At 34.4% G+C, this 288358-nt stretch overlaps 2 protein-coding genes across 2 annotated transcripts; one reads left to right on the plus strand and one right to left on the minus strand.

Annotated features, from left to right (window-relative positions):
* Window positions 1-6005: 6005 nt before the first annotated feature.
* On the minus strand, window positions 6006-190743 carry LRRIQ1 (leucine rich repeats and IQ motif containing 1). The gene is made up of 25 exons (XM_007165929.3): window positions 190600-190743; window positions 189318-189429; window positions 185094-185185; window positions 183462-183579; window positions 182702-182925; window positions 178981-179055; window positions 173171-174808; window positions 166489-166641; window positions 164020-164170; window positions 144336-144529; window positions 143687-143814; window positions 138669-138742; window positions 128466-128559; window positions 104446-104622; window positions 102049-102498; window positions 99141-99351; window positions 92872-92991; window positions 73858-73947; window positions 73081-73202; window positions 72488-72583; window positions 72145-72227; window positions 64649-64750; window positions 18350-18479; window positions 15470-15530; window positions 6006-6158 (listed from the first exon to the last, which is right to left on the minus strand). The coding sequence occupies exons 1-25, from the start codon at window positions 190741-190743 to the stop codon at window positions 6006-6008; spliced, it is 4992 nt and encodes a 1663-aa protein (XP_007165991.3).
* A 3985-nt stretch (window positions 190744-194728) lies between these two features.
* On the plus strand, window positions 194729-215045 carry TSPAN19 (tetraspanin 19). Its single transcript, XM_007165930.2, has 9 exons — window positions 194729-194841; window positions 200818-200910; window positions 201001-201073; window positions 202754-202878; window positions 206569-206643; window positions 209783-209893; window positions 212400-212543; window positions 213461-213544; window positions 214819-215045. Exons 2-9 carry the CDS (start codon window positions 200830-200832, stop codon window positions 214885-214887), a joined length of 762 nt encoding a protein of 253 aa, XP_007165992.1. The 5' UTR covers window positions 194729-194841; window positions 200818-200829; the 3' UTR covers window positions 214888-215045.
* Window positions 215046-288358: the final 73313 nt, after the last annotated feature.

The raw sequence follows: 288358 nt of genomic DNA on the forward strand, positions 1-288358 counted from the left end.
CTTTGTACTTTTTTAAAGAAGAAATCATAATTTATAATATTGTCTTTTTGTCCCATCTTTACATTGAGATAGATAGAAGCAAAGCATTCATGATGCAGACAAGTTGGATGGGAAGCAACTGATATCTTTACACTAGGAATCAGGAGACTCAGATTTGAGTCTCAGCTCTACAACTTTCTGCGTCCTTAGCTCTGGACAATTTATTTATAAAATTAAAAGCTAAATCCCACCTATTCCAAAGTAAATCTCAGGCAATAGCTGGTAAGGAAAACCTTTCTGAGCTTTTCTTTTCACTTTTTTTCTTTTTTCCCCTCCTCACTTTTATTAAGACTATTTTTTTAGAGCAGTTTCAGGTTCACAGAAAAATTGAGAGGAAGGTACAGAGATTTCCCATATACCTCCTGCCCCCACTCATGCATAGCCTCCTTCATTATCCACATCCCCACCAGAGAGGTACCTTTGCTACAAATGATGAAATTAAATTGACAAAATATAACCACCCAAAGTCCACAGTTTACATTACAGTTCACTCTTGGATTTTGGTTTTGTACATTCTATGGGTCAGGAAAAATGTATAATGAATGGCATGTATTCATCATTATGGTATCATACAGATTATTTTCACTGCCCTAAAAATCCTTTATGCTCCACCTATTCATCTTCCACCCAACCCCGTACAACCTTTGACATTTTTACTGTTTCCATAATTTTACCTTTTCAAGAATGTCACATAGTTGGAATCATACAGTATGTAGCCTTTTCAGGTTGACTTTTTTCACTTATTAATAGGCAATTAAGTTTCCTCCATGTTTTTTCATGGCTTGGTAGCTCATTTCTTTTTAGCATTGAGCAATATTCCATTATCTGATGTACTACAGATTATTTAGCCATTCACCCACTAAATGATATCTTGGTTGCTTCCAAATTTTGGCAATTATGAATAATGCTGCTATAAACATCCATGTGCAGGTTGTTCTATGGACGTAAGCTTTCAACTCCTTTGAGTAAATACCAAGGAGCAAAACTGCTGGATCATATGGTAAGAGTATGTTTAGTATTGTAAGAGAGTGCCAAACTGTCTTCCAAAGTGGCTGTACTGTTTTGCATTTCCACTAGCAATGAATGAGAGATCCTGTTGCTCCACATCTTTGCCAGCATCTGATTTTGTCAGTGTTCTAGATTTTGGCCACTCTAATAGGTGTATAGTGGCATCTCATTTTAATTTGCTTTTTCCTTTATTGTAAGTATTGAAGTGGATGTGTTGGCCTTCCAACTTTGTTCTTCTTCTTCAACACTGTGTTGGTTGTTCTAAGTCTTGTACCTCTCCATCTTTGTACTTGCTTAATGATCTGTACAGTGCTTTGCTTATTGTAGGCATGCAATTGCTTGCACCCACCACCTACCCATGATGTGGTTTATATAATGACCCACAGATATATGCAACACTATTTAAGTCTTAAGTTTACTCAGTGAGGAATTATAAATGCACATTATGTGTGTATACTGCAGCTATGTACAAATTAGATACCATATATATGTACATATATACATACAAACATACATGAATATATAACATGCTAATAATTCTTGACTATGCAATTTATGTTAATGGAATGTACTTAGTAAATTTGGAGTAAACTTTAATGGTCATCCTTGAAATCTACTTTTGCTTTAGTTACCACCTTTAGTCTCTCAATCTCCACATACTACAGAGCACTGACATCTAGTAAACTATACATTTCACTTTGTACTTTTGATAATCAAATTAACCTTTTTTGATAAGAGCTATAAAATTACTTTGTCAATATATTGGAGTCATTGTATAATGTTAGGATTGACTCAGAATGCCTTTCTTCAACTGATCTTAGGCTTTCTGAAACACTAAGGTATTTTCAGAAATCTTTGTTACTCATTATCAGTAGGAAAGTCCAATTCCTCCACTTTACTTTCAAACTTCCCTGAAACTAGGCTTTATTTTTAATTCAACCTTATTTTACATTACTTCAGTATGTGGAACCTCTGGTCCAGACGGACTCCTCAAAGTTTCACAAATATATTTCACCCTTTGCCTTCGTTTAGTGGAAGTATTTCCACTTTTTTCCTTACTTAAATCCCAAATGCCATTCTAGGTACAGATCAAGTATATTGCCTCCAAGAAGCCTTCTTCACTCCAACAACATTAGCTGTTTTACTTCTGAAAAATATTTTTTTCCATATTCAGAAAATTCAGTACCATATTAAAAGGGCTTACATTTCATGAGAATTTAGACATGCTCAAAGAAGAAGCTGATTTGGGGCTGAGTATGCACTCTTACAGAGGTACTGTGGATTCTCAGTCCCTGGCTAACTTTGAAAATGGAGTATGTCCTGGAAAGTGCAGAGATGATGAGAAGGCAACTGGAAATCTAAACTAGGTATATAGTGAGCAATGATCAATCAATAAATGGCTCTTGAATGAATGAATGAATGAATAAGAGGAACTACATTAATTATGTTCTATTCTTACTAACTAAGCTATATATTTTGGCCCAAGGAAGAATAGAAGACAATATAGCACTGAGTTTGGAATAAGAAAAGATGGGTTCAAGTTGCTGCTTTCCCTTGCTAAGTTTTTTTTGTGCCAAAGTCAAATTAAATAAACTCTCAAAGTCTCATTTATATTAGCTATCAAAGAAAAATAATCACTATAAATAAGAAAAGATAATTAAAAGAAATTGGTTAAGCTATAAATTGCTAGAGCAATAAAGTTATTATTATTGTAATGCATCCTTTATTTTAAGTATTAAATGGGAACATTAATCGAGAAAACCAAAACCAAAACCATTTAAGGAAATCAAATATTTTAATCTAAATATTGTCTAAATGAGGAAATTTCTTGGCATAGTCATTTTATAAATGGCACATTTTTAAATAAGAATGTGACCTCTTTCATCTCTTTTCAAGTCATTAGATAGATTATAAAGATAGGTAGCAGAAGATTCCCTTGGCCTCTTGTAAGAGAGCAATAAGACCTAAAAGGAAAAGGACAAAAAATCAGGAAATTCTCTAAGAAAAGACAGTATTGCTTGAGATGAATAGCATGCTGAAAGTACAGTGGTTCTGGAATTATTTGACACACAGAAAAGGAAGACAACTCTACTTTGAAGTTATTTAAAGTAATGCAGCAGTAACATAAAACATACAACAATAACAAACAATACAAACAACAAGGACTAAACTTTAAGCCCTTACTTATTACTAGGCAATATATCACATACTTTACATATATTTTTACTTATTTATTCCTCAGTACAACTCTATGAGATAGACATTATACTTCCATTTTATAGATCATAAACTCATTCTCAGAGGTTAAATAATTTATCCAAGGTCACACAACTTATATGTGATGGTGGAATGGGGTTTTTAAACCTGAATGCATCTAATTGTAAAGAATACATGTTACAAATATTATAGCAACATTGAAAGAGAAATACCTAGAAAAGCTCAAAGGCTGAAAGAATTTTAGAGCTGCATCCCATAAACTACTCTCTAGATTTGGCTTGCAAAGCTAAAAGAAATATTTTAGCTTTAATAAGGTGACAAGATTTTGAGAGAGAGACAGCTGGAGGAAAAAGAGCTTTCAAAATACCAAGACTGTAAGTGGTTGGCCTAGGACCATAGGGGCCTAGGACCCAAAGACTTTGAGAGTTAAAAGATTTCTATGGATAATAAGCTATGCCAATGTTTTCAGTCAAGTAACTATTAAGAGTACATTTCTTTTAAGCTGAGCTCATTAGCCCATGTGACTAGACACTAGAGACTTCAATATCTTACCTCAATTGATTTTTTTTTTTTTTACAGCTATGTGTGGGTAGCAATTACAAAGAACATTTACTAAGCACTTATTCTGAGTCAGATTCTATTCTAAATGTGCTACATTTGATCCTAAAACAACTCTACAAGGTAGGTATCATTCCCATTTTAAGGATGAGGAAATTAAGTCATGATACAGATCTAGGCAAACTGGTGTCAGAGCTCACTCACATCTTTTACCATTATATTACATGACTATTATAGTAAACTAGTAATTACAATAATTCAGCAAGTAGTATTTATTCATATTCATCCTTTTAATAAAAACTCTATTTTTCTAAAGTGGCTTGTCTAAAATTGTCACTAAGTGAACAGATTTAGTGATTAGTAGTGTTTGCAATGTCACTTATTGACAAACTAATTGAAATTACAGTGAGGATGAACAGATTTAGTGATTAGTAGTGTTTGCAATAATGCCACTTATTGACAAACTAATTGAAATTACAGTGAGAATTGCCTTACTACAGTTTCTTAGAGAAAGTGTTAAGAAATGAACTCTCTATAATGATCTTGTATACTCTAAAATCTATGATTCAGTGTTTATGTAAGTGAAAGATGAAGCTTGTGCATTTCAGGATAGTTGCTGACATTGAGTTATTTATGTTTTAACATTCAGATGGTATATTATGAACAGAAGCTTGGTTGTTCTGTACAGTGACAAGGCAATTTTTGTTAAAATTTTATTTGGTTTGTTTCTTTTTACCTACACTGCTTCGAAGTGATATGAGTTTGTAATAGGCAATGCTTAAAACAGATATGGCAATATTCATTATTATGTGTGGCACAGGTTGATTCCTTCTGAAAGGTATTATATGTATATATGTATATGTATATATATATATATAAAATTGATGTAATTAACACATTATGTTGTTGTAGAAAATTTATATTAAATGAATAATTTTACTTAGGTGAATGAACCTAAAATATTTCTTAACCATATTGACTAGGGTAACCTTTCATGACCAGATTCTATAATTAAGTAAGGAAAATTCAAGCACTCTAAGAACTTTGAAGGCTGGGAAATATTTTTAAGTTAGACATATTAAAAGAATAATTTTAAAACAAAATTAAAATTTATCAAAATGAACTTGCACATATTAATGGATTTAAATGACTGGAATCTAATAATACCAAGCATCTGGATGAAAAGTCAGAGAATCATTTTGAAGTTTTCATTTATCTGAAGAGCACCATCTGGACTGTTGAATTGTTCATATTCAATCAAATATTGACTTTGTGTGTATATAACCATACCATCAATGAATAATAAATCTTTTTAGAGAATAACTATTCCTTAAAATGAAGTGTAAGTTAATGTGTGGACTTTTGAGGTTCACTATACTTTGGGAAAATTAACAAAATACGGTATTAAATGAAACATCTTTTATACTCATATACCATAACACTTTAGAAGATATTTCAAAATCTCTACAGTGTAAGTTAATTGAAGAGTTTGAAAAAATTAGGCTTTATTACCCCCAAATATCCTAAGATACAGATATTTTTTAAAGTTTACAATCTTTTCAGAGTTAAGAACTGCTATGCAATTCTTGTTGAAACCATGATATATATATATATGTATATATATGTATATATATGTAGTTATATTACCAAATTAAAGGTAACAGATGTGTGTGACAAGTTTACAATTGGAAAAAGTCATCATTAAGAAATATAAACTGTCATCTTTTCAAAGGAAATAATTTTTAAGAGCATGGTTTTGACAGTATAATATTATTATCTAAAATCTGTTATTTAAAAAAAATTTCCTTCAAAAACAAACTTTACTTATAATATATATTAAATTAATGACAAAAGACCAAAACACACTACTTTGATATATAAATCCAACTTTTTACAATTAGCCTAAACAAATTCTTTTAGAACTAAATGATCAAAGAATTCAATACAATCCATGGGGGTTGCGGGGTGGGGGAGTAGACCACTGAGTCACAGAATACAATTAAAATAAAAACTGATGCTATTAATTTTGAAATAATTTAATTCTGTTTATATCAAAAGAAGACATTTAAAGAAGGAAAAAATTCAAATGCATAGTTTTGGGCAGTTCTGGTTGCTGGCATCCTACCCCTTATCTGTAAAAGAATGCTTGCTGGCATTAGTTTCCATCAATTCATTTGTGATTTCTAAATTAATTCTGAAGGAAACCACAACTTACTTGAAGATCCTGCTGAGTGTCTGTGTGCCTGATTTTTTTTTTCTCTCTTCACAGACAAAGCACTTCCACTGGTCATGGAAAAAAGGTCTAAATCCGTGTCTTCTCTGCTTACAAGCCTTGCCTGGGAGCAGTGGGAGAGAATGTATACAATCATGAAACAAAATATGGCATTTTCTGAATGCAGCTCACATTACCCCAAATAAACAAACAGGCTCTGTCAAACAACCTTCTTCAAAATGATACCACAATCCTTTATTGCAGCCCAGGCAGAACAAATGCACTATGTCAAAGCATTTTTTGCAAATAAGAGCCGATTTTAAAATTGAGGTTTGCTATTTGAGTCTGTACAACAAAAGAAAATACTTTAGTACAGTAATTTTGATGAAAATCAATCTTAAAGGCAACTGACGAAACTTTAAATAACTTAACATCACTTATTTACCAAGGATATTATTTAATTCTTAATTGAACGTTAGAAATGTCACATTGGATTATTTTCTGCAATATTTATGTTTTACCACTTATAAAATTCCCTGAAATGCCTTTCATCACATAATTGTATACTACAAAGTCACAAAAGACCTCTACCTTCTCATTATAGTCATTATTAATATAAAAATACTATACATGAAGTCTAATTTGGGAGTAAGGATAGATAGAAGTTTCAAGATATTTTATTTTAAGGACATATGTGTTAGGTAATTTATTTCATCTAAAATTACTCTCAGAACTTTTATTACTATCTTGGGCTGAACTTAAGAGTTGAAAGAGTCACTTCTTGCCTATAAAATATTGTTTTTACATAATGTCTAATATCATTAAGTAAGGATTTATCAGGATTCAGCCCTGAAGTGGGAGAAAATGCCATGATGGAATGCAAAGCAGCCTCAAAGTAGCTGGGATTTCACCCAAACCACAGGATGCTTGAAGTCCTGTGAGAAAGCATTGTCCTTAATGTTTGATGTGAGAAAAATTTAAATAGAGTGAAAGAAAGCCATAAAACCATCGCTGTGGTTAAAAAGCTATTCCCATATGATGAGCTACAAAAACTCATGAAACCAGAATCTAAAGATCATCTTCTTTCAGATCCAGATCTTTGCTCTTCTCCTTTACATCCCCTTCCCACCTTCCCACCCATATGCATGACCTTCTCATTGTTAAGTGAGCAAGTTTGCTATTACTGAACTCAGAACAGAAACCATTCTATAGCATCAGTCACTTTTTAAAATGTATCTGGCTAAGTGATACAATTGTTTTGTCAAAAAACCTCAGTAGAAAACTGTTGAAAATGAAATAAATAACAATTGGCTTCCAATTTACACTTGTGATTTTAGTCCAAAAAATGTAACACATTCTTTCCGGATTTTATTTCAATTAGTGCACAAGAGTATGTATTTAATGTTCCCATTAGAATAGCTCCATCAATACTAAGACATCAAAAGAACCAGACAGGAATAAGGGGGAACTATCAAAGCAATACCACAATTTTGGTGAGACCAGTTACAAAACAAGGAAAAACATGTTAACCACATAGGGGACTCTCCTATGGCTAAAGAGGCTTTATCTGTAAGCCTCAGGATTTTAAAATCAGGTTTTATTTGCTTCAATTTAATGACACAATTTCACTACACCTATTTAAAACGCAGAAATCCCACCCTCCTCCAAACAAGACAATACCTACATGTCAAGAAAATATTTGTGAACACATGCCTTCCCAAAACCTTGTTATCATCTAAGCCATTAATATCCAAAAGATTGTTTCTTCCAAAGTAGAAAACAATGTCAGTTACTAATTAAGCCAGATTTTAACAGGGAATCAAATTTAGAAGTGAAATTTAACAGTAACACACAATTTCACAACGGTACCACCTATCAGCTTAAATGCAAACCTAGAAATTTCATAAAGAGGCTAGCTACAAGTCCAGTAGCGCTTATGTATTTATATTCAAGTTCTATTTCTGAAAACACTGGCTTTCAAATTGAACACCGTTCTTCCTCTTACTGTTAACGAGTAGAGAAATCATAAAGAAAATATATATGTTCTTCTATGTCATGCAAAATGGATATACTTAAAAATGGAATATAATCAACCATGCTTTTAATACTTGTTCTACAAAAATGTATGTTTAATTCCAAAACACTGTAATATTAAACATTCTGTACGGTTATAACACAATAAACAGTTTTGAGTTAATGTCAGATAAGACATTTCTTATATGCAATTCAATAGCAAATATTTAAATAGTGATTTTGCAAAATTCTCGTTGGTCTTTGTTTTCTGATCAGGTCACATTTGCAGCCCCATCTACAAAGTTCATAATATTTTTTCTCATATTTTCACAATGAAATGAGGGGTATGAATTTTGGAACATGACTTCTCTAAGCAAGTGGATCCTGGTTCACCTCCAAACCAAGCAACTTAATTTAAAAATAGAGAATGTCTCTCATTTAATAAAGAACTGTGAGTTCCTCTTCCTTCTGCTTTTTTTCATAAACAAGATTTTATTAAATATTTATTTTAAAAGTTTTTATTTTTAGAAGTCAAGACATAAACAGCACAGATAAAAATAAATACCTATTTACTTATTATCCAGATTTTTTTAAAAAGAGAAATAAAATGTTATAAAGTGAAGTTCACTTATAAGCTACCTTTTAGTATTTCTACATATAGGTATTCAAAAATTTTAGAGTATTATTTTCAAAATTAACCTAAGTGGTATCTTTTTTCTGCAACTTGCTTTTTTCACTGTACATTATTACATCTGTAATAATTAGTTACAGATGTAATAATAATTAGATTTAGTTCATTCAACTGTTTGGATAATATGCAAATTATTGTATATGCTATGAACATACCACATCATTATTTGTATTATTTCTAGACATATGAGTGATTTAAAAATATTTTTATCTTCGGTTGCAGAAAGCTGAGGTATGCATACCCCTCCATTCATAATACATTGTCATAATTGCACAAGCCCTTTTTCTTATATAATAAGGCCGACACCTTGTTATGTAACATATGTGGGCATGGAAGGCACTTCAAATGTTTTACAGGGTTATAATATACATGTAATGAAATGCACAGAACTTAAACATGAAGTTCAGTCATTTTCAAAATTTTTATTTTGAATTTAAAACTCTCATAGAAGCTGCAGAATTGGTACTAAGAGTTCCCTGTATACCCTCCACACAACTTGTCCAAATGATATCTTACATAATCAAAGTTTGATTAACAAAACCAGGAAATTGACATTGGTGCAATACCATTACTAAACCACAGACCTTATTCACCAGTTTTCACATGCAGTATTTTTTGTTTTTTTGGTTTGTGTATGCTTCTATGACATTTTATCACATGTATAAATTCATGTAACTACCACCACAATCAGAATAGACAATTATTCCATCTTCCCAAAGAAACTCCTTTGCTTTCCCTTTAGAGTCATACCCTCCCCCCAGTCTAATCACTGGCAATCACTAATATACACCCCATCACCATAATTATATAACTTCGAGAATGTTATGTAAATGAAATCATACAGTATGTAATTTTTTTAAAAAAATTATTTATTTATTTATTTGGTTGTGCTGGGTCTTAGTTGTGGCAGGTGGGCTCCTTAGTTGTGGCATGCAAACTCTTAGCTGTGGCATGTATGTGGGATCTAGTTCCTTAGCCAGGGATCGAACATGGGCCTCTGCATTGAGAGAGCAGAGTCTTAACCACTGCACCACCAGGGAAGTCCCAGTATGTAACTTTTTGAAATTGTCTTTCACTCAGCAAAATGCTCTTGAGATCCATGAAAGTCTTTGTGTGTAACATGAGTTTGTTCTTGTTTGTTGCTTTTTATTCCTTTTTGTGTATCCATTGTATGTATATACCACCATTTGTTTATCCTTTCACTCACTGAATGAGATTTGAGCCATTTCCAATTTTGGCTCTCACAAATAAAACTGCTATGAACATTTATGTATAGGTTTTTGATTGAACATAAGTTCATTTCTCTAGGAAAAATGCTCAGGAGCAAAACTACTGAGTCAAGTAAGTATATATTTAACTTTATAAGAAATTGACACATTTTTTTTCCAGTGGCAATGTATGAATATTTTTTTTTCCTCAGTAGCAATGCATGAACGATCCAGTCGCTCCACATATTTGTCAGCACTTGGTATTGTCAGCATTTTATTTTAACCACTCTAATAGGTTATGGGTGGTGTCATATAGTGGCTTTAACAATTTCCCTAGTGATTAATGATTTTTAAAATCGTTTCGTGTGCTTATTTCTATCTGAATATTCTCTTTGGTGAAGTAACTATTCAAGCCCTTTGCTCATTTTCTAATTACATTGTTCAGTTCAATTATTAAATATTAAATAACCAAATATTTAATATTTGGTTTAATATTATTTCTGGGTGTGTCTGTGAGCATGTTTCTGGATGAGATTTGTGTGTAAATCAGCAGACTGAGTATACCAGAATGCTCTCCAGAAATGTGGCTGGCCATCATCTAATCCTTGAGGGTCTGAATAGAACAAAAAGGTGGAGGAAGAGAGAAGTCATCTCTCTACTTGACTGATGAAGCTGAGATACAGGTCTTCTCCTGTCTTAAGACTGAAACTTATCCAATAAGAGCCAGGAGAGCACTCCTGGCTCTCAGGCCTTCAGACTTGGACTAGAACTTAATACCATTGGTTCTGGTTCTCAGGCCTTCAGACTCAGACTGGAACTATACCACCAGGCTCTCCTGGGTCTCTATCTTACAGGCAGCAGATCATGGGACTTCTCAGCCTCCACAATCAAATGAGCCAATTCCTTATAATAAATAGTATATAATTCTTTATACTAAATAAATAAATATATTTATAAAATCTCTAGTTAGCTAGCTTGCTAATAAATTTCTCTCTCTCTCTCTCTCTCTCTCTCTATATATATATATATATATACACATACACATACACACACACACACATGTAAAAAAGCTTTGTATACGGGACCTAGAATAGCCAATGCAATCTTGAAAAAGAACAGTAAGAAGACTCATACTACCTGATTTCAAGACTTTTGGACTAGAACTGTAACTTATACCATCAGCCCTCTGGCCTATCTATTTATCATCTATCATCTATCTATCTATCTATCTATTATCTATCTATCTATCTATCATCTATCTATCATCTATCTATCTATCTATCTATCTATCTATCATCTATTTAGAGATATAGGATATAGGAGATATATATATCCTATTGATTCTGCTTCTCTAGTGAACCCTGACTAATATAACTACAAAATAGTTCTTTTGTGCCTCCTTCCAGTAATTCATACTTAAAGCAACTACTGTTCTGATTTCTTTCACCATTGGATAGGTTAGTTTTCTCTATTCTTAAACTTAATAAAACTAGAATCATATAGTATGCACTCTTTAGTGTCTGGCTTCTTTCAGTCACTATATTGTTTTTGATATTTACCCATTTTTCTGTATGTATTGGGAGTTTATTTCTTTTCATTTTTGAGTAAGTATGCCATTGCAAGAATATACCACGGTTTATCTATTCTCTTGTTGATAAACATTTAGGCTGTTTGCATGTTTTGGCTTTTATCAATAGAGCTGCTATATAATTTTCATAGAGGTCTTTATGTGGACATCTGTTTTCATTTCCTCTGGGTAAACAACTAGGAGTAGAATTAATGGGTCATAGGGTAGGTGTATGTATAAATTTATAGGAAACTGCCTATTTTCCCAAATGGTTTTATCATTTTTCACTATACCATCAATGTGTGAGTGTCCTAGTTGTTCCATATATTTACCCACATTTGCCTTTTAAATATTAACCATTCTAGTGCTATGTAGTAGTACCTCATTGTTGTTTTAACTTAAAGTATTTATTAACCATTCAAATATCTTCATTTGTGAAGTCTCTCAAACCTTTTGCCACTTTTTTTTTATAACTTGGGGTGTCTGTCTTTATATTATTGATTGTAAGAAGGCTGTGAAGAAGACAAACAGGAAGTGGGTAGGGAGGAAGGGAGGGAGGAAGAGGGAGAATGAATTTTTCTCCTAGGATGTGGTTTGACTTATCATTTCCTTTCATTTTCTGAATGTTGTTTCTAAGTACAAATGCTTTTAAATTTGATGAAGTACAATTTACCTTTTTCTTTTTTTGATTATGCTTTTTTTATCTGAGAAATCTTTGCCTACTTCAGGTTTTTGAAAATACCATACTATGTTTTCTTTGAGAATTTTTACAATTTAAGCTTCTACATTTAGGCCCATGATTGATCTCAAATTTATTTTTAAGTAAGATGTGAAGTAGGAGTCGAGATTCATTTCTTTTTTCCATGTAGATGTCCAGTTGCCCGGCACTATTTGTTGAAAAAATTATTCTTTCCCTCTTTTTAATTGCTTTAGTATCCTTAAGGAAATCAATTAACTTTATAAGTATGGTATTCGTCTGGACTCTCTATTCTTTTCCATTGATTGATTTTTTTTTTTTTTCTTTATGAACATAACATACAGTCTTGATTACTGGGGTTGTATAGCAAGTCTTGAAATCAAATAGTGTGACTCTCCTTACTATTCCTTTTCAAGAGTGCATTGACTATTCTAGGTCTTATGCATTTTCATATTTAAAATTCCATTTTAAAAATCTGTCCATTTCTACTAAAAAGCTTTCTAAAAGTTTATTGAATTTATAGATCATTTGGAAAGAACTGACGTCTTACAATTTGAGTCTTCCTATTCATGCATATGGTATACATCTCTGATTTTTTTATAAGCAATGTTTGATAGTTATCATTGTAGGGGCCTTGCACATATTAATGTTAAGATTTATCATTTAACTCTATTGCAATTCACCTTCTCCTTCTGCTCAATCCTGCTTTTTTCATCCCTCAAAGGAGTTGTTCCTGAAAGCCTTCCCCAATTAACATCCTGCTTTCAAATATCAGAATCTCAGAGTATGTTTTCTGGAGAACCTGAACTATGACTGTCTTCTGCAGGAAAATGCTAGCGTTTGGGAGGATAAATTTAATAAACAATATAATTGTCTAGCTCTATGACATGCCTTCTGAAGTATATATTTGTAGGTAAGTAAAATAATATCTTGTTTCCATTTTTCTCATTCCTGTCTGTCATACAATATGCTTTAATCCCATTTGGAAGACAGAGAGGTTATTTATTAGCTTCCTCAAAGCCCAGCATTTGAGTGTTTGATTATGTCTAACTGTCCTCACTTTTGAAGGTTAGTGATGAATATTCTAGATGACATTTATATTCATCCCTATTATTAAGAAATAACTCCATTGTCTTTTGGTATACCTTGTTCTGATATGATGTTAGCTGTCAATCTATTGTTCCTTTGTAAATAAACTTTCAATTCACTAATTCTCTATTCTATGATGTCTAGTTGAGGGTTCAGTTCAATGATATTTTTTATTTCCAGAATTTATAATAGGCTTATTTGCATATCCATCTCTCCTTTAATTAAAATTTGATCATTTTTGTTCCATAATTTTCTGTCCTTTTATTATGGGTGTTATTCTTATGTCTTTGAGGATCTTATAGTAGCAGCAGTTGCAGCTTTTTAAAATTTTAAGATTTTCCTCTTAGTTATGGCCTGGTCTCAGTTATGCAATTATCTGTACAAGTTCCCCCACTAGTAGGGTGTTTTTATTCTTCAACACCCTGCATGATTTCCACTCTTGGCCTTCAATTACCCCAGTATCCTTTTAGCATAAATCCTTGATCCATCCCACTGTCTTGACTCAAAAAAAAAGAGTCTGTTCTACTACTATTAATACTTACCTTGTTCTGTGTTCAGCTGTACCTCTTCAACACATTAAAAAACAGTCATTTATCATTGCTATGTATTTGCCATACATTTGTAGGTAGTATAATATAGTGGGATAGGGAGGAAGGAGATTAATGTCAGAGCATTAATCTCATAGAACCATTTTGATTAGTAATCTACCCAATCTGTTTTCATTCATTTTTAGAGGTATAATAATTAAATGTAATATCCCTTCCTTTATCCTGGCATTCCTTGGCACTTTTATATTCCCCATTCTTGCTCCAAAGTGGCCACACAAAAATCTGTGCAAAAGTGCTAGTCAATAACACGTAGGGTGTTAATAGCCTGAAGTACCAATTTTCCTAGGGTAATCTACATGTCACTCTGCCACAGGGATCTCTATTAAAATGCAAGAAAATACTTGCTGAGTGATTATTTCAAATATGTACATAGATTCTATATATTTTCATAAACACACTAATTTTAGCTATTGTCCTAATTTTTCTCCTCTTTCAGGAAAACTCCTTGAATGAGTTATTCATGAGAATGATGAATAACTGCTCTGGATACGATAATACTAGTTCCCATTAGGGAATACATTATCTTTTTACACTAAATTCTGCATGGTAAGTTAAATTATAATCAGTTTTCTTGATGAATGTAGAATCTGAGCAAGGAATATTTACTAGTTGACATAAATGGAAGGTGTCATAAAGTTAGGGTCACTTGATGCATCCATTTTCACCTGCCAAGGAGGCCACACACTTCCATCATTGGTTAGGGTAACCTCTTCTCTGGAAATTTCTGGAAACACATTTAAAATTTCTTGTTTGGGGATTCTTTCTCTAGACTCCATATTGGCCATTCTCCTTCTGTTACTATAGTCTTCCTTCTAATAGCATATATATAGTTCAATTGACTTTTGCAATGCCCATTAGTTCTACTGTCTAGAGTCTACACTCTGGTGACCAAGTTAGAACTTGGTTGTTCCTAAAGCTCCAACAATTAAAAAATAATTTTTTTTTTTTGATGTGGCCCATTTTTTTTAAAGTCTTTATTGAATGTGTTACAATACTGCTTCTGTTTTATGTTTTGGTTTTTTGGCCGCAAGGCATGTGGGCTCTTAGTTCCCACACCAGGGATAGAAACCTGCACCCCCTGGATTGGAAGACAAAGTCTTAACCACTGGACCACCAGGGAAGTCCTGAGCTCCAATAATTTACACTTTATTACTTAGAATGGTTGAGTTCACAATTACTTTCTAATTTTTATCTGGTTTGATTTCCTGAGTTGTGAGGGTACTTTGCTGTTTCCCTCAAATATCCTACTCTTAAAATATTCTAGAAAATAATGTTATTATACAACTTCTTGTCCAGAGTATTTTTAAAAATACGGTAGCGTGCTAATATTTTAAAATCTGCCATATAGAATTAATATTTTAAAGTAATATCATATTTTAAAGATATATTACAAGCCAAGAAAACATGGTACTATTTTAATACATAGCATTTTGACATTATCCCAAAAAGATACAGTTGTGGTATTTTCATAATTTACACTACTTATGGACATATCTTAAAGTGCCATTTATTGAGTACTGGTGTGCACAACATTTTTTCTGAACTTTAAACACATTTCTTACCACAAGCTGAACTCTTCCACCATTAAGTACATCTGGATCTAACTCAGGCAAGAAGTGATTGCTGCACAGTAACAAAAACAGAAATCATATCATTATATAAATGTAGAGGAAGACTATGAAAGACATGCCCAATGAAAAGTTTGGGAGAAATCAATAATTTACAAAATGGAAATAATAGTTTTCTTAAATTAGGTGACATGCAAAGATACATACAAATTTACATCTTTTCATAGTCATTTTAAAATTCAGTTTGACATGAAATTTAAATTTCTGAACAACACTTTAATGCCACCCTTCTTTGCCAAACATAAACACATACACAGATCAAAAATCTGAAAGTACCAATAACCATAGCTAAAAAATTATAGAAAATATAAATATTTTACTACATGTACTTATATATCTTACTTATAAGAAAGGCAAAACTTCCTATTTTTAAAATAGCTCTGGTATGTTTAAGGCATTATACTAATGCTCACAATGAACTTCTGTTGATATTTGGCTTTTCAAGAACTTCTGTTTTTGAACACAATTTTTCTTAAAATATTACTACCTATATCTTCTTTTATATATTATATTATATTTTCAAAACAGAAAATCCATCAACAATTGCCTGTTGCAGTATATGTTTAAACATAACTTATTTAGGAGTAAGGGATGTTGTGAAATGTTTAAGCATATCTAAAATACATCCTGAAACATTTTGCTTGTATTTTTCACATTATCTATACAGATGCTTTTATATTTCTAAACCAGACCTCTTACACCTGGTTAATACAGATGGTAAGCTATGGGTTATACCATATTTGTTTACAGTCCTAAGAATGTCATGTTATGAATTATGCTAAATTGATTAATACCAACATAAAATAAATTGTGCTTGCATTAATTAGAATACTTAGCAAAATAAAAAATTCTCAAATGTTGATTGCTTTATTCCTACTTTCTTTGCTCACAATGAAATAGGCTATAACAATCCAGATTTTGAAATGTTTTAATTTCACTTTCATTCTTCACTTTCTTTTCCGTGTTTTTAAAGAAATTGTATGCATAGAATTGACTACATACAAAGGTTTCCATTCGTATATATTATTAAAAAAGGTTGCATTTTTGCACATTATAATTTTCTGCTAAATTAAGTTTTAGCCCTCATAATTGTAGATTTGTTTGTTTGTTACTCATTTAAATAGTTATCACCCACAATCCCTGGAAACGTTTCCAAAGTGTCATCTACATTTAGATTCAATACTGGTTTACATATTTAATAAATGCTTATAATAGCACTTTTTTTTTTTTACTGTTTTGTGGATATATGTAGCTAAAATGAAAGTCTTAAAAATTTATGTCAGCTGTATAGCACAGGGAACTATACTCAATATTTTGTAATAACCTATAAGAGAAAAGAACGTGAAAAAGAATATGTATGTGCTGTACACCTGAAACTAACACAACATTGTAAATCAACTATACTTCAATTTTAAAAAATTTATGTCAAAATATTATATCCAGGGGCTTCCCTGGTGGCGCAGTGGTTGGGAGTCTGCCTGCCAGTGCGGGGGACATGGGTTCGAGCCCCGGTCTGGGAGGATCCCACATGCCGCAGAGCAACTGGGCCCGTGAGCCACAACTGCTGAGCCTGAGCGTCTGGAGCCTGTGCTCCGCAACAAGAGAGGCCGTCATAGTGAAAGGCCCGCGCACCGCGATGAAGAGTGACCCCCGCTTGCCGCAACTAGAGGAAGCCCTCGCGCAGAAAACGAAGACCCAACACAGTCAAAAATAAATTAATTAATTAAAAAAAAATATTATATCCAGACTTCTTTTTCCTTAAAACTTTGGTTTAGTGGTTATGCACATAAGTGCTTTATATTACATTTTTTGGGCTGAATTTTGTTCCTTCAAAGTTTATATGTTCAGATCTTAATCTTCAATACCTCAGAATATGACTATGTGAAGATAGGGCCTTTAAAGAGGTACTTAAGGTAAAACGAGGTCATAGGGGTGGGCCCTAATCCAATATAACTGGTGTCCTTGTAAGAAGAGATTAAAACACAGATAACACAGGTGGAGGGATGGTCATGTGAGGACACAGTGAGAAGGTAGCCATCTGCAAGCCAAGGAGACTGACCTCTAAAGAAACCAAACTTGCTGACTCCTTCATCTTGGACTTATAACCTCCAGAACTGTGAGAAAATATCTATACATCTCTGCTCTTAAAGCCACATGATCTGTGGTATTTTGTTATGGCAGCCCTAGAAAACTAATACATACATTAATGTAATAAAAATTTATTGATTACCTATTAAGCTTAAGGCACCTTGTTTGCTGCTAAGGCACATCAACATTTGATACCCTCAACCTTGAGAGCTCACTTCTATTGTGAAGTAGAGAGATAAGATATTATCATCTCACTATAAAGAAGAGGAAACTAAAGCATTGAGACATCATTGAAAATCAGTTACATGACTGGTAAAGTGGCAGCATCAGGGTTGAATTATAATTTTAACTGCCAAACATAAATGATAACAAAAATAACATAAAATAAAATACTATAACCTCCAATACATATGATATTTATAAACAGTTAATCGATACCATGCATTTTACTTTATAAAGTAGAATTATTTGTGTGGTTCATCATCACCATCAATCATCTGTGTTGGTTTTAAGCAATACAGAAACTAAGTTCTTGAATATTTTATGGTGAAAAATATAAAGAACGATCAAATCTATTCTACATAAGAGGCCATTTATAACCTGGCAATGTAGAGTATTGGCCTTTGGCTATATAAAGTCATGTTTGTTTTAGCACAGTTAACCTAGGTTTCAGTTTTCAAGATGTATTTGCAATACAAAAATCTAATTTAAAGGAAATGACCTCACCATTTCATGTTTCTGGAACTAGTTTCATGAAGCCCAACCTGTGTATGAAGCCATTGGTATGTATATTCTTTATTCCTTTCTAATTTTTCATTTGCAGTGGTATCCTTATACATAAATTCTTCTTCCTTACCTAGGGAAAAAATATGGAAATTTTATTTGTTATTTAAAGAGATCAAATTTTGGCCAAGCAGTTCAGTCTAGGCTAACAATTTTATCACAAGAAAAAAAAGAAAAACAAGGCAATTTAATTCATGGGAGCTAAATCATCTGTAAGAGAAATAATGTCAGTCACTTATAGATTAAGTGCTTTTCCAACTTGAGTTTCAAACCCAACTATATTGAAAAATAAAGGAGTTGTTTTAGTGCAACCTACATTTTATACGGCTTGTTTTTTAGTGTTTTAGAAAATACAAATAATTATTTTTGGTAGACGGAATTTAAAGTCTAATTGTTCTCATGCTATCTTATCCACATGTAGAATTTATAAATTATATTGAGGATTTTCAAAACAGAATTTTAATTCTATGTAAAACTAAGCTTGGTTTGTGTAAGCTAGTACAATACTTAAGTTAGGATATCATTTATATTTGGTTTAGGAAACCTGTGCTAATGCCATAACAGTGATTTCAAAGATGGAGGGGGGAAAGCGTAACAGTGAAGATGGGTATAGAGAATATGCAAGAGGAGAAATTATACAAGGTAAGAACACAAGATAACAAACATAAAGAAAAATAAAATAGTAAGAAAATGAAAGAAAAAGAAAAATCTGACCGTTATATTCACATTTAAATTTACTATATATATGTTTGTATTTTTCAAAAAAAAAATCCCTGCAGACATTGCTGCTACATCAATGTCATGCATTTGAGTTACAATGAAGAGCTGTTGTTTTAGAGCACTTCTCTTGAGTTTTTAGACTGCTTCTTTTTTGGTGCCATCACCATGCTCAGGGACTTGTTAGCATTGTAGGCTTGACTGACAGTACACCAGAGAAGGTACCTCTTGAAACTAACTCATGGTAATCAAACTCACAAGAATTCTATAATTTAAAACCTGATGTTTAAAATGTCAATTTATTAGTTGGAATTATTCTTTCACTATAGATCTTCGTACATAGAAAGTCATTTTATATTTGCAAGTTGTTTGGAAAACAAATGGAGCATGGGGCAAAGCCTATTTTGAATGCTTGGTGCTGTACAGAGACACATCACACATGTATACACACATTTAGCATCTGTCTTTCTGAATATGCTGAGGATGGTACATTCATCATGTCTTTTTATTCCATAAAAGTTACTGTTGTATTAGTGAAATGACTCTAGTTTTCAGTCCAAAGAGATACTGGAGCCAGTTCTCAGGAAAGCTACAAATCAAGATTTTTTTCTCTAAATTACTTTACTTAGTAAAGTTAACTTCCTGTTAACTTCTTGTGCCACCTTATGTTTCTAAAATGGTCACACCCTTTCTTCTTGAGTTTAAGCCAATCCCTCCATAGTTGCTGTATTGAATGAACAATTACTTCACTTTCAAGGGCTGACCACTGCATCCATGAGCAGACACCATTTTGATAAATGGCCTTCCTTACAAAGAAACTATAAAAAAGACTCAAACAAAGGGAAGATTTGGGGTTGCTACACCCACACTGCATTAAGCATTAAGTCTCTTCGCCAGCAGAGTCCCAGCCTTTTATCTGCCTTTCTTGGTTGACTAGACCAAATGGTGAACCCATGAGTACAATGACAGATAGTAGTGAGGAATCAGTGACCCTGATAATCAATTGAACCCACGACTGGAAACTTACCTACTCTTGATATGTAGAGAATCATTTTGTAACAAGTGTACTTTTAGCTGAAAATAAAAATTATCTCTACGTCTTTCTGTTTTAAAAAAGTGACATATACTTGCAGTAGTCCCTTTTTAAAGTGTTCATTCTGAAAAGTTTTCCTCAACTGTACAATAATACTCCATAAACCCTAAGTGGTTTTACATCAGAACTCAGCCAAGGTTCTAAATAACAATCCCTGGGTAAAGATTAGAGATTTCACTGTAAGGGTCCAATTCATATTAACCCTTTTAATCTGAAGGCATAGATTGGTAGATTGGCATGAGTTCAGTGTAAAAAAGAGAACTAGCATAGTGGTGATATTGGTTGGATGTATTCAAAAATATTGCCATTCAAATGCTGGAGGAAATGATTCTGGCAAATGATTTTCGCTAAACCATTTTAGGATTACCCCTGTCACTGAGGAGAAAGTAGTATTTACTCCTTGAAGCTTGCTTTTAGCATCTTGTGTAGGAAGAATGATGGTGACCCGGATTACTTAACAGATGCTTATCACTTTCTACTCAGGCTCCCCAATAAATCCTCCTGGTTTTAGAAGAAGCATCATTTGGTCTGCAAAACTCGAAGCTACTGCCTATCTACTGCTCTTTCCTACTTCTCTGGGTCTTCATAAATTTCTCGTACCATCAACCTAAGAAAAAAGTCTCCTTTTGATTCCTGCTCTCCCCTAGTTACTACAGTCTATATATGCTGCTTTACTTCAAAACACACATTTTAATAATTTTATTTAAACAAATTGTTAAACTTTTTATTATAAAAATAATACGTTTTCATAATAGATGATTTAAAAAATACTGAAAACTAAAAAGTCAAAGAAAAGAAAATCCACAGAAAGCCCCACTATTCAAAGACAACAACTGGATAACACTTTTAAGGCATTTTCTTTTAGTTCTTTTGTTCATAGATTTGTTTTTCGTTTACATACAATTGTATGTATCCTATACATTCTACTTTTCAGTTAGTACTATAACAAATGCATTCTATGTAATGGAAATCTCATCCTGAAAATACTTTTAGGGGTTATACACTGTGAGGTACTAACTTGTTACATGAAGGTTTTTAATTATTCTATTTAATTAATCCACTTTTTCAGGTGGAATTAAAGATAACATGTCTGAAGTTATAAATATTTCGAGGAACACAATATAATCTATATTGTCAAATAGTTTTTAAAACTTTCACCAATTTACCATCTGCTATATGAGGTTATTCATTTCACTAAGCCCCTAGTCAACACTGGGATATTAAATATTTTAAAGCTGTTGATAATTTGAGAAAAATATTGTCTAATATGATTTTAATTTATATGTCTCTACTGCTAGTGAGATTGAAAGTGATTCCATATGATTATTTACCAATTATAGGTCATAAAGTGTAAAATATCTTTCTTGTTCTCCCCAATTATATGCTGGATTCTAGTATTTCCATTTTTGTTTTCAACTGACATTCATAATCCTTTATCTGTTATCACTGGTGCAAATATTTTCTTCTCTAGGTATCCAAATTTATCTACTTGCTAAATATTTTCTAAACTATAAACAATTTTCGTCTCATAATTTATAGGTTTGTATCTCCCGATTTGATAAACTTATATAAAATGACACATAAGATTTCAGGGACAAATTCTATACTCTTCTAATATTTTGTCTTTCACACTAAAAGATACCGGTTGTTAACAGAATTCTTTTAAGAGGAATCTACTCTCTCGGTCTTTCCTTTACATTTCCTCCTTAATTTATTGCAATCTGATTTTGTCAAATTGAAACTGTCCTTACTATGAGGGTCTTAAGCCATCGTATCTACCAAACACATTTATTCCTTATCTTCATTGGCCTCTCTGCTGAATTCAACTACACAGAACATTTTCTTTGTCTTAGAACTCTCTTCTCTGCAGGACTTGGGAACATCAGACTTTGAGTGCTTCCTTTCAGGCTCCTTTATATTTGTGTTCCTTCAGATGTTGATACTTGTCATTCTGCAAGTATCTAGGAGCACCCGCACCCCTGCTGTCCACCACCACACCCCATGCCTGGTATTGTGCTGGCTTTTGATGCCAGTCAATTAGATATGCACTGTTTATTGCCTCAGGAGGCTGGCAGCTTAGAGAACTAGGTATCACCAACCTCTATCTTATTCCTGTTCTCAGATCCAGCTGAACTTCAGAATCACAACTTGTTTTTATCATTATCATCCTACTAAGTCTGGTTTTTCTCCTGAATTCCCAAGTCATTCAGACCAGATATTCTGGAGTAAACCTTGGCTGCTCATTCCTTATGTAATGACATCTAATCCAGAAACTGGGTCTAGTCTCCCTGCTGGGTATCTCAGTAATACCTGGCTCCTCCTTTCATCCCCACTGCCCTCATTTTGAACAGGAGTGAGTGAGAGTCTCTGTTGACTTACTGACATTCGTGCTTCAGCTCACTGCAATATGGCTTCCTCCGCACACCATTTCACTGGAACCGTTCACACCGAGATCATTAGTACTGCTAAATCTTTGGGACTTTTTGAAATTCTTACTGACTCCTCTGTAATATTATACATTGTTCACGTCTTCCTTCTTAAAAGGATTATTTCCTTTGAGTCTTGTTTAATTCCACTTATCTGGTTTTTCTCTGCCCTTTTGTCTAAACCCCAGTTTCCTTCAAGGGCTCATCTTCCTTTGCTATCTCTTCCACTCTCCGGATTCTTCTCTGGGGTACTATTCTGGCCCTATCTTATTCCTTGGTTATAATCTTCCTGTAAGAGGATATTCATTCAATTTCTTCAATCACTTTCCTTATCTCCTTCTGAAATGTATCCATCCAAAATCTCTCCATTTTGGTATCCTACAGATAATTTAAACAGAATATGTAAAAAGTTGAACTCATGTATTATCCCATCTTTTCTAAGTTCCTATAATTCTACTATCATTGTCAATGTAAAATTCAGAAACCAGAGTGTTGTACTGAACCAGCATTCTTCCTCACCCTTCAGCTGCAGATTTTACCTTCTAAATTCTTTTCATTCTGTCAAATTTCTGGTATTTGCATTGTGACTATTTAAATTCAGGCTACTATCATCTCTTCTTAGTTACTGTAACAGCCTTCTCACTGGTCTTTTTCCATTTGGCCTTGTTCCCACTTATATATCTCCATACTGCAAATGGTCTTGCTAAAGTACACGTCTAGTTTGCTCTTTCAGAGGTTGAACTCTTGGTTCTCTACTATCTTTGGATAATGTTCAAAACATTTTGCATAGCATACAGGCCTTCCTTATACCTTCAGACACATCTATTAAGTTCCTGCCTCAATCACCTAGATGTATTATAATTACTCAAAATGATCTTTTTTGCCTATAGACATTGTGTTTGGGATTATCCACTTTATCAATGGTGTTCTTACTTCAGGTCTTCAGGTCTTAGTTTAGAAATTACATTCTTTGGGGTAAGCTCCTGATCTTTGAACACTTCCATTCCTTATCCAAATTAGGTTAGAGATGCCCTCCAAAGGGTAATATAGAGACCCGATGATAGCATTTATTACATTATACTTTACTTACCTATTCATGTGTCTGTTTTGCCTACTAGAATATACACTTTTTAAGTGATACATAGTAGGATGGTGCTCAACAAATATTGGTAAAATTACAGAGTGATTGTCATAGTTGATTAATGTTCTCTGAGAAATATAGAGTTGCAATTTAGATTTTTAGCATGTAGATGAACCTGCGCATTGTGGAGAATAACACATGTCTAAATGTGATTAACTTAATTATTATAATAGAAACTTCAGCTCTGAGAGTCAGAATTAGATTGGGATAAAAATTGACAACCAAAGGTAGTAAATTAAAAACAATATGTATGTGTGTGTGTGTGTGTATAGCTACTTTATAAATAAAACGTTGACAATGTACACAATCCTAGAAGAAAGCAGTTCAGCTTTAAGAAGTTCTCCAAAAGAAATGAAGTCTTGGGGACTTCCCTGGTGGCAGAGTGGTTAAGAATCCACCTGCCAATGCAGGGGACACAGGTTCGAGCCCTGATCCAGGAAGATCACACGTGCCGCGGAGCAACTAAGCCCGTGCGCCACAACTGTTGAGCCTGTGCTCTAGAGCCCGAGAGCCACAACTACTGAATCCCGCACTCCTGCAGTCCATGCTCCACAACAAGAGAAGCCACCGCAATGAGAAGCCTGCGCACTGCAACGAAGAGTAGCCCCCGTGGGGTGGGGGGGTGGGCGGGGGTGGGATGAATTGGAAGATTGGGACTGACATATATACACTAATATGTATAAAATTGATAACTAATAAGAACCTGCTGTATAAAAAAATAAAATAAAAAGAAAAAGAAAAAAAAAAAGAGTAGCCCCCACTTGCCACAACTAGAGAAAGCCCGTGTGCAGCAATGAAGACCCAATGCAGCCAAAAATAAATAAATAATTTTTTTTTTTTAAAGAAATGAAGTCTTTTTTAAATTAATGGAAATTTTTTTTTCTTCATGAAAAGCAAAATAAGTGTTCATTAAACTCATATGCCTCAAATTAATCAGTTTTCTAAATTTACAGAGGGAGGTTAGGATTCAATTATCATTTGGGGCACACAAAAAGAAGCTAATTATTTATATTTTTAATACATAAAGTGACTTTCCCATGACTATTTTCTTTTCTCTTAATGGCCTTTCTCAGTAATATAGTAACAAAATACTCTTGGTTTCATGGATGGAGATGAGTTCATTTCTTTACCAAAAGCTTTTGAAGGACGTGGTTGCATACTGAGCAAAATGCTTCATGTGACGGAAATATTTTTGGTAACTTTGATAAATGGCTGATTCTATGTATCTTATGCTGGGCATAGTAAAAATATGATTTACATTATAAAGTGTAAGTGGTCTGCATGTGTTTATTAAAAGAAATTATTGCATCATATCTCACAATAAAGGACAAATAAAATTGGAGTTTGGCATAAATGTTATACTAACAGAATTTTAAATTCATTAACATCTGTATAAATACTTGTTGATAGGCTGTTTATGGCTTCTTTCTTAACCAATCCAATCTGTTGTTGGAAAGTTGACAGCACTGGCATGAAACCAATAACTCTCTAAGAGCCATTTGTGTATGACAAGCTACATTTCTATTCTTTTAAAATATACTTAAATATGTATGTAATTGATCACTAAAGAAAAATTACTGTATGAATAAAGAAGAGGACTGTTGGTACAAGTGTTTAAAAACAGAAATTTGGGGAACAGAGCCAAACTATATGTAAAGGTCAAAGACTAACTGCAGCTCTAATCACTCCTTTACATATTTCACTAAATTTTATGGCAAAGAGGGTTAAAAAAAAAAGTACTAGAATAAAAAATGCTTGCTAGTTTCTGACATTTGAATTTTCAAAATTCATCTGTTTGGGGGGTGTTGGGTAATACATAAAGTGTATGAATGACCCTTACGAAAGCAAGAAAAACAAAAGTGAGTTACTAAATTATACATTTTAAAATACATGGATTTTGTAAGACATAACTTTCAATACTATGGAATTGCTAGCTTTAAGCAAATCCCTCTGGAATAACAGAATCATTCTTTTACAAAGTGGGTATAGTTGTGCTTATTAAACAGTTATAAGCCTTCTGTATTTATGTATACTTCTACCTGAAAGGATATGTTTTCCCAATTGTATTGTTCAGTTGAGCTGTATCTCCTCATTAATGTCTTTATAGAGGAGTACCAACTACTACATAAAGAGTGGTTCTTTGGTTTCTCCTGTGACAGCCACATAACTCAAGAAAATAGCAGGCTTGTTCATGTATGGTGTGTCTCCATGTTTGCTGTTAACCCGGGCTGAGACTAGGATAAGGCAAGTGGGGTAAATGAGGTATTTGCCTTAGCACAAAATTTAAGGGAGTGCCAAAAAAAATCAGTAATCGAGATAAATAATATTTTAATGTAATATTTTAAAAGCAAAATTAATGCAAAAATCCATGATGAACAAAATATCAAAGTTTTAAATGACAGAATCTTTAACAGGGTGGTGCTAAACGCTTATTGGAGCCTGAGGTAAAAGGGAAAGTTGGTAATACTGATCCTTCTCTGCCATGGTATCAGCAGAATTACCCATTACTAAGTAATACTAATAAAAGTATCAACAGGACACTGTTTTAAGAACTACCAGATAGCCATTGTCTAAGATTGCTTTCCACTGTTTCTCATGAATCAGGCACACCAGTGAGCTTTTCACTAGACGAGGCCCTTGATTTGTGACATATAAGAAAATAATTATAGAATTAATTAATTCAGTCTATAAAGGAAAGCTATACATTATTCATCTTTCTATCTGCCTAGCAACTAATTAGCACATAGTAAGTTGACTTTTCACTTACTGTGTCATGTTGGGCAAATTACCCCCTCTCTGCCTCAGTTTTCTCCTCTTAAAATGGATATATTAACAATATAAAATAATAGAACACATATAATGCTGCACATTTAGTATGGATTTAATAACTGTAGCCATTTTTCTTTTCTTTTTTTTAAAGTGAAATGAGCTCCATTATGCATAGATTTAATGCTATCTCAGTTATCACAGGCTAAGACTTACCCACCCTGGAGGTGGGACTAGCTGTAGAAGTTTCTAAATCTAGGCTAAAATCAAGGTTTCAGGGGGTCACTGTCAGGAGGGGAAGATTCCAGGATTAACCACAAAATTAGACAGAAAAATTTTCTGGGGGAGTCCAGGAAGTCCTCCTTCCCAGAATTCTAAATCTGCTTCAGGTATTTTTTTAAATGTATTTATTTCATAATATATGAGGATTTTAGTGTGTCTTTAATACAGAAAAATTAATTTCCAAAAGATAAGAAGTGTACACAGTTCTAATTGATTTGAAGTTATTTCAAATAATTTTTAGCAGTTGCTCAGTAATAACCATGAAGGAGGCTCCATTGACATGATTCTCTTCTGTTTCACTTTCTCAATTTAATTATCCTCGGAGAATATTCCTCTATCCAACCTAGACTCCCTCAGGGAGTGTTAGTGTAGTAGGTCATCCAAACTAGGGCCCACCCAATAGAATAATGGAGAAACTGATGATGTAAGTAGGTTGGCTTTCAAAATAACATGGTTATAATGGCCGCATAAATATTACTGCCACCTGCGTTTTGTTTGTTTGTTTGTTTGTTTGTTTGGTATAGTTTAGACTTCAGCTCCCTGTTGTATCTAAAAGTTTCTACTCTTTGGTTAAAAAGACATCTCTAATTCATGTATATTTATTAATTGAGGCCAAGTAGGTGATTAATTTTCTTTACTAGTTTTATTTCAAAAGAAGCCAATAAGTGGTATTACATTGGTACATTAATGATAGAGGCTTGATGAACCCAATTAGGCACTTTTATCATTGTAATCATTGTTTTTGAATAGCTATAAAACAGAAATGCTCATAATGTATATGTTTATACATTCCTATATATTTCTCATTGATTACTTATTAATTTTCTGCATCTGATGATTTCTGTATTTGCCAAACTTAAGAATACAGATACACTTCTGTTACAGGTAGAGATAACATCACATGAAACACTGAATAATTAAAGTATTGCTTGATTATAAAAAAATAAGTAAATGTAAGTAAAAATAATTTTCTTTCACAATTTGAGTAACAACATATCAGAGACTAATAAACCTGGCCCCAGACTTATTGTTTTTCATTGGTAATAATTTAAGCAAGTATCCCATAGCCTGCTGAAGACTTAAGAGTTTTCTAAGTGGATACTCATTAATGAAAAGTTTTTATCTTTTATTATATTACCCAAGAAAGATAGAACTTTATGTAGCAGAACTGCATTTGTAAATGAATCAGGGCCTCCATTCATGAAAAGCATTACTGCTCTACTCACAGTCTAGTGGAGAAAGAAGTCAAGGTAGTAATTATAGGACTTCCCTACAAAATTAACTTTTAACTTTAAACTATTTAGATAAATATTGATTTGTGGAGCTCTTTCATTTTTTGTAGAAGAGGAATTGTGGGTGGGGTTTAAAGTGGGAAGGGCCCTCAATTGGGTTAGTCACCTCCCTTATCAGAGCCTTAGTTTTTTCATTCATGAACATTAGAAAGAAAAGCAAAATATGGAATGCTTCATGAATTTGTGTATCTTCCTTGGTGTTGTCAGTGCTCTGGACCTAGGCCATTCTAATAGGTGTGTAGTGCTATCTCAGCGTTGTTTTAATGTTTTTTATCCATTTTTAAAACCAGGTTGGTTGTTTTCTTATTGTTGAGTTTTAAGAGTTTTTGCTATATTTTGGATAACTGTCCTTTATCAGGTATCTTTTGCAGATACTTTCTCCCAGTCTGTGCCTTGCCTTCTCATGCTTTTGATAGTGTCTTTCACAGAGCAGAAGGTTTTAATTATTTATTTCCTGCATCATGCTTTTGATATTATATCTAAATGTTCATCACCAAATCCAGGGTCACCTAGATTTTCTAATATGTTATCTCCTAGGAATTTTTAGTTTTGAGTTTTGCATTTAGGTCTATGATCCATTTTGAGTTCATTTTTGTGAAAGTATAAGGTCTGTGTTTAGATTCTTACTCTTTTTTTTTTCTTTTAATTTTTGCATGTGGAAGTCCAGTTGTTCTAGCACCAAGAGTTGGAACGGACTTATCTTTTCTCCATTGTATTGCCTTTGTTTTTTTTAATCAAAGATCAGTTCACTATATTTGTGTGGGTCTATTTCTCACCTGTCTATCTGTTTCATTGATCTTTTTGTATATTCTTTTGCCACTACCACACTGTCTTGGTTAATGTGGCTTATAGTAAGTCTTGAAGTTAGGTAACATCAATGCTCCAGAAAGTATTTTAAAATGAAAGTTTGAGCTGGTAAAAAAGGTAGAGAAATCCTCAGAAGTGAGAAATGACAAGAAAACACAAATATAAGGATGAATGAGTCTAGAGAGCTATTGTACAGCATGATAACTATAGTTAAAAATATTGCATTGAATACTGAAAACTTGCTAAAAGAGGAAATCTCTCACGTGCTCTCATCACGCACACACAAAATGATAACTATGTGAGGATATGATACTTTAGTTAGCTTGGCTTTGTAATCATTTTTCTCTACATATGTATACCAAGTCATCAGGCTGTACACTTTAAATATATATACTTTTTATTGAAAATAAACTTAAAAATATTGCTGAAAAATTACAAAAAGAAAATATATAGGTGTAGCAAGTGACTGCTTACGAGTTATCTCTCCAGGCTAAGGGGGAATGTGCCCTCTAGTAACTGGCTGAAGTAGTCAAAAATCTTTCTGAGTTGGATAGGTTAAACTCACACCTCTAAAAATTCCCATTAATACAGACCTAAACAACACAAACTAATTAAAACAATAACAAAAGTCACTAAACACCTTGGAAAATAAGCCATTAGAGTGAGAATCAACAGAAAAAACAAACCATAAAATCGGCCCATTGAATCATGAAGGTAGTGGATTTATCAGATATAGAATAAAAAATAAGCATCTTTAATTTGATAAAATACACAAAATATTATGTATCTGTATACCTAAAAATAGATCTTAAAAGGCATTAAAGCAATAAGAGACTAGTAAAATTAGGAAGTTTTGAAAAACATGGGTAGCAATTCTAGAAATGAAATATAATTGATAGGGCTTCCCTGGTGGCGCAGTGGTTAAGAATTCACCTGCCAATTTAGGGGACACGGGTTCGAGTCCTGGTTCGGGAAGATCCCACATGCCGCGCAACTAAGCCCGTATGCCACAACTACTGAGCCTGCACTCTAGAGCCCATGAGCCACAACTACTGAGCCCATGTGTCACAACTACTGAAGCCCGCGTGCCTAGAGCCCGTGCTCTACAACAAGAGAAGCCACCGCAATGAGAAGCTGCACACTGCAAAGAAGAGTAGTCCCTGCTTGTTGCAACTAGAGAAAGTCCACGCGCAGCAATGAAGACCCAACGCAGCCAATAAATAAATACATTTATTAAAAAAAAGAAATACGATTGATAAAATCATAAAACTGAACTATAACCGATATTAGTAACTCAGTAGATGTAGTAAACATAAAATTTGATTGAAGAAAAAAATTAGTGAACCTGGTTTACTGTCATTATGCATTATTTATGAAATTAGCTATTAATTTCCGAAAAACAACACACACTATTTTAGATTGTTACCTAATGTTATAAACCTGAGATTTACTCAGGATTCACATGACCAAAAGTACTGGCATTTTTCTGTAGAGACTTAAGAAATTCTTTCTGTCTTCTGGCTCTATAACTCAGAAGAATATGTTAGTGGGCATTCTTAACTCCTATGAACATGGAAAGCACTCAGCTGTGGTCTCAAACAACTCTAAACTCACTGGTTGCTTAGTACTAGCAATATAGTGAATAGGGCACAAGAATAAGACTTAGCAGAAGGTTCTTGATTTGTCGCTAACTAGCTGTTGCATCCTTGGTAAATCACTTAACTTTTCTGAATTTCAGTTTTCTCACTTAAAAAAAGGTTGTGTTTTTATTATGAAAGAAATGCATTTTCCTTTGTGAGTTTATCTCTGAGTGTAGCTATAGTAAATACATAAAGACTAATACCCTATCCTTAGGCTAGTAAAAAAAAACAATATGATAAAGAGTTCTAGTAAATATCTATACCTAAGAAATTGATGTCTAAGATATATTCTTAATATTTTGAGGTGGCTGCCTCAGGAGAAAAGAGGATAGAATGCAATTTGTTGAGCAACCAGAATACTCTTGAGAGACCTTATATATCTCATTGTGTCTTTACAATATCCTTGGAAGAAAACAATAATTATCCCCCTTTTTCTGGAGAATGAAACAAAAGTTTTGAGCTTATGTAAGAGTAATATGAATTTGAACCTTCGTTTGGCTGAGTCCAAAGCCCACAGTGTTTCCATTTCATCAAGAAGCCATATTTTCCCATGAAATTCCCCTTAATGTCAGATTCTGAATATGGAAATAAATGACATTTAAAATGTTCTTAATATACCAGCTGTAATAAATAACACAGAATTTATTTTTCTCTTGTGGATAACTTTTGGAAAATAAGGAATAATTTTGAGATAAAATTTTCCATATTTGGTCTCAGAGGAATTTGTAAATTTCTACTAAACCTATTCAGATGTTAAATTATGGGAATAAAAAAGAACAATAGACCTTCTAGCCATAGGAAATGATGTATGAATTGGTCAAAAAACACAGTGTTCTATAATGCTGTACTCTACCTACAGTAAATGCTTTATGAAGAGTAGCTTTTTCACACATTTGAAGAATAAATAAATTTATGGCTATTTAAAGCATATTTTTTGTCTATGCTCTCTAAAAAACTAATTTTTAGCTACATGTGCTTCTGTGCTACAAAAGAATTATAAAACATCATATTTTGGGCTTCCCTGGTGGCGCAGTGGTTGAGAATCTGCCTGCCAATGCAGGGGACACGGGTTCGAGCCCTGGTCTGGGAAGATCCCACATGCCGCGGAGCAACTAGGCCCGTGAGCCACAATTACTGAGCCTGCGCGTCTGGAGCTTGTGCTCCGCAACAAGAGAGGCCGCGGTACTGAGAGGCCTGCGCACCGTGATGAAGAGTGGCCCCCACTTGCCGCAACTAGAGAAAGCCCTCGCACAGAAACGAAGACCCAACACAGCCATAAATAAATAAATAAATTAATTAATTAATTAAAAAAAAAAAAAAAAAAACATCATATTTTGACCTAAAAGATAGTAGAACTCTGATTTTTTCCCCCTTTTTTGTCTTCTTCTTTTAAACTTAAATGTAAATGGTTTGGCTTAGTTTTTGAATTTACTTTTCAAATTAAAAAAACAATTTTATAAAGAGAAAATTTTTACAAGTTGAACACTCAAAATCATAGACAGTAAGTAGGACATAATAGTTAGTTAGTTTAACCATTACTATATGGTTGCTTTAGTCTGAATTCTGATAGAAGGAAAGGAGAAGTAAGTCATTGGTTTCACATTCAAAACTGACCAGGTGGTAGTGGTGACACAGTTCTCCATTTCTGAACATCCAGGAAGTGTGGCACTAACTAGCCTTTTGTTCCAGACTATTTTTTCAAAACCATTTGTATACCAAACAGCCTTATAAGATGAGATAGTGTCTCCTTTGAAGCAAAGGGCAGATTTGTTAGCTGTCCAGTAAAAGAAAATGTTTTCTCATCAGTACAAAATGCAAGTTAATTTACAACCTGTTATAAAGTATTTGAGCTTCCTAAGCTTGGGGTTTCTCAACTGAGACATAAACCTACCTCAGTATCCACCTGGACTCCTACATGTTAGTCCTGTGGAAATTGAGGGGCTAAGGGAACCAACACAAATATTCTAGTGCTCAGGCTGCTTGCTATGCTGTAAATAATAAAGCCCTTTGTCCCTGACCTAGGAGTCTTGTATTTTCTGCCAGCATTCATAAAATAATGTCAGGCTACCTTTCTTCCTGAAAGTAGGATCAAATCTCAAGCTCTCAGAGTTCTTGACATAGGAAAACTTTAATTTTGCAACTTAAAAAAATGAATTACCAATAATGGGCACATATAACTATATAATGAATCATTCTTGCTTTATGAACTGTTGTTTAAGCGTGTGTGTACTTTATCCCATCTTTTTGATTGACTCATTTTGTGGGAATGCTGTTAGTAACCACAGGTGTGTAATTATTGTTTATTAGCTATACAGTAGTTTTAAGGAATACTAACTTACAACATTCTAGGACTAAAAATGTGTCAAATTTGCCTGGTTGTGGCTATGATTTTAGGACAAGTGTTACGTGAATAAGCACAAATAATCCTTATGCCAAGAAACATGTCATTTTCTAAAGCAGAGAGAGATAAAACGTCTTGAAATCATGCAGACCTTGGATCAAATATCAAAATTCCAGAAACAAGAAAATGGTAGTAGTCTTTTTATTTACAGTACTCAAATGATTTCATAATTTTTTTTAAAGATTTATTTTTGATGTGGACCTTTTTTTTTTTTTAATAAATTTATTTATTTATTTATGGCTGCGTTGGGTCTTCATTGCTGTGCACAGGCTTTCTTTAGTTGTGGTGAATGGGGGCTACTCTTCACTGCAGTGCGTGGGCTTTTCATTGCGGTGGCTTCCCTTGTTGTGGAGCACAGGCTCTAGGCACATGGGCTTCAGTAGTTGTGGTACACAGGCTTAGTTGCTCCGCGGCATGTGGGATCTTCCCGGACCAGGGCTCAAACCCGTGTCCCCTGCATTGGCAGGCGGATTCTTAACCACTGTGCCACCACGGAAGTCCCGGATGTGGATCATTTTTTAAAGTCTTTATTGAATTTGTTACAATACTGCTTCTGTTTTATGTTTTGGTTTTTGGCCACAAGGCATGTGGGATCTTAGCTCCTTGACCAGGGATCGACCCGTGCCCCCTGCACTGGAAGGCAAAGTCTTAACCACTGGATCACCAGGGAAGTCGCTGATTTCATAATTTTGCTTCACAGATTGGAAAGACATGTATCATTCCCATTTTACAACTGATAAAACTGAGATTTAAACTGGTAATGACCAAATTTTCTGCTTCTTAATTCAATTCTCTCTCCACCACACCAAGTTATATTAAATTTGTATCATTCAAAAATGATAGGCAATGTTTTAGTAACATATATTCCAACATAGTAAAATAAATTGAAAGACAACTCTGGTTACTATTTCTTTTCCATATATTGAAAATCTTTCAGTAGTATATGATCCCTTGGCTTTAGGAAAGATGCTTATAGTAAGTACATAGAAGGGAAATGAAAGGTAAAACTGGTGAAACAAAGTACAGAAATACTTCTGGGCAGAAAAGGGCTATATGAGTTTTATGATATTGGAATACAGAAGTAAATTTGGACAGAAATAATGAAAGAGTTGAAGGGCTAAAAATGATACAGAACTTCCATTTGGGGAAATAAAGAGGGATAAATCAGTTCTTCTGCTAAGACAAACCATAAATTCAGAATATAATTTAAAAAGTAATCTTAAGATGTGAATTTATTGTAACATGATCCCAATCTAATAGCACCTCTATGTACCTGGCAGAACTGAAAACATCATCTCTGGAAAAACGTAGGGGAGGCAGATTTGAGGAAAGCAAATATAAATTTTAGAAATGAAAAACAAAATAATCGAAATTAAAATCTATAATGTGGGCTTACTTGCAGATCAGACAAAGGTGAAGAAATAATGAACTTGGAAATATGTGAGAAGGCATTATCTAGAATCTAGTGCAGAGGAGCAAAGAGATGAAAAATTTTAAAAATAAAAATATATAGAGAAAGCTAGAGAAAATTTAAGTTATGTTTAATTGGAGTTCTAGGAGGATTGGCAAGATAGCATGAGGCATTAGCAATATCCAAGATAATGACTGAACTATTTCTTGAACTGGATGAAAGACATCAACCCATAGATTCAAGAAGGTGAGTAAATCATAAACAGGATAAATTTTAAAAGAAATCCACAGCTAGACTCATAAGAATAAAATTATTTACAGCACAAAAAAGAAAATCTTAAAGTAATGAGAAAAAAAGCAGCCAGGTTATCTTCAACAAAGTTGCAGTTAAACTGACAGCTAATGTCTTAAGAGCAACATGAGAAGGCAGAAGAGAGTAAAATATCTTCAATGATCTGAAATTTGTATGAATGAAAGAAATTTACTGCCAAACTGGAATTCACCAGAATAAGGACAAAATACAGACATTTTCATATTAACAAAAACTGAGTTTGCTACTACCAAACTCTTAGTAAAGAAATTTATTTAAATGGACAGTCCTTTTCACAAGAAAATTCCAGATGAAAGATCCATGTTGCAAGAAGACGGAAAAAATTCATAAATATGAAATGTTGGTAAAATCAACAAAAATTGACAGTATAAATAGCAATAATATCTTGTGAAATTAAATATGTCACAAGTAAAATACAGAGAAATATTACTATATAATTCAGAATTGAGCTGAATTGAGTTAAAATGTTCTAAGATTCCTATACTCCCTAGGAAGAGAAAAAGATTGGTTAATTCTAGATTATGTTAACTACATATGTTATGATTTCCAGAGTAAAAACTAAAATGAATATATACAGATAATATTATTTCCACATTAATAAAAAGAAAACAATAGAAAGAAAAGAAGTACTCAATCCAAAATGAAGCAAAGAAAGTAAAGAAAAAGAACACAGTGTATCCAGGTTAATAGAAAGCATAAGATAAGATATTCATTCAAATATGTCAGTTCTTACATTATGCGTAAATGGTTAAATAACCCAGTTAGCATATAACAATTTTTTCTAGATTAAAGCAAAAAAATCCAAGAGCCAAACTTAAATTATGAAGGTGCAATAAGTGTGAAAATAAAAGGATAGAAAAAATATACCACAAACACATTAACCAAAAGAAAGCTGGTGTTGTCATGTTAACATAAAACAAAATAGACTTTAGGGCAAAAACAAACAAACAAACAAAAAACCCCTAAATTTACTAAATATTTACTAAACATTTCTAAACATTAGTGTTGTTTCAAAATGATAAAAAGTTCATTTAACCAGGAAGATATAATACTTTTAATTTTAAGAGTATAATATAGCCTCAAAAATAATATAAGGTGTCTGCTCTCAGACCACAATGGAATTAAATTAGAAATCAATACTGGAAAGATAACTGGAAACTCCCAAAGTACATGGAGATTAAACAACACTTCTAAATCATACATAGCTCAAAGAAGTAATCTCAAGAGAAGTTCAAAAATATTTTGAACTAAATGAAACTTTGAACTAAATGAAAATGAAATGAAAACACAACCTATTAAACTTGTGAAATGCAGAAAAAGCAGTGCTTACAGGGAAATTTATAGCATTGAATACATATATTAGAAAAGAAGAAAGATCTAAAACAATAATCTAAGTTTCTACCTTAGGAAATGAGAAAAAAGAGAACAAATTAAATTCAAAGTAAACAGAAGAAAAATAATAATTAGAGAAGAAATCAATGAAGTTGAAAATAGGAAATCAATAGAGAGTATCACTGAAACCAAAAAGCTAGTCCTGTGAAAAAGTCAGTGATATCAATAAACCTCTAGCCGGGAAAACTACAGAAAAAAAAGCAAAGAACACAAATTACCAATATCAGCAATGAAAGAGGGGACATCACTACAAATCCCATGGACATTAAAAGAATAATAAAGATATGCTATGAACAACTCTATTCCCACAAATTTGATAACCTGTACAAAATGGACCCATTCTTTGAAAGACACAAATTTCCAAAGCTCACATAAGCAAACTAGATGGTCTGAATAGGCCTATATCTATTTTTTTTTTTTTTAAGTTTGCTGTTCTTTATTTATTTATTTATCTATATTTATGGCTGTGTTGGGTCTTCGTTTCTGTGCGAGGGCTTTCTCTAGTTGCGGCAAGCGGGGGCCACTCTTCATCATGGTGCGCGGGCCTCTCACTATCGCGGCCTCTCTTGTTGCGGAGCACAGGCTCCAGACGCGCAGGCTCAGTAATTGTGGCTCACGGGCCTAGTTGCTCCGCGGCATGTAGGATCTTCCCAGACCAGGGCTCGAACCCGTATCCCCTGCATTGGCAGGCAGATTCTCAACCACTGCGCCACCAGGGAAGCCCGGCCTATATCTATTTTAAAAATTGAATCAAAAATATTGAATCATGATCATCTATATAAAAAATCTAGGCTTCCCTGGTGGTGCAGTGGTTGAGAATATGCCTGCCAATGCAGGGGACATGGGTTCGAGGCCTGGTCTGGGAAGATCCCACATGCCGCGGAGCGACTAGGCCCGTGAGCCACAATTGCTGAGCCTGCGCGTCTGGAGCCTGTGCTCCGCAACAAGAGAGGCCGCGATAGTGAGAGGCCCGCGCACCATGATGAAGAGTGGCCCCCGCTTGCCGCAACTAGAGAAAGCCCTCGCACAGAAACGAAGACCCAACACAGCCATAAATAAATAAATTTTTTAAAAAATCTAAAATAACCAACAAAAAAACTTCTGAAATTAAAGTGATTATAGCAAGGTTGCAGGATCTAAGGTAATATACAAAAGTCAATCACTTTCCTATATACCAGCAATGAACAAGTGGAATTTGAAGTTAAAGAAGAATACCATTTACGTTGGCATCCCCAAAATTAAAGGCTTTAGGGATAAATCTAACAAAATATATACAAGATCTATATGAAGAAAACTGAAAAACTCTCATGAAATAAAGAAGAATTAAATAAATGGATAAATATTCCATATTCATGGATTGGAAGATTCAACATCAGCAAGAGTTCAGTTTTTCCTAACTTAACCTATAGATTCAACAAAATCCCAGCAAAACATTTTGTGGATATTGACAAGCTGACTCTAAAGTTTATATGGGGGCTTCCCTGGTGGCGCAGTGGTTGAGAATCTGCCTGCCAATGCAGGGGACACGGGTTCGAGGCCTGGTCTGGGAAGATCCCACATGCCGCGGAGCAACTAGGCCCGTGAGCCACAACTACTGAGCCTGCGCGTCTGGAGCCTGTGCTCCGCAACAAGAGAGGCGGTGATAGTGAGAGGCCCGCGCACCATGATGAAGAGTGGCCCCCGCTTGCCGCAACTAGAGAAAGCCCTCGCACAGAAACGAAGACCCAACACAGCCAAAAATAAATAAATAAAAATAAAAATAAAGGAATTCCTTTTAAAAAAATAAAATAAAATAAAGTGTATATGGAGAGGCAAAAGATCTAGACTAGCCAACAAAATATTGAAGGAGAAGAACAAAGCTGAAAGACTGACACTACTCTACTTCAAGACTTGCTATAAATCTATAGCAAAAAAGGCAGTGTGGTATTGGCAAAAGAATAGACAAATAGATCAGTGAAACAGAGCAAACAGCCCAGAAATGGACCCACAAAAATATGGTCAACTGATCTTTGACAAAGGAGCAAATGGAACAAAGATAGTTTTTTCAACAAATGGTGATAGGACAAGTGGACATCCACATACAAAAAAATAAATCTAGACACAGATCTTACACCATTCACAAACATTAACTCAAAATGGATTACAAACCTAAATGTAGAATGCAAAGCTCTAAAACTCCTAGAAGATAACACAGAAGAAAACCTATATGACCTAGGATATGGCTAAGACTTTTCAGATAAAACACCAAAGGCATGATGTATGAAAGAAATAATTGATAAGTTGGAATTCAATAAAATTAAAAGTTTCTGTTCTGCTAAAGATAATGTCAACAGAATGAAAAGACAAGAAACAGACTGGGAGAAAATATCTGCAAAATACTTATCTGATAAAGGACTGCTATCCAAAATATACAGAGGACTCTTAAATCTCAACAGAAGGAAAACAAACAACCTGATTAAAAAATGAGCCAAAGACATTAACACATACTTCACCAAAGAAGATATACAGATGGTAAATAAGCATATCAAAGATGCTTCACATCCTATGTCATTAAGGAAATGCAAATTATAACAACAGTGAGATACCACTACACACCTATGAGAATGGCCAAGATCCAGAACACTGACAACACCAAATGCTGATGAGGATGCAGAGCAACAAAACTCTCATTCATTGCTTATGGGAATGCAAAATGGTACAGCCACTCTGGAAGACAGTTTGGCAGTTTCTTACGAAACTAAACATACTCTTACCGAATAATCCAGCAATCATATGCTTTGTTATTTATGCAAATGAGTTGCAAATTTATGTCCACACAAAAACCTGTACGCAGAGGTTTATAGCAGCATTACTCATAAATGCCAAAATTTGGGAGCAACCAAGATATTTTTCGGTAGGTGAATGGATAAACTGTGGCACATCCAGACAACAGAATATTATTCAGTGAAAACAAACAAATGACAAAAAGAAAAAAGATCAGCTGTCAAGCCATGAAAAGATACGAACTTTAAATGCATATTACTAAGTGAAAACAGCCAATCTGAAAAGGCTACATACTACATGATTCCAACTATGTGACCTTCTGGAAAAGGCAAAACTATTGAGACAGTAAAAAGATCAGTGGTTGCCAGGGCTTAAGGCAGTGGGAGGGATGAAGAGGTGGAGAACAGAGGATTTTTAGAGCAGTGAAACTATTCTGTATAATACCATAATGATGCATGCAGGCCATTATACATTTTCCCAAACCTATATAATGTACAGCACCAAGAGTGAACCCTAATACAAACTATGGCCTTTGGGAGATGAAGTGTCAGTGTAGGTCAATGACTGTTACAAACGTACCACTCTGGTGAAGGATGGTTATAGTGAGGGAGGCTGCGCATATGTGAGGTATATGAGAATTCTCTGTACATTCTGCTCAATTTTGCCATGAACCTAAACTACTTAAAAAATATTTTAAAATATTTAAAGTATTTAAAATATTTTTAAAAAATTCGGTATCTTAGGTGAGCTGTATATAAAGGTTTAGTTCACCACATTGCCTGAAACAGATATCTCTAATTACTGTGGAAGCAGAAGCTCAACAGCCCAAGGCCAATAGGTGATAAACTGTAGTGACAGAGTACATTTCTGATATGGCTGGAGGGGATATTTGGAGGTAGAGGTAAGATTCTAGCAGCAGTAACAGTTACAGTTTTCTACTGAGGACTTAAATGCCCAGCAGAGGTCCACACATTTCCAGTACATTATCTCACAAGGACTCTGAGAAATCTACAGTATTACTGTCATTTTAAAGATAAGAATGCTTCGGCCCAGAGAGGTTACATATAACAACACACAATACCTGGTAGAGCTGGGAAATTAAAATTAGTCTGGAGCTCCTACCAGAATATTTCTTAACTAATATAATCATAAATTTTTACATTCCCACCAGGGAAGGAAAGTTCAGATCTCAATTTTATCTACCTTCATATGTAGGATTTGGGAGTCAGGAGTTACTTTTAAATTTCTATCAAAAAACAATTTTTGATGTAGTCACTATATTCATATTTTTTTCCTACAATTCGTGGTGTCTTTCTGAGGCTGGATAGTATTGGGAGGAATACTTTTATGTTTCTTCTTAATTTGATATCATAACCCATAAAATTTTGTCATTTTGTTTTTTAATATTTCTCTTAATTCTTCAATTATTTCCTACTTTGTCTTCACTCATCTTCTATTTTTCCTTACCTTTACTTCAATTACTCTTTTCCCTTCTATGCTTTTCTCAGTGTTCGTATTATGGCAGGAATACAGATACTTCTGACAATAGTTAAAGAAGTTGAGGAACAGTCTATAAAGGCGCCTCTTGTAGGGGTCATTCCATTCATAGAGTAACATCAGGGTGTAACGTCAGGGCTGGCGGGAGAGTGCTGATATTCGGTGTGCCTCCTCACTGTTGAATTTAGCCATTTGCTCTTCCTTAGCTTCATCTGTAGGCTCCAAGCTAGGCATTTTGGACATGAGCTACTTCACTAACAGGAAGAATACCCTGGCTTTCCCTGGCTGAGAGAATGTCTTTGAATGAATTGTCTGTTTATAGTTTACTGGGATTTCGCTAATCTTAACTTGATCTTTCAAACTGACAAGTTTTGTGCCTGTACTTGCTTGGATTTGAGATTCTCCACCTTGTTCTGTCTCTATTACTTAAGGCATCAGTTCAGAATGGGAGGTTTGCAGAAATGGAGAGGTAATGTTGCCTTGCTGAGCATTATTTCTTTATCTATAAAATTAAGGGATCACAACAATGCATTTGCCTTACTCTCAGAGTTGAATCATATTTTTAAAATTGATGTGTAATAGTGGTAATAGTAAAAACTTTTTAAGCTTTATGACAGGGCCACTCATCAATCAGAAAGGACACGGGCTCTGAACTGGAACAGAGTTCTGGAGGGCCCCTACTGTTCAGGGGCCCTTTAGTTACTGAGTATCATTGACTTGGGAGGGGATTTCCAGGTGAGTAGCTAAAGCAGCCATAGTGCCTGCTGTGGCAGCAGTGGCAAGAGACTCAAGGAAGTAGCTATTTAAGATAAAAACGTATTTCAGTATTTTAACAACTAACTGTTCCAGTCATACTTGAATATGCCAGTCTTATATTAGCTCTATTTAAATGCTCGCCAAAGTTTAGAGCGCTGTATTATTTCATAGTGTCTATGATGCTTTGATCTTGATCTTGCTGAAAATGACAACTGAAGGTTTTCACATAATGTGTCAACTACCACCTGGCTGACAGCAACTTCTAAGCTTCTATCTATTATGAGATGCATTCTGAGTTCAGAGAGGACAAAATGTGAAAAAAATGCATATCTTGGCATCAATGTAATATGAATCAATTATTAATATTTTTATTAGCACACTGTATTCTATAAGATGAAATGTAATTATCCCTAACAGTCAATCTTGGATCATTAAATTAGCTTACCCAGAACAAGAATTATGCTATGTGATTTTTGATTGTTACTCTAACATAAATTCGATACATTTTGCATGAATTGCTTTATTTTTTTATTGAGTGCCTAATATTGCCAGGCATTATGCTAATTGGTGAGGATCTAGCAGTGAACCAACAGAGTCCTGAACTTCAGCAGCATACAGAATAAAGACATTTTAGTTATAGCTATTAAACAGATACTTCTGCATGTGATAGGCACTAAGGACACAAGTAAGTCTGTTCTAGGTTCAATAGGAGTATATAAGAGGGGAATTATTCTTTGGTAAAGACTAATCAGGTACACTATTTTTATATTGTGCTTTGTGAAGCCCTAGGAGGCTTTGCAAATGTGTCTTAGTGGCTGCTATGGGAAGTAGCCAAGAGATCAGACCCACTTCCTAAACCAGAGCAGATGTACTCTTAGCTATTTTACACACTATATTGAATTTGGGGTAATATTTCATTTGAAGAAAGAGGTTTTCTGCTAAAATATAAAGTTTGAAAACCACTGATATGGTGGACAAAGCACTAATCTCAGCATGAAAATGTTTAAATTAAATTTCCAACTCGACTGCCTATTTATAATTTGACTTCCAATAACCAAACCATGTCTAAACACATGACTGACAAACAAATGATTTCAAGTGATTCTGATCCTAGCTTTCAGTTAAACTGTGAAGAAAGCTATGCAAATTATTCTGTTTGGGCTGCTGTGCATGGAACAGCCTTCATTTCATGCTGTGATTACAAGAATTCTAGAACTATCCTGTATCCATTATGTGTCAGAATATTCATGGTTTTCCCTCCTTTAAAAGGCATATAAAAAAAGAATATCATCATAACAATAAAGACGACAATATGTGCTGGAAGTTGTGACATGCCCTTCACATTACATTAATTTTTATTTAATTCTTATAAAAACTCTGAGTGATGCTCCCTATCTTTAAAGTGAGGAGGTTTAAAGAACTAAGTCGTTTGTTCATGGTGACAATGGTGAAGCTATGATTTAAAGCCAGTAGTCTGTCTTCTCTAGACCTTATCTTCAGCCATGCCACCTCTCTACATCAATTTTCTATAACCTAGATATGGTTGGATTAGAAAGATGGGGGATGGGAAGCAGTGTGTACTTCTCTGAGGTACACAAAGAGATGTACGTAAGAAGTTGTTGCATATATAACTTTAAAAATGCACTAAAACAATAAGCTTGCTTGAAAATAAATGAACATTTGTTCGAGAAATTAATAGATCACACAAACGTCTCCTTACTTGAAAAAAATTTGCATATTTCACTAGTTGTGAAATGCTACTATTAAAGTACTCAGAGAGATGTATATACACAAAATAACATAGTTTTATACCATGGCAGGATAGATAGCATATGTAACTCAGACTAAGGGGGCTGACAAATGTATGTAGGCAGACTAACCTTCCTGGCTAAGAACCAGGAGTTACGCTTGTTACATAGAACTCTCAAGGGTACCATGCAATCAGAGGTCACAATCGAGGTAACAAAAGCAATGTCACCATATCAGAGAATGGGCCAATTCAGATCTGGTCCCTGACAGTCACTGAGGTCAAGGCTTGAGGCAAATAATTGTATTAAACAGGAATATTCCCTGCACACTTTTAGAACTGTCATCTGAACAAACAAGTCCAGGTCATCTGTAGGTTAAATCTCAGTTCTTTTCCCTGGTACTTAGAACTTACGTGCTAGTCTTAATCCCTTACAGTTTTTAAACTTACAACTGTAATTTTCTTTTGATCAAGGAAATGTTTAATAATTTTTTTGTTTGTTTTCTGATCTTAACAACAGCAAACCTTCATTTAAATGCATGCATTTGTCATTTAATTCCATTTTACTATTGGCTTGCCCTACACAATTTTAAAATTCTGACTATATGATAAAAATCACAATTCAAACTTCATATTTTAGTGTATAAAGTGCACTATAAATAAAATAACAAGGAGAATAGTCATATTCAAATGACAGAATCTCAAATTTTAATATCATTTATATATCATTGCATGTATCATTTATATAAAAGCAACTAAATTCAGAATAGTAATTTTATTTAAAAGAGGCAAAATTTACAAATAGTAATTAACATGTAACAAAAGGTGTATTTATAAATAAGTAGCTGAAACATGAATTTAAATCAAATAGAGAAAATAAAATATATATGAATAGAGTTGCCTTTAGGTTTATATGAGATGCATGATGTACAGTATTAGTTCACATTTTCCTTCACAGCAATTTGGAATTTATGAATTATTACCACCTTGTTTAAAAAAAACTCAGATCACACCTGAAAATTTAATTTTAGTTCACGTTTTCAATTTAATGATAAATGTTTAAAACATCTTTAGTTATGCTACTCTTTTAGTTATTGCTTAATTTAAATAAAAATCCTTGTGAATTTATTATTTTTACTATAAATTTTACTACTTTGCATATTTTTAACAATTCATACTTGGATAACTGTGCATTCTAGGGCTCTCTTTTGTTCATATAAATTCCAAGAAGTAAGAAAATCAAGAGTTTGATTCCTGGTTTTATTTTATATTTCTCTTTGAAAATTCTTATATTTAATATTTAAATTATACACACATACACACAAACACACCACACAACCCCACAACATAGTTCCAAGTGAAACACTCAATAAACTAAATTATAAGACTGTAGACTAAAATTGGCAATAGTTCAACATTCAACTGAATAAGACTGAAAGTCTATTTTTTCATGGCTGCATAATTAGTACACTATCAATAGAAAACTGTGGTCCTATGAGTAATATGACACATCACACTCTAAAACAGTATCTAAGATAATATTCTTACTGTTTAATCAACTGTATAGCGTTTAGCTATTTATTTTATAATGATTCTTTAGAATGTGTAAGATCAAAACTGAGAATTTATAGTTTAAAAATTGTATGACCCCTGTGAGAAGTGTAAATCTCAGCTTAGTTTAAACAACTCAGACTAAGTGTCAATTTCAGAGATTTCTTTCCATATTTACTCTTTTAAAAATATATTTTTAAGTTTAGTTCTAATATATCTTTAATACATAAGTTTATTAACTGTACAAGGGGAAAAAGTATCAAACGTATGTTAAACATTAAAACTGTTATTTTAAGGAAACACTTCTTGACCTCATTAAAATAATTAACGTTTCACATTATATTTCACATCCAAGTTATGAAAAAGCAAAAAAATTATCAAAACAAACTACAGTCAATTACATTTTAAGATCAGTAAAATGCACTTGTAAGAGTCTTCCTTCCGCTAATCCAATTGCCAAAGGCATTTTAGCAGCTCAAATAGATGGTTAGAAACATTCCTACCATACTTTCTGAAATATACAGGGTTTTTTTTTGTTGTTGTTATCTTTTTATGATTTCCCTCTTTCTATAGCTATAAATACTAATAAAGACAGAAGATTACACTCACACATACACACACACATATTCACACATACAGGTACATAGGTACATATGTAATTGGAGTTAATTTTAACATCACTATTCTCAAACTACTGAAACATTATTAGTTGTGATTTATTTACTTATTTATTTTATAATCTGAATTCCTTAAAAGACTAGAAATGAGGAATTGTACTACAAGTTAAATCTTTTAGAGACACCTGGGAAATTTCCATCCTAATGGGCAATAAAATCAATAACTTTGATCATTTTAAACACAATGAACAAACAAGTTAATACATTTCATTTTGATTCTTTCGTATTTAAGATACACAATTCCACTTGAAAAGGAAAAACTTTGGTTAAACTGTCTTCTACTTTTTTAATCCTATGGCATTTGACGTGTTTCTAAAATTATCTGTGTTTCGCACTCTAAGACCTGGGTCACAACCTTATTTAGGGACAGGAAATAGTTATCAGGTCACTGAGTGGTCAAATGAAAAAGGATTTGAAATGCTTCAGCACTTAGGACTCCGCTCATTGAAATGATTGACTTCTATGTTGTTTAAAAGGTTGAAGTTTCTTTAGTGGAACTAGTCAGATTATGCCTATATGATTACAGCAATTTTAAGAAAAATCTACAGGGTATAAAGAGACATATTATAAGAGTACAAGTGAACAGCCTTATACATTTACAAAAAGGAACGGTCTTTAGAATATGCACAGATATTTTAATTAACAACTTATCTGAGTCCAAGGCTAATATAAGTTCCTTGGCATTTGAGTGCAATAAAACTAGGGGTAAAAGCAAAGGGAACTTAAAAGTTACTTCTCTACGCTGTTTTTCTTCCAGAGTAGACTAAAAACTTGTCATACTATTTAACAGCACACTTTACCATCATATAGGATATTCTTGTATGATAATGATTAACCCAAGCCTGTTTTTATATTCACCTGATGCTACTTCAAGCAAGTACAATCTATCTCTGATGATGGAAATAGTCAAAATAGGGGGAAGTTGGGGCAAAATAAGTATATACTTGATTTGTCATTTAGCACTAGATTAGTTTCCCTAGAATTCAAGTTCATTATTAGAAATCAAAATTATCATTTTGCACAGTTTCCAAGGCATGCAGTGTCAGAGATTTTATGCAAAGAGAATCTTGTGCCTGGAAAAAAAATTTTTTTTTAATGTATGAAAAGTGATAGAAGAGAATTAAGCCAAAGTATTGCCTGAATAACTCATTTTCTAATGTTTGAAAGCCTAAGGATAGGGCATTATGAAAACTGCACCAAATAAAGGTATTCCATATTTATGTAACTTCTCTATATGGTCACTAAAACTTTAAGAAATAGATGTTTCATTCCACAAATGTTAAAGGAAGCAATCCTATCATTGATGGACAGAAAGTTGGAAAACTGGGCACAGATTTTATTTTTAAGTTTTATTTTATAATAAGAAACTGGGCCATTAAAACTATGTAACCAAAGCTGGAGTGCGTGCATGGGAAGGCCCCTGCAGTCTTTTACAACTTTTCAGAGGCCTCGGTTGTGAACTGGGTTTGCACTCTGCCAGCAGAGCAGCTCTGACCCATGGAGAGCACTCCTTCAGATCAACACTGCCTCGGGCCTTTCTGCTTTCTCCAAGAAGTCTTACATTTCAGGCATCAAGTTGAATTTCTTCTGGAGATGATTAACCCAAACCCATGACAGATTTTTTCCAAGATATCCAACCCCTTATGTTTATTTTATCCTGGCTCTTTTTTGGATGTACTGGACACAAGTAACTTACTCATTTTACATGTTAAAGGGCTGGTGGAGAGCCATTAATTCCCTTAAAAAATGAGAAAATATTTCAGTGCGCCAGGCTCTATTGTGTGAGCTCAAATTAACTACATGATTCAAAATTTTAAGAAAGATGTCTGTCTTCTAATATAGAATTTTTAAAAGCATTTCATCACATCTCAAGATAGGGATCTTCTACTTTTGGGGAAATGCATTCTTGTGGTGTATTAAAAAACACAATGTTAGAAGGATCAGTTACTGTTTCCATAAGCCCAGTTTGTAGGGGGTTTCAACTAACCTAAGTCTTGGCACACACAATTTTAGTTAATAGTCAAATAAAAATATATGGAAGGGTCTATTCTCTTTCTTATATGCCAGCCCCTGTCATTGTTTCTATTTCTGCAACATTTTCTTCTTATCATGGGTGAGATGAGTTGCAGGAATATAATTCAGGTGTTTTTACATACTTCTCAAAGTAAAGTATTTTAAACTTAGAGGTGATTGGATGACTTCTTTGGAGATGACTATTAATACATTTTTTAAAAAGGACAATTTTTTTCTTCTTTGAAGAAACCATGCAAAAGGGTAAAATTTTCATAGTTTTTAAATAGATGTTTTTTCTCTTAGGATAACGTAAGGGTCCAAATGAAATAGCATTTTTATTATGAACATTCAAGTTACTTTAAAAATATTTCAAATATTAAAACACTCAAATATATAAATTATGCATAGAAATAGAAAAGCTTACTAAAGAATGTACTTGAACATTTTACTCTTCTAAAATTAAGAGAAATGTATCAAAGGAAAAAGACATAAAATTAAACTTAAGGGCTATTTAAAATGTAAAGCCTTGGTTTAAATATAGATACTGATAAGACAAGCAGTTTAAGAAAAAAATGTATAAATTCCAATTTAACATTGCATGCCAAGAATAAGAACTCATTTCATGAGATGGAAATTTGTATATATGTACATGTGCAAATAGGTGAGAATGGAAACAAGCACAGCGTGAAACTGGAAAGCAGCTTCAAGGTATTACACCACCACAAACACAAGTAATCCCATTTGAACATAAGCGTGTCATTCCTAAGTGGCAATTCTGAGAGCTAATAACTTTGAGCTTTATATAAACTTTGAGTTTAGCATTTTGGTGATGACAAAATGTTGACTCTATGGTAAATAAGTTTTAATTTCTTAAGATTAAGTCTAAATATTACTTCTGATAGTAATACAGTAAATTAATTTACAAATAGTACTTGATATAATCTTTTCTCTTTAAATAGGAAAATCTCTTATACAATTTATGGTCACTGGTGCAAAATACCATAGGACATATTTTAGAAAACTTCAAGGGATAATTTTACTTCCATCTAATGTTGATAAACATTGAAAAATTGTTAAAAATTATAAATCTTAGATTCACAAGAATTATAGAAAATTAATTCACTGCTCCATATTAGTTTTTTTATTCTTCTTGAATAAAATTGCAAGATAAATTTTATCTTTACAAAACATATATCAATATCTGAATCAAAATATTTTATCTCTAAGTGGAGGATAAAAACTAAGTTAATTTTTATAATTAGATTTATTACTGGAATGTTTAAAGATATCGGTTTCTTCTTTAATTCATGCTTCAATGGGCTACCTAAGTTCAAGACCTTCCACAGAGTGAAGAAGGAAAATGACAAGAGATAGCATATACATTGGGGGTGGTAGGTTAATGCCAGAAGTGTGACTGATTGACTGACATCACTTTAAAAAGTCTGGAATAAAGCTGCCTATCAAATTTGTCCAGCTAAAATTTAGAGTAGAATGGATCCTTGATCAGAATCTGTATCTTGTCTATTCAGGTACATGCATTTACTGTCACCTAGAAAATCCCTTTCTATGGAAAAATGATCAGCTAAGCAGAATAATAAATTTCCTCAACACACATACACCATACTTTAAAATATAACGTTTCAAAGTGTATGGAGTTACTATAATGAAATTCTAACTTGTATAGATTTCATTGTAAATGGCTACTGTTCCTGATAATAGCAATAGCTAAAGTGTATGGAGCTTACTATGCATTAGGTACTATTCCCAGCATTTTACATGTACTGATTTATTTGCTCAACTCTGTAAACTCTGCATTATTGTACCTCATTATACTAATTTCATAAATGAGGAAACAGACACAGAAAGATTAAGTGTATGATAGAGTCATACCTGTAGCAAGGGGTAGAGCTGGAATTTAAACCTAGATAGTCTGGCTCCGTAGCTAACTCTCTTAACCGTTAGGTTGAGTATTGTTTTTTAATTAAAATAATGATTAAAAAGTCTTACAGAAGTTAATGAAGCTGTGGGGAAAACATATGGGATGCCACACTTCTATTAAACTACTATAAAATATAAACGGAAACTAGAAATCATTTAGTTTTCTGGGAACACAAAAACATATAGTGACTTTAATATATTACCCATCTCTACTCTTCTAGAAAATGTTTCAAAAACTATGAAATCTTAAAATGAAAGGATACTGTTTATAATGATGAGGTTTTCCAAGATCCAAAACCCCACAGCTGGTGGAGCTTAAGTAGGAAATGATTAAATGAATTCCAAAGTGTGCTTAGTAGATCTAAGGGGTGGCTGAGGCAGTGGGACCTAAAGCTCGGATGTGAACACTAAATGAGTTGTAAGTTTAAGTTGGGCATAGGCCAATAATCTGACTTTGAGTAATAGCAATTGGCAGGAAGAGTGTTTCTGAGACTCCAAAGATTTTTTTTTTTTAGAGTCAGAACTGTTTATTAATTCAACAAATACTTATTGAATGCCTAGTATAGATGAATCTAATACTGTTGCTAGGTCCTGAAGATGGGAGGAAACAGAAATATGACTAAAACTTGATCCCTAACTTTAAAAAGGTTTACAGTCAGGGGAGGAAATAGATAGGACAGTATTAAGGAGATATGACAAAGGCCTATGGGAAGCTTGGTGTTATTAGGAATGACTTACAAATGAAATGACATTTATCTGAGTCATGAAGGACAAGTAAAAGTCTGAAACTAGAAAGGTGAGGAAAAGCAATAAAGATAAAGAAAATGGCATGAAAATATGAAGAGCAGGACACTTTTTCGAAAGAACAAGCACTCCATTATAGTTGGGGATATACTGAAGTAGTTCAATATGGTTAGAGAATATTTGGGGGTTAGGGGGGAGAAATGATATAAGGTGGTACTGGAAAGGTAGGCTGGGAACAGTATGTAAAGGTCATTGTATGTTTAAGACTTTGGAATTTATACTAGACGAAACAGAAGGACATTACAAGATTTTAAACAGGGGTGTGTTGTATGCAGAATTACAGTTTAGAAAGTCATTGCTATACAAGTATAGAAGATAGCATTTATAAGATTAAGAGATGTGTGAATATTAGAAAGGAGACCATGACAACATTTCAGGGCAAGAGACATTGCAGGCAATAGCTGATGTGGGGGTAGTGCTTACATTCAGCAAATGAAAAAGAGAACAGAATTAAGAATGATTCTGATTTTTCTCGGTTAAGTGAGTGAATGGCTACCGATGCTATTAACAGAGACAGCGAAAATAATCAAACAGGTGGGTGGAGTGGAGTGTATATAATACACCTCATATTAAACATAGTGGGTTAAATTTAAGTGTCTAGAAAAAAATCAAAGGGGGAAAGATGGAGATGGATATTTAGCTGTCACTTCCTGTAAACATAAGTTATATGAGAGAATTAGGTGTTATATCTTTTTTTTTTTTAAGGAATTCCTTTATTTATTTATTTATTTATATTTATTTATTTATGGCTGTGTTGGGTCTTCGTTTCTGTGCAAGGGCTTTCTCTAGCTGCGGCAAGCGGGGGCCACTCTTCATCGCGGTGCGCGGGCCTCTCACTATCGCGGCCTCTCTTGTTGCGGAGCACAGGCTCCAGACGCGCAGGCTCAGTAATTGTGGCTCACGGGCTTAGTTGCTCCGCGGCATGTGGGATCTTCCCAGACCAGGGCTCGAACCCGTGTCTCCTGCATTGGCAGGCAGATTCTCAACCACTGCGCCACCAGGGAAGCCCTAGGTGTTATATCTTGATCTTTTCATCACGCCCCGGGAATAGGTCTGATTTGTACTTCCATGATGCTTTCTTTTGCTTATTTATGTGTCTCCTCAACTGGACTCAAGGGTAGTTTTTTAAAGACAGAGACTATGTCTTACTCATCTTTGTATCCCATGACCTAGTATAATGTTTGGCAAAGTGAACGTCTGCTGTATTAGTAAATAAATATGTGGATTGAATATAGAATAAGGTCAGAGACAAAATTCTAAAGGATATTGCTCTTTTAGGAACAGGAATAGGCAGAGAAGACAACTAAAAAGGAGGGGTCAAAAAAAAAAAAAAAAAAGGAGGGGTCAGATAACTAGGAGAACCAGGAGAGAGTGGGAATGAGGATGTAAAGGGAGAAAAATTCTAGGGAGAGAAATTCCTGAAGAAATGGCAAGTAGAATGAGGGCAGAAGAGAGGTTCCTGAGTTTAGCAATTAAGAGGTTAACATGGATTACTGTGATGAATGTAGTTTGAGTAGAATGATGAGAATGTGACTAGAATGTACACTCTGCATAACTTTATGAAAGGATTGTACATGAGATTATAAATCTCAGTTTATTAGTTTGTCTCCCACTAGGCTGAGCTTCTAAAGCCGGAACTGATTTTTACTTGTGCTTCCAGTCTCAAGTACAATAAAAGAAAGCAGAAGCTTAAAAATGTTTTTTTGAAAGAATAAAAAATGTGGAATGAACAGAAGGTGAGAAATAAAGATACTGATTAGACTGCCTAAGAAGGCTGATAAGGAAGAAAGAGAGACGGATGGGGTAGTCGAAAAGGAGGTAGCATCACATTTTCAATGGTAAAGATGCAGCTTATTCATATGTTGATTTTAAGAAGTAAGTGGATATAATAGAGACAGAAATTTAAGAAACAAGACAGGAGATAACTAAACATGAGAACATCACGGGATCAGGCAGAATAACATCCATAGCAAGGATGAAAAGTTTAGCCTTGGATTTAAAGAGAGAAAGTAAAATTTGGAATATTAATGGGAATAAAAATAATGATTGCTGCTACATGCTGAACATTGGGCTAAGCAATGGTTTGGCTCCTCACAACTATTCTATGGGATAGTATTATTCTTCTTATTCAGTAGGTGAGAAGCAACTTAAATACATTCATACCTTGTGATTGCTATTTCTCTGCTTTTCCCCTTACATCTCTATATCTACTGTGTTCACCCTGGTCCAAGCTACCATCTCTATGCTGGCCTACTGCAATGACCTTCTAACTGGTCTTATCATGTTCACTCTTGTTTCTTCTCTATCTTCTCTCCACACCACATGTTCCATAATCATTACACGAAGAATACATCTGACCATTTCATCTTTTGCTTACAATGACTATTGTTCTTGGAATACAGAAAGCCAAATCCTCAATACGGACTAACATGGACAAACTACAATTTCTCTGTCACCTGCCAACTTCTCCAGCTTCATCTCACTCCTTGATCTCTGGCCAAACCAGCCTTCTTTCAGTTCCTTTAATGGCCCAGTCTACCCCTGTCTTCAAAGTCTTTCATTAGGCCCACACTTTGGCCTGGAACACTCTTTATCCACAACTTCTCCCTTTGTCTAGTTACTCCTACCCAATCTTCAAATTCATCCCAAGTGTCACTTTTTCCCACATCCCTCTGGCTTAAATTCATAGAGTTCCCCTTACTTTTCCTCAACAGAACTTTACTCAGTTGTATCATTATGCACTTATATGAGTATTAATAAATGTCAGTCACCCTCTTCCCTGCCCCTGTCAGATAGTGAACCCCATTACTCATGGTCTGTGTTTATTTCATTCACCACTGAATCCTCATCTTCTTGTATAATGCCAAGCTCATGGTGGATATTCAATAAAGATGTGTCAATAGATTAAACAGGAAAGACAAGGAATTAAGTCTGAATTTCCATGTTCTAAAGGCTAGCCCTTTCTAGTATCTTCCAAACATTTTTATTTAATTTAGCCAGTGATTTTATGTGGTATGTATTATTTGCTCCAATTAATTAATGAGAAAATTAAGTATAGAAAGGTTAAATACCTTCACCAAAATTACATAGGTTTGGGCTGGGATCCAAACTCAGTCCTAATTCCAAGCTAGTTTTGTCTTTCTGCTGGGGTGGAGATAGCAAAAATAGAAGGAACAGGGGAATGTAAGACTCAACAAAATTAAAAAAAAATAAATTCCTAGGTAAGTGATTTGATGAACAGCTTAAAAAAGAAAAAAAAAGTATAAATGTTATTGTTACCATGTCTATAAATATAATAAACTCACCAGAATTTAAAATCATTGTTAGACCTCCTGGACTAAGTCAATGTTTATTTAGATTTACCCACATATTCGTCCTTCTTTGCTCTACATTACTTTTTTTCTAAATTTGTGAATTTATTATTAAATGCTTTTAGAAACATCTCTGATATCCCAATTCCCAAGATTTCTTTCCCTATTATAGGTGGGACATTTTCAATTTTTAAAAAAGTTTTTATTGGAATATAGTTGATTTACAATGTTGTGTTAGTTTCAGATGCACAGCAAAGTGAATCCATTATACATATACATATATCCACTCTTTTTTAGATTCTTTTCCCTTATAGGCCATTACAGAGTATTGAATAGAGTTCCCTGTGTTATACAGCAGGTTCTTATTAGTTATCTATTTTATATATAGTAGTGTGTATATGTCAATCCCAAAATCCCAACATATCCCTCCCCCACCTTATCCCCTGGTAACCATAGCCCTTACTCTGTTTTGTAAATTAAACAGAGTTTAATTTACAAATTACCGCTGTTTTGTAAATTTTTTAAAAAAGGGTAAAAATGATCTTCATTACTTTCTACGTCTCTAAGAGTTCATCTGAAATCCTTTTCCTTTTACCTGAGGAATAACACCCTTTAGTATTTATGTTAGACTTGGTCTATTGGTGGAAAATTCTGCTTTGCTTGTTTAAAAATGTCACTGTTTTACCTTAATATGTTTTCATTTATTATCTTTTATTAAAAAACAGGACCTTCAATGGGTGATTTCAAAAACACCTAATTTAGTCATTTTTAAAAATTAAATTTCATCAATGTTATATATGTACATGGCTTTAAGAACGGAAAATAATAATCCCCAGATCTACCCCTTCCCATTCTCAATTTATACTCTAAAGGCAACTACATTCAGCCATATTCGTCTTTTCTCCCACTGCTAGCCTGCGTATATCTTGATGTTTTCATTTTTTGAAAATTTTTTATATTACTTATTGACCTCACAAAATAAAAGATAAAGATTTAGCCCTTTTACAACACCTCTACCATAAACATATATACCTCATCTTCCCATTTCTTAGACAAATCGTAAGTTTTGGTTAGATCACCACTTAGTGTTTACCTATTTATGACAATGTAAATATTATTTATAGCTGAGCCACATAGGGTACCGTAAATACCATATATGAGCCATAAGGGAAGGGTTATTAGCTTGTTCTATGGTTTTCCTCTAGCTGCAGGGAGGTGTGAGGATTTAATCCTCAGGTCAAGAAATTGTTAGAATTTAATCTCTACTGAATTCAAGATCAATGAGAATTCAGCTGTACCAGATTAGGCCCTTTTACCTCATTGTTGAGATTGTTTATTGAGCTACAAGTAACCAATATGGATAAAATGCAACTGAACCAGAGAATGGAAGCTAGTTAAATATCCCCAAGTGGACTCGGTTACTAGCTGGTCATATACCAGAGACGACTACATGACTAATTAATTATAAAAGCTGCTGGGATCACCAGAGCTGACGGCTTCCTTTAATTGAGATTATCTACACACTCATAGCCTCGACTTGACTCTGATGCCCACACATTTCCTAAGTGCAGAATGACTAGGACACCAGGTCCTATGCCTAGGTGTCACAATGCCCTCACTATACTAAGCATGCTTTGTAGTCTCCTCTCCTTTGTCCTTCCTTAAAGCTAAGTAAATTTAGCGTTGTGTGAAGCCTACCATGTTTCATGAATTTAAGTGTTGATTTGAATTCAAAACACACAGCTTCTAACAGAAAAAAAAAAAAGCAAAGCAGTTACAGATTACATTTCCTTTCTTGTATAACTTTTGTTCCTAAGATTTAGTTATTTAATTTTTTACATTTAGTTTTCTATGTACTATCATTAGTGTCCAAATTCTTTGTTAGAAGGGTATATCTACTATATATTCATGCATTAGCCTTGTACACACATATCAATAGGTCACTCCAACACTCTCTTCCTGAGAAGTATATCTCCTATCAAATATGTTCAAGCACATCAGACAATAAAAACAATTTTTTTTTCCCTCAGAGAGATTGCTCATGATGTTTTCAGTCACCATAGAGTATTTATTCTCAAAACCTGTGTGAGCTGTCATCCTGGGATCTCTCTTCACCATCATTGTAAAGATTCCTTTGTCTGTTTCTTTTGCTAGATCTCATATATTCTTTTCCATGGTTTAACTCTTCATTTTTGTGGAGTGGTTCCTCCAGTAGCTTCCTGAGCAAGGTTGCAAGGGAGATAAAGTAAGATGATATGTTTTTATATTTTTAAATTTTATTAATAGTTTGCCTGTTTATAGAATTCTAGGTTGAAAATAACTTTTCCTAAGAATGTTGAATATACTGTTCCATCATCTTCTAAGTTCTAAGATTAATGTTAGGAAGTCCAGTGCCTTTTAGATAACTGATCCATTACATGTGATCTGTTTGTCTTTCTGGAAGACTTCTAAGCTCTTTTCTTTGTCCCTGGTTTTATGACATTTTCTAAGATGTGCTACAAAGGCTTTATATTCATTCATTTTCCTAACATGGGATCTTTTGATCTGGAAACTGGAAATTCCCTTAGTTTCAGGAATTTTTTGGAATGATTTCTCTGACAATTTCCTTCAATATATTTGTTGTTGTGTTCTCTCTTTCTGGAACTTCTATTAGTTATCAAGGTTGGACCTCCTGGACTGAGCCTCTTTTCTTTATGTTCTCTCTCATGTTTCTTATCACTTTGTATTTTGCTTCAGTTTCTGGGAAATTTCTTTAACACTATCTTCTAACTTTATCTTCTGCCAAGTTTTCATTTCTGATATTTTTTTATTTACAAATGAGATATTTTTAGTTCTCTGAGCTCTCTTTTTCTTGTTATAGCATCTTATTCTTATTTCATGGGTGCAATCTTTTCTTATGTCTATGAAAATATTCATGGTATTTTTGAAGATTTTTTTCACCTGAAGTTGACTATGTTTGTTACTTTTTCTCTACGTTTCTTAAAAGTTTCTTTCAGATGTTTTAAGAATCGTCATTTGTGTGCTTATATTTAGAGAGGGAGTCTATAAAATTGTTAAGAAACTGTACAAGTGAGTGATGCCTATCATCTTAGGGTGACCTACCTGAGTCCTATATTGGAAACACTTGATGTCAATATTTAGATGTTTCCTCTTGGACAGTTAAGACTCTCCAGAAAGACTCCTATAATCTCTTTCCTTGAAGTCAAAGGCATGGTGCTATGGAGTAAATGTCTGTGTTTCCCTAAAATTCCCATATTGAAATCTTAACTCCCAATGTGATGGTGTTTGAAGAGGGGGTCTTTGGGAGGTAATTAGGGTTAATTAGGTCATGAGAGTGGGGACCTAATGATGGAATTAGTGGCTCTATAAGACGAAGAAGAGAGAGATCTCTCTCTCTCCACATGTGCTAAGGAAAGGTCACATGTGTACATAACAAGAAATAAGCCAGAAGGAAAGCTCACCCCAGGAACTGAATCAGTTGACGTCTTGATCTTTAACGTCCCAGCCTCCAGGACTGTGAGATATAAACTTCTGTTTTTTAAGCCACGCAGTCTATGGTATTTTGTTATGGCCACTCGAGCAGGCTAAAAAACGTGATTATCAGCCTTCTGGTAGCTAAGCAGGTGAAGGGCTTGTGGCCGTGGCATTTAACATGAATACCTACACTTACTCTTCTTAGTTTTAGCAAGGTGCTAAGGTTTTTCCTGAATCCAGAGACTCTGTTTTATCCTATACAAAGAATTAAGTTCAAGAATTTTTCAAGAGTATCCTGCACCTATTTATTTTATTACCCTTTTCACCCCACTTCCAGAAGGCCTAATACCATCAATTCCTGAAACTTTTGGTTTGAGATATTTCATTTTGGTTTGAGATATTTCATTTTTTCTCTGGCTTATATTTCATTGCTAGTTTAAGCTTTTGTTTTCTATTTACTCATATATTTATTTTCTAGTCTAAAAAAACTATAATGCCGTTGCCCCTTCCTTATATTCTCATGTTTGTTAGTATGTGTCTTTAAAATATCTCCCCAAAAGTTTTAGTGAGGGTTTTCAGATCCATCATCTTTACCTGGAAGACTTTAGATTATCACTTAATTTTCAAAACATCACGTGACGTAAAGATTAGTGTTCCCAATTACAGATGAGAAAAAACAAACACAAGGGGCATACTGCTAATGAGTATTTATGCAAGATTCGAACTGAAGTCTTCTCAGTCCAAATCCATTGTTACTTCATTACCTCGTGTAGCCTTCTTTAGATAGAAAACTAATGTCCTTGATGATGAATTTTCTAAGATATTGTAATAATTCTCCAACACCCTGATAGAATTATCAGCCATCCCAGAAATATAGGAAGTGTCCTAGGTAGCAAGTGAATAGGCAGCTGAAAGGTGGAGAGAAAGGTTACTTTCAGGGAGCAAGGAACAACACAGATAAATAAAGGGTGCCAGAGGCCTCTCCCAGAGCCAATCTCTTTCCCCATTTTCTCTGTGAAGCTTTGGCTCGGGAATCCAGATGTCATCCTCCTTCTTCCTTGTGGCTGTACAGAGAAGCAGCAGGTAGACAGCTGGGTGGCATGAGTGTCTTGCTTTCATTTTTGAAGAGAAAGTTTTGTTGGGTATAGACTTTCATGGTGGAACTTATTTTCTTTTAGCACTTTGAAGATATCATTACATTGTGTAATAGTCAGCTTGAGCTGCCATGACAAGATACCAAGGACTGAGTGCTTAAACAACAGAAATATATTTTCTCACAGTTCTGGAGTTTGGAAGTCCGAGATGAAGGTGCTGGCAAGTTCAATTTTTCAGAGGCCTCTCTCCTTGGCTTGCAGATGGCCACCTTCTTACTGTGTCCATACATGACCTTTCCTCTGTGAATATGTATGTGTCTTTTCCTCTTCTAATAAAAATATCAGTTCTACTGGATTAGGGCCCCACTAATCTGACCTCATTTAAACTTAATTAACTCCTTAAAAGTCCTGTCTCCAAAAACAGTCAGATTGAGATTTAGAGCTTCAACCTATGACTTTGGGGAGCAGCATGATATATAACAATTGTCTTCTGACTTTCATAATTTCTATTAAGAAGCCAGCTTCATTATTATTGCTCCTTTGAAGATAATAAACTTTTTTCTCTGGCTCTTTAAAGAATTTTTCTCTTTGTCTTTGGTTTTTTAGTGCTTTTACTATGATGTGCTACAGTGTGGTTTTCCTTGTATATATTTCCTTTGTAGTTCATGGAATTTCTTGAATCCATAATTTGAGGTTTTACCTCACCTTAGTAAATTCTCAACTATTAACTCTTCAGACATTATTTCTACACCATTCTCTCTTACCTTTCCTTCTTGAACTGTAATTACACGTGTGTTAGACATTTTTTCTGTATCTCACGTCTTCTCTTTTCTGTATTTTTCATTTTCTTTCATTTCATGCTTCAATTTGAATATTTCTTTCATAGCTATTGTCCTGTCCAGTAATTCTCTCTTCAGTTTTGATTAATCTGTGGTTAAACCCATGCACTGAGTTCTTTATTTCAGTTGTTGTGCTTTTAAGTTATAGACTTTCCATTCAAATATTTTTATAGGTTTAATATGTATACTGAAATTCTCAATTTCTTCTTCTATATCCCTAAAGTTATTATGTATGTTTCTTTTAAGGTCTTTATTATCTTAAATCTTCTTGGCTCAATTTCTGTTGTCTATTGTTTCTCATGGTGTTCAGTGATGTCTCATCTCCTTCTATGCCTTTTTTTCTATTGTGTGCCAAAAATTATATAGGAAAAAATGTAGAGATAATTTGAAGCTTGAGACGATGTTATCTATTTTGGGACATAGTTTATGTTTGTTTCTGGCAAGAGGTTAGTAGAAAGTCTATTTCCAGTTCACGTAGACTGGTGACATTATCAAAAGCTTTGCTCAGCTCCTCAGCTCTTGGGATGTCCTTCTTGGCTTATAATTCTTTACTTACTTGTTAGTTCTCCAATGACGTCAATTAGCTTTTTTAAAACTACATTTTCCAGCTTTTAAAGTTGTTCTCGGAAAGAAAGTTGGTTTTAATTAAACAGTCCTCTATTTCCAGAAGTGGAAACCCTCTTGTATTTTTTAATAAAAAATAAACTAATAATATCTCACAGCCTACATATCATGGTTATTTCAAAGAACTCTAAAAGTTCTGAAATCCCTTTTCATTTTTATCCATATACACATCATATATATATGAAACATATATAGTCTAATGTCAATTATATATATTATAATTTGTATATGATATATATAAATAATATGTACACAAGACATATATGTAAATACAAATATATACTTTGGAATAGAATATATACATATTATTATGACTGAATTTGGGTGGAAATTAGAAAATACAAACTATTTACTACTGATGTGGATAAGGAAGAGTTTAATCAGCTTCTCTCTGGCCCTGGATTGCCATTCCCCAAATCTCACTTATCCATAGACAAATACTTTTTAAAAAACTGCAGTTTGTTTTATGCTTCACTAGACTGAATTCCCTAATCAGACTTTTTTTTTTTTCTGTAGAAAGTTGAAATGATTCCAAACCTTTATACTACTAAATGGTATGACAGTGCCTAAAATGTATTTAGGGAGTTTTGATTATAAGCATGTCTATTCTTAAAAGAATACCTTCAGGTAGCCTTTGGTTACCTGCATTAACCTTGTGGCATTTACTTTACTAGCTCTTAATACCTAATTGTGTTGGCACTATTAGCAAGTACTCTATATAGCTATGGAAATACAAGACTTACTATAAAACCATATACAGAATGTGACTCTGTGTTCTAAGCTGGCATTAAAAGAAAGAAAGTGTGAGAAGAACATGCTTGTAATCATATAGTAAAAAATACCACAAAAGAACATGGTTTGATTAGAAATGCTCTGAAGTAAAAATTATAGAAATTAAAGTCTTTTAATGACTTCAATACTCAAAAATTTAATACAAAAATATTGGAACATCTATGATATATAAAAACATATGGTATGTGTGAATCTTCAGTTTTATAAGAACAGAAATAGAAGCATGTTAGTGATGACAGCACCAAACTGGGAATTATGAAAATCTGACTTTAAAGTGAAGTAAAATTGTCCCAGGGATTAGAGGAGCTAAGACTGAACCTACCTCTCTGTGAAGGTTGATGAGCCAGATCCAATTTTTTTCCTGGCTTGTCTAGCTTCCTTCCTTGGCCAAAACCAGAAGTCCAAGTTTGGCATTGGGCTTTAGGAGTAGGAAATTTAAGTTTCAGCAGATTAGGGCAGGGAAGTCATTTAATTTATGTATAAATAAAAAGAGGAATAAATAAAACAAAAATATAGTCTTTACTTTTGGGCTGGGTGGAGAGGTTCTCATCTATCTGAAAATTAAAATAGTTGATTGAAAATATGGTAACTCCTAGAGTTTAAAAGATTTGGTACTTAATAATGTTAGGTAATCATAATAAAATTAGAATAGACAGCATCTAAATACAGGTCACAAAACAGATATTTATCACCATGTTGGCACTAAACTGTTTCTTAATTTATATTAATGCAAGCTATAAGAAAGGAATAAAAAACAAAAATATTAGTTTCCCAGAGCTTTGCCTAATATAATAGTTAGTCTTTTTATTTTTTCTTAAATATTTTGATTATAAGTTTGTATACATTTCAGGGTTACCCAAGAACCTTTGCTCTTCAATGCCTGCATTTCATTTTATTTTTGTTAGCTTTGTTTTGATAAAGAAATTATCCCCATTTCCCTTCAGCCACTTACTCTCTGTATGACCTTGGGCAAGTCACTTAGCAAACTCTCAAAACCAGTTTTCTCTGTAAAATATTGACAGTTATAATACATTCTTAAGAGTTTCTGAGAAGACTGAACCAGAGAATTTAAATAAAACTCTTAGCACAGTACCTAGCAAGAAATACAATAAATACTACCAATTGCAAACAAGACAAACAACAACAACAACAAAAAAAACCCACCACACCTATACTTTAAAAATGACTGTTGTCAAAGATTACAAGTTTTGAGCACTTACTATGTATTTATACTGTGTGCTTCAAGCATTTCACAAGTAGGATCTCATGTAATCCCCAACAAGTAGGTACTATTAGTATCCAATCGTACAGGTGAAAAAATAATGCTAAACAGGGAAGTTAAATAATGTCCCCAAGGTCACACAGCCAATAAAAGGTGGAATCAAGATTCAAACTGTGTTTGACTAACTCTAGAATCTACACTTAACATCCATTAAGCTATGCTTCTTTTTATATCAGTGATAGCCAGAGAAGAGTGACGTAAGGGCTCCAAATTGAACATTTGAAACAAAAAAGGAAAGTTGGTGGAAAATATTTAAGGTAATCATTTTAAAATGTTTTACATTCTAAGGCGAGATCAGATATTGAAACTTAAGTAGAAATCATTGGTGATACAGAATAAACCAAGACAAGTACCGGACATTAAATAAATATAAATAAATAAGCAAATAAATCAAGTAAACCAGTGTTGAATCTGTAAAGTGCTCAGGCTCTTAAATTGCATATCATAGGAAAAACTAACTGATATCTGACACATGGCACATGTATGAGGTTACCCTGAGAACAGGTGTGGTCAAAGATTCTTCAGCCTTAGGTCTGAGTGAAGGGTCTAAATGGTCTTAAGGGTTAAGGGCAGCTAGACAAAAATTGCCAGCAAGTCATGAATATAGCAAAATATAAAGATATTTTGTAAAACATGGTCTGTTAAAAGGGTATAATTTACCTTATGTCATTTAATATAATTTGACATTTCATATTAAATATTCCCCATATTTAAGCATATTTTGATATTTCATATTAAATATTCCTCATATTTAAGCATATTTTAAATCCCAGACCAATAGAGTATATCTACCATCCTCTCCATCCTGCTAGTGACATCCAGATAAAGACAAAAAAAAAAAAAAAAAAAAATCAAAGCATTTTAGTACAATTTATAAGAGGAATCATGAAAATCCCACATAGACAACATTGCAATGTGAAGTATTTTTAAATTTAGTTTTTTTTAAATCAAAGTTATTATAACATATATGTGCATTATAGAAAAAATATTCAAATAATACTATCATCTAATTCCAACAAAACCAAGAAAATTATTACAGTGCCAGCATACAAATATGTTGAGATACTGTTCCACATAGAGTCATTCAAGCTAAACCTACAGTAAAACTTAATTCTGATCTCCCTCACTTTTGGGGGTAATATACCCAATTGTTAATTTTTATTTGAATTTTTTAAGGGAAAGCAAAGTTTTTCCAATGTTTTAAAATTAGATTGTGGTGATTTTCATTAGATTAAAATTATATTAGATTTAGGTTGTATAACTATAAATATATTGAAATTTATCAAATCATACTCAGAACAGGTACATTTTATACTATATAGATTGTATCTCAAAACACCTGGTTTAAAAATGCGCCCTCCACTGGGAAGTTGTGGTTAGTCAGGTTGCTAACTCGGAAGCTGACTGGCCTCTGTGGCTAGTCAGAAAATAAAGAGTATGAGTCTAGGAGGTGGATGAGGCCAGAGCAGCAGTTAAAGATAACATGGGGTTCAACGTGGCCAGCAATAATCAAATAATCTTTGCCTTACTCTTTTCCCCTTAAAAGAGGGGGCAGAAATAAACATATTAATAGGGAAAATAATGTTCTTCTACACACAATCATTTTTGCCAAGCCCATTCCTTCAAAAAAAAATGCCTTAAAATAACTATTAGTCACTAGAATATATGGTACATATATAAAGACCGTTCAGTGAAATTTATGACATGCCAAATGTACTTGAGGTTTAAAAAGAAAAAAGTAAACTAAACACATTTCATATGGAGGAAAGAAAACAAAAATGCACATTGTATCATAAAGCGTATACAGAAGTGTTCCACTTTATTTCTATCACTATTTGAACTTCTTCTGGCATATTTTATTTTAGTATACAAATCAATAGATATACTGTATACATATATACTATTCTTGATGGTAACATATCTTCACCTTTCATAGGATAAAAGAAAATGTAACAGAACAGGTTGGGATAGATTTCTGCTTCCTGGTTCTAAAGTACATGCTAATTTAAAGGGCAAAAATGCCCCAATTATCTTTCTTCCTAGGCATATCCTTTCTAAAGTAACAGTGCTATACTACTTAAGAGGTAATATCTGTGGAGTTGTTATTGATTTTAGCAGAATTTCTACTCTTCCTTTCAAAAACAGTGAAATGGTGAAGTTAAGACTGTTACAAAGAAATGAGCCCTGATTAAAACTGAAGCCTTATTTTATACTGAAAGTATTTTTTTAATTCTATTAAAATACTAATCCATAAACATTTTTTGCAATAATTTTGATTTTTTACACCTTCATTGGTCATCACATTTTTAATGTTTTACTATGGAGAATTTTAAATATTAAAAAAAAATTGGATGGTAAAACAAACCTCCTTATACCGTCATCTATTGATCTAACAATTTCAATAATTTGCCAGACTTGCTTTACCTATCTTTCTAGGCATATTTTTATTACTATATACTTAAAGAAAATTCTAGACCCAATGTCTTCCACCCCTACATACTTAGTAGGTATCTCTGAATAAATATAAAATTGGTAGCTATCAAATTTTTCTTTAATTGAGACCTTACTGAATAGAAATTTAAAATAAAATGTATCTATTTTCAGTCATGCTATAATGATGCATAACTTTTAAGATTTATTTAAAATGTACAGAAGACAAAGTATTAAGATTTCTGAATAGTTCACTTCCATTCAAAATATTTGACTCCATTTTTTCCTATTAGAAATTACAATTTCAAAACTGTAGGCAAAATTATGACCATTTTAATATTAAATATAAAGCAATAGCAAACTTGTTTTAAGTCATATTTGCTGCTCTATTACATTTAAATATTCCTGATTAATAATATAAGTCCATAATTGTTCTGAATGCTGAAATAAGGAATACAATCTGCCACTTAGATATGCAGCTCCTTTACCCAAGAAGTGAGTTGGACAAGCTTCAAATGTAGTAAAATATTTAAAATTCCAGAGTTTAATTCATAATGTTTAAAGCAATTTGTATATATTGGCAGTAAATATATTAGAATGTCATTTCAACATGTACTCACTTCCATTGATATAGGATGACATTATCTGTCAGTGTCAAATTTAAATATAATTAGCAACACTGATGATACAGCATTATAAGACTTTCACATAAAAATACAAAGAATTTAAATTTATATAAGCATGTATACAAATACTAAACTACTATGCTAATGAATCAAGACACCAAATTAGTATTTTAGCTCCAAGAGCCATATTTTGACTTTTACTTAATTATATTTTATACATAATTTTTTATATATGTACTTTAGGGGTAATGAGGACTTTTAAAATTTGCTTTAAATACAATTTTCCATCTTTTTTACTTTTCTATATATCTGTGATTAAATCATACCTTCAAAGTAGCCATCTCTTTGTGGCTGTGCTTTCTTTGGTGATTTTGTATCAGATACTTTATTTTCATTGTTTTTGAATAATGCTAGGCGCACAGTGGGATCTAGACAAAATGAGAAAAATAAGACAAAAGCTCAGCTCTGGTTTTTTCCTTCTCTGAAATCGCTATACAATTTTTTATAATAATATTAAAAATAATAGCCATTCTATAAAATTCTGTGAAATTGATTATGATGTTACTTTTAAAAGCTTTATAATATGAAAAAGTAAGCAACATTTATATATTCTTGGTTATCTGATTAAGCATATAGCCAATACTTTATATACAGGGCAGAAATACTAATAATTAGAAAAAATTTACATTTAAATTTTCCAGTTATGGCATCATCTTTTTACTTAGAGAGCTGTTTTACTGTTTATTATTTTAGCTCCTTTGTTAAATTCCTGACATTTCTGCTGGAATAAGGTAAACTTTTCATAAATACACGTAGATAAAATCTATTGTTACAGGAAAAACCATATACTCTACTTTTTTAATTCTCTAAACTCTAAGGAGCTAAGATATAGGAGATGGAAGCAAGACAAGTAATGAGATAAGAAACAGATAAAATATAATTTTCAATAGTTTTAAAGATAAATGAATGATTTTTTGTTTGCCTTGATGTATGATATTTTACATAATGAAGATGTATAAATTCTAAGTATTTTTTATAGACAAGAGAATTCTGAATTTATTAATTTTACAAAATAAATAGAATAATTGTAAATGTAGGGTGCTATAATTTTTTATTGATAATAAATGGTTCTATGGAATGTGAAATTAGGGATTTAGTGTGGTTGAATTAAGACAAAAGGTTTTTGCTTGTTGAAGAACTGTAAGAAAAGAAAATAGTGAAATAAGTAACAGGGAGTAGAATAAGGAGTGGAAAGTTCTGCACTTAAAGTAGGTTAATATACCTACTGACATTGTACGACATTGTATGTCAATGATACCTCAATAAAAAAATAAATGAAGTAGGTTAACATAAAACCACAATTCAGGGCAGCATACATTTTATTAATATCTTACATCATTTTACAAAAAGAGACCTTAAGAATCTTCGATTACTATCTAGTGCAATAGAAGTGAATATGCTAAATGAAAAAATAAGATTCAAAATATCATAAAACCCAAATTACATATTTTAATTAAATGCTAAAGTAGCACGTTTTTTAGAACGTGAATTGCAGAAGAGTATCTGCAGAGTTATTTCTCAAGCATGCGCATATTGAAGATTTCCATTAGTCTTCCAGTAATAATTTACCCTTGCTAAGCATGATTTACGTGTTTCAGAGAGATTATATATTTCAGATTAGGAAAGATATTGGTCAATATTTGGATACATCTCATAATTATAAGTGACCTAAGGTATTATAAGAGTTGGGTGCTTCTATATGAATTCAATATGAACTATCAATAAGAATAATAAAAAAAACTCTGTCTATATATTTAATTGAATAAGTATTATATATCACTTAAGTCATTTACAAAAAAAAAAAAACCGACATGTTAAAAAGAGCATTAGTCAGTCAGGGAAGGCAGATTATCATGGGTTTACATACTCTACGATACCTTATTATAACCTGCTGATCTTTCTACACATTCTCCTGACTTTCTTGCCTTTTTAATTGAGCTATGTATTTCCTGAGCAAAAATATTACAATTCGACAGATCTGGCTTAGATCCAAACTCCAACTTTTACTAGTTGTATGATTCTGGACAAATTGGTCTCACCCTCTGCCTCCGTTTTTGTCCAATAATGCTGACTTTGAAATATTACTGTGAGAATTAATGAGAATGTGTGTAAAGCAGCAAGACATAAGTGTAGGTGCTTAATAAAGGGCAGCTAGTAAGCATATAATTAAAACATAAACAACAATAATATTTCCAACTTATTATATCCTTGGAAAAGATCTTAAATCATTGCTATTTGAATAAGGTGGGACATATAGGAAATAGATAGATGGATCCATAACTGACTTCATTTTATTCAGTATAGCACATGAAATAAAAGCAATGGATCTTGTATAAGTTCTCTGGCACTCCTTTGGGCAAATAACAATCTCTCTATGACTTGATTTCTTAATATGTAAAACATGGATAATGACAGCACTTTCCTCACACTATTATCATGATTAAATAATTTAACACATATAAAATATTTAGAAGAGTTGTCTAGCTCAATTTACTCAATAAAATCATTTTATTCATCAAGAGCACATAAAGAGTGCTACATTTTCAATCTTTGTATTTCAAAACATTCTGATTGCATCACCTTAAACTGATTAAAAACATATTAATTCAAATTGCTAAGGAATAATAATAAGGAATAATGATAAGAAGCAAAAAATATAGTAATTCTAGATGGGAAAAAAATCACTTGATTCTGATAGTACCCAAAAAGACCACCATGAATGATACTACTGTTACCCTCAAAAAATACACAATCAAGTAAGAAAGCCAGGATATAAGGATATTGTAAAGAGCATTACAAAGTCATTTAAATCTACTCCTCAGCAATCATCAATGGCAGGTCAATGTTGTTGTTTTTTAAATTTTTTATCTCCCAGTACGACTTGCTCAGTATCTGGAAAGTAGGTTTTAAATACATCTTTATCGTATAGTTAAAGAAACCCATAAGTAAGCTGACTTTCCATTATGTATGTGGCTCTGTACTCAACACTTTCTATCCATTACCTCATTTAAGTAACAATTTTATTTAGGCATTATAATATCCTTAAAATTATTCCATCCCCTGTGCAATCTCTTCACAGTTTCTATAACCCTAATCTTAGCTCACTGGTTTATCTTATTCTCATTAACGACATATGTGAAAATCTGGTTATTATCCATTTTCTGCATGTGCCACGTACAGCAGTGCTGTAAAATAAGTTTTATGCTAAGATTGAATGACTAGCTGTAGTTCATTTTTATAAGGAGTATTATTTACTAATTTAAATTTGCCTTCTCAAATATAAACATATATTTAAATGACTATAAAATACACACAGTCATACGCATACACAGAGTCAAATGTCTTTAGTGACTTTTAGCTAACCTACTGCTGATTTGGTTAACAGTTATTTATTGAACATCTACCATGGTATTAGGTTCAGGGAATTTGGTGGGGAACAAGTGGAGACTGGGTCCTCCAGGATCTTAGTATTCAAATAAGTTTTCTTATTGTTTTGTTCAGAGCACAACAAAGTAACATTTGATCAAAATTCTTTTAAGTTCCTTTTGGGAATCACTAAGGTAAACAAAATAAATCAGCAATAAACTTCATTTTGTCACAGTTTTGTCTAAGCTGTTCCCTTTTGATCCTTCCTTAACATTTCTTAATTACCTTATCATTTTGCAACCCAATCTCTTTGTTATAGCCCATGAACTGTTTAATTCACATTAAGAAGTTAGCTTTAATTATTTTCTACCTGGCTTAATTCTTGGCTATAACTAAGTGTTGCTAACACAGTCTCAAGCTTTTTTCTTCATTGAAATAAATTCAGCAAATATTTATTGAATCCTTAACATGTACTTGAAACAATGCTAGGTGTTACTAACAGCTGCAGGATGATTCTAATCCCTAGTGGTGGCTCTACGTTTATAACAAAATTAACCTTGTCTGCTTCATCCTGATCTTTCTTTCTTCTAACTATGAAATTTGAAATTTGATATGCATGAATATTATAAATGTTGGAAAGCCACGTTATGTCTTCATCCTTATATTCTTAGCCCTTAAACTTCTTACCATTTGCTCTCCACCAAAATCCCTATACTCAAAACCTGTCCTCTCTCAGGAGTGCTCCACATCAAAAGCACTCACTCACTCTCTTTCTCCATCTGGCTCATCTCAGTCTTGCTACCAATTATGCTCACTATCTTTAGGATATTGACCCTCGGGTTTTCAACAACCCAGCAACTCTCACCTTACACATGATGTTCTTCACTGCAGTACTAAACTCTAAACTTCCCTGCTAAATTCCAACCCAGATCACCAGATTCTGAAATTACTTCCGTGCATGATGCAACAGTAAAAGCAAAAAGACAAACAAAAACCCACAAACACAAGACCAGTCATTACTGGCTCACACTTATATCCATCATGAGGGAAACAGCAATGACTTACTAGGAATAACAACAATTAGAAGCCAAAACCAAACTAAGTAAATCATGGTAACTCCTCACAATTTTAGATTCCATCCTGTGGCTTCTAATTAATTTCTCCTCCCCCTCCCTCTCGCCCTCCTCTCTCTTCTGTTTAAAGCAGATGACCTCATTTATCCTAATGGAAGTCATCAATACTGAGTGTCCTCTGATGGCTGCCCACACTGCTTGCTTTCTCAGCCCCTTGCTTCTTCATTAATCAGCAACCTCAGTGGTATTCTTCCTCTATCTGCAACTTTCTTCAAATAACTAACCCCTTACTTTCTGCCCTATTTTCACTCTCATCTTAAATCAAATATTGTTGACTCATATCCCTTGGCTAAATAACTATATGTACAAGACACAAACAGGAAATATTATTAAGAGCTCGCTACTGAGCAAGTTGCTCTAAGGTTTTTCATGGCATGAAATTTGAATTAAAGCTTCCACACTTCGTGCATTTATGACCCACCTCCACGAGGATTAGTGCTTTGTTAGATTTTAGGGATCCCATTTAATTTTCTATTCTCTGACTGCCCCACTTGACACCCTCCCTACCCACACAGAGCTGGTTAGTCTCCAACAGTTTTACGAAAAATGTTGCCCTCTGGTGGCTTGAAATTTTCAACTTGGCAAGTTGTGCATGTAAGATATATACATATATATGCATATTTGAAAATTACTTGTAAATTTTTAAAGTATTTAACAGAATTTAAGTATCTAAAAATCATTTAAATTTATTAGTGAGTAATAAAAGTTTAAAATTATGGCCATTATTTTAGGCAGATTCAAATAAGTTAACAGCATAGCACAAACTGATTGCATTAATACTAGAAAATTCTTTATTCTGTAAGAAGACAGACGGAGTTACTGAGTCTTAAATGATTTGCTCACATATACAAAATGACATAAATTCTACATCATCAACCTACTAAAGATGAAAGTATCATAATTGTAGAGGATCCCACTGATTTTCTTTTTCATCTTTAATCTTACCTTGACTATTTCTATTCTGTGTATATGTTGTGAGGGGGGAGCAGAGAAAAAGAGTGAGGAGGATTTAAAGGTCATCATTAAGTTTTACACTTCAGAATTCAAATTTTTAAAAACTTGCTTTTATTTCATCAATCTAATACTATTTTGATAAAACAGAAGCAAAACAAAAGCTTAATGTAAAGACACAAAACCTCACACAGTAATAAGAATGCAATTTGGTTTACAATCATGTAGTTAGAGTAAATATCCCCATAAAAATTGTACAGTTGCCATTTTGGATTTTTACCTAACAGGTCATGCTTAATGACCACTGTCAAAATGTTAAATTTAAGATGTGGGTGTTAACTTGGATGTCCTTTTTCATTTGTTACCCTACCATGCCCCCTTGTGACAGATAAAAAGAGGTTTAATTTTTGCTTCATAATAATTATGTCTAATTTTTGGCCATTAAAGCAATGATTTTTATGTATGAGCATATATTCCTTATTAAAATTTTTCTAAAAAATACTATTTACTATGCTGATCAATTAAAAATGTACTCAACCTAAAAAAAACCCCTCAGTTACAAGAATTAGCAAGAAACATCTATATATTTCCAGAGACAGATTCCAACAAGATAAAATTTTCCTTACCTTCACTATCACAGACATTGCAAACACTGTAAGTATCTAAGAAATTAGATCTTGAACTAAATAAATAATAATTATTTGTTGAACGTTGGCTGAATCAGTTCTTAAGCCACTTCTGGTATTTGAACTTGCTCCAGGAGTTTCAGTAACTTTTATTTTTCTCAAAACATTGATTTAAACATTGTTTTTTATACTGTTGAAAATGAGTAGAAAAATATATCAAAGCAATATAACATTATCAAACTACCTCGATTTACTGAATTCCACTTCCCTGGAACTGAGAGTCTCATCATCATTAAAGGTTTGGGGTTGTATTTCCCTGGGAAACCACCACAGAGCCCTGATGAACTTAGTAGGAGTTTACAAGAGTACAGGAGGCATAAAGCAAGTTGACAAACAGAGCACATATTTACATTTTCTCTAAAAATGCTTAAAATTTCAATATTTTAAAATTGACAAACGTTTAGTATACAACAAAAAACATTATAGTTATCTCAAAAAGATAAAAGGGAAAATTAAGATATCACTAATATAATGCCAAAAAAGGAAAGCTGAACATTTAGGAATATAAAACTGAGTCATCAGTAATTTATCAATGGCTAGTAAGTGCTGTGCCAACAAATAACAGTTATTACTTAGAAACCAACAGTATCTTGGTTATTTTTATATCTGCTTTTAAAAATTAAATATACATATTTCTTAGAATTCTATAATTGAACTGATTAAAAAAAATTAATAAAGATAAAAATTAATCTGAGTGCTTTTTTGTATGCTGATATAAGCTAGAACTATAGGATAAATATAGATTTCTTGCTCTTCTCAGGAGTAATGTTACTTTTATGGAAACATTTCACTGACATTAAGATCTTTATAAAAGAAACTGATGAGTGAGAGAAACTCAAAACAGATTTAAAAAAAAAGTCATGTTGCTTATATTGAGCCTATGAGTCCATGAGTAAATATAAAGTTTTAAGTAAATGCAAAGTTATATGAAATATACAAATAATTTTAAATTGTTTTAATTATGGTTATAAATTCATAACAACCAATTTCTTGCTCTGACATCTATAAACCACTCCACATATTAAGTAATTTTAATAAAATGATTAGAGGTGTCCAAAGAAAGACAAATGATTTGAATAGCCTGGCAAATGGAATAGAAGAAAAGATGCCTTTGAACATTTCACAAGTTCAGCATAATCACAAAAGATATACACTGTGCTCCTTTTCCAAAGTGTCAAGTTGTGAAGTCTTCATAGCTGATATTCATGGAACTGATGAATTTATAGAAATAGTTTACTGAATAATCAAGCAATTTAAAAACACACAAAGGAATAATCACACGAAGCAGACGCTCTTTAGAATCAACATTTGCTGAGATGAACCAGCTTCGAAACCAATTACAGCATAATTCTCAGTGCACAATAGATAGAAAAATCAATAGCCAAGTAGCTAAGAAACAGGGGAAAAGTGAAAATAGCATTTAAGAGTATAATAAATCATTAAATGTAATATCATAATTTTCTCTAAGTTTTCTTGTTCTTTTTTAATGGAATTATTACCTTGGACATTCTCATATCTGTGCATTTCATTTATATTCTCATTAAATACAATTTGCTAAAAAATAGTTTAAAAGATTTGATCTTCAATGTCAGATACATAGTTATGCAAAGATCATTGATTACCCACCTAATTTTTTCCGTAATTTCTTTGATTTCATTTTCTGTGCTCTCTTCAGCATTTGCTGAGCAGTAGAAATATCCTTAAAGCCCCTATTAAAAGATTAAATTTAATAAAGGTAAAAAATCCCCAGACTATATTTATATATGCACTTACATATAAACACACATATCTGAATTATATCATACCAAAACAAATTTGAATTCCCATTTAAGAATCTGTAATTTAACAGAGGTATGGTTTCTTAAAAACTAATAAAGGTATTCTTGAAATCTTGAAAAATATCTGCTTTGGATATTTAAACAGTTCTCAATTTCTTAATAGTTTAGTGTAAAACAGACCGACCACATACCATTCTTCTGAAATTTTTTCTTCTTTTTCAGATTTTAGCAAACTCTTTCTGCTGGTCTTTGATTCAGGTGTCCTGGATAAAGTTCTATTTTCTGATCTAGCAAGAGGAAAAAACCACACTTAACTGAATCAACACAAGTGTATCAGCACTTTTTAAAACTACAAGCTGTTTATGTTGTCTCAAACTCGGAAATAAAATACATTTAAGTTACAGAAAAACTTTATCTTGAAAAGTAATAAAAGTCTGCCATTAATTTAAAATGTTTACATTTCAATTACTTGAAGCATATTTCAATCCTTTCGTTGAAAGAAACACAGGATTGGAATTTTTATTCTAACCCTTATCTCTACCTATATAGCAGTATTTAAAAGTTCATTTGTTTACAACAGTTAACATTATTTCACTGACACTTAAGTTTTGTATTTGCTTTAATAAACTTACATCACACATTTTACTTACACTGAAAACTCCATAAAATCATTATATTTTTAACAAATTCATACCTCTTTTCATCATCTTACTACTTTTGTAAACAGTATAATATTCTTGTCATTCATTAGAGGTTGATCCTCTAAAAGAACAATTTAGCTTACCTGCTATTAAAGTGTGTGTGTTCCGATGAAAACAAATTTTCTTTCTCATTATACATCCATGCTTGAGCTGGATGACTTGGTAAATTAAGTGAAGTATCATCAGATTTTAAGGTTCCAGAGAACTTATCAGAAAAAAATGTACATAAGTATAAAATAAATTGAAAAAAATCTAGCATGTATATTGTATTACTTTACATGCATATTACTGAGTAGCCTAAGAAAAACTCATATAAAAATTAAAAATTATAATCAAATGAAATTTATGGAATATACATACAAATGTCCTTTGTTGTAGTCATGAGAGATATGCTTTTGGTATAGTTTGCATATACAGAATGATTAATTGCAAAGATCATGAAAAAAATTTAGAAAACAAAAACTTCAAAGATTATCAAATAAATAACAGATATTGCAGTCCATTGACCTCTGACTGAGAATCTTCAGCTGTTGCCCTTTTAATGCATATTTTTGTATTTTTAAAGTGCTGTCAACTAGTGATTTTATGCAGCTGAAGCATATCTTTTTTTTTTTTTTTTTTTTTTTTTTGCTACTGTGAAATAAAGTGTTGAAAGAAATCCAAAATAAAGAAAAAAATCAGGAGCAAATGAAAGAAAAGCTACATGAAAAATTACATCTGGGGATGAGGAGGAAGTCAGAGGCTTCTAAAAGTAATTGTGTTTTTCAAGTCAATAAATTGTATTATTAATCACTGCAGCAGAGCATAACCTTAAGAAATGAGCAAAGATCGAGCACTAAGAGGTTTCCATGACATGTTACCTTTGGCCAGTGCAGCTGGTTTGGAAGAAGCAGTGTTTGTGAAGGGAAGCAGGCGGAATCTAAAGCAAGCCATTCCTTCTCTAAGGCAGCCTGCACAAATAATAACATTAATGTACATAATTTAGTTTGCATAACTTTTACAAAGATTCTTTTAAATTGTCTTATATACTACACATGTTAAGAAAGTATTTCAGCATTTTTATTTAGACGAAAATCTGCTACTTGCTCACTCTTGTGAGATGTTATGTATCTGTTTAATGCAAACATTCTAAAAAATGGGATAAGAGTTTTCATCCCCAAGTGGAATAAAGTAAAGCCTTGAGTACTCACATGCTCTAAAAAATGAGACGTGCAGATTGTTCAGTGTATTTAACTGTTTGAGAACTATGACTCTGAGCCAACTCTAGATGTAACTGAGGGAAATAATCCTTTAGCTCTTTATTATGCAAAATATATTTTCCATCAAACCTCACCATTAAAAATTTATAGTATTTTAACATATTAGTATCAATTTTCTGTAAATACCATCTGTAAGACAGCTTTTACTTAACTTTAGTTCAACATTTCACGAATTAACTGAATAAATGGAAAAAAGAATTTTGTGGCAATATACAGAACATGGTTCCTGATATTATATTCTCTAGTTCAAGAGTTTGAATGATAAAAATATAAATTTAAATTTTGAAATGATCTTAAGTCACTTCACTCTTTATCTTACAACATCTTTATTCCATTTATGTAATTTCCAAATTTATCATTCTACAATGGAAATATATTAGTTATGTTCATGTTGTATAATTTAGGGTATAATTATCTAAATTTTATTCACTTGGATTATCTAATATGGTTTAAATAATATTCTGTAGTTCTATAATTGTTTTTGAATCTTTAAGAAAAAAGGATGATCATAATACCAATGAACTTGTTTTTTAAAAGTTTCTAAAATGATCAAACATATTTATGTTTTAAAAACTGGAATGACTATAATCTGAGAAGACCTAAATGCAATTTTCCATTTATACAGCTTCAGTGCTTCTTGACTATCTCTTGAAAAACCATTGGAAAGGCAAGCCTAAGACATCTTGACTACAGGTCAGCAGCGCAATGACAGACCACTACTTACAGCATTTAGTCTTAGGAAACCTAATCAGATTCACGTTATTTGAATATCTATGTAAAAAGGATACAGTTGTGCACCAGTACATTGTCCAGTTCCTTCTAGGCAGAGATCGTTAACATATATATCACAGTTATATACCAGTTATATCTGATTTAAGAATATATATCTGGTTTAAGAAGAGCTATTTAATGCAAAATTGCAAACAGTATGGAGGGCTCAGATTTCTAAATTCTTTCTTTTGTATGACAAATAAAGGAAAATTCATATTTATGCCAAGAAAGATCAAGGCCCAAGGCATATCAGCTATCATTAAATTAGTATTCTTACTCTGTAAATTGCTAAAATGAAAAGAAGATGTGGAGACAATATTACGAAAGGCAATGTGCCAGAGGATTCTGGGAAGATGGTGGGTTAGGGAGCACCAGGAACCTGTCTCCCAACCTAGACAACAACTAAACTGGCAGAATCTGTCTAGTGTAACCATTTTGGAACTCTAGAGTCTACTGAAGGCTTGTGATGCCCTGGGGAAGACTTGGATAGTAAATTGTGGTTAATTTTGGTAAATGTCAGCCCTTAGCACAGTTGCAGCTATCTATCCTCCATTCCCCAGCCTCAAGGCAGGCAGCTATTCATGTGTTTTAGAAGTACCTTGCACACAGTTTGCAGGAGCCAGGGTGGACAATGAGGACACTGTCTTCTAAAGATTGGAGATCTGTACTCTGACTGTTGAGTGTTGCTTCTGATCTCAGAGGTATAAAGAGGTGAGTGGCACCTCCCTTATTGTTGTAAGACTATTTACCCCACCTACTAAGTGATTTCCAGAGGATTTAAAGGGCAGGTGTTCTTTCCCCAACTCCTCCCCTCTTCATTTTTCTCTTTTTCCTTTTTTGGGAAACAAACACTAAGGACTAGAATATTCATTTTAAAAAAGACTAGGATATTCAAAAGCATCTGCATATATGGGGGAAAGTCAGCACACATGCCCAGGGGAAGGCACAGGCTTAGAAAAGAAATGAGGAGACCTTGAGTTTACAACTCAGGCTGATCCTTGTCACAGACGCAGCCTACAACAATCAAAACAAAAACAAAAACAATAAAAACAAAAGCAAAAAACCTGGCAAACACTGGGGAAGAGAGATAATCTTATTTCCACTGTTACCACATTATTAGATTCAATGTCTAACTTTAAATAAAAATCACAAGGCATACAAAGAAGCAGGAAAATTTACAGCCCACTCAAAGGAAAAAAATCAACCAAAACTATGCCTAAAAAAGACCTCATGGCAGATTTACTAGACAAAGACTTTAAAATAACTGTCTTAAATATGTTCAAAGAACTAAAAGAAGGGAGAAAATGATCTATGAACAAAGTGGAAATATCAATAAAGAGACAGAAAACCTGAAAAGAAACCAAGAAGAAATTTTGAAGTTGAAAAGTACAATAACTGAAAAGAAAAATTCACTAAAATTCGCTGGTAGGATGCACTAGAGGGATCTGCCTCTGAGTAGGCAGATAAAGGAATGAGTGAACTTGAAGATACAGCAATGGAATTATCAAATCTAAAGAACAGAAAGAAAAAAGATTGAATAAAAATGAACAGAACCTAAAGGACCTGTGAGACACCATCAAATGGACCAACATATGTATCATGGGAGCCAGAGGAGAAGAAAGAAAAAAACGGGCAGAGAGAATATTTGAAGAAATAATGACTAAAAGTTTCCCCAATTCAATAACAGACCTGAATATAAACATCCAAGAAGCTCAATGATCTTGAAGTAAGATGAACTCGAAGAGCCCCACACCAAGACACATTATAATCAAACTTTCAAAAGACAAAGACAAAGAGAGAATCTTGAAAGGACCAAGTAAGAAGCAACTTGTCCTGTACAAGGAATCCTCAAGATTATCAGCAGATTTCTCATCAGCATCCTTGACATCCAGAAGGCAATGGGCTGATATATTCAAAGTGCTGAAAGAAAAAAAAAAAACTGCCAATCAAGAATCCTATATCTGGCAAAACTGTCCTTTGATTTGAGGAAGAAATGAAGACACTCCCAGATAAACAAAAGCTGAGAGAATTCATTACCATTAGATCTGGCCTGAAAAAAATGCTAAAGAGAGTTCTGCAGGTTGATGTGACAGGATACTAGGCAGCAGTTAAAAGGCATATGAAGAAATAAAGATCTCAGTAACTACATGGGAAATTATAAAAGCTAATATTATTGTAACAACAGTTTGTTAACTTCACTTTTTAAGATACTAATACATTTAAAAACAAACAATTCTTAGTTTAAAAGCTAGTATTATTGAAAGTTTGGTTTGTAACTCCACATTTTCTTTTCCATATGATTTAAAATACTAGTCTGTTTAGAGAAATTATTAGTCTATGTTTGGAGCACACAATGTATAAAGATGCAATTTTGTGACATCAACAACTGAAAGGGGTGGAGATGTAGCTATAAAGGAGAATAATTCATGGATGCTACTGAAGTTAAGCTGGTGTAAATGCAAATTAAGGTGTTTATAACATTAGTATATTAAGGGAGAATGAGGAGTTATTGTTTAACAAGTATATAGTTTCAGTTTTGTAAGATAAGAGTTCTGGATATGCATGGTGGTGACGGTAGCACAGCTTTATGAATATACTTAATACCACTGAATGCACACTTAGAAATGGTTAAGATGGTAAATTTTATGTTATGTGTACTTTCCCACAATGAAAAAATTGGAAGAGAAATTTTAAAAGTAATATGCTATCTGAGGAGTGACTGTGGAAAAGGACAAGTAATGCCAGGCAAGGAGTCTGACTTATGCACTAGTTTTTATATAAACAAACAACTTTTTTTTCTTAAACACCTGCCAAACCACCTCTTTTTATACTCTCTGGGACTCCAGCTGTTTTCTTTCTGCAGCAGGACAAGGTCCCACAAAGCACAGTGATTTCTTTGCTGTATCATATAGATGATGATGGAGGTTTCTTCCTTGGAAAAGCTACATGAAGTTTGAGGGAAAAAATTAGTTCTTTAAATTGATATCTAAAAGTTCAGAAAACTTTGAAAATACTTTTTCTTGGTTTTTAATATAAGGTCACAAACTTTTGTTAGATTCCAGAACAATTCTTTTTTTTTAATTAATTTTTTTTTGGAGTATGGTTGCTTTACAATGTTGTGTTAGTTGATTCCAGAACCACTGTCTCTTAGAAATTTCTAGAGACATAAATAGAAGGTTTAATATAAAATGCTAAAGCTACTTTCAGTAATTACATAATCTCAACCAAAAAGGTTACCAAGACTACTGATTTATATGAGTTCAAGCTTATTAATATCAACTATATTTGGCAGTACCTAGTATGTTGAGGAAAAAAAATCTCAAATGTCAGGAGGAATTGGCCAAGATTATAAATATACTACTGTTTAAAAAAATGAATATTAATATATCATGCTTACTACTGCACATTTATACAAATTTCAATTATTGCTTAAGAAAACCTTCTGTTAACTTACAACTGAGAATTTGGAAAGCTTTCTGTTTATTAGAAGACTATTATCAAATTTACTTACACATTAAAAATAAACTTGAACTTAGATAAATTTGTAACTGTGTACTCACAATTGAACATTTGAACAGATATACATATATTTGACTTTTTATCAGAGAATAAATTATTATTCTATAATCCAACTTTGAGAGACTAGGAAATAAGGCTATCAGAAGAGCCGGGAATAACATTCATGTTTATTTGCATATGTATGTACAAAATTTTTCATACCAACTAATATAATCCTTTCATTTGACATATGAAACTAGAATCAGATTTGCTGTAAGCCACAAGTTAGTTAGAGTTGAACAGGTCCTAGAAATTCTAAAAGCCATGTCTTGGTCTCGTTTTTATTCTTCACCATCCCCAACTCTGAGCCCCAACACTTTCCTCCTCTTCTATCCAAGTTGCCTCATGCCATTTTCAAAAGAATTCTTTCTAATACTTCTTGATAACTTATGTAGCACCTCAGAATCCTTACAGTTTGGAAATTTGGCCCATTATGAATCTCAAATCTCACTTTCTAAGCCCTCTCCTCATTCTCAACTTTTGATACATCTTCAGGTTATCTGTCAGCTAAGTTTGGCCATATAACTGTGGCCCTTGAAATTCGTCTGTATAATTTTTCAGTTTTCTGGACCATTGGAGCCTGACAGTTATGTGCCTTTCATCACAAAAGGTACTCAACAATGAGCTGATAGTCTGACTTCACCACTCTCACTTCCTTCTGTCCACATACCTAAATAAGGCAATTTGGTCAGTTAATGTGGCTGTCCCCAGAAAGGGATCATACCCTTGCAGCTACTTCCTAGGTAATGATTATGAAAAAATACATGGAGGATAATACAGTTCTATTTTGACAACTCTGGATTCTCTCCTGATCATTCCTGGGCATGAAACGTATTTCCTTTCCCTAATAGGATGTCTCAGGCCAGCGAGATTGACACATCCTCAGGGTGCAGCCTGGATGTTTTCCCCACTCCCATTCTCAGTCATCCTATGGGGCTGACAAATGCCACCTGGAAGGTGTCCTGGTCATAGATCACCTTCAAACATTTAAGGAAACACCATTATGGCCCTGGAAAGCATTCAAGTCAGCTTCAATTCACTGGCCAGGGTTGTTTTAGATGGCAGAACTGCCTTCGACTTCCTCCTTGCGGGCCCAAAAAGAGTCTGTAATAGCTAATACTTGCAGCTGTACCTGGATTAAAGCCTCAAGTCTAGTGGGAAGGTCAATATAGAAACTTAAAGAGGAAATGCCTGGGGTATTGATAGTATCCTTCATTAAATGTATCATGAGGATAACCTAATGGATTTTGTCCTAGCCCGTCAGATTATTCAGAGTAGCCACTGGAGTGGGTACTTGTGGGAAAATTTGCCATGTACACATGAAGGGTACATATTGTTGGGAGATAATTTTCCATAGGTCTCTAACATTTCTTCATGAATTATGACATCTTTTGTTCTGGACTATCTTTCCAAGGATGTTACTATAGCTAATAGACTTGGAAGATATAGTCTTTGAGTGGTTCCCTCTGGAGCAGAAGGCAAAATTTGTTTGCTGTCTCGTATAAGAAAATAACTACTTCCTCTGGAGCATAGGATGAACAGGTTTGCTAGCAGCCTTTTATAAAATATAGGGTTTCCTAAGCTTTCGGATTCCTAAGGGGGAATTCCTGCCTATGTAACCTGGGGGCAAAGGGAATAGATAAAAACATGAGGCTTCTGCTGCCTGAGGTGACAAGTAATAAATGTCTCATTTCTTCTGCCAGCATCCATGAAAGTGTATCAGCCTAACTTGTTAGACTGCATGCAGGATACAACCTCAGATCCCTCACAGTTTTTGGTACTTAAAAAATTAAGGTAAACTATGCTTAATAAAAACTAAAACAAAGTGATCTTTGTTATCAGTGTCCCCTTGGTTAACCATTTGTAAAATGAAAACACATTTCAGAGAGGCAACAAACCAATATAAAGACTTCATGGCAGATTGATCCAGGCTTTTTGTTTGAGGCTAATTTATTAAGACAATTTTATATTTACTTCTTTTATAGCTGAAAATATTCAAATATATTTCTGACATCTCCTAAACTTGGGGCCATGTTATATCTGTCTATGTACCTACCCTAGCACCAAGCACGGTACCTACCATACTGTAAACATTCAGTATTTGTTGGCTGGGAAGGAAAATATAAGTTTGAATACATGTATATCACTACAACTCTGTTGTGATAAATCTTAAAGAAAAGTATAGACTATACCAAAGGCAACTATTGTTATGACCTAAATAAGTGATAAAAGGAAAGTCCTGGTTAGATATGTTTTACAGTTGTATAGAAGAGAGTAAGAGAAAGAAAGAACAAAAAATATAGGGACACTTTTGTAATTTGATTATGTCATCTGAAGTTGTAAGATGATTTTAAAATAAAGTGATGGCCATAAAAAAAGGAGTAAAAAAAAGTCAAAGGAAGGCAAAGTAATAATACCTTCTTAATTGGTATTTAGCTTTAATTCTTAGCTCCCCTAAACTATAATCTCTGTATTACAAACAAATTCATCCATTTAAAACAAATAATACATTTAACTCCTTTGCTCAAAACCCAATAATAATGTTCTATCACATTTGAAATAAAATTCAAAGTTCTTGACTTCATATCATAGGCTTTATGTGAACCGTTCCCTGACCATTTTTCTGTTTCTTCCCTATCTCTGGCTATTCTCCACTACTAATCAGTTCTACTTACTGTGAATTTTCTGTTTCTTTAGTATACTAAAAAAGTTCCTGTTTCAAGGCTTCCATACTTGCCCTCCACTTAGCCCAGTGCCATATTACCCAATGGCTATCCCTTCACTTTATTTTCACATCTCTATAAAAATATTTCACTTCATTTAGGCCTCCCATGATTGTCCAATCAGATTCTATGCTCTATCTCTTAACCTTCCTTATAAAAAATTTTATAGCAATTTTCAATATCTTACAGTATTCTGTATATTTATATATTTATTCACTGTCTGTCACCTTAAGTGAATATAAGGTCACTGAGGTCAGGGATTTTATCTCTTTTGTTCACTGTGGTGAGAACAATGTCTGAAACACTTAAAATAATTACTGACTTGAAATATTTATAAACATTTCACTTTGGACATTTTATTCTGGTATAGCTTTAATTAGAATTAAGATTCGCCTGAGAACAACTAAAAATATTGGATTAAAAATGGAGCTGAAGGTACTCAAGAACAATTGAAGCAGTCAAGACTTAAAAAGCTAAGATCCCAGAGAGTAGAGTCTCATGCGGATGTGAACCCTGTATTTCCTGCCACATTTTCCCTCAGGGAAAGCCCCAATTTTATTAACAGGAAAGAGAAGCCAAGCAGAAATCTAAGGCCTACTTGTAGCAGTTTCACTGGAATGAAGAGACAGAGGTTAAAGTGTAGGGATGCCAAGGCAGTTAGGATTGAAGGACCAAGATCCCTGAGAGGAGAGAACCACTGAAATGTGAGTTCAAATTCATGTATAAAATAAACCCTTCATATGTTTGCAAATTCCAAGTAGTAGGTGTGTTGGAGAGATACCTAGACTCAAAGTGCAATAGCAATAGCTGGCGTGCTAAAAAGCTAAGAAGAAATTTCTTTAGTCATTTGATGCTGTGGAGAAAGAGATTAGAATTCAGGAAAAAACAAGGTGAAGGTAACCTGGTAAATATCCCACTCTCAGTTTAGACATTATATTGGCTCAACCCTAAGAGAAACCAGAAGTAGACCAGCCCTAACAAAGCTTAAAAATAAGCCTCAAAAGGATCTCTGTCTATACAATATCTGCCTGTCAGAGCAAAATTAAATCCTCTTTAGAGAAATAAAACATCTTCCAGTGTCTTTATAATTTTTACATATATGTCTGATACTTAATCAATGACTAAATGCTAATAAAGAGAATTGGCTGACTCAAAATATTGGGTTGGCCAAAAGGTTTGTTTGTTTTATTCCATAAGATGGCTCTAATAGTGTTTAGTTGTCTTAACTTCATTTGAAACAATTTTGTTAGATTGTATTGTGACAGCTGTCATATCAGCGTGCATTAAAAAAAAATCAAAATTGGTGAATTTTTGTGTAGCCATTTAATATTGAAGATGGAAAAAAAAGCAACATTTTTGGCATGTTATGCTTTATTATTTAAAGAAATGTAAAAACACAACTGAAACGCAAAAAAAGATTTGTGTAGCGTATGGAGAAGGTTCTGTGACTGATCGAACGTGTCAAAAGTGGTTTGCGAAGTTTCATGCTGGAGATTTCTCCCTGGATGATGCTCCACGGTTGGATAGACCAGTTGAAGTTGATAGCGATCAAACTGAGACATTAATTGAGAACAATCAATGTTATACCACGTGAGAGATGGCCAACAAACTCAAAATATCCAAATCAAGCGTTTAAAATCATTTGCACCAGCTTCGTTATGTTAATAGCATTGATGTTTGGGTTCCACGTAAGTTAAGTGAAAAAAACCTTCTTGACCATTTTTCCGCATGCGATTCTCTACTTAAACATAATGAAAATGTTCCATTTTTAAAACAAATTGTGTCAGGTGATGAAAAGTGGATACTGTATAATAATGTGGAAGGGAAGAGATTGTGGGGCATGCGAAATGAACTACCACCAACCACACCAAAGGCCGGTCTTCATCCAAAGAAGATGATGTTGTGTATATGATGGGATTGGAAGGGAGTCTTCTATTATGAGCTCGTTTTAAAAAAAACCAGACGATTAATTCCAACAAGTACTACTCCCAATTAGACCAACTGGAAGCAGCACTCGACAAAAAGCCTCCGGAATTAGTCAACAGAAAATGCATAATCTTCCATCAGGATAATGTGAGACCACATATTACTTTCATGACCAGGCAAAAACTGTTACAGCTTGGCTGGGAAGTTCTGATTCATCTGCCATATTCACCAGACATTGCACCTTTGCATTTCCATTTATTTCAGTCTTTACAAAATTCTCTTAATGTAAAAAAATTTAATTCCCTGGAAGACTGTAAAAGGCACCTGGAAGAGTTCTTTGCTAAAAGAGATAAAAAGTTTTGGGAAGATGGAATTATGAAGTTGCCTGAAAAATGGTAGAAGGTAGTGGAACAAAAGGGTGAATACGTTGTTCAATAAAGTTCTCGGTGAAAACAGAAAATGTGTCCTTTATTTTTATTTAAAAACCGAAGGCGCTTTTTGGTCAACCCAATACAAGAGATAAATTGTCAATAGAAATAAACCTACAAGTGATCCAGATGTTGCAATTAACCGAGAAAACTTTGAATATACCATGCTCAGTATGTTCAAGAAAATATAGGAAATGATAGAAAACTTCAATATATAACTAGAATTTACAAAAAATAATCAAGTAGAAATTCCAGAACTAAAAAATAGAATAACTGAAATTAGGAATTTAATACATAGGCTAAAAATGATTAGATAACTTAAGAGAGATGATTAGTGAACTACAAGATGGGTCAGTAGGAAACATGCAAATTAAAACACAGAAGTAAAAAAAGAAAACAATTCAGAAAAGAGTCTAAGAGACACATGAGAAATGGTAAGGGATTCTAACATATGTGTTTTTGGAGCTACTTTACCTCAGAGAAGAGAGATAATGAAAAAGATTAAATATTTGAAATACCTCTGGCCAAGCAATTTCCAAAACTGATGAAAGACATCAACCACAGATTCGAGAAGCCACATAACCTCCCCCACTCCAAGCAGAGTACATACAAAGAAAACCACACCCATGCTGAAAAACAAATACAGGAAATGAACCTTAAAAGTAGTCTGAGGATTAAGAGTTGGAAAGAGGTATCTTCAAAGAAGAAAAAATAAGACTTATTACTGACTTTTCAATAGAATCTATGAAAGCCAGAAGATAATAAATATGGCATCTTCAAACACCAAAAGCCTACCTGGAATTCTATATCTAAAGAAGATATCCTTCAAAGTTTTAAGTAAAAGAAATTTTCAAGCAATCAAAAACTGACCTGAACTAAAATAAATATTAAAGAAAGTCCTTAAGGTAAAAGAAAATGATGGAAGCATGATAATGCAGGAAGGAATGAAGTGCATAGAAAGAGGTAACCATAAATTAACAAGCTAACGTGAGAAAAAAAGGAAAAACAAAAATACCTGATTAAAGGGAAAAAAAGGTAATAAAGAAGCAAAAAAGGAACACAGAACTAACAGGACAAATGGAACACAAACAGAAAGATGATATATATAAACCTAATTATACTCTCAACTGAAATAAATTTAAAGTCTGAATACATTAATAAAAAATCAAAATGGAATATAAAAATAAGCAAAATCCAACTATATATTCTTATAAGAGTCACAGTTTCAATATAAAAGCAACAGAGATGTTTAATGGGAATGTTTAGGAAAACATATATTATAAAATTACCAGTCAAAAGAAAGTTGCTGTAAGTATGAAAATATCAGAGGGAATGGCCAATAAGGCAATTAGTTAAAGAGGGAAATTAAAGTTAAAGAGTGAAATTTTATCATTATAAAAGGGTCAATAATACAATGACTTAACTATTCTAGACGTGTTTACCCTAATAACATACCCTCAAAGTATGAGGCCAAATTTGACAGAACTAAAAACTGATTTAGAGAAACCCACAATCTGAAGAAGAGATTTTAGCATTCTTCTGTCAATAACTGATAGAAACCTACCCAAATCACTAAAAATAAGGATTCATTTAAACACAATTAACAAACTTGAAGTAATTGAGATTTTAGTAACCATAACACCTGCAAAATGCACATTCCTTTCACGTGCACATTGAACATTATCCCAAATAGATTATGTGCTACGACAAATTTTTAAGAAACAAATAGTATCAATCTTACATCAAACTCTTCCAGAAAATAGAAACATAGGAAACACTTCCTAATCAAATATAAGGTCAAATATATATATATATATATATATATATATATATATATATATATATATATATAAGGTCAACACAACCTTGATACCAAAATCTGAAGAGTTTTACAATAAACAACATTTACGGGCACAGCTTCTTCTAGAATATAAATGCAAAAATCCTAAACAAAATATTAGCAGATCAAATTCAGAGATATATAAAAAGATAATGTATTATAGCTAAGTTGGTTTATTCTAGGAATACAAGGTTTAATTTTTAAAAATCAATGTTATAGGCATAAAAAGTATCTGATAAAATCCAAAGCATATATAGAATCATCAACATCATCATCATATTAACCTTTTAGAAAGGTAAGAAGATACTAAGGAGGGTAACTCAATCAAATATAGAGTTTCTACAAGAAACATGTATTAAACATCTGACTTCATGGTGGAAAGCTTTCACCCTGAGACCAGGAGCTAGCAAAAGAGGCCTGCTAAAACCACCACTATTTAACATTTTACTGAAGGTAGTAGTCAGGACAATAAAGCAAGAAAAATAAGAGGCACAAGAAAAAAAATCTCTGCTCTTATGGGCAGAGATTTTAAGTGGCTTAAATAAATGATGAGATATTCTACGTTCATGAATTCAAAAATGTAATATTCTAAAAATATCAGTTCTCCCAAATTGATTTATAGATTTCTTGCAATCTTAGAGAAAATATTAACATTTATTGTGCAAACTGACAGGATGGTTCTAAAATTCGTACATTAATGAAATGGATCAACGGTAGCAATAGCAGTTCTTTCTTGAAGGAGAACAAAGTTGGAGCTCTTATAAGACTAGATAACAAAATTTATTATAAATTATACAGAAATTGAAGTAGTGATATAAGAATAAACAACAAAATGATGAGAAAAATTAAGAGAACCCATGCACACAGTTTCCTGAATTTAAATAAAGCCTTCACTGTAATCCATTGTGAAAAGTATGGTCTAAACAACAAATGGTTGTGGGTCAACGAAATAACCAAATGTGTATGTTTGGAGGGGAACTTGACCCCTTATTAACATTGCAGGCAAAATTTAATTCCAGATGCACCACAGACTTAAATGCTGAAAGTTAAGATAATAAAGTTTCTAGAATATGTTAATGACCTGAGTAAGCAAAGATTTCTTATATGTCACAACGAAAAACTTTTGTTTTTAATTTAAAACAAAAACATTCTGTTCATCAAACTAAACCATAAAGAGAGACAAAAAGGGAAATCCCAGAATTTAGGGAATATATTTTCATGGAAAAACAGAGAAGTATTTAGATTATATAAAGCACTCCTACAAGCCAATAAGAAAAGAGATGTACAACCCAACTTAAAAATGCACAAAGGACCAGTCTGTCCCATCAGGAAACTTGCACAAGCCTCTTAGATAGCCTCATCCACCAGAGGACGGACAGCAGAAGCAAGAAGAACTACAATCCTGCAGCCTGTGGAACAAAAACCACATTCACAGAAAGACAGACAAGATGAAAAGGCAGAGGGCTATGTACCAGATGAAGGAACAAGATAAAACCCCAGAAAAATAACTAAATGAAGTGGAGATAGGCAACCTTCCAGAAAAAGAATTCAGAATAATGAGAGTGAAGATGATCCAGAACCTCGGAAAAAGTATGGAGGCAAAGATCGAGAAGATGCAAGAAATGTTTAACAAAGACCTAGAAGAATTAAAGAACAAACAAACAGAGATGAACAATACAATAACTGAAATGAAAACTACACTGGAAGGAATCAATAGCAGAATAACTGAGGCAGAAGAACGGATAAGTGACCTGGAAGACAGAATGGTGGAATTCATGGCTGCGGAACAGAGTAAAGAAAAAAGAATGAAAAGAAATGAAGACAGCCTAAGAGACGTCTGGGACAACATTAAACGCAACAACATTCGCATTATAGGGGTCCCAGAAGGAGAAGAGAGAGAGAAAGGACCAGAGAAAATATTTGAAGAGATTATAGTTGAAAACTTCCCTAACATGGGAAAGGAAATAGCCACCCAAGTCCAGGAAGTGCAGCGAGTCCCATACAGGATAAACCCAAAGAGAAACATGTCGAGACACACAGTAATCAAATTGGCAAAAATTAAAGATGAAGAAAAATTATTGAAAGCAGCAAAGGAAAAACGACTAATAACATACAAGGGAACTCCCATAAGGTTAACAGCTGATTTCTCAGCAGAAACTCTACAAGCCAGAAGGGAGTGGCATGATATACTTAAAGTGATGAAAGGGAGGAACCTACAACCAAGATTACTCTACCCGGCAAGGATCTCATTCAGATTCGATGGAGAAATCAAGAGCTTTACAGACAAGCAAAAGCTAAGAGAATTCAGCACCGCCAAACCAGCTCTACAACAAATGCTAAAGGAACTTCTCTAAGTGGGAAACACAGGAGAAGAAAAGGACCTATGAAAAAACCTCCATAACAATTAAGAAAATGCTCATAGGAACATACATATGGATAATTACCTTAAACGTGAATGGATTAAATGCTACAACCAAAAGACACACACTTGCTGAATGGATACAAAAACAAGACCCATATATATTCTGTCTACAAGAGACCCACTTCAGACCTAGGGACACATACAGACTGAAAGTGAGGGGATGGAAAAAGATATTCCATGCAAATGGAAATCAAAAGAAAGCTGGAGTAGCAATACTCATATCAAATAAAATCGACTTTAAAATAAAGAATATGACAAGAGACAAGGAAGGACACTACACAACGATCAAGGGATCAATCCAAGATGAAGATATAACAATTATAAATATATATGCACCCAACATAGGAGCACCTCAATACATAAGGCAATTGCTAACAGCTATAAAAGGGGAAATTGACAGTAACACAATAATAGTGGGGGAGTTTAACACCTCACTTACACCAATGGACATATCACCCAAAATGAAAATAAATAAGGAAACAGAAACTTTAAATGACACAATAGACCAGATAGATTTAACTGATATTTATAGAACATACAAAGCATCCTAAGAGGCTACTACAGGCAAACTATGCCAATAAAATGGACAACCTGGAAGAAATAGACAAATTCTAAGAAAGGTATAAGCTTCCAAGACTGAAGCAGGAAGAAATAGAAAACATGAACAGACCAATCCCAAGTAATGAAATGGAAACTGTGATTAAAAATCTTCCAACAAACAAAAGTCCAGGACCACATGGCTTCACAGGTGAATTCTACCAAACATTTAGAGAAGAGCTAACATCCATCCTTCTCAAACTCTTCCAAAAATCTGCAGAGGAAGGAACATTCCCAAACTCATTCTATGAGGTCTCCATCACCCTGATACCAAAACCAGACAAAGATACTACAAAAAAAGAAAATTACAAACCAATATCACTGATGAATATAGATGCAAAAATCCTCAACAAAATACTAGCAAACAGAATCCAACAACACATTAAAAGGATCATACACCATGATCAAGTGGGGTTTATCCCAGGGATGCAACGATCCTTCAATATACGCAAATCAATCAATGTGATACACCATATTGACAAATTGAAGAATAAAAATCATATGATCATCTCAATAGATGCAGAAAAAGCTTTTGACAAAAGTCAACACCCATTTATGATAAAAACTCTCCAGAAAGTGGGCATAGAGGGAATCTACCTCAACATAATAAAGGCCATATATGACAAACCCACAGCAAACATCATTCTCAATGGTGAAAAACTGAAAGCATTTCCTCTAAGATCAGGAACAAGACAAGGTTGTTCACTCTCACCACTATTATTCAACATAGTTTTGGAAGTCCTGGCCATGGCAATCAGAGAAGAAAAAGAAATAAAAGGAATACAAACTGGAAAAGAAGAAGTAAAACTGTCATTGTTTGCAGACAACATGATACTATACACAGAGAATCCTAAAGATGCTACCAGAAAACTACTAGAGCTAATCAATGACTTTGGTAAAGTTGCAGGATACAAAATTAATGCACAGAAATCTCTTGCATTCCTACACACTAATGATGAAAAATCTGAAAGAGAAATTAAGGAAACACTCCCATATACCACTGCAACAAAAAGAATAAAATACCTAGGAATAAACCTACCTAGGGAGACAAAAGACCTGTATGCAGAAAACTGTAAGACACTGATGAAAGAAATTAAAGATGATACAAACAGATGGAGAGATATACCATGTTCTTGGATTGGAAGAATCAATATTGTGAAAATGACTACTCTACCCAAAGAAATCTACAGATTCAGTGCAATCCCTATGAAATTACCAATGACATTTTTTACAGAACTAGAACAAAAAATCTTAAAATTTGTATGGAGACACAAAAGACCCCGAATAGCCAAAGCAGTCTTGAGGGGAAAAAAACGGAGCAGGAGGAATCAGACTCCCTGACTTCAGACTATACTACAAAGCTACAATAATCAAGACAATATGGTAGTGGCACAAAAACAGCAGAAACATAGATCAATGGAACAACATAGAAAGCCCAGAGATAAACTCACGCAGCTATGGTCAACTAATCTATGACAAAGGAGGCAAGGATATACAATGGAGAAAAGACAGTCTCTTCAATAACTGGTGCTGGGAGAACTGGACAGCTACATGCAAAAGAATGAAATTAGAACACTCCCTAACACCATACACAAAAATAAACTCAAAATGGATTAGAGACCTAAATGTAAGAGTGGACACTATAAAATTCTTAGAGGAAAACTTAGAAAGAACACTCTTTGACATAAATCACAGCAAGATCTTTTTTGATACACCTCCTAGATTAATGGAAATAAAACCAAAAATAAACAAATGGGACCTAATGAAACTTAAAAGCTTTTGCACAGCAAAGGAAACCATAAACAAGACGAAAAGACAACCCTCAGAATGGGAGAAAATATTTGCAAATGAATCAACGGACAAAGGATTAATCTCCAAAATATATAAACAGCTCATGCAGCTCGATATTAAAGAAACAAACAACCCAATCCAATAATGGGCAGAAGACCTAAATAGACATTTCTCCAGAGAAGACATACAGATGGCCAAGAAGCACATGGAAAGCTGCTCAACAGCACTAATTATTAGAGAAATGCAAATCAAAACTACAATGAGGAATCACCTCACACCAGTTCGAATGGGGATCATCAGAAAATCTACAAACAACAAATGCTGGAGAGAGTGTGAAGAAAAGGGAACCCTCCTGCACTGTTGTTGGGAATGTAAATTGATACAGCCACTATGAAGAACAGTATGGAGGTTCCTTAAAAAACTAAAAATAGAATTACCATATGACCCAACAATCCCACTACTGGGCATATACCCAGAGAAAACCGTAATTCAAAAAGACACATGCACCCCTATGTTCATTGCAGCGCTATTTACAATAGCCAGGACATGGAAACAACCTAAATGCCCATCGACAGATGAATGGATAAAGAAGATGTGGTACATTTGTACGATGGAGTATTACTCAGCCATAAAAAGGAATGAAATTGAGTCATTTGTAGAGACTTGGATGGATCTAGAGACTGTCATACAGAGTGAAGTAAGTCAGAAAAAGAAAAACAAGTATCGTATATTAACGCATATATGTGGAACGTAGAAAAATGGTACAGATGAACCAGTTTGCAGGGCATAATTTGAGACACAGATGCAGAGAACAAACGTACGGACACCAAGGGGTAAAGTGGCGGGGGGGGGGGGGGGCGGGCGTGGTGGTGTGATGAATTGGGCGATTGGGATTGACATGTATACACTGATACGTATAAAATTGACGACTAATAAGAACCTGCTGTATAAAAAAATAAATAAAATTAAATTTAAATAAAAAGCACAAACACTTGATCATGTCATAAAAGTAGATATCCAAATGGCCAGTAAGCATATGAAAAGGTATTCAACATTATTAGTTAGGAGAGAAATGCAAATTAAAACAACTAGATTCCACTACAAACCTACTGGATTGGGAAAAAAAAAGACATGAAAATACAAAGTGTTGGTGAGGATAAATCTCCTCTGAAACTCTCATATTCTGCAGATGGGACTGTAAATTGATACAATCACTTTGGAATACTGTTAGGCGCTAGCTACTAAATATAGGTAAATGTTATGACTCAGAAATTCAATTCCCAAAAGAAATGTGAACATGCACATCAAAAACCATGTACAAGAATGTTCATAGCTGGCCTTCCCTGGTGGCACAGTGGTTAAGAATCCGCCTGCCAATGCAGGGGACACGGGTTCGATCCCTAGTCTGGGAAAATCCCACATGCCTCAGAGCAACTAAGCCCTTGCACCACAATGACTGAACCTGCGCTCTAGAGCCCGTGAGCCACAACTACCTGAGCCTCCGTGCTGCAACTACTGCAGCCCGCACACCTAGAGCCCGTGCTCTGCGACGAGAAGCCACTGCAGTGAGAAGCCTGCGCACCACAGCAAAGAGTAGCCCCCACTCGACGCAACCAGAGAAAACCTGCGCACAGCAACGAAGACCCAACGCAGCCAAAAATAAATAAATAAATAAATTTATTTAAAAAAAAAAATGTTCATAGCGTCTTTAGTCATAATAGGCAACACTAGAAATAACTCAGTAACAAATAATCCACCAATAGTAGAACAGACTTTTAAAAATTGGTATATTCAAATCATAGATTAAAAGTAGTATATTCAAAAGAATGGTATATATACAGCTACACTCAACCACATAGGTATATCTCACAGACATAATATTATGTGAAAAAAGAGCACATATTGGATGATTCCACTTATTTGGAAGTTCAGAAATAGGCAAAACTAATCTATGATGATGGAGGTATGAATACTATGAAGGCATGAGAAGTCTTCTGGGGATAGTCATATGTCCTCTACCTTAATCTGAGTGGTAGTTATGTGGGTTTAACTGTCTAGAGAAGAGGAAACAGAATAGCAAGACGTAAAAGGTACAGTAAGAAGGTGCTCAATGTGGTTAGAGCATGTGGACGCCACAGGTGGGAAGTGGTAAATATGTCTGTAGAGTTTGCTGTCTTATTGTTGAATACTTGAATAACTATTTAAGGAGGCTGTCCTCATTTTGCTAGGCAACAAAGAGCTACTAAAATTTGTTGAACAGGGCATAAATAAGCTCAGAGTTATATTTAATGAAGAATAATTGATAAAACATTGTGTAAATCTGGTTGAAGAATACACACGAATTCTTGTAAATATTCCATGACCACACTTACACACTGTACAAGCTTGTATCATAAATGAAGATGTTAAAATATTAGAAGCATACTTTTTCAAGTGCAACTTGAAAACAATCTATAACACAGTATTAAAAGGATGAAAACCTTAGAAAAAGGTTTAGCTCCAAAATAGTATACTAAAATATTTTGAGACCAATATCTATATGTTGTAGTTGGCACTTACTTCATCAAATGTAAAATCTTCTAAATCTATTTCTTCATATTCTTCTTCAGATTCTTCATTCTTAATAGCCTCTAGAGCCGTTGTCAGTTTCTTTCGCAAAAGAAAGCCCTTCCAAACTGCCTAAACAAAAATTTAAAGCACGTTATACAAGGTTATAGATCAAACTCCAAACCAGATTCTCTGTGTTATCCCATTAGGAAGATAAAACATCTTAGACCTTAGTTTAATGGCTCAATAATCTGTTTTTTGAACTTTATGTGACATTTAAAACTGGAAGATAAATTAAATGACTGCTTGTGTCTAAAGCTCTGAATCTCAGGAGATTTTCCTTGTGGTAAGCAGAAAAGAATCTTTAAAACTCCCTCAACTGCACATGTAGGTCAACCAATCAATTATCTGACAATTCCTCCGGGACCCATTCTAAATTAAGTAGAAAGAGATACAGAGGAAAACCAATTTTGCTAACTTTCAAATGATTATGTATAAAATAAACTTACACTGATTTAGGAAAACTTCAACATATATAAATGGCCATATTAGAGACTTAGTATCCTGGTCCATAACAATTAACTAATTTCATCTTTAAATAAAGCCAGCACATAATAATAGAACTAAAAACATTCAGATTCCTCAATAATCTTGGAGGAATCTTGGAGCTTTCCTAACTATAACTCCAAGAACACTGGAGTTTTAAAAAAATTAGTATCTGTATACACTGCTAGGGAGTAAGCTCCAGGATATATAGTAAGTGTAAAACACAGGTAGAAATGTGTATTGCATGCCTCCATTTATCTATGAAAATCCATATAAAATATATAATAAACAATATACATTATATAAACTTATATATTTAAATATATGTGGTTGCTAATATTTATGAAGTGAAAGCATAAAGCATAAAATTAATTTTAAAAATTATTACCTATAGAGATAGAAAACAGTAGAAGCCAGATGTCTCTGAATACACACCTTGCTTAGATTTGATTTTGGAACTGTGCACATGCTTAATAAAATTGTAAAACAAATAAATATGAAGTAAAAGAAACTCCCCCCAAAAATGTAAAAATATATTTTGTGCTACGGGCATAACCACACAGAAGGTATTTAAAGTGACTTTAAAATAGATTTATTTGACTATATTCCTAGTGAAATACAATCAAAAGATAAATTTAACTACAAAAGTTACCTTAAATATGTTTTAGTAACCATACTGCAAACAATAATACTGGTATTGTTATTCTGAAAAATATATATATTGAGAAGAGAAATATACAAACATATAATGGTCAGAACATATATGACAATAGAAGTCACACGCAATCTGTCAATCAGCCTAGGAAGCCAAACCACAACCTCTGCAACAATTAGCCAAGAATGGTTAAGACTTGGTCAATGACTGCTAGCTTCTCTATTTTTTGTCCCTACTTCTAACTCAGGACCAACTGGACCAACCAGAGATAGGCAAATATGTTTCCCAAACCAATCACATAAGATGCCCCACTTCTAATTGGGCACGTGTGTGTGTGTGTGTTTGTGTATGTGTGTGTGTGCACACATGCACATACATAGTGGAAACAAACAACGGCTGCACAAATGAGAAAAAACAGACTATAGCAAGGGAGTCAGTCACCATCACTTGTTGCCTTTGGCATAGACTCAAAGGCAGGGAAGGGAGTAGGATAAATGTATATACATTTATATACAGTGATGAACACATGATTGTCACATACTAGGCATACATTAAATATTATTTTCCCAATTTCCTTGTCCCCTTGTTTTTAACAATTCTATTTACTTCTTAGTTTATCAAATAAGAAAATAGTGTGATATTAAACATCACATAAAGTTCAAAAACTATAACTAAATTTTAACCATTTTTGTCTCTAAAAATGAATTTCAGTATAGAAATAGTATTCCATTATTTTGTAACTCGCTATGAATAAATAACTTCTCAAGAGAGTTCAAAACTCTTTCTGAGGAGAAAGGATGTCAATATGAATCAAGAACTTGAACAGTATTAAATGGTAGAAACAGAAGAGAGGACATCTTTGTGTGATGAGGAACATGATTAAAAGTATTGCCTGAGAAAGTGGCCTTCCTCTTTTTAACTTACCCATTATGAAGACTACCATCAAAGAGTACCATAATAAAGCTCTTTGCCCGCTTAATTAGTCTCATGTAGCTGCGTTGTTATTATAGTCCTGGGTATGTCATGTACTGTGGGTGAGTGGCATATGCAAGCTAGCTACCTTAGAGGAAAACAAACTATTTTTCTTTTCCCCCTTTTGTCTTAGTTTATTTGGGCTGCAATAACAAAAATACCATAGACTTGGTGGCTTAAACAACAAACGTTTATTTCTCCCAGTTCTGTAGCAGGCTAAGGAGTCTAAGACCAAGTCATTGACAGATTTATTGTCTGGTGAGAGCAAGGTTCCTGGTTCATAGATGGCTGTCTTCTCACTGTGTACTCACATGGTAGAAGGAACTAGAGAGCTCTCAGGGGTCTCTTCTATAAGGGCACTAATCCCATTCATGGGGGCTCCACCATCATGACATATTCACCTCCAAAAGGCCCCACCTCCAAATATCATCACATTGGGGATTAAGTTTCAACATATGAATGTTGTGGAGAACGTAAACTTTCAGTCAATAGCACCCTTCATTTTGGAATTTTGTTTTTTAAACTCCTCTCTTTTTTGATTCCTTTATCCAGTATTTATGCTCCCTTCATTCCTTGCTACCTTTCAAAATGCTTTCTCTCTAACATGGCAAATGGGCCTGTGACTTCTTCCTGCTAGAGAGGTACCCTTCATATCCTTTCTTCCCCAACCCTGTCCTAACAAGGTTCTAAGCATTAGGGAAACATGCTTTCCTTCCCTTGATTCTTTTTTGTTAGGTCATCTTCTCTTCCTCAGTTATCCCTCCTCCACCACCACCCCCCCTTTTTTCTTACACCAGTGTAATTATAAGATATCAAGATTAGGTGCAGACCTAGGGAAAAGAGAGTATAAAGGGAATTCTTTAATACAGACCTTCAATGACAAGAGCAAAAGGACTGACTCATCATGGCTCACAATGGATCCAGCCTAACTTATCAGGGATACGACTTCTGCAAAGCTCTAAACTGTAATACACAGTGTATATTTTTCTGGTGTGACATGTATAGATACCTCCCTCATGAATCTGTGTAGGGTCAGGAATTAAAGTCCCAGCCACCTCTGTTCAGTTTATGGGAAATAAAGGTAATATAAATGTGTAATAAGTAATGTTCAGATTCTTCTTCTAACTTATTTATTCATGTCAAGGTTTCAGTTTTTCTCCCAGCCATCCATCTACGATTAATTCCTCTTTCTCACACATTCAAATCAATTCCCTGGTCAGAATCCTATCTATATTAGACATACCTGACATCTTTTTCTCCTCTAACTACCATCAACTCCCAATCCCAGAACATACCCATACCATACACTTGTTTCTTGCTAAAATTGTTCACACATCTCTGCCCATGTTTCTCCTATATTCTCTTAATATTCTAGTCCTTACAGTAGTCTAGCTGCACTATAACTTATTATTCCAGTAATATGAAATCCTATGTTCTTTTACTCCTACTATCTTTTTTACCTGGGATTCCATTCTCTTACATATTTACACTGAACCCTATCTATTTCTCAAGCTGTATCTTATATCCTTTATATTAGTTAGGGTAAGCTAAGCGCTATAACAAAAATATCCAGAAATGTACAATTCAAAACTAATTTATTTCATGATCACATAATGAGCATTGAGAGTGAAAACAAGACAACTGGCAGCAGTTTAACATAAAGTGATTCAGATATCCAGGCTTTGCAACTCTGCAATCCCAAGAGACAGCATCCAAGGATGCCCTAAAGGCTGTCTTCACTTCAGCCAACCAGAAAGGGAAAAGAATATGAAAGAATATTTGTGGGAGATTTTATGGGCCAGACATGAAGTGGTGCACATATTTTTCATTTACTCAGAAAAAAGGGCCATACTAAAAAGTGCAAGGAAAGCTGGAATATCTAGGCTGGCAGTATGCTAGGAAGAAGAGGAGAATGTGGGTTTTGGTGAGCAGAGCGCAGTCTCCACCACATCCTTCATGAAATCTTCATTTTGCTCCTTCTAAAGCCTGGGCTCTTTCTACCATATCATGCTCTGCTCTCCAGGATGGTTAGACAGTCTAGAAGTCATATTTTTAAGATGAATAGTTTAAGAAACTAGATTGTACTCAGGAGAAGAGAAAATGAAGTTGAGTTGAATTCAATGATTTTAAGTATAATACCATGATGCACCTCAGAAGAGACTTGTTCTAAGTTGCAAAGAAAGGCTGAATTATGCTTACATTTGTTACAGAGACAAACTTAACAAAAGGACATTCAACAGATATATGTCACTGAACTAGACTATTTCATAAAGTAATGAACTTCTCTTTATTGAAAAGAATGAAGCAAAAGTTTAATATCTATTTACCATCAATGCTGAAAAATGTATTGCTCATCCACTCATGACAGGAGGAAGTTTGGACTGCATGACATTTTCATTCCTCATGCAGCAGAACAGTATTTTGAGACAGTAACTGAGGTTCCTTTCTTTTCCTCAGAGTTTCCTTGAATCCATTGCCCTCCCTCCACTCCCAACCCATTCAGGCATCAGTAACAGCTTTGTCTATGCGTTGCCCTTAGGAATACAGTCCAGACAAATTAAGTCAACTGAAATACTAAATATATTCATTAGAACCATAGCAAAGATAATTCTCTTGAAAAACTATGGCTTTAATAACAAAACCCAGAAACTTAATTTTAAGGCTATTTTTCCAGTTGCTTATGCCAATACCTTATAGGCATCCCTGACTCCTCTCTGTCTTTCAAAGACCACATCCCCATGTACTAATATCATCAGGCCTACCTTCAAAGTATATACGTATACCCTCAAGATAAATCAACATGTATTCGGGAATGTGATTTTCTTACCACTTCTTCCGCAATACTCTGGTCCATGCTACCACAATCTACACTTTGGATTACTGCAATAGCCTCCCGATTTTGCTGCTTCTACTATTGCCTTCCTATAGTACAATCACAACATAAAGGAAACTTGGTCATGTGACTCCTTTGCTCAGATTCCTGTAATATCTTCCCATGTCATTCAGAGTAAAAGCCAAAGTCTTTACAATGATTTAGGATTTATAAGACCTCCTCTTCTCCCCTTCACCCCTCTTCAGTCACACTGTTTCTTACTGCTCTATAAACACTGTGGGTATGCTCCTAAATCAGTGCCTTTGAATCTGATATTCCTCCGCCTGGAATATTCTTCCCCGAGATACCCAATGGCTTATCTCCTGCTGCAATGTCACCTTTCCTGGTCTTCCACATCCATCCTGTCTAAAATGATTAATTTTCCTTAGATACTCCTATCCCACTTTTCCTGATTTATTTTTCCCCTTAGTACTTATCACAATCTAACATACTTACCTTATTTATCTGCACATCCCATCAGAATGTAAGCTAGTAAAATTTTTGTGCCAAGTAATAGTTACTAAATGAATGAATAAAGGGAAACACTACATTTTTTTTTTGTTACTATCATTCAATTCAGGTGTAGTACCATGAATTTCCAGACTTTATTTTATGTATTTATTTATCCCACCAGGACATAAACTCCAGGAGGGAAGAGATCTTGCATGCTTTGTTCCTAGTTAAATTTCCTGAACCTAAAATAGTGCTTGACAAACAGTACGTTCTAAAAATTATTTGATGAGTGAATAAATAAAAGGATAAATGTGATCAGATTGAACTTCATTTTGAAATCTGATCTTGGTGAGGTTCTGAATTTTTATGTTAAATGGATATTTGAAGGACTTTAACAATTATTTTAGTAGATTTTAAAATATGCTTCTAGAAATAGCTATACATTAGGCCAAGAGAGACCTGCTTTGACTAAACAAATGTTAGCATATGTGGCAAATGCCACATCTGAGCAGAAGTTTTAATATGATTGTGTGGTTCAGCTTGACCCTCAGTCATAAGAACAGTATTTACAAATTATTGACTACTCCTTAAGCCTAGATACTCAGCAGAAGCAAAGCCAACCTGCGGCTAACCGGCAGCCTACATGTCACGTGTATAAGAAATAAATCCATGTACTTGTAAATGGCTAAGATTCAGGGATTGCCTGTTATACAGAATAACCCAGTGAAAGATAACTAATACATCTCTCATGATTAATTATTTCACCCAAAGATTAAAAGTAACCTGAATAAGAATAGCAGCCTTCTCCCTCTGTTCTTGGATGTTCACAGTATTTTTTATTTCTTCTTTCTTTAAAATAATTTGGTTTTCAATGCAGGAATTTGACTGGGATGTCAGGGGTCTTATTGCAGCAGGATGTAGCTTTATAGAGAAATTAATCTGTCTGCGCACAGTGTAACCACGCCAGCATGCCTGAATTACCATAGCTGCCATACTATTAAGAGGAGAAAAAAAAATATTTTTAGTACCCATAAATATACAGTTGTAGTTAAGAGGTCCTCATAAACTATATTTATTTGTAAACATAGACTATATAAAGTATTATTTAAAAATAAGACCCGTTCTTTTATTTAACTATAGTCATAGAAGTAAAAATAATACGGAAACCTTAAAATCTGAAGGAGAGAAATGGGCCAGTAACTTAGAGAGGGATATGAGTACTAGGGATTTTTGTTTCTTTTAAGGAGGAAGATATTACTGAGATTTTGTATAATAGTGAGGATGCTGAACCAGTAGAAAGGGGGGGAAAGTGATGATGCAAAAGGGGGAAAAATATAGGAGTCAGTTGGCAAGAGAGGATGGGATCCTGTTCATAGCAGAGAGACTAAGTTTTGAGAGGAAGAAGGGTCCCCCCTTCTCTCTAAGAGAAAGGACCCATCAGGTCTTTGCTAGCTTCACTTTCCTATCTGCCCATGGACAAATACTTAAATCTTTCTTTTACAAGCCCAGTAGTAAATTCTAACATTTTTTCCAGCCTACATCTATTTACCAATTTCTGGCACTGAATCAATCAACACTGTGTTTTTCCCACATCCCCATAAGCTGCCCAGCAACACTACCAAAATTTGAATAATAATGTACATTGATTGTAAGTGGGTTCTCAGCTTGCTTAATCATTTAATTCTTCATCATTGGATATGTTTCCCTTTCCCACATAGATTACTGCAGAAACATTATCAAGGTACAAGGTATAGTCAAAGTGCTAACTACTGGCTTAATTGTTCTTCAAATCTTTGGGTTTAGTTTTAAAAGGCATATGAAGGAGAAGTGATTCATGTATATTCACCTTTTCCAGGCTCCCTTGAAAAAGTTTTCAGTAATTTTATAATTGCCAAGCCCAATGAAATTTTTTCATTCCTCATACTAGTGAGTGTAAGGCAAAATGGAATTAAGTGATAAACTGCCAGACATCACCATATATATTTTTTCTCATAGAAATATATTTGTGGGAAATTAGAAAGGAATGATGTAACCATTTTCTATTGTTATTAATATTGTCATCGTCATCATCACCATTTTACCTAAAGCTTGTGGAAGCCTTCAATCTATTTTGCTATGAATTGAAGTTAGTGGATAAAATTTTTTTCTGGCTTAAGATAAAGTACTTGTACTCCTTATAAGAAAAAACATCATGTTTCAACAAATCATTTCCTCCTCCTAGGGTAAATAGAACTTAATAAACTTTGCTATGGAATTAATTCACATTTGGTCATTCAACCATTAATTCATTCCTTCATCTTTTGAACAAAAATGAGTTAAAGAATTGAAAAAGAATAGATATATGTATAACTGAATCACTTTGCTGTACACCTGAAACTAACACAACATTTTAAATCAACTATGCTCCAATATAAAATAAAATTTTTTTAAAAAAAATAAAAAAAGAATTAAGGAATTTAAGACACTATAATATGTATTTGGGTGATAAAGAAAAAGATCTGAAAACATATTTGCATTGCATAACTGGTAAAGAATGAAAGGTCTGTAAGAAAACACATTTAACCTGAGAGAGCATCTTATATGTCTCTACAGACACATACAAGTTTCACTGACTGTAACTGTGAATTTCTTGTAAAGCTGACCAGTCATTTAGTGCTTGAATTCCTCAGCTCACTATCATCAAAATTTCCCAAGGAAGAAAATAAAAAGGTAGATGAGGGATATATTCCTCAGTGACACTAACAACAGGACTGCTTTCCACCACACAGAAAGCCGTGAAAGCAGGAAAAGAAGCTGACTTTAGGGCTTCCTAAATATAAGGTGCTCTCCATATTGGGAAAAACAGCTCGTATTACTACTATCATCATCATCATCTTTTATCTAGTAAAAATAATGATGATAAAAATGCCCTTAGCATAGGAACACATGTAAATTATGCTTAGGAAACGCCTACACAACTGACAGTGAATCTTCCTGAAACACTGAATGGCAAGGTTCAGCAAGTGGGTATACATTTTCTTTTCCTTTTATTCTTTAGGTCTTTGGTTTGTCTATATTTTCAGTTCCTCATCCTTCCTTATTATTATTATCATTTGGCTATTTTATTTATCATGAATTAAAAAGTTCTAAATGTTGTTTATCTAAAATTTCAGTAGGAAATGTCTGGAGTGTTTAGAGCTAACGGGATTCAAATAGGCAATGTCTAGGGTACCCTGGCTAATACTATGCCAAAATATACCAATGTACCCTGGCATGCTGAATATTTTAAGCTCAAGGAATTTGAGAAAAGGCATGTGCAGGAGGGATTTTCTGACTTTCCCTGGAAGCATGTCATAAGACCCTCATGTGAGAGGTCTTTATAGTATTTTAAGAATAATGGGATTATTTTATTTCTTCTTAAAAATTCATTTTAATTATTTAGAGATTAGAAGGCAGAAAAAATAATTTCACAGTTACTCATTTTAAATTAAATAATACTAGTTAATTAAATCAGAACCTGCCAAATTTCAACCAAATTGATCTACACTGTAATTAATAATTTGTGCATATCATAAAAACATAAGGGAATTAACATGAAATATAATAGTGATTGAAATCCTTTACCAAATTATTATTTGGTAACAATGACTAAGATTATCCATAAAAAGTAATAAAATACAACTGTAAAAGAAAAATGATCTATAAATCTTACATTTTTTCATGATGTTCAGTATTCTGGCAGTTCTTCAATAGAGACCTTGTCATTACTGTTTCCATGAATGGTATTCTTTTGGTGGGGAAATTGCTTGCCTTGCTGTCTTCTCTTTTCTGGCCTACTATTTTTTCCTGATTTCTTCCTTTAGTATCTTCACATAAGGAGGGGTTGGTTAGTGAGGAATGACTAGAGCCAGAGTCCATCCATTTCTCAGAAATACCTGGTGAGTCCAGTTTATGTTCATTTGCATAAGAGTAAAGGACTCTATTTTGCAGTAGGCTGTCACTGTTTGAAGGAGGCAAATGATTTTGCTGGGCTTCTGATTCATCTCTCTTGGTGATACTAACATCCCCATGTTCATGTGCATATCGACATTCATTGCTAAGTGTCATCAATTTCTTGAAATAATGGCAGAGATTTTCTGCAGCATCCAACGTGAATATATTTCTGAGCAAATAAATAATGAGAATGTTTAATAATAAGAATTATATCAGCAAATATTAACACTTATACAGGTTTTGAAAATATCCCTGTGTGGCCTGACATATTAAATTTTACTACAAAATTCATTAAAAACTTATTTCTGATTGTTTATATAAAAATTTATCTTATTTCTCACAAAATGTGAAAATATTTGTTTACTTAATTTCAATCCATTAATCCAGACAAAACGTCTGGAAGTTTTAGAATCATTTTTATCCTTGGTACCTTTGGTACAAATGAATGAGAAAAATCCATGCTTTTACTGCCATTAGCATGAGAAATGATGGCTGCCTAAATTTGGAGAAGTTATTTATGAAACAAGTTAAAAGTACTTTGTACACTGACTTTTGCCATGCAAAATATTTGTATTGGACTTTTAAACAAATAAGTTATATCATGGGAAAGCTTTTACTCCCATTTTTCTCTGGAAAAAAATCCATTGCAAAGAGAATTCAAATACTTTAAGATGTAAATGCCTGTGATTCTCTTGAACAGTTGTTGGATTTAGCTATACCAAACAAAATGAAAGTTATAATTATTTCCTAAAATATAGAGATAGACACCTTGTATGTTGACAAATGTAGACATTAGCCTAGGTTCTTCCTGTGTATTTTGATATTTTGTATTTCATTCATTTTGTTGGTGAATAATGCAGCAAAGGTTCAGTTCAATATTGGATGTCAACTGTTTATGGTTAAGTGTTGAATTCACCACCATTTATGATCAAACATAAAAAATACAGTCTATTTTCAATTCTCAAGTAAAACTTTCATTGCAATAACAAATAAGTTCTCCCAAAGAATTGTAAATCTAAATTTCAACATAAGGGGTGTCAAGAGTCACCTTTACATAAAAATTGTAGATTACTATACATACACAAGGAGATATCAGTTTAGATTTACAAAAAGATAAATGTAAATAAACTTAGTTTTTGCTAAAAGTAAACATTAACTATAAGAATTGGAATTATTTTTAAAGCTGTGAGATTTACTTATAATATGAATAGGCTATATTTAAAAACATTTAAATAGAAAAACCAACTCTTACATAGTATGAGCATGTATGAAAGTACAAATAGCAAAAATTTAATATGTAATTTAGTAATTAAATTTAGACATTTGGAAGCACATAACTGTTCCACTTATAATGCAGAATTATCATAAGTAAAATATAAAATAATTTTCCTTTTTCATTTGTGTCTTTTTGGAGCAGTATAAATTAGGAAATACAGTTTTAAAAAGATCAATTGTAATTAATTCCTAGTAATGCATTCAGAATTCAGGGTGGGGAATGGGAAGTTCTCTTTCTTTGATGTATTTTTCGGACTTTGCGACCTCTGTCCTCTGAATGTGTGCACATGTTGACTGGTTTTCTACACTGTGCTCCCATAATACCTTAATACACAAATATATGTGTAATATGATTCCTTATATAATAAATATACATAATAAATATCATATGTTTTATAAAACTTGCCTTGCTCCATTGTAACTATTTATTTAGCTAATTTTCTCTTAATGTAATCATGAATTCATTGAGGGTAAAGTGTAATACTTAGCTTATTATATGTCTTGCCCATCAATAATTGTTGAAAAAATGTATGACTGATTAATTGAATGAACAGCTGAATGAATGTTTGCATCTTGTCTTGAAGCTATCCTCATGCTTTCATTTATTTTCATCTAATTTTAGTTTTTAAATTATATTCTAAATTATGTTCAAAATACATATTAATACATTTCAAATAATAAAAAGTGATGCCCAGAAGTTCTTTTCTAAAGAGACAATATCCCTAAAACACGCTGTACTAGTCCAAAAGAGTAGCATTGTATTGATCAGAATAATTTTTATTCATATGTATAAATTGCATTATATCTTTTAATTATGACAAGGGGAAGATAACACTCTTACCTTTCTCCAATATATTTTTCTGTTAGTAAGTTAAATTCTCTAATCTGGGACTGACAAAGTACCAGGAAACGCTCTAATTCTACTTCATAGTGCTCTTCAGTGTGACTTTCTGAATAAGAGGTTAGCATTTCACCATTGAGGATTCTTACAGCAGGTAATATTTTAAGTAGAGAATCCCTATTGAAAACAGGAAAAAAAATTAATAATTTTGAAAAGGAGAGTTTATATCTAAAATAACTATACGCCTATTACTTAAATAAAATAAATACAGAGTATATCTCTGAAACTTATTGATTTCATAGAGAAAATTATACTGTTAAATTATTTTTAAAAAATTATGGTATCATGTCATGTACAAAGTTTTAGAGATCTTGACACACATTTAACCATTTTCTTCTTTTTTTTTCTTTTGAATTTTATTTTATTTATTTTTTTAAACAGCAGGTTCTTATTAGCTATCCATTTTATACATATTAGTGTATATATGTCAATCCCAATCTCCCAACTCATCACAACACCACCACCACCCTCACCACTTTCCCCCCTTGGTGTCCACACGTTCGTTCTCTGCATCTGTGTCTCAATTTCTTCCTGGCAAACCGATTCATCTCTACCATTTTTCTAGGGTCCACATATATGCGTTAATATACGATATTTGTTTTTCTCTTTCTGACTTACTTCACTCTGTATGACAGTCTTTAGATCCACCCACGTCTCTACAAATGACCCAATTTCGTTCCTTTTTATGGCTGAGTAATATTCCATTGTATATATGTACCACACCTTCTTTATCCATTCATCTGTCGATGGGCATTTAGGTTGCTTCCATGTCCTGGCTATTGTAAATAGCGCTGCAATGAACATAGGGGTGCATGTGTCTTTTTGAATTATGGTTTTCTCTGGGTATACGCCCAGTAGTGGGATTGCTGGGTCATATGGTAATTCTATTTTTAGTTTTTTAAGGAACCTCCATACTGTTCTCCATAGTGGCTGTATCAATTTACATTCCCACCAACAGTGGAAGAGGGTTCCCTTTTCTCCACACTGTCTCCAGCATTTGTTGTTTGTAGATTTTCTGATGATCCCCATTCGAACTGGTGTGAGGTGATTCCTCATTGTAGTTTTGATTTGCATTTCTCTAATAATTAGTGCTGTTGAGCAGCTTTCCATGTGCTTCTTGGCCATCTGTATGTCTTCTCTGGAGAAATGTCTATTTAGGTCTTCTGCCCATTATTGGATTGGGTTGTTTGTTTCTTTAATATTGAGCTGCATGAGCTGTTTATATATTTTGGAGATTAATCCTTTGTCTGTTGATTCGTTTGCAAATATTTTCTCCCATTCTCAAGGTTGTCTTTTCGTCTTGTTTATGGTTTCCTTTGCTGTGCAAAAGCTTTTAAGTTTCATTAGGTCCCATTTGTTTATTTTTGTTTTTATTTCCATTAATCTAGGAGGGGGATCAAAAAGGATCTTGCTGTGATTTATGTCAGGAGTGTTCTTCCTAAGTTTTCCTCTAAGAATTTTATAGTGTCCACTCTTACATTTAGGTCTCTAATCCATTTTGAGTTTATTTTTGTGTATGGTGTTAGGGAGTGTTCTAATTTCATTCTTTTGCATGTAGCTGTCCAGTTCTCCCAGCACCAGTTATTGAAGAGACTGTCTTTTCTCCATTGTATATCCTTGCCTCCTTTGTCATAGATTAGTTGACCATACATGCATGGGTTTATCTCTGGGCTTCCTATCTTGTTCCATTGATCTATATTTCTATTTTTGTGCCAGTACCATATTGTCTTGATTACTGTAGCTTTGTAGTATAGTCTAAAGTCCGGGAGCCTGATTCCTCCAGCTCCGTTTTTTCCCTCAAGACTGCTTTGGCTATTCGGGGTCTTTTGTGTCCCTATACAATTTTAAGATTTTTTGTTCTAGTTCCGAAAAAAATGCCATTGGTAATTGGATAGGGATTGCATTGAATCTGTAGATTGCTTTGGGTAGTATAGTCATTTTCACAATGTTGATTCTTCCAATCCAAGAACATGGTATATGTCTCCATCTGTTTGTATCATCTTTAATTTCTTTCATCAGTGTCATATAGTTTTCTATATATAGGTCTTTTGTCTCCCTAGGTAGGTTTATTCCTAGGTATTTTATTCTTTTTGTTGCAATGGTAAATGGGAGTGTTTCCTTAATTTCTCTTTCAGATTTTTCATCATTAGTGTATAGGAATGCAAGAGATTTCTGTGCATTGATTTTGTATCCTGCTACTTTACCAAATTCATTGATTAGCTCTAGTAGTTTTCTGGTGGCATCGTTAGGATTCTCTATATATAGTATCATGTCATCTGCAAACAGTGACAGTTTTACTTCTTATTTTCCAATTTGTACTCCTTTTATTTCTTTTTCTTCTCTGATTGCCGTGGCTAGGACTTCCAAAACTATGTTGAATAATAGTGGTGAGAGTGGACATCTTGTCTTATTCCCGATCCTAGAGGAAATGCTTTCAGTTTTTCACCATTGAGAATGATGTTTGCTGTGGGTTTGTCATATATGGCCTATATTATGTTGAGGTAGGTTCCCTCTATGCCCACTTTCTGAAGAATTTTTATCATAAATGGGTGTTGAATTTTGTCAGAAGCTTTTTCTGCAGCTATTGAGATGATCATATGGTTTTCTTCTTCAATTTGTTAATATGGTTTATCACATTGATTGGTTTGCATATACTGAAGAATCCTTGCATCCCTGGGATAAATCCCACTTGATCATGGTGTATGATCCTTTTAATGTGTTGTTGGATTCTCTTCTAATATTTTGTTGAGGATTTTTGCATCTATATTCATCAGTGATATTGGTCTGTAATTTTCTTTTTTTGTAGTATCTTTGTCTGGTTTTGGTATCAGGGTGATGGTGGCCTCATAGAATGAGTTTGGGAGTGTTCCTTCCTCTGCAGTTTTTTGGAAGAGTTTGAGAAGGATGGATGTTAGCTCTTCTCTAAATGTTTGATAGAAATCACCTGTGAAGCCATCTCGTCCTGGACTTTTGTTGGAAGATTTTTAATCACAGTTTCAATTTCATTACTTGTGATTGGTCTGTTCATATTTTCTATTTCTTCCTGCTTCAGTCTTGGAAGGTTATACCTTTCTAAGAATTTGTCCATTTCTTCCAGATTGTCCATTTTATTGGCATAGAGTTGCTTGTAGTAGTCTCTTAGGATGCTTCGTATTTCTGCAGTGTCTGTTGTAATTTGTCCTTTTTCATTTCTAATTTTAATGATTTGAGCCCTCTCTCTCTTTTTCTTGATGAGTCTGGCTAATGGTTTATCAATTTTGTTTATCTTCTCGAAGAACCAGCTTTTAGTTTCATTGATCTTTGCTATTATTTTCTTTGTTTCTATTTCACTTATTTCTGCTCTGATCTTTATGATTTCTTTCCTTCTACTAACTTTGGGTTTTGTTTGTTCTTTTAGGTGTAAGGTTAGATTGTTTATTTGAGAGGTTTGTTGTTTCTTGAGGTAGGATTGTATTGCTATAAACTTCCCTCTTAGAACTGCTTTTGCTGCATCCCATAGGTTTTGGATCATCATATTTTCATTGTAATTTTTTCTAGGTATTTTTTGTTTTCCACTTTGATTTCTTCAGTGATCTCTTGGTTATTTAGTAATGTATTGTTTAGCCTCCATGTGTTTGTGTTTTTACGTTTTTTCCCCTGTAAGTGATTTCTAATCTCATTGCATTGTCATCAAAAAAGATGCTTGATATGATTTCGATTTTCTTAAATTTACTAAGGCTGGATTTGTGACCCAAGATGTGATCAATTCTGGAGAATGTTCCATGCACACTTGAGAGGAAAGTGTAATTTGCTGGTTTTGGATGGAATGTCCTATAAGTATCAATTAAATCTATCTGGTCTATTGTGCCATTTAAAGCTTGTGTTTCCTTATTAATCTTCTGTTTGGATGATCTGCCCATTGGTGTGAGGTGTTAAAGTCCCCCACTGTTATTGTGTTACTGTCGATTTCCTCTTTTATAGCTGCTAGCTGTTGCCTTATGTATTGAGGTGCTCCTATGTTGGGCGCATATATATTTATAATTGTTATAGCTTCTTCTTGGATTGATCCTTTGATCATTATGTAGTGTCCTTTTCTCTTGTAACATTCTTTATTTTAACATCTATTTTATCTGATATGAGTATTGCTACTCCAGCTTTCTTTTGATTTCCATTTGCATGGAATATCTTTTTCCATCCCCTCACTTTCAGTCTGTATGTGTCCCTAGGTCTGAAGTGGTCTCTTGTAGACAGCACATATATGGGTCTTGTTTTTATACTCATTCAGCGAGCCTGTATCTTTTGGTTGGAGCATTTAATCCATTCACATTTAAGGTAATGATCGATATGTATGTTCCTATGACCATTTTCTTAATTTTTTTGGGTTTGTTTTTGTAGGTCCTTTTCTTCTCTTGTGTTTCCCACTTAGAGGATTTCCTTTAGCATTTGTTGTAGACCAGGTTTGGTGGCACTGAATTCTCTTAGCTTTTGCTTGTCTGTAAAGCTTTTGATTTCTCCATTGAATCTGAATGAGATCCTTGCCGGGCAGAGTTATATTGGTTGTAGGTTCTTCCCTGTCACCACTTTAAATATATCATGCCACTCACTTCTGGCTTGTAGAGTTTCTGCTGAGAAATCTGCTGTTAACCTTATGGGAGTTCCCTTGTATGTTATTTGTCATTTTTCCCTTGCTGCTTTCAATAATTTTTCTTTGTCTTTAATTTTTACCAATTTGATTACTGTGTGTCTTGGCGTGTTTCTCCTTGGGTTTATCCTGTATGGGACTCGCTGCGCTTCCCAGACTTGGGTGGCTATTTCCTTTCCCATGTTAGGGAAGTTTTCAACTATAATCTCTTCAAATATTTTCTTTATTTTTCCTTTTCTTTATATTTCCTTTTCTTTATATTTCCTTTCTCTCTCTCTTTTCCTTCTGGGACCCCTATAATGCGAATGTTGTTGCGTTTAATGTTGTCCCAGAGGTCTCTTAGGCTGTCTTCATTTCTTTTCATTCTTTTTTCTTTATTCTGTTCCGCAGCCATGAATTCCACCATTCTGTCTTCCAGGTCACTTATCCGTTCTTTTCCCTCTGTTATTCTGCTATTGATTCCTTCTAGTGTAGTTTTCATTTCAGTTAGTGTATTGTTCTTCTCTGTTTGTTTGTTCTTTAATTCTTCTAGGTCTTTGTTAAACATTTCTTGCATCTTCTCGATCTTTGCCTCCATTCTTTTTCCGAGGTCCTGGATCATCTTCACTATCATTATTCTGAATTATTTTTCTGGAAGGTTGCCTATCTCCACTTCATTTAGTTGTTTTTCTGGGGTTTTATCTTGTGCCTTCATCTGGTACATAGCCCTCTACCTTTTCATCTTGTCTATCTTTCTGTGAATGTGGTTTTTTTCTAACCATTTTCTTGTAAAACACAAATGGTAAATTCAAGCAGTTGGAAACTTGGGCTGGGAATAGATAAAAGACTGCATTATGAGAAGAATAGTATCAGACACACTCTTTTACTTTCTTTAAATTTTTAACTGAGTTGGGTCTTTTTTGCTGCACGTGGGCTTTCTCTAGTTGTGGGGAGCAGTGGTTACTCTTTATTGTGGTGGGTGGGCTTCTCATTGTGGTGGCTTCTCTTGTTGTGAAGCACGGGGTCTAGGTGTGTGGGCTTCAGTAGTTGTGGCTCATGGGCTCTAGAGCACAGACTCAATAGTTGTGGCTCATGGGCTTAGTTGCTCCACAGCATGTGGGATCTTCCTTGACCAGGGCTTGAAGCTGTGTCCCCTGCATTGCCAGGCAGATTCTTAACCATTGCGCCACCAGGGAAGCCCAGACACACTCTTTTAAAAACAAGATAATTAAAATAATTCAATCGAAAGTTGCTGTTTATTTCAGAAAAAGTGTGAATTCTGATTGTTTCTCAGTGAAATACAGTGAGTCAAGGGTTAAACCAAAACAAAAGGGGTGGTGATTACCCCATATTACATGATCTGGAATATCTACATTTATGACATTTCTCCTTGAATCTTAGTAAGGATTATAATAAGAATCTCCCAGATATGAGCAAAAGTCGTTATCAATTTAAAAGGCCAATGATATGAAAAACCAGATCAGAAAGCAAGAGTGGTCCACCAAGCCCAGCCACCTCAAAGTACTTCCCAAGCCTTTCACAAGAAGAGTGTGTGGGCTTCTTTTCACAAGGCTATTGATGATCACAGGGGCAAAATAAACTTCTTGAATGAGTAAAACTTCTTACTAAAAAACTAACAATTCCTATGAGGAAAACTACAAATCAGTGACAAAAGATACCAAAGACTAAATAAATGGAAAGATGTCACATGAAAAAAATCTTTGTGGATAAGAAGATTCAATACTGTCAAGAAGTCCGTTTTCCCCTAATTGATCTATAGATATAACACAATTCCAACTAAAATACCAGCAAGATATTTTGTGGATATCAAGAATTGATTCTAAAGTTTATATGAAGAGGCAAAACAAGCATATAGCCAACTTAATTTTGAAAGAGAAGAAAAAAGTTGGAAGACTGACACTAGTTGACTTCAAGATTATCTATGAAGCTACAGTAATCAGGATAATGTGGTAATGGCAAAAGAATAGTCAAATAGATCAACAGAACAGAAGAGAGAACCCAGAAATAGACCCACATAATACAGTAAACTGATCTTTGACAAATGAGCAAAAGTAATACAATGGAGAAAAGATAAGTCTTTTCAACTACTGGTGCTAGAACAACTGAACATCGCCATGTAAAACAAAAAAACAAAAAGGAATCTAGACATACAGACACAGACCTCTCATCTTTCACAAAAATTAACTCAAAAAGGATCACAGATCTAAAAGCAAAATGTGAAACCCCAAAACTCCTAGAAGAAAAAATAGAAGAAAATCTAGATGACCTTGGGTATGGTGATGACATTTATATACAATACAAAATACACATCTAAATTATTAATGGGTTGAAGTTCATTAAAATTAAAAATTCCTGCTCCTAGGGACATTGTCAAGTAAATGAGATGAAAAATCATACACTGGGAGAAAGTGTTTGCAAAAGACATATCTGATAAATGACTGTTATCCAAAATATGCAAAGAACGCTTAAAACTCAATGATAAGAAAATGAATGTCTTGGTTAAAAAATGAGCCAAACTCCTTAAAAGACATCTCACCAAAAGAGATATAAATATGACAAATAAGCATTAATTAATGAATTGCAAATTATAACAACAATGAGATACTACTACATACCTATTAAAATGTCCACAATCCAAAACACTGATAACGATGTGGAGAAATAGGAATACTCATTAAGTGTTGGTGGTAATGAAAAATGGTAGAGACACTGTGGAAGATAGTTTGGTGGTTTCTTACAAAACGAAACATATTTTTATCATCTGATCTAGCAATCAGGTTCCTTGGTATTTACCCAAATGAACTGAAAATGTATGTCCACACAAAAACCTACCCACACATATTTATAGCCGTTTTATTTGTATCAGCCAGAACTTGAAAGCAACCAAGATGTCCTTCAGTAGGTAATTGATAAATAAACTGTGATACATCCATACAATGCAATATTATTTAGCATTAAAAAGAAATGAGCTATCCAGACATGAACAAACATAGAGGAAACTTAAATGCATATTACTAATTGGAAAAAGCCAATCAGAAAAGGCTGTATGTTGTATGATTCCAACTGTGTTACATTCTGGAAAAAAAGCAAAACTATGGAGACAAAAAGATTAATGGTTGCTAGGGGTTAAAGTAGAGGGAGGGATAAAAAGGAAAAGCACAGAGGATTTTTAGGGCAGTAAAACGATTCCATATAATACCACACGGTGGATGCATGTCATTGCACATTTTTCAAAACCCATAGAATGTAGAACACCAAGAGTGAACTCCTATATAAAACTATGGAATTTGGGTGATACTGATGTGTCAATGTAGGTTCACTGATTGTTAAAAGTGTACTGCTTTGGTGTGGGTATTTACAGTGAGGGGGGCTGTACATGTGTGGGGACCGGGGGTATGTGGGAATTCTCTGTACTTTCTGCCCAATTTTGCTGTTAACCTAAAATTGCTCTAAAAAACAGAATTCATTAATTAAAAAACAAACAGTTCCTAAACACTAAATGAAGGATGGGAGGGTAAGATTACTAAAATACTAAGAGTTAAGAAGGCAAAGCCCTAACAACAGTTATTCCTTTTACCTAGACTGTAAAGTCAGGGTTGGTATATCTATTTATGCAAACACAGTTGTAAAATATAATTTTAATTATTTTTTAATGGAGGAAGTGGTCCATTAAGGCAAAAATGCATAGGGCCAACCAAGATCATAATGCATCCCTGTGTAGAGTTATGATCTTGGTAGCCTTGGTATTAAATAAAATAATCATCAGAGAGGTACAAATACATCTCTTTCGATGAAACAAAATAGAGGAATACCACAGTTTTTCATTTACTGAGGACACAGTTGACTAGCTCTCTACACCCTTCCACCACTCCAGAAATGATGCTTTTTTTTTTTTCTTACAGATATTTAATAAGGAAAGAGAGAAAGGATTAGATTTGGTTCTTCAGGGTAATTATCAGATGTTTTACAATGTTAAGAAGCAGACAAAAGCTTAATGGTTTGCTAATAAAGAGTTAAAGCTATTACGAAAATTTGAGCCCACATATTTTGAACTTTTTAGGAGGTTTGAAGCTAGAAATGCTTGCCAAATCAAAAACTACCTACCATGTTTACCACAAAGCGTTAAATAAATGGCATATATTGTGTTTCTGCTTAGATTCATTTTAAGATATGGTTTAAAAGCAGGATGTTATATTAAGATAATATCTATTCATCACAGGTGATGAGGTAATCAGAGTTGTTCACCTCAGAGGTACAATATTAAATATAACATGAAATCTTTAACTGAGGCTCTCATCAAAGCAAGGAAATATTCCACCCTACCAAATAATTTATGACAGTACTAAGGAAGCTACACTGTATTCTAAATCTTTATCAAAATACCCAGTGTCAAGGTTTCTTCAAGATATGACTGTAATGTCAAAGTAATGTCAAAATAACTTATTTAGTTATAATTATAAAATGCCAGGTATGAAATAATGATTTTTGAGATGCAATAATAAAGGGTATTGAAAGTTAAGACTGCATTGGTGTTCATCCAGCTTAAAAAAGATGCTCTAATTCTATTACTGGTCCTGTTTCTTCAAAGTAAATTTCCTAAATTATAGAAGATCAAATAAAAGACTTTAATAACTTGATGGAAATAGTTCTTGAGAATAGCCAACAGTTCTAATTCTTTGTGTACCAAGCGAATTTCTACCTGGTACCTTGGTCTCCAGAGTGGACCTGACTAGCAGAAGGAATGACGTGTGCCAGTGACAGGCTCTAATCTTTGAAAAAGGTATGTCTTATAAGGAAAATTAATAAAGCATATTACCTTATTATAAGTTTGATTTCTTAGCAGTTAGGTAATGCTGATTTTCTTTTCTTCTAGTGTATAACCATTTCAGCAAGCTTTTGTGTGTACAAAACTTTTTACCAGGATGGTGGACCCACAGTGGTACTGCAGATGCAGTAACACCTATGAGACACTCTTGAGTGGTCATCTTTCAGGTCTCAGTTTGGCTAAATGAGGAGGTGTCAGCAAAAGGAAGGCAATGCTCATGTTGCTAACATAAGAACCTCAGGGTCCAACACATCTATCCTTTGTGTTAGTCACTCTCGAAATTCATTGAGATGAGAATTCAAGCTAGATCCCTATGTGTGCCTCCAGCCCTGAAGGGTAGTGTTTCTGAAAAGATTGTCCTTGAACTACTGTATCAGTGGTACTTGGGGTGCTTTTTAAAATGCAGAGTCTTCAGCTACACATAGACCTCTACTGGCAGGTTCAGGGGAATCTGTATTTTTAAAACATAGTCTTTCTTGTGCACCTTAAAGAGTAAAACTACTACACTGGGAAGAAAATAGACCTCAGCACGTTATGCTAAAATCAGAGATGATAGGGTTTAAAGTAAAAAAAAAAAAAAAGAAACAAAAATAACTCTTAAAGAAACTCTGAAATTCAAATCATTTGCAAATTGTCCTAAATTAAAAAAAAGGCTTGCATGGAAACTTATACCATAGTCTATATATCAATGATATCAGAAGAATTTGCTAAAATAAGGGATACTGTGGTCCTGGGCAGTTACATTCCAATGATATGTCACTGATTAACATTGCCATTGGTTTTATATAAATGCTGTGAACTTTTTAAAGAAAACTATCCCTGTAACTCTAAAATTAGAGAGTACATACCAAATAAATAAAGAAATCAGCTTTCTACTCAGAAATAATTGATGGTTGGAATAAAGAGCCATTTTAACCAAATAATCTAATATAATCCAAGAGGCAAAAATATAAGAATTTGCTTTATCAGATTAAGGAACAGATCAATATTTTACCACAAACATTTTACCTAATAAAAAAATGCTTATGCTCCAGACAACCAAAGTAATGAAAAATAATTTCAAAGGTAATACAGGACATTAGAGTTCTTTCTAGGTGTTGCAACTGGCATCATGTGGAAGCTGTTGAGATGTTAATTGACACGGATCAGCAAAATGATAGTTTTATCATCAAATGCTATATTTTGGACATGGTTATTGATATAGATATCATCAAGTATAATATTTTAGCTACACACAATAATTCTAGAGAATGTGGGTCAACAGTGCTTGAATTTTTACATGTGGAATATTTTGATATTACACTCATCACCTTTACATTAAAAGTTCCCAGTTTATTTTAGTCACAATATTTTGAACTTCTTTGGATGTAAAAATTTAGTTTGCTTGGATCTTCAAGAATATGACAGTGTCTTCAAATTTGTGAATCACATAATAAATATTCAGATTGGAGTTCGTGTTTTATTTATACATTTTTTTCTTAAATCTTTTTTTTAAGGAACAATAGTCAGATTTGTATAAGTTAGTAGTGCATGAATTGGCCTTAAATTCAAATGCAGCCTTATAAAGAGCCTATGATAAATATATTAGAAAGTGCTGTAACAAGTTGATTCATGTTCAAAATGAAGTATAAGGACACTGTGAGATCTCAGCCTTAGTTTTTCCAGCTGGGCTCCTCCTAGTCAAGGGCTGAATCAATATTTCATTTAGTGAAAACTTCCTGGTGAATATTCTGTCACTTAAGAAGCTCTATTAATCATTAATGAATGAAGCACATTCCCAAAGGAAATTCCAAACTGAGTCTGTGGATTAAGTTTTAAAAAGAGATTTCTTTTAGTACATCAGTTTTGTTCATGTTATCACTGGCTAGACATGAAAGTAAGAAGCCAATTGGGAAAATCTATAACTAATCCCTTCGTTGGTATCAAGGGGTTATGTAAAGTTCATTGGAACATACTGGTTAAAGTTTGAGTTGATCCTTTCATTAACAAATCCATATTTTATAGATTACTAGATTTTAACCTCTTTAGATAAATGAATTTCTTCTTAAAATTATGAAAGCTGTATTAGAGCAACTGATCTAAGTGAAATTTGATAGGTAACATTTTCAAGTTGCTATTAGTCTAGTCCATAAAAGTTAACTTAAACATAGAAATTGTAATAGCTAAATAATTGTATATATAAATACTACCTATTCTCTTTCCATATTGATTATTTCTAATTAAATATTTTCTTTAAAACTATAAAGTATATATACTTAGTAAGTATAATAAAATGTGAATGTTTATCTTTATATACGTATTACAGTGTTATATCAATAGATTTTACAAGAAGCACATTTTATTCAATAAAATAGTGCTTATGCTTTCTACAAACAAAATAATGAAAAATAAATAAATTAAAAGGTTACTCAGGACATAGGTTTGTTTCTAGTTGTTGCAACTTGCAACATGGGAGCTGTTCGGATGGTAACTGATACCAGATCAGCAAGAGAATTCATGTCCTATTTGCCCAACACCTAATAGAAAAACCATTGCCCCCCAGAGAACTTGCTCTGAATAATGGGCACAGCTGCTATTTTTATTTGTCACTGTATGCCAACTATATAACTTGTTCTATAGAATTACTTGGGAAAATATCTCTCTAGAAACAACCCATCAGACATTTTCATTATAAATAATATCACCTGCTAAGCAGTCTTTCAGACATGATTACACTCTTCTTTTTGTATGGGAAATTTCACTCTAAGATCTGGTTCCTAGAAATGAGGACCCAAAACTTGGGGGATTAGTGCTTTAAATCTCAATGTAAGAGAAGCACAGCCCTAGAATGTGAGCTAGTGCATCTGGATGGGGACCTTGACTGCTTCTATTCCAGAAAAGGGAGTCCTTCACCAAGCTGGTAAGAGGTCTACAAACATATCTAGGTGGCCTTTTCACATATGCACACAAAATCTTTAAGTAGTTTTAATTTCTGATCACCTTATGATTTGACATTAACTAATAGTTGACATTTCCTATAATAACTTGTCCTAAGATCAGCTTCTCAGGAAACTTGGAGAATCTGATAAATACTATGGTTCCCTAGGAGTCTGAGGACTCCAATTTTAGAACTCCAGATATTGATAATTACTGCAAATCAACAATAATATAAATTTTCAATTTATAGAAAATAACATTTTCAATCACTAAAATAAAATTGAATAAATTCAGTAGAAAAATTAGAGGGGCTGAAACATGCATTTTTTCAAGCTTTTACACATTATAATGTAATTAAATTCAGTAATGTATTCCTCCAACAAATAATTTTGGGTGTCTACTAAATACAAGGCATACAAGGACTCTAAACTATAAGGATCTGTACAATAATCTGGGGTCACTTCTACTACTTAATTTTAGCCATTTTTTAATGCTTGGATTTTCATTTAATTTGACTACTTTCCCCTAATCTCTTGTCACTTTTCTACTAAAAACAAGCTTCCCCAAATACTATTTTCATTTTCATACAACTATTCAAACTTTCTCTATAGCTCCTTAAAAATAATGGCTAGCATTATCAAGTATGCTTTCTGACAGGCACTACTATAAAGTGCTGTCATTTGGTAACATATTTATTCCTCATAGAGACTGTTGGTATGCTCTGATACTCGTGTTCTTCTCTATTTTTCCCAGGGTTTTTTTGCAGTTAGTTTGGCCATGTGACTAGTTACAGTTAATACAGTATGAGAGGAGTGACCACTGCCACTTTTGAGGGCAGAGTGGTTAAATGTCAGTTGTTTTCCTAGTGGCCATTTTCCCCACCACAATCTACTACCTAAAAAAGTGAGGTTATGTTGAAGTTATGTGACACAGGGTCACAAAATGGAAGCAGCCTGAGTTTCTGAGTCTGCTTAGATTAGACAGGCCAAACTCACATCAGACATAATGTAAGCAAACAAACAAAAACCTTCTAATGTATTAAACCACATAGATTTCTGAGTTTGTTGTTGTGTGGTATAACCTATACTACCCTAATGAATAGACCTTATGAGATAGGTACTATTATTATACCCATTTTACAGACGAAGGAAGAGACATAGCAAGATTAAGTAACTTGAGCAAGGCAAACAACCAGGAAGTGGTGGAACTAGATATGCACCTGAGCAGTTTACTCACAAAGCCCTTGTATATATCCACTATGTTACAGTCCCTTTCCATGACCACAGGATAAAGGAGACATTTTATCCTCGCGTATGAAACCCTTTACAATCTGGCAGTAATACAACACATAAAACCGCAGAGTACAATGTTTAAATTCTAGGCTTCAGAACTCAAATTCCACCCCTGACACTTACTTCATAACTGGGTAAGTCACAGGGTATCTAAGCTTCAGTAAATACTCTGTAAAATGAGAATGATAATTACAGAACCTAACTTAGCTGCTGTGAAATGAAGGAATATATATATAGGTACTTAGCCCACTCTCTGACACACTGTAAGCATAAGTACTTGATTTCTTACTTCTTTCCAATGGTATTCCCACTATACCCATTTTACCTGAATAGACTGGCCTTCTAACAGAGCCTAACTTCACCTTTCACATTCCCTCCTTTTTTGGATATTTCCTCCATCAGAAGTGCTTTCTTTTCTTTTAATTTGGTTTTCCTTTTTTTTTTTTAATTTAATTTAATTTATTTAGTTTTTGGCCACATCGTGCAGCATGTGGGATTTAGTTTCCCGACAAGGGATTGAACCCATGCCCCCTGCATTGAGAGAGCAGAGTCTTAACCACTGGACCACCAGGGAAGTCCCTGATTTTCAGTCTTACCAAACTTTTGAGGTTTAACTCAAAGTTTGCCTCTTCAGAGCAGGCAGTTTTCCCTGGTCACACTAAATTAAGATAATATTTCCAAATTTCTAAAGCATATCTCTTGCCTACAATAATCATCTGACACTTACACTTTATTAGGTACTAAAATCTAAGAGTTCAGAGCACAGATTCTGGAGCTAGATTGCATGGATTTGAATCCTGGGTCTTTGACTTGCTAGCTGTGTGAAACTGGGCAGGCTACTTAGCCTTTTGGGAACTCAGTTTTCTTAAGTATAAAATGGGGACACTAGGTTGCTATTTCATCAGGCATGTTGTGAGGATTAAATGAGAACGATGAGAACGGTGTTGGGCACAAAGTCAATGCTGTTTCAGTGTTTGTTACCATTAGTTTTCATGGTTATCATTTTTGAATACATTTTCTATCCCTAACAAGATTATAAAAATGACTTGAAATCATGGGTTACATTGAATTTCCCTTATAATGTCTAACATGTTAGGACACTGGTTGCATATAGCAGGCATACACTAAATACTTGGTGACTGAATACGAACTGGTAGGCCTAGTAATAGAAAATAATAGAGTTTTGTGTGCTTACCGTGTTCTAGGAATTGTTATCAACAAGATAAGTGTATTATCCCATTCAAATCTAATGGCTATAACATAAGATAGGTACCATTTTTATCCTTATTTTACTAATGAAGATTCAGAGCCATAGAAAAGGTAAGTTACTTGCCCAGGATCACAAAACACGGGGCAGGAGGAAGATGTCCTTGTTTAAAAACACAATGATTTCCAAACTTTAGTGCACACTGAATCACACAAAGGGCTTGATAAAACACAGATTACTAGGAATCATCTGCTAGCTTCTGATTCAGTGGATCTGGACAGTGTCCAAGATTTTGCATTTCTAACAGGCTTCCAAGTGATGATGAAGCTGCTGGTCTGGGGGATACACCTTTAAGAACCACTGCACTGGGTTATACTCTTTCCTCCATGCTATACAGCTTAAATTGCTCTTAGAAACAGATGTTTCTAAACTAGAAGTTGACAGGTTCTGTTCTAAAACATGTGGAAACATACCAGGTTTCCCTAAAAAACACTGTAACATTAGAAATTTATGTGGAAACTGAGCTTTAAAGAAAAAAGAAAGAAAAATAGATTTTCTGGCAAAAAGATAATAACTCTTCTGTGATACTCAACTTATCAATGAGTAGCAAATCACACAGGTGTTTGACTTGGTGTAAAAATGCTGCTGTTTTCTTAACTAAACGTCAATTAACAAATTCAAGAAACCAATACATCTAGAAAGAGAATGTCACAGGTTTGCAGTGACCTTAGACAAGGGAGGGAACAGCGACTACTCCCTAGACTCTCTTATCTTTTTCTACAGGTGGATTAAGTCAGGTAAAGGAATTTTAAACATAATCAGATCATTGGTTCTTCTGTAAGATATCTTATATTCCTCTGAAGTACTCAGAAAAACAAGGATCTTCCTGGCTATGGCCACACATCACAGGGAAACCAAATCAGGGGAAAGAGTCAGCTGCTTCTGCCCTAGGACTGGATGTCACAACAACCTTTTTTTCAGTCATTCATTTCTCCCTGTCTATATTTTATTCATAAATTATTTTTACTACCTGGTCAAATTGATAAGACTTGCTGACTTGATCCAAACTTAAGATCCTGAAATAAATTGTCCTACCTGAATTTTAGTAAATGGTTGCCTTTCCCTACACTTAGCATGTTGCCAAACACACCTTGCTAAATTAGGCTACAAGCCCTGTCCATTTTGGCTTGTTCTGCCTTGATGTATCTATGACCTGATATGATACAAATGTCAAATGTACAATAAATCATATTAAACCATCTAACAAATGCATGCTGCTGGACATAAAAAGAGATAAGACTTCAGGCCATAAACATCACCAGTACTAGAAAATTCCAAAGTGGATATATGCAAAGTTTTTCAGTATACTGGGATTTAATTCACCTAGACCTGGTAAATGAGTCTGAGGATGTGTGAGAGAAAAACCACTTAAAGCCAAGGGAAAGAACAAGTGGGAAGCAAAAGGCAGAAAAATTACAGGAACTCACATGAGGATGGGAATAATTCTCATCAGCCAAAGTTGAAAGGATACATGTAAGAGACATTGGGCAGAATACTCAGAAAGTTGGTGCCATAGTAGTGGGGCTAACTTAGCACTAGTCTGAAGATTTCTTTGAGACTTCCCTAACAGAACTTAAAAGGAAGTTTTGAAGGTATCTCACTAATTCCAAGTAATGTAGCTGCTGCATGTGAGAAGCAAAATATATGTTATTTGAAGGAAAAAAAAACAAAATTAAGAAATCAACAAGTATAAAATTTTAAATGTCCAGACTACAACCAAAATTGACTGGGCATGCAAGAAGAAAATATGACCCAGAATCATAAAAAAATCAATAAAAATAGACCTCAAAATGATAGAGATGATGAAATTAACAGACAAGGATGTTAAAACAGCTATTATAAATATTATCCACATGTTCAAGTTGATTCAGGAAAATATGACCATGATTAGGAGAGAAATTGTAAACGTTAAAAAATAAAGGAAACGTCTCAAAATGAAAATCATAATATCTGATCTGAACTGAAAAAGTCTAGATGGGATTAACAGCAGAGTAGCTGTATAGGAAGAAAATATCAGAGAATTTGAAGACATAGCAATAACTAGTAAGACTGAAATACAGGCAGAAAAAAAGTATAATAAATATAAGAACAGAGCAATAGCGACATCTGGGATATATCAAGTGGTCTAATACTGATGAAGTTAGAGTCCTAGTAGGACAAGATAAAACAAAATATTTGCAAATTACTAGCCAACAATTTTCAAAATTTTATGGAAACTATAAATCCACTGTATCTGAGAGGTTCAGTAAATCCTAAACATGGATGGACCTAGAGATTATCATATTAAGTGAAGTAAGTCAGACAGAGAAAGACAAATATCATATGATATCACTTATATGTGGAATAAAAAAAAAATACAAATGAACTTATTTACAACACAGAAATAGACTCAGAGACATAGAAGACAAACTTATGGTTCCCAAAGAAGAAAGACAGAGGGAAGGGATAAATTAGGACTTTGGAATTAATAGATACACACTACTATGTATAAAGTAGATAAGCATAAAGGACTTACTGTATAAGAAAGGGAACTATATTCAATAACTTGTAATAACCCATAATAGAAAAAAATCTGAAAAGAATACACACACTCACACATAACTGAATCACTTTGCTGTACACCTGCAACTAACACAACATGGTAAATCAACTATACATTAATTAAAAAAAACTTAAGCCAATAAACAACAAAAAAATCCTAAGCAGAGTAAATCTATATAAAAGCAACCAAAGCACATTATAATCAAATTGCTGAAGACCACTGATGAAGGGAAAATCTTAAAAGTACTCAGAGACAGAGGAATGAAGACATGAATGTTCACAGATTTCTCATCAGAAACAGTGAAAGCCATAAGACAGTGGAGAGACATTTTTAAACAATTGGAAGAGGGGACTGACCACCCAGGGGCATAAGGTGATTTTTCAAGGTGATAAAAATGTTCAATACCTTGATTGTGGTGGTTTTTACACAATATTCATACTCATAAACTGATACTCAAAATTGATAAATTTTATTATAGGTAAATTACTTCAAAAAATGTGATTACAAAAAAAGATGAAGCTTAACTTCGGGAAAATGGTGTTAGCATAATTTCAGAGTTTCAGATTAAAGAATTTTTTTAAAAAGAAAATTCATTTTAAAAAAATTACAGAGCAGAAGCAAGAAGAATTACAATCCTGCAGCCTGTGGAACAAAAACCAGATTCACAGAAAGACAGACAAGATGAAAAGGCAGAGGGCTACATACCAGATGAAGGAACAAGATAAAACCCCAGAAAAACAACTAAATGGAGTGAAGATAGGCAACCTTCCAGAAAAAGAATTCAGAATAATGAGAGTGAAGATGATCCAGGACCTCAGAATAAGAATGCAGGCAAAAATCAAGAAGATGCAACAAATGTTTAACAAAGAACTAGAAGAATTAAAGAACAAACAAACACAGATGAACAATACAATAACTGAAATGAAAACTACACTAGAAGGAATCAATAGCAGAATAACTGAGGCAGAAGAACGGATATGTGACCTGGAAGACAAAATGATGGAATTCGCTGCTGTGGAACAGAATAAAGAAAAAAGAATGAAAAGAAATGAAGACAGCCTAAAAGACCTCTGGGAAAACATTAAATGGAACAACATTCGCATTATAGGGGTCCCAGAAGGAGAAGAGAGAGAGAAAGGACCTGAGAAAATATTAGAAGAGATTATAGTCGAAAACTTCCCTAACATGGGAAAGGAAATAGCCACCCAAGTCCAGGAAGCGCAACGAGTCCCATACAGGATAAACCCAAGGAGAAACATGCCGAGACACACAGTAATCAAATTGGTAAAAACTAAAGACAAAGAAAAATTATTTAAAGCAGCAAGGGAAAAACGACAAATAACATACAAGGGAACTCCCATAAGGTTAACAGCTGATTTCTCAGCAGAAACTCTACAAGCCAGAAGGGAGTGGCATGATATATCTAAAGTGATGAAAGGGAAGAACCTACCACCAAGATTACTCTACCCGGCAAGGATCTCATTCAGATACAACAGAGAAATCAAAAGGTTTACAGACAAGCAAAAGCTAAGAGAATTCACCACCAACAAACCAGCTCTAAAGCAAATGCTAAAGGAACTCCTCTAAGTGGGAAACACAAGAGAAGAAAAGGACTTACAAAAACAAACCCAAAACAATTAAGAAAATGGTCATAGGAACATACATATCGATAATTACCTTAAACGTGAATGGATTAAATGCTCCAACTAAAAGACACAGGCTTGCTGATACAAAAACAAGACCCATATATATGCTGTCTACAAGAGATCCACTTCAGACCTAGGGACACATACAGACTGAAAGTGAGGGGATGGAAAAAGATATTCCATGCAAATGGAAATCAAAAGTAAGCTGGAGTAGCAATACGCATGTCAGATAAAATAGATGTTAAAATAAAGAATGTTACAAGAGACAAGGAAGAAAATATATAATGATCAAGGGATCAATCCAAGAAGAAGCTATAACAATTATAAATATATATGCACCCAACATAGGAGCAACTCAATACATAAGGCAACTGCTAACAGCTATAAAAGAGGAAATTGACACTAACACAGTAATAGTGGGGGACTTTAACACCTCACTTACACCACTGGGGATATCATCCAAACAGAAAATTAATAAGGAAACAAAAGCTTTAAATGACACAATAGACCAAATAGATTTAATTGATATTTATAGGACATTCCATCTGAAAACAGCAGATTACACTTTCTTCTCAAGTGCGCACGGAACATTCTCCAGGATAGATCACATCCTGGGTCACAAATTAAGCCTCAGTATATTTGAGAAAATTGAAATCATATCAAGCATCTTTTCTGACCACAACGTTATGAGATTAGAAATCAATTACAGGGAAAAAAAAGTAAAAAACACAAACACATGGAGGCTAAACATTACGTTACTAAATAACCAAGAGATCACTGAAGAAATCAAAGCAGAAATTAAAAAATACCTAGAGACAAATTACAATGAAAACACGATGATCCAAAACCTATGGGATGAGGCAAAAGCAGTTCTAAGAGGGAAGTTTATGGCAATACAATCCTACCTCAAGAAACAACAAATATCTCAAATAAACAACCTAACCTTACACCTAAAGGAACTAGAGAAAGAAGAACAAACAAAACACAAAGTTAGTACAAGGAAAGAAATCATAAAGATCAGAGCAGAAATAAATGAAATAGAAACAAAGAAGACAATAGCAAAAATCAATAAAACTAAAAGCTGGTTCTTTGAGAAGATAAACAAAATTGATAAACCATTAGCCAGATTCATCAAGAAAAAGAGGGAGAGGACTCAAATCAATAAAATTAGAAATGAAAAAGGAGAAGTTACAACAGACACCACAGAAATACAAAGCATCCTAAGAGACTACTACAAGTTCCTCTATGCCAATAAAATGGAAACCTGGAAGAAATGGACAAATTCTTAGAAAGGTATAACCTTCCAAGACTGAAGAAGGAAGAAATAGAAAATATGAACAGACTAATCACAAGTAATGAAATTGAAACTGTGATTAAAAATCTTCCAACAAACAAAAGTCCAGGACCACATGGCTTCACAGGTGAACTCTATCAAACATTTAGAGAAGAGCTAACACCCATCCTTCTCAAACTCTTCCAAAAAACTGCAGAGGAAGGAACACTCCCAAATTCATTCTATGAGGCCACCATCAGCCTGATACCAAAACCAGACAAAGATACTACAAAAAAAGAAAATTACAGAACAATATCACTGATGAATATACATGTAAAACTGAAAAAAAAAACAATCCAGAATCCAACAACACATTAAAAGGATCATACACCATGATCAAGTGGGATTTATCTCAGGGATGTAAGGATGCTTCAGTATACGCAAATCAATCAAAGTGATACACCATATTAACAAACTGAAGAAGAAAAACCATATGATCATCTCAATAGATGCAGAAAAAGCTTTTGACAAAATTCAACACCCATTTATGATAAAAACTCTCCAGAAAGTGGGTATAGAGGGAACCTACCTCAACATAATAAAGGCCATATACGACAAACCCACAGCAAACATCATTCTCAATGGTGAAAAACTGAAAGCATTTCCTCTAAGATCAGGAACAAGACAAGGATGTCCATTCTCACCACTATTATTCAACATAGGTTTGGAAGTCCTAGCCACAGCAATCAAAGAAGAAAAAGAAATAAAAGGAATACAAATTGGAAAAGAAGAAGTAAAACTGTCACTGTTTAGATGACATGATACTATACATAGAGAATCCTAAAGATGTCACTAGAAAACTACTAGAGTTAATCAATGAATTTGGTAAAGTAGCAGGATACAAAATTAATGCACAGAAATCTCTTGCATTCCTATACACTAATGATGAAAAATCTGAAAGAGAAATTAAGGAAACACTCCCATTTACCACTGCAACAAAAAGAATAAAATACCTAGGAATAAACCTACCTAGGGAGACAAAAGACCTGTATGCAGAAAACTATAAGACACTGATGAATGAAATTAAAGATGATACAAACAGATGGAGAGATATACCATGTTCTTGGATTGGAAGAATCAATACTGTGAAAATGACTATACTACCCAAAGGAATCTACAGACTCAATGCAATGCCTACCAAATTACCAATGGCATTTTTTACAGAATTAGAACAAAAAAATCTTAAAATTTGTATGGAGACACAAAAGACCCCGAAGAGCCAAAGCAGTCTTGAGGGAGAAAAAGGGAGCTGGAGGAATCAGACTTCCTGACTTCACACTAAACTACAAAGCTACAGTAATCAAGACAATATGGTACTGGCACAAAAACAGAAATATAGATCAATGGAATAGCATAGAAAGCCCAGATATAAACCCACGCACCTATGGTCAACTAATCTATGACAAAGAAGGCAAGGATATACAATGGAGAAAAGACAGTCTCTTCAATAAGTGGTGCTGGGAAAACTGGACAGCTACATGGAAAAGAATGGAATTAGAACAATCCTTAACACCATACACAAAAATAAACTCAAAATGGATTACAGACCTAAATGTAAGTCTGGACACTATAAAATTCTTAGAGGAAATCTTCAGAAGAACACTCTTTGACATAAATCACAGCAAGATCTTTTTTGATCCACCTCCTAGATTAATGGAAATAAAAACAAAAATAAACAAATGGGACCTAATGAAACGTAAAAGCTTTTGCACAGCAAAGGAAACCATAAACAAGACGAAAAGACAACCCTCAGCATGGGAGAAAATATTTGCAAACGAATCAACAGACAAAGGATTAATCTCCAAAATATATAAACGGCTCATGCAGCTCGATATTAAAAAAACAAACAACCCAATCCAAAAATGGGCAGAAGACCTAAATAGACATTTCTCCAAAGAAGACATACAGATGGCCAAGAAGCACATGAAAAGCTGCTCAACATCACTAATTATTAGAGAAATGCAAATCAAAACTACAATGAGGAATCACCTCACACCAGTTCGAATGGGGATCATCAGAAAATCTACAAACAACAAATGCTGGAGACGGTGTGGAGAAAAGGGAACCCTCTTGCACTGTTGTTGGGAATGTAAATTGATACAGACACTAGGGAGAACAGTATGGAGGTTCCTTAAAAAACTTAAAATAGAATTACCATATGACCCAGCAATCCCACTACTGGGCGTATACCCAGAGAAAACCATAATTCAAAAAGACACATGCACCCCTATGTTCATTGCAGCACTATTTATAATAGCCAGGACATGGAAACAACCTAAATGCCCATCGACAGATGAATGGATAAAGAAGATGTGGTACATATATACGATGGAGTATTACTCAGCCATAAAAAGGAATGAAATTGAGTCATTTGTGGAGACGTGGATGGATCTAGAGACTGTCATACAGAGTGAAGTAAGTCAGAAAGAGAAAAACAAGTATCGTATATTAACACATGTATGTAGAACCTAGAAAAATGGTACAGATGAACCGGTTTGCAGGGTAGGAATGGAGACACAGATGCAGAGAACAAACGTATGGACACCTAGAGGGGGAAGTGGTGGGGGGGCGGGGGTGGTGGTGTGATGAATTGGGAGATTGGGATTGACATGTATACACTGATGTGTATAAAATTGATGACTAATAAGAACCTGCTGTAGAAAAAAATAAATAAAATTAAAGTAAAAAGAAAAACAATCAAGGGACTTCCCTGGTGGCTCAGTGGATAAGAATCCACCTGCCAATGCAAGCAAGGGACATGGGTTCAACCCCTGGTCCAGGAAGATCCCACATGCCATGGAGCAACTAAGCCAATGTACCATAACTACTGAATCCTGCGCACGTACAGCTCGTGCTCCGCAACAAGAGAAGCCACTGCAAGGAGAAGCCTGCACACTGCAACAAAGAGTAGTCCCCACTTGGCGCAACTAGAGAAAGCCCACATGCAGCAATGAAGACCCAACGCAGCCAAAAATAAATAAAATTAAATCTTTTTTTAAAAAGTTTAAAAAAAATCACAATTTTTTTTTCATTTACATCTAGGTACTGCAATATTCCAAATAGAGGCACGAATTCACATATACTTATAATACATACATTAACAGACACCAACCTTCTCTTTCAAGAAAATAAAACAAAATCAAATTACTGGCAGAAAGGAAATAACTTTTAATAGCAAGCTATGGGATTTAGATGACTCAAAAAGTAATTCCCACCAAATGTCTTTACTATAAACACAAAACCTAAATTGACATCATACTAAAAGTGCCACATAATCCATGGTATCGATCAAAATTATCATTTCAAATTTGCATTAGTCCATACATGTACAAAAATTATTTTAGGTAGACGATATGTTTTAAACTATTTTTACAAAACTGTTTTGTTTTGAATAACTTTTAAATTATTTTTTACTAACTTGTCCCAAGTATTTAGTATACACAGAACAATTTTCATCAAACTGTGTTCTCTGCAACTATAATAAAGTATGTACATAGGGTGCAACATTGTTTCTTTACCTCCAGTTTATTTCTTGAAGAAGTGGGTTTCCAGTGAGAGACAATTCATGGAGAGAAAAGCATGCAGCAAACCACCTTAGGGCACTTGTAAGATCTATAGAAAATAAACAATAAAAATTATTATGAAAGTTATCACAGATAAAGAAAAATAATCATAAATCAATGACCATTTTATTTATGGGTTAGCTATTAAAGAAAGGCAACAAAAAATATTTATTTTGCAGAATATGATATGCTTTTAAAAGGAGACCATATTAAGAACCTAGACTCTGCTGTCAAAATACATATTTCTAGGGGTCTGGGCAAGATGGCGGAAGAGTAAGACGCGGAGATCACCTTCCTTCCCACAGATACATTAGAAATACATCTACACGTGGAACTGCTCCTACAGAACACCCACTGAACGCTGGCAGAAGACGTCAGACCTCCCAAAAGGCAAAAAACTCCCCATGTACTTGGGTAGGGCAAAAGAAAAAAGAAATAACAGAGACAAAAGAATAGGGACGGGACCTGCACCAGTGGGAGGGAGCTGTGAAGGAGGAAAGGTTTCCACATACTAGGAAGTCCCTTCGCGGGCGGAGACTGCAGGTGGCAGAGGGGGGAAGCTTCGGAGCCATGGAGGAGAGCGCAGCCACAGGGGTGCGGAGGGCAAAGCAGAGAGATTCCAGAACAGCGGCTCGGTGCCAGGGCAGCACTCACCAGCCCGAGAGGCTTGTCTGCTCACCCGCCAGGGCGGGCGGGGGCTGCAAGCTGAGGCTCAGGCTTCGGTCGCATCGCAGGGAGAGGACTGGGGTTGGCTGTGTGAACACAGACTGAAGGGGTTAGTGCGCCACAGCTGGCAGGGAGGGAGTCCGGGAAAAGGTCTGGAGCTGCTGAACAGGCAAGAGACTTTTTCTTGCCTCTTTGTTTCGCAGTGCGCAAGGAGAGGGGATTCAGAGCGCCGTCTAAACGAGTTCCAGAGACGAGCGCGAGCAGCGGCTATCAGCCTGGACCCCAGAGACGGGCATGAGATGCTAAGGCTGCTGCTGCCACCACCAAGAAGCCTGTGTGTGAGCACAGGTCACTCTCCACACTGCCCCTCCTGGAAGCCTGTGCAGCCCGCCACTGCCAGGCTCCCGTGATCCAGGGACAACTTCCCCGGGAGAACACACGGCGCGCCTCAGGCTGCTGCAATGTCACGCCGGCCTCTGCCGCCGCAGGCTCACCCCACATCCGTACCCTTCCTCTCCCCCGCCTGAGTGAGCCAGAGCCCCCGCTTCAGCTGCTCCTTTAACCCCATCCTGTGTGAGCGAAGAACAGACGCCCTCAGGCGACCTACACGCAGAGGCGGGTCCAAATCCAAAGCTGAACCCTGGGAGCTGTATGAACAAAGAAGAGAAAGGGAAATATCTCCCAGCAGCCTCAGACGCAGCGGATTAAAGCTCCACAAACAACTTGATGTACCTGCATCTGTTGAATACCTGAATAGACAACGAATCATCCCAAATTCAGGAGGTGGACTTTGGAAGCAGGATATATTAATTTTTCCCCTTTTCCTTTCTTTGTGAGTGTATATGTGTATGCTTCTGGGTGAGATTTTGTCTGTATAGCTTTGCTTTCACCATTTGTCCTAGGGTTCGGTCCGTCCATTTTTTTTGTTGTTTGTTTGTTTGTTTCTTTACTTAAAAACCTTTTTTATTAATAAATTTTTTCCTTACTTTTTATTTAAAAAAATTTTTTTCTTAGTAAGTTTTTTACTTTTTATTTTAAAAAAATTAAAAAATTTTTTTCTTAATAAATTTTTTTCTTAATTTGTTTCTTATTTTTATTATAAAAATTAAATTTATTTTTAAAAATTAAAAAAAATTTCTTAAATTTTTCTTAATAATTTTTTTCTTATTTTTTATTATAATTGTTTTATTTTATTTTATTTTATTTTATCCTCTTTCTTTCTACTTTTTCTCCCTTTTATTCTGAGCCGAATGGATGAAAGGCTCTTGGTGCTCCAGCCAGGCATCAGGGCTGTGCCTCTGAGGTGGGAGAGCCAACTTCAGAACACTGGTCCACAAGAGACCTCCCAGCTCCACGTAATACCAAACGGCAAAAATCTCCCAGAGATCTCCATCTCAACATCAAGACCCAGCTTCACCCAACGACCAGCAAGCTACAGTGCTGGACACCCTATGCCAAACAACTAGCTAGACAGGAACACAACCCCATCCATTAGCAGAGAGGCTGCCTAAAATCATAATAAGGCCACAGACACACCAAAATACACCACCAGACGTGGACGTGCCCATCAGAAAGACAAGATCCAGCCTCATCCACCAGAACAGAGGCACTAATTCCCTCCACCAGGAAGCCTACACAACCCACTGAACCAAACTTAGCCACTGGGGACAGATACCAAAAACAACGGGAACTACAAACCTGCAGTCTGTGAAAAGGAGACCCCAAACACAGTAAGATAAGCAAAATGAGAACACAGAAAAACACACAGCAGATGAAGGAGCAGGGTCAAAACACACCAGACCTAACAAATGAAGAGGAAATAGGCAGTCTACCTGAAAAAGAGTTCAGAATAATGATAGTAAAGATGATCCAAAATCTTGGAAATAGAATAGAAAAAAATGCAAGAAACATTTAAGAAGGACGTAGAAGAACTAAAGAGGAACCAAGCAATGATGAAAAACACAATAAATGAAATTAAAAATACTCTAGAAGGGATCAATAGCAGAATAACTGAGGCAGAAGAACGAATAAGTGACCTAGAAGATAAAATGGTGGCAATAACTACTGCAGAGCAGAATAAAGAAAAAAGAATGAAAAGAACTGAGGACAGTCTCAGAGACCTCTGGGACAACATTAAACGCACCAACATTCGAATTATAGGGGTCCCAGAAGAAGAAGAGAAAAAGAAAGGGACTGAGAAAATATTTGAAGAGATTATAGTTGAAAACTTCCCTAATATGGGAAAGGAAATAGTTAATCAAGTCCTGGAAGCACAGAGAGTCCCATACTGGATAAATCCAAGGAGAAACACGCCAAGACACATATTAATCAAACTATCAAAAATTAAATATAAAGAAAACATATTAAAAGCAGCAAGGGAGAAACAACAAATAACACACAAGGGAATCCCCATAAGGTTAACAGCTGATCTTTCAGCAGAAACTCTGCAAGCCAGAAGGGAGTGGCAGGATATACTTAAAGTGATGAAGGAGAAAAACCTACAACCAAGATTACTCTACCCAGCAAGGATCTCATTCAGATTTGATGGAGAAATTAAAACCTTTACAGACAAGCAAAAGCTGAGAGAGTTCAGCACCACCAAACCAGCTTTACAACAAATGCTAAAGGAACTTCTCTAGGCAAGAAACACAAGAGAAGGAAAACACCTACAATAACAAACCCAAAACATTTAAGAAAATGGGAATAGGAATATACATATCGATAATTACCTTAAATGTAAATGGATTAAATGCTCCCACCAAAAGACACAGACTGGCTGAATGGATACAAAAACAAGACCCATATATATGCTGTCTACAAGAGACCCACTTCAGACCTAGGGACACATACAGACTGAAAGTGAGGGGATGGAAAAAGATATTCCATGCAAATGGAAATCAAAAGAAAGCTGGAGTAGCAATTCTCATATCAGACAAAATAGACTTTAAAATAAAGACTATTACAAGAGACAAAGAAGGACACTATATAATGATCAAGGGATCGATCCAAGAAGAAGGTATAACAATTGTAAATATTTATGCACCCAACATAGGAGCACCTAAATACATAAGGCAAATACTAACAGCCATAAAAGGGGAAATCAACAGTAACACAATCATAGTAGGGGACTTTAACACCCCACTTTCACCAATGGACAGATCATCCAAAATGAAAATAAATAAGGAAACACAAGCTTTAAATGATACATTAAACAAGATGGACTTAATTGATATTTATAGGACTTTCCACCCAAAAACAACAGAATACACATTTTTCTCAAGTGCTCATGGAACATTCTCCAGGATAGATCATATCTTGGGTCACAAATCAAGCCTTGGTAAATTTAAGAAAATTGAAATCGTATCAAGTATCTTTTCCAACCACAACGCTATGAGACTAGATATCAATTACAGGAAAAGATCTGTAAAAAATACAAACACATGGAGGCTACACAATATGCTACTTAATAACGAAGTGATAACTGAAGAAATCAAAGGGGAAATCAAAAAATACCTAGAAACAAATGACAATGGAGACACGATGACCCAAAACCTATGGGATACAGCAAAAGCAGTTCTAACAGGGAAGTGTATAGCAATACAAGTCTACATCAAGAAACAGGAAACAGGGGCTTCCCTGGTGGCGCAGTGGTTGGGAATCTGCCTGCCAATGAAGGGGACACGGGTTCGAGCCCTGGTCTGGGAAGATCCCACATGCCGTGGAGCAACTAAGCCCGTGAGCCACAACTACTGAGCCTGCGCATCTGGAGCCTGTGCTCCGCAACAAGAGAGGCCGCGACAGAGAGAGGCCCGCGCACCGCGATGAAGAGTGGCCCCCGCTCGCCGCAACTGGAGAAAGCCCTCGCACAGAAACGAAGACCCAACACAGCCATAAATAAATAAATAAATATAAATAAATTAATTAAAGAAAAAAAAAAAAAAAAAAGAAACAGGAAACATCTCGAATAAACAACCTAACCTTGCACCTAAAGCAATTAGAGAAAGAAGAACAAAAAAACCCCAAAGCTAGCAGAAGGAAAGAAATCATAAAGACCAGATCACAAATAAATGTAAAAGAAATGAAGGAGACAATAGCAAAGATCAATAAAACTAAAAAACTAAAAGCTGGTTCTTTGAGAAGATAAACAAAATTGATAAACCATTAGCCAGACTCATCAAGAGGAAAAGGGAGAAGACTCAAATCAATAGAATTAGAAATGAAAAAGGAGAAGTAACTATTGACACTGCAGAAATATAAACGATCATGAGAGATTACTACAAGCAACTCTATGCCAATAAAATGGACAACCTGGAAGAAATGGACAAATTCTTAGAAATGCACAACCTGCTGAGAATGAACCAGGAAGAAATAGAAAATATGAACAGACCAATCACAAGCACTGAAATTGACACTGTGATTAAAAATCTTCCAACAAACAAAAGCTCAGGACCAGATGGCTTCACAGGCGAATTCTATCAAACATTTAGAGAAGAGCTAACACCTATCCTTCTCAAACTCTTCCAAAATATTGCAGAGGGAGGAACACTCCCCAACTCATTCTACGAGGCCACCATCACCCTGATACCAAAACCAGACAAAGATGTCACAAAGAAAGAAAACTACAGGCCAATATCACTGATGAACATAGATGCAAAAATCCTCAACAAAATATTAGCAAACAGAATCCAACAGCGCATTAAAATGATCATACACCATGATCAAGTGGGGTTTATTCCAGGAATGCAAGGATTCTTCAATATATGCAAATCAATCAACGTGATACATCATATTAACAAACTGAAGGAGAAAAACCATATAATCATCTCAATAGATGCAGAGAAAGCTTGCGACAAAATTCAACACCCATTTATGATAAAAGCCCTGCAGAAAGTAGGCATAGAGGGAACTTTCCTCAACATAATAAAAGCCATGTATGACAAACCCACAGCCAACATTGTCCTCAATGGTGAAAAACTGAAACCATTTCCACTAAGATCAGGAACAAGACAAGGTTGCCCACTCTCACCACTATTATTCAACATAGTTTTGGAAGTGTTAGCCACAGCAATCAGAGAAGAAAAAGAAATAAAAGGAATCTAAATCGGAAAAGAAGAAGTAAAGCTGTCACTGTTTGCAGATGACATGATACTGTACATAGAGAATCCTAAAGATGCCACCAGAAAACTACTAGAGCTAATTAATGAATTTGGTAAAGTAGCAGGACACAAAATTAATGCACAGAAGTCTCTTTCATTCCTATACACTAATGATGAAAAATCTGAAAGTGAAATTAAGTAAACACTCCCGTTTACCATTGCAACAAAAAGAATAAAACATCTAGGAATAAACCTACCTAAGGAGACAAAAGACCTGTATGCAGAAAATTATAAGACACTGATGAAAGAAATTAAAGATGATACAAATAGATGGAGAGATATACCATGTTCTTGGGTTGAAAGAATCAACATTGTGAAAATGACTCTACTACCCAAAGCGATCTACAGATTCAATGCAATCCCTATCAAACTACCACTGGCATTTTTCACAGAACTAGAACAAAAAATTTCACAATTTGTATGGAAACACAAAAGACCCCGAAGAGCCAAAGCAATCTTGAGAACGAAAAATGGAGCTGGAGGAATCAGGCTCCCTGACTTCAGACTATATTACAAAGCTACAGTAATCAAGACAGTTTGGTACTGGCACAAAAACAGAAACATAGATCAATGGAACAGGATAGAAAGCCCAGAGATAAACCCACACACATATGGTCACCTTATCTTTGATAAAGGAGGCAAGCATATACAGTGGAGAAAAGACAGCCTCTTCAATAAGTGGTGCTGGGAAAACTGGACAGGTACATGTAAAAGTATGAAATTAGAACACTCCCTAACACCATACACAAAAATAAACTCAAAATGGATTAAAGACCTAAATGTAAGGCCACACATTATCAAACTCTTAGAGGAAAACATACGCAGAACACTCTATGACATAAATCACAGCAAGATCCTTTTTGACCCAACTCCTAGAGAAATGGAAATAAAAACAAAAATAAACAAATGGGACCTAATGAAACTTAAAAGCTTTTGCACAGCAAAGGAAACCATAAACAAGACCAAAAGACAACCCTCAGAATGGGAGAAAATATTTGCAAATGAAGCAACTGACAAAGGATTAATCTCCAAGATTTACAAGCAGCTCATGCAGCTCAATAACAAAAAAACAAAATCCAACCCAAAAATGGGCAGAAGACCTAAATAGACATTTCTCCAAAGAAGATATACAGATTGCCAACAGACGCATGAAAGAATGCTCAACATCATTAATCATTAGAGAAATGCAAATCAAAACTACAATGAGATATCATCTCACACCGGTCAGAATGGCCATCATCAAAAAATCTAGAAACAATAAATGCTGGAGAGGGTGTGGAGAAAAGGGAACACTCTTCCAGTGTTGGTTGGGATGTAAATTGATACAGCCACTATGGAGAACAGTATGGAGGTTCCTTAAAAAATAAAAATAGAAGTACCATATGACCCAGCAATCCCACTACTGGGCATATACCCTGAGAAAACCATAATTCCAAAAGAGTCATGTACCAAAATGTTCATTGCAGCTCTATTTACAATAGCCAGGACATGGAAGCAACCTAAGTGTCCATCGATAGATGAATGGATAAAGAAGATGTGGCACATATATACAATGGAATATTACTCAGCCATAGAAAGAAATGAAATTGAGTTATTTGTAGTGAGGTGGATGGAGTTAGAGTCTGTCATACAGAATGAAGTAAATCAAAAAGAGAAAAACAAATACAGTATGCTAACACATATATATATGGAATCTAAGGAAAAAAAAAAAGGCCATGAAGAACCTAGTGGCAAGACGGGAATAAAGACACAGACCTACTAGAGAATGGACTTGAGGATATGGGGAGGGGGAGGGGTAAGATGTGACAGGGTGAGAGAGTGGCATGGACATATATACACTACCAAATGTAAAATAGATAGCTAGTGGGAAGCAGCCGCATAGCACAGGGAGATCAGCTCGGTGCTTTGTGACCCCCTAGAGGGGTGGGATAGGGAGGGTGGGAAGGAGGGAGACGCAAGAGGGAAGAGATATGGGAAGATATGTATATGTATAACTGATTCACTTTGTTATAAAGCAGAAACTAACACACCATTGTAAAGCAATTATACTCCAATAAAGATGTTAAAAAAAAACATATTTCTACCATTTAGCCACTGTGTGAATTTATGCAAATCATACAACTGCTTGATGATTCAGGTTCATTTCTATCTCATAGGGTGAGGATTAAATGAGATAATGTATGTAAAGGGCTTAGAGCAGTTTGTCCCAGATTGTAAATACAAAATCTAAAAAAGTAAAATCAAAAGTAATAGGATAGTGGTAAAATTGATCGTATGCCTAAACAGAATTATATTTATACTTTCAAAAGTAAAAATAGTAGGTCAATCTAGGATACATTAAGAGTAATTTATACCAGAATTACTCTCCCACAGAAAACAATCATAAAACTGAGCAATAAACATGAAGCACCTGTTTTTAAGCCTCACTCAGAGAAAAGGGAAACACACATGGTGAGCTGACAATCACAATGGTTTTCTGCCTAAATGCATTTTACCTTAGAGCAAGAAAGTGGAAACCAAGCAAAGAGGCTGTTTTGCTGAGTGAGGAGGCAAAGTTTAGATGTGAAGCTGGAATTTATGGTGAAAAGTTCTGAGAAGAAGCTGTGTGTGTATATGTTGGGGGGAGGAAATTGGGGGAAGAAGTCTATGTGAGGATTTACCACAGGTCCTTGGAGTGCTAGGAGTTACAGGCAGGGCAACATTCTGATAAACCTAGCAGAGATAACCTGCTATCAGGCTAAGAGCCGAATGATGACATTATAGTTCATGCAGCAGTGAAAGGCATTGGAATTTCAGCCCCGTCAGATGAGACTCAACTGAATAGCTCAGAGATTCAGCTAAAATCCAGAAAGACCATACATTAGGAGTGAAGACAATGCCCTGGGGTAGGGACATGCACTGACAGTTGAAAACTAAAATGACTTGTCCTAGGAGGGAATGAAATTAAGGCTGACAGCAACAAAATTATCCACCAATACTTTAACTGCCTGCCAGAATTACACTTAATACCCTTTAAAAGGAAGACAACAACAGCCAGACTCAGCAAACTGTACTACGAACAATGTTCAACATACAGTTAAAAATTATTGGACATAAAAAGAAATAGGAAAATATGACTTATCATTAAGAGAAAATCAGTTAATAGGGACACATCCCAACATAGGCAAAATGCAAATCAATTTTTTGATAAAGACATCAAAGTCATTCAATGATGAAAATAGTTCGTTCAACAAATGTTGCTGGAACGGTTAACTAAATATCCATATTAAAAACTGAACTCATCCTCTACTTCAAACCTTTCATAAAAATTAATTTGAGGTGGATCACAGACCTAAAAGTAAAAACTTAAAGTACAAGACTTCTTACTTTCTTGTAAGAAAGTAAGAAAGCATAGAAAATCATCTCAATCTGGAGGTAGAAAAATATTACAAAGGACACAGAGAGCAAAAACTATTAAATATAATAAAGTTTCACCAAAATTGAAAACTTCTGCTCATCGAAAGATATCATTAACAAAATTAATAGGTAAAAGAGGGACTGGGAGAAACATCCACAAAACATGTCTGACAAAGAATTTCATCCAGAATATATAAACAATATATTCAAATCAATAAAAGGCAAATAACCAAATTTAAAAGTGGGGAGAACTTTTTAATTAAATTATTTCACCACACATTTGAAGGAGTTTAGAATACACAGCACCTCAGTACGCCATTCTGGCATTTTGACTATTTTGAGTTAAAGGCACTTAAAAAAGAGCAGATGCAAGGGCCCTCTGACCTTCCTTCTTTTTCTTCAAAGCAGGAGATTAAATTCCTATGTGAAAGATATTCGACCTATACCAGAAGCAAAGGGACATTCTTATCACAAGGACAGGAAGTCCAGGCCAAGAGATATGTATACAAACAAACCTGTTAAACTAGCCTTTGTTTCCTAGTCACTTTTCCATCCAATTAACTACCTTAGCCCCAGCCCCTCTGCCTCATCACATTTTCACAATTTACTACTCTGTCCAGCTCACTATGTAAGTTCAACTCTAATTGCTTCTTGGGGTCTTTATTTTCTTGTGAGAACTCCCATGTACATGTAAAAAAAAAAAAAAAAAACAATTAAAACTTGTATTCTCTTTTTCTGTTTATCTGACTTACATCAGTTTAATTCTCAGGCTTAGCCTGAGAAGGTAGAGGAAATATTTCCTCCTCTACACCATTTTGTATAGATATGTTATTTGTAAATGCCATTAACTCATCTACCCAAAACAATGCCTTACCATACTTGGAACAGAAACTCAAAAGCCTATTATTTAAAAAACACTTACATATTACTATAAACTTACCAGAAAGACAATTGTTGCTGACATCTAGTTTTTCCAAAGAAACAAAATGAAAAAGTGGTATGATTTTTGTCAAGCTGAAAACCAAAATGGAATTTATAAAAATTTTAAATTGGAATGTTCTTAATATTATTGATGTAATTATATAATAATATATTTATATAACACAATTATATAATGTTATAAATTATAAATTTGGCAGAAATGTATAACTATATACAATTGCATTTTCACAATAGAATACAATAATATAATCTTTACTAACAGTACTTATTAAAAACGCAGTAATTATAAGATTCTAAGTATTTATTCTATAATGAAAGATTTATATTTATTTCTAAAGAGAAGTTATCATGGAATTGCTAGTATCAATCATAATTATCATGAAGCTTAATGTGTACTTGGTATTTAAATAAAAATAAATGGGTTTTTTGTTGTTATTGTTTTGTTTTATCTTTGCATATGGCCAAATTTACATAGAATTCATATTTTCTATGTATTTTTTTTCTGGCTCAAACATTTAACAAACCATTAAGAGGTAAAAACATAAAAAATATGTATTTTTACTTTCTAACAATATAACTTTAATTAGAGTCACTAGTTTTGTTTCTAATTTTAAAAAGGTTTCGTTTACTAGATTAAAAGTATTATAAGTCCTGTAAGTGCACAAGGTTACACTGGGGTTATTTTTAAATTGGAAATATGCATTTAAGGAACACATAATAGAAACTGTTTTCTATTGATAGAATAGACTTAAATTTGGCAGAAATATACTAATTTTAAAAATTAATACTCATTATTAAAACAAGCATGTTCAAATTCTAATAATAATAAACTTATCTCCTACTTTTAAAAGTTTCTATCATTTTCTAAGATACAATTGTCATTAATACCTCATATTCAAACAAGGAACATAAGTGATACTGAAAATATTCACTGTATTGGTAACAAAAGCTATGAAGGGAAAATTAATTTTAGTTTGATTTACATTTCCACCTAAGACAAGTTTACACTTACTTTGTTACATAATATCACATTACCCTAGCTATTTGGCAATAAAAATTAAGCTAGTTCATCTAAATCTTTAAACAAGATAAAAAATACTTTGTCTAAAATATATTCTCATCACAAATACAAAAGTCTTCTGAACTAATCCCCTCTATAAATGTTGAAGATCCATGTATATTCAAAATATACTTCCACTAAATGAGTATTTCTGGTACAAAAAAGAAAAAGAAGTATGCATTAGTTTCCACTTCTACTTTCTTGGTTTTTTTTATATTGTCCCTCCAGTTTACCTGGCAGAGATTTTTTACATCTTTATTTCTACCAACACCCTGCCATGGTAGGAAAAAAAAACGTACTATTATTCTAAGATCAGAAGCTTACAGGATAATACTGTGACTGGAAGCCTCATGGCACGAAGCCAACCTTGTACTGACATTAACTCCTCTCTTGTATTATCCTGTTCTGCATTAGAAGAGAGACAGAAGATGCTACTGATGATAAAATAGACTAAATAAGGAGTCTGGAAGACCTCTCTGATTGTAGCCAATCCTAAGTACAATATTACTATTTACACTACCTATACAACACTGCTTCTTAAAAACAATTTAAAGGGGAAAAATCCAAGGTAATAAAAGAAAAAGTGATCAAATATTGGTCATTACGTTTGCATATACAGTTCATTATTTGTACACACACTCTTTAATAAAAAATTTACTGAAATGTCACATGTACACAGAAAAAGAAACTTAAAACTTTGTCAATACGTAATTAGTGTATTCAAGTCCTAATTTTATGACATTTCCTATTCATGCATTCTAGATCATTACTACAAGTAAGAAATTTAAGTTATTTAAGTGAAAATACAATGATAATAAATGTATTTATTAAAAGAAAATTCTTATTTCTTTTTTACCGTTAGTATATTTCTAATGCTAAATCTTTACCCTCCTACTAAAAGGATTTTGAAAGATTAATAGATAATGAGCTTTTCTCTTTTTTCAGAATATCTCATGTTTTTAACCAATAAGTTATATGGCAATATTTGGTAACATATAGGTTATATGAAGACATTAACTAAAAATAACCAATAAAGTTTTAGAATTAAAAATAAAAATTCCCTTTGCAAAAATAAAGTGTTTCTTCAGGTGAAGAAATATTTGGTTTGACCACATATTTTTCATAATATCGAAATTTTGTCTTTTCAGATAACCATGCTTTTAGAATCATGTTCCTTTTTGGAAATTTTAATCAAGAAAACTGGCTATTTATTCACCATTAGGATGGTAGAAACCTAATAGTAGAATCGTTTTTATTTTAACCTCTAGAACTTTTCCTTTTACTGACATTCTGTGTATATTTTTTCTAAGAAAATTCAAACCAGAAAGACAAAGGACATTAGTGAAAACCTAATACCATTTGACCTTGTCACATTAGCCCTGGGCATAAAAAAGATATAAATTTCAAAGACGACAAAAAGCAAAAGATTTGTACAATGAGCAGCCAATGGGTAATAGTTTCCACTTTCTGCTCCTACTTAGAGTCTCACTGGAAGTAGAAAGCCTTATGAAGCTGGAAAGTCTTCCAGTTAGAACTCCGCTGAGAAAAACTTAAAACAGTCACATGTCCTAATGAAAATTTAAAACAGAAGTCAGGATGAAACACGTATTTCAAACAATATGTACTAAGTATCATTCTTTATATGTATTTCATTTGTTGGAAAAAAGCATATGGGCACATAATTTCTTCCTCGTGATGAAAATATTTATTAAAAATTAAAAGAAAAACACATACAATTTAAAAGACATACCACACACAAATCCAAATATCACATTTATAAAATTCTTCTCAGGTTTTCAAAATATATTGACATACATTTTCCTTTTGGGTAATCATTAAAATCCCATAAAATAGATAAGGTACGTGTTACCACCCCTTTTACAAGTGAAAAAACTGAGGATCAGGTAGTGAGAAAAGAGTTAATCAGTGCCAACTGACAGATAAGTTGTAGATTCAGAATTCAAACCCAGATCTGTTGACCCTGAGTTTTATCAAACTTAAAAGAGTTCTTAAAAAGTCAATGCACATGTAAAAGCTTAATGTAAAATAGGTAATTTCTACAGTTAATGATATTAGCTTATGGTGAAAAATCCCAAGTTTGAAGATAATTTTTCACTACGATTTTAGGAAATAATTTCACTACTCTATATGTTCATTTCTATCAATCACATTTCCCTGGTGTCCTCAGGACTTATTCTTTCATCCTCCTGGAAATGGTAGGAGGTTACTTGTGCAAAGAGCTTTGAGAGACCCATTAAAAATATCTTCAAATATAAGTGACAATATTATTAAAAATTCAATATAGCATATATTATATAATAATTTCACCACTTTTTATATAGCTAAGTTCAACAAATTGTTATTTTACATCTAAGAGTTTTTTTGAGGGTCAGGACATATGGTACTCAGTTTTGTATCCCCTAAAATGGCAAACACCACCTCAATATCCAAATGTTATAAAGCTAAACAAACAAAATTATAAATACGGATTATTTGGTTTAAGTAACCCAGTTATTGTTATCAACTCTAAAATTTTTTTAATAGTCCAGTTTATTATAAAATTCCTGGTCATATCAGGTTGATATGAGAAACAAGGCACAGCATATTGATAGGGTAAAAGTCTATCAGCTAGTGTTAATTTTAATTTTTAAAAGCAGAATATTTCTTTGATGACTTAAATTGTCCAAAGAAATAAAGGCATTATTTCTCAAAAGATGTTCTTGATTTAAATATTTTCTAAATTCTTTAAAGATTATTATGCTTATCAATGTGGCTTGAGATCTAGTTCTATAAAATATACTAGATATGTCAATTACTGAGTGATTTACTTCATATGTCCAAAGCATAGCTGAGTATTTCTATTGAAATTGTATTTCTTACCTGAAAAATATTGTGAAAAGATCCAATAAGTTTGTGATGGCCCAAATTACTTAAATAGTATTATCTGACAGTGCTGTTCGGGGTAAATATCCTTTTAAAGACAAATCAACTTTCATATTTTAGATGTGATTAAAATAATTTGAGGGAATTTTAAAATACAGATTCAGTTTTTGATCTGTCAAATAGTAGAATAGTTTAATAGGTGGAAGTTAAATCATTTAGGACATATATGCTCAAACGATGAGCACTATTGTGACAGAGATTGAGAGAAAACTATGTTTGGGAGGGGACAGGTACATATATATTAACATTGAGTTGTCTTGTTCACTTGTTTTGCAAGAATTGTACAACTCACAGAAGCAACTTCTTGTTAAAGATAGTTCCTTTCCCCTACTCCTTGTGCCTTTGATGAACAAATTAATCATATTAGGGTGAATAGGTCTCAATGAAATATTAAACAGAGGGAGACGTACACACATTGTGCTCCTGTTTTGGTTTTAGACAGTTATTCTCTGCAAAGATCCAGATGTTTGGTGGTTTAAAATGGATCTTCTGTGGCAGGTACCAATCTCGACTTAATGTTAAGGTATTTTTTTTTAAGTGTTACTTTATATCCTTAGGGAAATCAAATTTAAATCAATCTTAACAGTTACAAAAAGACATGCAAGTTGAGAGCAGATTAAAAATCTTTCTTCCAGGACTTAATAAGTACCATTTGAGAGAATGAGACATCCTTCTAAATTAAATTAACTACCTCCTGTATTTTCCAAGAACTATATCTTTACAAATATAAACAAACCTGCCCTGAGAGATTTCCATAAGTACATTTTTGAGAAGAAACAAAATGAGTAAGATAAGTGACAATTAAAATTCTACTAAAATTTGAGGATACGTCAATACACTTTAATTTTTTTAATTCTATGAAGTTATATTTATAATTTATGTCCAATTTATTGTAGTGTGCATTCCTTGAATTACTGGAAAAACCTAACAGCTTTTCTACTTATTCTGAAGATCACACATTTATGTTAATCATTCACTGCATTTAAGCTTAATTAAGGAAATTATATTTTTACCTGTTTTGAGAGATACTCAGGATTTGTAGTAAAGGCAGCCAATATGAAGAAAATGTTTCCACACTTGAAATGCTGTTATCATCCAAGTGCAGTTCTCTTAGAAGAACATGATTCTCCAAGGATGGAAGCTATATTTAAATTTGGGTTATTAGCTTATATTAAGCAAAATATTTTTGTCATTTAGCCAAATTTAAAACAATAAAACCTACCAAAACTAACAATAGACATATTCTGGTAAACAGCATATCATAAATCAAAGTATAATATTATGAGAATTTTAGTATGAATAAAATTTCCAATAATGATTTTCATAGTTAGCATTTTTTTAATACTTTGTGACAAATTTTAATTAGAATTTCAGATAAACTTGGTCCCACTTACACACTGAATCATAACTGAAAAGTTATGATTTATTATATTTTAGTATTATAAAAACTAATGTTAAATTAGATTTCTTATAAGATATTGTAATTATGTTGAACATTTTTTAAATAGTGAAAAGTATATAATAGTTTAAACTGGAAATCAAATACAGCTGATAAGTAAAAAGAATAAAAGTTAAAACTGCTTTTAAAATGTATGATTGATATTTCTAGCAAAAGAAAAATGCTGTGTTAATCACAGAAATCAATTAATTCAAAGCAATTACCTCACTTAGATAATTTCCCTGTAACTTCAGTATTTGGAGCAATCCACAGTTTTCAATGCCCTCAACTTCAGTAAGATGATTATGCGAGCAATCCAGGTATATAATGGTAGGCGTATCACAAAGACCTTTTGTACTAATTAACTGATTATGGTCCATAATTAGTTGCTGAAGATTTTTCAACGATTCTAAGCCACCTGGAAGAAAAAATTTCCATGATCACTTTATCATACATTCTTCCAGACTCTAGAGTTTCAATTTTTTTCTAAATAAATGCATCTTTTTATTTCCAATATTCCTAATTACAAGACTTAGCCCAATTTCCTGGTGAAAAATGTGTAAGTGTAAAATGTATTATTATTTAAACTCGTGCCTAAGAGACGTATTTTTGAATGACAATTATATATCACTTCAAAATTGAACAAAATCCTAGAAGTCATACATTGGGCATTGGATGTTTTATTTTCAATTGACAATGGAACAAGGGAGAGGGAGGAATCATTGAAAAAATAACAGTTTTCAATTCAATTCCAGGGTCTTTGAAATATCAATGCTTGGTTAAGGTTGTTGCAGAATGTAATTACAGAATGTGATTGCACAATGCAATTTTTCTACCATTGAAATATCTACCTTAGATTCACAGATAAAGTAGGTGCAACTGTATTAAAATCAATAAAATATTAGTATATTCTTCTGGTATTATAAGATTGTCACAAGTGGCCTCCTTTTTACCCAGATAAACTTAAAATCAATATGATTCCAATCTAAAAACTATCAGAGGAGCCTTAGACTATAGCTCAGTGGCCATAAAGAAAAAACTGAGAAGGTTGTTTAAATAAGTCATCATAGCACTGGAAAGAGATGCTGAGGAAGTCTGTAAAAATTTCATGGAAGATATTAAAAATCTAGAAAATTTTATTTAGATTGAATATTGGACTACATATGTTCTCTGTAGTTACTACCCTGTGTAATATTAGGTTACACGCTGAAGAAAGGTAAAAGATTTGCCAGAAAAGCTAAAAATAAAAGGAAATAGCACATAAAGCAGAACAATTGGGAGAGGAAAAGGCAGATGAGATTCTGTGATGATGGGAGTGATTAGTAAAGGTACATTTTACAATTATCAAAGGCATTTTTATTTACACTAAATTATATACGGTCAACAGTGTGAGCCAGAGTGGGAAAAGGAGTATGAAGAGGCCACTGCTTGACAAGTAGTGAAGCAGCCGAAGACTTTTGCTAGAGGCATCCACGGAGTAAACAGGATGAAAGCCACAGCGCAGTGGAAGTGAAGACAGCGAGTGTAGACTACTTTTTAGATATTTGACAATGGAGAGAAGATCCTCCAAAGTCCTTAAAATGGAAGCCTTATCTCTGAACTCATCCTCCGCTACTGTCCCCTTCTCTTGGTTCATTCTAACATGCTGACCTCCTGGCTGTTCCCTCGAACATGCCACATGTGTTTCCACCTTAGGGCTACCTACATATGTAAGAAACAACTATCAGTGTGTGTGACATGTTAGGCTAGGAAGAATTAAATAAAGCTTATCAGCTAACTTCAGATATTAAGACACCATGATTCTCAATCAATATACAGAGAAGTTACACTTATCTATTCAACAATCTATCAGAGATTCCAATCTAGCGAAATTATCATGATTTCAAGCCTCAGATACTAAGGAATCTTTGAGCATTTCTAGTTCTAGGAATCCATTATATATTAACACACACACATACACACAACTATGAAGTAATATATAGAGAAATTCCTTGCCATATTATTTAAACAAAGAAATGGAGAAAAGTTAAATGTCCATCAGTAGTGAATAGTTAAATAAATTATGGAGTATCTATCAAATGAATATGTATAATCTTCAATATGAAGTAGTCTGACATAGAAGTATGCCCATGATGTACTACTGTATGTAAAACCTAAGTTGCATACATAGGCTTTTAGCTATTGAATATACCTGACTTTCAATCTACACATCTATTAATTGTATTGCGTAGAACAAGGTCTGGATTGATTTGTAAGCAACTGTGAACAGTGGCTACTCCTGCAAAATAAGAAAGAGAACGGGGTAAGCAGAGAGAGAAAGTTTCACTGCTTACATTGTATACTTCTCTATTTTTAAATTTTTTAAATGAGAATGTACTTCTTGTATAATATTTTTTAAAACAATATATTTGAAAAAAATCAGAGCAAGTACTGAATAGAACTGTTATTCTGTATTTATTCCTGACCACCACCATCATCAAATGGTTATTGAACTGAAGAAAAATGAGAAAACCTGATGCTGTCATCCATCAGAAGGGTTTGTTAGATAGCCAAAGTGTGGGAACACTGTACATAGACAGGGGGGCATACCTCTTAGATTTTAAGATCAAAGGTTTAAAGGAAAAAGTGAGATGGAAAGTAGATCTTTCAGCCTCACTGAGCCTTGATATGATGGCAGTCCTGTTTGACAGCTTCATTGCAACCTCAAGAGGGACCCTGAGCCAGAACCACCAACTAAGGCAATTCCAGATACCTGATCCACAGAAAATAGGAGGTAATAAATGTCTGTGGTTTTAAATTGCTAAATTTGGGGGTACTCTGCTTCACCAAAGTATATAACTAATATAGTAAGGATCCTATTCTGAAGAAAACATGAGAAAGAAGAAAATATGTTGAAAATGTTTTGGGCTAGGGAAGAACAGTTACAGAAATTTAATGTAACAAGAATTCAAAGATACTAAAATAACAGATGTAGGTAAACAAATGGACCAAAATAACACCATGATAGAACTAATAAATGATTTAGAAAAAATGTTGTACAGGACAGAGAGCTAAAGATTGAGTTGCTCACAAGAAGAGATAATCGCACTGAGAACAAAATGTGAAGAAGCAGAAGATAAAGCAGCACAGATTACATTAATTAAATAAAAATAGACATAACAGATAAAGTCAATCAAAATATGGATCATCCATGATTGAAAAATAGAACCAAGCCAAAAAAGTTTTCGAATATATAAAAAACAAAAATTTTCAGAAATGAAGAAATAACAATCTATAGTTTGAAAAGGACATTGTATTCCACGAAAAAACTTATGTGGGTTTACTGACAATAAGACGTCTTGCTAAATTTATTAATCAAGGACAAAGAAAATGTTATTCAGGTATCTGGACAGAAACCAGTTTTGGGGGAGTAAAATCAAGTTAGCCTCTAGTTAACCACAGCAACACACAATATCAAAATGCAACAAAGCAATGTCCATGAAGTACAAAGTGAAAATGTGACCTAAAAATAGAATGCACAGCTATATTTTCATTCAAGTATGAAGGCAACTGACAGATACTCTTGAATGTGAAAGAATTCAGGGAATATAGCATCCACTAGTCCTTCTTTGAAAAATAAGATGTAAAAAGAGTTAATGAACTATGTAATCCAGACAAGCAGAAGATGAAAGAAGCAGTTTGTCATAAAAAAGACTGGTATTGACCCATTTTCATACAGATCTAATGCTGCTAGAGGAGATAAGATAGAGTCATAAATCCTGATTTGATGTCATAAATCCTGATGTGAAAAACAAAAATTGTGATGGGAAAAGAAGATTGGAAAAAGTGTAAATATCCTAATTTATTCTATTTTCTTATAGAGGAGTTAGTATTGCCTAAAATAGATTAATCAAAGCACATCTTTTTATAAATCACTGAACAACAAAAATATTATAACTGACAAAATTATTAGGGGGAGATGGAATTGTAAATGAGATAATTTTATCATTTGTAGCATGAGGAAGCTAATAGATAGTCTAAAATTTTGAAATCAAAACACTTTCATATAATTTCCTGCTCTATTGCTTAGCAATGTTTTCATGAGCTTTTAAATATGTCCCATCTTAGTAAATTGTAGGAAAATTTGCTGAAAATGAATGTTTCCAACCAGTAATTCATGTGTGTATGATTTTTGATCACCATAAGATTATTCTATAATACCTTCATATATTTCAACAATTGATTACTTTATAAATCACTGTACTTTTAAAAAGTTCAAGTTGATATTCTACTTCAGTAGTGATAAAGTTTTGACTGCATCATCTCAAAAGAAGTACTAAAAAGTTAACTGTTACTTTACTATTAGAATATAAAATTATGCCTAGAGCACATCTCTTTATGTATACTCTAATAATCACAGGTATTATTAAGCTTTTTCTCATGTTTAATTAAACTTTACTTAACTAATTATCTAAACCTTCTTTAACTAAACTGTACCCTAAGTACATTTATTTATATAGAAAAAGTAGGCATCATTGTCTGAATTGTTACAGATCATGTTCATTCAAGTGATTTCTTATTTTGATCACATTTTTTCATAAATATTCCTCCTTCATAAAGGAGGACATTTTGCTCACCATTTTATATTTGTTATTCCTCAAAGAGTTTTGAATTTCTATTCAGGTGTTAGCTACGCTTATTAGAGTTTTATTTTCTTAATAGTTATATGTGACAATATTCTCTACTTTCCTGAAATAATAGGCATGAAGTATCTTCTCTGTTAACACATGTAAAGCTTTTATAGTTTCCACATTTCTACAAGAAATATGAAAATCTGTTTTTTGCAAAAATAGCTTTACTTGTAATATAAAAGTCATAACTCGTTCTACAAGTCCTAAGATTGTGTTGTGTCCTCATAGAAATAGAAAAAAGATATAGACAGAATCTCTGCTAAAGTATCATTTACTTGATAAATTCAACTAGAATATTTTTTTAAAATTACGACATGTACAATTATTCACAATTTATTAAGTGAATAAAGTTAATTACAAAACAATATTACAGTAGTGATTTTTAAAATGGATAGAAAACAATCTGGAAAGCTCACCAATACTGGCTATATCTGGATGGTGGGAATATGGCTTATTATTTTATCATTTCACATTATAATTTATAGACAATAAGCGTATATTAATTGTGTAGATTAGATTAAAAGTTACTTAGAAAAAAATACAAAATTCCATTTCCAGAAATTTCTGCTCAGATACTGTGATTTTTACCCCTGAAAATAACTAAAAACAGTAATTACATTTTTTAAATGTTTCCAAATGAGTTGTTAAGAAAGCAAAGAATTCTTAGTCCAAAATCTAAATAGATATGGTAGGCAAAGAGAAGCCAGCAGAACAGTAAAGCCAGTTTTCAATGAGAGAAAACTTGTTAAAGCTGGTGAATATGAAGATCAATTTCTATAGCCTCACAGTTTGAGGAAACAAAACTTAAAATTCACCAATAGGAGGCAAGTATGACAGGCAATTCCAAGTAAACCTAGACCCCAATCAGCTATACCCAACTGAAGACAGGAAATTAAACTATCTATCTCAAATCTCAGTAAGAGGGGGAAAAAAATCCTCCTTTAAGATAATAAATACAAGCTGACTCTCCCATAGGTTTACGACTCAAATTCACTCTCATGGTGATCAGAAAACTTCCACCAAAAATGTAGCACAAATGATTCTAGATTGTTTGTGTCCTTTGGCATCTGAAAAATCTCTAAAGAACAAACTTTAATCTCATAAATAGGAATAATCACAAAGCTTAAAAATTCCAAGGGAAATAAACAGGTGATGAAAAAAAAAAATCACATGAAAAACACAGAGAAATAAGATGCCATAAGTAAGAGTTAGCAGAAATAACAAATCCAAGCAAAACCAGACCCACATGAAAATCAGAATTAATTCAAATTAAAAACTCAATGACCAGGATTAACAGCAAGTCAGAATTTATCACTGGAATATAGGTATATAGAAAGTAACTAGAGGCAGCAAAAAAAGACAGAAAGATAGAATATAGGAAATATGGAGGCAAGAGTCAGAAAATCTAATATATGTGTAGCGTTTCAACAAAATGAGGAAGAAAAAAACTTTTTGAAGACATAATGGCTAACAGATAAAACTTAAAAGTGAAAATCACATACTCAATAATTGCATCAGACCCTAAGAGGATGAGTTAAAAAGAAATCCATGTCTAGACACATCAGAATAAAAATTCATAACAGGAATAACAAGAAAAAAAATACTTGAAAAGACACAGAAAATACCCTCAAAGTTTCCGAAATTTAACAGACAGCTGACTTCTTAAAGCAACAGTGAAAGTAAAAAAGTAACGGAATGATATTTACGAATTACTGAAAGAAAATAAACTTCAATTTAGAAAAATACATCCAGTTAAATTATGATTTAACAATGAATGTTAAGTAAGCACATTTACAGAAAAATTATCTTCCACAAACTAGTTCTTTTACTAGAGGAAATTTTAAAGGATCTATATCAGGAAGAAGGAGAGTGATCCAAGATCTTAAATGAAAAAAGAGTAACAGGCATAAAAGCAATAAATATGGGCAAATATGATCAAACTTTGACTGTATAAAATAACCATAATGTATAGCTTGAAGAGTTAAATAAAAATACATTTAAAATCCTGAAAAACAAACTCATATAAGTCAGGAAATTTGAGGTAAAGATATCAATTAACTTGAGATAAATTGAGTATATTTTATAATTTCTATGGTGACCACTAAATAAAGTATATAACTATCAAAAGATTGAGACAAAAGAGGAAATGAGGGGGAAAATACCAAATAAGTCAAAAGAAGACAAGAGAAGGGGAAAATAGAAAATGTAGCAAAGGCTTTCTGTTTACAGTAACGATGGACTAGGTAATGAGAAAACAAATATAAACATAGCTGCTGAAGGCATTTAAGAACTAAAATGGTATTATAGAATATGAGGATTAAGTTCCAGAAGAAATGAGGTGAACACATTATTCAATATATCTATTAATTCTGAGAAAGGAAAGCTTGCAGCATCAGGGGGTCAAAATTTGGGCTCCAGAGCTCTCCTCAGCAAAAGAGGCCTAACAAATCCTTACCTTACTTTTGGTTGGACCTCCATGTGCTACACATTAATCCAAATATGGAATAGCTCCCAAGGTACTGAAGTCAAGCTTTAAATAATATCAATAGCAAAACATGGATTTAGCTGCACAGAGATCACTAATGCTTGTAGTTTTAAACAATAAAGACCTCTGGAGGAAAATAATAACATCATAGCCTCAAATTGATTCTATAGTTTTGTTTTTCTTAGTATTTGCTGACTGTAAAATGACAAAACACTAAGTAAGGAAAAACATCATGTGAACAAAAATCAAGAGAACAGATAATAGAAACTATCCACAGGGTATCCAGAAAATGAAGTTACCAGACACAGAAATTAACAAAACTTTGTTGAACATATTAAAACATTAAAATTGGAAACTTACATATTAGATACTATAAAAATGTGAATTGAATGCTAAATAAAAGAAGCAAATAAAAGTTCTAAACTTGAAAATCTACAACTACAAACAAGACCTTCATGAATGGATTGGACATTATATTAGACACAGCTGAAGAGAGAATTAGTGAACCATAATTTGAGTCACAAGAAAACACCCAAAATGATGCATAGAGATGCAAAAGAAATGTAAGAGAATTATAAAAGCATAAGTGGATTATAGAATATAGAGGGAATATATATCTGGATCTAGATCTATAGGTAAGTAGGTAGCTCAGAATTTTTCAACACTGAATAAAGATGCCAAGCCACTGATTTAAGAGGCACAATGAATTCAAGCAGGGTGAATACTAAGGTAACCACAGTAGAAATATCAGAGTAAACTGATGAAAACAATGGGCAAAAAACAAAAATCTTAAAAGGGGAAAAAGAAATTTTCTTCCAAGAATCAACAATTAGGTTGTTGCACATCACCCTAGGCAAGGAAAGCTATAATAAAATAAAATCCATTCACAACGCAGAAAATGCATGCCAAATGGTAAGTATATATCTCAAAATACATCAACAGAGATGTGTGTGTGTGTGTGTGTGTGTATGCATATTCTTCAGGTGAAAGGAATATCACAGATGAAAGGTAGAATAAAGATCAATGGAAAGGTTTAAGAAATGGATCAATCCAAATGATATTGACTTTATAAAATAATAATGTCTTAAGGCATTTGAAACACACATATAGATACATATATACACGTGCAGAGTTAAAATACTCAACAACAATAGCACATTAAGTTGGGAGGGAGTAAATAAAGTTTAAGTTTTCTAAGACCCTAGAATTGCCTTGGAAAAGAGAGGAAAGTGCTACTGTTGGTGGGAATGTAAATTGATACAGCCACTATGGAGAACAGTATAGAGGTTCCTTAAAAAACTAAAAATAGAACTACCATACGACCCAGCAATCCCACTACTGGGCATATACCCTGAGAAAACCATAATTCAAAAAGAGCCATGTACCACAATGTTCATTGCAGCACTATTTACAATAGCCAGACATGGAAGCAACCTAAGTGTCCATCGACAGATGAATGGATAAAGAAGTGGCACATATATACAAGGAAATATTACTCAGCCATAAGAAGAAACAAAATTGAGTTATTTGTAGTGAGGTGGATGGAGTTAGAGTCTGTCATACAGAGTGAAGTCAGTCAGAAAGAGAAAAACAAATACCGTATGCGAACACATATATATGGAATCTAAAAAAAAAATGGTTCTGATGAACCTAGGGGCAGGACGGGAAAAAAGACGCAGGAGTAGAGAATGGACTTGAGGACACGGGGAGGGGGAAGGGTAAACTGGGATGAAGTGAGAGAGTAGCACTGACATATATACACTACCAAATGTAAAATAGCTAGCTAGTGGGAAGCAGCTGCATAGCACAGGGAGATCAGCTCGGTGCTTTGTGACCACCTAAAGGGGTGGGATAGGGAGGGTGGGAGGGAGACACAAGTGGGAGGGGATATAGGGATATATATATATACATATAGCTGATTCACTTTGTTATACAGCAGAAACTAACACAACATTGTAAAGCAATTATACTCCAATAAAGATGTTAAAAAAAGAAAAAAGAAAAGAGAGGAAAGTGCTAAATAAACTTAGATTTGGTAAATAAAGAAGGCATGATGTAATATCTATAGTGAACCAAAAGGATAGTAAAATAATATAAAAATGGTAATATGATAGAAAAGAAAAATGGAATCATTTAAAATCTCAACCAAAGCAAAAGAAGGCAAGAGAAAAAAAAAAAAAAAAGAACAAGAACAAATAGAATCAAATAGTAAGAGAGTAATTTTAAACTCAAATATGTCAATAATTGAACTTTATTGATTACACTTAATTATTAGGGACTAAAGTTTACAAATCAAAGCTTGAATTTGTCAGGCAGCCTAGATAAAACAAGAAAAAAACAACAAATTTTTATGTTACATTACAAAAATTCCAAAAATAGAACTTGTAGAAATATTGTAAGTAAAAGGACAGAAAAAGATGTATTATGTAAACATTAAAACAGTAATTCTCAAAGTGTGGGCCAGTGTCCCCATCCTGAGATACCTTTAAAGGTTCCATGGAGTCAAAACTACTTTCATAATAATTCTAAGAGGTTATTTGCCTTTTCCACTCCCATTTGCTCAAGAGTGTAGGGTGGAGTTATCCAGAGAACTACATGAGGTGTGATATTGTAGTAAATTGAACGCAGAAGGAAATACGGAAATCCAGCTGTCTCGTGTTAAGCTAGACATTAAAGAGATTTGCAAATATGTGTAACAATGAACCTTTTCTCACTATATCTTTTTGTTTAAAAAATACAGTTATTATTCTAAAACTGTTATGAATGCAAAGGCTTTATTATCTTAAACTTTGAATGAATACAAAAATTTTCTCTGTTTTTTCCTAATGCAGTAAATATTGATAGATATAACCCACATAAATGAAAGCTGTCTGAAGGAGGTCTGCAATAATTTTTAAGAGTGTTAGAAAGGTCCTGAGTCCAAAAAAAAGCTGGTTTGATTATGTCAGACACAGAAGACTAAGGCAGAAAACTTTTAATACAGTTGAAAAGTGACATTTAAAAATGATAAAATTGGTCAATTTAACAGAAACATATAACAGTTATAAATTTGTGTGCACCAAATATCATGGCCTCAAAAATATTTAACTTAAAAAGAAAAACAAAAAAAAGCTATGAGAATGATGATCTACAATCTACAAACATCATGGGAGTCACGTATATAACTTTTTCTCCAGGACTCTGCTAACATGACAAGTGCTCCACTTAATCAACAGGCAGTATTGCATAATCAATAATGAATAGGCTCTGAGGCAGGCAGTCCTGAATTTCAGTAACACATGCCTATTCGAAAACTAGCTATATGACTATAAGCAAGTTACTTAACTACTCTGATCCTTTGTTCCCTTTTTGTGGAGTGGGCCTGATTTCACATTATTGGGAGGATTAAAAATAATATTTTAAAGTAGCATTTACAACACTTTCACATGTTGGGTACTAAAAATGATAGTTATTGTTTCCTAACAATTATCCTCATAAAAACAAGGAGTTAAAAAACTGTAACTGTGGTGACCAAATAAGGCTTCAAAGAGATATGTTTGAGCTAAACCTTGAAGAAGGAATAGGATATTAATACATACTCAGAAAAGTCTATACACAACTGATTAAGCAGTAATTTGATCCAGTCAGTGCATTGGATCAAAAGGAGGAATCTAGGTGGGAAGGAAGTTAGAATAAATTGCCCCCCTTCTTCTTTTAATCTTAGAAATTCTTCGCTGTCAAATAAAGGATGAGAACTGAGCAAAACAGACTTACAGCAAGACTTATGTTAGAACATCATTACTTCCTCAACATCTCTAAGAAAATAATTCTCTCCCTGTAAAAATTTCTGTTATTTCTTCTACTACCCATCCAAAACAAAACAAATAATAACCACAAAAATATTCAAGAGTCTCTTTCAAAGGGCTTAAATATAATAAATATAAAGGATTGCTTAAATATTCTTGAGTTTACTGCTTCAATATATTCTTTATTAGCCCTTTAAAAGTTTCCTAGGTCCCACAAAATAAAATTGAAGCCAACTATGTTTATCCCTCAAAAGGCCATTGCCCATGGCAAAATTAGCATTTGGCTATACTTGCTACAAATATCTATTTCAAAGAATTCTTCCCACAGAAATGAGCCAATGGTCTAATAAAACATTCCTGCCACAGGGGAAAAAAACTCTCCTGTAAGGCACAGCAATACTAAAGATGTTGAATTAGGCTGGAGGTTTTCACTAAAAAAGTGTTTGGTAAAGGTCTACCTCCTTTAGCTGCTCAATGATTGCTATGTTTGACAGTTACGTACAAATATGCTGAGTTACACTTGAGATTTTCAATTTCAATACAAAAGTCCTTCAGGATCATACAGGTTGTACGGAAAAAAGAATACTGAAACAGGAATCAGGAAATGTGGATTCTAGCCCCACCTCTGACAGGAGTTAGATGAAAACTATGTGGGTCTGTTTTTCCATCTGTAAACTAAGAAGCCTAGACTGGCAGATCTGCAAAATCCCTTTCAGCTTTGTTCTAGGCATTGTGTTGCATTTCAAAACTAAAGAGTAAGCTAGCACCATCTAGTGGAATCCAAAGAATTCACTAAGTATATAATGAAAAACATTTCTGCAAGCAAAATATCTACAGCTTTATCTTATTTTACTTCATTATTTTTTCTAATGTTCCAATGACAACATTTGGCAGCAAGAATTAATCCAGGCACATTTCCCCTATGAGCCACGACATAGTAATCAAGCCTATGTGAAAATTTTGAATTATTCAATACCTTTCATACTTAGAATACTAGTTTCACTTTTCCAGAAAGCAGTATTATCTGAAAACAAAGCACCAGAAAAAACATCTCCTAGTATCTCTAACTATTTACAATAATATTTTCTAGGGCTGTATTTATAAATTAATGATTTATAAATTGCTGGCATTAAAGACATTAACATCATACTTATTTTCATTTTTACCCAATAGTCAATAAAGGAAACATGGCAATTTACTCTTTTTCTCTTTCTCTCTGTATCAATATCTATCAGTAGGATAATCTCAGTGGAAGTCAGGATAGTCATTTATTTTGTTTATTGCTGCATCCTCAGCAATATTCCAGTGCTGTGTTCTAGTGCCTGGAAAAGTGCTTCTACATAGTAGATGCTTAATAAATTGGCTCATTAATAAATTTATTAATGAATAAACCTTAAAATCATTATATATTTTTCAGCATAAAGACTCTGTAATACGGTGTAACAAAACAGTAATAATCTCAAATATTAAATGTGTATTTATGAGAGAGGCAATAGAATGAATCGATTAAAAAATTGGTACCAGGATAGACTGCTGAGTTTCAAATCCTGGCTCTATCATTAACTAACGGTGTGATTTTAGACAACTTACTTAAACTTTCTATGTTTCAGCTTTCTTATCTGGAAAAAAAAAAAAGATTAAATAGTACCTAACTAATAACACTTATGTGAAAATAAAATGAGTTAATATGTATAAAGCACATGAAATGCCTGGTGGTAAAAAAAAGTTATCTATTACTATATTTATTATACTTAAGTTGTATTTTTTCTATAAACACTTTGGTCATGCAGCATGGATTTTAAAAATTAGTTTAGTTTTAAAATGTTTCTGCTAGAAAGTCAATAAAATTCAGTATGTTTTGGGAGGAAAAAAGAAAACTAGATTATAACTTACAAATCACCTATTTTTCATTTGCTTTGGCTATTCATTAAAAAACTAAAGCAAAAATACTAACTCAAAATATGAAAGATTCCCCATAGGTAAAGTTTATAAATTTTAATGAACACTGTGGCAACATTCATTTAAGAAAAGTTTTCTCCACATTACTTATATAAAAAAAAATGTCTTACCAATTTTGCCTGAAATTTACTCATGGGAAATTTCAGGCAAAAGAAAGCAAGAAATATAACGAAGATAACAAACCCTAAAATTTAAACTGAAATTCACCCAAATTAAAGTGGGTGTGAGTGAGTTATAAAAGATAAAGGTTCGTGTAACTTCAGGGAAAAGAACATTAAAAATTAAAAATTATAATAAAATCTCTTTTCCAATTAAAATAAATCCATCTTTAAAATCATCAACCTGAAGTGAATTTAAAGAGCTTAAAGCAATTATCTTGTGCGTTCAAAACATGCAAGAATAATGCCAGGTCAAGTAAAAATACTCTATAGTCAAAAACTTGCTGCCAAAATAGAACCAATTATAGAAAATAATATAAAAACATATAAAGTATTCTTTAAATGACTACAAAATTTATATGACCATATATGCCCGATATAATAGTTTATTTTTTGCTACATTTGACCAGAAAATAATCTGTACCTCAATATGTAATACATCTTAAGGATATCATTTTGAATTATATTTTAAATTAATATTTCAGTTATGATTAATAATAATAATTAAGACCATTTCTTTCTATAGTCACAGCACACAATATGTTTAAACACTAAAGAACTAACTTTGTAACTTTCAATTTATAGAATTAAATTTTAAACTATTACTTTAAAAGAGTATATTTCACATTGTGTTTCTATTTCTACAGTTAACCAGTTTAATTAGAATGGAAAACATTCAGCAAATTATTTCAAATAAAGTGCCTTAAAGAGAGTGATAGAGTTGCTATTTTCAGTCACTAAATGCAAAGAAAGTAAAAAATGTACACTAATGTTTTCTAATAAAAAGAGTAATTAGAGTTAACATTGCGAATTAACTACTGCAATAATATAGCTTAGTTAGAATTAGGAACAAATTAAACTCAAAACTACAAATGTAGAATATTTGGTATTGCTTCCAATTTTATTTCACCTCCTTAAGAAATATTATAGCATGGAATAGTGACTTACTAACTTATAAACACAAATCTATCTTTGTGCCCCTTCATAAGAGTTCTTAGCATCAATATATCATTGAAAGACAAAATCTATGCTTTTCACTTAACTCAACCAGAATCTCTGTAAGCAGTTTCTGAAGATGAAAAACAGACTCCAACTGGTCTTCAGAAAATCTACTTTCCCATGTATACTCTTCTCACACTCAATAAATACAGTGTTTTCATTGTACCCAACAGACAGCAAAGATGTCTTTTACCTTGTTTGCTGAGAGTGTACTACATAGAGATACCTCAGGTACATCAATTAATAACATGGCAGTTTTCACATAAGTCTTGCAGATATACTATCCCAGGAAATCCGCTGACTACAAAAATCCCATACAGCACTGTTGGCAATGAAAATGAAGTGAATGGGAGTTCAAGCATCTCTTCTTACAAACAGCCTTTTTCTTTTTTTTCAAGCTTGCTTCAGTGAGTACCAATAAAGTAACATACATTATCAGTGCACTTGCCTTCATTCCAACAACAACAAAATTATTTCTGTATGTATTTTAAATTAAAATTTTAAATAAAAACTTTGTATCAAAAGTATCAGTATTTCCATATGGGAGAAGTCATGAGTGGTCCCAAAGCAGGCAGCACAGACACATAGACAAATAAACATATTAAAGAACATTATACATTACATTTTAGAAATTATGCCTTGAAATGTTTGCAAAACAAAAGCTTGCTTTGTGAAAACCACTATATTTTTCCCATATTAAAAAAAAAAAAATGGGAACTTCCCTGGTGGTGCAGTGGTTAAGAATCCACCTGCCAGGGCAGGGGACACGGGTTCGAGTCCTGGTCCGGGAAGATCTCACATGCCACGGAGCAACTAAGCCTGTGCACCACAACTACTGAGCCTGTGCTCTAGAGCCTGCAAGACACAACTACTGAGCCCGCGTGCCACAGTTAATGAAGCCCACGTGCCTAGAGCCCATGCTCCGCAACAAGAGAAGCCACCGCAATGAGAAACCCGCGCACCTGCAACAAAGAGTAGCCCCCGCTCACCGCAACTAGAGAAAGCCCGCGCACAGCAATGAAGACCCAACACAGCCAAAAATAAATAAATAAATAAATAAATTTATATTTTAAAAAAGGAGTTGATGGTGACTGATTAGATCCAATTCTCCCCAAACCTCCTCCAGAAATTCATAAAGTGCAGCAAAGAAATCAAAATACCCACAACCTATCCTTCCATTGCAAATGGGAGATAAAGAAATCACAAGCTAAATATCTTTCTAAGTGGGATAATAAGTATCCAGGATCAACACAATCCAGGCTGAATTGACACTCGTACAGAGGAAATCCTACAGAAACTGAACGGATAAGTAAAAACTGGAGGTGTCCCAGGGGTGGAAGAACCCATTTATTACCAACAAGGCCTCCCTCCAGAAAGAGAGAGCATCATCCTGAGTGGGATGACAGTACTTAGACCAAGTATATGAATTAAATTAATAAATGCAAATGGCCATGGTCTATATGAGAGAAAAACATTTAAGCTTGGATCAAAAAATAAAACCCAAATCCATGCTGTATACAAGTACATACCTAAACAAAGTGATTCAGAAATGTTAAAAAGTTTTTTTAGATTAGGCAAATACAAACAAAATGAAACCATGTAAGACAAGGTAGAATTCAGTCACAAAAGCATTAAAGAGACAAAGAAAGGAACTTAAAATTTTCAAGGCTGAAATTCACAATAAAGATAACACAGTTAAGAATATCTGTATAACAGCATGGAACAACATTCATAACGCAGAAACAAAAGGATGTACACAAAGAAATAGGCTGATTAAGAACAGATACACAGCTCGGTGCTTTGTGACCACCTAGAGGGGTGGGATAAGGAGGGTGGGAGGGAGGGAGACACAAGAGGGAAGAGATATGGGAACATATGTATATGTATAACTGATTCACTTTGTTATAAAGCAGAAACTAACACACCATTGTAAAGCAATTATACTCCAATAAAGATGTTAAAAAAAAAAAAGAACAGATACATTCAATCTAGCTCAACTCCTTCAGTCCAAGGTAAATCACGTACACATTTAAGACCTAAAATAAAAGATCACTAATGTAGATCTTAAAGATGAAAATATATACTTTATATTCCAACAAAAAACAACCTTCTTTTCAAGTGCACATGAAACATTCCTGAAAATTAACCACATATTAGAAAACCACAAGTTTCAAAAAGCAGATATGGCACAAAAATAATTCTCTGACTGTAATGCAATAAAACTAGAAAAAATAACAACAAAAATGGCCTTCCCATATGGAAATTTAAAATTTTAGTTAAAAGATAAAATACATCATATAATTGTAGAACAGACAAAAATACCTATACCTTATTCAGAAGTTACAGAATAAGCACTGCTCAGAGTAAAATGTATAGACTTAAGTACTTATGTCAACAAGAGTGAAAAATGATAAATAATTAAATTACAAATTTAACTTAAAAATAGAAAAGAACAACATAATAAACAGAAGAAAAGCAAAAAAAACAAAAAACAAAAAACTCTGCCATTAACATGTATTAATGGTAGGAGTGCAAAGTGGTACAACCCACATAAAGTGTGTCTGGCAGTATCTTCCTAGATTAAAGATGTCCTTTGTCCCCCCCCCAAAGTATATATATATCAGGAAACTAACCTAAAGATATATCTGATAAAGTATGAAATGACATAGGTATCAGGTTAGTCATGATGGCAGTGTGGAAGATTGTAAACCATCCATTGTCCATCAACCAGGGACCAGTGGAATAAACTGTAGTGCATACACACAACTGAATACTATCAAGCCATAGAAAAAGAATGCTATGAACTCCATATATGTTGTAAAATGAAAAAGAGCAAGATAAAGAACAGTACTTAAAATATTCTATATTTTGTGAAAGAATTAGCATATATACATATATTTCTTAGATATATGTATATGTATGTATATTTACAAACACACATATATCACATATGTGATATACATGTATTATACACATATATACATAAATATCTGTATTTAAAAGTAGATGGGATAACAGTGAAATGAAAAAGGATGAAAGCACAATCTCTTTGAGTCTTCTTAAATGTAGTCTGTAGAAACATATATCTGTCTTACATCTCAAAAATAAAACTGAATCAAAGGGAAAAGTGAACTAATTATATTTCAAATTCATAACATAATCACAAAGATAAAATACTTCAAGTGAGCACATCACTTTGGGGGACAAAGTGTAAGGGCCAAAAGAAATGCAAAAAAAAATCTCAAAATTAATTTAGAAGTTGTCTTCTAAATACTTCTAAAATGCTTCTAATACTGGCATTGTTGTTTTGAAACTATTTTATGGCTATTATAATCCATAGCAAATAGTTATGTTAGTTTGGGTATCAACCAAGGACTACAGTGGAAGAGAAAATAACACAACTATAAAGTTCAAAAAGTAAATTTGGAGATATCAATATTTGATATCTTCAATCAAATTCACAGGACTGGACAATTTGAGTATCAAGCAGTATAATAAGAAAAGAGACTGAAATATTCTATATTATAAAATTCTATGAGTTCATAAGAACACTAAGAAAGAGAGAAGAGCAGGGAGAGAGAGAAAAGTGCAAAAGCAAAACAAAATAAATGAAACAAAGAAAATTCATTTGACACCACTGAAAGTAATGACCTTACTGTAAAAGTCTATCAATATAAAGGTAGGCATTTATTCCTGTCTTTCCTCTACGAATGACTCCAAGGTAACCAAATAGTTATTAAATAAATGATTCCAGTTTTAAAAATGTGGAAGGAATGTTCAAATTAGAAAACTCATTTTTTGTATCCCCCACTGCATTAATTGATTCAGGCCACATTAATCAATGGATGAAAGCATTAGATAAAAGGTTTGTGGGAAACTTTATAATGGAACGTTTAGGCTATCACTCACATACCCAACATGCAACTGTAGCATCATTAAAAGCAAATAATCACTGTATGACTCCTGACGTAAGGCAATACGAAGCACAGAGCAACCCCTATGAAAAATTCCTGCCAAAAAAGACTAAATTTTAATTAACTCAAGCCTGTTGCACTAGCTTTCATTTACAGGACATGAAATATTTATAGGCATAGTGAAACAATTTTAATACACTAAAGAGAAGTAAATGGATAAACCCAAAATGTGGGACACTGTATAGGACAATTAACATAGGTTTTGCAACAAATCAATGGCATGGAGGAAAAAAAGTGGAAGGTCTACTACAGATTAGATAGGACTTCAGACACCTATGTAAATGTAATATGTGGTCATTGTTTGTGTTATGATTCAAACAAACCCTGATAATTTTAAGAAAATAAGGAAATTTGGATTATGGATTATCAGTTGATAGAAGGAATCACTATTAATTTTATTAGGCAACACAATGCATTGTAGTTAAGTAAGAAAGGACCATATTATTAAAAACCATCTCCTGAGGTATGAAAGGATGAAACTTTATGATTTGGGGATTTGTTTTAAAAAAGAAAAAATACAATAAAGAACAAAACAGTAATGATGGACCAAATGTTGAATATAGTATATGGAATCTCCATGAATTCATTTTGTAAATGTTTGAAATGTTCAACAATAAAAAAATGAAAGAAAAAACAAAATATTATATAGGCAAACAAATAAAATTAATATCAAGAAGGCATAGGTAGAACCAGGTCTAAACACAGAAAGCAGGCTTACTTCTACTCCTCCACCTGTTCCCATCTCATTTCGTGATATTTCAGTCCAGATCACATTTCCTAACCACCATAGGATGGAGAAGGTGGAAAGAATGTACCTTCTGGGGGTCCAATAATTTAAGCCATTAGTAGTATACCACAGTAATGTTTTTATCTAGTTCATTATTTTTTGCCAATCATTGATTATTGATTAACCATCATTTAAGCCCTTATCAAGTCCCTTGGGAATCTCACAAGTTAAATTTAAAAAAAAAACCAAACAAACAGAATTTTAAGCCAGGTATTAAAAAACATGAGATTTTTATTTTAGACTTACCACACTGGAAATGTATAGAAGTGAGTTGAAGCTGAATTTCAGTGGGCAGAAGAGGGAAGTTGGGTAGTAAGAAGTGAGAGCAAGAACAGAACACTCTTTCACAAGACTTGACAACAAGAGGAAGAGAGATGAGGCAATGGACGGCAAGAGGAAGAATCTGACATGAGAAAGGTGATAAATGATGGAGGAAGGTACCAGAGGAGAATGACAGGTATATTTACGGAAAATAGAAAGGCTGGTCTTAAATAAGAAAAGACATTTTCATCACTGAATTTTATGGATTACAAAGAATAAGGATGGAAACGCTATTGATATATAGATATACAGACAGACAGATGGAGAGACAAAGATGATTAGGGAGATTCAAACTGATAAACTCTTTCTCTTATGTGGTATTAGTAGCCTTACCTAAAGAAGGAAAGGTTAGTACAAGTGATGTATGTAGGTAAGGAGAGTAGTGTCATACCAGGAAACAGTTATGACAGTTGCTGAGAAGTATAGAAAGCATAGGGTCCATAAAAATATGATGGCAACAAACTAGGGTATTATATTCTTCAGTAGAGTTCAGATCACTGTTGGTTATAAGAAAAGGAATAGGGAGGTGAATATACTAATTTAAGGAGCTACTAACAACCACCCATTTGCCAGTGGTGGGAGCATATTCCTTTTATATATATTAAAACTAATTTTGTTTCCTTCATAAATCTGGATAAAAGATTAAATAAGTATGGCTTGGATAAAATAAGCAAATTAGAGATGGTGGCCTATTCTCAAAAATGAATAAATGAAACAAAATATAATAATGAGAAATAAATGTCAATATATTTAAATTCCACCGTTCTCACCAATTCGAGTGATTTTATTATGTGAAAGTTCAAGATTTTGGATATTAGTGCAGCCATCCAAACCATGGAAAGAAGCCAGTTGATTTTTATTAAGAAGAACAACACAGAGATTTTCCAAATTTTCACAGTTGATAGTCTCAATATTGTTTTCCTAAAACAAAGAACAAATGTAATTAGTTTTATTTCAATGGATAATTAATGAAACATTTAAAGCTTGCAAAAAGAGGGAAGATGAGATATATGATCTTTAAATGAATATCTGAATCCCTAACTTTTAAGATAACTATGTAGAGTGTTATACTATCTAGATGAAAATACTAAGTAACCAAATAAATGATTTTGTATTTATTAATAATCTTTTAAAATCTAGAAAACACAGAGGATCATATAACAAAATATTTCAAACTATCTAAATGAACAAGAGTGAGCATTTGGTCATAGTTGCTAAAAAACTTATTTTAAAGAAACCAAACATGGAAAATTTTGAAATCTCCCCATTTCCCTTCCTCAGTCCCTTTTGCTATCTTTCCCTCCAAAGAATACCAATACCATGAATTAGGTATATATCTCATGTATAGATTTATACTTTTACTAAACATACACATCTCTGCAATACATAATATTGGTCTCAATGTCAAGATCATTATGTCACGGATGCAACAGCAATTCTCTTCTTTTAAGATTTCAGAAAGATAAATGGGCTTCTAAGAATCTTAATGGTGTAGTCCTACAGTATCCTTCTCAAAAATATGAATATAGCCTTTGTCTAATGGAGTAAACTTAATAAGAAGCATAGGAAACACAAAGTTTGAAAAGAAAATCATATTGGTGGAAGCACAGTCAGTTTGAATTGAAAATAATATAATCTAAAATAAAAATAAAACTCTAGCACACCACCCCCCCAATCTTCTACGAGAAAGAAACATTGAGAAAAATTCTCAGCTGCAAAACAGGGCACTTCTTATGGAAAAGAAAGTATGCCTTTGGGGATTCCCTGGTGGTGCAGTGGTTAAGAATCCACCTGCCAATGCAGGGGACGTGGGTTCGAGCATCCGGGAAGATCCCACATGCCACAGAGCAACTAAGCCCGTGCATCACAAGTACTGAGCCTGTGCTCTAGAGCCCGCGAGCCACAACTACTGAGCATGTGTGTTGCAACTACTGAAGCCCACGCACCTAGAGCCCGTGCTCCACAATGAGAAGCCACTGCAATGAGAAGCCCGCACACCACAATGAAGAGTAGCCCCTGCTCTCCGCAACTAGAGAAAGCCCACACTCAGCAATGAAGAACCAACACAGCCAAAAATAAATAAATAAATAAATAAATGGGGGAAAAAAAAAAAAGAAAGTATGTCTTGAGAATGGAGTTAAAAGCCTAGTGGGCTGAACCAAGAGTCACAGAGACCGATTCCCATGGAGCAGAACCAAGTCCTTATTAATAACTGATGGTAGTTTCTTAGCTATGGACCAGGGACTGCCATGAGCTTCTTCTTTTCTCCCATATTGAATGGTAACAACTCTTGTAATTAATCAAGTCCTGTCTCACCACTGTATGTGGGTGTGGGGGAGGGAGGGAAGACAACTTTTCCTTTAACTTCATAGATCTCTGAGTTGAAAGAACTTTCTCTGAGCAGATCATCTCCACTTGGATCTGATTTAGATGAGAAGATTCTGTGCTCAAGTCTGAGTCTGATGCCATGAGTTAATGAGACTTTGGGGTCTTTGGGACATGAGTCCTTTTGCATACAGGAACGATGTGACTCATTAGGAGCCAGGGGGCAGACTGCAGGAGATTGTTACTTTGTAAGCAGTTCCAATAAACCTCACAACCCAATATTCACACATCCACATATTCCCCTCCCACATGAACTGAAAGCTCAGCCAATAGAACACAAGCTAGCATGATGCCAGCAGATGCTTGATAAGCACTTCATATTGAAGCTTGTCTTTTTGGAAAGCTCGCCCTTTTAAGATTCCCAAGAAAGCACAGAGAGAGAGAGAGAGAGAGAAATTCCAAACTCCCAAGGCACCAGACATGTAAAAGAAGGCATTTTGGACATTCCAGCCCCAGCTGCAAATTACATAAGAGACGCAGGCAACACGGTATGAAGCAGATGAAATGCCCAGATAAGTCTGGCCTCAATTCATGGCCCACAGAACTGTGAGTAAATAAAGTGGTTGCTGTTTTTAATTAACTAAATAATGTGGTCATTTGTTATGCAGCAAAAAGTAACAAAACAATAACTATATCATCTGCAAGTAGAGATAATTTCCAGGTCATACCATCTAATCACCTTCCCTGTATGGTTCTCACAAATTTTGGCCCTTGATCTCTTTTAGACCCTGAGTTATAGGTTACTTTAGTAAATGTTTCTTCAAAATTGTCATTTCTTAAAATGTACACCTGAATTACACCTTACTCCACTTTATATTTTATTATAAAATAAATATTGAGAACATAGGACATACCTGTGCATCAATGTACTTTAACTTTTTGCAGTTACTCAGGCTGTGCAAAGAGGTTAATCCACAGCGCCGAAGAGACAGAAACTGAAGATTTGTACACTCTGCCAGTGTGGAGAGACTACAACCTGGCAAATCTTGAAATGTTACTGTTGTAACCTAGAGAATTCAAGAAAATTGGAACACATAACATTATCTAACTATAATGAGTATAAACTATACTAGCCTTGCAAAATTGTTTTAAAAACTTCATTTAAAAAAAGTAATGCTATATATTGAAACCTACATTTATTAACAACTCAATTTCATTTAAGCTATCTGGCCATTTTGCCAATTTTGTTCCCCTCATAGAAAGACAAAATAATGCAGTCATTCATGACCAATTCAAGTTCAAAACTAATATGCATAGAAGCAATAATAATGTAATCATTTATTAGTTCACTCCTTGATTTTTCACCAAATTCATTTTCCTTGTTTTTCATGTCCCTTGGCATTATTTTCAGGATTGCACTATATAAATGTTTAAGATCTGTGTTTGACAGTATCTTAGGGATACCTGGATAGTACCAGAGCCACAACAGGTCAGGGGATAGATTTTATATCCAACCTGCCATGCTTCAACTAGAATACCTTAGCTATCTTCCAAAAAAAAAGCAAGTTTAACTGAGAAGAGATATTATAGAACCTGTAATAAGTAGAAGCATGCAATAATAATTGAACCATGCAATAAAAACAGCATTCTATTATGTCTTCTGTGTTATAAAGGTATGAATCATTCCGTACTACTGAATAATGTAATATACCCAGCGCATATAGAATCTGCAGTATAAAAAATCATGAATAGTTCTTAACATACATTTACAACATTTCTTATTATTGAGATATTACTGTGGACTCAATACTTCCTTTTTTCCTAAGGCACTTTTCTCTTTTTAAGTCTTTTCAACTAAAGAAAATTCAATATCAAAGAATGTATTCAACTTTATGGTATGCATATTAAGGACTACACTTAGAGTTCTACAAGAATATGTCAGATAGAAATATTTTGAGATTACTGAAAAGCACTCCATTTATTAAACTCAAGAGCTCTCACCTAAGTAAAATTGGCACAGTAATAATGTAATAATATGTTGGTTCTTCACCATAATTGAGTCCGTGCACTGAAATAACTATATAAGCTAAACTGCTTTATAGTAAAAATACTTTCATACTGCCACGTCACAAGTCCTAAGGCCAGGTTTCCCATGTACTGAATAACAATTCTAAAATGATTAGCGGGTTTCCCTGGTGGCGCAGTGGTTGAGAGTCTGCCTGCTAATGCAGGGGACGCGGGTTCGAGCCCTGGTCTGGGAGGATCCCACATGCCGCGGAGCGGCTGGGCCCGTGAGCCACAACTGCTGAGCCTGCGCGTCTGGAGCCTGTGCTCCGCAACAAGAGAGGCCGCGATAATGAGAGGCCCGCGCACCGCGATGAAGAGTGGCCCCCGCTTGCCGCAACTAGAGAAAGCCCTCACACAGAAACGAAGACCCAACACAGCCATAAATAAATAAATAACAAAAGTGATTGTTTAAAATGATTAGCTTTATAATATATATCATACTAGCGTATGTCTTACTCAAAAGAAATTTTTTAAATGTTTTATTGAAATTGAAAGCATTATTACTTCAAAAAACCTGGAAAAAGTATAAAATTCTTAAGTGCAGTAACTCCTCTTCATGTGAAATATTTCCTGTGCATTAAAGTTTTACATTTACATATTTATGTAAGTAAATGGGAAGACCATATGTTCATGGAGACAGAAGGGATTAGTCTACTCCTTGCTTTAAGTAGCAAAAGCAATAACTGATTATTTTTAAAACTTTGGGTGAATAAATGTTTCTAGTTTCATAATGATTTTAGGCATTTCTCAATTACTCATAATGTAAAACAACTTTTGAAACAAATTTCTTTTTTATAATTTTTCAGAAAGAAAAATATTAATCTACTTGTGTCAGGATAACTGCTGTGTGATGCCCACTTAATTTGTCCACAAAGAGATACTATAAATTCTGTAACTGGAAAACTGGCTCTATACTAAAAAACTGAACACATTATTTAGAACTGAGCACTTAAAAACTGAAAACCCTACAGCTGCAGCTTTATAGTAACAAATGCTGCTCTACCTTATAATTTACATTATCCTGCCTGATTTAATAATATGCTGCTTACAATCAACTATATAAGCACAATTAAGTTCTAGTTATAATGTGGCAACCTCTCTAATTTAATTACAGTACAGGAGTGACAGCTGCTGCAGTATCCTTGTTGATGGTGTCTACTTGTGAATATGAGGTATTTCATGGTACTTCCTCCTCCCTTTGATTAAACATTTAAAATTTTTCCTTATGATATAGCAATTTATTCTCTACTGCACTCTAGTTTTTTCCAAACATATGAGATCAAATAAACTTTTACATTAATCATTTTGATACATGCATGACAATAATCACATAAATAGAACTGCCTTATGCTCTAAAAATTAAGGTCAAATAGAATTAGTACTCACAGGTGTTCATTACTGCATGGTCAGCCTGATAAAAGAGCAACTGGGGCATAGTGGATGGTCGCTAAATTCTTCTTAAATAACTAAACAAGTAAACTGTTTTAGCTCTATGGCAAAACTAAAATATAGCATTCATAGTTTCATTCCCTTACAAAGGGTAATATAAAAATATTTGGAAGATTAATATTTTTGGGCTCTCATGACTTGAAAATGAACTACTCCATCTATAGAAAACCTATGACTCATTCATTATATTTTGATAAAATATCACAAATCAGTTTTCCACTTAATCGTCTATATTTCCCCAAATCCTTGACAGTTTTGGTAAATAAAATGACCTAAAATAGCTACAGATTTTTTATAGAGTTCACTCTCAGTTACTCTTGAGTTCAACCAAAGCAGTGTCAGTCATCTATGGTAAACTGTAATTACAAAAGTAATGAAAGCAATGACTGTTTTGCTTTATGTTCAGTGCCACAATCTCAAATCTATTCAACCTGGAGAAATAATATTGTTCAAAAAATCAGCGGCAAAGAGATTGACTCTGAGGTATGATTAGTGGCTTAAATGAATGAGAATATAACTTCAAGTAAATCATGTGCCATCACAACACCAGTTAATTACAATTTGCCTTGAATGAAGTGAGACATTCAGCCCCTAAAATGTTATCATCCATGCCATGTTTTAAAGCCATAGCAAAAAATCCTTAAGCTAGTGCCCTTCTTTTGTGGTTCCTATTTAAGGCAAGTTACCATTAGTAGCAAAATGCCCAAAATGAAAGAAAAATGAATTAGTTAAAGCATTCAACTAGGAAAAAGAAAAGTATGTTAGTTGTCAATAATCACTTCTCTTCAATCATATGCTTTTGGGATATTATTCCATATAGTAGATGATCCAGCATTTTCAATGTTATAACGTATTTGATGAAAGAGGCTATTAAGCAGCCCTCAAAAATCCATTTGCCTTTCTCTTCAGATGTTTGAGATCCACATTTGACAATGACTATCATATATGTTAGGAGCATAAGACCAGATTCTCTACATACGGTATTTTAAAAAGTCAACAATCCTATAAAGTAGGTATTGCTCTTCCCAGTTTACAGAAGACAAAACTGAGGCTCAGAAAGGGAAAGGCCAAACACTTTGCACAAGGTGACACAGCCAGTAAATGGCAGAAATAAAATTAGAACCCTGATCTTATTTGATACAGGGATTGTTAGTACTTTATTAAATTACACTCAAGTAATTTTTGTATTAATTTCATTTTTAATCAATACAACCTAGCTAAATTGTGAAGCTGATAATAATATGGAGATAAGATTAACATTCAGTTGGACTTCTTTTTCCATCCATTTATCCATCCTCCCACTCATCCATCTCAGTCAAGTAATGAAAACCACTATTTGTCTGGCAATAAATAAAGAAGTACGGGGCTTCCCTGGTGGCGCAGTGGTTGGGAGTCCGCCTGCCAATGCGGGGGACGCGGGTTCGAGCCCTGGTCTGGGAGGATCCCACATGCCGCGGAGCAGCTGGGTCCGTGAGCCACAATTACTGAGCCTGCACGTCTGGAGCCTGTGCTCCGCGACAGGAGAGGCCGTGATGGTGAGAGGCCCGTGCACCGCGATGGGGAGTGGCCCCCGCTTGCCGCAACTGGAGAGGGCCCTCGCACAGACACGAAGACCCAACACAGCCAAAAATAATAAATAAATAAATAAAATTAAAAAAAAAAAAAAGAAGTACGGACAAGAGGCAGACCTGAATCATGTCCTGAAGGCTCAAAGTGAGAGAGGAACATAAGCAAAATGAATTGATTACTGGGTGAAATTCCAGAAGAATAAATTTTTCTCTTCTAAAGGTTTACTCCAGAAGGACTTTACAAAGGTGGCAGATAATGACAAAGACGTGAAGCTAAGAGATAGAAAATCAAAGTAAGAGAGTGAGTTCATGGGTCAGTAGCAGTGGTGAATGAAGACACCACAATAAAAACCACCTCGCAAACAGTCATTACAAGATGGTTTTTGTAACACTTCAGCACTTATATGGCACATTCACTTATATTTTCATGTTTATACTGTATATTTGATGCTTCAAAGAAAAATTAAATGTTTGAGATAGTGGTCTGAGTAGTAGTCAAAGGATTACAGGGTCCTTTAGAACATTGCTGCTCAAATTAGTCCATGAACCAGCACCAACAGCATCACCCGGGGGCACCGTAAAAATGCAGTACCCTGCAGTTGATCACCAGACCTAAAGAATCCGAATCAACAATTTAACAAATCCCCAGGTGATCTGTATACACATTACAGTTTGCAAGGTCTTGCTCTAACAAGTATAAGAAAAGGTTAATCCTCACTTTATGTAAATTGACAAGAGTTCCATAGAAGGAACAGAGTGGGCAGAAGAAGAAACACCAAGGAGAAAGAGGTTCATGCATCTTAACTTCCTCAGTGCTCCTCTCACTGGACAAAACAGAGAACCACAACGCAAGAGAAGAGCACTACTGGTTTCTCTAACTATTGAAACAAATACTGTAGGCAAGAAGCTGTCACTCATGCCTAGCCCAAATAGCTATTCATGAAGAAAATTACTTTAAATAAAATGAAAGAGTTAGTATCTAATGTCATCCATTCAGAAAGCCTGCAGCAACATCTTAGGTAAAGTAGGAAAAGAATGATTCCAGAGATAACATGGCCAAAGAAAAAAAATGTAGTAGAAGAGCTATTGAGAGATTTTATATGTAACTCTATAGGTTTGATAGATATGAAAACTACATTGCCTAGGGAAAAAAAATACACTTCAAAGTAGTTCTTGTTCTTTATACTGCTTTTTCACATCCCAGAGATCTCTTTAAATCCTACCTTCTTGTTGTTCTCTCACAGAATACCCTGAAATCTTATAGCAAATATCAAAATCTTCAGTAATGTATTTATGTGTATTTATTTGTTTAATGCCTTTTTGTCTACCAAAGTCAGATCCATAAGGACAAAGACTGGGGTTTGTTTCTGTCCCTTTAATCTAACAATAAATATGGATTGATCATATTAGACAGATGAATATTTGCTGAGTGAATGAATCAAATAATGCATATGTATTAATGTTTCCTTTTCTAGGCATCTACCTATATCAAGAAACTAAATAAATTTTATAAACACATTTGAGTTTCAGGCCCCAGATAAACATATGTATTTTAATCTTAAATCCTTTCTAGAACTTCACTATTTGAAATATTCTTTCCTGTTTTTCTACACATTTGTTAGTTTCTGTCTTATTTTTGATTGAAACTCTGTTTCCATAAACATAGAAAATTAGTAGCATTTGGTGACAACGACTTTAAATTTCAGGCATAGATGTAGCATGTTTATATAGCAAGTGACTAAATAACTCTGTTTCTATATAGAAATTCTAGAGTCTTCCATTGTTGTAAGCCCTTCTTTCACAGCACTTGTGAAAGCCACCTCAAGGAAATCCACTTCCTTCCGAAAGGAGCCACTAGGTGGTGTTGTGGCCCAGGACTAAAGCAAACTAACTCCTGAGTATCAAGCTAGGAGTTTCCTATTCTAATTCAGCTCTACATTCCCAGATGCCTCCATTCTTGGAAACCTAGTAATGGCTATAGGGCCCTTGAACACAGGTTTCAAGACAAATCAAAGCTCTTCATAGTGCTTCACTGAAGGAGAAGATGACCTGAATACTTTTAATTGAGGAGATCTTTTAAGTGCAACCTCTCTCAAATAGGAGAAATATTTCATTAGCAACTTCACTGATTAAGAGACAGAATTCTTGGACACAAAAAAAAGCAGACGCCAAGAAATAGAGAACAAACTAGTGGTAACCAGTGGGGAGAGGGAAGGGGGGAGAAGCAATATAGGGGTAGGGGATTAAGAGGTACAAACTATTATGTATAAAGTAAGCTACAAGGATATGCTGTACAACACAGGGAATATAACCAATATTTTATAATAACTATAAATGGGGTATAACCTTTAAAAATTATGAATCACTATATTGTACACCTGTAACTTATATATTGTATATCAACTATGCTTCAATTAAATAAATAAATAAAATACGCCTTCTATTAAGATTTTTAAAGTTACATTTTAGTGAACCAATCACAATTCAATATGAAAAAAGTATTATAAAATACCTGCTGTAAAGTATTCCAAGGGCCACACTGAAGAATTTCTAGTGTACTCAAAGGGGGCATCACGTTGACTGGGCATTTTACAAGTCTCTTTCTCCTAACAATTTTCTTCTGTTGATTTTGCTTGAAAATTTCAAACCAGGGTTTAAATGATTTTATCCAAGCAAGCCTCTTTTCTTCAATAGAAAATATAAGTGTTGGCTCTGGTACAGAGCAGGTCACTATATTTTCACATTCAGTTCTATTTTCATGACATTCTTCTGGAATTTCTTTAATCTGAGACTTCAGAGAGTTTACTTCTTTAAAAACCAAAGAGTTGTTTGCAGTATTGCCACCCAAATCTTCACAAGGAGCATCTCTACCTAAAATATAATTTTGCTTGTTTATTTTGCCTTCTACATTTATCATAGCATCATTGGTGTTAAAAACCAAGTTACTATTCAGAGCACTGCCTTTTGGGTTCTCCTCAGTTTCTTTAGATTTTAAATCAATTTCTTTTTCTTGTAGTGTTATATTTTCCCCTATATCTTCAGGATTTTCTAATTTTAGTGGTAGTGGTTTTTGTTTTATTGAAATCACTGAAATTTTCTTCATATTCTTATCTTCATATAATGTTCCATTTTGTTCTGATATCTCTTCTTTTTCTACTTGTTGTATCTTATTCTGTTGATTATAATCGATTATTTTCTGTGCTTCATTGTTTACCTCATTAATTTCTTGATTATGTCCTAATATTATTATTTGGGTTTCTTGTCTCATAATCTCATTTATGGGAGGTTTCATGACTTCTTTTTGTGTTTGAGAGTTTAATTCTTGCAGCTGAAACTGTTCTTTCACATTTTCTTTTAGATCTAGGTTTTCCAATTGAGTTTTTTGGTCTATGTTTTCATAATTCCTTGCTTTTTTGACTGATTCTTCTGAGCATTGTTTTGCTAGGTTTTCATTTTTTTCTTCCATTTTAAATACTGGCAAAATTGCTTGGCTTAATATAGATTCTTTTAATTGCACTTGTATTGATTCTTTCAATACAAGCTGTCTATCTACATTTTCTCTCTTATTCGATTCTTCAACTGGCAAAGGGGGAGCACCTTCGCACTTCTTTGACTTTTCATCCTCTAGTCTTTTGGCTACATCATCCTTATTCTTTGATCTATCTTCGACAGTTAAATATTTGGCATTATAATCTCCGTTTTTTAATGCTCTACTTATTATTAGCTGTTTTCTTGCAGCTTCTCTTAATCTCAATTTTTCCTTCTTTAGTAGTTGCTCTCTTTCTTGTCTCAGGATGTTCTTTTTTTCTTCATATTCTTTTTCTCTCCTTTTCCTTCCCTCTTGCTTCTGCTTTTTTATCTCTTCTTCTATTCTTTGTTCCTCCTCTAATCTTTTTCGTTTTTCTTCTTCCATTTGTCGTATTTTTGCTTCCTTTTCCTTCCACTCTTGAGCTTTCCTTTTCTTACTTTCTATTTGTTCCTTTATGATTGGGCCATATTTTTGGTAGGCCACAAATGCTTTATATTTAGCTTGAATTTTTACAGCTGCATTATGCTGCAGTTTTAACAAACGCATTTTTTCTTTTTCCTGTAGCTCTTTAAATTTTGTTCTTTCTTCTTCCATTTGTAAATGCAAGTTTCTAATAAATTCCTAAAATAAAGTAAGATAAATAGTAGTCAGCATAAATTAAATGTGAGATGTTACTAAAGTATCATCCAAAATATAGATTGAGAACAAATACTAAAACGAAATCATAGTAAAGTCAATATAAAATTTACTTAGAGGAACTAAAGTAATTTATTTTAAAGGGTATATTAATTTTTTAAATATTTAGGAGCTTCTATCAAGTTAGTAAGTTGATACTGTAATATCATGGTTATACTAAGCCACCCAGACACAGATTGAGGAACTCCTTGAAGATAGAAAGCTTATGAAATCAGAATGACACAGAGAAAAAGAAAGAAAAGCCTCAAGCTAAAATCTGTGTAGGAGAAAAGGACTTGAGACTTTCTGAGATGGGAGTTCTGATAAAGGAACTAGCACAGGGATTGCAGAAGTGGGGAATTATTTTGTGACTTATAATAGCAGGAAGGTGAGGTAGTACATACAGATAAGCCTAGTTACACATCGTATCCTTTCTCAACCATTAAGAGAGTTGATAAACACATTTTGCATTAAGTGAGATAATCTGGAGGTAGGTGAGAAAATATCATTGTCACTAATGTTCTAAAACAAAAGTAAACAGATCAACAAAATTTGGCAAATAGTTGAGAAAAACTAACACAAAAGATGTGAGGCAATAAAAATGCTTCAATAAGAAGATGGAAGGGGCTTCCCTGGTGGCGCAGTGGTTGAGAATCTGCCTGCTAATGCAGGGGACACGGGTTCGAGCCCTGGTCTGGGAAGATCCCACATGCCACGGAGCAGCTGGGCCCGTGAGCCACAACTACTGAGCCTGCGCGTCTGGAGCCTGTGCCCCGCAACGGGAGGGGCCGCGATAGTGAGAGGCCCGCGCACCGCGATGAAGAGCGGTCCCTGCACCGCGATGAAGAGTGGCCCCCACTTGCCGTAACTAGAGAAAGCCCTCGCACGAACCGAAGACCCAACACAGCCAAAAATAAAGAAATAAATAAATAAAGTAGCTATAAAATTAAAAAAAAAAAAAAAAAAAAAAAAAAAAGATGGGTAGAGGGAAAAGATTAAAAAAAAAAAAAAAAAAAAAAATTACAAAAAAAAAAAAAAAAAAAAAAAAAAAGAAGATGGAAGAACCAATTTCTGAGAAAAGAGCTATTTAAGTAAAAATTAAAGATATTTTTGAGAAAAAAATGTGCAAACAAGAATAACCTCATATAAAAATGAAATGCAAGTCCTCAAATAAAAATATATGACTCACTCAAATAAAAAAATCAATATAAAATTGCTGATCAGCTGATTGCCTAAACAAAAACTTCAAAATTAGGTGTTTCCCAAAACAACATATAAAACACAAAGCTATGAAATATATGTCAGAGGTGTTCAGGTGTAAAGAGGATCAACACAGAAACCTCAACATATGACTAATAGGAGTTCCAAAATGAAGAACTGAGAAAAACCAAAGGGAAGAGAATCATAGAAAAATACGTTTTCTAAATCAAAAAAAAAAAAAAGGCCTTTAAGATACAGAGTTAACTTCACACACACATACACACACACACACACACACACACACACACACACACAATGATGCACTCATATACTAGATACTAGCAATATTTCAGAACACTAAGGAATATAAGCTCCATGAAGGCAAGCATTATTTTCTGTTTTATTCACCACTGTATCTTGAGTACTTACAGAAGTGCCTGGACACAGTAGAAAACCAGCAAATATGTGTGGATGAGTGTAAAAAGTGAAAAATCCCAAAGCTTCAAAAGAATGTAATGAATGAGTATCAAATTTGCAATCATAGATGGCATGTGAAAAAATAAATATGCAATGGAGTTATATCTTTAAATTGTTAAAACTAAATGGTAATAAACCTGCATTCTGTGTCCAAGAAAACTAATCATTCAGTTTTAAAAGCAAAATAAAAGCATTTTCAATTGTGCAAAGATTGAGAAAATTTGCTGTCCAAAAGTATATTTTTGACAATTATTTAGCTATATACTCCAGGAAGGAAAACTGAGTCCAGAAAGCAGAGGAAGACTGGATTCAAAGAACACTAATGATCAAAAAAACACTTAACACTTAGCACTTAAATTTTTTATTCTGTCTTCTTTCCATCATTTCACTTAAGGAGTCAGCTGTCAGCTTACTGCTGCTCCTTTTTAGGTAATATGTCTTTTTTTCTGGCTGCTTTTAAGATTTTTCCCTCTTGTCTTGAATTTCAATACTATTAAATTCCCAGGTGTGATTTTCTTTGTATTGATTCTACTTGGAGATCTTTAATCATCTTCATATGTTCAGATTGATTTTTCTAAAACAATTTGAAACCATTTCAACTATTATCTCTTTACACATAGGTTCTGCCCCATTCTCTCCACTCCTTCCAAGATTACTATTATACATATTTTTTATATTTTCATTATGTATCACATATTTCTTGTGTACTTTTCTGCTTTACCCATTTTTTTTTTGCCCTCTCTGTGCTTAAATTTGGGTATTTTCTATTGACTTCCCTTCAGCTTCATCAATGTTCTCACCTGCTGTGTCAAATCTACTGTCAAACTTATCCATTGAAATTTTATTTTTATACACTGAACTATGCAACTCTAGAATATATACTTGGTATTTCATTAAAGATTCTAATTTTCTTTTCATATCACCTGTTTAATTATTTTGCTACTGCATGATAGTTATAGGTTTTTTTTTTTAACATCTTTATTGGAGTATAATTGCTTTACAATGGTGTGTTAGTTTCTGCTTTATAACAAAGTGAATCAGTTATACATATACATACATCCCCATATCTCTTCCCTCTTGCATCTCCCTCCCTCCCACCCTCCCTATCCCACCCCCTAGGTGGTCACAGAGCACCGAGCTGATCTCCCTGTGCTATGCGGCTGCTTCTCACTAGCTATCAGTTTTACATTTGGTAGTGTATATATATATGTCCATGCCACTCTCTCACTTTGTCCCAGCTTACCCTTCCCCCTCCCCATGTCCTCAAATCCATTCTCTAGTAGGTCTGTGTCTTTATTCCCATCTTGCCCCTAGGTTCTTCATGACCATTTTTTTTTTTTAGATTCCATATATATGTGTTAGCATATGGTATTTGTTTTTCTCTTTCTGACTTACTTCAATCTGTTATGACAGACTCTAGGTCCATCCGCCTCACTACAAATAACTCAATTTCATTTCTTTTTATGGCTGAGTAATATTCCATTGTATATATGTGCCACATCTTCTTTATCCATTCATCTGTTGATGGACACTTAGGTTGCTTCCACGTCCTGGCTATTGTAAATAGAGCTTCAGTGAACATTGTGGTACATGACTCTTTATGAATTATGGTTTTCTCAGGGTATATGCCCAGTAGTGGGATTGCTGGGTCATATGGTAGTTCTATTTTTAGTTTTTTAAGGAACCTCCATACTGTTCTCCATAGTGGCTGTATCAATTTACATTCCCACCAACAGTGCAAGAGGTATTTTAATGGCTCTCCTAACTCCAACATTTGTATTACCTGAAAGTGAGCCACTATTGTTTTTTTTTCTTGTCATTCATAATGAACCATGTGTCTTCACATGCCTAACCAACTTTTTTTAATAGAGATGGACAGTATAAACATACTTTTTCAGGAATGTGTTTGTATAAATTTTAAAAAGACTTGGAAAAAATACAAAGATAGTTAATATTTTTAGCTACATTACAGGATTATGGGAAATTTTATCTACTTTTTACTTGTAATTATTTAAAATAATTTTATATAAAAACTGTGGAGTAAATTAAAGCTAAAACAATAAACATGTCATCAGGATCATCTTAAATTTAAAGGGGTTATTTAACACATTCAATTAGTTGTGTTAAAGAAATGCAGTAACCTTTTATAACAATCCTCAATCATAATGAAATATTCGTAATAGTATGTTTTCTCAAAACTTAAAAGAAATTTTACAATTACAAGTTTATATAGACATGCTCACTCATTGAACCAGTTTATTTTCCTTTTCAAGACATTCTATTTCAAGGAGAGTTTCTATAACTAAGGTATTTTTAAAACTTTAGTAAATTAAATCCTATACCAACTAGGCAATATTATTTTAAAATACCCATTCCAAGCATAGTAATTTATTTCAAATGGAGAATGATTATTGTGCTGCTTAAAAACAACAAACACATACCTCATGCTGTTTAAATTTCTCCTTCCATATTTTCTCCTCTTTATGAAGTTCATCATTCATCTTGTCCTGTTCTTGCTGAACATATGATAATATTGAAATATTATATTCAACTATCAAACAATATTATGTTTATTATGTATGATTCTTACGACATATATTTGTAAACAATGGTTAAAGATAACAACTCACCCAGTGGTCCTCAGTTATTAGTACTGGGATAACAACTTTAATCCCAACCTGAAATATAATAAAATGATACCTAGGGTTCCCATTAGCATATAAAGATATTTACAATCTGAGTAAATCGTTTTATTTATTTGAGTTTATTTATATGTTTATGCATATAATAAAATGCATTGGCTAGAAATACTCCTGGACAATGCAAAAATTACAGATGATAATGTGTGTTAAGATGGGTTTTGCATTACAATTTTTTTCTCTCCACATCATTTCATTTAATTCACATAATAAATCAGTTCAGAGGGTAATTGTTTTCTTTCATTAACTCTTTATTAGCATCTATTTTGTTAAGTCTCTGCAGAATAAAAAAAAATCAGTAAAATATAATCCCCTCCCTCAAAAACTTTACCTTTAATAATATGGGAATGCAATCATACATTCACACATTGCCCCAAATTTAGCAAAATAAGTTTATCACAAGATAAGAACTATAAGGATTATGGTAGGAATAGGTGTTATAATTAGAGGATCATGAAAGGTTTCATACAGAAGATTGTTTTTGAAATGACTAGGCTTTTAAGAGATTAAATAAACATTTTAGGCATTTATTAAATGTTTTTGAGCTAGGAAAATGATTACAGCTCTGTTTTAGAAAAATTATAAGGTTACATTTGATAGAATTAGAGAAAGTAAGTCAAGGAGACACTAAGGAGATCAGTGAAGTAGGTATTAGAGAAGTCCATGTGAGAATCAATGAGGGCCTTCTGCAGATAGGGTGGCAGGAGTCAGAAGAGACGCAAACACAATGTAAATATGAAATGGTCATAAACTGCCAACTGACTGGATAAAAGGAAGAGGGAAAAGTTCTTTGGACATTATCTTATAGGAATTGTGGGAACTTTTGATGGCATTTAAGCAGGGAAATAACTTTTTTTAGAAAATAATTATCCTACCAACTGCACTATGGTGCATGAGTTTACAGAATACAAGACCAAAAGTAGGGAGATCAATTAGAGAGTATAGTAAATATTCCAAGCTAGACATTAGTGATCGTGTAACTCATCAAAATAATGAACACCAGAGGAGGAGCACGATTCAGAAAGAAAGGCAGTGCATTCAGTTTTAGATACATTAAGTTCTGAGTGTAGGAGAGTTACGTAGTTTGCCTATTTTTGTTATAACTATAGATTTGGTTCTGAACAGCCATAACTGTATTTGAGATTATCAAGAGAGAAAATACATGGAGTAAGAAAAGAAAGAACGAAGGATGGAATCCTTGGTAGGACCACATTCAAGGAGAAAGAGAGAAAAAGAAGCCTAAAATAGATATCAAGGAAGAACGGCCAAACATGTAAGAAGACAGTCAAGGCAGTATGGTCCCACAGAAGTCAAGAGAAAAAGAAATGGTCAGCAATCAAATTTTTATTGGCATGAAATGCTAAAGAGGCAAAAATACATACTGAAATAGAACCTGTGAGTATGGTTCTAGAAGCCATTGGTTATTTTTGCTCAAACTAATTTAGAAAACATTGATTATTTTTGTCAAAAGCAGTTTCATTCACTGGGGTGGTGGTGGAAGATCCCTAGCAGATTTAGGATTGAATGAGAGATGAGGAAATGGATTGAGCACAAATAACTACTCCTTAAGAAGCCTGCCTATGATAAGCAGAGCTAAAGAGCAGCTGACGTGAGACATATAAAGGAAAATGATCTCATGATTTTTCTTTTGTTTTGTTTCTAGGACAGGAGAAAAGTGAACATGCCTATAAGCAATAAGAAAGGAGGAAGCTGTAGGGGTGTTTCAACATAAAGGAAAACTGGGGTAAGCTGGAAAATGATAGAATATAGAGCAAAGGAGGAAAAGCTAGCCTTTGGTAGAAGAAACCTCTCTTACTGAGATAAGAGCAAAGGCAAAAAAAAAAAAAAAAAAAAAAGGCAAAAAGGCGACCACAGAGATTGATGCTAACTATATGCAGGATGAGAAAGAAAAGGAAGCTCGTAATCGATGCAAAAATGTTATGTGATCATTTGCTAATAACGAGGAGGGAGGAGTTGGGTAGCACTCCTAAGGAAAGAGATTTACGATAGCTGTTTTGGAAAATGGAAGAGGAAGCTAACAAAGGATACAGAATAGAATTACTAAATAAGTAAATTATTTAGAAGCCATCATTATAAAATTACAGAATGGTCCCACTGGAAAACTTTTAAGCCCCAAGGTAAAACAAAGCGCACATTTAGAAACTCATTAAACCTACTAATGTCATATATATTTTTTAAATCATAATTTTATGATAAAGCACAAATTACTTTCAAAAAACAAGTTACAGTTCTTCAAGGGTAGGGCCCTGGTGTTAAATCTCTTTTGTATCATCTAAGCACATAGCTGAAAGCTTTGCCCTTAAAGTAGTCAGTGAATGTTTGTTACAAAACAAATAAAAATGGCAACTTAGCTGAAGAGAATTTAAAAATCAGATGTTTTTTAGAAAATATTTGAAAATATCACTAACAACCAATAGCAATAATAACGTTTTACCACAAGCCAGCAAACACTTCTCCAAGAATCTACATTATATTCACTCCTACTCCGGAATTGAAAAAAAAAGCTTCTGACTTTTGGAAATGACTAATCTGGTCTGTGGAAAGGAAAATATAACTAAAAGAAAGCTAAACATTCATAGCTTACTATTAGAAAAACCAATGGCCAAGCTGGCTCGACAATATTATCACAGTTTTTAATTTATTTATTTTCTATATAATCAGGAAATGCAATGTACTCAACATTGGAGGCTTGAATACCCTGAACTGCCTATGTGACTACATGCTAAGGTTCTCTGTATGGAACACGCAAACTAGTAAGTTGTGAGTAATATATAAGGCCACTTTAGTAATGTAAAACAAGAGATGTAAGTCCTGTCTGTTATCCATACATTCTAAGCGTCCTAATGGCCCACAAGTAGGTCCTAGAAATCCACCAGTTTCTCAATATGCCACTACCATGACCTGAGGATGAGGACCACCTGAGGTGCAGCTGGGAGGAAACAGAAATGAAAACAACACAAAACTCCTTCACGCCAAAAAATTTCTAGTCCCAAGAATTAGCTCAATTATGGGAATGAGGCACATACCATCACCTACATGGCTAAACCACTTCAACCAAATATGTTTTACATAATTGCTAGATATCAGACCACATAGCAAGGACATTACATGATTGAGAAAATTCTATTGCCTTTTTCTATGATTAGAAGGGTGCAAAAAAGTAACAACTTATGTAGTAAATATCAGCTTTTTTAGGACAATCTTTGAAACTATGAAGTTTCAAAGCAGTACCTGAAATTCTAATGAATTTCATGAAAACTAGGCAAGGAGTCCATACTAATACTGTTAATCCACCATCAACTCCTTTGATTATTAGGACTAATTAAAACCCATAGAATGGAGCTAAATCCGTACCATAAACCAAAACATCAATACTGTTCAGAAGTAGATACTGATTTTTAAAAATGTATGAAAAACAAAAATTAAAATTAAAAAACCTTACCTTCTGAATATTCTCCAATTTCTTCTTTTCAACTTCAAACTGTTTCATCCAGTAATGTCTTTTTTCTTCTTCTTCTTGAAACTGTTTTTCTTCTCTATCCCTCTGAGCTTTGAGAGTTTGTTTCTTTTGGTCTTCTAGTTCTTTCTGTTTGTCTTGCCAAGCCTCAAAGGACTGCCTACATCTTTCTTCCACTTCACAGTATCCGAAATTTATATCAGCATCATCTGTATTCATGAAGAGAAAAATTTTTAAATCAAAACAGTCAAAACTGATCCAGTGCAAAGTTTAAAAGTAATTTCAAAATAAATAAATAATGTCAATATATTACCAAAGTAAAAGTGATAGTATGCAAAATACATGAAAATTCCATTGCATCAATAAAGAAGTCACATAACTTGCCTTAAACTATTCCATAAGACTTCTATAAAAACATAATGTGTGTGTGTGCGCATGTGTGTAGTTAAGGGATACATAAGGAACACAGTTAAGAAACACTTAAAAAATTCAGGTCTGGGTATATCTATTGCAGTCAGCTATATATGTGGAAAATGTTCAACTATACTTACATGAAGTTAAATTAAGAGTCATAAAAAAACTATGAGAACATGTAATTAAATAAGCATAGCAAGTACACAATATTTTTCAAATATTGTGACTATATTCTTCTAAATGTCAAAAGAAAACCGTCTAAATTTTTTTCAGATAATTAAGGTCAATCACATAAAAATTATCATAAATATCACCAAGCAATTTAGTCCACCTGGCAAAACATGTTCATCCACAGGCAAATCACAAGGGTCAGGCTCTGGAACAGAATCAGGACTGCCACAATGAGTTTTACTTCTCAGAAATTCTTCTTTTTCTATTTCAGATAACATCTAAGAGGTTAAAAAAGTACCAGTGATTAAAGAAAAACAAAATAGAGAGTAAAGCTATTATTTTAATAATGTATTAAGTATTTACACACACATATCTAGAACTTTATTTACTTCAAATCGCTCTCAAATACAATTCTATATAGCACATTGATAATTATTCTCTTTATGGTGAAGAAAAATGTTTTTTCCATGCAAGCGCACTGTGTTCTACCCTCCTAATGTTTTTCAGAATTCTAATTACTTTCTAATATTTACTCACAGTATTCAATTAAACTGCTTAATAATCATGTCAAAATGTTTCTACTAATATGTGTTTTCCTCCTAATACCTTTCTATATTTCTTATCTGCAGCAATAGCTCACATATACAAATTGCTAATATATTCAGTATGTTTTTTTTTTAATATAATTAATTAATTTATTTATTTTTGGCTGTGTTGGGTCTTCATTTCCGTGCGAGGGCTTTCTCTAGTTGCGGCAAGTGGAGGCCACTCTTCATCGCGGTGCGCGGGCCTCTCACTATCGCAGCCTCTCTTGTTGGGAGCACAGGCTCCAGATGCGCAGGCTCAGTAGTTGTGGCTCACGGGCCTAGTTGCTCCGCGGCATGTGGGATCTTCCCAGACCAGGGCTTGAACCCGTGTCCCCTGCATTAGCAGGCAGATTCTCAACCACTGTGCCATCAGGGAAGCCCTTCAGTATGTTTTAAAAACAGAACTATTCTCTAATTTGCCCTGACTTACATACAAGTTATAATTTTGATTAATACTTTTCCATAATTATACTTCTATATATTCTAGCTTGAAAGATACAGGATATCTATTCCACTGAAGTAGCAATATGATAATTCAAAATTAATATATTTCAGGTTTGAGGGTTACCAAAAAAGAGAGTAAGAAACATACATACAAGTAATTTTCACATTATGCTAAATACACAGAGAGCAAGAATAGAGTAAGGTAAAATTAGAGTTGGGTAAAATGAGAAGTAAAAATGATTTCAAGATGCTGAACCTGTGGAAGAGGTTTTCTCTTAAATACATTTCCGGGAGTTTCACCCAAAAATGCTAGGCTCTCCTTTACTCTTACTTTTTTACGGATGTTTCTGTTTTACCATTTTTTTAAAAAAAACTAACATAAGATATTCTACGTTTAAAGTTTCCACAGGGTATTTAAAGTCTCCACTGGATCACAGTACATTCCTAAGCAAAGTAATAATATTAGAGTATACTTCATTGTTTTCCTTGGAGTTTTTAGGGAAAAAATACTATTCAATATAGTTCTGCTCTCTTATCTACATTAAATTCCCAAGTATTGATGGTTCAAATCACTATTTCTAATATTTTTAAAGATTGAAATTTGTATTGTTTTATATTATATGCCAGAGGAGGAAATAAATCCAAAAATTATTAGCTTAAAATAATTTAATTTTTAAGCCAGTGAACTTTAAATGCTACATGAGAGGTAAAGGTAAATTTCTAACTGTAATATTGAGTACTTTCAGTCAAACAACATATACCTTCATTAATTCTTCTGGAGTTTCTTTACATTCAGTTCGTAATTCTATCCTTAAATGCATATGATTATTAGAAACTGCTCCATAGTCATAGCCTATAAAGAGAAAGAAATATTATAACTTTAAATATTAGAGCAGGACACAACATGTTAAAATCCCAAACTATTTCATCATCCTTTAATCTCAAATTCTACCACAGCATATTCTTGATCAGTAACTCAAAACAACAGGAAAATACTGAAGAACAAAGAACATAGGAAATCTGTAATCTTTATTCAAAAATAAAAGTAACAGATTTTTAGAGCTCTTTATCACCTTTCATATTCTAGACTGAAGTTCATTTTCCATGTACACAGAATAATGCTGTGTTTAATATCACAATGACACCTTGATTAGAAACCAACAAAAGTTCAATTCTACCTGCCACAAACTAGCAGTATAATCTTGCAGCACAAGATACTGAAAATGCTTTAATAAAAGTCTTAATTTAAAAGATTATAATTACTAACATGTGAATGAAGTAAACTTTCATTCTCAATTTTTTGAGTTTTTGTTGAATTTTATTGTGTTTTTATCATCTGTGCAGATGTAGTTATGTTTCTTTTCCTTATTCAATTAACATGTTTTATCATGGTAATGTTCCCTAGTAGTAAACTATTTTTTACAGATGACCATTCTGCTAATTAACTGACTATTCACACCTATTTTGGTCTATTATTATAGATTTTCGTTTTCAACACCTATTTACAACCTCTCTGGCATGTTTTCTTATGTGAGAGCTGAAAAGCAAAAATAACATTCTCCAGATGCCTTTGAAGCTAGGTTTCTGAGGGTGATTTAGATTCTGCCAATTGATACATTTGGGTAAGTCTTCATTTTCATAAAAATATTATGTGTGAAGAAAGGCAGAGAGAGAGATTTTCATTTTTCTGGCTCAGACTATGATAGAGGGTGCTTTGGGTTGGAGATAGCAGTGTATAGTAGAGGATTAATGTCTCTGAATTTCTTTATTATATCAGCAGCTACTGCTGCAGCCCAGTTCTACAATGTACTTGCATGTATATTTTCTACACTTTGGATGTTCAGCTTAGAATCTGTTTCTTCAGTTCTATTAACAATTTTGTTATTTATTGTAATAGCTAGTCTCCAAAGATGTCACTCCCACACTTCCTGGTATGATACCCTGTGTAGTCCCCTCCCGCACAGAATCTGTGCTGACCCTACGTAACCATCAGGATGTAGTAGAAATGATGTTGCATGATTTCTGAGAATAAGTCATATGAATCTTTACAGGGTTCCATCTTAGTCTCTTGATATTTTGTTCACAGGATGCTCTTTCTCAGAATCCAGGTGCCATGCAAGCCATAGGGAGAGACCACATAGGTGCCTCCAGCTGACGGCTCCAACTGAACTCCCAGCCGACAATTAACATCAACTGCCAGCCATTTGAGTGAGCCATCTTAGAATTCCAATCCAGTAAAGACTTCAGATGACTGTGGCCCTAATCAACATCTGACTGTAAATGCATAAGAAATGCAAGCAAGAACTGCCTAGCTAAGCCTAATCAACCCATAGAACTATATAAAAGATAACAACATACTGTTATTTTAAGCCACTAAGTTTGTTTTACACTAATACTCCCCAAAACCTTACTGCTTAAAGTAGCTAAAACAGCTTTTGTCGACAAATGAGAGCCCTAATCAGTACATCCATATTCACAAATAAAGTTAGCCTCAGTTTCTCTTATGTATGTGTATGTGAGGCTTGCACAGTTTTGTATTTAAAATGTGCAGTTTTTTATAAGTGAAATATTATATAATCTGCAGCTTTTTTGGTCCTTGATGGATTGGAATAATTCAATTGTGAAATTATCCCTAGTTCCTAACGACATTTGAGAAGAAATCTCTTTCCACCTTCAGCCAAATTATTGATTTAATCATGATTTCTCCTTTATCAAGCAATTTTGATAATTTGAATTTTCTTAGAAAATTATTCTATTCATTGAGACTATCAAACTTATTTGATTAGAGCTATATACATGGGATCTTATAATTTTCTAAACCACTGTTATAATTGTAGTTATATAATCTTTCATGTAACTAATTTTTTTTTAATTTATTTATTTATTTATCCATGGCTGTGTTGGGTCTTCGTTTCTGTGTGAGGGCTTTCTCTAGTTGCGGCAAGCGGGGGCCACTCTTCATTGCGGTGCGTGGGCCTCTCACTATCGCGGCCTCTCTTGCTGCGGAGCACAGGCTCCAGACGCGCAGGCTCAGTAATTGTGGCTCACGGGCCCAGTTGCTCCGCGGCATGTGGGATCCTCCCAGACCAGGGCTCGAACCCGTGTCCCCTGCATTGGCAGGCAGACTCTCAACCACTGCGCCACCAGGGAAGCCCCACTAATTTTTTATAATTATATTTCCTTTGCTTTTTTTCATAACTAGGCTCTATACTTGCCAATATATTTAAAATACATTTTCATTGTATAAACCTTAGTAAATATAAATAAGAAAACCATTAAAATCCCCCATAACTTGACTATAGATAAGCACTGCTAAAACCTGAAGGGTCTACATAAGTCTTACTATATCCTTTCACACAGGTACTCAGAACAAAAACCTTGGAGCCAAATTTCCTCTCTTCCTTTCATACAAATCCATCAATAAATACTTGTGTTTCTTTCTACCTTAAGAATGTTTTCTAGAATATGACTGTTTTTCATCATTTCTACTCAAATCACTCTCATCTCTAACCACACTACTGTGACAGTCTCGTAGTGGACTCTTGCTACCTCAAGGCATCTTCTCTACAGTCTCCAGAATGATTGTCTCAAAATATGTCAGATTCTGTCACTCCTTACTCAAAAACCTTCATATACTCAGAACAGAATCCAAAGTCCACAGCTTGGATTGATAAGAGCCCTGTATGATCTGACCCCTTATTTTCTTGGATACAACCACAAAGGCTTACTATTCTTTGAACATATTACGCCCACTCAGTGTGCCTTGGCCTTTATGATTCCCTCTTTCTGGAACACCAGCCCTCTAGACATCCACATCCTTCATTGAGATATCGCATGTGGCTTACTGTCTCATTTCAGTCACTACTTAAATATCACCTCCTCAGAGAGGCCTTCCTTGACTTACCCTATCTAAAATAGTAATCTTCAATCTCTATCCCCTTATCTTTTTTTCTTTTTTTTTCAGTTGCACTGGGTCTTAGTTGCGGCAGGCGGGCTCCTTAGTTGCAGCATGTGAACTCTTAGTTACGGCATGCATGTGGGATCTAGTTCCCTGACCAGGGATCGAACCCAGGCCCCCTGCATTGGGAGCACAGAGTCAACCACTGCGCCACCAGTGAAGTCCCTATCCCCTTATCTTAAAATCCTTCCTTCATGGAAGTTATCATTATTGAAACATTACATATGTATTTATTTGTTTATTGTCTGTCTCCCAACACCAGAACATTAGAATAAGAGAGGACTTTTGCCTATTTTGTTCCCTGCTGCATTCTCAGTGGCTAGAACATATCTTTTCACACAGTAATATTTTTGGTACAAGTATCTATGAATATCTACATTATAGTTAATACTAATATTTTTATAAATGACATTAAACTTCATAATAATTTTAATAGTATATCATGAAACTCTTTATGTTATTAAACATTGTCTAAGCCATATTTTTTTAATGAGTGTATTGTTAGACACACCAATGTCCTGTTGAACATTTAGGTTGTTGCCATTTTTCATTATAAACTAAGCCAGGATTAATTCTAGTTAAATCTTTGTTCATTCTATTATTCTTAGAATAAATTTGCAAGAAGTAAATTTGCTCAGTTGAAGCAAATAAAGATTGTGAGGCTTTGATATAAATTATATATTTCTCCAAAAATATGTATGAACTGATGCATCTAAAATAGTCCCACAATTAGTTTTCTTTTCTTTAACATAAAGTAATAGAATGTCTGGTTTTAATTAGGACTGGTAAAACAAATTGTTAGTGGCTAGTACTTACTTGAGACCTAAGGAAGGTAGCAAGTAAAACAAATGAATGAACTAAATTGAATAGACCAATATACTACGGATATTTTATTAGAGATAAATGCACATACCTGTATATGACAAGAGACAAGAACTTCAAGCAGTTTAATTTTCTAAATTATAAATTATTCAGTATTCATACTTACAGAAAACTTATCTGCCAAGCAGATGAAAACTGTACTTACTTAAAACATCAGTATCTTCCACGTCCTGAAGAATGAGCTCTTCAACAGTTTTACTCTTATTCTTTATGACATTAATACAGTGAAGAACTGAGTCAGGTAATTCATCTAAATCCTAAAAATGTAAATAATGAAAGAAACTGTAAAATTCTTTACTAAAACTATATATCAAAATCTGTTTTGATATGCCAAAAATTTGAGTAAAATGTGTAAATGAGGTAAAAGGGCTCCGTATAAAGAGCATAATCCAAACAAATATATTTGGTTAAAATTTGCTTTTAATTTTCAGGTGGTTATAAATTGCATCCATGATTCTGTTGGATCTCATATTCAAATGAATAATTTCAGAACTTTTGTCACACTTAAATTAGCTGTGAATAAAAAGATACAATAATATAAAAATATTATTTTCTCCAAAAGTATTATGTAGGTTATTGCAATCCTAATTAAAAATCAAAGTGTAATTATTTTTTGAAACTTGACAAATGAGTTTTTTGGAAAAAGCTTAGTTGAAAAGATTTTGAAATAGCAAAACTACTAAAGGAATTTGACCCGTTTTATATTTAAAAATATAAAACCACTATAGGGCAAAAATTAACACAATAATAGAAAAGAATAAATAGTCTTGGATAGATCATATGTATAACAACAAAATATATACAACAGATATGACAAATCAATTGAGAAGAGGTGGATTATTCCGTAAGTGACCCTGGGAATATTTGTTAAATATGTGCAGGAAAATTTTAATTAGATCTACTTTCTATAACATAGCTGAAAATAAGTTTCCATTGGATTAAGGATTTTTATATAAAAGAATGAATCCATGAATAACTTTTCTAAGCATATAAACATTGGAGAAAATACACAAATGAAAAGAAAATAAATGTTTGATTTCCAAAAAAGTAACTATTCTTTGGTCTAAAGATTTCATATACATTTTGCTTTTTATGCATATCTAATCACATTAGAATGCTCATGATTAAGTAAAAAAAGCAGGATACAAATATATACGTGTGTGTATATACATGTATATACACATACACATAATTATACATATAGTACAATCCCAGTTTTGCGAAAAATGCACACATATACATGTGAAATTATAGGTAATTTCTACCTTCAATATACCTTTTATATTTAAATATCTACTAATATATATTGCTTAAAGGTGACCCTAAGGAAAAAATGAGATAAGTATACAAAACACACTGAGAAAAGTGATATTTCTCCTGAAAGGCTTATCCAGTTAAAAGGCTCAAAAATACAACACAACACTTACTGTATCACTATGATCACTCTGGGTTTCTGATTTTGAATCACTATCAAAATCATCTTTTTCCAAGGAAGAAATGCTGATTTTATCCAATTCAGCTTCTATTTCTTCTTTGAGCTTTATATCATCATCATCGTTGTCTTCCATCATCCTTCCTAATAAAACACGAAACCATTTAAAGAAAACTGAAGAGGCTAAATGCCGGTAAAAACTATAGGTTCTTTAACGTGCCATACCAATCCAACATGCTCCAGGTAAAAATTTAGTTTAACATAGTTTTAGTTTAACAAACCTTTGTCACACTTATCATGGCTGTACTATATATTAAAGAAAATGTTTTCTCCCTATATTCATTCATTATTTCTTTAATGTTTTGACTACAAAATGATCAACTCTAATAGTACTCTTTAAATTCTCTAAAGGAAAAGTTACATGGAATGAACTGGCTTACCTTTCTGAACCAAGAAACTTCATACTAAAATTCATTTTCATGGTAATAATTAATGGCAAAATACCTCTGAACAGCTTGAGTATTCAGAGATTAAAATACTTATAAGAGAACAACCTTCTATGTCTATATATAGGGAAACATGTGGTTAGTTTCTACTCCTTAAATCAGAGTTGTTAATTCCACCAGATAGCCACATGTTTTTACCAACAATAACATGTTGCAATAATGGATAATACATGGCTTATAAGTTCAATACTTATTTCATTTAAATCTCTAATGCTTGTAATGGATATGGGTCAAGCAGTACATTGTAGTAGGTCTTCACATCATCATTGTTAACTACCATCATTAGCTTCCATGTATTACGCACCTGTGACAAACCAGGCACTAGAAGACACTTGAGTGATTGATAACTTAACGGGTTAAAGGTCATTATAGTCATTGTATAGATGAGAAAACCAAGGTCGGAAGAGGTTACTTAACTGCCCATAGTATGAAGCTAGTAAGTAACGGGAGCAGGATCCTAATTCAGAGATCCTGAATCCAAAGCCAGTGCTTTTCCCACTATCAAATGGTATCCAAACTCAGTCAAGCTCATTATCTGCCCAGCAATCCCTTGAACAACTTCTAGTCCAATAGTCTTCAAATTGCAGATGGTAACCCATTCGTGGATCAATAAATTAATTTAGTAGCTCTTGATCATCTAGTTTAAATGATAGGATAGAATAGGAAAAGTCAGGATAGGTCAAAAAAGAAACTGTAAGTGCACTACATATACTACAGGTAAAAATTGTTTAAAAAAACTTGTTGCAATTATAAGTACATGTATATGTATGCATGTGTGCATGATCTGCAATGTAAATTTTTGTTTGTTTATTTTACTGTGGGTCTTGGTAAAAAAAAAAAAAAGATTGAAAAATACTGTACTAGTCAGCTTTTATTTTATTTTCCAGACTATTCCAAACTTTCATTCTTTCCTCCAGTCCCTTGCCTTTCCACTGCTGGCTTCTTCCTGGCCCTTCCTTCCTTTTTTTCTTTCCTTCCTTCCTCCTTCCTTCCCTCCTCCATGCTCTCTGTTCTTCCATCCCTCCTTCCACTCCCTTCCTCTTTATTTTCCGTCTTTTACTCATTCATCTCAAAATCAACTTTTTGGGAGCCTACAAGATGCATCCACAACAGTGCTAGGTGCTACAAATACACTGATTAAAGAAGTAACCTGTTTTCATAGAGTTTACAGTCTAGTTAACAGAGAAAATGAAACATCCTCATTTTCCTATTTCTTTTCCTGAAGTCTCTTCTTACTCTAATCTTATTAGGAGAGGAGACCCTCTTCCTAATAAAGTGTAATCCTGTACTTATGCTCTGAATCTGACAACTTCTCACCTACTGAACTGTCTGCTCCATCCACTATTCCTTCTGTTTACTACTTTGCCATACATTTGTATTCCACTGCCACCCCCTCCATAAACAAAATCAGTTCATTCCTATCAAAAAACAAAAACAAAAACCCACACAATACCTGTGCCTGTCCTTCCTCTAGCTATAGATATCACATATCTTTCTTTCACGTGTAAATGATTTAACTCGACTGATCTCCATGTACTGCATACACTCTTAGGCATTTATCCCAGAGAAATGAAAATTTATGAAAATGAAATGAAAATTTCATTAATAAATGAAAATTTATGCTCACACCAAAACAAATGTTCACAATGGTTTTATTCATAATAGTCCCAAACTGGAAACAACCAAAATGTCCCTCAATTGGTGGATAGTTAAAATGACTCTAGTACCTCCATAACATCAGCAATAAGAGGCATGAACCACTGATATATGCCACAATACCAATTATTCTCCATGAATCTCCAGGGAACTACGCTTAGTAAAAAGCCCACAGCAAAAGGTAATAGACTATATGATTCCATTTATATAACACTTCTGAAATACTAAAATTTTATAAAAATGAGGACATATTAGTGATTGCCACTAATGGAGTGGATGGGATTGGAGGAAGGTGGTTATGGTGATAAAAGGGCAACACGAGAGATCCTTGTAGTGTTGGAACTGTTCAGTATCTTGACTGTGGTTGTTAATTAGTGAGCATATTCAGATGATAAATAGTGTATTACGTAATACACACACGAATACAAATAAAATTGAGGCAATCTGAATAGGATTAGCAGATTATACCAATATCAATATCCTGGTCGTGATATTACACTAGAGTTAACAAAACATTACCATAGGGAGACACTGGACAGAGTGTATAAGAGGTATTTCTGTATTATTTCTTTAAGCTGGATGTGAATCTATAATTACCTCAATAAAAGTTTATTTTAAAACATCCTAAGTACTAAGAGGACAGTTAAATAAATTATGATAAATCCACAGAATGGAATACTATACAAGTCCTTTAAAAAAATGGGTACATTTACTGTACTCCTGTGGAAAGGTAGCCAAGAAGAAATAACTGAACAAAGGCAAGTGGCTGAAAACTACAGAGAATAACCTCTCTTTTGCGTAACTACATGCACGTACACACACTTTTTTTAGACAGAAACTTTCTGGAAGAAATTGGGGAACTTTTAATTTTCATTTCATACCTTTATGTTGAGTGATTTTTTTATCATGAATATGTATTATTTTTATAACTTTAAAAGCTAATTTTAAGATATTCAATTTTACTCATAACCTCCCTCTTCTAAAAGAAAACAAAACAAAACCAGAACCAGTGCAAAATGCTACCCGTAATCAAACAATTATAATGCGATTCAAAAGCTTTGCTAGGTGGAAAATTAGATTTTTTTTAAAACATGGCTATAAAGCAGGATGTACAGATTCACAAAACTTTCTATAGAAAGAAAGGCAGGAGAATAGGGTAAAGGAAAGAGACATTTTCATTATATGCCCCTCTCTGCTCATCTACTGGCTCTTTAGATCAGCCCTGCCCAATTACATATTTGAGCAACATATTTGATTTTAAATTTTGTAGTAGCAAATTTTTAAAATGTAAAGAGAAACAGGTGAAATTTTAATAATATATTTAATTCAATCCAATATGTCCAAAATATTATTTCAACATATAATCAATAGAAAATTATTAATTATAAGGCCAATGTAATTACAAAGTTTACATTTTTGTTTTGTAAAATAATTCTTCAAAATCCGATGTGCATTTTACACCTACAGCACATTTCAATTCGCACTCGCTGCATTTAAGTCCTCAATAGCCACCTGTAGCCGGTGGTTACAGGATAGGACAGAGCAGCCCGAGATTGATCTCACTGCAAACAGGCTACAGCAAACTACTTCAAGTTGACGATACATCACTTGGAGTTGGCTAAAGCTGCCAAAAATGTGAAATTTTAAGGAGCTCCACCCTTCAACTGTAGTTCTTCAAGTTCTGAATGAACTACCAAAAATCTTCAAAACTGAAAGGAGCCTCTCGCTCCACAGACTCGCTCAGCCACCCCCTGGGCGCGCGGTCCCCCCTTCGCCCTAAAGCCTGGCCGCCGCGGAGAGGGGCCCGGCTCCGCCTGCGCTCCCGCAACTCTGCCTCGCTTCCCGCTACACCTACCCCGGCCTTGAGGGGTCTCGGCTCACCCAGCCGCAGCTAAACCTTCGGCTTTGTTGGAAAACAGCGCCCGGAGCCTCCAAACAAAGAGTAACCACGGCAACTGCCAATCCCAGGGAAGATGGACCTTACCGGTGCCCCAGTAGGACAAACTATCTCTATGCGAAACCAGAATGAACGCTTCATCTCAGGAGCTGGATAAGGAATTTAAATTTTCTTTCAGGTACGTTTTAATATTTAAATAATTTTGGAAAGTATTTAATAAAAAATGACACTTTGTTACAATTACCCAAGTAGAGGTAGCCTGACCTTTAAATTGTTTCTGACCTATCTATATTTATTATGTGCATCTAGTAAATGTTGAGTTGCCCATGTATAAATTGTACATTCCACAAAACCTTAACCCTGAATAGTGATTTGTGGGGACTGGAAGTATGGAAAAAATGCCAATAAATTGTTTGCCTTCCGTGACAACAGTTTCTTTAAAAAAAAAAATCAATCAATTATCACGCAATTATCAAAATCAGTTATGAAAAACTTCTAAGTGAATGCATGTGTGGGGTGAGAAATTTGAAAAATTATTTTCTGTAATATGTTTTGCTGTAAAATACTGATGGTGACACACTGTTTTAATATAAAACTTGAAGTTTAAGTATATATCATAATATTTAATGTTAACTTAAAAATTCATCAAAGTTTCTTTTTTTGGTGAAGAAAATATATAGCGTACAAAATGTAAAATTTCATTTTAATTAATAACAGATATCCCTGATTTTAATTTTTTTGAAGTTTGCAAATGAAGCATTGAATTCCAAGCGGAAGTAGTTAAGCATAATTGTAGAAGATATCTGATATACAATAAGCTAAAAGCAAACAATTTCATTGAGCCTTCGAAAGAAAATAGACTATAGTTCCTGGTAACAACTGAATAGTAAAATGTATTGTGTCAACTTAAGAATTAATAATATAGAGTGAGAAACCAGTAGACTTTTGATATTAAAAAAACACATTAGTTCCTCATTCAAGAAAGATAATGATTTTCAAAAATAAACTACTTCTGGTTTCAGAATTAAATTTTGGGTATTTTCATTATTAAAGTCCATGCTCAAGTAACATTTTTTCTTTTTTTAGTTTAGTTTTGTTGCTGATTTATAAACTATCAAACTCTTCATTTAAAATGCTCAGACTAACATTATGTTGAAATTCACATTTTAAAAATCTTAAAATTTTGTTTGTAATTATGAAATTATTCGTACTTTTCCCAAAGAATATCAAATCCATTAGTAATAAATTAATTTCTAAAAATAATTTTAAACAACTAATTTGAAGATATTGTCTGAATTGCTTTCCTTCTTAATGCTTACCTTGTCAAACAAATTGACAGAAAAAAAGAAAAACATTGGAAGTTCTTCTGAAGATAAATTAATCCATGGTGCATGTCTCTACAACTCATACTTTCAAGTTACTTATTAAAAAGAAAAAAACCTACTCAGGTTAAAGGATTATGGACAAAGTAACATAATCCACTTTCGGCTATAATTTCTAGGAGGAGTGCAATTAAAGAGATTTTTGCTAAACGCTGCCTAGTTAAACAATAGTTTCAAGTTGAACTGACTTACAATCTATGACTATTTGCAAATTCTTAGCAAAGCACACATGATCCCTCACAATCTTTACTGAGTCTACTTCTCCAGCCTTATCTTTCATCTCCTGCCACTCTACCCACGCCCTGGTGCACTTCACTCTAAAGCCTGTGAACGCAGTGTTCCATCTGTCTTGAAAATTCCTGCCTCTACCCTGTGTTTGCCTGACTGGGACCCTCTTAATCATCCTTCAAGGATCATCTCAAATTCATTGCCTTTCTGAAACTTCCCAGCTCCGTTATTCCCAGTCCCCACACCCCCAACACAGTTCAGAGTTGGCCACAGGCTTTAATACTTGATTCCCTAACAGTTTATCTTATTTATTCATTTTTTGTGTTCCCATCTCCTGGCACTGAGAAGGAGCTTAAGAACAGTAATTAGAGTATTATTTAACTAGTGAAAAATGACACCTATGAATAGGTGAATTATTGTAAATTGTCCTTCGCTATAGCATTTATACTATTAAAACAATCTCTGCTGTTGGACCGTTTATTAACTAATCAGGAAATGAACCAAAGAAATACCATACCAGGACCTTATTTGAGTTAGTTAAAAAAATTCTTTGTCTATAGCAAAATAAAATACAAGTCTACCACACTACAAATATTTACTTAGGAACTGCACGAACTTGCATATCTTTGTGTAAGCAAATCTTCGTTTTCATTGATGTCGTTTTTAGTATGCAGGGCTTGTGGCTGAAAAGATCACACGTGACCATCTCTTACCATTCTATGCAAACGTGGCTATGGGCTTCCTTGGCTCGTTGCTGAGACACCTTGTTTGTTGTGTTCTAACTCTTTAACTTGAACTGTTTGCTATGGTCTGAATGTTTGTATCCCCTCAAAATTCACATGTTGAAGTCCTTACACCCAATATGATGGTGTTAGAAGATGGTACCTTTAAAAGGAGGTGATTAGTTTATGAGGGTGTATACCTCATGAATGGAATTAGTGCTCTTAGGAAGAGATCCCACAGAGCTCCCTTTTGCCATGTGAGAATAAAATAAGTCTGAAACTTTGCATCTTTATCTCAGACTTCCAGCTTCCAGAACTGTGAGAAATAAATTTCTGTTGTTTATAGACTATCTAATCTGTGGTATTTTGTTATAGCAGCCCAAATGGACTAAAACTGTTCTGAAGTTACCATAAACATCCTCCTTAACCAAGTCAGCTGACTTTGAGAGTACAGAATTCTCTCCCTTTTTGACATCTGTCTCATGTAACATTATTTTAGAAATTTCTTCCTTGACTGGTTTCCGTGAGATCATGCTTTGCTTATGTTCTCGCTTCTTAAAGTCTGCTTTTTAAAAAAAAATCCAAATTCCTAATTATATCATTCCCTACAATCAAACGTCTGCTCATTTTTATCTATAGTTAATCCCTCATCTCTTTCACTTATTCCCAAGATATCAGCTCTCTATGGATGACTCCCAGTTCTGCATAGCTTATGCTCTCCACTTACCTGCACTCCATTTCCAGTGCTTAACCACAAGGGTATCTTTTACCAATTCAAACCCAATTATTAAATATTAAATTTATAGAATTTATGAAACATTTTCAAACAATTCCAGTGATTCTCATTATTCTTTTATTTTCCCATCATAAAAAATCTTTCTGATCATCTTTGATTCTTTCTTGCTTGTAGTAAAGCATATTGAAATGTATCAAAACCCTCTTTTTCTCCCTCTAATTATCTTTTTACTGCCCTTTCCTATCTATCGGCCATTTTGTTTGGCTTTTCCCACCCTAACTCACTTCTTTTCTTCATCTTGGGCACATAGTTACCTCTGCCTCCAACTGAGAATTGCCATGTGATTAATCGCTATGTGCCAATGGAATATGAGCAGAAGAGAAGTATGCAACTTCCACCTCACTTGCTTAAAAGATGCTCACCTGAGTTTACTCATCCTCTTCCTTTCTGCTGACTGTAAAGGATTACACCTTGAGCAAATTTGGGAGCCATATACTGAACAGGCTGGAGCAAGTCCCACGTTCCTAAGATGATTTCCCAGTAGAGAATCCATTACCCATCTTGGACTGAGAGAGAATAAACTTCAGTTTAGTTTCGTATTTGGGTCCTTTGATAAAACATTTTAGCCTTGACTCTACCCTGCTAATTATTATCAAATCAACAGTCAAGCCTCTGCCTTCAACATTTCACACCAGAATCACTGCAGAGATCTCATTCATTAGTCTTCTTTCTCTTTCTCATTCGTAGAGAAACAGAGGCTAGGTCTTTGGGCTTAAGTGCTCATTCAGACGGTAGGAGAGGATCACAGCTATCTCATATGCTTCAGTAAATAGAATTGAAGCCAAAATGTAGATCTACAACATCTTGGAAAGAAACTGAAATAAAAATCAGGCAGTCTTTCCAACTGAGTGTCCCATCCAAATAATCCAGGAACTGGAGGAATCCAGGGATAAGACTAGAGGACAGAAACTGAAGAAACCAAATGATAGCGGGAGAGTTTGAGGCAGAGGGTGGAAGATGAAGCCTGGAGAGACTCCTGAAGCTGGGAAGAAGTACCTTGGAAATTTTTAGGAGGAATATGGCCTTGGATTGAAGTAGGGAGGGAAGTGCATGGATGCTAACCTAGACATCTCTTACTTATCCACTTTCTAAGGCATCTTTCAGTTCAACAAATGGATTGGTGTCTTCCTAACTAGGGACAAACAGCTTCAAGTCAGTCCTAATAACTCTGCTTTTGTTACCAAACCAAACTTGGGTCTGCTCGCCCACACGCAGTAAAGCCAACCTACTGACACCAGGTTGTGCTGAAGGAAAGTACGGCATTTATTGCAAGGTGCCAAGCAAGGAGAACAAGCAGCTCCTGCTCAAAAGACCCAAAGTCCCCCATGGCTTTCAGGGAAGGGGTTTTAAAGGCAGTGTGAGGGAGGCGGTGGCAGGGTGCGTGATCAGCTCATGCACAGTTCTCTGCTCGGTTGGCATCAAGGTGAAGTTTCAAGCATCATCAACCTTCTGGTTTCAACCAGTCTAGGGTCTATGTTCTTATGTCAGCAGTTTTCATCTGGTGGGGGTCTGCTTCCTATAAAAACAACTTATGAATGTGTGTCAGGCCTTTATCTTTATCTTTCAGGGAACTGGGAGTTGGGTGATTCTGGTATGTAGCAGATTTATAGTCTAAATTGTTACCAGTTCCCCAGCCCAACAGCTCTTCTTTGTTTCTACATCTTCACATTTCCCAATCACTAACTCTTGAGTCAGCCTTTTGAGACTCAAGGGAGGCCTGGGAGGCTAAAGCAAAAGCCTTTTACTTCAAAGGACAGGGACACAGGGGCTTGTATACTGTTTCACTTTCACCAGGTCAATTATGTACTGCATGTATTGAAACATTGTAAAGTACAATACTTTTTTTTTTTTTTAATTTTTATTTATTTATTTATTTATTTATTTATTTTTGGCTGTGCTGGGTCTTCGGTTCGTGCGAGGGCTTTCTCTAGTTGCGGCAAGTGGGGGCCACTCTTCATCGCGGTGCGGGGACCGCTCTTCATCGCGGTGCGCGGGCCTTTCACTATCGCGGCCCCTCCCGTTGCGGGGCACAGGCTCCAGACGCGCAGGCTCAGCAGCTGTGGCTCACGGGCCCAGCTGCTCCGTGGCATGTGGGATCTTTCCAGACCAGGGCTCGAACCCGTGTCTCCTGCATTAGCAGGCAGATTCTCAACCACTGCACCACCAGGGAAGCCCCAATACTTTTTAAAATACTGAGCCAGCTAGAATTGAAACAACCAATGAAAAAAGAAAACCCAGAAACATACCCAAGAAAATGTAAAACCTCCATATCTAATAAACCAAGCACCAAAACCGATAAGTATTGATTTTTACATAAATGTTTTAGGAAAATTGGCTATCTGGAAAATAATTTTTATTTAAAACCACCTTAAATTAGTTCCCTTCCTTACACTGTATACCAAAGTAAATTGTAAGCTCATTAAATAATTTAATTCACCTATTCATTGATTCATTCATTCAATAAATATCTATTGCTATTGTACCCACTATGTGTTAGACTCGGGGTTGTAATGGTATACAAGATCTACTCTCTCCACTTAAAGACCTCAGAGTCTACATGGGAAGGAAGACAAGTAAAGGTGAAAATAGGCAACAAATAGAGATCAGGGAAAAGCTTCCAAGGCTAGACCTCAGTGAGGAGTTAACATTATTCTGGGAAAGAGTAGGACAGTCAGATGTAAAGGAAAGGTTTCTAGCAAGGAGAACAAGGTGTGTTATGACTGGAAACAAAATAAAATATTTCATTTTCTGAAAACTGCAAGGAGTTCAGCAAGGCAGCTATTGACATGTTCTACAAATGCCCTGTTGGTCTCGACTGCCTGGCCAAAAAATGCAGATAAAGAAAGACAGATACAGTTTCAAGACATCTTCAATATTTCCTTATATTCAGGAGAGCAAAGGGGAATGTTATACTGACCGCTGGTATGAGAAGAAAAATATGCAAATAAAGGACGTGAATAGGCAGAATTATTTAAAGTTATTACTGTGGTGAGTGTTTATTGTAAAAGTTGTGTTTATCTTTTCAGAATCATCAGTGTATGGGGAGAAAAAGAATGTTAAGGAAAAACAAAACATTAATTTTTAAATACTTTCTTAATCTCATTAATGGAGCTTTCTTGGTAAGTATCTTCATAATTGTTTAGTAAAGAAAATGTGCATTTATATTGGCAGTTAGTTCAAAAATAAGTATTGGCTATCTTTTTTTGTAGGTTCTTGGACTTTTACTCATGGGATTTGGTGCATGGCTTTTATTAGATAGAAATAATTTTTTCACAGCTTTGGGTATGTATCTATTTTCCTTTCTCTAAATCAAACAAGGCATTCAGTGTTAAATAACTGCATACATGATTTATTCAGCAGGTGGCAGTATTTCTCTAAAATTCATTAAGTACTGTCCAATTTTTCCTCAGAAAGTCTTTACCAATTGTTCTAAAAACACCTTATTAAATAATAAGACTTAAATCCAAGACCATAAAGGAGAGGGAATTTTGAGAGAGAGATCTAGGAACTTTGGGCAAGAGAGATGAGAGAAATGGAAGATTGTGGTTGTTCTGCTGACTCTGGACTTTGACAGATCTATAGACTTGAAAGGATAATGGAGATCAACATAGCTTCACTGCCCAAGTTAAATAATCTCTTTTAAAACTCAGTTACCATATCCTGTCACCATCACAAGATTAGAAATAAAATAAAATATTCCCTATGGAAACAACTTAAATGTACATCAGTGGATGAATGGATAAAGAGATTTTATATATATCTATATACAGATATAGACATATAAATCTATCTATCGATCTCTATATATATAGATATCATATCGTTAGGCACTATCCCATGAGCTGAGGATACAGAAGTGTACAAGAAAGATAAAGGGCCTGTGCTCATGGAGCATAATTCCAGTGAGGAAGACTAGAAAACAGCACATAGAATGTTCACAATTTGACCCCTGCAAACCTTCCCAGTCTCACCTGCCTGAAGCTGTAAATGCCAGCAAGGCTGAGTTTCCTACACACACTGCACCATTCTGTGTCTCAGAATGCTTCCACCATTCCAACCTAGAGACTTCCAATTATAATTTAAAGCCTAAGCCCAGGTGTTACCTTCTCCAGTAATCTTGCATATCTTCACCTTCTCCCCCTACTAGATTAGGTGCTCTTATACCCAGTGGTGTGCTGGTAAATATCCTGGGATGGAGTCTCAGTTTATGGTATTTGCTGATTTCTGTGGTTTAAATAATCCCATGATGGCCAATTTCAAGGTGGCAGTGTGGACTGAGTTGGTTTACAGATTTTGTGAAAATTTAACAGTTGGCTTTTATGTGCCAGAACAATCTGTTTCCAGCACACCACTGCCCATTGCCTCTACTCTTCTCCCATAAAACCTAGGGCATATTTAATTTATTTATCTCTCTTTAAAAACAAATTGCTAAGCACTACATCTGTGCCATAGCACTAAGAATTTAACAGTTAGCCTGTTGACTATATAAATATATATAGTCTCTAGCACAGACAGCTCAGTCTAGATGGGGAGAGAAGAAAATACAGTTTTAATGGGGCCATATTAGCAATAAACTCAGGGTTTCATACACGGGAAACTTAACCCACATGTGTTAAGTACTCAGAAAATTTTTGATGAATGAATGAATGAATATAAAAATGTTTGGAGGTACATTAGACATAGAAGAATTCACCCTAGAAAAAGTCATCTTCTTTCATAGAAGACAATAAAGATAAGGTAAAGTTAAAGGGATCTTCTGAGATTGAAGAAATTCTCTATCATGTCATTAAAGGAGGAAAAGTTGTTAAGAGCAAGTAAGAGGTGCTAGAATGAGGTTAAAAAAGAGAGAAAGAGAATCCTAGTGGTTTGTTAGCAGCTGCCTAGGAAACCTTGGGTTGCTGCATTTATTATTAAATAGAAAACAAATATCACTTAATAATAGCTATTTTGTGGTTTCCACAGATGAAAATAATCACTTGATAGCATCTATCTTTCGAATTTTGATTGGAACTGGTTCTGCTTCTGTTCTTCTTTGCCTCTTGGGTTATTTGGGAATTCACAATGAAATCAGATGGCTTCTCATTCTGGTACGTATTTCATTCCAATAGCCTGAATTTGTATCTTTGATTTTCAGTGTTTGAGTCACACACGTGAGCAAGAATGATTTATGTCACTGCAACACTGCAGTACAATGTGCTCTTGGGAGTAAGGCCATGAAGTGCCCCCTCCCAAGAATCTTTTCTAGGTAGAATTTTCTTGGTGAGTTTCCCATGGACTAAATCTGGACCTCAACACTTACACACTTAGATGTTCATTTTCAACACAGCGTCAGTAGGAATCCATCTCCTAGGGTGAACTACAATGAACCAAACTTAAATCTGAAGACTAAAATCAGAATACGGTATGCTAAAGGCAACGAACAGTGAGGTTTAGCAGGGAAAAGGAAACATGGCCCGTAGTCGGCACATTTTCTCCATGTGGGAAGCTAACTGGTAACTGAGATCACAGTTTATAATTTAACAAAAAGAAATACAACTGCTGAGAGGGCCAGACTCTGGCATCTGGCTAGCACACTATCTCTCCCCAGGCATATAACATGAAAAGGTAAATTATAATGAACATGAGCCATTTACCATACGTGGAATAGGTGTGGATCACAATCAGTGGATTCAGGTAAAATATAGCTTCTAACATTTTCTTTAAATCAAATTAGTTTTAATCCACAGGCACTTTCCTGCGAAGCAGATAGGAAATTCAAATGTAGCCAACTGTGCCCCTCTGGCCAGGAAGAATGCAGAGATACTTAGCTTTTATGCAGTGCTGAAAGTCTGGGTGGTCACTTTGGATTCTGTTTATCCGTCTACACCAGTTACCATGAAAGCACTCACTTTCCCAGCTGATGTGGTCCCTTCAGGACTACATATTCTGCTGTTTGAATGGCCTAGGACAGCAAAGGCAGTGCTGTTCTTCATCCAGTATATACCAGTACAGGCATATCGGTGAAATTCTTCTGTGAAGGATTGGTAAGTAACCATTACCTCAGTTCCTTTCCTGCAGTTCCCCTTCCCCGAGGCCTGAGACATTCAACCCTGCCAAGGACACAGCAATTAAAGGAGTCATGCCTGACAGAGGAATTAGTTACTGCCTATTGTTAATAATTGCTGCCTGTTATTATTTGAATAGTACCCATGGCAGAGGCATTTTAGGCAACACTGGAAACCACACCTTCATTTCCCTCTGGGTCTTGCCTCCTTACCATGGCAATGCCAGGAAGCCAAGCGCTAGCGCCCATTGCTTTGAGAATCTGCAGACTCTAGGATCAGTCTCACAATCTTTTTAGTCTAAAAAAGACCTCATTGGGCTTCCCTGGTGGCGCAGTGGTTGGGAGTCTGCCTGCTAGTGCAGGGGACGCGGGTTCGAGCCCTGGTCTGGGAGGATCCCACATGCCGCGGAGCGGCTGGGCCCGTGAGCCACAGCTACTGAGCCTGCGCGTCTGGAGCTTGTGCTCCGCAACAGGAGGGGCCGCGATAGTGAGAGGCCCGCGCACCGCGATGAGGAGTGGCCCCCGCTTGCCGCAACTGGAGAAGGCCCTTGCACAGAAACGAAGACCACCCAACACAGCCAAAAATAAATAAATAAATAAATAAATAATAAAAATAAAGGAATTCCTTTAAAAAAAAAAAAAAAAAAAAAAAAAAGACCTCATTCTCTCTTCTTACTCTCCTCAAAGGCACACCCTCTAGTCTCAAATTTTATCTTTCTCTTCTCCCAGGACCTATAACATAATTTTCTCATGGGGCTTCTGATTTTGGATATGGAAACCAGGACAGAAATGATTTGCAGGAAAATTTTAATTTTCTCATTGCCACAAATTCCCATTTAGGTAAAGGAGACACAGAGCCTGCTATTAATATAATGTTGTGGTTTGACGATGGGAAAGGAAGGGGGCAACTAGAGGGAGAAAAACATAAACATCTTATAAGTTTCTGCCTCATGTAATTCAAGTATTAATGGACCGTGACTGAGAAAGCCTGACAGACCCCATCATAAGGAATATACATGCTACTAGGACCTGATAGTTTAGATCCTGAAGCCAAGATACCATTCTCCCTTCCCCACGGTCCATGGAAGGGTATTGCAACATTTTGTAATCACGACACTTTTGCTATTCTCCTCTGAATTTACCAATACTTTTTTGATGGACACACTTTCTCTTTAACCATGTTAATTCACATAGTCAAGCTATGGGCAAATCTTATATAGGCCTAAACACTATTCTCTGGCTTAAAGGTGATTTTGCATGCTCCTACTCTAATCAAATAGATACTACTTTTGCATTTTAACTCCTTGGGACAATTTCACTTCCCTGTTAAAAGTTCTCCAGCAGTCTCTCACTGTGCTCTCTAAGTGCTAATAACATGTAAATACACTGAATGTTTCTTCTGTAGATATCTAACTGCTGTTAAAAAATAATTTTCAAAGGTAAAATCATGAATCACCTATATGAAAATGAGCATGTATCAGAGACTATTTATATAATTAATTAATAGGGGAACCAGTAAGAAGTAACAACCAGTTTAAATAAGAATTAAGCTTGTGGAGATTTATATTCTCTATAGACTATTCATTTGCATATTCATGAATAGTAATCATTTGCATTGCTATGGAAACTTTTGTATTACTATCAGAGTTGTGTAAGTTAACTCTTTACAGAGTTGAATAATAGTTTAGTCAAAGGTAACATTTCATACTCCCATTGAATCAGAAACCTGGGAGGGTCCACAGACAATAACCAGCTTGCCATTGAAAAGAAACCCAGTGACTTTTTGGAAGCAATTGTTTTGCACAGTTTTCCCTTTCTCTACCTGTCTTCACTACTATCCCTTGGCAGTGAAGATTAAGTAAGGTGTTGTGTGTAGAAGTATTAAAAATCTAAACTTCTAAATGGATCTAAAGACCATATTTTTGTCTCAGAAAATAGGAAATATATTTGTCAAGTAAGCAATTTTAACGGAGTATTTTAAAGTATTAAATGTTTAAAATAGGTGAAACTAAGAATACTAACAGTAAATCATCCTTGCTTATACTGATATTTTAGTTAGTAAAATATTCAGACTGCTAACTTTTAAAATTATTTTGAATTCTAGATAATATGTATCACTATGAACTGCTATGATGAAGAAGATTGCGGTGGCCATAAGTTTAAAATAAAGAAAATAGTCAAATAATGTGAAAATCATTTTGTTTGGCTTTGGATAGAAGTATTTTCAGTTTTCAAAGAAATAGTCCAAATGTGCATACAGATTAACTTTACTATTGCCGTTGCTTTTGTTACTTTCTCATTATTTTTATTATTGTTGCTGTTGTTACTTTGTGCATGATGGAATAGTTTACATGGTAGGTCACAATTTAGTGAGTTCTCCACTGGTAGCAGAATGGTGTAAGTGGAGGTCTAGATATTTAAGTTCCCCTCTATGACAGTTTTAGATCCGAATGAAGAAGGTATCATCATCAACTCCATTAGACCAAGTACTCTGTTAGGTTCTCATGAAGCACTATCACTTCTTTCTATCTTACTCTTATCCAAATGTTCATTGATTTTTTTTCTTTGCCTTTTGTTTCAATAATTTCACTCATGTATGAGAACAGGAAACTTCAGCAATACCTATGTATATTTTAAGACTGTACATTTCATGTGATGTGCATTTTCCCATCACTGTGGCATCTAAAAATATATTAGGAGCATAGTTCTCATTTCTATGTGTCTTTTGTTTTAGTATGCAGCACTGCTAATGTGGGCTTTTGGTGTTCAAGTTGTACTTTCAGCACTCATCTTCACAAAGAAAGAGGAGGTATGGAAACATCATCCTTTTATTTGAAAAATAAAGAAAAGCAGATACTTTAGATTATTGAGACCTAAACCTATATTAAAAGCTAAAAGTAAATGTCTTGGGGGGGAAAAAAGGATTCAATGGAAGTACTAGAATTCCACATAGGAAGGGGACAGGGGTCAGACTGGAATGGTGGGCTAGGAGAACTTGTCTTTGACTCTGTCTGCAGAAGATTGAGAATGTTGTAAATAACAAAGAATGTGGGGGAAGAGGAGATGATGCTTATTGTGGGATATGCAAAATTGGCCCCCCAGCCAACCCTGGCTGCCACTACTGACTCCAACACTGTACTATATTCTATTTTTGTAAAGAAATATCTTTAGACTTGTACTAATTTTAAATTTAGCAATTTCATTTAAATAAGATTATTGAACAATTCGTATATTTTGTACAGGTATGGTCATGAGTGATACAATTAAGTTAACTAGAACAAGATTTATATTTTTCAAGTCAAGTTCAAAAAAGCACATAATAAATTGCCTGAAAAAACTTTTTGGTAGCAAAACTTACCTATTACAGCCTACAGACTTTTAATTCTTTAAGAAATTTCAGTGTTTCAGTGCAGTGAAGGTCTGACTGTCTCATGGGAGACTCTCCTGTAGCAATAAGAGCATGGACTTGAAGTCATACAGGTCGGCATGTGACTAGATAACAACAAGCCATTTAACAGCCCTAAACCTATGTCTTCATCTACCTACCTTATAGAGTTATCATTAACTGACAATTATAAAGTTCCTGTTATAGAGTAGCTATTTGAGAGCTCTCTACCTTCCCTTAATTGATTTTGAAGGAGAACCTGATTAATTTCTAGGCTTCCTAGCCTTCAGATTCTTTCTATATACCAACTCCTAATTAATGGCCAAACCTCGACAAAATCTTTCCTATACAACACCATTGCCCTCCAACTTCATTTGCTCTCTTGTGCTTGGCATCTATCCTGGCTATCTAATTTTCTAGGGCCTGTTGTTAATGGTTTGGCATTTGGAGCTAAAATTTCTTCTTTCCATATCCAAAATGTGTGTGTGTGTGTGTGTGTGTGTGTGTGTGTGTGTATGCACACACTCAAGTGAGTCCTATAAAGCTGTTTTGGTGGCAAAGCACCAGATCCCAATCCATCAGCCTCTAACTTTTGGACCTGGTGATGGAACCTGAATATCACACTTAAGGACCCTTAACACATGAATATAGTTAATCAGTGTCACCCATATTTATTTATTTAAGTATTATTCACATACTCCTCTCTACCTATTTTAAGAATAATAAGAGCTATCATTTAATAATAACTACCATGTGCCAGAGACTGTGATAAGCACTTTATTGGCACTATATTATTGATCCTCACAACAACTCCTAGAGCTGCATTGTAAATCCTTCTTTCTCAGACAGGAAACTGAGGCTTTGAAAGGAGAAAATACATGCTAAAATATATCATAGCCAAATGAAGGAGTCTGCACTCTAATACTCATTAACTGATCCCAGAAATGACAGCTTTGTTTACATCACTTGCTTTCTACTTTCAAACTGGACTGAGCTCTCATGAGCCTCTAAATATTTTATGTCATTTACAGTGCCTAACTCAGTGTTGGAGACGCACTAGGTCTTCATGGGATGTTTGTCAAATTGAATATGTGTGAGGGAATTTTATTTATATAGTAGTCACCTAGATTATATATGAAAATCATTTTTACTCTTATGTACTAAGGTGTGATTCATACGCACTCTGAATCTCCCAAGTAATGCTTTAGAAGGTAAGTAAGGACATAAGTCTGCCCCCTCTCCACAACAATATAAAATGGAAAAACATCATTTTCTATTCTAAATAAAAATTAACTTAGGGAATATGTTAAATTGATTACTTATAGATCTAAATAACATGTTATTTTATTCCAATCTTCTTAAATGTATTAAAGCATAGATATGTAAGTGGGTAAAAGTTTAACTTGTACAGATGTCTTAATTATTGTAGTATTCCCACCAGTTATTTAGTTTTCATTATTAAAGAACAGCATATTACAATGAGAAATTATTAGACTAGAATCCAAATGAATTATATTTAGAAGTCGCAGCTCCTCTTCTTTATTCATGTAAACAAAGCAAATAATCATATTCTCTGAGTATCTATATCCGTGTTCATAAAATACAAATAATATCTGGCCTTTCTACCTTTTCTGGGGGGGCGCCGCACCGCGCAGCATGCGGGATCCTAGTTCCCTGACCAGGGAGCAAACCCTTGCCCCTGCAGCGGAAGTGCAGAGTCCTAACCACTGGACAGCCAGGGAAGTCCCTGGCCTTTCTACCTTTTGCTATTTTACAGGACCAAGTTAAGAATTAGTTATGAAAGTCATATAAAGTTCTAAATGCTTAAAAAAGTTCCTACTAAAAACTACCTCTGCAAAATCTAGATTTCAAAATAGCAGTTTTCCCCCAAACTTTCACATGATTGTTTTTGTTTTAGCATTGTGAAAAGATAATTTTTTTAATTAAAAATCATAATTCTTGTAAAAATATACAATAGACACAGGTCAATAATTTTATTTAACATCTTGTTTAATGCAGGAACCAGTTAAGATATAAAAACCAATTCAAAGGAGAGTCCAAAGAGAAGACACTACAAAACCGACACAAAACAGGCTTGGAAAGGGGACAGATCAATTCCATCCCCACCAGGAAAAATTCATCTGCATTTCTCTGACAAAGAATCATTTGCCTAACTACAGTTTTCTACAACTTACAAAGTTGTAAAATAAATTAAAAACTAGGAAAGGTACAGACTCGTAGAATCAGAGGACCCTGAAGGTATACTAGAGAAAGCCTAGTTTTCATTGAAAAGATCCTCAGTCATATTTTTTGGTCCATTTAAAAGCCTTTACAGCACATAACTTTCTCCCTAATCAGAAAATAAGTCTAATGTAGTCTTTCTATAGATCACAATGTGAAAGACCAAAGGCCTCCACACTCACTGATTGCTAAAAATAGTTATAAGGAAGAAAAAAACACCTAGAAATAATTAGAAAACAACAAACTGACTTTGAATCCTTTTTATGAGGAACCATAAGGAAAGTTTCTATCAAATTTTCACTTTTAATAAAATTTTCAACAGGTTCATCAAATATGGCATGATAAACTTGATTCAGTCATTTCTGAGTATGGATCTAAGGACTTGCCTGAAGACATACCCAAGTGGACAATTCTGAATGCCTTGCAGAAAAGAGTAAGATGAAATTAGCATAAAACTAAAAATTAGATGCCAAAGGTGACTGCTGCTGAGAAATGGGGAGACAAGAAAGGACAGGGGATGGGGCACAGGAATTAGAGGCTCTTGTATTTCATCTAAACCAACAGGGTGGGATAGGATCGTCTCAACTTACAGATCTTGAGTTTTATCTTTCTTTTGTAATGTGTATCTCCTTTTCTGGGTTAATTGACATGCATTTTAACCTGAATTCATGTGTAAAAGTATTGGGAGTCTGCTGCCAAGTGGAATAATCTACCCTGTCGCCCCCACGGGGAGATAGGGTCTAAGCGCAGCCCCTGCTGGCAGCATAGTATCCTGGTGGTTACCATTTGAGCCTGAACATCAGGTTTGCCATGCAGTAACTTTGTGATACCGGATAAGAAACCTTCTTAACTTCACATACCATATTAACAAAATAGGCAGAATAACCCCGACCTCTGGTTGTTAAGAATAAAGGAAGTAATGTAGGGAATATGGAGAAAGCCTTGGATCTGGGACATAGTAAGCAACTAATACTTGTTAGCTAATGTTGTTAGCATTATTATTTTCACAGTTCAGATTTTTCTCGGCAAGGTAAGGGAGTGTATGTAGTCAGCCAAATTGTTTACAAGAATAGATCAGCATGGGAACATAGTAAGTGCTTTATACCAAAAAAAAAAAAAAAAAAAAAAAAAAAATAGCAAACATTTAACAGCACTAGGCCCTCTTATAGGTGCTTTTCATATATTAACTCATTTAGTCCTCCCAACCCAATGAGGTAAGAACTGTTATCTTCATTTTATAGATGAAGGTCAGAGAAATTCAGTAACTTAGCCAGTTTCACTTGGCTAATGAGTGGCAGAGCCAAGATTCAAACCCAGACAATCTAGCACTAGATTTTGTACTCAGCTACTACACTAGAGCCTCACATAAGCATAGTTATTATTTTTAGTATATTTAATAACAGAAATGCTTTTTAGGAGAATTTAAATGTATTATAAATGATTTTATTCATCTTATTTTTTTTGCTGATGTATGTGATCTGAACATGTATTGCATTTTCAGATTGCATTATGACTGATAGCAGGGTATCAAACCTTCCTAAGGTCATAAACTGATAATTAGGAAAACAGTTCTATATGTATGACATCACTATTTTTTTTTAGCTATTATTTCATTGTATTTTTTTTAAGTTTTTTTTATTGGAGTATAATTGCTTTACGATGTTGTGTTAGTTTCTGCTGTACAATGAAGTGAATCAGCAATATGTATACCTATATCCCCTTCCTCTTGGCCCTCCCTCCCCGCCTTCCCCCACCATCCCACCCATCTAGGCTGTCACAGAGCACCGAGCTGAGCTCCCTGTGCTATACAGCAGGTTCCCACTAGCTATCTATTTTACACATGGTAGTGTATATATGTCAAACCTAATCTCCCAATTTGTCCCACCCTCCCCTCCCCTCCCCCAGTGTTCACATGTCCATTCTCTATGTCTACGTCTCCATTCCTGCCCTACAAATAGGTTCATCTGTACCATTTTTCTAGATTCCAAATATATGGGTTAATATACAATATTTGTTTTTTTCTTTCTGGCTTACTTCACTCTGTATGACAGACTCTAGGTCCATCCACGTCTATTATTAATAAGAATCCAGCTTACAGTTTCTAGCCATGAATATCATTGAGATAGCATATGTCGGTTTGATTGTTTAAACTAACTTATGATATCCAAACTCTAAAGCACTATTTTAGTCATTCGACATTTCCAAGACTGACAAGATTGTTGGTACATATTGGGACATAGGGAGTACTGTTGTTATAACTTACAATAACAAATTTAGAAAATAATGAACTACAACTTTCTCTTATTTTCTAGGTGACAAATATATAAGCTGATTCTTTCACATCCTCCCAACTCAACTTGATAGGATTGGAAATAAGACATTTAATAGATATTTGATCATTTCTATGACTATTTTCCTTATAAACTTTTTGGGTTTTCTGTGGCAAATTTTCATGCAATACAAAATATAAAGTTAACATCTCACATTAACCCTAAGAAAGTAGTAATAACCTTGAGTCTCTATGTATATTAAACACATATGGCAGCACATGTTGGATAAATTATAAAGAAAACTGTTATAGTTAAGAGAAGGTATGGCTAAGGTGATTCTCTCTTCTGTTCTGGGTCTAAACATGGTTTAGTAAATCAAGCATATCTTTCATCCTGAGCTTCTATAAGGTAAATTCAGATATAACAATTTCATTCAAACATAGCCCACTTATATGAGTAGAGATCTTTAGCTCTGGTTAACATCAACCATAGCACCAACAAGGTAATGGATTAAACAAACAAAAATACACTTATTGTTTTAATTCACTATATTTCAATGGAGAATAAATTAATAAATTTATCACAAAACCACTTTAATATGCATAGGAGTCATATAATTAACTTCATTTTCAATATTTTATAGTAAAATTTATAGAATCTTTTTTCTAGTTACAGTGTTGTGGCCAAAAAAATTACACAGATTGGATGAAGAATAAGAATAAAGAAAATTCAGAACAGGTGCCATGTTCTTGCACAAATTCTACATTAAGAAAGTGGTTTTGTGATGAGCCACTGAATGCAACTTACCTAGAGGTAAATGTAAGTTAAGGCTTCTCCAAGTGTTTACGGTACCTTTTTTTTTTGCAAGTCATTTTAGAATTCTGAGCAATTATTTATATTAAAAACAATGTCATTCATGGTTATTAGGTTCTTAAGCAACTTCACTAAAATGAAACCATAGCGAGGTGAATTGTATTATTTGTTATATAACAAATTAATTAAACTTGCTGGGGTATGTGATATAAGTTCTCCTAGAACTTGGGATACCATCAACTTTCTCCTCAACCATCCTGTGATGAAAGAGGCACTTTTGACAAATCTCTGTTGTGTAGGATTGGTAAAGGAGCTGCAATAGCAGAAGTAAAGAGGCATGAGGTTTGGCAAAAACTGAGGGAGGAAACCCCAGCAGTGACAAAAATGGTGTTTAGGTAAAGGTGGCAGAAGCAAGAGTAGAGGTTCATCTGTAGCAACTGCTATTTACAGATACAGAATATTGATAAACTAGGGATTTCCATCCCAAGAACTTCTTATACTTTTGTAGTTTACATACTGATGTTATTCTATTTTTAAAATGTATCTTTCAATAACATAATTCATTCATAGATAAATGGAGCATTATGTTTCTTAAAAGGTTCTCCTATTTGGGAAATATCACTTTAGGCAGTAGTATGCTGAATTACAGTAGTGTGTAGAAAATCAAGTCCCTCTCAAAACTAAATTTCTGATTTCAACTACATGACAACATCATAGCAACTTTAAAAGTAGCAACCGAGGTGTCCTGCAATTATATGAAGCTTTCTGGGCTAGTAAGTCCAGTCTCCAGTTAGACATTGACTTGCTTTTTAGACTTTGGTAAATTACTAATCTCTGTGTCTCTTCTTCTTTGTAATGGAATTATGTATAAAAATATTTCCATCTCCAAGTCAGCCTAAGTAAGTTCTTTTCCTTAGGGCTGTGAAAATAAAATCAACACATGGTATCATACTAATGCTTTAACATTAATTGGAATTAACTTTGGACTTTTGGCTTCAGAGGTAAGCTTTTGTTTATATATTTAAAGATGAAAAAATTAAGTATAAACTATATAGAATAAACTGTAGAACAACCAGATGGAGACCTAATCAGACAAATTAATCCAATAGGAGTCAGGACACTGAGACTGTTCACACCCAGGAGAGGAGTAGGTCCCAACTGGAGGTGATATCCCTAAGTCAGCCTGGGTGCAGCCTGTTAATAAGTTCTCATCCTGGGAGGTGGTGATTTCATTGCTTTGTGATTTTTTTAGAAATATCAATACTTCATATCTCGGCAGTGAGAGGACCATGTTTGGCAGTCTGCAAGCTGGCAAATTTCTTAAATCTAGGCTGATGTTTGACATTAGTAAATCTATTCACTCAAATACTCATTCGTTCATTGCCTCATTCATTCATTCAATAAATTTGGAGGGGGGAGAACATCTACTGTGTGTCAGGTACTGTACTAGACGTTAGAGATACAATGGGAAGCAAAATCTACATATTCCTTGACCTCCAGGGTGCCAACTGCAGAATCAAAGTTCAGAAATAGTACTTCATTCTCCAGTTTCAGTGAAGACTGATGAAAGCTAGTGAAGGCTATGGATTCAAAGAAACTGTGAGAGTGGATAGATTATTACTGTGTAGACTAAAATGTTGGAATAAATATGTAACGCATGGTTTGGCCAAAACAGGATACCGAATTTAATTTTATGTTGATCCACAAAGGCACTGACGTAAAGTTCCATAAATTCTCTTCAGCTGGTAACAGTGTTAGTCTCAGGATAGTGGTAAACAAGACATTTTTATAAGCACCGATATCATTCTTTTTAAATGTTTATTCTCTATTCATGCTGAGGTATTTAAGGCAAGACTGAATGGGGGATATTATCTGTGCTCCATTTTATCATCTACCCTTTGCAGACCACCTTTCATGATCCTGTAACAAAAAGAGGGAGTTTTGTAGGAGTGATGACAAAGTTAGAAAGATGATGAACACAAAACATCAGCAGTTCATCAAGGCATCTAGCCCAATGATAGCCCATGTAATTAAAACTGAGCAGTCTATTCCTTAGCCCCCTCTATAAATGAACTTGGTGACAGCTAGGTTACCCTACAAGACACATTCTGCAGACTTCTTATTCACAATCATATGTACCTTACTCTGAAATTTTCTTATTCTCCTTGATCCCTTTTCCATTTACAGAATACATTTTGGTGATTATATAGTATTAGCTTTACAAATTATTCTTATTGATTACATTTTGATCTCTTATTGTTTCCTTTTTTTCCAGGTTTTGCAATTCTCATTAACCGTTTCCTTCTTCAGACACATCAAGAATAGAATTTACGCAGAAAAGTGATCTTTAGATTTTAATTTGTCCAGAAGAAACCAGTTAATTCTCAAAATAATCATGTTGTATTCTTCTAGTCCAAAAACCAAAAAAGTTTTGAATTATATTCATTAAGTCTCAGATTTATTCAAGTCATTGATTATATGTAACACAGAATTATTGGATATTTTAATAAATCAGCCCATGAAATTTTTATTAATTTGGTTTTTCAAAATATCAAATTCTGGAGAGATTGGAATTGACATATATACAATATTGACACTATGTGTAAAATAGATAACTAATGAGAACCTACTGTATAGCACAAGGAACTCTACTCAATGCTCTGTGGTGACCTAAATGGGAAGGAAATCCATAAAAGAGGGGATCTATGTATACATATAGCTGATTCACTTTGCTGTACAGTAGAAACTAACACAGCATTGTAAAGCAACTATACTCCAATAAAAATTAATGTAAAAAGGGCTTCCCTGGTGGTGCAGTGGTTGAGAATCCGCCTCTCAATGCGGGGGACACGGGTTCGAGCCCTGGTCTGGGAAGATCCCACATGCCGCGGAGCAACTGGGCCCATGAGCCATAACTACTGAGCCTGCGCGTCTGGAGCCTGTGCTCCGCAACAAGAGAGGCCGCGATAGTGAGAGGCCCGCGCACCACGATGAAGAGTGTCCCCCGCTCGCCGCAACTAGAGAAAGCCCTTGCACAGAAACGAAGACCCAACACAGCCAAAAATAAACAAATAAATTAATTAAAAAAAAATTAATGTAAAAAAATATCAAATTCCGTAGCTCAGGACTTTACCTTGACTTATTTTATGAATTCAGAGAATATCATCATATATACTAATTTCAGAATATGGTAAATTATCACATATATTTTGAGTTTCTTATGTAGAAAAAAATACCTATATGATGTTCAGAAAACACTAAGTAAGCAGTTATAACATGTACTTTACATTTGCAAATTTAAGGAAACAATACTGATTTATAGGAGATTTAAAAGAAAGATTGAAAAATCTTCATGACACTACCTCCACATTGGATTAATAATTTATTTCTCTCTTCTTATAGTGCTTGCAAGTGAATAATAAATTTAAAATTTTACAGATTTGGATATACTTTAGTGGCAATAATAAAATATTAAAATAACAATGAATTTTTAACTATAGCAAAAATAATCTATTCTAAATACTCGCTGAATTCTCATACTCATTACTTTCTCCTCATTTTTTCCCTTTTTTTATAAGTTTTGTTCTGTGCATGCATGCACAGTTCTCTGAAGGATATAAAAATAACCTACCTGTTGTATTTTCCTAACAATGATACTGTGAGAACAGAAAAAAAGTCCTTTGAAAAAATAAAAGCTGCTATACAGATATGAGGTATTATCATATCATTGCTGTCCTTTATAGGAAAAGGCTGCCTTGACCTTGAGGAAATGAAGAAAGAATAGATTAACTGAAGATCCTGCATAGAAGGATCTGCTCCTATAGAAGGCTCACTCTCATTTACTAATTCAATCATATCTCTTTTCATCTGTCTATTCAGTACACTGCAGATTACAGAGACCTATGGACTTTTTTTTTTTTTTTTTAGTCAGCACAAAAGAAAGTAGAATAACCATTTTCTCTGAAGTGACCTGTAAACAGACATGCCTTCTAAATTTAAGGGAAATTCTCTTGGGATTTAAAGCTCATTTTCAAATTCCTGTTTTCTCTAAAATATGCCACAGGAACACACTGATAGCAAAAATCTCTCTCCTACTTGGGAGTTGAGAACCAACTTATTTGCAATCAAATAAATATTATAGAAATATATTCTGATATATTTGTTTTTTGTATCAAAGAAACAAAAAAGGTCTCTAGATACTAGATTGCCTATTTTCAGTTACTACAGTTAAATCACAAAATATATTCACTACTGATCAAATCTGTCACCTTTATGATTTTAGGAAACATTGTCTTAAAAGATGTTGCTTTACACCTTGAATAAAATAAAGACTTACTTGGTAAGATAGAGTAGATCAGGATCATATCTCTCTCAATATTTGTTTTTCATTTCTGAAATAGAAAACGTAGAAAGTTCTGAAAATCAATCTGGATCAGAAGTGAAACAGTGAATTAAAATTAAGGGCAACACATAATCCTGACTTCCCCTGCAAGTTGTTATATCACTTGCAAAACACATTTAGCTTACTTCAGGCTCCCCATTTTAATTGTTTCCAAAAATCAGGACTATTTTGTGATGGTACTATATAAGTGAACTACTTAAAAATTCCTTTTATCTTCTTTTCTTCTCCCAGATAAAGATGGATGCATTCAGTCAACAAGCATTTATGGAGAACCTACTATGTGCCAGGGACATTACTTACTTATGAGATATGAAGATGAATAGATACATGTATAGTTCCTCTTCAGGGCTAGCTGCAGGAGCATACAACTTGTCTTTAGAAGAGCTCCACACTTGGCTTAATACTTGGCAGTTGCCATCTTGAAATTCTTAACTTTTGAACAAGGGACCTCACATGCACATTTTGCGCTGGGCTCTCTAAATTAGGTAACCAGCCCTGTCCCTGTAGTTAAACTCAGAGTCAGTCACACATCCTGACATGTGAACAAATAAATTGTGTGCATGTTATAATTTTTATGGACACCCAGAAGGAAAATGCCTAAGTTTGCTTTAGGAAATCAGAGAGCACTTCAAAAAGGAGAGTCACTCATTCAACAGTTACTTATTGAGCAACTGCTACATCTTGGGCACTGTTCGAAGTGCTAGAGAAAGAGTAATGGATAAAACAAAGCAAACAAAATATCATGAAGGTTACATTCAAGTCAGCAGAGCCAAAAACAACATATAAACAAAATTATTATGTCAGATGGTGGGAAGTGCTATAGAGAAAAAATAAGTCAGGAAGTAGAATAAGGAGTGTTGGGGGATTATGAAGATTGCAGTTTGAAATAGGCTGTACAAAGATGGCCTCATGGAGAAAATGACTTTTGAATGAAGAACCAAAGGAAATGAGAGGATAAGGGGAAAGAGCACAGCAAGCAAGAGGAAACAGCAAGTAGGAAGGAAGAAAGGGTCTGAGACAAAAGTGACCTCTAAAGCCTTGCTCAGTACTTCACAATGTAGGTGGCCAATAAATGTTAATGATCTTTAATGGGTCAGATTACTCAGTATGCCATCAGTTATAAAACCCTATTGCCCGGAATTCCTTGGCGGTCCAGGGGTTAGGACTCCGCACTTCCACTGCAGGGGGCACGGGTTTGATCCCTGGTCAGGGAACTAAGATCCCGCAAGCTGCAAGGTGTGGCAAAAAAAAAGACCAAAAAAAAAACTGAACAAACAAAAACCCCAACTGCCCTCTGAGGTTGTCTGACTCTGTACTCTATGGTTTTGATTCCATTTGGCAATCACAAATAAAATCTGTCCAAATTTGTTTGGTAAACAACAGCTGCTAGTTCGGTTAGTCACTGCCACCCACATTTCCCTTCTCCAGGCACCTGAATGAGAGATGTTGGCAGAAACTTCTTTAAAAGGATTTCAATGAAACAAAATTTTAAGAGAATACAGTAGAAATACTGTTAGTCCTGTTTGTTTAATGTTTGCAACATTTTAAATATATGTGTATGCCTTTATTTTCTCTTTCTGATCTTAGGGGAATAATTCTTCAGGGACATAAGAGCCCCTGGCAAACAGAAAACACAAAAATCTAATGTTTTTACTGCCATGATATAAGGCTACAAAAGAAAAAAAAAACTTTTTATTTTTTACATTACCTGTTATGTTTCATTGTTTAACCTCTTCATTTTTCTTCTCTATTCCTTTTTCTTTTGAAGTCACCCATTAAATGAAAGAGGATAATGGCATATTTCCAGTAAATCTATAAATATTTGTTGAATGATAATGGGTTTTAACACTATATAAATGATAAAACCAGGGAAAGCAGAAGCTATTTCTTGACAAATCAAATTATTTTAAGATTAGCCTTTGCTAATATTCTGAATATTTGAAACAAAGTAAAAGGAAACTTTTTTTTACAAGAGCATTTGTAATATGAAAACGAAGTGTGTAATCATTGTTGAAAATTATTAAAGCTTATTATTAACTGTACTCAAGTATAGTAGACAGTCTCCTGAATGTCTGAAAAGATTTATGGAATGAAAAACATGCAGAACTGCTCACTTCTTTAATTAATAGTTCATCCCAGTTGCACATTTTATTTCAGGGAAAAAGTATAAAAGATACTGGACCACAGAATATGTTTGTAAGAATCTCTACAGTTTTTTTAATCAGAAAATTGGTTTAATATGTGTGTAAATGTATGTGTATAAATAGCATTTAAATTATTATATGTAGTGGAATTAGAAAGAAGATATTATACGAAAAAATTCAGTCATTTCATTATAATTTTCTAGGGTATAAACACATTATGGTATGAGTAAATCAGATTTTATAACTGATATTTCAGTGTAAGTTGTTTACTATTTATTCATTTATTTGATTTTATTTCACCTGGGAGGAAATGCTAATTTTTTTCTTTTTGAAATGTATTTTATTACTATTGAAACTCCAGAAAACAGAAAGTATTGGGAAAGAGTTAAGCAACAAGATCAGATTTAACAATAAAATCAGCAATATTCCTGTTGTATTAAGTATATCACTATCTAGTGTGTCTAAATACCACTGAATGAAAAATGGCCAACATGTCACAGGGCAACAAATTTAGATCAATTGAGATTATAAGAATTTATTCTGTGTTAAAAAATACAACATGTTTTGAAAGGTCTGAAATACTTCTACAAGAAAATTTGGTAAACATTACCAACGACCTCAAAATGAATTAAAAACAAAATAGTCACAACATTGAGAGGGTTATTTTTCAAGACTCTATGATATAAAGATACTGAGTTTTAGTGTATACGTTTGTGTTTATTGATGTTTGACTTTCAGGTATAGACATTTTCTTTCAACTCAAACATGCCTGGACTATTATTGGATATATGAAACTGTGCTTTTAATTAGTAATTCTTACTAAACACAAGAAACAGGTAACCTTGCATCCCATCATACCAATTTATTACACATATTATTATATGATGTTTATCATGTCATATATTCATCCATATTATTAAAAATATTGCAAACACCATTTTCCCATCTTTCACTTTTGGTCTATTTCAAAGCCAACCAATCTTTTTTCTATAATATTTCTGATGTCTCTGTTCAATCTATAGACACTGTACCAGAAGTGGATTTTTCATCAGAAAATTCAGCTTTTTCAGAAACATTACCTATCTTTATTTTCTCTAAATTAAAATCTATAAGCCCCAATATTACAACCATAGCTCGGTGGACCTTCTTGTTCCCTAGGCTTCTATAGGGAGATTCATGTGTTACCAACAGGATGAAAACAAGAGTCCTCTCATTTTCTGAGCATATGGGTTTCTTTAAGCCCTATACCACCACCACTCCATAAACTTTTAAGGTAGGGTATAGGCTAAAGTTTGCCCAATTCACTTGGTCCACCCTCTTTGCAAGACGTGCAAGAATGTCTTGCATTATACTATTGAACATGAGGGTGTTTTCAAGCTATTTGTTCTCAGCCTAAGGCCTCAACCACAGTCCACATATAGGTCAGCTTTGAGTACTGTGATTTAGTGTCCCCATCATATCGCAAGAATACATCAAATAAATTAATTTATTAACAAAAACATGGATGCATCTTTCACTTGTGATCTCATACTTGGAATAAAAGGCAGTATCCTTTACCTCATAAATTTTCTGAAGACCTTCTGTGCAGGAAAGAGTTAGTGTAGTAGGCCTGAGACTGTCTACTCTTAGAAAACACTGCATGTAAGGTGGCCTCTTAGCTTACACCTGGGAACTTGCCTGATAAACAGTTCCCTACACTGATGGGAAACTTCCTTAAATGACAAGAGTGACTCATTGTACCTGTACATGTCAATCCCAATCTCCCAGTTCATCACACCACCACCACCAGCCCCTGCCGCTTTCCCCCCGTGGTATCCATACGTTTGTTCTCTACATCTGTGTCTCAATTTCTGCCCTGCAAACTAGTTCATCTGTCCCATTTTTCTAGGTTCCACATATATGCGTTAATATACAATATTTGTTTTTGTCTTTCTGACTTACTTCACTCTGTATGACAGTCTCTAGGTCCATCCACGTCTCTACAAATGACCCAATTTCTTTCCATTTTATGGCTGAGTAATATTCCATTGTATATATGTACCACATCTTCTTTACCCATTCATCTGTTGATGGGCATTTAGGTTGCTTCCATGACCTGGCTATTGTAAATAGTGCTGCAATGAACTCTGGGGTGCATGTTTCTTTTTGAATTACGGTTTTCTCTGGGTATATACCCAGTAGTGAGATTGGTGGGTCAAATGGTAATTCTATTTTAAGTTTTTTAAGGAACCTCCATACTGTTCTCCATAGTGGCTGTATCAATTTACATTCCCACCAACAGTGCAAGAGGGTTCCCTTTTCTCCACATCCTCTCCAGGATTTGTTGTTTGTAGATTTTCTGAGGATGCCCATTCTAACTGGTGTGAGGTGATACCTCATTGTAGTTTTGATTTGCATTTCTCTAAAAGTTAGTGCTGTTGAGCACCTTTTCATGTGCTTCTTGGCCATCTGTATGTCTTCTTTGGAGAAACGTCTATTTAGGTCTTCTGCCCATTTTTAGATTAGGTTGTTTGTTTTTTTAATATCAAACTGCTTGAGCTGTTTATATATTTTGGAGATTAATCCTTGGTCTGTTGATTCGTTAGCAAATATTTTCTCCCATTCTGAGGGTTGTCTTTTCCTCTTGTTTATGGTTTCCTTTGCTGTGCAAAAGCTTTGAAGTTTCATTAGGTCCCATTTGTTTATTTTTGTTTTTATTTCCATTACTCTGGGAGGTGGATCAAAAAAGATCTTGCTGTGATTTATGTCAAAGAGTGCTCTTCCTAAGTTTTCCTCTAAGAATTTTAGAGTGTCCGGTCTTACATTTAGGTCTCTGATCCATTTTGAGTTTATTCTTGTGTATGGTGTTAGGGAGTGTTCTAATTTCATTCTTTTCAATGTAGCTGTCCAGTTTTCCCAGCACAACTTATTGAAGAGACTGTCTTTTCTCCACTGTATATCCTTGCCTCCTTTGTCATAGATTAGTTGACCATATGTGCATGGGTCTATCTCTGGGCTTTCTATCTTGTTCCATTTATCTATATTTCTGTTTTTGTGCCAGTACCATATTGTCTTGATTATTGTAGCTTTGTAGTATAGTCTGAAGTCAGGGAGTCTGATTCCTACAGCTCTGCTTTTTTCCCCAAGACTGCTTTGGCTATTCGGGGTCTTTTGTGTCTCCATACAAATTTTAAGATTTTTTGTTCTAGTTCTGTGAAAAATGCCATTGGTAGTTTGGTAGGGATTGCATTGAATCTGTAGACTGCTTTGGGTAGTATAGTCATTTTCACAATATTGATTCTTCCAATCCAAGAACATGGTATATCTCTCCATCTGTTGGTATCATCTTTAATTTCTTTCATCAGTGTCTTATAAGTTTCTGCATACAGGTCTTTTGTCACCCTAGGTAGGTTTATTCCTAGGTATTTTATTCTTTTTGTTGCAGTGGTAAATGGGAGTGTTTCATTAATTTCTCTTTCAGATTTTTCATAATTAGTGTATAGGAATGCAAGAGATTTCTGTGCATTAATTTTGTATCCTGCAACTTTACCAAATTCATTGATTAGCTCTAGTAGTTTTCTAGTGGGATCTTTAGGATTCTCTATGTATAGTATCATGTCATCTAAACAGTGACAGTTTTACTTCTTCTTTTCCTATTTGTATTCCTTTTATTTATTTTTCTCCTCTGATTGCCGTGGCTAGGACTTCCAAAACTATGTTGAATAATAGTGGTGAGAGTGGACATCCTTGTCTTCTTCCTGATCTTAAAGGAAAGGCTTTCAGTTTTTCACTGTTGAGAATGATGTTTGCTGTGGGTTTGTTATATATGGCCTTTATTATGTTGAGGTAGGTTCCCTCTATGCCCACTTTCTGGAGAGTTTTTATCATAAATGGGTGTTGAATTTTGTCAAAAGTTTTCTCTGCATCTACTGAGATGATCATATGGTTTTTATCTTCAATTTGTTAATATGGTGTATCACATTGATTGATTTGCGTATATTGAAGAATCCTTGCATCCCTGGGATAAGTCCCACTTGATCATGGTGTATGATCCTTTTAATGTGTTGTTCGATTCTGTTTGCTAGTATTTTGTTGAGGATTTTTGCATCTATATTCATCAGTGATAGTGGTCTGTAATTTTCTATTCTTATAGTATCTTTGTCTGGTTTTGGTATCAGGGTAATGGTGGCCTCATAGAATGAGTTTGGGAGTGTTTTTTCCTCTGCAGTTTTTTGGAAGAGTTTGAGAAGGAGGGGTGTTAGCTTTTCTCTAAATGTTCGATAGAACTCACCTGTGAAGCCATCGTGTCCTGGACTGTTTGTTGGAAGATTTTTAATCACAGTTCAATTTCATTACTTTTGATTGGTCTGTTCATATTTTCTATTTCTTCCTGGTTCCGTCTTGGAAGGTTATACCTTTCTAAGAATTTGTCCATTTCTTCCAGGTTGTCCATTTTAATGGCATAGAGTTGCTTGTACTAGTCTCTTAGGATGCTTTGTATTTCTGCGGTGTGTGTTGTAACTTCTTTTTCATTTCTGATTTTATTGATTTGAGTCCTCTCCCTCTTTTTCTTGATGAGTCTGGCTAATGGTTTACCAATTTTGTTTATTCTCAAAGAAGCAGCTTTCAGTTTTATTGAGATTTGCTATTGTTTTCTTTGTTTCTATTTCATTTATTTCTGCTCTGATTTTTATGATTTCTTTATGATTTCTTTCTTTCTGCTAACTTTGGCTTTTGTTTGTTCTCCTTTCTCTAGTTCCTTTAGGTGTAAGGTTAGATTGTTTATTTGAGATTTTTCTTCTTTCTTGAGGTAGGCGTGTATAGTTATGAACTTCCCTCTTAGAACTGCTTTTGCTGCATCCCATAGGTTTTGGATCATCGTGTTTTCATTGTCATTTGTCTCTAGGTATTTTTTGATTTCCTCTTTGGTTTCTTCAGTGATCTCTTGGTTATTTAGTAACGTATTGTTTGGCCTCCATGTGTTTGTGTTTTTTTACGTTTTTTCCCTAATCTCATAGCGTTTTTTCTAATCTCATAGCGTTGTGGTCAGAAAAGATGCTTGATATGATTTCAATTTTCTTAAATTTACTGAGGCTTGATTTGTGAGCCAAGCTGTGATCTATCCTGGAGAATGTTCCGTGCGCACTTGAGAAGAAAGTGTAATCTGCTGTTTTTGGATGGAATGTCCTATAAATATCAATTAAATCTATCTAGTCTATTGTGTCATTTAAAGGTTTGGTTTCCTTATTAATTTTCTGTTTGCATGATCTGTCCATTGGTGTAAGTGAGGTGTTAAAGTCCCCCACTATCATTGTGTTACTGTCGATTTCCTCTTTTATAGCTGTTAGCAGTTGCCTTATGTATTGAAGTGCTCCTATGTTGGGTGCATATATATTTATAACTGTTATATCTTCTTCTTGGATTGATCCCTTGATCACTGTGTAGTGTCCTTCCTTGTCTCTTGTCACATTCTTTATTTTAATGTCTATTTTATCTGATATGAGTATTGCTACTCCAGCTTTCTTTTGATTTCCATTTGCATGGAATATCTTTTTCCATCCCCTCACTTTCAGTCTGTATGTGTCCCTAGATCTGAAGTGGGTCTCTTGTAGACAGCATATAGATGGGTCTTGTTTTTGTATCCATTCAGCGAGCCTGTGTCTTTTGGTTGGAGCATTTAATCCATTCACGTTTAAGGTAATTATCAATATGTATGTTCCTATGACCATTTTCTTAATTGTTTTGGGTTCGTTTTTGTAGGTCCTTTTCTTCTCTTGTGTTTCCCACTTAGAGAATTTCCTTTAGCATTTGTTGTAGAGCTGGTTTGGTGGTGCTGAATTCTCTTAGCTTTTGCTTGTCTGTAAAGCTTTTTATTTCTCCATCAAATCTGAATGAGATCCTTGCCGGGTAGAGTAATCTTGGTTGTAGCTTCTTTCCTTTCATCACTTTAAATATATCATGCCGCTCCCTTCTGGCTTGTAGAGTTTCTGCTGAGAAATCAGCTGTTAACCTTATGGGAGTTCCCTTGCATGTTATTTGTCATTTTTCCCTTGCTGCTTTCAATAATTTTTCTTTGTCTTTAATTTTTGCCAATTTGATTACTATGTGTCTTGTAGTGTTTCTCCTTGGGTTTATGCTGTATGGGACTCGCTGCACTTCCTGGACTTGGGTGGCTATTTCCTTTCCTATGTTAGGGAAGTTTTTGAATGTAATCTCTTCAAATATTTTCTCGGGTCCTTTCTCTCTCTCTTGTCCTTCTGGGACCCCTATGATGCGAATGTTGTTGTGTTTAATGTTGTCCCAGAGGTCTCTTAGACTGTCTTCATTTCTTTTCATTCTTTTTCCTTTATTCTGTTCCACAGCAGTGAATTCCACCATTCTGTCTTCCAGGTCACTTATCTGTTCTTCTGCTTCAGTTATTCTGCTATTGATTCCTTCTAGTGTAGTTTTCATTTCAGTTATTGTATTGTTCATCTCTGTTTGTTTGTTCTTTAATTCTTCTAGGTCTTTGTTAAACATTTCTTGCATCTTCTCAATCTTTGCCTCCACTCTTTTTCCGAGGTCCTGGATCATCTCCACTATCATTATTCTGAATTCTTTTTCTGGAAGGTTGCCTATCTCCACTTCATTCAGTTGTTTTTCTGGAGTTTTATCTTGTTCCTTCATCTGGTACATAGCCCTCTGCCTTTTCATCTTGTCTGTCTTTCTGTGAATGTGGTTTTTGTTCCACAGGCTGCAGGATTGTAGTTCTTCTTGCTTCTGCTATCTCCCCTCTGGTGGATGAGGCTATCTAAGAGGCTTATGCAAGTTTCCTGATGGGAGGGACTGGTGGTGGGTAGAGCTGGCTCTTGCTCTGGTGGGCAGAGGTCAGTAAAATTTTAATCTGCTTGACTGCTGATGGTTGGGGCTGGGTTCCCTCCCTGTTGGTTGTTTGGCCTGAGGCAACCCAACACTGGGTCTACCTGGGCTCTTTGGTGGGGCTAATGGTGGACTCTGGGTGGGCTCATGCCAAGGAGTACTTCCCAGAACTTCTGCTGCCAGTGTCCTTGTCCACAGCCACCCCCTGCCTCTGCAGGTGACCCTCCAACACTAGCAGGTAGGTCTGGTTCAGTCTCCTATGGGGTTACTGCTCCTTCCCCTGGGTCCTGATGCACACACTATGTTGTGTGTGCCCTCCAAGAGTGGAGTCTCTGTTTCCCCCAGTCCTGTTGAAGTCCTGCAATCAAATCCTGCTAGCCTTCAAAGTCTGATTCTCTAGGAATTCTTCCTCCCATTGCCGGACCCCTAGGTTGGGAAGCCTGATGTGAGGCTCCGAACCTTCATTCCATTGGGTGGACTTCTGTGGTATGTGTTCTCCAGTTTGTGAGTCACCCAACCAGCAGTTATGGGATTTGATTTTATTGTGATTGTTCCCCTCCTACGTTCTCACTGTGGCTTCTCCTTTGTCTTTGGATGTGGGATATCTTTTTTGGTGAGTTCCATTGTCTTCCTATCGATGATTGTTCAGCAGTTACTTGTGATTCCGGTGTTCTTGCAAGAGGGAGAGCACGTCCTTCTATTCCGCCGTCTTGAACCAATCTCCTGGACACTGAACTTCTGATGGATCAGGTGTGTGCCATGTGACTCCACTGGTCTTTCACATGAAAATTTTCTAACACTACCAATAACTTCAAAAGCAATTGTGAACAAAACAGTCACAGAATTAAAAAGTTTGTGTTTCAATCTCTAGGATTTGAAAATATACTGAGTTTTAGTGTTTACTTCTGAGTCTACCCTTGTTTGAGCTATAAATCTTTTCTTTTAAATCCAACCAACTAGGGTGGTTGAGCTTCTTGGCCTTCTGGACTCAGAAGACTTAACATGAAACCAGAAAAATATCTTTGCTTCTACCTTCAGTTCCTGCCACTGTGCCCTCATAAGTGCCCCATGAAAACAGTTCTTTTACCTTTGTAGTACTTTTGTCTATTGACCCCCTCCACAGCCTCATTATTCACACCTACCACCTGTCTTCCCCTCTTTTTTTACTTAATAAGATTCATGATTCATAAGTAACTTCTTTACAACCACCCTTATCTCTCCCTTAATCTTAGCAGCCAACTCTATGCTGGCTCTCGTGTAGCTGAAGTTTGCTGGAGAAAATACTGAATATTACTCCTGCACAGAACACTATAAAATCATGATCAGTGACATTAAATCAGCACTCTGTACTTCCTGGCAATGCTAGTGGTTTTCTTCTAAGTTCCCTTTCTCATGGGAAATAAGACTGTTTGCAGAGTATTATGGAGAAGTGAGGAAGTACTCTTTCAGGAACTATAAAAATGATAATAAATAATGAATATGCAAATACGTGTTCCCTGTTTATTGATTTAGCAAAAGCTCACATTAATCCTTAGACCAGTATGTTATGACAGAAAAAACAGAGTTAAGAATTAAATAACCTGAAGTTGAACTCTGGATCCACTTCGTGTAGACTCTGGAGTCACATAATCACTTGAGCCTCAGCAGCTCCTTCCCACCAACTTACCTCAGCTGATTTTGACAGCAAGCAAAATATCTTGAAAGCACTCTGTCCCTATTATAAAATGAGGTGCAGAAGGGAATTCATGTTCTGGGAAGGAACAGCGAGCTTCTACGTCCTTTCCCTGTGGAATCGGGGCCACCTCACCCTCCCATCACATCAGTGTATTCACCAACCAAGAAGCTTCACTGATTTTCCATGCCCAGAATTTTCACTGCAATTTCATTACATAGGCACAACTGATTAAATCATTGACCATATGATTGAACTCAATCTCTAACCTCCCTCCCCTCCCTGGAGGTCAGAACTTTGGCTGATATCTTGTGGCTCAAAGCTCCAACCCTTTAATCACACAATTTATCTTTCTGCAGTGGCCTACATCATCCTAAATTATCTTTTAGTGTAAGATCATTAGGGGCCCACCATGAGTCACCTTACTAGTATAAACTATCAGGGCCCACTATAAGTAACAAAAAGCTCCTATCACTAAGGAAACCGAAGGGATTTAGTTTCCCTCTTAGGAAACAGAGACAAAAGCTAATCAAATTCTTAACGGTAACAACAGTTACACGGTTTTTATTACTAATAGATATAACAATAAACAGATGGTATATATTGTATATGAATTTAATACAGACAGCATATAATATTTGCTACTATTTTTTTGGCCCACAGTTCGTGAAAATCAAAGTGCCTTATTTCACAGCTCCATCCTACATCACTTCTGTCACCTCTCGAGGCAGTTTCTTAGATTCAGTACCTCAATTTTCTTGTTCGTAAATGGTGAAAATAAAATATCTACCTCATTGCTAAGTATTTGTTACCTATTCTAGTCTTCTGCTCATTTCTGTGCATTTAATGTCACAGACTTTGTCTTGTTATAGTCATAACCTTTCTAGTGCCTTACACATAGGGAGTCACAAATGGACGTTCCAGGGATTTTCATGGATTCTGAACCCAAGGATACAACTACTATTTTGTGCTCAGTTACTTCAGTTATCTTCCTTTGGCTCAAAAGAGGGGGAGGATTTGGGAAGTAAGGGGAATTTTATCAGAATTCTTTCTCAAATCAAGAAATGGAAAACCCAACTCAAACTGGTTTAGGCAAAATCAAGAATGTAATTGTCCCTGCAACTAAACAACAGCCCATGCCTAAACAAGCAGCTCTGTCTTCCAGTACAGTTTGCTTCAAGGCTGAAATGTCACTCAATCCATGCCTTGGTTCACCTTTCCCTGTGATATCTCTATCCCCAGCTTCAATTGATGGCTTCTACTAGCTTCAAGCTTTTTCCTAGTGATCCCAAGATGGCTGCAGAGAGACCTCAAATCTTCATACTGCCACTCCAGGAGAAGATTGAAAGAGTTTTTCTTTTTTAGAAACTCCAAAAAACATGTAAGTACTGACTCAGATTGGATCATCTGCCTATCTGAATTAATCACTTTGTTCAGTGAATAATGAGATATACTATTTGCTTAAGCCTATCATATACTACCCTTAGAACTGGGCATCCAGTTAACCCCATCCAAACCAAAGTTAATAAAAATGCAAAGTGTGAATTCCCCAGATGAGAAAAGTTAGGGTTGTCTGATGGCTTGGGGACTGATGGATGCGGTGAAGGCAAACTACAAATTTTCATTTCAGCCACTGCCTTGCAAATGCCACCTTCATCATTCTTCAGGGAGACTATGATACTCCCTGAGGTCTTTCCTCTCTTCCCTCCTTCCTTCCTTCCTTCCTTTTTCTTTTTTCCTTCCATCTTTTCTTCTTTTCTACTTTTGTTATTTATTTCTTTCACTCTTTCTACTTCTGGGCTATTGACTAATTTTACTCAATCTCTTTCTTCATTTCTCACCCTTATTTTCTCCTTCTCTTTAATTATATCTGACTTCAATTACATTTCAGAAATTTTGGCCATTAATAAGGGTACAGAATTAATAACCCACAGATATTTATTGAGTATAGAGTTTATCCTTCTTACCCTGGGGTAATTCATTGTGAGATGAATTGCTTTCTGGGAGAATTCTTCAGTTGAATATATCTCTATTTCAAGGAACTCAGAAGAAACCCATAGGAAAAAGTTTTATCATGACCCCATTTTTTTTTTTTTTAATTTTTATTTATTTATTTATTTATGGCTGTGTTGGGTCTTCGTTTCTGTGCGAGGGCTTTCTCTAGTTGTGGCAAGTGGGGGCCACTCTTCATCGCGGTGCGCGGGCCTCTCACTATCGCGGCCTATCTTGTTGTGGAGCACAGGCTCCAGACGCGCAGGCTCAGTAGTTGTGGCTCACGGGCCTAGTTGCTCCGCGGCATGTGGGATCTTCCCAGCCCAGGGCTCGAACCCGTGTCTCCTGCATTGGCAGGCAGATTCTCAACCACTGCGCCACCAGGGAAACCCTGACCCCATTTTTTAAAATTCAACTGCCAATATGCAGGGAAGAGAGTATTCTTGACCTTGAATGTCCCTTGTCTCACTGTGCTCGCAGCTTACTACATCATCCCAAAGATGAATCAGTCTGTTTTTAATAGCCTGAAACTAGGATTCACAATTCTCTTTTGGCATATGATGTCTACAAAAGCATTTGATTTTAATATGCAGTTGTTTTGTTAGTGTAAACACTTTCTGACCTATATCCTTTCTTCTGTATAGCTTCCTCAGCTGGGGAGGAAATGCTACCATGGCAACACGTCAGCTGTGGCCACCTCTTCATGGCTCCGATTGTCTATTCAGAAGCAAATATAATTTCCAAACCAACTTACAGTGAATTTCAGTGGCAGTACAAGTGACTTCAGCATCCTATTGCCTCATGAAATTATTTGTAGAAACTCTTGAATTTCTTTTAAATTTAATCATAGCCTCACGTGGAAAGTTAACCACATTTTAAATTTCACTAAAGTTCTATCTCTTGTGTGATGACTATCTTTTGCCAGAAAAGAAACCCTCTCTGAAACAGTGTCATGAATCTTGTCCAAATGAAGTGACATTTGATATGCCATTCTTTAAACATATTTTCTGGCTAAAAAAGCATCAGTTTCTTTGATCTCTTGATTTTCACTTTATGTTTATCACTAACCTTAGAAACTGTCTTCTTTTCCTGTCCTTTTTTTTTTTCCCATAAGGAAATACAGCTTTATAATTTCACACGAGTTAAAGTGTACTCTGAGATACGTTTAGATGTGGTTGGTTTACCTGCTTATGAGTTAAATAATTTATCCATACTAAACCCCAAGCACTTCTATTTCTATCCTATATGTCTCTTAGTTTTTTTAAATTATTTTTTGAACTATTAGATTATTGTTTCTTGATGCCTTCTGAAATAATTCTTCAATCTGACATTCCAACTCACTAATTCCTTCTTGAGCTGTATCTTATCTCTTATTTTTCTCACTGGTTGTGTTTTTTATTTTGATTACTAGTTCTGCTCTTCCCTGTGCCCACATGTTTTACATGGAGGAGGAAGCCCATTGCCTCCACAGCATGTGCTAAAACTTCTTCAGAACCCAGGAGACAGGTGCATTTTGGAGCAGCCACACAGGTGCTTATTCTTTAGATAGTGCAGCCAGAGCTTAGACTGACTGCAGAGGCTGTCAGGCACTAAATGCTTTTTGAATCAAAGTTTTATTAAGAAACTAAAATTTAAAAATAGAAATTAAAATTAAAATCCACTATACAATTATTTGTAACATCTAAGTCCTAGACAAACACTTTTTTTTTCAAAAAAAGGTACTAAACTTTAAAAAGATTAACCTTGTTTTGTTTTATTCTATCAAATATTAGAGCTTCAGGGTCTGGATTGATGTTATAAATTCTATTAATCAAAAGTCACACGCTTTTCATTTTTTTAAATTTATTTTATTTATTTTTATACAGCAGGTTCTTATTAGTTATCTATTTTATACATATTAGTATATATATGTCAATCCCAGTCTCCCAGTTCATCCAACCATACCCCCTCCACTTTCCCCCCTTGGTGTCCATGCATTTTTTCTCTACATCTGTGCCTCTATTTCTGCCTTGCAAACCGTTTCATCTGCACCATTTTTCTAGATTCCACATATATGCGTTAATATACAATATTTGTTTTTCTCTTTCTGACTTACTTCACTCTGTATGACAGTCTCTAGGTCCATTCATGTCTCTGCAAATGACCCAATTTCATTCCTTTTAATGGCTGAGTAATATTCCATTGTATATGTGTACCACAACTTCTTTATCGATTCATCTGTCAATGGCATTTAGGTTGCTTCCATGACCTGGCTATTGTAAACAGTGATGCAATGAACATTGGGGGTGCATGTGTCTTTTTGAATTATGGTTTTCTCTGGGTATATGCCCAGTAGTGAGACTGCTGGGTCATATGGTAATTCTATTTTTAGTTTTTTAAGGAACATCCATACTGTTCTCCATAGTGGCTGTATCATTTAAATTCCCACCAACAGTGTAAGAGGGTTCCCTTTTCTCCATACCCTCTCCAGCATTTGTTGTTTGTAGATTTTCTGATGATGCCCATTCTAACTGGTGTGAGATGATACCTCATTGTAGTTTTGATTTACATTTCTCTAATAATTAGTGATGTTGAGCAGCTTTTCATGTGCCTCTTAGCCATCTGTATGTCTCCTTTGGAGAGATGTCTATTTAGGTCTTCTGCCCATTTTTTCATTGGGTTGTTTTTTTTTTAATATTGAGCTGCATGAGCTGCTTGTATATTTTGGAGATTAATCCTTTGTCCATTGATTCGTTTGCAAATATTTTCTCCCATTCTGAGGGTTGTCTTTTTGTTTTGTTTATAGTTTCCTTTGCTGTGCAAAAGCTCAAAAGTCACCTGCTTTTCAAAAGCACCACAGTCTTTTTTTTTTTTAAACAGAAAGAAAAAGTGGCTTGCATTCTCCTCAACAGAAAAAAAAAATCACAAGTTATCTACTATACTTTTATCTGTCCATATTTTTTGCATCTTATTATCTATTTTATTTTTTTCTATGTTTCACTTGATGTTGCTCTCAGTAGAGGAAAGAGAGCAAGATGTCATACACAACACATCCTTTGTGGATTGTTATCAATACTGAAAAGATATTGAGAATTATTTCTTACTTCCTCTTCCTTAAGCCCACAGTAACATCTTGCTGTCCCTACCCAGGGAACTTCCCACACTGAACCCCCAAACTAGCTTTATTTATGCTTTATTTTCCCTTTACAATGAAAATGCAGTATATGGCATTAAAAGCTATGTGAAAGAATAAACGCCAAATATTTTTTCCTCAGAGTCATAATTCATCATTCTGTGTGTGAAGCCACAAATTTTCAGAAGAAGTAAAGAAGTTGGCAAACAGATGGTCAGTGAATTTAGAACCTTTGGATTCACATGGATTGGGCTTTGGCAAACTGTTGTAGACACCAACGTTGGTTCCTCTAATTCCTTCTCTCCACTTCTAATATATAAGTCTTAGCTGGACTCATGTCCACCTAGCTAAGATTAAATTTCCTCACGTCTCTTGCCGCTAAGGTGGTGATGTAACTAGTTTCTGGTCGATGAAGATGAATGGAAGTGATGTTTCCAACAACCACGCAATGCCTGTAAAACTGAAAAGTTCATGCCCTCCCTCTCTCTCATTTCCCCTTTCCAGGAATGAAATGTGGATGAAAGGGTGAACTACCTTTTGCTCTGTGGATAAGGTCAATCTTTGTGGAGTGGAAGAGCAACAGATAGAAAGTACCTTCATCTCTAACACAGTAGAGATGGCATACCAGCCCTGGAACAGAGACACAGACTACCAATTAAAAGAGAAATAAAGAACTTTTTAAAGATACTCTGGTTTCTAGTCTCTTATTACAGAGTTCAGTCTTTATTCTAACCATCAGCCACAACTAAATCCCCAAATTTGGTGTGTTAAGGTTTGTTGGGAGGCATTGAAATGATGAAGTTGCACGTGTAAGCACTGTCTATTTCAACCTACAACAGCAATGAGTAATATCAATGGACATAAATGAGAACAGAACTAAAATTCCAGTTTCACACACACTCTGTGTGTATGTGTTTATGAGCATATGTGTATGTATATTTACAGTTTTTAGAATTATTATTTTAAAAGTTTAAGCTATGACAAAGATAACTATAGTGCTGAAGTTTAGTATAGAAATATCATTTTATATGTGAGCTTTCAACTTTCTACAAATTTTAAAATCTGTTCCTAGGATTTTAGGAGTGTATTTCATATTTACAAAGGTGTTTTTAACAGTGCTTCCTAATTTGAAAATTTTGTTAATAACTGTGTAGCGTGAGTTAATGCTTGTTCTTAAGGAAATAACAAATGTCTAGATTGAATAATGACTGTGTGAAAGAGGTTCAAAAAGTTTAGGATATTTTTACCAATCTATATCTTGAATATTCTTCAACTATAATTACATAAATTATCTCCTTTAACCTTCACAACAAACTTTTCTGGTGGGTACCCTAACCACAGATGAGAAAACTGACACAGAGAGCCATGAAGTAACTTGCAAAACGACCTGAATTTAGGAAATAAAAAGATCTGGGATTTAAACAAGCAATCTGGCTACAGAGTAAGCTCTGCTTCTTCTACACTCTGAGGATTGCATCCAACCAGCCATTGGTCATGGGACTTTTTGTTAAGATTTGAGAAACACGGGAACAAACTATAAAGTGTACAAAAGCTTTTCTTCTTATGAACAAGGTAAATTATGAAAGGCTACATCTAAACTTTATATGCTTATATATAAATATATATCTAAATTTTATATGCTTATAATGCCATAGCAATACTGTACTAGTAAATGTTAGTGCCATTTATTGGGGACAGGCAGAGGTGAAAATAATTTTGTTCTGAAAAGTATGTTCAAATCTATGAAAGTTTGCAAGTTGGAGAAGTTTGTAAAAGGAGGAGCCTCTGATTATGACTTTTTTTAAAAAAACAAAGTAGAGGCTGATTGGATAGAACAACCTGTCAAGTAAAGAAAGGCAATTAGATTTAGGACTTGGACTTGAGGCAGAATCATATTTAATTAGAATTCCCCTTAATCACAAGCATGAAATAGCACAAGTAATCCTTTATATGCTAGTATTCCATTAATATATTCCTTTAAACTACTTCTTGGTAGTATATTAGACATTTGAGTTGGATAGATATTTAAGTAGATAGATATTTGAATTAGTATTCAAATAAGAATTCAATTATAATAAAATGTGCAAGGAATTAGGAATTAGACACTTTATCTTTGGACCCCAAATAAGCCACTTAATAGTTGTGAGACATGGACAAAAAAAGGCCTTTTTGTCTCTCTGCTTCTAAAAACCTAATTTAGTAATACCTACTCTTAGGGTCGTTAAATCAATATTAAATGAGATACCATTATGTAAAAATGATAAGGATAGAGTGGAATAGTTACACAGGTAGTTTTAGAAATCCCACTAGGGGATTACAGATAGAGAGGGAACTTTAGGGAACTTTGGGAGACCACCGTAAGTTAATGATCACTCAGGAAAGCTATCAGAAAGTTAGGAAATGCCGCAGGCTCGCCTAATAATAAAGCCATAAATAAAAGACGAGATGTGCCCCAGGCCATTAAGTGAAAAAATGAGGCTTGTATCCTGCTGGTGGAGGTCAGCAAGATAATGATCCTTAGGACATGCACCTCTACACATACCAAGGACAAGAATATAAGGGAAAGGTGACATTCCAAAGTAGAAGACACTCATTATACTGAAACCTGAGATGATTTAACATATTTTAGTAAATGTTACCACCCTTCTGCTGATTTGAATAACAGTCCTGGTTTGACCGTATAGGGTCAAAAACTTTCCCATCCAACGTGAAGGAGGAGCTAATGATGTAAGCCTGCTGTCTACTCAAAGATGAGGAAGAAGGTGGTCTTCTCTCCCTCCCCACTTTTCCTTTGATTATAAAAAATGTAGCCCACTTAGTTCTCAGGGCAGAGCCCTCTTGCCTGCCAGTCTGTATCCTTCACAAATGTCTTATACTAATAAATCTACTTCTTACTTATCACTTTGCCTCTTGCTGAACTCCTTCTGTGAGGAGACATAAAGAACCTGAGCTTCATTAAATTCTGAGACAAGTTGTGCAGTTTCAGTTGGAAGATTGTGGGCTCAAGTCCCATCAGAGGTGCAGATTCAAAAGCACCTCATACTGTGCCAGATCCACAATATATACTTAAAAGAGCTTTACTCTTAAAGATCTTTACCCTTGCAGCCTCCTGCATTATTTTTTTTTTGGTTGATTTTATATATTATTATATACTCACATGTGTACTCATACTCATATGTAATATACAGTTTCATTCTTAATTCTAAATTCTTAATTCTTACAGCTTCTAGTGAATCTTACCTATTTCATTTTACTATGGTTTCTAACTTCTCCCTCTCACTGGATCCTCCCTATATTAGTTAAGTATAGGGTAAGCCATTAGGAAAAAGAGACTTCAAAATAAAACGGCATAATGAGATAAAAGCTATTTCTCTCTTAGCTATTTTGTCTGGAGACGAGTTGCAGATGTTTCTAATTCCTTCACAGAACCAATTTCCCTTCATATTGTTGCTCTTCCATGAGGTTGAATTAAGTCATCAAAACTTCCACATTCCAGCCTTTTGGAAGAAGAGGAGGGCACAAGTGGAGGGCACAAAATTCCACTTTGAGACTTACAGAAGTTGCAAAGATCACTTCCATTCACATACCACTGGTTACAGCTTACTCAGTCATAGTCAGTCTAACTTCCCTTAGCTACAAGGGAAGTTGAGAAATGTAGTCTCCAACTGAGTGGCTATGTGCTCAGCTAAAACTATTTCTGTGGGGAAAGAGAAGAAACTTTAGGAGCCAATTAGCAGTCTGCCACACTTCTCACCAACACCTAGGTCTATTCAAGTTTCTTCTATCTTGAAAAAACAAAACAAAGCAAAGTGTAGGGGAACAAAATTTGCCACTCCAAAATGCATCTGGCATGCAGATTATTTCGAGCTAAAAGCAATCAAGGCCCAAAAGAGTCAGGAAGAGACCTTAACCTTCCTCCTAACTGCCTAGAAGATTGTAAATAGAGGACCTATTCCAGAAAGTAAACTATCACCAAAGATAACTATAGTATGAACTAGATGGGCAGAGAGGAACCTAGCAATATCTGCTTGTTAAAATTTCTTTCTATGTCCCATTGTTTCTGTGTGGCCCAGCAAACACTTGTTTATCATACAAGTGCTTTTCCATTTTCATGTGAATTGCTTTCCTCCACTTTGAAGTCCCTAACCACTACCCCCCAAATCCCTTTTTTTCTTTAGCTGAAGATGGTATTTAAAGTGAGGATTTCTGCTACTTTGGTGAGCTGCTCAGTTGTCCTGGGTCTCTCCCATGTATATCCATGTAATTAAATTTTTGTTACCAAAGGGAACTTGAGTCCATTCACTTACTGTGCAGCAAAGCCAATTTACTGACACTGGGTTGTTGTAAAGAAAACACAGTATTTATTGCAGGCACCAAGAAAGGAGAACAGATAGCTCATGCTCAGAAGACCTGAACTTTCTGATGGCTTTCAGGGTTTTTAAAGGCAACATTTGTAGTGAGGGCTGCAGGGTGCATGACTTTCTTCTGATCGGTTGGTGGTGAGGTAACAGGGTGATGTTTTGGGAATCTTAATCATCAGCCTTCTGGTTCCAACCATCCTCCACCTGGGTGAGGGGTCTTAGTTCCTCCAGAACCACTCAAAGCTAAGTGCCCAATTGTTATGTATATCCTTTGAGGAGGAACTAGGACTCTGTTTCATGCAGAGCTATTGCCATTGCTTTTCTTGCTTAACTGCTTTTCCTTTGTTTCTGCATTCCCTCACTTCCCTAATTAGTAATTGCTTGTGCTGCTCTTTGGAACTTGGGGAAGGTCTAGGAAACTAAAGTCTTTTTCCTACAAACAAGAAACAGGGAATACGAAGGGTCTTTTGTAGCCGGGAAGGTTCCCAGGGTCATGCTTGGAACTCCGTTTCACTTTTGTGTGATTTTTTTTTTTCCTGTCAATCTGTCTCATGTCAATCTAATTCTTAGACCAGCCAGAGAACCTAGAAGGGTAGAGGAGAATTTCTTCCTACTCGACAAAAGTTAAAAATATTAAAACTCTTGCCTTTTTTCTACTTTATCTTCTAGCTACTGTCTTACCTCATCGTTCTTCCCATTTGTAGCCAAACTTTCTCAAGTGCTATTTCCAGTCTCTCTCATTCCTAAGGCTATCTGATGACCCACCTTTCCCTCCTACTTTATAAAACCAAATACCTCCTCCCATAGTTTATATAGATTATAAACTAAATACATAAATTATAGGGACTTCCCTGGTGGTCCAGTGGTTAAGAATCCGCCTTCCAATGCAGGGGATGCGGGTTCAATCCCTAGTTGGGGAACTAAGATCCCACATGCCACGGGGCAACTAAGCTGTGTGCCACAACTACTGAGCCTGGTGCCTAGAGGCCACGTGCCACAACAAGAGAGCCCATGCACCACAACTAGAGTAAATAAATAAATAAATAAATACCTAAATTATATATTTAGGTGTGATGACTTTAATCATTCATTGAAACATAATTGTGAAGTAGGTCACTGTTCTAGGGGATAAATTATAGCCGTGGTACTCTTATTGGGGATGCAGAAAATAAACGTAACACTTGATTAATGTTTTATTTTGCCATTTCAATGCGGACTAAGAAAGCAGCACACTGTAATTCTATGAAGTTATGATTACAGAGGCAAAGCAAGAACACATAAGGTGTGATGGTTAATTTAATTCGTCAGCTTTATTGGGCCACTGGTTACTGATATCTGGTTAAACATTATTTCTGGGTGTGTCTGTGAGAGCGTTTCTGGAAGAGATTAGCATTTGAATTGGTGAACTGAACAAAGTAAATTCCCACCCTTCACCCCCAGTGTAGGGGAGCATCTACCAATAGAACAAAAAGGCAGAGGAAGGGTGTATGTGCTCTGTCTGAGACATAAGTCTTCTGCCCTCAATGCTCCTGGTCCTCAGGTCTTCAGATTAGAACTGGCATCATGTTACTGGCCTTTCTGGGTCTCCTGCTTGCAGATGGCAGATCACGGGACATTTTCACTTCCAGAATTACATGAGCCAATTCCTTATGTCATGAACAAGAAAATTTTTCTTTACCCTTCTATACAGTTCTATAGGTTCTATAGGTTCTAACCTTCTACAGGTTCTTCTGGCTGGTCTAAGAATTAAATTGACATGAGACAGATTAATAGTAGAAAAAATCAAATTTTACTTCATATGTGCAAGAACTCCACATACATGAGAGAATCAGAGACACCACAAATATGAGGAAATTCAAAGGCAGAAGGTAAAATGAGCTGTATATGTCACCCTGAGCTAAGGAATGGGATAGGAGCCTGGGGGTTCCAAAGACAGGAGGGTCATTCACAGGACGATAAGAAGAAGAGCAGATATTTGGTAACTAGATGTTTGCCCTGCCATATAGACGGGGCCACTTAGATAAAATTTGTCTCTGGTAAAACTCTTTTCCTGGGAAAAAGCCCCAGTTTAAATTCTTCTAGTAGTTAGGGAAGGACAGTAATTTCTCTTGAGCCTATAGGGTCTCCATTTCCTTTAGCTCAAAATAATCCAAATGCCAAAGTAGCATATTTTAGGGAGGTCTGTTCTGAACTCCTACAGTTTTAATAAAGCTCATTTATTCATATGTGTATACAGAGAGATTAGCGTTTGAATATACATATATATATATATATATATATATATATATATATACATATATATATATATGTATGTATTCTCCTATTGGTTCTGTTACTCTGGAGAACCCCAACTAATATATAAGGCAAAAACTATGTCTGTTTTCCCTCCATTGTATTTCTAGTGCCTAGTACAGTGTCTGACACAGAGGAGGTACAGAAAAATTATCTATCAAAAAAATTAGAGAATTATAACTTATCATGTATTTATTTTATTGGTTTGACTTTTCAGAAGTTCAGAGTTAAAAGGTATTGCTCACTTTTTGCAATTGTACAAGACTTATGATATGCATTGTACATGTACACAGACTTTCTTCTGTCTAAGTGGCTTAGTGGCAAGCAAGGGTGTGGTATAAGTCTTGGGTGCAAAAATACACTTAATTCCTAAGTAATAGCCTTGGGAGATTCCTTTAAGCTATTAAAGCTTCAAACTTCTCATCTGTAAAATGGGTATAACACCATGTACTTTATACTGCTTTTGCAATTAAATCATATAAAGGAACTTAAATATCACAAGTACTCAGTATTCATTGGTTCTCTAATCAACTGAACTATTTGGTAGTGTAAAATTCATGTATTTCTTCTCTTCTTCACTATAGTAAACGTAAAATAGTAAAAGTGAAGATGTTTTCCCTTTTGAGATTTGTTCTCTTTGCCATAGTTCTCTTCACAATATCCTACTTTTCACAATAGACTATTAAATGTATTGCAATTTACATGGAAGGATTACATGGCCCAGAAGAATATTTGTCTACATGATACATTTCTAACACTGGTCCTTATGCTGTCACATCTGCATTTTTTTTTTTTCTGATTGAAGATGTATGTATAGCCAGAGTTCTTAATAGAGTGAGTAAATTGGGTTACTTTATAATGGGTACTACAGGATCTTCACTGTCCTAGTTTTATTAAGTTTCCCAAACTCAAATAAAAAGATTGTGTGTAAAAAAATCTTATGGATTACAGTAGACATGATTATATCATGTTATTCCATATACGTGATCTTATAATTCTATTCAATTTAAACTGTCCTGTAGACTCCAGAAAAAGAATCTCCTCTGAAAATGTATTTCACAAGCTATCTTTAAATGAGCATGGTGATATTAAAAAAATTCTCATTCTTATTCTTTTTTTTTTTTTTTTTTTTTTATTTATTTATTTTGGCTATGTTGGGTCTTCGTTTCTGTGCGAGGGCTTTCTCTAGTTGCAGCAAGTGGGGGCCACTCTTCATCGCGGTGTGCAGGCCTCTCACTGTCGCGGCCTCTCTTGTTGCGGAGCACAGGCTCCAGACGCGCAGGCTCAGTAGTTGTGGCTCACGGGCCCAGTTGCTCCGCGGCATGTGGGATCTTCCCAGACCAGGGCTCGAACCCATGTCCCCTGCATCGGCAGGCAGATTCTCAACCACTGCGCCACCAGGGAAGCCCTCATTCTTATTCTTAATTGTGATGGTAACAGAGGAAGGTGTTTGTGATTATAGAATTACCCTTTTTCATATCATACAGCAGATGTTTGTGATTATAGAATTACCCTTTTTCATATCACACAGCAGAAAAGGGTTTACCTTATTTACTAAATATAAACATAAATGACAGGGACAAAGGAATAGAATGATCACATATGTATATTTTAAAATTCAACTTCATAACAACCTCTGGAAAACATACCCCTTTGTGTTACCATAGCCTCTCACTCCAGTTTTCTCTGCTTTTCTTTGCTTCTTTCTTTTCTTCCCTTAACAATCTGCATAATCATTGCAACACACTTGAAAACTCCAGTTGCCTGGATCAATATTTCTGTCTGTTTCATTTTGCTTAAACCCTTCTACACACTGTTGCAGGCCAGCAGAGTCACATAAGCACTGTCACATGTTTTCTGTTGCTAAGGGCAACACTACAGATGGAAAAAACTGGCTATTGTACGTCACATGTTACACACACACAAACACATGATGGTTTGAAACAGCTTAAACCATTCAAGGGCAGTTGCCTCTAAGTGTTAAGATTTTACATGCCATGTGATCACACGACCTTTAAAATACTAGGCTGAATCCAGTTAAATAAAATGATTTCCGCTTTATGTTATTATGAAAGCAATTAATTACCTTTGTGACTAGGCTAAACCTCATTTCAAAGACAATAAGAAACATATAAAATATGTAATATACAAGATCATGTGTAAAAAAGGATATGGTCAAGTTTATACTACATTTGAATGTCTAATTTCTATATCTCTGCATAGACCATTGTATTGGGCATGCTGTCTTTCTCCTGATTTTACTTTGAATAAAATGTTTCAGACTTAGGGATCCCACATTCTTTTAAAAATACTTACTACTGGAGAGCCAGAAATATATATGCAAAAATATAAATATACATAAGTAGATGACATTTATTATATAAATACATACATATATAAAATGATATAAATATTATTAAATTATAAATCTGTGGGGTTTTTTTGACAGAGTGAAAAACTGTTCTTTCAGGGATCAGAGTTTTTGCTTGACTTTGTCTGGATTTTGTTCTTTCTGAACAGCTGTCAATCATTTAGGTGAACAAAATTGAACAGATTATCTTGGAAAAATTTGAATGTGATTTTCATGCAAAGTTGAGTCTCAAGTTAAGCCTCTATGGACAAAGAGAATTGAAAAGCTGAAGCAATTATTCACCTAATTAAAGAGAGAGAATGAAGCACATCGCCTAATCTAACTCACTGAGATATTACCCAATTTTTACATCACTATTGCAGATATGAATTAATAATATTACTAAAAAACAGAATCATCTGAAACCTCTAAATATTTGGGGACACAAAAATGATTTTGGCTTGAGGGTACCATTTATCTCTTTCTGTATTATGTTTGTGTTCTCCATTTTTTTGTGAAGTCAAAAAAACATGGATTTAAATCAGAAATCCATATTTGAATTTCTCCTTTCCCACTGACTGCAAGTCTAATACGATATTGGAGTTTGTTTAACCTCTCTGAGTCTCAGTTTCCTCATATGTAAAACAACAAAAAACAATAACACAGGGGTTTGGAACATTCACTTGTAAATATACTTTTAAATGATACATTTTCACATACATATGTGTTGTTGTTAGGTGCTGGTTTATTGTTTTAGGACTTTACCAGAGGTAGTATCCATTCGGAAAAAAATGGAATCAGATGAAAATGAAAAAACAAACAAAAGCCACAAATTAACACATCATTTAAGTTTTGAAATTAAAGTATTGCCTAATAGCGTAATTTGAAATATTATCTAACAGATAAATGTTCACATATATTTGTTTTTATATATAGTTGAAGGAGGTATCTCAAAATGTAACAAATAAAGGCATGTAAAATAAAGATAGAATAATTTTCTCAATTATCGATTTATGGGGAATAATAATATTGTTTAGAACTCTCTTAGAGTCCATGTTTTTATTTTACCTTGCCTATCCATATATCATTTTCTATGAGTCCTTAACTAAATTAGGAAAATTGAACTATTTAGTGACATTCATTTTACTAATCTGCATGTGCTTGTTTTAGCTAATTGAATTGCAAATAATGGGAACAAATTATATATTTAAATATCCAATTCAGTTATTCAGAGAATCATATTTCTGAGAGATATAATGGTCTTAGGAGATCATCCAGCCCTGTCACATGCTGCAAATATTATCAGTCACATTTATAAATAAGATAGATTGAACAAGATTGTGAAACAGCTTTGAAGAAATAGGATTATAATTCATATTTCTGTAATTTGCAAAATTTTTCAATGAAGCACTGACTTACTTTATAGAAAATTTTCCCTTAAAAATAATTTAGATGATTCTATTTTGCTCCTCTTACATAGCCCCTTTGTTATTTTAACTAATTCACCTACAATTTCATTATTTTCCTTAAGAAATGCTCTTGCTTTCTCTCAGAGGAGATGAAACATAGATTTTAGTTGGGGATGTTAGTTTTAGATACATGGTCCCTGTGCAGCCACCTAAGCTGTGGAAGTTCAAAGATCTTACAACACTCTATTCTTCGGGAATCACTCTTTAGAGAGTCTTGTTTCTACCAGGGACCCTGTCTCTTTTGCCTTCCCTTCTCAGGTTAACTTAGACATGAGTCTTAGCCCCTTCAATAGTTTGCACAGTCCACTTGGACTACATATTTTATGGTCTTCAGTGCACTCAACTGGAGATTTGGGAGAAGGAGTCATTGTTGGAACAGGTGGCAATTTTCCATGCCGCTCCCCGTAGCTGCACTCTCTTCCCTCCGGAGTCCTAGCTTGGCCTTTATCTCTTATCCCTAAAGTTCCCTCCTAGAATGTGTGATTCTTTTTCAATCCTGAAGAGCAAATTGGTTCCCTTGGCCCTAAACTCAAATTTGCATTTTGAATCCCACCAAGGAACTCAGCACCTAGGACCAGGGGTACATATGACTACACTGTTTCAAAAGAAGAATTTGCACTGTATCCATATATTTAAAAAAAAAAAAGACAACTTTTGCTCATGCGTAGATGTGGAGGGAAAGAAGAAAGGATGAATTCCGATCTGAGACACAATAGACCCTGGGAAAAGCACACCCTCAGAGACATTGAATAATTTGGCTGTGGTTAACTGATGCTGACGTAGGCCCCAGTCAGGATCTGAGGAGAGGAGGCTAGCCCCTGGCATTTCTGCTCTAGATGAAGCTTAAGCTCTGGGCTCCACATCTTAGGATGTCTCTCATTAGTCTCATCTCCACTTGAATCTCAAAGCCAGGTTTTACTCTCCAGTCTGGGTTGTGGAGTGTTGTCCAACAACATTCATTGGCTGCTGCCTGTGCTTAATCATGGCAATAAGAAGGTACTGGATCTGCCCTGTGTCCTAACTGGGTTAAGTTGCCACTAAATAATTCAGACTTAACTATATTTTTGTTTTTAAATTTGATTTTTTAATTGAGGTATAATTGACATATAGCATTATATTTGTTTAGTTATAAAACATAATGATTCAATATTCATATACACTGTGAAATGATCACCACAATAAGTCTAGTTACCATCCATCACCACACAGAGTTACCAATTTCTTTTTGTCAAGAGAACTTTCAAGATTTACTCTCTTAGCAACTTTCAAACATGCAATACCGTGTTATTATTTCTTTGACCTTATCACCCTCTCCTTAATGCCTCTTTACTTGATTGAATTGATCCTTAAAAGGATCAGTTGATGGGATAATAAAAAACAGCTTCTAATACTTATTGTTATGTATAAGAAAAAGGCAATTTTTCAAATGAATTCAACCTCTTGTTTGAATTGCATTCAAGAAAATTTAATTTTTCTGTATTAACAGATTTCCTCGTGTCAGTGAAGAGCAAAATAAGCATAGCACAACTGGAGAGCTAAAAACATCCTCAATTTAATAATTTGATTATTAATCAACCCTCAGTAGAGATGTTTTATCCCCCTCTTCTGTTTTCTCTCAATACCAAATTTTGTTTTGACCATCTGTTCCTCAATTTCTTTTCAAAAGGTCAGTGTTGTAACTATTCAGCTGCACATTTATCTCAACTGGTGTATATTTAATGTCTGCTGTTTTGCAGAACTGTTCTTTGCTATGCGAATATTATAGAGAAGCATAGAGCATGGTCTTTGACTTGAAAAAAGATAAAATATGCTTAGGGGAAAAAAATTAACCACAAGAACAATTTGGAGAACAACAAGTAAATACTCTATGCATAGGATAAAGCAGGCTTTCATGTTTTTTCCAGGCCACAAAACAGTATTGAGTCTCTTGTTTTTGCAAGGCATTCTGCTTGACGCTTGGGATACAACGCTGGAACATATAGACATGGTCCTTACCCTTGCGAAAGGGAACAAATATTAAACAAATAAGTGCAAGAATTAGGCAATGATAAGTGCCATATGTTGTGAGCCTCAGCAATAAAGAAGCCTAGTCTGGAGAGTTGAGAAGTGTACCATGAGAAAGTTACATGTAAGTTGGCAACTGCAGGAGGAGTAAGTTGTGGGTGCAGAGAAGAGAAGAGAGTAAATCAGAGGAAGAGGGGTAGAGGAAAGTACTGACTAAGAAGTTTAGGGCATTTGAGGAGAATAAGGATGGGGGTGAGGGTGAGGGGAGGAGTGAAAGATGATGATGAAGAGTGGCCAGATTTCACAGGATGTTGTCGGCCACATAAAAGATTTTGGATTCTAGCCTAAGTGCAGTAAAATCTATTGACAGAGCTTTAAGCAGGGGAGTAAGTACTGTGATCAAATTTGCCTTTTAAAATGTCATTATGACTACTAAGGGAGAATGAATTTTAGGTAGCGGAGGGGGCTATCCATAGTCTATGTAGTACAGAATGAAGACGTGGTCGGAATAGTGACAGTGTTAGTAGAGATAAATAAGGGAATTTAAATTGCATTTACGAAGTAGAATTAAGAGTCCCTATGGGTTGAATATGTGAGATGAAGGAGAGGAAGGTATGAGCAAAGGGCTCCAGATTTCTGGCAGGAGCACATAGGTAGAATAACGGAAGAGTAAACTAGAAAAGGAAAGATTCACATGAGCTGGAGTAACTGATTAAGGTTTATGCAGGATATGATTCAGAAGGATCCTTAGGGTTTAGGTGGAGAAGAGAGGTCCGGGCCATTAGGCAAGGGTATCTGTACACGCCTGGTAACAGTGAACATTGGAGTTGGACACATCATTGTTGATACTTATCGATAGGCTTAGGTAGACAGAGAAATTAGAACTCTTGAACATTAAAGTTTTGATTCTGTAGGGAATGGAGAGCCATTCAACATTTGGATAAGCAAATGGTGTACTAGCTATATTTCTTTTGAATTAAAGCACAAGATATTTATAATTTTGAGATGCTGGAGACAAATGTACTGATTGTAAAACTATTGTGAAATGAGTAGGCAAAAGAAAAAGCCTCTAAAAAGAAAATGGGCTAAATATTATTGTAAATTAACTATACTTCAATTAAAAAAAAGAAAAAAAAAATGGAGTAAAGACATGAATTAGTAATTCACAAAGAGAATTATAAACGGCCAGTAAACATTAAAAAAATGATTATCAGTATTCAAATGGCTAAGAATTAAAACAAGATACTATTTCAAGCTATAAAATTGATAATTTTTTTAATGATAATGCTAATTTTTTTGAAGGGTGACAAACAGATATTCATATATTGCTGGAAGTAGGTTTGGAAGGATATTTGGCAAGATTATTCTTAAAGTTTTGGTAATTCATGCTATTTAACTCACTATTTCCACCTCTTGGCATTTATCTTTAGGAAATAGTCAGAGATTCACATAAACATGTATATATGCAGACGTCCATATCAGTGTTATCTATAATAAGGAGAAATTAGTAATGAAACAAATATTCAAATGTGGGGATTAAATGCATAAATTTTGGTATATTTGTGAGAAAGTAATATAATGCAATTACGAATCATGTTCAAAGAAAAGTGAGAAGCAATTAGAAGAATTTACAATAAGATGTGAACAGCTGCTTTAACTAGCTCACAGCAGCACCAAAATTACATGCATTATATTCTCAATGTTTAAAAATTTTCTGTTTTCTGATTTCTTAACAATTGGAAAAGGAGCAACAATAAATTCTACTTTTAAAAGTTATTGCAGTAGTTCAGTATGAGATCAATGAACTAGGCCGGTGGCAATGAGAATAAAGAGGAAAAGAGAAGGATGAGAACATTTCTGAGGAAAAAACTAACAAAATTCAGTGACTTATTACACTAGATTAAGAGAAGAATGGAGTAGATTTAGCATCTGGATGATGAGAAAATAGTACAGCTATGATTAAAGCTATGAATATGACTTTTGGGAGGAAGATGAAAAGTTCAGTTTTAGAAATGTTTAAAGAAAAAATATTCAGTATTCTATAGGAGATATAAGACTGGAGATTAGGGAAAATGTCAGGTGGGTAAATTCACAGAAGAAAAGAATAGAGAGAAAGACTAGAAGACTGAGGACTGAACTTAAGTTCCTACTGGTCCAAAACTGGCTTTTAGCATTTTCAATAACAGAGATAATAGGATTTGTATTTAAAGTCAGTAACTAGAAAGCTAATGTTTTTTGACAGCTGCATATACACTCACTAGATGAGATTATAAATTAAATTGCTTAAAGCTATTTACTTTAGTTATTTCTGGGCATTGTGGCTTTAGTGAGGAGACATGCCAGATATAATTTACATTATGTAGGTATTAAGGACAAATCTTGTGATGTTGCTGGCTCATGTTTCAGACAAAAAAATTTCTTTTGATTTTTAAAAAATTTCCTAAATTATGCTTCTTAATGATTACTTGTTCAACTGGGTTTTATTTTGGATTAATTAATTTCAGAACCTAATATCTTATAACTATACTTTACATGAAAGATGTGAAGACTGTTAATTGGAGATAATTTACGAACTATTGGTTCAATATGGGAAGCACCATAAAACCTATTTCTAGAACTTGTCTTCATAGGAATTCATTATTCTTTAATGAAAATATTTCAAATAAAGTAGAGTAAAATATCCAAGCAGTGTTTGGAATTTTAAAGGAGAATTATTTTGTTTAAAATTATTGTTACCAATGTGATATATTATTTGTTAGCAGAAAACTTATAAAATAAATATCTTTTCTTCCTCCATTACAATATAAAAGCAGGAACAGACTATTGTGCCTGTTTTTATTAGAAGCTAACAATGAGTCAATGAGTTGCTCATTAAATAATAATTGAGTAAATGAATGCATCTTTTATCATCTCTTTAATCTCAATAAAAGTACATAATAAAACTATGTGATACTCATAGTTTTTTTGAATTTTAACAATATGTGAGCCACGATAATAAAATATCATATTTCCACCTCAAACTAGACTTTTTTTCCTGAAACTTTATTTTGAAAATTACCAAGCTTACAGAAAAGTAAAGAATTTTATAGTAAATGAACATGTACCCACCACCTAGATTCTACGATTAACTTTTTACTATACTTGCTTGATCACATAATTATCTAACCATCCCACTATCCATCTATTCACCCATCTTATTTTTTGATGCTTTTTCAAATAAGTTCAGACCTCAGTATGTTCCCCAAATATTTAAGCAGGCATAGCGTTTACTAAAATTTTACAGAATTATTTTTTTCTTTTGAGGTAAAATTTACATACAATGAGATGCAAAAACCTTCAATGTACCATTCAGTAAGCTTGGGTACCATTCACAGTACATACTCTTGCGCAATCCCAAATTCCTATCAAGATACAGAAGATGACCATAACCCCAGAAATGTCCTTCATTCTCCTCAGTCAATCCTTGCTCCTACCACCGCAGAAACAGTCATTATTCTTTTTTTTCCCCATAGATTAGGTTTTCCTGTTCTAGAACTTCATATAGATCACACGCTATGGACTCTTTTGTGTATGATTTCTTTCACTCAGCAGTATGTGTTTGAGATTCCTTCATATTGCTCATTTATTTTTATTGCTGAGCAGTATTCCACTGTATGAATAAGCCACAGTTTATATATTTATTTTCCTATTGGTGAGCATTGGGGCTGTTTCTAGTTTTGAGCTATTATGAAAAAGTTGCTGTAAACATTCTTGTATATTTTTGTGTGTGTGCGAGCATATGTTTTCATTTCTCTTGAGTAAATTCTGGACCACAGGGTAGGTATATGCTTAATTTTATAATTATTGCCAGACATTTTTGCAACGTGATTGTACCATTTTCTATTCTCGCCAATAATGTATGAGGGCTGAGTTTGGTCTACATTCTCACCCGCAGTTGATGTTGTCGGTCTTTTTTTTTTTTTTTTTACATTTAGACATTCTGATAGATATAAGATTTTGAAAGTGACTCCTGTGTTCCTAGGTTCTTCTTTTATAGGTCACAGAAACAGTGTTTCATTCTGGTTAGAATGAATTCCAAGACACATATAACCCTGTGAAACCAGTGATTCTTTTTCCTCTTCCTTTATGCCCCCATTTGCAGGATACAACAGACAATCTTAGAGGTTTTTTGCACTAAGAATCACAAAGGAACACGGGGATGAGGAACTATAGGTAAGGCTGCCCCTCCTTAGCCTCTAGACTCTATCAGGATTCAAGAGGGAGCCCAGAAGATCTGTGTGCTCTAAGTAAGACCCCCCCTTGCTGGCCCCAACGTCACCACTGTCCAGCAAAGACGGGGAGCCCAGTCTCTGCATGCTCCTGGCGGAAGTCTCCTTCCCTTTTCCAAACGCTACTCACAGCCTCAGCATCACCATCTACCTAGAGATGATCAGAACTCCTTTTATTATCCCTTAAACATGATATTACTTCGGTCACAACAAGGAGGTGAGGACATACAGTCTATTCCTGCTCCTCTCATCTCAAGTCCTCATGTGGTTCTAAGGGCAGTGGGACAACTATAAGATATAACACGTATTTTGTTTGTTGTTCGGATCTTGCCACTAGTATATAACCTCCATGATAGCAGAGATTTTTTTTTCACTTTTTGTTCACTGCTGTATCCTCAGTGCCTAGAGTACCTGGCGCATAGTATATGTTTAATAAGTATTAGTTGAATGAATAAATTGCCCTTGACAAAGAAGTCTCATGTCCTGGAATGAGAAAAACTTTGGTTCTTACATATAAACGAGAAAACCAAACATACACGTTACTAAAGGATTTACTGTGGATTATACTAGTTACTCAGTGGCAGTATTAAACCTTGGACCAGGTTTCCTGGCTAATTGAATCTTAGGTCAAAGTTGGAGTATCCTTGTATTCACCCTCCTACCTTCTGTACAGCTAACTTCTATTATGTGTTTCATATTCTAGTTTTTGACTGACATTTCCAGGGATAATGAGAATGTTAACAGGATGTAAAAATAAGATTCTTCTTGTCTTGACTTCTGGGCCACTTTTTTCAGTGTCCTATATTATTAAATTATTTAATCATCACAATGAACCTAAGAAGTAGGCAGTATTAATACCAGTCGGGTAAGAACATTTTATAGAAGAAGAAACCAAGCTAGCAAGGTTAAGGAAGTTAGAATTTGAAGCTGGAGAATCTATCTCCAGAGTCTGTGCTTTTAGCTATTCCACTATTCTGTTTTTCAGATACCAAAGTAAGTCAGATCGTGCTGAAGAATTTCAAAGGGAATATAACCAAAAACCAGTTCTATGAAACTTGACCCGCCCCACCCCCTCACTCAACTTGGGCACAAAAACATGAAAGGACTGAGGGACTAGATCCTGACTAGAACCTTCCTCAGAGGAGCTGGGTGGAACCTTCCTCTCAAATCAAGACAGGGAGAAGCTTTGATGAGTCTCTCAGAAAATGTATCTGTCTCCTAAGATTAAGAAAGTATATTAGATTTGTTCCAGGCTCTCAGCTGTGAATCTAAATGGCAGAGATGGGCCAGGCAGCTGCTCCAAAGGCAAGGGTAAAAGGATTTTGCCACTTACTTAGGATCAACTTTCCTCCTCATTACTTACAGGAGCAAAGGATGTCTAAGTGTTTCTTGAGGGCCACATATGGACCGCATGTAAAAGAGAGCTAGCATGCAGATAATATTAGGCCTTGGCCAGCAGGATAGTTTCAGAGGAGCAAAAGAACCTCAGTATTCAGTGGTAGATATCACTATATCCCAGGGCTTGCAAGGTTAAGCAAGAAGCTACAAAAGAGAAGAGAGAAGCAATTGCTCAGATTGAGGGAACTACATATGAACAAGGGAGCCTCTGAAGAATGCACAAACACAGTTAAATGGGACATTGTCAGTTTTAAATATTTGGTACGTGCATAAAGAATGAATCTGGGAAACAAGAATACCAGCCAAGTAAGACCTGGCTTTCTCCCCTCACTCTCTATTTCAACCCTGAGGAATCAGAGCTGTAATTAAAAGGAGAGCTAGCACCTAAGGCAAAATGAGATTGGCTGCAAGCTTGAATGAAATCAACAGCTTTGGCTAGTACATAGAACCAGATGTTCTAAAAATTGAGTTGTTCTAAATATTAAGTTGTTCATGACACCCACTTGTTCGAGGTACTGGTTATAGGAAGGTCCTCTAAAATCCAGGGATTACTGAGGTCATGATCCAGTTCTTTATCTTCTCTATGTGGTGGAGCTCTATCATGGCACCAAGGTTTCAGAGCAGATTGGGAGTTTTTTGGGTTTTTTTTTTACCTTTCTACTATAGAAATAAAAGCTTGCTGTTCTCCTCTATGACACAAAGAAAGGATTACGCCCAGGTGTATGTGGACTGACACTATATTTCTTAAGTAATTTTTGGACTATGTATTCTTGGTGGCTAGGATTTCTTTAAAAAGTAAAGCAGTTGCCAGCTTGTGCTTTGAAGACTTTTTTTCCTCTACAAAAATCTGCATTCTTTGGAAAAATATAGGTAAAATTTAATACTAGTGATTAGACGTTAGATAACGAACGTAATTTGCTTCAAAATGTGTTTTAAATAAAACAGACAATTCTATCAACTAAACCACACCAGATGGTTGTTCTGATTTATTAAAATTATCTTCCTACATATGATATAAGAGTTGAGAAAATACAGAATACTTCCAATATCTCCAAATTGGTCTCAGGAAGAAGTAAATCTATGAAAGGTAGGTAGGTAGGTAGGTAGATAGATAGATAGATAGATAGATAGATAGATAGATAGATAGATTCAGTTTCTGTTAGCATAGCCTTGTTAAAGGAAGACCATTTAGAATAGGTTTCATCTGATTAATAAGAACTGCTGGAAGACAGGGAGAAATCTTAAAATTTATAATGTCCCATCACAAATAAGGTCTGTTCTAATTGGTCTTCCATCCATCTATGATGGATCATGTCTTAATCTCTTCTCTATTCTTCAAACTCTCCCTAGGATGGAAAAGATATGACCTGGGTAAACATTCCTTGTGTAAAAATTCTTTACATTTCTGTCAGTCATGTCAATTCGGAGAGGAAGAATGCCTGCACCCAGGAGAAACTTCCATTGTGAAATCAACAAGGGTTGGGGTTTGTTGTGTGGGTTCCTAGCTTTTTTCCTTTATCTTCTCCACACATCAATGAATGCTAGTCTCCATTTATTGTAAAAGTACATAGATAATATGATATAGCATAGTTTCACCATAGAAGTGGTCCAGGGAAAGATAAAAAGCACAGAAATACTTTCATAAAGCATTCGATTATCTCCAGAAATCAAAATCATCAATAATCTGGGTGCACCAAATTTTGGCTAGAATAACAACGAATATTGAAGCTGGTTTCCAAAGGTAGCACAAAACAATTCCACTCATCTCTCCCGCTTGCTGCTCTTCCCATGAAGAGGTGGAGGTTGTGTCCCCTCCCATTGAATGTTGGCTGGGCTTATCGCCGCTTTAACCAACAGTGTGTGAAGGAAAGGATGCTCTAGGACTGGTGAACCCCCAAATTAAAAAAAACTTGTCTTGCAAATCCACCTTCCGTTTTTTAGAGCACGGATCCCAACATGGAAAAGGTTCAGGCAGATCTACTTGAGGAAGAGAAACAACGTAAAGGGGCATTGAGGAGCCAGACAGCCAGTCACAGTGGCCGTTTGACAGTACCTGTGTGAAGATTCCAAGTAAGACCAGTTGGGAAAGTGCACATCTGGGTCCCACCAACCCACAGAGCCTGAGATACAACTAAATGGTTGCTGTTTTAAGCCACTGGATTTTGGATGGTTTGCTACAGAGCAATAGATAACTGAAACAATAAGGACCCCCTAAATCTTGCCTTCTCTTGAATGTACTGAATTTGTTTCTTTTTTCAATCAAACAAATAAGCAAATCTACCTCTGCTGAGGCCTTAAGTATCAATTACGTTTTTAATTGGCTCCTGAGTTTTTACCTCACGTATAATATCTCATTTACCTAAAGCATATCCACTTGAAAAATCTCATCTCTTATACACTATGACAAAATAGACTACAATATCCCCTTTTCCTTAGGGGCCAATGACTAAGTTAATTAACTATCAATAACTACCCACTCTGATTACTCACGTTGCTTTCAAACAAGGCGGTGTACAAAGCCAGTGGCCTGACGAGAGAGCCAAGAAAGCCTTAGCCCACTTGTTTTGAGACTCTGTGCCAGAATTAAAGTGACGGTGCTGTATGGTTGCATTTTGTGCAGATTTGAATCATACGAATTTGAGGTCGTGTGACATAAAATACCAAGTCTCACTTTGTGATACAAATCCCACAGATAAAAATAACTCTTAAGAATCACATAATTTCAGACTATTATTTATAAACTGAGTTTACATCATTGCCACATGATGGGGCTACAAAGACATACTATCATCAGAAAAAAATCATCTGGAATTATCTGGGTTTTCAATTAGGTAGGCTATGAGGAGCGAGATTTCTTATGTAAAATTCACTACCCTGAGTATTTCAAGCTTATGTTGCCCAAGGTGGGAATGGAGATGAGTGAAGAGAAGCAAGAGGCAGCTTTCAACCCATTTTTGGGAAAACTTAAGAGCTCTTTGTCTACAGAACCACAGTACTAATGTTTAAAGGCCTCTCTCTTGGGATTCAGGAGATCTCAATAAACTCTAAACCTACTTCTGCCACTTACCAAGTAAGTGATGTTAGGTATCTTACTTAGCCTTCCTGTAAGTACTTCAATAAATGGGATTCATTCATTCTATTCCATTCATTTATTCACTCATTCGCTAGTGAACATTTTTGAGTGTCTACAATGAGCTAGGCACTGTGCAATAAGAATGCAAACATGAATACATCCTGATTATTGGTATAATAGGACTTATAACACCATATAGGGAACAGAAATGTGAGCAATAATCTCTGGAATCTACTCTAAAACTTTGTAATTTTGATTCCTCTTGATGTTCCAACACAAACTGAAATACAAAATGAAAAAGGCAAGCTGCATATTGATTTTATTTCTGTCATAACCTCGAAGCTATTAAGAGATCAGCACACTTTCAAAAACGACTGCTTGCTTTGATAGTGTAACAGCATCCCTGTATAGTTTTGCAATGTTCAATGGAATACTCCATAAGCTACAATATAATCACTGTGCAGAGGTATTTTTTGCTTGCAATACTCTGTTGACTTGTAGAACGGCCTCTCCATAGGTTTAACACCTCCACATGGATGTTAAAAAATTGAACAATGAATTGGAATACTTAAATAATGTCAAAATTCTGCTACTTCACTTTTGTAAGCCAGAAAATCAGTTTTCATTCTTTTTATGGAATCTACAGGAAACAGTATCTTGGGGATTTATGAGAGGTGGGAGGAGGCTTGGAGAGAATTTGTCATATGTTCAGGGTTTCACAGTGGGGTCTGCAGACTACCTGCTTCAAAAATCTCGAAGGGCTTGTTTTTTTTGTTTGTTTTTTGTTTTTCGAAGGGCTTGTTTTAAAAAAGCAAAGTCAAAGGTTTACCCAGTCCTAGTGAATGAGAATTTTTGAGGCAGGTCTTGGGACTCTTTTCAGATGCTCCCCGTATTGGTTCTTACTTACTCTGAACTTTGTGAATCACATGTTCTAATCCTGTCCCTTTATTTTGCAGATGAAAAACCTGAGGCACGGAGAGGTTAAGTGACTTGTTCTTTCTAAAAACCAAAGGAGCAAAGCAAGAGTGGGATTTTTGAATAGGTTCTAAAATGGAAAAATAAAGAAAAAGGTATGAGGAAGATAGGGCCTTTTTCACAGTCTGCTTTTTCCATGCTTGGATTTATGATGAGTATACTCATTTCTTTCCATCCTCCTTGGAAAATTCCTTCAGCTATTCACAATTCAATTGGAATTTTAAATGCTGTTGACCTAAAGTGAGCTTCAAATCATTTGACAAGTAAGACAAGTAAAGTCACAATAACTCTATTCTCTCAGCATGTATAATCTTAAACTGAATACACAGTCAAAACAGAATAGAAACAGAAGGGGGAAAAACACTTTGGTATAAACAACTGAATATATTTAAAATCACCTGTCTCATGGATAATCAGGGTGACACAGTACGCACTTACTAAAACCATACTGACATCATTAGTTTTAGTTCATAAATATCCATCATAAAATAGTTATTATACTTTTTAAAAATTAATCATATAATTGAGTAAAATGCCTTAGTCTTTAAAACCTTAATCTACAAAATCACAATCTATAACAAATAAACTCACTAGGTTCTGCTTTAATCCATCCTCTCCTTATTTTTGATGAATAAGAAAGTAATATGCACTTCACATACTGGGTACACAACTGATGTTTAATGACTGTCTAAGCCATAAGCCATGCTTTGTTCAAGAAGATTTTGTATAGGCACTAAATTTACATAAATAAAAATATTTTTAATATTGCTAGTATATTTATTCTTACATTACTACTGTTAATTTATGAAAAGCTAAGAATATTTTGTAGTTACGTACGTATATGTTTTACACTCTTGGATGATTAAGTTCCCTTCCAGGAAAATAGAATTTTAAAAGTTTTATTCTTTGGAAAACAATCTCTTGAGAATGTCATGCCAGTTATTTATGATACTTCCTTCAGGGAGAATGAAGAAAACAGAAACACATTTTTAAATTAGCTTAGGGGCAACTGTGACTTGGAAAAATAATGTAGGTGTTAGTAATATCATCCTATCTGGATTAGGGTTTCACGCAACATTGCTGGTAGAAATTAATTTTTATTTGATGTTGAATTCTTGATGAAGTTTTAACTTGTTAAGAGTTGTAAGCTTATAAATGTGTGTATATGGTAATATTTTAGTCAATTAAGCCTCATAATGCTCTAGGTATTTTATTGTTCTGAAAAGGAGATCTCTTGAACATGTTGTTTCCTGTACCCACAGGCTAATCCTCAAAGTGTACATTCATAACTGAACATTAGTCTACAATTTTGAAATAAATCCTGTGGCATTCATTATTTAAATATGTATTATTTTCTGTACAACACAGCTTTTTTGTTGACACTTTTTGGAGTATAAAATGGAATGAAGGCCTTTTCTATGCCCTTTTTCTTAATTTAAAAATATGAAGAAATCTGACATTAAATAAGATTATCAGTGGAAATAAAACCAGAAGTGCACTGTTGACGCATACGTACTTTTAAGGAGCCGATACAATGATCTAGTATACTCAATATTATGCATTCATGTAAATGTTTCATATCTAAAGACAAACTTACTTGGAGGTCTTTTATTCATCTTCCTTGAAATAAAAGTGTATCACTGCAATTAACTAATAAAGCAATAGGTAACCTTTTTATGCTACCATTTATTTAACCATGAGATTTAACAATAGGCTACTTAGGATACTGAACCACAAAACTTAGCTAAATATGGGAAGATAACTACAGAAAGAATTATGATGTTACAAACCTTATGGGAATGGATATTATGTCATTCTGGGGAACAATTCCCCTACCTAATATTGTAAAACCAAAACCTGTTGATGAAGTCCTAAAGAACTATTATTAATACTTACCTTTATTGAAAGGCTGCTATATTTTGTGCACTGTGCTAATACTTTAAAACACTTTTGTTTGTCTTATTTAACATCACGGAAGCCCTACACACTAGCTATGTCACAGATTTAAAAATTGTGCTATAAGAGGTAAAAATAAGTAACTTACTGAAAAGGGCATATTTGATATGAGGCGAATCTAAAATTTGCCTGATTTCAAATTTCATAGAAGGAAAATATAACTTTAATATATAGGCATTAACTTCTAAGGCAATTAATTGGAAATATAAATATCAAAGATATTTCTTTAAGGAAAGGCCCTTATTACACCAATGGGAGTTACATTGACTGTGAAAGTAAATAAATCATTTTTAGTCACTGCACAGCAGCGAGGCAGCATAACATAACAGTGGCTAGATGCTGTGTTAGCATATACATTTTGGAGTCTGACAGGCTAAATTAAAATCCCAGCCTTACTGATAACTAACTGTGTGATGTTGGGCACATTACTAGTGTCTAGGTGCCTCAGTTTCAATATCTGTGAAATGGACATATTAATAATACCAATCTCACAGAGATAGGGAGGATTAAATGAGTTCATGCCTGTCAAGTTCAGTGCCTCCAGATAGTAAGTGGGGGTGTGCACACGAGCTACTGTTCTATTACACAGGACATTTGTGGTTTATGATATGACATTGTAGACAGGGACAGCAAGCATCAGTCAGATTAGGAAAAATGGTGAAGGAAATTTGCAGTTGGAAAAAAGAAAATATGTACGTTCAGCTAATTAACGAGATGAAGAGTGAACAATGACTCAGAAAAATAATAGACAGAGCTGATTGTGGTATTCATATTTAATCTAGCAAAAGTTAATTTATTCAATAAGCATTTACAGATGAGTTTTGCATGCCAGGCACTATGTTAGATGTAAGAAGCTTTAGGGTGAGGGAAAGAGGAATGATCCCTAAAAAACAAGAAAATCCTGTCATATGCAACAATATGAGTGAACTTGGAGGACATTATGCTGAGTGAAATAAGCCAGACACAGAAGGATAAATCCTGCATGATTCCACTTATGGAAGGTATCTAGAATAGTCAAACTCACAGAAGCAAAAGGTAGAATGGTGGCTGCCAGGGGTTGGGGGAGGGGGGAAGCAGAGAGTTATTCAAATTATCATTTATACAAGATGAATAACATTGTTGTACATGGCTAACAATACCGTATTGAGTATTCATATTTGTTAAGAGCACAGATCTCACGTTAAGTGTTCTTACCACAGTTTAAAAAAAAAAACTTAAAAAGAGATACTATCCCTGCCCTTTTAAGGCTGACAATCCAGTTTTGTATTAATAAGAAAATTAAGCTCAATGAAAAAAACTTTTCTTAGTGCAGCTATCAAGTCCAGATTCATTGGAGTCTCTACCATCTGTTCAGCATAAAGAGTTAAATGTCTATTGAAACTATTTATTACTGCAGTATTATCTAAAGAGAAACTATCTGCTGAATAAGCCTTAATTTCAGTGAATGTGGCATGAATTTACCTGAATATAAATCACCCAACAGATTCAGGTGAGTAAGGAAGAGTGAAATGCATGTGCAAAGTGTTGATTTAGTCAAATAGCAATTGATAATAAGATAAACATTAAATATAGTAAGATAAAAAGATTACCAAATGCCTAGAGTGGTATTTTACTTTCATCCTTTAAAATGACATCTAATTTCCTATGACTTTTCTACTAGAGTAAAACTGGACATATATTTATGATCATTTCCATCATTTATATAGAAAAAAATCAAGCTATATTAAGTGGATATTTTAAAAGTTTTAGCAGTTCCTAACTGAGAAGAGAAAGCTGCCAGAAACTGACCCTAACTCCCAGAAATGACAAGGTGGAAGTTGGAACTATCAAATTAGATCAGGAACACAATAGAAGAATTCCTTTCATTGTTGGTTGTTCTTTGGTTTTTAGGTTGTGAGAGTCTGGCAGAGATTACCAGCATTCATCAAATATCCAGGTGTTCCCTTATACTTCAGAGACCTCACATGTCTAACTGGGTAAAGGTGGTGATTTATCACCAGTTTATTGGAAGGGGAAGTGAAGTGATGAGTCACTCTGGTTTAAGGCAGCCAAGGGTGTGTGGGTCTCTCCACTTCATTTTCTTTTCTCCTCTTTGAGCTGGAAAGCAAGATGGAAACAACCTGGGCTCTTCAGTCATCAAGAACCTACAGAGTTCTTGTAGATGAGCCACCTGAGTCACACTGGATGTGATGTGAAGGAGAAATACACCTTTTGCAGTAAGCCTCTAAAATTGTGGGGTTTTCTGTTGCAGAAGCTGGCATTAATTGCCTTGGTTAATATATAGGGCTACTATCATTTATTTTAATCTGAATCTCAGGATTTCCCTGGGGAAAACTTTTATTCCTTTCTGATTATAACTGCCTTCCTTGCCTGTATGTTACTACAGCTATACGATTTCTTTCTACTGTTTGTGTTAATCAGTAGGTAGACTCTATCTATTCTAGATGATGGATACAGAGTGGCTCTCTCCACCCACAAATTTTTTCTGCTCATCCTCATAAGATTGGAAGAAATGGAGCTCTGATGACATCATATGGGGTTTATTTTACTCTTTAGCTTTTGAGTTCAGCATCTCCTGTCATTTAGAATTCTTGATTTATGTATGTGCTCTGACAAATAGCATTCCCCATTTATCTCAGTTCCTTCTTTCCCCAAAATATTGAGACAAGAAATGAATTCTTCTTTGCCAATGCAAACTTAAATAATATATAGTCTAGCACATTTAATGCCATAATCTTAAAAATATTCTTTGTAATTGATCCCAGCAGCTACACAAAGATCTTCCATCTTGACCTAGTTATGACCACAGGAAAGGCTCTAACCATTTAGAATAAGGGGATAGCATCTGTGTTAACATCAAATTTCCACTGGAGGTAAAGTTGATAAAAAGAATAGAAACCAGCCCTTCAAAGTGGGTGGAACATAGTATTTCTGGAATGATGCAGTAAGGATAATAAAAATCCATTTCTCCATAAGAGCTGTGAGAAAAATATCAATGATTGTTAAAAATCACCTCTTTAGAAATGGGGAAATTAACCAAAGAATTTCAAGACTTCAGGAAAAATGGCAGAATCTTGATTAAAGATGGTAAGTTTTGATACAACACCACATTAACAAATTGAAGAGTAAAAACAATATGATCATGCCAATAGATGCAGAAAAAGCATTTGGCAAAATTCAGCATCCATTTATGATAAAAATTCTCCAGAAAGTGGGCATAGCAGGAACCTACCTCAACATAATAAAGGTCATATATGATAACCACAGCTAACATCATACTCAACTTCAAAAAAAAAAAAGACAGTAAGTTTTATAACTTGCCCTCTCCCACTCCATTAAATAATAGAATAATTCTATTTCCACTGTAATAAATAATCCTATTTCTACTGTTATCAATACCATTTTTATCTTAAGTCTTTAGAAAAAATACCCCAGTTCAAACCTGAAAAAATTTGCTTTACTGTTATGTCTAAACAGACAATGTAAAGTGGAATAAAACATCCATTACAATATTGTGCAAATTCTATGCTAAATAAGATGGATAATTGCAAAGTTTTCATTTTATTATCCTAATTTAATTTAGGTAATTTAAGTAATTAGAGTAATACATGTAGAAACTTTTTTTTTCAATTTTAATAGAGGCAAAAATTATAAAGTGCTTATTTTAAGAGTACAGTTTATAATAGAAAAAAATACTTTTGGCCATAGCCCAAGATCAAATTGGGAAAACAACAAAGTAAAGCGTATTGAACAGAAATAACTTTGAATATCTCAAATCTTAATGCCAGTCTCCATTTTGTCTTAAAGAGTTATGAAATTAACATTTAAATTATCTGTCAGCAGTATTTTCTGGCTATAAAATGTAAGCAGTTTCATAGTTGGCAATATAAAAAGAAATGATTCCACTGTTTTGAAGAAGTCTTGTTTCAAGGAATAAATTTAATTTCTCAGAATCATTAAGTTAATTTAAATTTAAATTTTATCACATTAAGGTGAGATTGTCCTCTTAACAATGTAAGAACACTTTCCCTGTGTGTTTTTGTATGTGTGTGTGTGTGTAATTTTAAAATTTATTTATACATTATCTCTCTGTCCTTTATTCATCAAATTATTCATTTTTTGGAAACAAAAATGTCTTTTTTTGTCTTTCCATTTGATTTTGTACTCACAAGTTTCATTTGATAATTATTAAGCCATATGAAAAATAATCAGCAACACAGTTTTTTAATAAAGTTCTAAAACCATTATTTTCAAGATGCATATGATGTAGCATAGCAGTAGAGTCAGAAGACTTAGTATTTATTAATTGTATCATACAGTTAAAAACAAATTTACATATTTCCTGTAAAAAGCAACTTATTTATCTTCTACTTCTTATCTAAGGTATCATGTTCTAAATAGATTTAGGGCAATTTATAATTTATGCTGTCGACATATCTCAAGGATTTAAAACCACCTTACATAAAATGTATTCTTTTAAAAACACATATTTCTAGAATTGCTCTATTATCTGAATTCTCAGAGGGACACAAAAAATTTTTCTTGTATAGATCATTTTCACTTCCATCAAACAAATGTAAAGGTATTACATTTTGACTCTATGGTCCTAGATAGGACAGGGACTCTTTATTTCTATTCTCAGTATCCATAATGGTTTATAGTTGTTGTTCCCAAAATGCTTAAGGTAGGAAGAAAAGGAGAGAGAGAGGGAGGGAATGGAGAAAGGAAAGGAGAAAAAGAGAGAGAGGGAAGGAAAGAAGGAAGGAAGGAGGTCAGTCACTTAATTATCTCTCCACATGTATCTATGTTTCTCCAGGCATGATCTATCATTCCCATCCATCTACAACTATTGGTGTCCCATTCATTGCTCAAGATCGGGCTCAAATTTGACTAAATTCTATGTCGTCTGATTACAAGTGGATGTAATTGCTTTTTGCACAGCTTGTTTAAGCTTACCCCTGTGTAGGTAGACTTCATTCCAAAGTAGCGTCTCTCAGATAACAGCAACTTCAAGTTTACAACACCTATGAAGCTTTTATTCCTAGGTATGTGTGTATGAGAGAGAAACAGAGAGAGAGAGAAAGAGATGCACTCTGTCTCGGCATCTATCAAACCCTAAAAAAAATGAAATCAGCTAGCTAGAGGAATGAAGTCTTTTTGTTGTTGTTGACCTGGATTCTGCACTCAAACTCTGTGATACCAGAATCACATGGTATAAGAAATGCTCATTTCTCTCAAAGAAATTTATACTGTCTAGAGAAAAAAAGTCAGATACCCACTATATATTGCATTCCTAAAAACAATTCAATATAGGGTATAAGAAGGCAATGAATAAATATGATCTTAAAAATGAATAAATAAAGGAATGCATTTCTATTACTATAAATAAGTTTCATAATATTGAGCATACATTAAGCTGAAAAGGACGTATATCTTAGAAGAAAGTACACCATATCGTAAGAATGTTTGAACATTTCAACCCATTTAGAAATCTTAATTTTGTTTCCCATAAATGCCTTATAATAGGATATGGATATTAAGCTAATTTTACTCAACTATGTCTTTCTTAATCCTTTCTAACATTTGGTTGAACTTTTTGAACTTGTACAAATTTGCCTGGAAGCATGATTTGCATTTTAAAATAAATGTGTGCCAGATTTGTTGGGTTGGGTTTATGCCTTAATTAAAAAAATGTTTTAACATATTTATAAAATGAAAAAAAAAAGTATCAGCACAATCTGACAAACACAATATCGCTCCATTTTAAGTTTACATTAAGTCTACTGCAGTGATATTTTTTACTTCCTCGTGTGGTAAATCATTTCAAATGCAACGTTTAATATAAATGGTATAACTGATGAACATAGATGCAAAAGTCCTGAACAAAATACTAGCAAACAGAATCCAACAGCATATTAAAAGGATCATACACCATGATCAAGTGGGATTTATCCCAGGGATGCAAGGATTCTTCAATATACGCAAATCAATCAATGTGATACACCATGTTAACAAATTAAGGAATAAAAACCATATAATCATCTCAATAGATGCAGAAAAAGCTTTTGTCAAAATTCAACACCGATTTATGATGAAAACTCTCCAGAAAATGGGCACAGAGGGAACCTACCTCAACATAATAAAGGCCATATATGACAGACCCACAGCAAGCATCATACTCAATGGTGAAAAACTGAAAGCATTTCCTCTAAGATCAGGAACAGGACAAGGATGTCTACTCTTGCCAGTCTTATTCAACATAGTTTTGGAAGTCCTAGCCACGGCAATCAGAGAAGAAAAAGGAATAAAAGGACTACAAATTGGAAAAGAGGATGTAAAACTGTCACTGTTTGCAGATGACATGATACTATACATAGAAAATCCTAAAGATGCCACCAGAAAACTACTAGAACTAATCAATGAATTGCATAAGGCTGCAGGATACAAAATTGATGCACAGAAATCTCTGGCATTCCTATACACCAACAGCAAAAAGTCAGAAAGAGAAATTAAGGAAACACTCCCATTTACCATTGCAACAAAAAGAATAAAATACCTAGGAATAAACCTGCCTAAGGAGGCGAAATACTTGTACTCAGAAAACTATAAAACACTGATGAAAGAAATCAAAGATGACATAAACAGATGGAGAAATATACCATGTTCTTGGCTTGGAAGAGTCAATATTGTGAAAATGACTATACTACCCAAAGCAATCTACAGATTCAGTGCAAGCCCTATCAAACTACAAATGGCATTCTTCACAGAATTAGAATAAAATATTTTACAATTCGTATGGAAACACAAAAGACCCCGAATATCCAAAGCAATCTTGAGAAAGAAAAATGAAGTTGGAGGAATCAGGCTACCCAGCTTCAAACTATACCACAAAGCTACAGTAATCAAGACAGGATTGTGCTGGCACAAAAGCAGAAATATAGATCAATTTTACAAGATAGAATGCCCAGAGATAAACCCACGCACATATTGTCACCTAATTTATGACAAAGGAGGCAAGAACATACAATGGAGAAAAGACAGCCTCTTCAATAAGTGGTGCTGGGAAACCATAAACCAGACAAAAAGACAACCCTCAGAATGGGAGAAAATATTTGCAAATGAAACAACAGACAAAGGATTAATCTCCAAAATATACAAGCAGCTCATGCAGCTCAATATTAAGGAAACAAATAATCCATTTAAAAAATGGGTGGAAGACCTAAATAGACATTTCACCAAGGAAGACATACAGATGGCCAAGAGTCACATGAAAAGATGCTCAACATCACTAATTAGTAGAGAAATGCAAATCAAAACTACAACGAGGTATCACCTCACATAGGTCAGAATGGCCTTTATCAAAAAATCTAGAAACAATAAATCCTGGAAAGGGTGTGGTGAAAAGGGAACCCTCCTGCACTGTTGGTGGGAATGTAAATTGATACAACCACTATGGAAAAAGTATGGAGGTTCCTTAAAAAACTAAAAATGGAACTACCATATGACCCAGCCATCTCACTACTGGGCATATACCCTGAGAAAACCGTAATTCAAAAAGAGACATGTACCACAATGTTCACTGCAGCACTATTTACAATAGCCAGGACATGGAACCAACCTAAATACCCATCGACAGATGAATGGATAAAGAAGATGTGGCACATATATACAATGGAATATTACTCAGTCATAGGAAGAAATGAAATTGAGTTATTTGTAGTGAGATGGATGGACCTAGAGTCTGTCATATAGAGTGAAGGAAGTCAGAAAGAGGAAAACAAATACTGTATGCTAACACATATATATGGAATCTAAAAGAAAAAAAAAAAGGTACTGATGAACCTAGTTGCAGAGCAGTAATAAAGAGATAGACATAGAAAATGGACTTGAGGACATGGGGTGGGATGGCGAAGCTGGGGTGAAGTGAGAGTAGCGTCGACATACATATACTACCAAATGTAAAATAGTTGGCTGGTGGGAAGCAGCAGCATAGCACAGGGAGATCTGCTCGGTGCTTTGCAATGACCTAGAGGGGTGGGATAGGGAGGATGGGAGGGAAGCTCAAGAGGGAGGGGATATGGGGACATGTGTATGCATATGGCTGATTTGCTTTGTTCTGCAACAGAAACTAACATAGTATTGTGAAGTAATTATACTCCAATAAAGAACTATTAAAAATATATAAATGGTATAAACATGGAAAGTTACTGTATGGATAGATTGCTTTATTTGGTTTTATTGTGCTCATTTGATCAATTTGCATTTTTTGATTATACAAAGTATTCTATAAACCCTAACATTCTTAGCAATGGATTTTAACTAACATTATTAAAGAGTGGCCTGATTTTCAAAATGAAAATTACAACTGTACTTGTCAATTTTTTGATGTTGTTTCAGGAAGGGTATTATACTTTCACCATGTTTCCATGCCTTCTGTACTTCCAGCATCTGTGTATAGACAGAACACATTTGGCTGCTTTAGTACAACACTGGGTTAAGGTGCCTACAGTAGGTCATTTAAATATGTTTGGAGATCTTGGCTACAAATAACCATTGCAAAAGCACTAGGTGGTATTGTTAATAAATCTATCCTTCAGAGGAATACAGGACTTGGCAACAAATTTATAACAATATTCCACCCCCCCCCCATTCCTATCCCTGGGAGATTATTAATCACCTAATTTGTTTTCATAAAATATCATTTACAAGGTTTTATTTCTAACGGACAATATGTATTCCTACCAGAGAGACTTCTATGTATTTCCAGCAATGGATATGGAGACTTGTGTAGGGTATATGAGAAGACATGTTTATTTTCTAACTCTGACTTAAAAGCTGGTAACAAAGCTGGATTTTATAATATCAATCTTTTACTACTGTATTGTCCAGATAAATAATATCTCCATGTTGTACTATCTACAAACATCTGTGTATAAAATTGTTCAGTGTTCAGTTTTAGGCAGTAACAGTGTTGGGAATGAGATCATAAAATCACTCTAGCCTCTGGGTTTAGAACATGAGGTTAGGAACACAGAGTATGCAGAGAATCCTTTTGGAATTGGGCGGCAAAGGTTGAGAATTACAGATGCAAATGAAGGAAACTTTAGAGATCGTGGTATTAACATAGTACAAGGATCACAGGATCCAGATACTAGTTAGTACTATTATGCTGATCAGTGAAACTGGCTTTTTAACACAGTCCTGCGCTTTCATTTCCAGCCACAAGTCCACCATCATAAAACATTGCTTTCAGTTCCAAGAACCAAGTTGAATACTTTTAAGGGTAAAAGATGTCCTAATGTTTGCTGTTCCTTTATCACAGATACATACGTGTCCTTTAGTGAATTAAAAGTAGGTTAAAAGTCATAATTACTATCCGCTTTATAAATTAGTTTCCAAACTAAACTAGTGTAGAATAAATCACCTCAAAGTTTATTCTAGAGCTAACTCCTCTGTCTTTATGTTTTGGTGCTGGTGACATTATTATTCAGCTATAGATTTTGTATGTTACTTATTAGTATCCTAATTTTATTTATTTGAATTAAAATTAGCCTAGGATTTAGGAACATTAGGATTTTTTCCAAATTTTAAAATATGTGGACATTAAGGACATAATTCTTCCTTAAAATTTATCTTCCCCATTCCCACCCAGACAAATCACTGCAATGACTACAGAAACCTTCTGGCATAGAAATAAACACTCTAATTTAATTATGTTATTTGCCAGTATGATCTGATGAGAATAAAAATATTTCTCAATGACAGGTAAATTACCCTAATATTGAGAAATGGTTCAAATAATATCCGGCAACCAATATAGGATCATTTCTCAAAAATTCACGATACACAAATCTGGACCAATGTGTTAATTCAGTGAGACAGAATTGTGATACACTGAGATAAGCCAATACACAGGGAGTACTAGGATGAACTTTCATTGTAATATTACTGAATTCTTTGTTTCCCCTCCCAACTGAAATAATTGATACCTGACCTGAAATGACATTTCAGGTATCAGTATCACTTTCTAATAAATAGAAATATTAATATTTCCCTTTTAGAGTAACAGATTTTCTTTGTCAGATTCAGTCTCCACCATTTGAAAAATGTATATGTTTCATGGAGTACCTAGTAGTTACTTTACTGGGAAACAAAGATACATAGTTCCCTGACTTGGAGTTGTGAATGAAAGTTAGATAAATGTTGATAGTTTTAAAAAGTGGTTCTGAATGAAGATATTGTAAAAGAGAGTCAGCTGTCTATAACATATTTCAAGGTTGTGAGCTTAAAAAATAAGTTAGCTATACTGAGATCACATTCTCTGAGGTGCACTTCCTGTTTTGGAGAGTAACCTTAATGTATTAATGTAGTTTTTAATATAAGTCCAATATAAAATCATGGATTAGTTTAGGCTAGAAGAATCTGACAAATTAGTTCTTATTAAGAGGCAAATGGTAAAGTAGATGCTTAAAAAACATTTCCATTGGCACAAACAAAAAACAACAGTAACATAAAATGGTCAAATTAAACTCATTTTAATTAATTAGTTAATATTTACTGAACAACTACTGAATACCAATACTGTGAGAGATAATGAAAATATAAATGAATGTTAAGTCTCTTATTCTCAAAGTGCTCCAGCCAGGTAGAGACAGAAGGAAATCAGCAAATATTTAAAATGTAATACACGGGCTTCCCTGGTGGTGCAGTGGTTAAGAATCCGCCTGCTGATGCAGGGGACACGGGTTTGAGCCCTGGTCCAGGAAGATCCCACATGCCACGGAGCAACTAATCCCATGCGCCACAACTACTGAGCCTGTGCTCTAGAGCCCACGAACCACAACTACTGAGCCTGCGTGCCACAACTACTGAAGCCTGCGTGCCTAGAGCCTGTGCTCCGCCACAAGAGAAGCCACTGCAATGAGAAGCCCAAGCACTGCAACACTAGCCCCCGCTCGCCGCAACTAGAGAAAGCCCGTGTGCAGCAACGAAGACCCAACGCAGCCAAAAATAAAATAAAATGAATAAGTTTAAAAAAATAAAAAATAAAATGTAATACAAAAGGAAAACTTTAAAAAAATCTTATTTGTATTGAGGTAACATTGCTTTGTAACATTATGTAAGTTTCATGTGCAACATTCTATTTCTACTTCTCTATGCCCTAGTGTGCTCACCACCAAAAATATATATATATATATACATATAAAAGGAAAACTTAAATGCAATTCCGAGGGTACAATTAGGAGTCAATAACTGTGGCCTCAGGGAAGGCTTCACAGAATGTGGATATAAGAAAGTTCTAAAGGACAGGTAGAGTTTACTAGGGAGGAAAGTTGTGATGGTATTCTAGACGTAGAAAACAGCATGAAAAAAGATTCAGAAGCATGAAAAATCATGGCTTGTTTTTGAGGAAGATATAAGAGGTTCCACATTGTTGAATCAAGAAGTAGTGCAGTGCGAGAAAAAGTGAGAAGGCTGATTTTAGAAAAGCAAAATGTGGAGGCAGAACATGAAAGGTAAATGCTGGGGCTTGAGTTATGAAAGTCTTTGCAGTCAGTGGCAGGGGGAGAGGGTAATGGAGGGCTTTAAGCATAGAGACACATAATTAGACGTATATTCCAGAAATGCCATGTTGATATCAGCATGGGGGATTTCATTTATAAATGCATATTCTTGTGTAATTTTAAGGCAAAAAAAGTTATCACACAATCAAAATCATAGAATGCTCTAAATATGGAACAGATTAAGCTAAATTTTAGTGAATATTGGCTCTTTAGTTTCAGAGGGGAGAAAATTTCAATCTATTTATTCTATGGAAGTTTTGCTTACACTTGGCTGTCTAGGGAAATTAGTATATTGTACTCTAATTGTTTTTTTATCTCTCCCTCTCTTACTAGTTGATGATTTTGTTCCATTTTTAAGCAAGCACCATGTCTTATCTTTGAACTCTCTTATGTGATCAATATACTGTCTGAGTCATGGGGTTCAATAACTGTTGAACAAGTGAATGAATGAATCAATCAATAAAAGTTCAAGCCAGTTGCCGGTATGTAGCAGTTGAATCCAACACTTTCATATGTTCTTCTAAAAACATGCTTAGAATTTGACCAATTAGTAAATCTTTACTCAGTGTCAAAGCCGAGTGCTGCTTTTTCATCTATCTTATATTATTACCTTGTAGTTACAGGTAGGCAAAGAAACAGTGTTTGTGAATTTTAAAATATCTGTATGAAAACAAATGAGATTAGATATAAAATTATTCATTACATTAGCATTCCAATATGCTCTTTTTTCATAGAAGAGAAGTAGTGCTTTAGTTAACATACAGATGAAATTTCACGTAATTCTGCTTATAGTCTTAAGCATATATCCATGGTGTATGTCCTGGCAGGGAAATGAGTGTCAGCACCAAGGAAAGGGGAATGGGAACAAAGCAGGTGTGCAGAGGTCTGATTTCATCAGAGAGGAGAAGATATTTAGTTTTTTCTTTTTCTATAAACCTGCAAAGGTGTCCCGATCTCTGAAAGTAGACCAAAGCCCAGACTTTGATCTGCCTGTTAGAAGATCAGACTAATAATTTAGCATGACAAGAGATATTTCCTTTTGAATAGCAAGTGCCCCAAATAATTAGACATTAACTTTGAACTTCTATATTTGATCAATAATAACAAAGAGAAGCTCCTTGATAATTTTTCTATTATTATTTCTTGCTTCTTCTACATGCATTGGTGGTGGTGTTTCAGTCTTTCTAGCAAAAGCTCATGGTTGGATATAAGAGAATAAAAAATAAACAAACATCTAAACACAATATAACTAGCTTTCATTTTAATAGAAATAGAAAAATAAGACTAGCATTTTCTATTTGTTCACATGGTCATTTATTTACATCACACATTTTTATTAATTGCCCACTGTGAGTCCTGTATCACTTTTCATGATTGAGATACATCAGTAGGCAATACAAGGAATCTTAGGTTCATGGGCATAAAAAGAAAAGAATAAACATAATAAATAATTAAATAATTATAGTTTATCAGAATGTAATAACAATAACTAGAGCAAGGTAAAGAGACTTGAGAATGCCAGGGCTGAGGAGTAGGGTGAAATTTAAGAGAGGATGGTCAAGAATAGTTGAGCAGAGTTGGAGATGAGAACATTTGACTTGCAGATATTTGGAGAAACAGTGTTCTAGGCAGAGGGAACAGCCACTGCAAAGTCACTACTAAGGGTAAAGCATGTCTGGGGTATTTGAGGCAAGAAGGAAGCCAGCATGGCAGGATCTGAATGAGCAAAGGGGATAGACAAGGGAGAATTTTACATAAGCTTGTGCAGGGTGTTAAGGGGTGGAGAGCAGATCATGGAAAACTTTGTAGGCTATTTTATGGATTCTGACTCTACTGTGAATAAAATGGGGAGCCATCTCAGGTTTTTAAGCATGGGAGTGACAGGATCTGACTTCGATTCTCAAAGTATTATTTTGGCTACTATTAGAAATGAAGTGAAGAGTGACAAGGCCAGAATTAGGTCAACCAGCTAAGAGGCAATGGGAATAATATAGGCAAGGGATAGATGGTGGTTTACATAAGGGAGGTAGAAGGAGAGAAGATGGAAGTAGTCCGTTTCTGGATGTATTTTGAAGGTTTAATGTTTTAATTTGGTTTAATTCATTTAATGTGTTCTTATAAGAACTCAACTAGAGGTGACAGTTAAAATAGTCATGTAATGCTAAAACACTTACTCAAAACATTGCATTTACTGTTCCTTTCAGGTATATTTGTATTATCTCGCACATGGATGGTGAATTGCTCGAGTATAGGGTGCAAATTTCATGTATCACTCTGCCTTAACTGTACAAAGTACTTAGTAAATATTCTTGGGTTAGTTTTCGTAAATGAAGATTTGAGAAAGTTTTCTGAAAATTTCCAATTTTGTTTAGTTATCTTGTTTATTAAGTATTCTGTGATTAAAAACTTATGAGATCTAACATGTTTTATGACAATAAATGCTGATTATTATTTTAATAAAATAGCATGATGACAAATGTTAATTCACTTAATGTTTTCATCAATTATATTATTGTGGCAAGAGAATTTAATATTCTTTGCATTCTTGATGCAAATATGCAATCAAAAAAACAAAAGAGACTACCAGTGAATAAAAGAAGGAAAGAGTGAAATTTAGTTTAAGCCTAAATCTGCCCCACGAAAGAGATGAGAATTTAAGTTAATGGGATATTCCTGGGAACAGTGAACACAGTGTGCTTTGATACAGTTTTTTTTTCATAAAGACATGAAAATTAGTACAATAAATATAATTACCTTTGGCCTCTTAAAGTTTATGTCAATCTTTAGTATAAAATAGAAATATCCAATAACCTCTATAATTTAAGCTATAGTGAAACAAACCAAGTAATATAGCTTCCAAATCTGAAAACAAATTGAAAATATGTACCCTGTTTTTATTTTCTATAGAGGGCAATATGCATTCCAACAATGATCTGGGGGAATACACATTGTCCTAAAGTAAAAAAAAAAAAATATTCAACACAAATTATGACTTAAATTTATAAAGTGAAAATTCATTTAATTATGTTAAGCTTAATTTTTCTCTTTTGTTATTTTGATCTAAAGTCCATAATATTAGTGAAGGTACATAATCCAAGAAATTGAAATGGGTAAGGAATTATGCAGAAAGTACTTTGACATAACATGTCTAATTGATAGAGAAGCAAAGAATCTTGCTTGCATTATTGAGATAAACACACTTTGCCTATATAAAGCTCAGACTACAGACACCTTTACATTAATATCTAAATTTCAATGTAATGGAAACCAGAGTTTTTCTAGCTAAAAAAATAAGCACATTAGCAACTATACATGATAGATTGAAGATATTTAGGACATAGGGCAAAATGGTTAGTGATAAATTTTTGTAGAACTTCATGAAACATAAGTAGTCCAGTTTAAATATACTTTTGAAGCATTTGCTCTTCCAAAATCTGAGTTTGTTGGATAATTTTATATTTATCTTCTAAAAGATCACCTTTAGTAGCTTCTATAAAATTGACAATAAGGTGCAACCACAAAACTATTTCCTTGTGACTTTTCTTATTTGTTTGTTTTTGGCCTGCCAAAATTTGAAAGCAAAAAATTAAAAAATTTAAAAAATTAAAAATAAAAATTAAAAAAATGAGAAGTTTTGTAGATTAAGATATTTTAATCTTTGACTATTACACTGTCTTGTGGAAAATAATTCAAGTGGAACAATGTGGAGATTTTTCAAAATTCTTGACTCTGTCAGAAATAAATAATATAAAGATTTAGAAATAAATTCTGAAACACCCATTGATTCCAGTTTATTATGAAAAGTGTTTAATGCAAATCTACATCTGGGAGCAAGCCAATTCATTACGCTTATATGATCCTGTACCTTTAACTATAATAATACTTTTATTTGAGAATACATCAGTTTAGTTGCAGGATGTCCACTTTTGCCAGGCAACCTTTCCTTATAACTTCCCATCTTCACTGAGAATGAAAATCATCCACAAGAGAAACCCTCAGAAATCTGGGTCTGTACTTCTTCTCTAATTGCATAGAACATCTTTCATGCCTGCAGATATTTTTACATCTAAGACAGCCTGTAGTTCTGCTTGCCAACATGAAACTTGTTTCACAAATTTTTCAGCAGCTGGTATGATAATGAGCCAGTTTTAATGCAAATTAGTGATCGTCCTAATCAATTTTTAACTACAAAATTAAAATTTAAAATTTTTTGAGTAAATTATTTTTAAATGGTGAAATGCCTTATCAAATTTATTTATTTAGCTCACTTCCCATTATATTAAAGAACTATATTTAAGAACTATTTTTATGAAGCAGAAAAAGATTTCTGCTAGAATAATAGTTTTTAATTATGTGCTATATTGAAAGGTACATTTTACTTTTTAAACTAATATTATTATAAAATAATACACTTTTACTAATTAAATATAGTGAGGTTGGCATATTTTTGCACTACCACTTTAAATGCAATATATTTAATCATTTCTTTAGAAAAAGTACCACAAAATAAACATGCCACTTTTGATGCTGCAGCTAATTATTCCTTCTAATTGCCTAAGCCAACCTTTTGCAAGCCACAAACTAAGCAACTATTAAATGTATCCAGTTATTTACAGAGTGCAAGTTACTTTATTTTTATTCCATGAATGACTGTTCTTTTGAGAGCAAAGGGTAATTCTTATTACTGATGGGTTTATTGGTCTATATATTTATGTGTATATGGACCTACTTTCCCAATTTTATGCCCTGGAGTATAGTAATCATCCTTAAGAATGAAGAGAAAAATGTACTCAACTTTTAGCATAAGGTTTAAAACAGGGAATAAAGTATATTATATTTACTTTTTATCTGAACAGTATACATTTTCCTGTAAAACACAATTGGTTGTACCTTTGAATTCAGTTATTTCTAAAGCAATCAGAGATAACTTTTGACTTTAATAATGGAAGGATAAAGCAAGATTTACTTATGATTTAATACATAGACATTTCAAATATGCATTGAGCATATTATAAAATACCAATATTCTAAGTTAAGGTATATAGGAACATTTTATTCCCATCAATTACAATAATTAAATAAATCCTTAATATGCAAAGATGAGCATGAATTTGATATTTTTGATAGATATTATTTTTTTCTAATCTGCACTTAGGTGTTGTGGACTTGGATATGGAATAATATATAGCTTGCTGCAGAGCAGATGTGTTACAGTTGAAAAATCAAAACAAATAATTATTTTACTACTGACACTGTCATTTGTTTTTCCTTTTGTTCCCAGATTCAAGGTCCACTTCTTGTCTAAATGCTTCTTTCTCAGTCCTCTGAAGTCTAGAATTTAGAAGAGTGCCTAGCACAAGCTAGATTCTCAATATATACTTATTGCTTAAATGAATGAGAATGAGAATGGTTTCTTTCCTTGTCATTGTACTAACAATGTATTCTTTATTTTTCATTAACTTTAATTTCATTTATGTTGTTTGGTTGTATAGAAATGTATATATATGTGTGTATATATATATATACATTTATACATATGTATACATATATTTATATATATTTCCAGCTTTCTTGAGACCCTGATGAACATAGATGCAAAAATTCTCAACAAAATACTAGCAAACTTAATCCAGCGGTACCTTTAAAAAATCATACATCATAATTAAGACTGATTTATCCCTGAGATGCAAGGATGTTTCAAAATACCAAATCAATAAATGTGATACACTACATTAACAGAATGAAGAATAAAAATCATACAATTATCTCAATATATGCAGAAAAAGCATTTGACAAAATTTGACATCATTCATAATAAAAACGCTCAATAAATTAGGTACAGAAGAAATATACCTCAACATAATAAAGGCCATATATGACAAACCAACAGCTAACATCATATTTAATGGTAAAAAGAGGAATCTTTTTTTTTTTTTTTTTTTTTTCCACACACACACACTGTATTTTATTTTTACAAGAGATAAATAGACTGACACCAAGCATTGTACATGGATGACCACAACAAAAGCAACAATGATTGCAATTACCAAACGTGAAACACAGTTATACTATGTCATAATATTGACATTCAGTCCAGTAATCCTCCACTGTAACAGCTCCTTTACTTTGCAGTGAAAATTGATTTGTATATTCTTTTCCTCTGAGTCCTTGTGGGATTTTTTTTTTTTAAATTCAGACAGAAAGTCACAAAAATTATACTCATCCAAAAGAGGAATCTTTTTATCTAAGGTAAGAAACAAGGCAAAGATGCCTTCTTTTACCACTCCTATTCAATATGGTACTGGAAATTCAGGTCAAAGCAATCAGGCAAGAAAAATAAATAAAAAGCATCCACATGAGAAAGGAAGAAGTTCAACTGTCTCTGTTTTCAGATGAAATGATCTTATATAGAAAACCCTAAAGAGTCCACCAAAAATATATTAGAACTAATAAATGAATTTAGTAACATTGCAGGATACAAAATTAATATACAAAAATCAGTTGCATTCATACATACTATCAACAAACTATCCAAAAAAGAAATTAAAAACAAATCCCATTTACAACAGCATCAAAATAATAAAATACTTAAGAATAAACGTAATCAAAGAAGTGAAAGGTCTGTACACTGAAAACTATGAGACATTGATGAAAGAAATTGAAGAAGGCATAAATAAATGAAAAGGTATTCTATGTTCATGGATTGAAATTAATCTTGTTAAAATGTCCATTCTACACAATGCATTCTTTATAATAACTTATTGCTACCTCTTTTCTGGAACTTAGGAAAATTGATACAGAATCCTAGTTTAAAAGCTACCCACCTCCTTGCAAACATTTTTTGGAGAACAAAAGGTCAATGCTCAGCAAGCCTAGAGTCCCAGCCCACGCACAATGATATTCACTTTCTACAGCAAGACTTAATATAAATGGAATGACTAATAAATTGCCTTCTTCATTATTGATGACTCAGGGATGGGTGAGGCTGTGCCTGCACATAAAAGGTACTTAAAACATGCCATTGGGCAAGAATGGAATTGTCAAAGACTGAGAAGTTGAGGTGCCTGGGGGACAGCTAGGTATGGAAATGTATAGGTGTGAAACTCAAAAAAGAGAAGTCTAGTTACAGAAAATATTTTAGATTGCTTAAGTGCTTGGGTTTTATAGATTATTGTTCATGATATTTAGTCCTTTCCCCAACATTATGGGAGAAATAAACATCCCTGCCTCGTTATATGGGGCTTGGCCAAGTGACTTGCTTTGACTGATAGAATGTGGGCAGTTGTGATAATGTGCCAGTTCTAATTCTGTCCTTAAGAGGCATCAAGTTTCTGTTGGCCCTTTTGCCATGAAAAGAACATGCCTTGGAAGTTAATGGTCCAAGGCAGGTGAGAGACATGTGGAGCAGCCCTGAATGAAGCTTAGAACCAATAGAGCCAGGCCAGTTTAGATAAGGTAATTCCTGCCCACTCTATAGATATGTGATGAGGATAGTAATCATAGTTTTAAGCCATTGAGCTTGGGAATGATTTGGTTTTACATCATTTTTGTGACAGTAACTGACTTATTCAGTGCCCCTCACTTTATACTTGAATTAGCACTATCTTCCAATTGAATCTCCCTAGGACCTCCAATTTATTCCTGTCATGCTATTATTTCACATTGTGACTTTTATCATACCTTTTATAATCAGAAATTGACAGAGCTGTGCAGGGAGGTGGAGAGGGACCATTAAATGGTGGTCCCCAGTGTTATCAAATATAAAGAGAATCTAAATGATGAAAAAAAAAGCAGAACTTAATTTAATATAAAAATCTACTTAGCTGGGCTGGAAATATAATGCTCAAATATTACTCACAAGAGAAGCATGTGCAAATAACTAAGAGATTACAATGTGACAACTAGACTCAGGGTAAGGTTGTATGAAAGTAATGGAAGAGAAAGATTGCTGGTAGGGCTTTTCTAAGACTGTAGATCCTCTTCTGATTCACTCTGAATTCTCGTGTTTTACACATATCTCTAAATGCTTTATTGGCATAACATTATAGTAACATATTATTAAATATGATTGTACACTGCTTTCCCTTGAAAGACACACTATTATATCTCCCTCTAACTTTAAGTTCTGCAAATTAGTTTGGCTTAAATCCAAAAAAGCACCAATATGTATGCATTATTAAATTTCAAAAGCCCTGAAATCAATGTTTAAATCCCTAAATATTGTTACTTTCAAAGGAAATCTGAACTTCTTGGCTATATTTCCTACAACAAACAAAACTATTCTAAGAAATTATTTGACAGAACTTATAAGTAAAACGTGGCATACCAACTTAGAATTAAAATAGCCCTATGTTACAGAGTAGTTTAAGGTCTTTTCTATGTAAAAGCCAAGAACACAAATTCTGTTACGTTTAGAACTTTGTACTTGGTATTATAACAGAAGTACTGGGTTCCCTAGAAGGTGTGCCTTCAAAAACGTTCTGCTTCCTGGGCTTCCCTGGTGGCGCAGTGGTTGAGAATCTGCCTGCTAATGCAGGGGACACGGGTTCGAGCCCTGGTCTGGGAAGATCCCACATGCCACGGAGCAGCTGGGCCCGTGAGCCACAATTGCTGAGCCTGCGCGTCTGGAGCCTGTGCCCCGCGACGGGAGGGGCCGCGATAGAGAAGGGCCCGCGCACCGCGATGAAGAGCGGTCCCCGCACCGCGATGAAGAGTGGCCCCCGCTTGCCGCAACTGGAGAAAGCCCTCGCACGAACCGAAGACCCAACACAGCCAAAAAATAAATAAATAAATAAATAAATAAATCCTTGCATGCTTTAACCATTTAAAAAAAAAAAAAAAAAAAAAAAAAAAAACGTTCTGCTTCCAGCTTCGTAGCCCTAACTTGATTGTCTTTTAACTTCCCTATTGTGGTTAAAAGCAATAGAAATTTCCCAATTATTCAGGCTTTGACTACTGTTAAGTTCTTACTCTCTTTCAGGAAGCTAAATTCAATTAACGAAAAAATCCTTTGGAATTGTCTTTTCAGTGTTTCTTGAAGATGTTCTTTCCTTTCCTGACATCGTGCTGTCTCAAAACTTTAGCACATCTTCTTAAAACACCACAAAGACCACTGAGGTGTTTGAACATGCTTAGTATTCAGCAAATGTTTACTGTAGAGAATGAATCAATGAATGAATGAAGGATTACTTCCTCCCTCCCCAAACTCCTATGAGTTACCATCTTTTATGGCATTAAGCCGTAAATCTTTATCATTGTGATCAAGCAGATCTCCAGGACATAACTTAATTACCTTCGAAATCTCATCAAACACATGCCTCAATTCCCTCTCATGAATAAAATTCACGAGTGTACGCTTTGCTTTCTTTATTGGAAATATCTTTCCCTCAATTTTCTATTTGGAAAATCCTATTTTTCCTGCAAGTCCCATTTCAACTGTACAGCACAGTAGTTAAGAGCACAGACTTTGACACCAGATCCCTTTGAAAAATGTTATTCAGTTTCCTATAAAACTAAGTATATGCCTGCTATGTGGTGCAGGAATTCTATTCCTAAAAATTTACCCAAGAGAAATGAAAAGATATGTCAATAAAAATAAGTGTGAAAGAATGTTTATAGCAAATGTATTCATAATAGTCAAAACTAGAAATAGCCTAAGTAGCCATCAGTTGGAGTATGGATAATGATTGTATACTTATATTCATACAAAAGAATACTCTTCAGTAATAAAAAGAAATGAACTACTCCTCTAACATGGATGAATTTTAAAAGTATTATTCTGAGTGAAAGAAGTCTTAATAAAAGAGTACTACTGTATGATTTAATTCATATAAAGTTTTAGAGAAGTAAAAATTGATGTATGCTGGAGAAAATAAGAACAATGGTTGCCTTGGAGGGGTGATATAGGTATTACCTGGGAAGAGGCAATTTTCTGGAGTGATGTTTTCTGGTTATGTTTTGTATCTTGGCAGGTGGTTGGGTTACACAATTGTTTCAAAACTCATCAAATGATATATCTAAGACTTGTTAATTTTATTTTATGTAAATTTTACCTCAAAAAAAAAAAAGAACTATAAATATACATTGAATTCCAATGAATTATAAGTATGCTGAAGTGTTTAGGGGGAAAATGCACGGATGTATAAAATTTGTTTTGAAATGCTTCAATAAAATAAGATGGATTTATGACAAGTAGAATGGTGGAAAGGTGTTGATCTGTGATAAAACAAGGGTAGTAAAATGTTAATGGTTGAATCTAAATGGTGAGTATATAAGTATTCACTAGAAAATTCCTGAAACTTTTCTGTATGTTTGAAATTTTTCATAACAAGCACTGGAAAAAAATTTAACTACCAGTTTTAGAAACCATAGATTATCTTACTCAAATTAATTACTACTCTGCTATTTGCAAGATGGTAATTTTACAAATCCCCATTCCATTTACATTCAGTATTTGGTCTTTTACTATAAGAAAGATCTTTTTCTTCTTTCATATTTATTGCTTTATTTATTATGAATATGGACATATGTATTCTTATTCTATTTACTGTTATACTATATTACTGCATTACTGTCATTCTAAATTTTCAAGTTTGAAAGTCCCCATATTTAGCAAGTTGGAAGTCTTTCAAGCTAGCTATTTCCTTTTGCTATGTCTCTATCTCTTTTTGATCACTTCTGGCACAAGATATTTCCAAGCTCATCGTGTATTTTCTTTGTCTCAGACCTAGGTTTAGCCATTTCAGAAACACTGATTCTTTTCAGTGCAGAATGAGATTTAGAAACTGAGACCTTATTTCTAGATGTGCTCATTGCTCTGAGTGTCTTTGCTTCTAGGCCCTTTCAGTAGAATTTCATGAATTTAATATGTACATATATTTAAATTATATATTTTAAAAATGAGCTAATTCTGATACTTCCAATTTCACTGCAACATTAGCGTGTTCTCTTTACATTTTTTAACTTCTTTCACTTCCAACACTGCATATTTGTATCACCCAACCCAACCAGTGAAGACTCTGCCTCCCAAAAACATCAATATATTACACATAGCTCAAATCCTGCCATATACTATACATGTATAGTATCCTCAAGGGAAGATTCCTGGGTAGATAATGATGTGAACACAGGCAATTAACTCCTCCTTTTTGAATCCCACTGCAATTATCAAAGGGAATCTCAAAGAGGGAGTTTCTGGATATGAACTGAAACTAAAGAAAGATGCTTTTAAAAAAAAAACTCAAGAATTTTAACTAGGTATAATGAAGGGAGACACAAAGAATAGTCTCTCTTTGAAAATGTTGTATCACTTCAAAATAATAAAGGTATACCTTTTTAGAACATCTTAAATGCACTCTAATTTGTAGAGCAAGGAGTAAAGCCCTCAATGAACAGGGATAGAGCTTATCACTCTTTCTTTTTTTTTTTTAACACTGTGAAACAGTATAAATTTGAAAGCAGCTGGACTGGAATTCATACAGAAAACAGACAGCAACTTCCAGAAAGCTGAGGAGCAACTGGGGAAAATCTCTAACACTGAGAGCAACAGTAGGAAAGAGGCTGAATACAGCATCTCTTTGTAACGAGTGAGGTCCTTTTCTTATTCAAAAAAGGGGGAAATACTAATTGAGCATTAATCTAAAAAGCTAGAAACAGAAAAACAAAGCAAATCGATAAATGCAGAAGACTATAACAGAGTTGAAACCAAACTTAGCAAATTAAGAAATAGAAAGAAATCAGTAGAATATATAAATAAGTTTAAGAGCTGGGTCTTTCACAAAGTAAACCATTCTCCATGTCTGAACAACAGTTTTAAATATGATTGTTCAGTTTGATTCATATTCTTGCCCTTTCCCTTTGCTTTGAAAATGTGCATGTTCTGCATAGGATCTGCTCCTTCAGTCTGGCTTCCGGGATGAGAAGCCACATGAAACATGCTCGTTATGACACAAGTCTAACTAATATGGAAATTGATACAAGTGGGTTCTGTCATTTTAAAAAAACCACCATCAACAACAACAACAAAAAACTAACACATACGGCATTGGCTTGGGATCAGATAGTGAATGAACAGTAAAACGTTAGTAGAGACTGGAAAATGGCAACCGACATTATACAGTGGTGAAATATTTGATAAAACTGTTACCTGAAATCATTTAAAAAACAGAAAATGAATCTGATGAACCTGTGGTTCTGGGAGAGGGTTTTTTTAAACAGAATGTTATTAGTATGCGTAACAAATTAGTAACAAATGCTATTTGTTGGTGTTAGCTGCATTTCATAAGGTGTGTGCCAAGGAGGAGATGAGTTAGGAGAAAACTGGCTCATTTTCAAGAAGAGACAAAAAAAAAAAAGAAAAGAAAAGAAAAAAAGCTCAGAAATTCCAGAACTTGCAGGATTTAGAGATATAATGTTTTCCCTTCTCTAATTGGTAAATGGGAGCAACAAAACAAAACAAAACAAAAAAATGTTTTGAGCAACTTCAGTGAACAAAGTGAGGGCATGGCCACCACATCTTTTGTTTTAAACTCAGATTTAATTAATTTGCCAGTCCCCCATCAGATCCTTTAAGTTGGACAACATCTCTGGGGAAAGAGACCAAAGGCATAATCTCACAGGTATCTGGTAAACTCAAAGTACCTATGATTAAATCTAAAGAGAAAGGCATGTTTTGAAAAGAATTGTGCATGTGCCTATTAATACATAGAGTGGATTGGAAGCAAATAATTTTTTAAACTGTTTTGAGAATTGTACTTCTAGAAGTACCACCAGTCTGATTAAACTGACAAACTATTTTAGGCACCAAAATTTCCATTTCATATATGGCCAAGGGTGATATTGAAAAAGGAAACATTAATTAAAGAGTGGGGGGACTCAGAAGCCATGGAGAACAAATGACAAGGGCATTACTTTTAAGGAGAACTATGGCCTCTAACTAACATTTCCTCACTGAGCACAGGAACACATTACAAGTTAGCTCAGTGAGATTTCAGAAGTGCTTTGGATGACTGACTGCTCTGAATGACATTGTTTATTATAGCTGTCTTGTTCCTATTCCACCATTGTACATTGGATTTGTGTTGTGGGCATGTGTGAAAGGTTGGGTTCCCACCTCTCCTCCTCCAGATCTTCAGATCAAGAAGAACCACTCCTGGGTCTGATTTGTTTTGAACAATGAAAAGTAAATGATGTGACACACACCACATCTAAACAGAAGTTGTATTTTCAATTGTGTTGGCCTCCTGTCTTCCCTTTTTCTAAGAGAATAGGTGTGTTCCATATAAGGTTTGCTCCTTCAGGCAAGGTCCCAGAATGAGAAGACACATGGAACAAAGTCGAACAGAGTCAAGTAGACTGGAGCAAACTGCAATTGCTGAAGTGTAATATGGTGAGAAATAAAGGCTGTTGTGAGCAACTGAGATTATTGGATGGTTAGTTGTGCAGCAAGACTGTTTACTACAAGCATAGCTAGAAAACAGATTTTAAAAGTATTCTATAAATACAGCTTTAGTATGCACAACCCTGGTTTAAAATTTGGTTAAAATAAAAAATAGTCTCTGAAAAAAATTTTTTTCCAAAGCAAATAAAGATGAAGAAGAAAACCTAGATAGGAAGAATTTTTAAAAGCTTTTGGAAATAATGTGAAAGAATTACCTATGAAAGACTATTGGGCCCGGATGGCTTTACAAGCTAATTCATTTCAATCTTTCAAAGAAGAGATATGTCCAAGGAGATATATTCATACTAGCCAAAAATTTAGTAAAATATAAAATCTTCCCAATTCATTTTGTAAAATCAGTGTAACCATAATAATAACACCTAACAAAAATATCACACATACACAAAGGAACTCATAAAAAATTCAATTATGGATAGGAATGCTATGTGCTGGATTGGCTGTTTTCAATATGCTATCATGACTGCTTCCTTGTAAGGGTGAGCACTGAATTTCCAAGAATCTCCTTCCTTGTAGATTCTTAGCATTTGCCAATAAGAGGGACATGTATGTAATTTGGAAGACAGAGTAAAATGGAAGTCACAACTCTCAGAAGTTCACACAGCTAATGCAGTGGCTTCTTGGAATTCCCTGTGAGCTTGGGACTCTCTACCTGCTATATTGCTTGAGACTGAGGTTGTTAGTAGTTTGCAACTACAGCTGTACTTATAGAGTAAATTATAATCTTGAAGCAATTTACAAACTAAAATATAATCATAGTTGTTCAAATCCAAAAGCTAGAAAAAGACAAGTAGAAGAAATATATAAATAATGTGGGAAAAGAAAATTCACAAAAAAGCAAAAAGTACATCGTCAACAATATCAAAAGTTGATTCTTTGAAAGGACTAGCAGACAAATGTTTAGCAAAACTGATTAGAAAAGAGAGAGAAAAGGTTGAAATAGACAATATTATGGAGAAGTACATATATCTACAAGTATAATCTAAAATTTTAAATTAAAAATAATACTAACAAAATTATTGCAACACACTAAAAAATTAGAAAAATGAATAATTTAAAAGAAATGAATTACCAAAATTTACTCAATAAGAAACAGTTAACTTAGGAGAATGATGACACTGAGATGGCAACGTAAGTCATTCCTGACTTCACTTACCCTCACAAGAAGAACAACTAACACCTATTCAAGAACAAGACACCACTGAAAGAATCCTAGGGTAAGAGAGTGAGGCTGAAGTAACCCCCCACCCCCAGAGACCAAGAGAGACTGCATTAGAAGGGTAACAGAAGCAGCTACATGTTGACTGCATTTCCCCTCCCCCAGGACAGCACAGCATCACACAGAGAGGTCTCCCCCAAGCCACTGGTTCATCCAGTGGAAGAAGAGAATCCAGGAGGTACAACCAGCTCCCCCTCCCCATTGTGGGTCACTTTTCAGGAGCCCCTACTCTGACCTCACACTAAGAATTTGCAGGGCTCAGTCGCTGGGAATCTTGACAGTGACAAAGAAGGCTTGCAAAAACCATCACGTGGATCTTGGCAGCCTGAGTTCATACCTGCGGTGCCCAAGTAGTAATTCCAACCAGTGGCTTTGCTCATCTGCAGAACTAATCAGGGGTATGCTCTGGAGGAACTCAGTGGGGTGCAGATCTACCTGATTTGGATCCTCAAACAAGGAGTTTTGTCAGACCCAGAACCTGGTTTGCCCACCCCCAGGCAAGGTGCTGAGTCACAATCCCATCCCCTGTGGAGAGCGCCTCCCAGTCCCATCTGACCAGAAGGACTGTGACAACTCCTGGAAGCTGTGCAGCCCAGCAGTGCTCAAGACAAGAGAAGAGCAGACAGATCTGACAGTCTGCGGAACAACGCTAGTGGCCCTATTTGGCCAGGGAACTTGGGTTGTGGGTTGGCTTGACTTAAGACAACAAAGAGCATTGCCAGTTTTAGAGACGCTTCTCCAACTGTGCCTCAGCAGGGCGTCTAATTCATAGTCCCACTCACCTCTGAATGTAGCCTTCAGCCTGTCCAACCAGGGAAGCCATATAGCCCATTCGATAGCCCTACACACAGTGGCGCTTGAAAGAGAACACAGGCTGTGGCTTCCCCCATCTGCAGAGCAAAACCGGTGGCCTCACTGGACCAGGGAATTCATTGCAACCTCAGGTCTGATTCAGGTCCTGAAACAGTAAGCTGTACAGACCCTGTGATGCATAACTCACAACTCTCATTTAAAAAAAAAATGAGTGGGGCAAAAATAATCATAAATACAATAACCTGTTATTAGTTACACAATTAAAAAACAATAAAAAATGTAAATTGTAACAGCAATAACCTAAAATGTGAAGAGGAAACCAACTAAAAGTGTAAAGTGTACAAATTCTATTGAAGTTAAGTTGTTATCATTTTAAAACAGGGCATTAAAAGTTTAAGATATTTTATGTAAACCTCACGGTAACCCCATGGGAAAATCCTGTAGTAAGCACATAAAAGAAGTCAAAGCATATTAATTATGGTTGAGTAATATATGATGCTATATTACTCAACCATAAAAAAACTGAAATTTTGCCATTTGCAACAACATGGATAGACCTTGAAGGCATTATGCTAAGTGCAATAAATCAGACAGAGAAAGACTGTATGACCTCACTTGTATGTGGGATCTAAAAACAAAAAAAAAATCCCAACACATGGAAAAAGAGATCAGACTTGTGCTTATCAGAGGCAAGTGTGCTGCAGGGAGTTGGAGGAAGGTGGCCGCAAGGTACAAACTTGGAGTTAGAAGACAAATAAGCACTAGGGAATGTAATGTACAACATGATGACTACACCTAACACTGCTGTATGAGATACAGAAAAGCTGTTAGGAGAGTAAATCCTAAGGGTGCTCATCAGAGGAGAATTCCTTTCTTTTACTCTTTTCTTCTTTCTTTTCTTTTTATTGTTATCTATATGAGAAGATGGATGTTAGCTGAACCTACTGTGGTAATCATTTCACAATATATGTAAATGAAACCATCATGCTGTATGCTTTAAACTTATACAGAGATATAGGCCAATAATTTCTGAATACAATTTGAAAAAATTTTGAAATGCATATAGTGTCAACAAAAGAAAGAGTTAACTTAAATAGACAAACAAAAAATGAATTAATAATAAAGTATCTCTATCTACCATCCCCTTCCTATTTTTCTCAAAGTCCCAGGCAGGTAGTAAACTGTTTCTATCTTATAAAAGAGTATTTGAGAGACTAGAATAGGAGTGTAAACTATGGATCATTTTATGATGCTAGAATAACCTTGAGAAACAATTTTGTGAGGGGAGTATAAACAAATCACAGATTAATTTTTTTATGTATTTAGATTAAAAAAAACCTCTAAATAAAATATGAAAAAGTTGGATCCATCAATTTATACAGAGAATAATATTATATCATAGTCAAGAAAACATTTATTCCAGGAATGCAAGCATGGATAAACAACAGAAAATCTATGATTATAAATTTTATATAACAATTTAAAGTTTAAGAAACATAAGCTTGACTTTATAAAGTAATATGGGCATTTGATGTATCTGGGTCTCCTCTCTTTTCCTCAAACATGCCAGGTGAACTTCTCTTAGTGTCTTTTCACTGACTGACTCCTCTGCCTGGAACACACCCACCTCCCAACATTCACAATGAGAACACCTGCAAGTCCTTCAAGTGCTTGCTCCAGAAAACTCCAGTGAGGCCTACCCTGACCACTCTACTTAAAACTGAAATCCACTCTCCTTCCCCTGACCCTCCGAACTCCCTTAGCTTGGTTTAGGTTCTCTTTTTTATTATATAGCACTTACTTTCTAACATACCATATGATTTAATTATTTATTATGTTTATTGTGAATTGTCTGCCTTCCTTCATCCCATCCCACTAAAGTATAAATTCTATGACAGCAGAGATCTTTGTCTGTTTTGGTTACTGATGTATTTCAAGCACCCAGAACTGTGCCTGCTACTTAGTACGTGCTCAATAAATATTTGTTGAATGAAATAATTCATGATTCAAAAACTTAGTAAATTAGTAATGAAAAGGAATTGCTTTAACATAACAAATAGCATATGTCCAAAAAACCACTTCAATGTACAGAATAATTTTCACTTATCCCACGTTATTCAGCTGTATCAGTTGAAGGAAAATAGAAATATTTTTTACTTCTGGAGAAATACTTGTGCCCTGAGTCCCCCAAGTGCCTCCTTTCTGCTACTTCAGTCACCCTTGCTCCCTTCATGGAACCCTGGCTCTCTCTATGATCAATTTCCTTTGGTCAGTGCCAATTATAGATTATTACTTACATAAAATTAAATATTTTAATATCACCATGATTTGAAACAAACATGAAAGAAAATGTAGGTGAATGAAATCACCCAGGGAGAGTATGGAAAGAAAAAAGATATAAGGACCAAGGACAGAACCCTAAAGCCATCAACATTTATAAAGAAGATAGATAAGGGGTTGCTAAGATTTCAGAAGAAAACTGTAGGCATTTACTTTTATAAAAGAGAACCACTGATTGCATCCTAGAAGGCCTATAGGTGCCCTAAGTACTTAACTATAATCTTAATTTAATAGAACCCCAGTATCAACCTAGTTTTCTTGAGTCGTTCTGGTTATGCTTCAATGAGAAAAGCAGTCATTTGTAACACTTTATAAAACAACAACACTAATAAAAACAAACAAAACTATATATTTGTATATTGCATGTATATATAGACATATATATAGAGAGAGAGGAAGAGAGAGCGAGAGAAGGAAAGGAAATTTTGTAAGAATACATATCAAATAGTTAACAATATTTAACTATTAAATATTAGCTTGTAGAATTGACAGAAAGGCAAAGAAACTTAAACACAGGGACTTTAACTTTTTAACTTCTTACCATGTACAAGTTCATACTTTGACATTTATTCAATGAGTAGGGATCATTGTTGTATTAAAATAATAATTTAGAATTTAGATTAGATTATGGAGTCTATGAAACTTGAATAAATCGGTAATGAGATTTTGAAATGAATCAAAGAAAAAGCAGAAAAGGCATGACATGCAAAACAAATACTATAAAACATTTTGTTTTTACGTCTCTACATAGCTGTAGACCCAGATTAATGCTTGGGCACAGTACCTGACATATATGTCAACTGAAGAAAAATGCACAACCTAAAAATTGTGAGTTATGTTTTATTCAGGGACCAAACAGAGCACTATAGCCTGGGAGACACCTCTCAAATAGCACTGAAGAACTGTTTCAAAGGGGTAAGGGAGGAGCCAGGATATATAGGAGTTTTTGCTGAAAAAAAACCATGTAGTCAAACATCAAAAGATTACTGCTAATCACAAAATACAGACATCTCAAGTGAATGATTTTAGTGCTTTTCTAAGTATGGGAGGATGCAAGAGTCTGGGATCATTGAAATTATTCCTTAGATATGCATCTTAACTACTAGAGCCAGTATCCAGCACAGAATGTTTCCAATTTTTCTCCATCCTGAATTCCCCTCAGGGTGCACCACTTGGGGAGCTGCTGCAGTGGCTGATGGCTTGATGGTGGGTAACATATGTTGCTTATTGTATTAGCAGGCAATAATCTTTGTTTACTAAAATGGCAGGTGATGTTCTTTGTCCACATATATAAAGTATTTTAGAAGTATAATCTATTATTATATAAAAGAAATTTATAATTAAAAAGTAACTTAAGGGACTTCCCTGGTGGTCCAGTGGTTAAGACTGGGCACTTCCACTGCAGGGGGCGTGGGAACTAAGATACTGCATGCTGCGTGGCTCAGCCAAAAAGTTTTAAAAAGTTATCACTTTTGTTTGTATTTTCACATATCAGAGCCATTATGGCTTTATCTACAAAATGCAGAAACACTAGCAAATTTGATCCTTGTCTACTGTTTTGAATGATTCATTATCTTAGTCAATTGTTTAAAAACTTGCTTTGATTGCTTTGACATTTATCTTTTCAGTTAAACCACCGTCTGCTTATACAGAGATCAGACAACCTGGTTAATTGCCTTGCTTTTACCTCTCAGTCCTTCATCAGTCATGAATATATAGGATCAACAGAATATTCACTAGGCATTTTGGGATTGCGCAGACATTGCAATAATACATTATTGCAGACATTTAGAGACTATATATCAAATAACATTTGGCATGGAGGGTGATATAATAAAAATTTTTGTTGGAATGAAAAATAGAGTCTCCACAATATGCTGAATATTATGGTGCCAGGAAGCAGAATTTGCCACCCTAAAACAGGTCTCTTTGTCATATTAGTGAATTTAAGCTGTTTAAAAAAATTTTTTTTTCCCCTGAGAAACAGCAGACATGGAAAGGGCTCTGAAAACCACTAGGAGTTGCCCTTTTGTAAGAAACATTTACATTTATAAGGGACATCTCCATTTGTAAGTGTGTCTCCCACTCTGTCTATGGAAGAGGAAGATGACCAAATCT

This window comes from Balaenoptera acutorostrata, chromosome 11, assembly GCF_949987535.1.
Source record: "Balaenoptera acutorostrata chromosome 11, mBalAcu1.1, whole genome shotgun sequence".
In the NCBI taxonomy this organism is placed as follows: Eukaryota; Metazoa; Chordata; class Mammalia; order Artiodactyla; family Balaenopteridae; genus Balaenoptera; species Balaenoptera acutorostrata.

Excerpts from the sequence above, each read along its gene's own strand:
- LRRIQ1 (XM_007165929.3), bottom strand. The coding sequence starts at position 190,743 with ATGATGGAAGACAACGATGATGATGATATAAAGCTCAAAGAAGAAATA. Across the intron at positions 92,992-99,140 it reads AGGCTGCTATTCTTATTCAG|GCAGTTTGGAAGGGCTTTCT; the intron begins GTTACTTTTAAT and ends ATTTTTGTTTAG. Across the intron at positions 18,480-64,648 it reads AAGAGATGGCTACTTTGAAG|GTAAGGAAGAAGAATTTATG; the intron begins GTATGATTTAAT and ends TTTTTTCCCTAG.
- TSPAN19 (XM_007165930.2), top strand. The coding sequence starts at position 200,830 with ATGGGGAGAAAAAGAATGTTAAGGAAAAACAAAACATTAATTTTTAAA. Across the intron at positions 202,879-206,568 it reads TCAGATGGCTTCTCATTCTG|TATGCAGCACTGCTAATGTG; the intron begins GTACGTATTTCA and ends CTTTTGTTTTAG. Across the intron at positions 209,894-212,399 it reads TGAATGCCTTGCAGAAAAGA|TTACAGTGTTGTGGCCAAAA; the intron begins GTAAGATGAAAT and ends TCTTTTTTCTAG.